We start from the raw sequence: 288,358 nt of genomic DNA, 5'->3' as shown, positions 1-288,358 counted from the left end.
CAATCGTTAAAAAAATAAAAAAAAAATATGGAGACACTAAAACATGATTTTTTTTTTCAAAAAATGCTTTTATTATGTTACATGTAAAAAAAATAAAAAGTAGACATATTAGGTATCGCCACGTCCGTAACATCCTGCTATATAAAAATACCTGATGACCTAACCCCTCAGGTGAACACAGTAAAAAAAAAATATGAAAACAGTGTCAAAGCCATTTTTTGTCACCTTACATCACAAAAGCGATTAAAAAGTCATAAGCACCTGAAAATCATACCAATCAAACCGTCATCTTATCCCGCAAAAAATGAGACCATAACTAAGACAATAGCCCAAAAAAAACAAAAAACTATGGCTCTCAGAATATGGAGACACTGAAACATCATTTTTTTTGTTTCAAAAATGCTGTTATTGTGTAAAACTTAAATAAATAAAAAAAAGTATACATATTAGGTATCGCCGCGTCCATAAGAACCTAAACACCAAAAATAAATGACTCACAAAAGTGAGTACCCGTGCAGAGCCAGCACGTATGGTAGAACGCCAAAAAAAGAGAGATAGGGCTCGCACTCAATAATATAATGAATATATAAATTTTTATTAGTGTCTCCATATGAGACAAATCGCAATAAAAACACATACAGAACAGTAGATGGTGAAAAATGAACACACAGAATGACACGGAGCACAGCTAATATCTAAAATGGCAAATGGAAACATCCACAGTGGGTATATAGAATATAGCACTGATGTGCATATGGGCCAAAAATAGAGTATCAGAAATACATATAATCAGGCAAGGCTATGGAAACTGAATAAAGGTATCACATAAAATGACAAGAATGTAAGCCTTGCGTGAAACGTACGTCGGGGTTGCTAGGAGCACTACACAGGTATTTTTGTCTATGGCTGTATTATGATTTATCCAGCTTTCGCTATCCATGTACTTTGATATTTGCACTATGCACTTTATATGCACATTCTTGTCATTTTATGTGATACCTTTATTCAGTTTCCATAGCCTTGCCTGATTATATGTATTTCTGATACTCTATTTTTGGCCCATATGCACATCAGTGCTATATTCTATATACCCACTGTGGATGTTTCCATTTGCCATTTTAGATATTAGCTGTGCTCCGTGTCATTCTGTGTGTTCATTTTTCACCATCTACTGTTCTGTATGTGTTTTTATTGCGATTTGTCTCATATGGAGACACTAATAAAAATTTATATGTCCATAAGAACCTGATGTATAAAAATATCACATGACCTAACCCCTCAGGTGAACACTGTAAAAAAAAAAAAAAGCGTTTCAAAAAAGCCATTTTTTTTTTCATTTTACATCACAAAAAGTGTAATAGCAAAAATTCATATGGACCCTAAAGTAGTACCAATCAAACCGTCATCTCATACCGAAAAAAATGAGCCCCTACATAAGACAGTCACCCAAAAAATAAAAACTATGGCTTTCAGAATATGGAGACCCTAAAAAACATTATTTTTTTTTAAATGCTTTATTATATTGAACTGAATCAAACAACCCAAAAAAGTTGTCATATTTGGTATTGTCGCGTCCATAACAAACTGCTCTATAAAGATACCACATGATCTAACCTGTTAGATGTACATTGTAAATAACAAAAAAATAAAAAAATGGTGCCAAAACAGCTATTTTTTGTTTCCTTGCCTTACAAAAAGTGTAACATAGAGCAACCAAAAATCATATGTACCTTAAAATAATACCAACAAAACTGCCACCTAATCCCGTAGCTTCCAAAATGGGGTATTTTTTGGGGAGTTTCTACTCTAGGGGTGCATCAGGGGGTCTTCAAATGTGACATGGCAGCTTAAAATTATCCCAGTAAAATCTGCCTTCCAAAAACCATATGGCGTTCCTTTCCTTCTGCACCCTGCCGTGTGCCCGTACAGCAGTTTATGACCACGTATGGGGTGTTTCTGTAAACTACAGAATCAGGACAATAAATATTGAGTTTTGTTTGGCTGTTAACCCATGCTTTTTTAGTGGAAAAAATTTATTAAAATGGAAAATCTGCAAAAAAAGTTAATTCTTGTGGAACACCTAAAGGGTTAACAAAGTTTGAATACCTTGAGGGTGTAGTTTCTAAAATGGGGTCATTTTTGGGGAGTTTCTATTATGTAAGCTTAACAAAGTGACTTCAGACCTGAACAGGTCCTTAACCCTTTCATGACCAAGGGTCATTGATGCCCCAATGTCCAGGTCAAAATTTTCAAATCTGACATGCGTCACTTTATGTGGTAATAGCTTTGGAACACTTTTACTTATCCATGCCATTCTGAGATTGTTTTCTCGTAACACATTGTACTTCATGACAGTCATATATTTGAGTCAATATATTTCACCTTTATTTATGAAAAAATCCCAAATTTACCAAAAATTTGGAAAAATTCACAATTTTCCAAATTTCAATTTCTCTGCTTCTAAAACAGAAAGTCATACCTAATAAAATATTTATTACTTAACATTCCCCATATGTCTACTTTATGTTGGCATCATTTTGGAAATGTCATTTTATTATTTTAGGACGTTAGAAGGCTTAGAAGTTTAGAAGCAATTCTTACAATTTTTAAGAAAATTTCCAAAACCCACCTTTTAAGGACCAGTTCAGGTCTGAAGTCACTTTATGGGGCTTACATAGTGGAAACCCCCATAAATGACCCCATTGTAGAAACTACACCCCTCAAATTACTCAAAACTGATTTTAAAAACTTTGTTAACCCTTTAGGCGTTCCACAAGAATTAAAGGAAAATGGAGATGAAATTTCAAAATTTCACATTTTTGGCAGATTTTCCATTTTTATAATTTTTTTTTCTTTAACACATTGAGAGTTAACAGCCAAACAAAACTCATAATTTATTACCCTGATTCCGCGGTTTACAGAAACACCCCACATGTGGTCGTAAACTGCTGTACGGGCACACGGCAGGGCGCAGAAGGAAAGGAATGCCATACGGTTTTTGGAAGGCAGATTTTGCTGGATTGGTTTTCTGAACGCCATATGTTTTTTATTTTTTGTGCCGATCGTCTTGTGCAGGGGCTCGTTTTTTGCAGAAAGTGTTGAGGTTTTTATTGGTACCATTTTTGGGTACATAGGATTTTTTGATCATTCATTATTACACTTTATGGGGCAAGGTGACCAAAAATTGGCTGTTTTGGAACAGTTTTCATTTATTTATTTTTACAGTGTTCATCTGAAAAGTTAGGTCATGTGATAGTTTTATAGAGAAGATCGTTACGGACGTGGCAATACCTAATATGTATATTTTTTCTTATTTATTTAAGTTTTACACAATAATAGCATTTTTGAAACCCAAAAAATGATGTTTTAGTGTCTCTATAGTCTGAGAGCCATAGCTTTTTTTATTTTTTGGGCGATTGTCTTAAATAGGTTATCATTTTTTGCGGGACGAGGTGATGGTTTGATTGGTACTATTTTGGGGGTCATAAGCCTTTTTGATCGCTTGCTGTTGCACTTTTTGTGATGTAAGGTGACAAAAATATCTTTTTTGGCACTGTTTTTTTTATTTTATTTTTATGGTGTTTATCTGACGGGGTCTATCATGTGATATATTTATAGAGATGGTCGTTACGGACGCGGCGACACCTAATATGTGTATTTTATTTTATTTTTTCATTTTTTTTATAGGAAAAGGCAATTTCTTTTTTCTAATTTACATTTTTATTTATTTATTTATTTTTACTTTTATTATTTTCACTATTTTTTTTATTAGTTCCCTCTTGGATCTTGAAGATCCAGTGGGGCTGATAGTTGTACTATACTTTGCAATGCTCTTGCATTCCAAAGTATAGTACTTCCAGATTGCCTGTAGGTGGCAGCACTGGACGCCTTTGCCATGGCAACCGGACGCTTTTGCAAAGCGTCTGGTTGCCATGGCAACCATCGGGTGCTGCAATCACAGCGCTCCAGCCCCGATTGTGGAGAGAGGGAGCTCCCTCCCTCTGTTAACCCCATGGATGCCGCAACCGCGGCATCTATAGGGGTTACAGGAGAGTGTCAGCATAGAGCTGACACTCTCTGCTGATGGCGGCGGCTCAGTAATTGAGCCGCCGCCATCGCACACAGCAGGGGGATCGGGGGGGGGGCAGCGCTGGAAAGGGGGGGGGTCGGGAGGCTGCCCACAATATCGAGGATATCGAGGGAGGCTGGGGCAGGAGGGGCGGCTTGAAAATTAATGCAGGGGGCGGGGAGGGAGCTGGAAAGGGGGGGGGGGGCGGGAGGCTGCCCACAATATCGAGGATATCGAGGGAGGCTGGGGCAGGAGGGGCGGCTTGAAAATTAATGCAGGGGGCGGGGAGGGAGCGGACCGCATGCCATCCGAGCAGGAGAGGGGCACAGATCAGCAGAGCACAGATGGGGGGGCACAGATCGGCATTAAGGGCTTGGAGGGGCACAGATCGGGGGGCATGAGTTACACTATCTGCTTTCAGGCTTTGATCTGCAGAGCGCAGATCAGAGCCTGAAACCAGCACTTTAACACTGCCGCGATCCGATTGGTTAGTCTGCACAGACTAACCAATCGGATCGATTGCCGGCAAGGGGCCACTCTGATTGGCCCCTTGCCGGCATTACTAGACTGTATGCTGTCCGTGACAGCAGCAGGGCAGGGGCAGAAGCTTAAATCCAAGCGCTTTGCAGCGCTTGGATTAAAGAGCTGCCAGAACGTTTATATACGTGGTAGCTGCACGGGGCATGTGCAGCTATCACGTATATATACAGATTGCAGACGTGAAGGGGTTAAAAAGTGGGTTTTCAAAATTTTCTGAAAAATGTCAAGATTTGCTTCTAAACTTCTAAGCCTTCTAACCTCCCCAAAAAATAAAATAACATTCACAAAATGATCCAAACATGTAGTAGACATATGGGGAATGTAAAGTAATAACTATTTTTGGAGGTATTACTATCTATTATAAAAGTAGAGAAATTGAAATTTGCTAAATCTTTCCAAATTTTTTGTAAATTCAGTATTTTTTTATAAATAAAAATGAAATGTTTTGACTCAATTTTACCACTGTCATGATGTACAATATGTGACGAGAAAACAATCTCAGAATCGCCTGGATAAGTAAAACGTTTTAAAGTTATCACCACATAAAGTGACATGTCAGATTTGCTAAAAATGGCCTGGTCCTTAAGGTGAAAAGTGGCGGTGTGAAAAAGGGTTTTTAATTGTGCAAAAGTAGTGAAACATAAATTTATATATATATTTGGTAACACTGTAATCATACTGATCCAGGGAATAAAGTTATATTATTTATGCTGCAAAGTGATCGTCGCAAAATGTAAAATGTAACAACTCAAAGTTGGAAGTGCTGTTTTTTTCCATTCCCCCCAGAAAGAGTATATGAGCATTAATGAATGAAATGTATGTACCCCAGAATAGTCTAATTAAAAGCTACAACTTGTCCCACACAAAACAAGCCATCATACCACTACATAAACAGAAAAATAAAACATTATATCGCTTGGAATATGAAAAAAAAATAAAAATGTTGGTCATTAAAGTGCAAAACAGGCTGGTCACTTAGCGGATAACTTTATGGAAGGAAGATCTTGTCAAACAAATGTCCTTGCTTTTGTGAAATCCCAAGCAGGAGTACAGGCAAAAATATGCATGCTAATTATACTGTAAATGGATTACTACTGGCCAGGTTTATAATAAAGGTTTGGATAAAAATATCAATAATAAACTAAACTATACCATGCAGCTAACAAGATATTATAACAATATCACACAGCAAAATCCACCTAGCATTGCAGATAACAACTCATTACTAGGTTCAATGCATAATCGCATGCAGTAAGCTCCCTCTAGTGGCGCATACAGTGTAAACAGCATCCTTTACATTTTCAAAAGCTTATACTGCTCTAGAAATAGCCAATCAGTGCTACATAGGGTGGCCACTGGCTTCACCCAAGAAAGCCGGACCTCATCGGCCACTCCCCAAACAGATAACCACACCCATCTCCGTGAAGCCATGCACCCTGCCTTCGTGAAGGCACGCCCCTATCGCCACCTGGGGAAAAAACCGGGGAAAGGCCCTTCACAGTAGTTGTTAACCCCTTTCAGCAGTCACCCATTGACAGTATTTATTAACCCCTTTCAGTCGTCTCTTCACAGTAGTTATTTATTCCCCCCTTTCAGCCCCCACAGTAGTAACCCCTTTCAAAATCAGCAGCGCCAGCCCAGTAGCCTCACAGACTTTCTTATAACTTACTTTCCCCCCTTTCAGTTTCAGCAATCCATTCCCTGGCCTGGCCACAGCAACAGCAGCACAGTCTTTCACTTTCAGATGCCAGTAAGCTACCAGTACCTCACTGGCTCAGTGCAGCTGCGCTTGCATCAGGCAGCGCTCCTCAGAGTCTGTTTTTCTTCCACTTCCCGCCGCGCCTGAATTGACTGGCGCGAATCTGCAGGTAGCGTGCGTGTGACGTCAGTGCGCTGAGAGCTCGATCCAGATCATGTGACAGTGACTTGAGTGAGTGATTTAAAGTGTACCTCGCCGAGAGTCACCAATAACCACAAAAAAGGAGGACTTTTGGCTGTCCGCCCTGGGCTTGTGTCAGACGGAGGACCAGGAGTCTAAAAACAGGACTGTCCGGCCCAAAACAGGACGTCTGGCCACCCTAGTGCTACACTAGCTTTCTCCTCCAGGACGTCATGCCGTCAACTCTGCACACAGTAGACTTAAAGGGAACCTGTCACCTCTACTATGCTACCCTCACTAAGCATTTCTAATTGTTCATTGTGTTACCCTAAATATAAATTACACTTTTAATTTCATTTGCAGACTAATTCAATAAGTATTATGCATTTTTGTACTTCCCGCCTTTTATGCAAATTAACATAAAAGAGTCATATCTTACTTGTGTGACCAGAGAAGAGTTATATTTTCAAGCTCTGACTCCTCTCAGGTTAATTTGCATACGTATCAAATCAGTTTTTTTTACACAATAAAAGCACACAGAGCTATGGGGACTGGGTATTGCGGATGTGCTAGCAGCCATCTAGAAACCCATGTCCTCAGCTCTATACCCAAAATCCAGGTGAAAGGTTCCCTTTAACCCCTTAAGGACACATGGCGTATCGGTACGGCATGTTTCCCGAGTCCTTAAGGACACATGACGTATCGGTACGTCATGTGTTGTTCCGATCACTGCCGCCCGGCCAGCTGTGATCGGAACAAGGTGCCTGCTCAAATCATTGAGCAGGCACCTCGGCTAAATGCGCGGGAGGGTCCCATGACCCCCCCATGTTGGCGATCACAACAAACCGCAGGTCAATTCAGACCTGCGGTTTGCTGCGCTTTCTGCAGTTTCTGATCCCCGCGATCGATCAGAAACTTTAGTATTCCTAAAATATATATATTTCACCCCTGAATGATTTTATCCCGGTGGGAGGTGCAGGGGGGGCGTTGCGGGCGGTGCGGGAGGCGGGCGGTGCGGCAGGCGGGATCGCGAATCCCCCGCCCGCCTCCCCTTGAATAATCGTTGGTGGCTAGTGGGTATACCAGGGTGTCAGCACATTGCTGACACCCTGGTATAAACGGCTGACATCTGTGATGCGATGTCAGCCGTTTTAATCTTTCCATACCGCGGTCCGTACGGACCGCGGTATGGAAAAGGTTAACAGCTCAGGGAGCTCCCTCCCTCTCCCATCGGGGGGCTGCTGTGCCTTTGCAGCCCCCCGATGGAGAGGGAGAGAGCCCCCAGACAGCCCCCAGACAGCCCCCCTCCTTACCCTTCCCCGTCTGCGCAGTTCTGGCCACTACTGAGCAGACAGGGAAGGTTCCCATGGCAACAGGACGCCTTCTCAGGCATCCTGCTGTCCATGGTGCTGAACAGATCTGTGCTAAAGGCATAGATCTGTTTAGACAAAGTGTAAGTAAAATACAGTACAGTGCACTATATATTGTACTGTACTGTATTATACAGATATCATACCCACTGGATCTTCAAGAACCAAGTGGGTCTGGGTCAAAAAAAAGTTAAAAAAAAGTTTAAAAAAATCCCAAAACACATTTATCACTGATAAAAAATGAAAAAAATTAAATTCCTTACACATGTTTGGTATCGCCGCGTCCGTAACGACCTGATCTATAAAACGGTCATGTTATTTTACCCGAACGGTGAACACCATAAAAATAAAAAATAAAAAACTATGATTAAATTGAAATTTTGCCCACCTTACTTCTCAAAAAAGGTAATAAAAGTGATCAAAAAAGTCGCATGTACGCCAAAATTGTAACAATCAAACCGTCATCTCATCCCGCAAAAATAATACCCTACCCAAGATAATCGCCCAAAAACTGAAAAAACTATGGCTCTTAGACTATGGAAACACTAAAACATGATTTTTTTTGTTTCAAAAATGAAATCATTGTGTAAAACTTACATAAATAAAAAAAAGGTATATATATCGACCGGCTCTATAAAAATATCACATGACCTAACCCCTCAGGTGACCACCGTAAAAAAAAAAAAAAAAAACGGTGTAAAAAAAGCAATTTTTTGTCATCTTACGTCACAAAAAGTGTAATAGCAAGCAATCAAAAAGTCATATGCACCCCAAAATAGTGCCAATCAAACCGTCATCTCATCCCGCAAAAAATGAGACCCTACTTAAGATAATCGCCCAAAAACTGATAAAACTATGCCTCTTAGACTATGGAGACACAAACTTTTTTTTTGTTTTAAAAATGAAATCATTGTGTAAAACTTACATAAATAAAAAAAATTGTATACATATTAGGTACTGCCGTGTCCGTGACAACCTGCTCTATAAAATTACCACATGATCTAACCTGTCAGATGAATGTTGTAAATAACAAAAAAAAAAGGTGCCAAAAAAACTATTTCTTGTTACCTTGCCGCACAAAAAGTGTAATATAGAGCAACCAAAAATCATATGTACCCTAAACTAGTACCAACAAAACTGCCACCTTATCCCGTAGTTTCCAAAATGGGGTCACTTTTTTGGAGTTTCTACTCTAGGGGTGCTTCAAATGGGACATGGGGTCAAAGAAACTGTCCAGCAACATCTGGCCCACAAAAACCATATGACATTCCTTTCTTTCTGCGCAATGCCGTCTGCCCATACAGCAGTTTACGACCACATATGGGGTGTTTCTATAAACTACAGAATCAGGGCCATAAATAATAAGTTTTGTTTGGCTGTTAACCCTTGCTTTGTAACTGGAAAAAAATATTAAAATGGAAAATCTGCCATAAAAGTGAAATTTGGAAATTGTATCTCTATTTTCCATTAAATCTTGTGCAACGCCTAAAGGGTTAACAAAGTTTGTAAAATCAGTTTTAAATACCTTAAGGGGTGTAGTTTCTTAGATTGGGTCACTTTTATGGAGTTTCTACTCTAGGGGTGCATCAGGGGGCTTCAAATGGGACATGGTGTAAATAAACCAGTCCAGCAAAATCTGCCTTCCAAAAACCAAACGGCGCACCTTTCACACTACGCCCCGCTGTGTGGCTGTACAGTAGTTTACGGCCACATATGGGGTGTTTCTGTAAACGGCAGAGTCGGGGCAATAAAGATACAGTCTTGTTTGGCTGTTAACCCTTGCTTTGTTAGTGGAAAAAATGGGTTAAAATGGAAAATTAGGCAAAAAAATGAAATTCTCAAATTTCATCCCCATTTGCCAATAACTCTTGTGCAACACCTAAAGGGTTAACGAAGTTTGTAAAATCAGTTTTGAATACCTTGAGGGGTGTAGTTTATAGAATGGGGTCATTTTTGCTTCTAAACTTCTAAGCCTTGTAACATCCCCAAAAAATTAAATATCATTCCCAAAATAATTCAAACATGAAGTAGACATATGGGGAATGTAAAGTCATCACAATTTTTGGGGGTATTACTATGTATTACAGAAGTAGAGAAACTGAAACTTTGAAATTTGCACATTTTTCCAAATTTTTTATGCAAAAAAATAATAATTTTTGGACATCATTTTACCAGTGTCATGAAGTACAATATGTGACGAAAAAACAATCTCAGAATGGCCTGGATAAGTCAAAGCGTTTTAAAGTTATCACCACTTAAAGTGACACTGGTCAGATTTTCAAAAAATGGCCTGGTCCTTAAGGTGAAATAAGGCTGTGTCCTTAAGGGGTTAAGCTGGCTGTGACTGGAGGGCTCTGCAGGACATCAGAGGAGCTAAGCCACAGGACACAAGGTGCATGGTTATTTCAGAGTGCATGTGACTGACCCCTCCTCCTGAACTCCACTATCACCCCCCCCCCCCCTCTTCCTTAGTTAGTGTCTGGGTGGGGGAGGGAGCCTCATCCGCTACATTATCTCTACTCACAGAGTTATCACTGTGTTATCTGTTGTGTTACATAGGACTGCAGGTAACATCTATCACATTGTGTACTCAGAGTTAATACTCTGTTATTGGTGGTGTTACATTGGACTGCAGGTAACATCCACTACAACATCTGTACTCAGTTATTGCTGTTTTATCTGTGGTGTTACATGCAGATTCCATCTTCTACATAATTTGTACCAACTGAATTATCACTGTTATCTGTGGTGTTACGTAGGACTGCAGGTAAAATGTATTACATTATCTGCACTCCCAGAATTATCACTGTTATCTGTGGTTTTACATATGACTGCAGGTAACATCTACTACAACATCTGTATTCAGTTATTGCTGATTTATTCTGTGGTGTTACATAAGACTGCAGGGAACCTTTCCCCGCTTCTTCTACATCGCTCTGTCGCTCAACTTATCATCTTGCTGCCTGCACAACGTATCTATTCCAGGTGGAATTTAAGTCATGAATGTCTGATTTGTGGTCGGGACTACTGATGACGAAAAACGTGGGGACAACCCGAAAGATCCGTGGACCTGACATGGCTGAACTGTGCCCTTAGCCACGAGCGGGGTAAGCCTATAAGGGGGCATACCCTGAAGAAAAAAGAAAAAAACCCAGAGGGAGGGAACCGAGGGTGGGGCACGAGGATCGCACTTACTGAGGGAAGGAGGGAGGCGGCTATAAATAGATCTCCGTCCCTCCCACAAATACAGGCTGAAATCAGCCTTAAAACTTGTGGTTGGGACTACTGATGATGAAAAACGTGGGGACAACCCGAAAGATCCGTGGACCTGATATGGCTGAAGTATGCCCTTAGCCACGTGCGGGGTAAGCCTATAAGGGGGCAAAAAACAGACCAGACAGGTAAAGAAGTGTTCTTTAAAGATTTATTATACATCACAAACAACTTACAGCATGAGAGTGCGAAAGGCTTTTGAAATTTCAGACTGAGGATTGGGTATATAACGATTAAAACAGGATGACTCTGGATATCAGTGCTTGCAAATCCAGCATTTGTTCACTACATTGTTTCACTCAAAACAGGTATCTGTCCCCACGTCTTTTGAGAAGACATGTAAGCTCTCGGAGTCTACTAAGGGTCTTATATCTGAAATATATGTGCTCCTCTCCTCCCCGGCCTCTCCTGCATCTGTCCGTCATTCATACATGTCTAAGTGGGAATCGCTCTTACACCGTTCTATTTCAGTAGATGATTGGAGGTTAATTTGGCAGAGAGCTGCGATGACGTCAACGTGTGCTATCCATAGAGAGAACACTTACAAAATAATGATGTTTTGGTACCACACCCCACAGTTATTACATAAGTTTAACCCTGCTGTTTCGGATCGTTGTTGGAGATGCAACACAGAGCAGGGATCACATATTCATATCTTCTGGGAATGCCAGATTCAAACCCCATTCTGGATTATGGTACAGGACGTTCTATACAGCTTGTTTGAAATAAGATTTCCCTTAGACCCTTACATATATTTGCTGAATATTCCACACATACCTTTGAAGAAACACCTATTAAAGTTAATGTTATACATCTTGACTGCGGCTAGACGTTTGCTGGCAAGATTCTGGAAAAGGATAGATTGCCCATCACGGGCTAAACTCATAAATAGTGTATTAGAAGTCAGACGCCTCGAACATATGTCGGCTACATTGCTTGCCTCAGTGGATAAATTTGACCGGGTTTGGAAGCAATGGGACATGGTGTTTGATGTCTCAAACTGAGTGAATCTACACATTACCCTACCCATCCTAACCCTAATGTGTCAAGTCTTGTCATTCCCCTTTGTATGTCCGAATCCTTCTTATAGTAAATTTTGTATAACTCTGCATAGTTAGAGCGAAAAATTGAAATTTTGTTACTTTAGTAGCCTGTAGGCTTTTATTACAGTACTACTCATCTATGACCATTGTGTATGTGCTTTCTCAGACTTATTCAATGTAGAGATATACACTGCGTGCAGAATTATTAGGCAAATGAGTATTTTGACCACATCATCCTCTTTATGCATGTTGTCTTACTCCAAGCTGTATAGGCTCGAAAGCCTACTACCAATTAAGCATATTAGGTGATGTGCATCTCTGTAATGAGAAGGGGTGTGGTCTAATGACATCAACACCCTATATCAGGTGTGCATAATTATTAGGCAACTTCCTTTCCTTTGGCAAAATGGGTCAAAAGAAGGACTTGACAGGCTCAGAAAAGTCAAAAATAGTGAGATATCTTGCAGAGGGATGCAGCACTCTTAAAATTGCAAAGCTTCTGAAGCGTGATCATCGAACAATCAAGCGTTTCATTCAAAATAGTCAACAGGGTCGCAAGATGCGTGTGGAAAAACCAAGGCGCAAAATAACTGCCCATGAACTGAGAAAAGTCAAGCGTGCAGCTGCCAAGATGCCACTTGCCACCAGTTTGGCCATATTTCAGAGCTGCAACATCACTGGAGTGCCCAAAAGCACAAGGTGTGCAATACTCAGAGACATGGCCAAGGTAAGAAAGGCTGAAAGACGACCACCACTGAACAAGACACACAAGCTGAAACGTCAAGACTGGGCCAAGAAATATCTCAAGACTGATTTTTCTAAGGTTTTATGGACTGATGAAATGAGAGTGAGTCTTGATGGGCCAGATGGATGGGCCCGTGGCTGGATTGGTAAAGGGCAGAGAGCTCCAGTCCGACTCAGACGCCAGCAAGGTGGAGGTGGAGTACTGGTTTGGGCTGGTATCATCAAAGATGAGCTTGTGGGGCCTTTTCGGGTTGAGGATGGAGTCAAGCTCAACTCCCAGTCCTACTGCCAGTTTCTGGAAGACACCTTCTTCAAGCAGTGGTACAGGAAGAAGTCTGCATCCTTCAAGAAAAACATGATTTTCATGCAGGACAATGCTCCATCACACGCGTCCAAGTACTCCACAGCGTGGCTGGCAAGAAAGGGTATAAAAGAAGAAAATCTAATGACATGGCCTCCTTGTTCACCTGATCTGAACCCCATTGAGAACCTGTGGTCCATCATCAAATGTGAGATTTACAAGGAGGGAATACAGTACACCTCTCTGAACAGTATCTGGGAGGCTGTGGTTGCTGCTGCACGCAATGTTGATGGTGAACAGATCAAAACACTGACAGAATCCATGGATGGCAGGCTTTTGAGTGTCCTTGCAAAGAAAGGTGGCTATGTTGGTCACTGATTTGTTTTTGTTTTGTTTTTGAATGTCAGAAATGTATATTTGTGAATGTTGAGATGTTATATTGGTTTCACTGGTAAAAATAAATAATTGAAATGGGTATATATTTGTTTTTTGTTAAGTTGCCTAATAATTATGCACAGTAATAGTCACCTGCACACACAGATATCCCCCTAAAATAGCTAAAACTAAAAACAAACTAAAAACTACTTCCAAAAATATTCAGCTTTGATATTAATGAGTTTTTTGGGTTCATTGAGAACATGGTTGTTGTTCAATAATAAAATTAATCCTCAAAAATACAACTTGCCTAATAATTCTGCACTCCCTGTACATACACAAAATATGATGTATGCAAATTTTTTCTTTGCTGTTCAAATGACTTTAGTTATATCTTTGTATCAGGAATAATGTCAATAAAAAGACAATTGATAAAAAAAAAAAAAGGATGACTGCCCATTTTCCTGATGATATGTGCCTGGACCCCTTGTTTTGAAGCTGCCGAAGCAGAAAGAATGGCCCGACACGGAGGATGGATCGAGGCCCATACCGGATATGAGAATGCGTATATGCTTGATGAACTGTGAGGTGGTAAGCGGTCGGCCTTTAAAAGGTAGCAGCGGCTCGTCTGGACTTCCGTCCCTCAACATGGCCATTAACTCCTTCAGAACTTTGACCGGACACCAATCGTTATGAGACTGGAAATACCTGATTTTGACTGCCAGGCCTACCTGTGAAGTTTTGGTGATTTTTAATGACAAGGAGAAATGGTCCTCTAGCCAAACGAACTGGCCAATAGAGAGCCCTTTATCCTTAGCTGAAACACAAGTAAATTCCCTTGGCCGTAGGAAACCATAAAAATTAAGATACATTGCTGCTTTTATGACAAAGCTAGAGTATGGCCCAAAAGGGTTGCTGTCCAGGGCTTTAGACAGGGAACGGAACAGATCTCCAGAGACTGGCTGACGCCTTGGGGCACTCCCCGCACAATCTTTCTGAATACCCCTGAGCGTGGCCTTGATGATTGGGGATGCAAACACTGACCTGCGCCCAGGCTGCTCCAGCAGGGAGAAATGTTGTACCCCGGCTGGGTATAATCGGATAGAATTATAGGACAGCTTGAGGTCTCGATGACAATAAGCCAGGAAAGCCGTAATATGCTTGTGGTTATCTGGAATGATACGACAGTCTGGGAGAGACCTTGCAAACTGCTTGAAGATGTTCCATCCGGTTTTATAGTTCCTTGCCATGTTGGCTGAAAGGGATTGCTGACTAATTTGTAGGCGGTTGAGACGTGGCCTTCTAGTCCAATACCAGATCTTGATATACTGGAGGGGTTAACCCGTGTGGTTCTGCTTCTGGCATGACCTGGAAAAAAGTAGCAAAATTGAACCGTGATAGGGCATCTGCTGCCAGAGTTTTGAAGTCCTGGATGTGATGGCAGCAAAAATGGAAGTTGTAATGTAATGAAAGCAAAACCAATTTACGCACAAAAGGCATAATTTGCCGGGAGTCAGATCTGCCTTTCGCCAGAATGTCCACCACCGCCTGGTTATCGGTGATGAAAGCAACCGATTGATTGGAACAGGATCTACCCCACACTTGGGCCGCTGTTACTATCGGGTAGATCTCCGGGAGTGGAAAGGACCTAAGGAGTTCCGATATTGCTGAAAACTCCCTGGTTCTGAAAAATAGCCGCGAACCCCTGGGAAGCTGCTGCGTCCGAAAAAACTGTAGGCGAACCAGGCCCCCAAGTTGGTAGGACCATTGATACACCATTCCAGGAGGAAAGAAAGGTATTCCACATAGCCAGATCTGCCAAAGCTTCGGCATCCAGAGTGACCGGACTGTCCTACTGAGGGGCTTAAGGAAGCAATTGTAGGAGGCGTGAAATAAAAGAGCGACCTTGCTGCATGATATTTGAGGCAAAATTAAATGAACCTAGCAGTGACTGGAGCTCAACTTTGATAATGGAGCTGGAACCCCTGAACCTAGCGATTTCTAATTTGATTTTTTGCAATTTCTCTTCAGGGAGCCGAGCTTGCATGAGTTCGGTGTCAAGAGTAATACCTAAGAAGGTAATTACTGTAGCAGGGCCCTCTGATTTTGAAGGGGCTACTGGCACGTTAAGGCTGGAAAAAATATTTAGAAGGGCGTCCAGCATGTTGGAGCTGGAACCAGGGAAATCTATCAGTAGGAAATCATCCAAGTAATGGATGACCAGGGGGGTGCTGCTGTGATTGACAAGGATCCAATGTAAAGCCTGTGCCAATTGATCGAAAAGCCACGGACTGTTCTTGGAGCCGAATGTGAGACAGTTGGCAAAATAGTACAGACCTGACCACTTAATACCATAATATTTCCACAGCTGTGGCAGAAACGGCAGCAATTTAAAAGCATCTGCTATATCCGCTTTGGCCAGTTTGGCCCCCCTGCCCACCTGGATGATAAGTTGGATGGCTTCATCTACTGACGAATACTGCATGGCGAATTCTTCTGAAGGGATTAGGGAGTTAAGACTTGGAATAAGAGAATTATGAGGCGCTGACAGGTCATAGATTTTTTGCTAACAATACCTACGGGGCTGACTCTCCAAATATCGAATGGAGGGGTGGAGAATGGACCGATAATAAAGCATTTATGAAGTTCGGACTGAATTAGCTCATCTACTGCTGCCGGATCGTTGGAGGCTGAAAGAAGGTTCGGACCTTCCCAGGTACATTGTGGTAGGGTAATGAGGCCGGTGTGGAAAGCACTTATTAATCCTGAAATAAGGAAACTGACAAAGCAGGGGTCATGATGGTCTTGGAGGAATGCAGACAGTAAGTCCACCTTCACCCTGCTTAGTCAGGATGACTTGGAAGACCTTTGCGGGCATGTGGTTTTGGGGTGGGCTCTAAAACAAACAGAGCAAATATGGAGCGCCCTACAACCATTGTAAAAACAACCGGCAGTATTATAGTTGTTGTAGACCTGCGTTTTACCCAGAAAAACCACGGGCCTTCCCCATTTATCTATCGAGGGAGTAGACCGCTGATGACCAGGTAGACTAGGGAACTGAGGAGGCTGGGTACCAGCCACTGAATTGGGGCACCAATCGGAAGAGTGGGAAATGGACTGGCAAACACCACAGACTGGAGCCCGGAGCCCAGCAAAGTGTCGGCAAAAGAGCTCCATATCCAGTTGGTAGTGCGATTGAACTGGGCCAGGGTCGCGGCGGCCTTAGCAGAAAAAGAGAGATGGTAATTATAGAAAGCGTGACCCCTGTATTTGTGCCCCAAGTCAGTGACCCGGTAAAGATAAGTGTCCAACTCCTCCCGCCTCTCCAGATGAGCTGAACAGATAATGTCCCTAAACAGGCTGAAGGCCAGGACAAATTCAGGGATGGGCAGCTTCTTATTAAGGCGTGCATCTTTTGATTTTAAAACAATAGACACATCCCCACAGGCAATGGTCATATTCTCGAAGGTGTCGTGGGTGGCAATTAAGATGGAGGCTAAGTTTACATCCTTCCCTGCCAGAATATCTTTCCTGATATTCTCAGGAACGAAATGGGATGGGGCCACATCCGGAGAGCAAAAAGACGTACCTGGGGAGGGGGACTGGGAGGTGGACGGAACTGCAACCAAGGGGTCAGGTTGAGTGGCCGCGTCCCCCCTGTTTTCTACGGCCAGGAGTCTGGTCTGCAGGTCCGACACAGAGGTGGAAATTGAATTAATCGCCGAATGCAACTGCGTGAGGGACAGCTGAATGGTAGATAGAGAGACCTCCTTGTTAACCGGAGTGGCTGAATCGGCCATGAGAAGCTTATACAATTCCGCTTTTCGGGCGGAAGCAGAATACCGGATGCCCGTCCTATTGAATTCGGTAATAAGTTTGGGAACCGTCCAGTGCCGAAACGATGCATTTCTGGCATGAGCTGACACTGCAGTTTAGGGGACTGACAAGGCCGACTGCAAAGGAAATGAAAACAAATAGGACAAGAACGTTAGGACACGAGGAAAACGGAGCAGAGAACCGACTAAAGGAGGGGAGGAGAGACCACCCGTGAACCTACCTGAAAATATGACTTCTCCGCCTGCAGGAGCAACTCCCAGTAAACCCGCCCGCAAAGCCACGGGTGGCGAACTTGGTGGGGTCGGCCGAAAAGGGAAAGCCTGAAAAAGAGTGAAAAAGGACCTAACCGGAAAAAGAATAGGAGAAGCAGAAACCCGATGTGAAAAGTTTTTTATTTTTTGTTAAGGGACACAGCGTGCTACCATGACCCGAGAACCTGAAGGCGAAGGAAAGTACCGTTATGCATATTTTCTTTTTTATATACCTACCAGAAGCAAAATAGCTTCTTTTTTTTTTATATCCCCTGGGAGGCAGAACTGCAGTAGGAAACAGAAAAAAGGCCGCTGGAAGGATTTCCTGGAAAGGTGGTCCTATGAAAGCAGAGACGGCAAGAGGAAAAGGTGACCCTGAGGAGCTAGAGAGACAAACTAGAGAGAGTGAGTTGGAAAAGGAGAGCGAACCTGAGAAAGTCCGAACAGTAGGCTTTAAATGCTTGACTTGTAATGACAAGAAAAAAGAATACCCAGCAATCTGGAAAAAGGAAAACAAACTAAAGTAGACTCTAGTGGCCCAAACCATGTGTGCGAGTCTCCCAAAAACATTGTATTGGTAGAGCACAGATGACCAAACCAAGCGGGCGGAGCGTGGAGGCAAGCAAACCTGCTGGACCCCACGGAAGACCACGGATGGCTGAGGCATGTGTGGCACGAGGAGGGAGACGCCAAGCGTGCGAGGTTTGAACCAACCCAACCCCAAAAGGCGGAGCCATGCGTGCAAGACTCAGGATGGCGGAGCCATGGGTGTAGGATCAAGCATGCAATACTTCTGAAAGCTGGGCCCAAATGGCGTAGCCAAGCGTGCAAGACTCTGATGGCGGAGGCCATGCGTGCGAGACTCTGATGGCGGAGGCCATGCGTGCGAGACTGATGGCGGAGGCCATGCGTGCGAGACTCTGATGGCGGAGGCTATGCGTGCGAGACTCTGATGGCGGAGGCCATGCGTGTGAGACTCTGATGGCGGAGGCCATGCGTGCGAGACTCTGATGGCGGAGGCCATGCGTGCGAGACTCTGATGGCGGAGGCCATGCGTGCGAGACTCTGATGGCGGAGGCCATGCGTGCGAGACTCTGATGGCGGAAGCCATGCGTGCAAGACTCTGATGGCGGAGGCCATGCGTGCGAAACTCTAATGGCAAAATCGTGCGGAAAGATGTGTGCGAGATCCCAAGGTGGCGCCTGTGACCACGAGGCGAGGGACAGAAAAAGCACACCCCCCTTCTTTTTTTTTTTTTTGAAGTATAGCTATTATATATATATATATATTTCTTTTTTAAAGTATCCCTCAAAATATATACAGTCAAGTCCATAAATATTGGGACATTGACACAATTCTAACATTTTTGGCTCTATACACCACCACAATGGATTTGAAATGAAACGAACAAGATGTGCTTTAACTGCAGACTGTCAGCTTTAATTTGAGGGTATTTACATCCAAATCAGGTGAACGGTGTAGGAATTACAACAGTTTGCATATGTGCCTCCCACTTGTTAAGGGACCAAAAGTAATGGGACAATTGGCTTCTCAGCTGTTCCATGGCCAGGTGTGTGTTATTCCCTCATTATCCCAATTAAAATGAGCAGATAAAAGGTCCAGAGTTCATTTCAAGTGTGCTATTTGCATTTGGAATCTGTTGCTGTCAACTCTCAAGATGAGATCCAAAGAGCTGTCACTATCAGTGAAGCAAGCCATCATTAGGCTGAAAAAACAAAACAAACCCATCAGAGAGATAGCAAAAACATTAGGAGTGGCCAAAACAACTGTTTGGAACATTCTTAAAAAGAAGGAAAGCATCGGTGAGCTCAGTAACACCAAAAGACCCGGAAGACCACAGAAAACAACTGTGGTGGATGACCGAAGAATTCTTTCCCTGGTGAAGAAAACACCCTTCACAACAGTTGGCCAGATCAAGAACACTCTCCAGGAGGTAGGTGTATGTGTGTCAAAGTCAACAATCAAGAGAAGACTTCACCAGAGTGAATATAGAGGGTTCACCACAAGATGTAAACCATTGGTGAGCCTCAAAAACAAGAAGGCCATATTAGAGTTTGCCAAACGACATCTAAAAAAGCCTTCACAGTTCTGGAACAACATCCTATGGACAGATGAGACCAAGGTCAACTTGTACCAGAGTGATGGGAAGAGAAGAGTATGGAGAAGGAAAGGAACTGCTCATGATCCTAAGCATACCACCTCATCAGTGAAGCATGGTGGTGGTAGTGTCATGGCGCAGGCATGTATGGCTGCCAGTGGAACTGGTTCTCTTGTATTTATTGATGATGTGACTGCTGACAAAAGCTGCAGGATGAATTCTGAAGTGTTTCGGGCAATATTATCTGCTCATATTCAGCCAAATGCTTCAGAACTCATTGGACGGCGCTTCACAGTGCAGATGGACAATGACCCAAAGCATACTGCAAAAGCAACCAAAGAGTTTTTTAAGGGAAAGAAGTGGAATGTTATATAATGGCCAAGTCAATCCCCTGACCTGAATCCGATAGAGCATGCATTTCACTTGCTGAAGACAAAACTGAAGGGAAAATGCCCCAAGAACAAGCAGGAACTGAAGACAGTTGCAGTAGAGGCCTGGCAGAGCATCACCAGGGATGAAACCCAGCGTCTGGTGATGTCTATGCGTTCCAGACTTCAGGCTGTAATTGACTGCAAAGGATTTGTAACCAAGTATTAAAAAGTGAAAGTTTGATTCATGATTATTATTATGTCCCATTACTTTTGGTTCCTTAACAAGAGGGAGGCACATATGCAAACTGTAAATACCCTCAAATTTAAGCTGACAGTCTGCAGGTAAAGCACATTTTGTTCGTTTCATTTCAAATCCATTGTGGTGTTGTATAGAGCCAAAAATGTTAGAATTGTGTCGATGTCCCAATATTTATGGACCTGGCTGTATATATTCCCCTGGTTTTTAAAAATAACATGAGATGATGCCCTGGGTGCAGTGGGGAGGAAGACAATGGAAGGTGGCAAGTGAACAGACACAGGGATTACGACAGGTGACGATGATAGAGCATAGGGAAGGGTGTGGTGCAAGACAGGGGAAAAGTACCCCTGAAAGAGAAGGCGATGAAAAGTGTTTGAAGAGAAAATGGAGCAGAAAATCCTGCACCTCTGAGTACAAGCACCTGAAGAGAGCAGGGGAACAGACCGCGCTGGTGAGTAACAGTGACTGTGCTGACAGGCTCCCGAGCTGCTAATCCAAATAGCCAGGGAGAGCTGCCGCCGCGGCCAGAGTGCCGCCGGGAACAGAGCCATGACCGCCCCCAGCACCTAAATTACCAATACTAATGAACGAGCCCTGATGCCGACGGAACCTGGAGCCGGAGGAAAAGCCACTTACCCGAATAGTAAGGTAGGAAGACAGGGAATCGTGGCCTGACTAGGACGGAACCCAGCAGCACATGCGGCGTACTTCCACGTAAAGCCCACATCTGCACGAGGATCGCACGTACTGAGGGAAGGAGGGAGGCGGCTATAAATAGATCAGCCTTAAAACTTGTGAGGGTCCCTGTTGATCATCACACTGAAGGGGCCTTGGCGCTCCTATGAGTTCTACTTCCTCTTCATCCATGTACTTATGACTGTAACTGTGCATTTTCACTTAACCGCTTCCTGACCAACGCCATAAATGTATGGCACTGGTCGAGTTTTTAAAGATGGTGCCTGCTCCGCACTGTTTTACTCAGCAGAGACACCTTTCATGTATTTTTTTTTTGTTTAATTAAAAAGTACCTTTACTTGTGGGTTACGCTCCGCTGATGCCGCCATCATTGTTCTTTTTTTCAAATACCCCTCGCTTTCCCCACTGTGCCTCCCTGTAGTTTTCACGCCCAGTATGTTCATACTAAGCATCAGTACAGGGAGGAAGAGACGCACGGGTTTCTCGGTGGGTGTCTCCTTCTCCCTGGCTGTGTTGAGGTCCAATAGCAGCAGAGTGTGTCACAGCCAGGAATAAAAAACAGCTCACCTTCTTCCTGGCTGCGATTGGACCGCGCCACAACCAGGGAGAAGATGACACCTGCTGAAAAACCCTGGCGTTTCCTCCTCCCTGTAACGATGCTTAGTATTTACATACTGAGCGGGAAAACTGCAGGGGGGCACAGCTGGGCAGATGGCGAAAGTTATAGTAAATGTAGCGGGCAGCGTGAAGCCCCACCCCTTTTCTTGCCACTTCGGAAAAATGTTGAGAAGCCTAAGAAGTCTCAAATAATGGGGCACATATGGCATGCGCTATAATGTGTGACTTTTTTACTCCACAATAGTGGCGTAATTAGCTTAAACTGGTTCTGCAGTTTTTTTTTTACTGATGATCTACCATCTACTCGCTCAGTCCCAGTGACGTCACGACTATTATCACTGGCTTGTGCAATGAGCAGGACACTGGGTCAGTGGGTCAGCTATGCAGTGGGTCAGGTTATATGTGTAGTAGTTCGTGACGCCAATTGCAGCTTGCGCAGGTACTGTAGCAGGGCCTTTTAAGATGTTATAGCTCATGTACCAGGTGAGGAATGCCAGAGGGGGATAATGTCTCTGTATAGCAAATATGGTAGTGTCAACTGTGTCTCCTACCTTGGTACGGCTGGACTCCTGGATCCTGGCTCACTTGCAATAAAATTGAGTGTGGTCAGTAGGAGTAATTGAGGAATAATTGAGATCCAGACAGGAGATATAATCCAACTAGTCTTTACTTAATTAGCAGCTTTGATCCATACGGTTACAGCAATAGTCTTGGGTCCCAGCAGGTATTGGCAATATGTGGCAGGAATTAATATATATATTCTGCTTCTTGTCATATGCCTAGTAGATCTGGCAGGTATCTATCTTCTGCTCTGTCTGTAGTCTGCTTGGTTTGGGCCTGACTAGCTGAAGGAGGTATTTAGCTTCTCCTGGTCTTTGGATAAGTACTCACAGGACTGCTCGCAGGGTATGATGTCTTCTTCCTGGAGATCTATAGTTCTGTAGATGGCTGCTTTCTTGTCAACCAGCTGGGTAGATGACCCAGGCTGGGAAGAGCGATCCTTAACCTCAGCCGAGGCTGGATCCAAGGTTGGGATCCCTGTTTCTGGGAGCTCTTACTAACACAGCCTTCCCCAAGGAGGGGGCTGGTACACACTCACTAGAACTTTCCTCCCCATGAGGTAGGATGTGGGAACATTCCACTCCTCCTCAGAAAGGGGGGAGCTAGCCTGGAATGAACTATTCCAGCCTAGGGATACTAAACTGGCTAAGGTCTGCTACATACTGCTGCCACCTGCTGGTGTACATAGAAATTACAGCAAATATATAATACAGGCCTAAAAATACATATACACTGCGTGCAGAATTATTAGGCAAATGAGTATTTTGACCACATCATCCTCTTTATGCATGTTGTCCTACTCCAAGCTGTATAGGCTCGAAAGCCTACTACCAATTAAGCATATTAGGCGATGTGCATCTCTGTAATGAGAAGGGGTGTGGTCTAATGACATCAACACCCTATATTTGGTGTGCAGAATTATTAGGCAACTTCCTTTCCTTTGGCAAAATGGGTCAAAAGAAGGACTTGACAGGCTCAGAAAAGTCAAAAATAGTGAGATATCTTGCAGAGGGATACAGCACTCTTAAAATTGCAAAGCTTCTGAAGCTTGATCATCGAACAATCAAGCGTTTCATTCAAAATAGTCAACAGGGTCGCAAGAAGCGTGTGGAAAAACCAAGGCGCAAAATAACTGCCCATGAACTGTGAAAAGTCAAGCGTGCAGCTGCCAAGATGCCACTTGCCACCAGTTTGGCCATATTTCAGAGCTGCAACATCACTGGAGTGCCCAAAAGCACAAGGTGTGCAATACTCAGAGACATGGCCAAGGTAAGAAAGGCTGAAAGACGACCACCACTGAACAAGACACACAAGCTGAAACGTCAAGACTGGGCCAAGAAATATCTCAAGACTGATTTTTCTAAGGTTTTATGGACTGATGAAATGAGAGTGAGTCTTGATGGGCCAGATGGATGGGCCTGTGGCTGGATTGGTAAAGGGCAGAGAGCTCCAGTCCGACTCAGACGCCAGCAAGGTGGAGGTGGAGTACTGGTTTGGGCTGGTATCATCAAAGATGAGCTTGTGGGGCCTTTTCGGGTTGAGAATGGAGTCAAGCTCAACTCCCAGTACTACTGCCAGTTTCTGGAAGACACCTTCTTCAAGCAGTGGTACAGGAAGAAGTCTGCATCCTTCAAGAAAAACATGATTTTCAAGCAGGACAATGCTCCATCACACGCGTCCAAGTACTCCACAGCGTGGCTGGCAAGAAAGGGTATAAAAGAAGAAAATCTAATGACATGGCCTCCTTGTTCACCTGATCTGAACCCCATTGAGAACCTGTGGTCCATCATCAAATGTGAGATTTACAAGGAGGGAAAACAGTACACCTCTCTGAACAGTGTCTGGGAGGCTGTGGTTGCTGCTGCACGCAATGTTGATGGTGAACAGATCAAAACACTGACAGAATCCATGGATGGCAGGCTTTTGAGTGTCCTTGCAAAGAAAGGTGGCTATATTGGTCACTGATTTGTTTTTGTTTTGTTTTTGAATGTCAGAAATGTATATTTGTGAATGTTGAGATGTTATATTGGTTTCACTGGTAAAAATAAATAATTGAAATGGGTATATATTTGTTTTTTGTTAAGTTGCCTAATAATTATGCACAGTAATAGTCACCTGCACACACAGATATCCCCCTAAAATAGCTAAAACTAAAAACAAACTAAAAACTACTTCCAAAAATATTCAGCTTTGATATTAATGAGTTTTTTGGGTTCATTGAGAACATGGTTGTTGTTCAATAATAAAATTAATCCTCAAAAATACAACTTGCCTAATAATTCTGCACTCCCTGTAATGGCAATGCACAGTTAAGTCACACAAGATGGAAATACACATATACACCTGGCCTTATTGTAGCAGGGATACAGAGTTTAGTGACATACTCTGGGATGTTACACTTGGGCGTGGCTAAGCTCCATTGAAGTGAACAGAGCTTAGCCCCGCCCAGGCCATTGATACTAGTCGGTACTGGGCCTGCGGTAAACAGCAAGAAGGCCGCGGCTCTACTGCCACCACTGCTGCCTTCTCAAACAGCTGATCGGGTGTCGGACCCCGCCGATCAGATGCTGATGATCTATCTAGAGGATAGATCATCAGTTTAAAAAAACTGCAGAACCCCTTTAGCCTCTTGGTTAGCTTTGTTAAAGTAGCATAATGGCCTGTAGTAGTACTCACTATCAAACTACCGTAGCAGGCCGGCCGGCATCGTAATGTCACTCACTCCGTCACTTTAAAGGGTTTCTATCACTTTGTTTCACCTATTTAGCTTTCAGACACTAGCGATCCGCTAGTGTCTGCTTTATCTAACCATCCTAATATAAGAGCTTATTGTCCTGCCGTTTAGCTAAAAAAATAACTTATATAGATATGCAAATGAGCCTCTAGGTGCTATGGGGGCGTGATTAGCACCTAGAGGCTCCGTCTACCTTAACAAACTGCCGCCGCCCAGCGCGTCCCTCCAGCCCGCCCATGTCCAGCTGAAGCGATCCTCTCCGTGCGCGTTTCTGTTCTGCGCATGCGCAGTGAATGTCTGATCGCTTCCCTGCTCAGACATCTCCACTGCGCCTGTTCCTCGGAGCACTATGACGTCATCGGCGCAGGCGCAGTGGAGATGTCTGAGCAGGGAAGCGATCAGACATTCACTGCGCATGCGCCGAATACGAGGAGCATCGCATTCCGGAGGAGATGGGCGGGCTGGAGGGACGCGCTGGGCGGCGGCAGTTTGTTAAGGTAGACGGAGCCTCTAGGTGCTAATCACGCCCCCATAGCACCTAGAGGCTCATTTGCATATCTATATAAGTTATTTTTTTAGCTAAACGGCAGGACAATAAGCTCTTATATTAGGATGGTTAGATAAAGCAGACACTAGCGGATCGCTAGTGTCTGAAAGCTAAATAGGTGAAACGAAGTGATAGAAACCCTTTAATAATGAAGCAGGCGGAGCAGGCGCGTGACAGAGTGACGTTACGCTGCCGGCCAGCCTGCTACGGTAGTTTGATAGTGAGTACTACTACAGAGGATTGCACTACTTTAACAAAGCTAACCCACTGGTTAAGAATTAAATGACTACGCTTTATACAGTATATAAAACTGCTGTGCGTGGGGCCGGTGTAATAGAGTACTGTGACTGCACCGGGCAACGCCACAATCACAACATCAGTTGCCGGCCTCCAGCCCCTCCTCCCTCACCGCTAATACATCTCAGGCCGCACTCTGTCATAGTGGCCAGCGATGTATCAGTGTCAGCGCACCATTCGCTTTATAAGACGCACTGCCATTTTCCCCCATTTTTGGTGGAAAAAAAGTCAGTCTTAGGCCACATGCACACAGCCGTTAGGCCGCTAGGCAATGCATGGCCACCGGCCGTATGCACCCCGCATCACCGATGCGGACCCATTCACTTTAATGGGTCTGCAATTCCGGAGAGGCGGAACGGAGTCACAGAATGGAACACCGGAAGCACTACGGAGTGCTTCCGTGGTGTTTCTTTCCGTTGTTCCACACCGCAAATAAATATGACATGTCATATTTTTTTGTGGTGCGGACAGACAACGGACCCATTCAAGTTGAATGGGTCTGGCCCGCTGCACGGATGTTGCACGGAACGGCTGCACTACAGCCGTGTGCATGAGGCCTTATAAAGCGGAAAATACGGTAGTTAAAATACAGGGATGGACAATATGCGGCTCTACAGCTGTTTCAAAACTACAACTTCCAGCATGTCCAGACTTAAAAGAAACCTGTCACCGGGATTTTGTGTATAGAGCTGAGGACATGGGCTGCTAGATGGCCGCTAGCACATCCGCAATACCCAGTCCCCATAGCTCTGTGTGCTTTTATTGTGAAAAAAAAAACAACGATTTGATACATATGCAAATTAACCTGAGATGAGTCCTGTCCCTGAGATGAGTCAAGCGTGAATAAAAAAAACTAATATCATGGGCATCGCCGCGTGGAAAAATGCCCATAAAATTTAAATATAACAATATTAATGGCATACGGCAAATGGCGTAATGGAAAAAAAATAAAAACAGCCAATTTGCCATTTTTTGTCACTTCAACTACCCAATCATTTTTTAAATAAAAAGTGATCAAAAAGTCGCACACACTTCAAATTGGTATCACTGAAAAGAACAGATCGTCCCGCAAAAAAATGAGCCCTCATACAGCTCCGTATACATAACTACCAAAAAGTTATAGGGGTCAGAATATGGTTCTAAAAAATTTTTTCCCTCAAAGGTTTGAATTTTTTTTCAGTATTAAAACGCAAGAAAGATTATACAAGTGTGGTATGGTTGTAACCATACAGACCTTGAGAATTGAGATAACAGGTCAATTTTACCGTATAATGTACAGTGTAAAAAAAAACAAAAAAACTTTATCAGAATTGCGTTTTTTTCCCAATTCTACCCCATTTGGATTTTCTTTCCGCTTCCTACTACATGGTATGCAACCTTAAATGGTGCCATTAGAAAGTACAACTTGTCCTGCAAAAAAATAAGCCCTAATAAGGCTATGTGAATGGAAAAATAAAAAAGTTAGGACTATGGGAGCAGGTAAACAATGAAGTGCTGTATTCTCTTCAAACAGCTGATCGGCAGCGGTCAGCTGTACATTGCCCCCCACCCCGACGCTCCGATATTGATAACCCCTTTAGGTTCCTGAAAAATGGAGAAATGGATAGAATCTGTCGTATTCTTGTTAGTTTTTGCCTACGAAATTTGCGGAATGCACATGGACAGCATCCATATGTTGCAAATCCCCGATTTACAGACCACAAAGCGGATTCGGTGGTGTGTAGGAGGCCTAAGCCTATGTTCACATACACTATCCACACCTTGTACAAATGGTAGAGTTTTTTCAAGCGTAATTACAGCTCCTCTTTCCCATTCAAGGCAATGTGATGACTCCCTCCTTTTCAAGTTCATACAGCTGAGCTGAGGATCTATATAGGACGCAGGGATCAACAACCTCCGACACTCCAGCTGTTTTGAAACTACAAATCCCAGAATCCTCCTTTCACTTCTAAGGGAGTTACAAAAACAGCTAAGTACGTGTGCATGCTTGGTGTTGTAGTTTCACAGCAGCTGGAGTGCCAAAGATTGCTGATCCCTGATCACTCCGGTGAGTGCTGCGGCCTTCTCTGTGCCATACATTGTACAGCGTCTGTGCTTGGTATCGCATCTCAGCCCCATTCACTTTTATAGAGCTGAGCTGCTCCTAGGTCACGTGACCGACGAACATATCATCACTGGCCTATGAAAAGCTGAGAGAAGGCTGCAGCGCTACTGTGAGCACCCGTGCCTTCTCAAACAGCTGATTGGCAGGTGTCCTGGGTGTCAGACACCTACCTATCAGATACTGATGACCTATCCTCTGGAGTGCTTCCGTAGGGTTCTGTTCCGTGCTTCCGTTCTGCATCTCCGGATTTGCGGACCCATTGAAAGGAATGGCTCCGCATCCGTGATGCGGAATGCACACGGAATGGTGCACGTGTATTGTGGATCCGCAAATGCGGTCCGCAACACGGCAAAGAGACACCTATGGTCGTGTGCAGGAGGCCTAAAGTGGTTGTGCATGTTTTAGTCTAAAAAATGCTGTTTTAGACATTTTTTTGGTCACACTGACTACTGAAATTGCATCTGGTTTTGGAAGCTTTTGCACCTCTTTCAACTATTATAATTTTTTTTACCAATTCAGACGTTTTTCCAACCTATGTAGATGTGCTCTTTTTGTGACTGAATTTATCGCAAAAGCAGTCCAATTTCTACGACAGCCCAGGACTGGTGTACTTTTTTTCATCAGTTTTGAGTGATGAAGTGTGACTTTCAATTAAAAGTCGCACTTTTCAGGAGATATGCAGCTTTTCTCAGCCCATGTCACCTCTGAGGTCAGAGAGGGGACATCAGACACTGATGTCCCCTCCCAGCACTGCGATTGGCTGGAACAACGCTCCAGCCAATGGCAGCGATATGCAGCTGAAAGAACAGTTGGTTCCTCTCTGCAGGCAGCTATTCTAGCTTGGTGACTGCTTGCAGAGAAGACTTGTTCCCCACTGTGCTGCTGGTTGTCGGCTGGGACTTGTGGTACCACCACAAATCAGTGCTTTTCACTACTTTTCACTTTCAGAAGAAGAAGAAGAACAACATCTGGAAGAGCTGTAGTGATCTTTGGCTCATCTGCAGCAGTTTCAGATCCCCATATTCCCCATATTCCCTGTCCCTGAGTCTGCAAGTGAGGGAGAAGAGGATTCCACATTCCTCTACTCCTTCATCATCATCATCATCATCGTCATCCGGTGATGAGGTACCGTCAAGGAGATGCCCCAGGAGAGATGGAAGTAGCTCCCCCTAGTGATCCCCTATGGACCACACGGCCTGAGGATTATGAGCCCCAAATTCCAGAGTTTGTGGGAAACTCTGGAATTCAGATTGACTGCACAGGCTTCACAGAAATAGATTTTTACAAAATCTTTTTCTCTGACGAATTCATAAATTTGATGGTGACCCAAACAAATTTATATGCCCAGCAGTTTATAGATCAATACCTGACATCCTCATATGATGGACCCCTAGGTTGGACCCCAGTAAATGCAGCCGACATTATGACATTTTGGGGGCTGTTGCTGCATATGGGCCTGGTAAAAAAAAACGAAATGAGACAATATTGGAGTTCAAATGTCTTGTACAACACTCCAATTTACAATATGGCCATGTCCCGCTCAAGATTTGAATCAATTTTGAAATTCCTACATTATAATAACGCACAGTGCCCCCCCCCCCCCCCCCCCCCCCAAAATGATCCATAATTTGACCGTCTATTCAAAATAAGACCCCTCCTGGGCACCTCAACTCCAAATTAACAGAGGTGTTCACCGCAGAAAAATAAATTAGCATAGAAGAGTCCGTTGTACATTTTAAAGGAAGGGTTAAATTCCGCCAGAACCTGCCCAGCAAGCGGGCACGGTACGGAATTAAAATGTACAAGCTGTGCGAGAGTACCTCCGGGTACACCTACAGGTTCCGGGTTTATGAGGGGAAAGATTCCCGGATACAACCCCCTGAATACACCCCCCGTGCTAGGATTTACTTGGAAGATCGTGTGGGACTTACTGCACCCACTGCAGTGGGTTACCACCTCTATGTGGATAACTATTATACCAGCATATCCCTATTCATGTCACTAAAAGCCAGAGGTACTGTGGCTTGCGGCACAGTGCGACAAAAATCAGAGATCCCTAGATCCCTGGTAGGGCAACTACTCCGAAAAAAGGCGACAGTAAGGCTCTCTGCCATGAGAACATCCTGGCAGTTAAGTACAAGGACAAGAGGGATGTCCTTGTACTGACCACCTGTCACGGTGTGGAGTGGGGAAAAACCCCCACAGTACAATGTGAGGAGAATCGGGTAGCAACTAGGCCTGGAAACAGGGAAAATGGAGCTGGTAACAACTAAGCATCCGTAAATCCTATACCTGACCACTTGACTGTATGAGCCGCCCTGGATGGTAGGGGGGCTCATACTCTCGAACCTGGGCCCTACTGACCCTAACGGTTCCTGCAATATGGCGTCAGAAGGTGGAGACAACCGATTCCTCCATGACACAGTGTTTCCGTATTGCGGACTGCATTTGCGGATCCGCAATACACGAGCACCGTTTCATGGCCATTCCACATCACGGATGCGGACCCATTCATTTCAATGGGTCCACAAATCCGGAGATGCGGAATGGAAGAACTAAACACTACGGAAGCACTACAGAGTGCTTTCTGGGGTTCCGTTCCATGCTTCCGCACTGCAAAAAGATAGAACTTGCTTTATCTTTTTGTGGAACGAAAGGATCGCAAACCCATTCAAGTGAATGGGTCTGTGATCCCTATGCGCCTGCTCCACGGTCGGTGCCCGTGCATTGCGGACCGCAATTTGCGGTCCACAGCACGTGCTTAACATATTCATGTGAGCGAGCCCTTAGTCCACCTCGCTTGCATATCCACTTTCCAACAACCAATACATATTCTTTTCTTTGAGACAACTGTTAGGTCAAAAGTGCCCTTTCCACCCTTAAAATGTTCGTACGGGGGTGCTCTTTCCAAAATGGGGTCACTTCTTGGGGTTTTTCATTTCTGGGGACCTCAGGAAATTTATTTAATGTGACATGGCAGCTAAAATCCATGTCTGTTTATTCATGCCTGCAAAAAACATGTTTTGCACCTTGCCACTGGAGCCCTGCTGTGCGCCCTTACAGCAGGCTACAAGCACATATGGGGTGTTTGCAAAAAGGGGAGAAAATGGGGAACATATACTGGGGTGCATTTTCTCCTTTAACCCTTTGTGAAAGTGAAAAATTGGGGTCTGCTATTAATTTTTAATTTTTACAAATGTGTGCTTTGAAATCCTTTCTCTAGTATTTCTGCCTTCTGTAAGACACCTGTTTGCTTAAAAGTACCCTTTCCACCCCATAAAATGTTCGTACGGGGGTGCTTTTTCCGAAATGCGGTCACTTCTTGCAGTTTTTCATTTCTGGGGACCTCAGGAATTTATTTAATGCGACATAGCGCCTAAAATCCATGTCTGCCAATTCAGGTCAGTTAAATCCATATTTAGCTGTTTGACTCTAGAGCCCTGCCATCATTTTTTTTAGCACATATAGGGTGTTGGCGTATTCGGGGGGAAATGGGGAACAAGATGTGGGGTGCATTATGTCCTGTTACCCCTTGTGAAAATAAAAAATGTGGGTGTAAATTTTTTCCTGAGAAAATTGTAATTTTTCTTCTTCACAGCCAAGCGTTTCCTAATTCTGTGAAACGCCTGAAGGGTCAAAGTGCTCACTACACACCTTGAAATATTCCTTGAGGGGTGTAGTTTCCAGAATGGGGTCACTATTTGGGGGTTTCCACTGTAGGGCCACCTCAGGGTGTCTTCACATGCGACATAACTCCCAATTACCATTCCAGCTAAATCCGCTCTCCTAACGCCATATGGTGCTCCTTCCACTCTGAAGCCTGCTGTGTGCCCATACATCATTTTTTTTAGCACATATAGGGTGTTGGCGTGTTCGGGAGGGAAATGGGGAACAAAATGTTGCATGCATTTTGTCCTGTTACCCCTTGTGAAAGTGAAAAATGTGGGTGTAAAGCAACTTTCTCTGGAAAAAATTTACATTTTTCATTTTCACAGCCAAGCGTTTCCTAAATCTGTGAAACGCCCGATGGGTCAAAGTGCTCACTGCACAACTTGAAATATTCCTTGAGGGGTGTAGTTTCTGGACTGGGGTCACTTTTTTGGGGTTTCCACTCTAGGTGTACCTCAGGGTGTGTTAAGTTGGAAGATGGCGCTTGTGAATTATTCCGGTGAAATCTGCCTTCCAGAAGCCATTTGGTGCTATTTTCCTTCTGACCCCTGTGGTACACCCATATAGCAGTATACAAGCACATATGCGGTATTGCTGTAATCAGGAGAAAATGGGCAATAAATTAGCAGCTGAATTTTCTCCAGTTACCCCTTATGAAAGTGAAAAATTTGGGCCTAAAGACTTTTCTGGAAATAATTGTAATTTTTCATTTTCATAGCCAATTCCATGAATCACCTTTGAGGACAAAGTTCTCACTACAAATCTTGAAATATTTCTTGAGGGGTGTAGTTTCCAGAATGGAGTAACTTTTTGGGGGTTTCCACTCTCGGGGTACCTCAGGGTGCAGGGGCGGACACAGAATGTGCAAAGAATGTGCCTGCGCCCCCCCCCCCCCCTCCCAAGCCAAATTCGCAACCTAACCTATTCCGTCCTAACATTACTTAGAGCAATACAAAACACATACAGGGTAAGGCTACTTTCACACCTGCAACACTACGGCCACCTGATCCGGCTGAAAATGCAAGGAATCGGCCGGACACAAACCGCAGCATGCGGTCCCGCTGATTCTCTGCATTTTTGCCAGATTGTGGCCGTATTTTTGCCGTACCCCATTATAGTCAATAGGGCCGGCGGGCATTCTGTCTGCATCCAGCAGTGCAGGAACCAGTGAATTCCAGCAGGCTGTTCTCTGCTGGAACAGCCTGCCAGAATCACTAACGCAGATGTGAAAGTAGCCTAATACAGGTCCACATACCTCGTACATCCAGTGACATCTCCTTTGATGTAGATATTCTCTGTCCTCATCTTCTCCTTTCAGACCAGACCGCCATGATGATTTTTCAGCCATCTCTTCTCTCTGCAGAGTTTAAAAGACAGACATCTTAGTTTCCTATTTTTCCATCATCCTCCCACCTTCTGAACACCCCATCCTGCCACCCCCAATACTGTGCCTGCTGTGCTCCCTATACAAGTTGCACACATATGGTTCCCCTTCAATAATTATTGGCACACAGTGTCCTAAAAAATAACTGTGCCCAGGAAACAGTGTCCCTGACACTAATAGTGTAAACATAATGTTTCCCAAAAATATTTGTGTTAAGCTGATACCATGCCAGGGTGCCCCCCCCCCCTAGTAACAGTGCTCCCCAAAGTCCCACCAATAGAAATAATTATCTACCAGACAGCACAGAGTAATAATAGTGACCCTACAGTAATAATTTGCCCACTGTGTCCCAGAAGTAATAATACTCCCATAGTGCTCATACTAGTATTCAAGTTCCTCATAGTCCCTCAACTGTAATAAAGCCCACCATAATGCCCCCGGTAGTAATAATTCTCTTTATAATGTGTTACAGTAAAAATAAAAGTACACTGTTGTGTGGCAGTATAAAAAATACCTCCTCTTAGTGCCCCCTGTAGAGCCAATGTCCCCATAGTACCCTCATAATGTGTGCCAATGCCCCTTACTGTGTGCCCAAAAAACCTTTTAGTGCCCCCAGTTTAGACAATGTCCCCATAGTGCCCTATAATTTGCGCCAGTATAAAATACTCCTATATCGTGCCCCAATAGTGCGCCTTATCCCCATGGTGCCTGACAATGTGCCAGAATAAAATGCCCCCAAAATGTGTGCCAGTATAATTTCCCTATATAATGACCCCAATAGTGCTCCTCTCCTCCCTTCTCCATAGTGCCCCCCCATGTGTGCCAGTATATAAGATAGGGTCCCCAGTAGATTCCCCCATAGTGCTCCCCCTTCTCTATAGTGCCCCCCATGTGTGGTAGTATATAAGATAGGGCCCCCAAAGTGCTCCTCTCCTCCATTGTGCCCCCATGTCTGCCAGTATATAAGATAGTGCCCCAGAAGATGGCCCCATAGTGCTCCTTTCCCCCCTTCTCCATAGTGCCTCCCATGTGTGCCAGTATATAAGATAGGGTCCCCATAGTGCTCCTCCCTCTCCATAGTGCCCCCCATGTGTTCCAGTATATAAGATAAGGCCCCCATATTGCTCCCCCACTCCATAGTGCCCCCCATGTGCGCCAGTATACAAGATAGGGCCCCCCATAGTGCTCCTCCCCCTCCATAGGGCCCCCTATGTCTGCCAGTATATAAAACAGTTATTTTGCATATTACAGTATATAAAATAGGCAGGCCCCCCCATATGTCACTTGCTCAGATAGGCCCCCATACCTGTTGCTCAGGACCTCCCTATCAGATGCCCATTCACGCCCCCATATCAGTTGCTTAGACCCCCCCTATATGTCAGCTGCCCAGGACCCCCCATATCAGTTACTCAGGAGGACCCCCCAATATCAGTTGTTTATTTATTTAGCCCCCCATATGTCAGTTGCCCAGGACCCCCCCCATATCAGTTACTCAGGAGGACCCCCCCAATATCAGTTGTAAATTTATTCAGCCCTCCCATATGTCTGTTGCTCAGCCCCCCAATATCAGTTATTTATTTATCCAGCCCCCCCTACATGTCAGTTGCTCAGCGCCCCCCCAATATCAGTTATTTATTTATTCAGCCCCCCCATATGTCAGTTGCTCAGCCCCCCCAATATCAGTTATTTATTTATTCAGCCCCCCCATATGTCAGTTGCTCAGCCCCCCATATGTCAGCTGCTCAGCCCCCCCCCCCCATATGCTCATTCAGGCCCCCCCTTGCTCAGTCAGGAGTCAGACCCCCAGAGTCAGGCACCCCCATATGCTCATTTCAGGCCCCCCATGATGTGACAGACCCCAGGGCCCCATGATATCAGACCTCAGATCAGACTAAAATAAATAATTAAAACTTACCTCTCCTGCTCTCCCTGTCCTGTCTCCAACAGCCGGCGCTGCACACGTGACCTGACTGCGTACAGCGTCAGGTCATAGTGCGCGCTGTATGCAGTCAGGCTGGAGGAGACCAGCACCGGAGGGGTACGTCAGCAAGCACCGATCTCTTGCATACTAGTGAGCGCTTCTGGATGCGCTTACTAGTATGATACTAGTGAGCGCTTCCAAAAGAGCTCACTAGTATGAATGGACCCCCTCACACGCCGGGCCCCTGTGCAGCTGAACCGGCTGCACCGGCGAAATGTCCGCCCCTGTCAGGGTGTCTTTATATGTGACAGCTCCCAAAAGCCAATCCTACAAAATCTGTCCTCCAAAAGCCCTATGGTGCTACTTCCCTTTTGAACCTTGCCATTCACCCATACCTCATTTTTTTTAGCACATACGGGGTGTTGGCGTATTCGGGGGGGGAAATGGGGAACAACATGTGGGGTGCATTTTGTCGTTACCCCTTGTGAAAGTGAAAAATGGGGGGGTAAAGCAACTTTTTCTGGAAAAATTTTTAATTTTTCTTTTTCACAGCCAAGCGTTTCCTAATTCTGTGAATCGCCCGATGTATCAAAGTGCTCACTACACACCTTGAAATATTCCTTGAGGGGTGTAGTTTCTGGAATGGGGTCACTTTTTGGGGGTTTCCATTGTTGGGGTCTTCATATGCATCATAGCTCCCAATTACCATTCCAGCTAAATCCGCTCTCAAAAAGCCATATGGTGCTCCTTCCACGCTCATCACATGGTCCATCCTTCTACGCTCATCACATGGTCATCACATGGTGACCATCACGCTCATCACATGGTCCATCCTGCTATGCTCATCACATGGTCCCTCACATGATCCATCACCATGGACGCAGTGACGTCATTAAAGGTCCTATTCCTCACAGATGAAGACAGAAGAGATGCCGGCTGTGCGAAGTGGATTAAGGTGAGTTAAAAAAAAATTTTTAATCCCTCCAGCCCTATTGTACTATGCATTCTGTATTCGCAACAGAAGAGGACTTAAATCAGAGAAAAAAAAAAAACTCAGATACAGAACAACGGATCCGTGAAAAAACGGACTGCAAAACAACAACGGTCGTGTTTATGAGCCCTTAGGGAGCACAGTGGGGTCTTAAAGGAACATTCCCCCACAAGACAGGTATCTCATTCTTTAACTCCTTAGCCCAAAAACCTATCCTCTGCAGTCCCTATATACCTTCCCTATTCTGTCGGGTGTACTACAGCAAATGCAGCTGATTGTGAGCCAAAACCAGGGGTGGAGCCTCCACAGAGATAAAGCATAAGGGAAAGATCTGCACCTGTTCTGTGAGAGCTCACCTGGTTTTGGCTCAAAATCACTGACCGAACAATATGGGGGGGTGGGGGCGGGGATTTATGAAACCTGGTGTAAAGGAAAACTGGCTTAGTTGCCCATAGCAACCAATTAGATTCCACCTATCATTTTTAGAGCACCTTTGGGAAATGAAAGGAGGAATCTGATTGGTTCCTATAGGCTACTAAGCCCGTTTTCTGTTACACCAGGTTTCATAAATCCCCCCCCCCCCATTGACTGTGTGTATAAGTCCTAAGGCATCGTGCCCATGGCCATGTCCTATTGTGCATTGCAAACAATGGATCAGCAAAATATGGATACCTTTCTTGTGCATTATGCATTTTCTCACTCCCACCAATAGAAAGGACCATTCTTATCTGGCAGTATGGATCAGAATAGGAAGTGTTCTAGAATTTGCGTAATGGCCGCACAAATCCATAAAAAATACAGATGTATGTATGGCCCCATAGAGATCAATAGGTCAGTGTGCTATATGCAAATGGATGAAAAATATCGTAGTGTGCATAAATCAAATTATCACTGAGAAATTAGTGTCATCCAGCAGTAAAAACGTTAACAATGGTTAAAGGGGTTCTCCAGGACTACAAAAAGATATCTGCTTTATTCCAGAAACAGCACTACACCCATCCACAGGTTATGTGTGGTATTACCGCTCATCCCTATTCAAATCAATGGAGCTGAGCTGCAATACCAGACACAAACCATGGACAGGTGTGGGGCTGTTTTTGGGAGAAAGAAGCCATCTTTTTGTAGTCCTGGAGAACTCTGATGAAGTTAACACTGGTGAGAGTGATTAGTAATGATTGTTAGCTGGATGGAGAAAAAGAAACAGAAACTATTTCTCCTGCTGCAAGTGTAAAGCTCTATGTGAAGCCCAGATTTTTCTTCAGTTCTTTTTATTTTTTTGCGGTAAGGAATTTATACTTCACATTATAGATATCTAATGTGGTGTTTTGCACCTACGGCTTTAAAGTTCATTATGTATATTCTATATTCAAAGGATTTCAGGAGGCGTAAAATTAAAAAAAAATTTTGCTTAAAAAAATAATAAAAATAACGACACAAGCCCCTGTTTTGCAACATTTCATGGCAAGGACATGGTAGGGGCAGTGATGTTGACTCCTGGAAACAGGCGTAAATGTTGGCGAAAAACTTCTCCTGTTTATACTCCTGGCGCACAGCCTGCCAGAGGAACGACTAAGGCTAGGGCTGCGCAGCGACAGTTGTTGCATCACAATTTCTATAATAATAGTCAATGGTGTCGCACTGCGACATGCGACATACTGCATGTAAATGCAGCTTTCTCCTCTCGACGAGCAGGCGATTGCCTCTCATCTGCTGAGTTGAGCATCGTAAAGGGGACTTTAGGTTATATTTAGATGATGCGGCTGTGTTGCTGTTTTAATGAGTTTCACTTGTGCTACTGGTAAAACTACTGCACAAATGCAACATCTAAATACAATGTTTCCTCCATACAGATACACAATAGGGTTAATTTCTAAGGGTCCTTACACCTGTTTTTGGTACCTTGGACCTGAACCCAAGTTTGGGAAAAGGTTTTTAACAGTAGAAATACATTTTTGAAGTTATTACCCGAAGTCATAAATTCAGCTCATCTGAGCCAATACATTCTAAGGCCTCCTGCACACGAACGTGTGCTTCCCGTTGCCATATTGTGGACCGCATTTGCGGATCCACAATACACAGGCGCCGTTCCGTGGGCATTCCGCATCATGGATGCGGACCCATTCACTTGAATTGGTCTGCAAAACCGGAGGTGCGGAACAGAAGCACGGAACGGAACGCTACGGAAGCACTACGGAGTGCTTCCGTGGGGTTTCGTTCCGTACTTCCGTTCCGCAAAAAGATAGAACATGTCCTATCTTTTTGCGGAACAGCCGGATCGCGGACCCATTCAAGTGAATGGGTCCGCGATCCTCTGCGACGGCCCCACGGACTGTGTTTGTGCATTTTGCAGGCCTCAGCACGACCACGGGGTGCACACGTTCGTGTGCAGGGGGCCTAATACTGTAAGGAGTGCTCGCTCTGTACAGTATTGAAACAAAGTTTTATGCGAATCGACTTTGTCGATTCGCTCATCCCTAGCTCTGACCTTCAACTGGTGGGAGACCCAGGTATGTGGACCTTTACAAAAAGTACCTGAATACCCCTGCCCTAGAGGCTTGATATCAACAATATATTCTCATCTGTTAATATTATCTACTCCCCTGGCATATGATGTGGACATGTTCTCCTGCATCTTAATTAGGGCTCATGCACACAACTGTATGGCGTTTTGGCGGCTGTTTTTAACGGATCCGTTTTACGTTTCAGTAGTGTTTTCGGTTCAGTTCCGTTTTTCCGTATGGCATATACAGTATACAGTAATTACATAGAAAAAATTGGGCTGGGCATAACATTTTCAATAGATTGTTCTGCAAAAACGGAACGGATACGGAAGACATACGGAGTACATTCCGTATGTGTTCAGTTTTTTTTGCGGACCTATTGACTTGAATGGAGCCACGGAATGGGATTTGCGGGCAATAATAGGACATGTTCTGTCTTTGGATGCACATGGAGACACTTCAGTTTTTTTTGCTGACCCATTGAAATGAATGGTTCAGTATAAGTCATGCGTACTAAACTAAAAAAAACGCCAGTATACTGAACGCAAAAAACGTTTGCGTGCATGAGTCCTTATGGTAAGATGTCTCAAGGTTTCTCTCCACTTTACTATCTATCTAAGTTCCTATATGAGGATCTTCCTTCGAGAAGCCCTGTTGATGGTCCAGAAATGAGTTGCATTTACGATGGTACAGCTCTAATACTCCTATGATAAGTACGTGCAAACTATAAATTAACCAGATATTGCCATTCATTTCCCTGGTATAGAGACACCATGGTGTATCTGCTAAATTCAATAGGGTGTGGGGAGCGCACACCCAATACTCTTGTGATAGACTCCGTAGAACACTAAATAACATCTGTGGATGACCTGCCCAGCCTACTATATCAGGACCTGGATGATTTGCTGTACTTCCAAGTGTCTGTAGCTGTTAGTTCCAAGCCTGCTTTTTTAAAATTGTTTCATTCTATACATACTGTTTAGGCTACTTTCACACTGGCGTTTTGGCTTTCCATTTGTGAGATCCGTTCAGGGCTCTCACAAGCGGTCCAAAACGGATCCGTTTTGCCCTAATGCATTCTGAATGGAAAAGGATCCGCTCAGAATGCATCAGTTTGCCTCCGTTCAGTCTCCATTCCACTCTGGAGGCGGACACCAAAACGCTGCTTGTCCGTCTGACGAAACTGAGCCAAACGGATCTGTTCTGACACACAATGTATGTCAATGGGGACGGATCTGTTTTCTATTACACAATAGAAAACTGATCCGTCCTCCATTGACTTTCAATGGTGTTCAAAACGGATCAGTCTTGGCTATAGAAGACATAATACAAACGGATCCGTCTTGGCTATAGAAGACATAATACAAACGGATCCGTCTTGGCTATGTTAAAGATAATATAAACGGATCTGTTCTGAGCGGATGCAGACGTTTGTATTATCTGAACGGATCCGTCTGTGCAGATCCATGATGGATCCGCACCAAACGCGAGTGTGAAAGTAGCCTTTACTCTTAAAAACAGTATGTCTTGATGACAGGCCAGCTCTGTCTGCAAATTGTTACTGTATACGTACTGTGACTAGTGCATTTCAATTTCACTATTTGAAATATTGAAATACTGATAGCATTGGATTTCATTTTACTGTTTTTCTACTCAGGTGAGATCAATCTGTGAGTAAGGACTCTTGCACACAAACGTATTTTCTTTGTGTCCGTTCCAGTTTTTTTGCGGACAGTATACGGAACCATTCATTTCAATGGGTCCGCAAAAAAAAAACTAAAGTTACTCTATGTGCATTCCGTTTCCGTATTTCCGTACCGCAAAAAAATAGAACATGTCCTATTATTGTCCGCCTTACGGACAAGGATAGTACTGTTCTATTAAGGGCCAACGGTTCCATTCTGCAAAATACGGAATGCGCACGGGCGTCATCTGTATTTTTTGCGGACCGCAAAATACATACGGTCATGTGCATGAGGCCTTATAGTAGGGTTGGGGAGGATCCTGTCTGTTACATATGTAGAAGGGGGCAGTGCCCTGCAAAAAGTAACGTGGCAAGATCTGAGGGATCATACTTTGGCTTGAAATAGTTCATATTGTGAGTATCGATTTTATGGAAAGATACAAATAAAGGATCTTCCTGTTTGAACTACTTAAATGTGAGTCATGTGATTTAGGGTCCCTTCACACGACCATAACCGTTTTGCAGTCTGCAAAAGACGGATACAGGCTGTTTTCGTCCTGCATTTTGCAGTCCCGCACATTTTGCCCTGTGTTTAGAAATCCCTATTCTTGTCCGCAAAACAGACAAGAATAGGAAGCTTTCTATGTGGGGCAGCAGAACGGACATGCATGTGCGGTCTCCATCTTTTGCAGCCCAATGGAGATGAATGGGTCCGCATCTGATCCACAAAAAATGCGGATCGTTTGTGGACTGAAAATACGGTCGTGTGAATGGACCTTATGCATGATTTGTAGCCCAGAGACAGGTGTAGTTCTGATTAACTTGGACTTTGGGGGTCATTTACTAAGAAGGCTACACCAGTTTGTGTCGTAAAAAAAGTTGCAGAACTATGTTTTGCGACTTTATAGAAGCCCATGCAACAAGATTTTGTTGCATGGACATTTTTATTCTGTCCTCGTCGCTAGGGAATGGCAGCCTGGCAAATTTACTAACATTTACTCCAGGAAACGGGCATAAATAACAACTGAAAACTACTTTCAAACTAGGCGCACGGACTGCCAGAGGCTGCATGTCCGTCAGCAGCGCAGGGGCTTTCAAAGACTGATGTAAAACACTAGTCTCCTTTTTGTAGGCTGAGTTATAGTTTTGTAACAGAACCATTTTGGTTTACATATGACATATTGATAAATTTTTATGGGGGGTGGACAACAGCAATTCCACAATTTTTTTTTTTTTTGCACTTGAAACTTACACCGTTTACTGTGTGGTATAAAGAACATGCCCCTTTTACTCTATGGGTTTGTACAGTTAGGGCAATGTCAAATATGTGTATTTTTTATTTTTTTGCAAAAAGTACTTTTATGGTGCCACATTCAGAGACACTGTATCTTTTTCCATCAACGTAGCCGTATGAGGATTTTGTGTGACAAGATGTAGTTTTCATTGGTGCTATTTTATGGTGCATGTACCTTATTGATAAAAATTTATTTTGAAAAGAGGAGTTGGGGGGTAAGGGGAGCAATCCTGCTGTGTTTTTTTTATTTTATTTTATTTTTACGGCCTTCATCGTGTTGTTTAAATAACATAATTGCGGCAATACCCTGCGTGTGGGGGAAGGGGGTAGTTCTTTTACAAGACTTATGGGAAATTATAATTTGTGTGTATATGTGTGTGTGTATATGTGTGTGTGTGTGTATATATATATATATATATATATATATATATATATTTTTATTAGACCAAGGAATGTGGGCAGCACCACTGTCTGAATGGTACAGACGGAGTGCCAGCGGCTGAGTCGGCGATCCACCTCCAAACAATATAGAATAAATGAACTCCGCAGCACATCCGAGTAGTGAAGAAGTAAAAGAAGCTTTAATCACCAAGCATGCGACGTTTCAATCCTCTCAATGGGATTTTTCTCAAGCAGTGACATTGTGGGCAGTGCACAGTACATATTTAAACACATTGACATAATTAAACAATCAATGAGTAAATTACAAGCATTTAAAGTGATATATTAAAAAACTGACAACAACAGTGTTATCATTACAAAATAGCATTTCATGAAATTACATACAGTGTTACAGTGCAAACGATACCTGTATCAAATCCAACGTACAGTGTACAGACAAAATACTTTACTAACAATCATGATTAATTCAGGTGTATGCCATTATAATAACCAAAAATGTGCAGGTGTACCTCAGTAGAATGATGAGTTAGATCACAGGAGTGTGCGATGGAGTCAGAACACATGGGTCACGGCGTCTCAGACATGCCAATGCGCATGTCGCAGGACCTTCCTGGGGATTCCGATCACATGATCACCCATTCTGGTCATTCGATGTAGTGCGCATGTCGCAGGACCTGTGAGCATGTGATCACTCTTCCGGTCATGTGTTCAGGTAAATCATCAGGTCATGTGATTCAGTGTGTCACATGATCGGAATAAACGAACTTAAAGATTCAAGTGTTCAGTGGTATTCAAAACACCTAGGAAAGCATGATTCCAAAGCTATATTTCCAAAAATCATTATAGGGGACATATATATAACACCTAAAGTAAGCTATAAATATGCAAAGTATAAAGAAATATGTCATCTTACAAATCTAAGAATATGTATGCAGGCATAAGCAGTAGCGGAGTACATATGGCAGTGTGGGCACCCGTAATAGGATCATTGCCGACCCAGGCGCATCGAATCACATGGACAGTACCATTTATGAGTCACCCATCAATCTGGGAGAAAAAATAACTGTATACAACTGGAAGTACCATTGTTGTGTACAGGAAAGCTATATGTACTGTGCGGAAGTACCGCCGCTTTCCTTGCTATATAAGGACTTAGTTTATTAGTTGTTGAGTAGCCCCCTAGTCTAAACGAGGAATTCAGTATATGCGACTTATGTGGTTATCACAAAGTCCCAACCTGACTAGTCCCCCCTGTCCGTTGGATACCATCCCTGGAAATCCAACATGGCAGACCCGGGATCATCCTCTAGATTCCGGGGGCACATTACACCTGAATTAATCATGATTGTTAGTAAAGTATTTTGTCTGTACACTGTACGTTGGATTTGATACAGGTATCGTTTGCACTGTAACACTGTATGTAATTTCATGAAATGCTATTTTGTAATGATAACACTGTTGTTGTCAGTTTTTTAATACATCACTTTAAATGCTTGTAATTTACTCATTGATTGTTTAATTATGTCAATGTGTTTAAATATGTACTGTGCACTGCCCACAATGTCACTGCTTGAGAAAAATCCCATTGAGAGGATTGAAACGTCGCATGCTTGGTGATTAAAGCTTCTTTTACTTCTTCACTACTCGGATGTGCTGCAGAGTTCATTTATTCTATATATATATATATATATATATATATATATATATATATATATATATATATATATATATAATTTTTTTTTTATTTTTTTTATAAACTTTATTAAAATGTATTTAACTATTTAGTCCCACCATAGGACTTTACAATGTCATCAGATCGCTTTTATATGAACCTTTTGCATACTTAGTACATCATAGCATAATTTTCTGTCGGTGTCTGTCCTGTACTCTATCAGACCACACACAATCTTTATTATATATCTGTATGTCATGAGGGCTTAATGCAAGAGAAACCACAGCATGCTGTTTAAAGGGATAAATATACAGTTGTCACCTAAGGTTTTCAGACCGACACAAATTTTGTTTTTCACATTTGCTGCTTCAGTTTTTATAGTGGCAATTTCTATTAACTCTAGACTGTTATAAAGAGTGATCAGATGAATTACAATTAATTGGGAAGTCATTCCTTGACATAAAGACCTGCCACAAAATGACCTGCTAGCATTTCAGTGATCTTATTGTTAGCTTAGGAGAAAGATGACAAGGTAATCATGGTTATCTCCAAAGAAATGCATTCAGTTACCATTGCTTTGCATCAAAAAGGCTTCACAAGCAAGGGCATTGTTACTTCTGAGATTGCACCTAAAGCAACAATTTATCCTATCATAGAGAACTTCAACGAGAGAGGTTCAATTGATGTGAAAATGAAGAAGGCTTCTGGGCACCCAAGAAAGTCCAGCAAGTGCCAGGACTGTCTCCAAAGAGGATTCACCTATGGGATCGGTTCACCACCAGTGTAGAGCTTTGCTCAGGAATGGCAGCAGACAAGTCTGAGTGCATCTGCACACAGTGAAGTAAAGGCTTTTGGAGGATGGCCTGGTGTCAAGAACGGCAGCAAAGAAGCCACTTCTCTCCAAGAAGAACGTCAAGCACAGACTAACTTTCTGCAGGAAGAACAGGGATTGAACTGCAGAGGACTAGGGTAAAGTTATTTTCTCTGATGAATCCCCATTCAGAGTGTTTGAGACATCTGGAAAAATTATTGTTCAGATAAGAAAAGGTGAGCTAGTCCTGTGCTATGCCAATAGTAAAGCATCCTGAGATCATTCATGTGTGGGGTTTCTTCTTCTCTAAGGGAGTAGGCTCACTCACAATTTTGCCATGGTATCAACACATCCTCCAGGAGCAACTTCTCTCAACAATCCAGGAGCAATTTGGCTATGAACAATGCATTTCCCAGCATGATGTCACCATGATGTATCCTAGTCACAAGGCAAAAGTGATAACTAAGTGGCTCAGGGCGCAACACAATGTAATTTTGGGTCCATGTCTGGAAAACTCGCCCGATGTCAATCCCATAGAGAACTTGTGGTCAATTCTCAAAATGTGGGTGGACAAACAGAAACACAGAAACTGTGATAAACTCCAAGCACTGATTACATCTGAATGGGTTGCATCAGTCAGGATGTGGCCTAGAAGCTTATATCCAGTATGCTAGGAAAAATTATAGAAGTCTTCGACACTGTGAATATTGAGTCTTTAAACTCAATGTATTTGTCACTAAAAGTTACAAAAACCTATGAAAATCCTTATAATTGTAATTCTGTATGCCATAGAAACATCTGACAAAAAGATCCAAAAACACTGAAGCAACAAACTGTAAAAACCCAAATTTGTCAGTCTCAAAATTTTTGGCCATGACTGTACAATATAGACACCTTTTTTGCATCACTGCATGGAAGGGGCCTTTCCACACCTTAAGCTTGGTTCTGGTACTGTATTTGTACACCAAGGAGGTGTGGCAAAAGGCTGGGAGATTAACTGCGGAGCATGAACAGAACATGCTTATGACTACAGTAGTGGTCAGTCAATTGAACACAATAGAATTAGACAGGTAAAAGCGCGAAAATTCATGGGTTGATTGTCTATGATTGTAGGTGTTCACTTCCCTATTCTGAGTCATGAACACTCAGCACTACCATTTTCTGTTGGATCATTATGTAAGTAGCTGTAAGAAAAGCCAAATGCATACAAGACTTTAATTTGTTTGATGTAATTTATTTCTAGCATAGAACTTCTGCTGAGGCATTTCAGTTGTTATCATCTTGAATCCTGGATGAAGCCTGGAAATGATTCTGAGGTCACGTAAAGTTACAGCCCGGCTTCCAAAAGAACCTAATACTCCAAGGAAACCACGGTCCCCACAGTCTACGAGCAGGGGACAGCAAAGTGTGAGTATTTAAGAGCTCATCTGCAATTAATTCAGAGGATGAGTTGGTGTCACGATATTCTGCCTCTAGGGAAGTAAGGTGGTGATTGCATCCACTTAAAAGAAGTTGTCCAAGATCATAAAAAAATGTGGACAAATGCATGCAATGTACTGTTGCTCTGGTGTCCCCTAATGGTCTATGTTTACTTGGCTTCAGCGTTAATGTGCCTGTATGCACACATAACCATTGCAGCCAATCACTGGCCTCAATGGATTTAAGCTGTATACCACTGAGGCCAGTGATTTTTGTACATGGGCATTTCATCACTGTAGCCAAGTAAACAAAGCACTGGCAAGTTGGCGCTTGGGCAGCAGGGTATCTAGCAGGTGAATATTGGTTCTTTTACTATCTTATCATACGGTGCTAATATCCTGCAATGATTCCATACTATACCTATGCTTAACTCAAATTTTACATGAAGATAGAAGAGGTTTTCATAGCATTCTCTGAGTCACAGTACATGTCCATGAGCGATCTCATACTGTACATCAGCTGCAACATAGTATTCGCAGTACTGAAGACTGTACAGTACATGAATGAGGGTTACTTTAAAGTCTGTGACATTATTCCACCACATTCTTATGTGTATCTAGGATATATTTCAGGAATAAAATGTGTGGCCTAACCCTAGAACATCCTTAAATTGGCAAATATGTGATGAAAACATTGCTGACCCTGACTTTATTTATTAGTTACAGTTGAAATCGCCTGCTGTTTGTAATGTAGCTGCTCGGGATAATGCAGTGACCCCATCCAGCAAAAAACATACCCTTCGGCAGGCCCAACATCTGCAAGATTTTCTTGACGATAAAGGTAAATAACTAGTTCCATAGCGCTAACTAGTTTCCAGTCCTGTTTGATGCAATAACGCCTTGGTTGATTAGATGTTAGAAAATATAAACTAGTCCCTCCTGGTTTCATATTGGATAGCTATAGGTTTTTATATTAACAGAGGGAAATGGACTACCAACAACTGTGCAAAATCCTCAATGATAAAAATTGCAATAATTCAATAAATTGATGAAGATAAAGTTTGTGGCATACGTCAAGACAGGGCCAAGGGCCGTGTATTCTAAGATATTTGATGAGTACCCCAGGCTTGTTTAACATCTTCAAGGACTCTGATGGACTCCATCTTTTTATCTACCACTGATTTGAATAAAAAAAATAAAGAATGAGAAAAAAAAACAAAAAAACTGGGTGCTAATTTCTGCTGTTCAAATAGCCTCAGTTGTGCTATATGCATCACTTTTACATAAATATCCATCTTCAAAAACCATGTGGTTTTAAAGGGTTTATACTCGGAATAGATCAAAATATCTGATCAGTGGGGGTCTGACTCCCAGTACCCCTGCCGATCAGCAGTTTGAAGAGGATGCAGCGCTTGGACTAGTTCTGAGGCCTATTCACAGACTACCAAGCTCTGTATCATACATTGAATAAAACCTGTGCTTTTTATTGCAGCTCAATGCCATTCACTTGAATGGAACTAAGCTGTACAAAGTCCATGTGACCAATGGACGTGACATCATAGGCTGAGGAAGAAGCCACAGTGCTTGCCCGAGCCCTGTGGCCCCTTTAACAGATGATGGGTGGGGATATTGGGAGTTGGACCTCCACTGATGAGATCCTGAAGATAATAGGTAATGTGTCATCAGAAAATGAACCATTTTGTTTTATTTTTTACACTAATTAGTGTTCTATTGGTTCTATTTATCTATCTTTTTTTTTGTTTTTGTTCTACAGCCTGCTGTGCTTCCTATGCACAGCAGGCTGCTCTCAGTTTACAGAGAATCCCTCATCTGACGGATTTTCTGTAACTCCTCCTTTGTGCACATGGGAGATCGCGCAGTCTCCCTCCTCCTCCTCCTCCCCCCCCCCCCCCAGGATAGCAGAGTGGTGCAGACTGTCAGCTTTAACATACAGATGACAGTCTGCTTCAAACTTCAGACATAACCCTTTCCATGCCATGGTCCTTAGGGACTGCTGTATGGAAGGGGCTAACCATCGGGCCGCTGCTCTGCTGTGGCCGTTTAACCCCTTACATGCCGCAGGAGCCTGATGGCTTACTGTGAATGGCAATACACTGCAGTATACTATACAGTGTATTGTAGAGGCATCAGACTTACTGGATCTTCAAGAACCAAGTGGGTCTGGGTCAAAAAAGTGTAAAAGAAATAAATAATTTAAAACTTAAAAAAGAAAAGGGAAAAAAAAAATTAAAAAAAATTCTAGCTTCTTCCTATATCCGCACAGATAATTGGTTAAAAAAAAACAAAACACTAAACATGTTTGGCATCGCCGCGTCCATAACGACCTGCTCTATAAAAATATCACATGAGCTAACCCGTCTGGTGAAAGTTGTAAATAAAATATGATATAAAAGCCCTGCCCAAAAAAATCTATTTTTTATCACCTTAAACACAAAAAGTGTTATACCAAGCGATCAAAAAGTCATATGTGCCCCAATATGGCACCAATCAAACTGTCATCTCATCCCGCAAAAAATAAGACCCTACATAAGACAATCACCCAAAAAAGATAAAAGATATGGCTTTCAGAAAATGGAGACACAAAAACATGATTTTTTTTTTCCAAACATGTTCTTATTGTGAAAAAACAAAATATATGTTAAAAAACAGACATATTGGGTATCGCCGCATCTGTAACGACCTGCTCTATGAAAATATCACATGAGCTAACCCGTCTGGTGAACATCATAAAAAAAATTTGGCACGGTTTTTATTTTTTCTATCACCTTACAACACAAAGTGTGATACCAAGCAATCAAAAAGTCATATGTGCCCCCAAATGGTACCAATCAAACCGACATCTCATCCTGCAAAAAATGAGACCCCACCTAAGACAATCATCCAAATAATAAATAAAAAAGTGGCTTTCAGAAAATGGAGACACAAAAACATGATTTTTTTTCAAAAATGCTTTTATTGTGTAAAATAAAATGTAAAAAATGCACATATTAGGTATCGCCGTGTCTGTAACGACCTGCTCTATAAAAAAAATATGTGATTCAACCCGTCTGGTAAACGCCGCAAAAAAATAAAATAAAAAATGTGGCAAAAAAGCAATTTTTTTTTTTAATCACCTTACATCACAAAAAGCCTTGAGGAAGGCTCCTGTCTAGAGCCGAAACGTCGCATGTTCCACTGGGGTAAATAAAGACTTTTTGTATTTTTTACTTTCTGGAGTGCTGCCCATCTTTTCTATTTTGTATTTTTGGATTGGCTTTAATCCACATTGGGCTGTTGCACCCACCAGCTTGCATCAAGGACGGTGCTGCCACTACCTTTTCTTTCTTTATATACACGTGCAATGCACAACTACCTCTAGCAAAATATTTATATACTGCAGGAGTAACATATATATATATATATATATATATATATATATATTACACATACATACAGTTGCAAGAAAAAGTATGTGAACCCTTTTGGAATGATATGGATTTCTGCACAAATTGGTCATAAAATGTGATCTGATCTTCATCTAATTCACAACAATAGACAATCACAGTCTGCTTAAACTAATTACACAAAGAATTAAATCTTACCATGTTTTTATTGAACACACCATGTAAACATTCACAGTGGAAGTGGAAAAACTATGTGAACCCCTAGACTACTGACATCTCCAAGAGCTAATTCGAGTGAGGTGTCAGCCAACTGGAGTCCAATCAATGAGATGAGATTGGAGGTGTTGGTTACAGCTTAATTGTAATGCAGATGGACAATGACCCAAAGCATACTGCAAAAGCAACCAAAGAGTGTTTTAAGGGAAAGAAGTGGAATGTTATGCAATGGCCAAGTCAATCACCTGACCTGAATCCGATTGAGCATGCATTTCACTTGCTGAAGACAAAACTGAAGGGAAAATGCCCCAAGAACAAGCAGGAACTGAAGACAGTTGCTGTAGAGGCCTGGCAGAGCATCACCAGGGATGAAACCCAGCGTCTGGTGATGTCTATGCGTTCCAGACTTTAGGCTGTAATTCACTGCAAAGGATTTGCAACCAAGTATTAAAAAGTGAAAGTTTGATTTATGATTATTATTCTGCCCCATTACTTTTGGTCCCTTAACAAGTGGGAGACGCAAATGCAAACTGTTGTAATTCCTACATCGTTCACCTGATTTGGATGTAAATACCCTCAAATTAACGCTGACAGTCTGCAGTTAAAGCGCATCTTGTTTGTTTCATTTCAAATCCATTGTGGTGGTGTATAGAGCCAAAAATGTTAGAATGGTGTAGATGTCCCAATAATTATGGACCTGACTGTATGGGGACAACTAGACACATGTGCATATGGGGGCTAGATTAAAATGTATATATAGGAAAAAACTATGAACTATATGTAAATAAGGAATTATCCACATGATGTATAAATTATGATCATTACAATTAAGAATAATATTTAATACCAATAAATTACTAAGGGGCACTAAGAGAGGATATCAATAATCTCACTAAGGGGCACTAAGAGAGGACATTAATAAACTCCCTTTTGAGATATATATATATATATATATATATATATATATATTTAATCGAAACATATATATATATTTATCATAAAATCACAGTAATCATAGCCAAAATCAATATATATGCATGTTATCAACACATGATCCTATCAACATTAAAACATTAGACATAATAGCTAATGATATAAAATGGTATGGTGTATAATAATAAAAAAAAATCTATATATAATATACTGTGTGTGTGTGTGTGTGTATGTGTGTGTGTATGTATATATGTATGTATATAAATTCTTAAAATTAGATTCATAGCTATTAGTAATTCGTGTACTCAAGTGACTCGTTCAGCCCAAAAGGTGTCAAAGTGTTAAGTTTAAAAATCCACACATTTCTTGTGGGTCAAACCATCCTAATGTGAGTCAAATCACCCTTATTCAGGTTATATCGCAATGACTGGTGCAATGTAATGTGATAATGTACTTTTATGGTATGTTGTGTCTTACGGATATTCTCATCCTACTCGGATACCCTAATCCCTTCCTTCCTTCCCCCCCCCCTCTATTTGTTCCACACCCTCCTTTATCCCTTGTTTATGTATCATTTGATTTATGATGTAAAACAGAGATGTATGGCGAAATATATGCTTCTGTATTACCTTTTCCTGAAAATAATAATAAAAACCATTGACAAGTAAAAATACACACATTTCCTTTCTACATAATGTCTGGTAGGAGTGCGGGATCCATTCAAGGGGCGTGACCCTTAGTGAAGATGGATCCCCATCATGATAGAGTGAAAAATGGCGGGATACACTATGGGTAGCTACTTTCCATCGTATATTTGAACGGTGGTTATTCATCCGTTCTCTTAGACACTGGGTGGTTCTACCCACATACAAAAGGTCACATGGGCATTGAAGAAGGTAAATCACATTTGAGGTGCTACAGTTTATAGCGTGACGCAGTATAATATGTTCTCTGAGCAATGGTAATTGAACTTGTCTCACACAACGAATAATGGCACAACATTTACATCTTTTGATGCCATATTTAGATGAGCCTAATTTTAAGTGTGTTTTCGTAGTTTTAGTAATTTGGGGTATAAGAGGGATGGGATCTTGGGACAATTTAGGATAAGAGGGTGCTATAATATATTTTTTATAGTACAGGCTTTTCTGTAAGTAAGATTGGAAAGTTTAGGAATCGTTGTACCTATGATGGGGTCTTTCAGGAGAATAGTCCAATGTTTATTAAGGATCTTTCTGATCTCAGAGTGCTGAGAATTATAGCGTGTTAGAAGATTGAATTTCGCAATTGTATGCTCACTTTGTTTTTTCACCTTCCCTGCCAAACTCTCCTTTTGACTCGTTTTTAGGACCCTAGTTTCTGACTCCCTCAATAAATTCCTAGGGTAGCCTTTATCTAAAAACCTTTTTTTGACGATGGCAAGCTGTTCCTTCAGCACTCCATCGTCAGAGCAGTTTCTCCAGATCCTTCTCATCTGGCTGAATGGAATATTGTTTTTCCATCTGTTATGGTGGCAACTCTTGAAATCAAGGTAACTGTTTGTGTCTACTTTTTTTAAATGTGTTCTGGTAGTAATAGTGTTATTAATAGTCTCTAGGTCTAAGTCCAGAAAAGTGGCCTTGAAAGAGTGATGTTCTAAGGTAAACGTGATGTTCCAAGTATTTATATTTAATATTTTTGACAAATGATGCCAAGGTATCGGAGTCTCCATCCCACATGAGGATCAAGTCATCAATATACCTCTTATAAAACCTTATATTCGGATGAGTAAGGAAACCATGTTCTTTCTCAAAAGCCCCATAAAAATATTTGCATAAGCTGGCGCAAATTTAGTACCCATCACTGTCCCATTGCATTGTTGGTAAATGGTGTCCTGAAAGTTAAAATAGTTATAATTTAAAATAAACTGTATATAGTCTAAAATGAAACTTCTCTGGGATGGGGGCATCATAGGGTCAGCGGTGAGCATATTCTCAATTGCTTGTATGCCTAATGAATGAGTAATATTACTATATAAAGAACTGACATCTAGTGTGGCCCATCTATAAGTGCTCTTCCAAACAAAATCATCAAACATAGAAGTCAGGTGGGACGTATCTGGTAAATAGGATGGTAACTGGAGGACATATCTTTTTAAAATGCCGTCTACATAATCAGAGAGATTGGAAGTTAGGGACCCCACTCCCGATATAATGGGTCTCCCTGGTGGTTTCTCTAAAGATTTGTTAATCTTTGGCAGAAAATAAAATTGTGCCAAAGTGGGATGGGGTATTTTAAGAAAATGGCTCACCTTCTTGTCAATGATACCCAATCTATATCCTTCCTCAACCAGTGTAATTAGGTGTTTACTGTATTCTTTTGTAGGGTCAGATGAAAGAATTTGATAGTAAGTCTTGTCCGAAAGAATACGTAAAGATTCTGCTATATAAAAGGAGGTATCCGTGAGTACTATGCCCCCCCTTCCTTATCGGCACTCTTGATCACAATCTCACTATTGCCCGTGAGGGTCTGTAGGGCCTTAGATAATTGAGGGCTTAAATTGTTAAAACCAGTTGTCAGGGATTGTTTATTAAATGACTCTCTAAAATCAGACATCACCATATTATAAAAACTCTCTATGTGTGGGCCTTTCCTTTCCAAAGGATAAAAGATAGATTCTGGTCTTAGGTTGGATGGAATGGGGGCAAGTGAAGGATTGGAATTAGTTGAGTCTTCTGAATGGATTGTCACCATTAATGGAGAACTTGGATCCTCCTGTAACTCTGAAGAGCTGGATGGTATATCGAGCTTCGTGGTGTTGGTAACATGATAAGTTGTGGGAGTTTCTATTTTACGTGAAAAGTTTTTTTATGGTGAAATGACTATGTAGTGTAAGTTTGCGTATGAATTTATTTAAATCTATAAATAGTTCAAAAAGATCAGGTTGATTGGTAGGACAAAATGAAAGGCCCTTGCTCAATAATTCTATTTAGCAAGAGTGTGCTTAGATAAATTAAATATACCCACCCTATTTTCAAGTGTTTTCTGATCGTTAATCCCTTTGATACTCTTCTCTATTAGTGTTTGGGTTTTGGTTTCTTGTTTACGGGAGCGTTGTTTTCCGCTTCCTCTACATCCTCGGGATCTGTGTTTTCTCTTTTCTTCTTTATACTGGAAACCGGAGTGTAAAAGTGTGTGATCTTTAATGTCTGGGATGTTAATGGAGTGCTCAATTGGGGTGAATCTGTGGAGAGAGCTAGTGGGCTGAGGGCTAGAAAACTGTTGAGTATCTTTCTGGAGGGGGGTATTGGGGGTCCCTTTTGAGCTGTTGGCGAGACCTGTTCTAAAAAAGAAGAACTTTCTGTAAGGTTGATTGGAAGGGCTAAAAAATCAACAGGGCTAGATAATGACACTGAATGGGCTAAAATATTAGAAAGATCATTAGGTGAAGGTATGGGGTTTATAGTATTAGGCAAAATTGGGGAACCCGAGGAATTGTTCTCTGGAGGATTATTGGTAGAGCAGGGGCGATATTGACTAAATTCGCACCTAGCGTATTGGGTCCAGATGATTGTATCGGTGTATGGGGAGATAAGAGTGGGACTGGTGGACATTTGCTTGAATTTTTTTGGGAGGGAATAGTAATGGAAGAGTCCCTGCCGATTGAAGATTTCTCACTGCAAGAATGTTCGGGCGAAGTATGTTTGTCCGTACAATTTTCAAGTTGTTGGATTTGTGGCTCTAAATCAAAGAGATTGGGTATCTGTCTCATAGCGAAGGATCTAACCGCAGATATATTATGGCGGTAAGTATGCTGCACAGATGATTTCGGTGGGGCTACCGTGTTGGACTTAGGGTGAGAGTCAACCACTTTGTGGACCTTCGTACGACTGTTGTAAATGGTTCTTGTGGGTATCCATATCTTATTGTTTTTTAGGGCATGGTTAGAAGGGGCGTCTCCCTTATTTAATGTGTTGCTGTGTGCATGAGTGGAATCTTTATACTGTGTTGGTTCCGTATATTTCTTTCTTTCCCATACTCTAATATTATCATTTCTATAGTCTGCCAGGTCTCTTAGGAGTTTATTACATTTATTCCTGACTTCATTATACTCATATATTCGCAGCGCGGTTCTTTTTTTAGATAAATGGTGATTAATTTTGGATGGAGTAAGTAAAATGCATTTTAATCGAGTCACCAAATCTATACACATGCGTTTACGTTTGGTGATGAGTGTCCTCACAAATTGCACAGAGCACTCATTACTAATCCCAAGCCATCTTTTTGAAAACAACTCATCATCTGAAAAAGTTGGTTTTAATGGTAATCGTAATCCTCTAGGTATTATTCCAAGAGAAAGATAGATGGTTAAAAAATTACCATCAATTTCATTATGAACAAAGTCCTTAATCAGTCCTAAGTAATCGGTGTTCTGTGTAGACAGAGTCTCATCGGAGGAATTGATAGTAGTATCAGGCCAAGTCCCATTGGTTTTGAGTTTATCTGCACAATCGGTTGGTATCAAGTTGATGACTTCCTTCTTGACTCTTTTAATCAATGTGGTGACATCCATAGTTAAATAACTCCATCCTGAGTCGGCCTCAAAACATCCGTTCGGCTGGGGCGGTACCCCCAGCCGATCCATGACAGTGGATATGTATAAAAAGGAAAGAAAAAAGGGGGATGCGGTTACCAAACACTACCTAAGTACAAAGTATACAACAGGTGGAAAAGAACCAGAGGCGCCAGAGATGATGGACAAAGAAGTTAATAGTAAAAATGATAGTAATCTTCTAGAAAATAATAATTATAGAGAAGGCAGCTCAGATCAGTGTTGGCAAAGCTACACACTTAATAAACAAGTGAAGAGATAGATAAAGGATGGGCCGTAAGCGCCTGAAACGTCAAAGAAGGACGTCTCAAGACAGCCCTGCCCTCACCTAAAAATAAACAAAGGACAAACAAACAAATTTCAGCGCCACTCTCAGCAATAAATAATATTAGTGGCCCATAGGCGAGCCTCAGGGTGAATATTAACTCCTAAGTGGATACCAATATATTAGCGTACTATATATTAGCGGTATTTTAGGAGAAGACATAGCACAAAAAAGTAAAGTATACCCTGAATCACGTGTTGAATTAAAATATACACTCATTAAGTGGTAAATTGAAATAGAATTAAAATCAAGGTTAAGAAAAAACACCCTGATGCACTCACTTCACAGGGGGTGTGCCACCAGGATAAAGCTCAAGACACCTGGGGCAGAACCCCCCTAGCCAAGATCGCCTGTAGTGTGTAGAAGATATGACGTCAGCGCACCAATCGTACCAAGATGGAAACATACGGCACGTGGGACAGCGATTCTTCATCAATCTTTTTTTATTCCAATAAAATGGCTCAACGCGTTTCGGGGAGAACAAACAATCCCCTTCATCTGGAGCAAAGTATATAACAAAGTGGCAGTAGTACACAAATATATATAATACAAAAAGAGAAGACTTCATCGGCGCAGGCGCACTGAGGGAGTGCTGAGGAGGCGAGCCTCCTTCTCTCAGAGCGCCTGCGCCGAATGAAGACAGGCGCGGGATTTTTGAAATGCTGACAGGGCCAGCCGGAGGAGGAGAGCACTGCTGGCCCTGTCAATCGACAAGAGGAGGAGGAGGAGTTTTTTTGCGGTGGCTACCAGCAAGTAGACGCCCTACTTGCTGGTAGTGAAGTGATTAGCATATTTTAAAAGATTGTTTTTTAATGAAAAGAAGCCACAGACAAAGGTAAGATCCCTATATAGGGAATAGTCGTTAAATAACAATTTTAACAAGCCCTAAAAATAAAAAAAAAGGGGTTTTGGGGGTGACAGAAGTCCTTTAAACCTCATCTGCCACTTATCTGCCCAAGTCTCCAATCTATCCAGATCCCTCTGTAGTAGTATACTGTCCTCTTCAGTGTAAATTACTTTACACAGTTTAGTGTCATCTGCGAAAATTGATACTTTACTATGCAAGCCTTCTACAAGATCATTAATAAATATATTGAAGAGAATAGGGCCCAATACTGACTCCTGAGGTACCCCACTAGTGACAGTGACCCAATCTAAGTATGTACCGTTAATAACCACCCTCTGTTTTCTATCATTGAGCCAGTTACTTACCCACATACAGATGTTTTCTCCCAGTCCGAGCATTCTCATTTTATATACTAACCTTTTATGTGGTACAGTGTCAAATGCTTTAGAGAAGTCCAGATATACTACATCCATTGATTCGCCACTCAAGTCTAGAACTTACCTCCTCATAGAAACTGATTAAATTAATTTGGCATGACCGATCCCTCACGAAGCCATGCTAATATGGCGTTATTTGCTTATTTCCCTTGAGATGCTCTAAGATAGCATCTCTCAGAAAACCTTCAAACAGTTTACCCACAACAGATGTTAAACTTTCTGGCCTATAGTTTCCAGGCTCTGTTTTTGGACCCTTTTTGACTATTGGCACCACATTTACCATGCGCCAATCCTGTGGGACATTCCCTGTCAGTATAGAGTCCGCAAATATCAGAAATAAGGGTCTGGCTATGACATTACTTAATTCCCTTAGGATACGGGGGTGTATGCCATCCGGTCCTGGCGATTTGTCTATTATAATCTTTTTTAAGTCGCTGATGTACTTCTTCCTGGGTCAGACAGGACACTTTTAATGGGGAATTTATTTTTACATTCTGCATGTCATCTGACAGTTTATTTTCCTCAGTAAATACATTGGAGAGAAAAATATTTAACAGCTTTGCTTTCTCCTCGTCGCTCTCTGCGACTCCCCCCTCATTACTCTTTAAAGGGCCGACACTTTCAGATTTATACTTTTTAACATTTATATAATTGAAGAACATTTTAGGGTTAGTTTTACTCTCTTTGGCAATTAATCTCTCGGTCTCTAGTTTGGCCGCTTTTATTAGTTTTTTACATGTTCTATTTTTTTCCTTATAGTTTTTCTGTGCTTCCGTGCTACACTCCTGTTTTAGTGATTTATATGCTTTCTTTTTGTCATTTATTGCTTTCTTTACAGTTCTATTTATCCACATTGGTTTCTTTTTGTTCCTTAACCTTTTATTCCCATAAAGGGTCATTTCGAGAATTTGGTTATGCCCTTTGGTTTGATGAATGCTCCGGCCGTCTTCCAACATTTTGTGAACAGCATTTTTTTTATCATTTAATGGGGAAATTTGTTCTGGTGTATCTAGATGACATTTTGATTTTTTTTTCTCCTGATTTCAAGACTCATCGGGACCACCTACGTCAGGTCTTGCTGATTCTGCGGGAGAATAAATTGTACGCTAAACTGGAAAACTGTGTGTTTGCGGTTTCGGCGATTCAATTTCTTGGTTTTCTTCTCTCCGCTTCTGGTTTTCGTATGGACCCTGAGAAGGTCCGCGCTGTGCTTGATTGGGAGCTTCCTGAGAATCAGAAGGCGCTGATGCGGTTTTTGGGTTTTGCCAATTATTACAGAAAGTTCATTTTGAATTATTTCTCTGTTGTTAAGCCACTCACTGATATGACTAAAAAGGGGGTAGATTTTTCCTCGTGGTCGGTAGATGCGCTTAAAGCCTTTTCTAGTATCAGAGAGTTTTGCTTTCGCTCCCATTTTGGTACAACCTGATGTCTCTCTACCTTTTTTATTGTTGAGGTGGACGCTTCTGAGGTGGGTGTGGGTGCAGTCTTATCTCAGGGTCCCTCTCCTGCCAAATGGCGACCGTGTGCCTTTTTCTCAAGGAAACTCTCCTTGCAGAGAGAAATTACGATGTGGGAGATAGGGAGTTGTTGGCCATCAAATTAGCTTTTGAGGAATGTCGCCATTGGTTAGAGGGAGCCAGACACCCTATTAACGTGTTTACCGACCATAAGAATCTGGCCTACTTGGAATCGGCCAAGCGTCTGAACCCGAGACAGGCCAGATGGTCTTTGTTCTTTTCTAGGTTTAATTTTGTTGTCACGTTCTGCCCTGGGGTTAAAAATGTGAAGGCGGATGCCCTGTCACGTTGTTTTCCGGGAGGGGGGAACTTTGAAGAACCGGGTCCCATTTTGGCTGAAGGGGTGGTCGTCTCTGCTCTTTATCCTGATTTGGAGGCAGAGGCTCCTGATCTTTGTCCTCCTGGCAGGTTGTTTGTGCCTCTCGCTTTACAACACAGGGTTTTTAAGGAGCACCACGATACTGTCCTTGCTGGGCACCCGGGGAGTAGAGCCACAGTGGATCTCATTGCTCGGAGATTCTGGTGGTCGGCTCTTCGTAAGACGGTTGAGGGTTTTGTAGCAGCCTGCGAGACCTACGCTTGTGCCAAGGTCCCTCATTCACGGCCATCGGGTTCTCTCCTCCCGTTACCTATTCCTTCCCGTCCTTGGACGCATCTGTCCATGGACTTCATTACGGACCTGCCTCGTTCCTCGGGGAAGACTGTGATTCTGGTGGTAGTGGACCGTTTTAGCAAAATGGCGCATTTCATTCCCTTTCCTGGGTTACCCAATGCTAAGACGTTGGCGCAAGCGTTTGTTGATCACATTGCTAAATTGCATGGCATTCCTTCAGACATCGTTTCTGATAGGGGCATGCAATTTGTTTCCAGATTCTGGAAGGCCTTCTGTTCTCGCTTGGGGATTCGGTTGTTGTTCTATTCTGCTTTTCACCCACAGTCGAATGGTCAGACCGAACGCGTCAATCAGAATCTGGAGACATATCTGCGCTGTTTTGTGGCAGAGAATCAGGAGGATTGGTATTCTTTTTTGTCCCTTGCTGAGCTTGCTTTAAATAACCATCGCCAGGAGTCCTCTGATAAGTCATCATTTTTTGGTGCATATGGGTTTCATCCACAGTTTGGGACATTCTCTGGAGAGGGGTCTTCTGGTTTACCTGATGAGGAGAGATTTTCATCGTCTTTGTCATTTATTTGGAAAAAGATTCAGGGTAATCTGAAGAGGATGAGTGAGAGATATAAGCGTGTGGCGGATAAGAGACGTGTGCCTGGTCCGGACCTGAATGTGGTGATGGTGTGGTTGTCTACAAAGAATATCAAACTGAAGGTTCCCTCTTGGAAGTTGGGTCCTAAGTTTATTGGGCCTTACAAGATCTTGTCCGTCATCAATCCCGTTGCCTTCCGTCTTGATCTTCCTCAGACTTGGAAGATCCATAATGTTTTTCACAGGTCCCTATTAAAACCTTATGTCTAACCCACTGTACCCTCCTCTTTGCCTCCTCCTCCGATTTTTGTTGATGGTAATCTTGAATTTCAGGTCTCTAGGATTGTGGATTCTTGCATTATCCACGGTTTTCTCCAGTACCTCGTTCATTGGGAGGGTTATGGTCCTGAGGAGAGGATGTGGGTCCCAGTGGCGGACATTAAGGCCACTCGTCTCATCAGGGCTTTCCATAGGTCTCATCCTGAGAAGGTGGGCTTTGAGTGTCCGGAGTCCACCCGTAGAGGGAGGGGTACTGTCACCGCCAGTTCTGTGAGAAGGTCTGGCAGACGTCCTTCTCTACCTCTTGCATGATGTTCTTTGTTTTGGTTTCACTTTGTCATCTCCTTTCCTTCTCCCAGGTGTCCCCTATTTAGACTAATCGTCTCCCTTTATATTCCCTCCCATACTGCTCACTTTGTGGCTTATACTACTTTTTGGATGAAGTGTTCACTGCTGGAGGCTGCTGCTGCTGCTGTTTACTCAGATAAGTCTTTTCATGTATTGTGTTTCCTTGCTGGCTTGATTCTAGGTGACCCTGACTCCGTCCGTATTAAGTGCATGGAGCCGGTGGTCGTGTCCCCTCACTATTATAGGGTTTTCAGGTGTCATACAGTCTTAGGTACGTGGCCATGCAATAGTCTACCATTGAGACCCTTGCATGGGCATAGCAGTCAGGGAGAGCTCTTGGGGTTTTATAGGGCTCATCTATATGCTCCTTAGTTTGGGATCAAGCCAGTCGGACGTTTATTCATAAGTTCCAGCTATCTGCAACATCATCCGTGACAACTGCTCACTGTGCGGACTGCACACAATACTGAATTCAGAAGAGAGAGCATGTAGTGAGAGCTGTCAGTAATGAGATCTATATCCTGCTTATAACGCCATGGTTCTGACTGTAAATCGCTGCACTAATGTTATCAGCAGAAATATCTATTGTGTCTACAAATAATGGACTTTCTACAGAATGGAAAATAAGAAATAGATCTGCGGATTACAAGCGGTCTGTATGTAAGTGGCTGCTAGCTATTCTGTGTAACAGGATGTGGGGGCGGGGCAGCAGAGCTTGTGCTGGTGCATGTAAAATCCATAGGAACGCCCACAGAGCTGAGGAGACATGAGAAACAGTGAGTGAATCTCATAGAAGAGCATTTCTGAGTGCATGTGATGACGCTGATACCAGTAAACAAACAAGTGCAATTCTATTATGTGCTGCATTACGGTAAGATATGGGGTTATTGAATTTTACTGCACAAAGGTGTTAAACCCCTTGGCGACATGACATACTAGTACGTCACAGCGGGGAGTGACTTCCCGCAAATTTATGTACTAGTACGTCATGATGATCAGGCAAGCATCGGAGCTGTGTGCGCCTGATCATTGCAGGGACTCGACTGTGACTGACAGCCGGGCCCCTGCTGTATCCACCGGCATCACTGTATGCCAGCGGATTAACCCTTTGTATGCCACAGTCAACGCTGACCACAGCATTTAAGAGGATCGCAGAGGGAGGGGGCTGCCTGTCCATTGGCCCCCCGCACTGCGGTGATGGGGGGTCGATGGCCGCCATGACAACCTTGGGCCTTGCAAAGGCCTCTGGGTCTGCCATGTGCAGTAAGCCAGATTGGGGAAATTGCACACTGGCGCAAAATTAATAGTTTTTAGTTCGTGACGCAAATTGCAGCTTGCGCAGGTACTGTAACAGGGCCCTTTAAGATGTTATAGCTCACGTACCAAGTGAGGAATGCCAGAGGGGGATAATGTCTCTGTGTAGTAGGCAGGGCCGCTGATAGGCCAGTACAGCTGGCCCAGTTGTACCGGGCCCGGCTGGCAGGGGGGCCCGGGCAGCCTCGACATAACCAATTAATGTTTTAAAAAAAAAAAAAAAAAAAAACCTCCACAGCCCTGACCGCTAGTCAAACGCCGTCGTACCCCCCCCCCCCCCCTGCTTTCTACGTTTTTTTTTTTTTTTAAATCGCCGCTCAGTACCTGCCTGCTTGCTCCGTTTGTATGCGGCAGCAGGTAGGGACTATTTCCTCTGTTTCGGGCGCGGAAGAGTATCTCTTCTCTTCTCTCTCCCGCGCCCGCTCCTCTGCTCTGCTCAGTCTGCTCTGCAGAATCAAGTCCCGGCCAGCTTGTCCTTCCCTGGCGCCGCGGAGTGATTCTTCTCCCTCCGCGGCGCCAGGGAAGAGAGTGAGAGAAGGAAAAGCACCACTGGCAGTGAAGAAAGGAAAAAAAATAAAAAATTTTGTGACACTCCGGGCAGCGAATCCAGGAATCCAGGGAGGCAGAAGACAGCACAGCAGCCAGCACTACTACTACAGTCTATCTACAGTGAAGAGTGAAGGAGGAAGTGACTCTGTCCTGGGGCCAGGAATCAGGATAACAGGTATGAATGTACTTGTTTGGGGGGGGGGGGGGGTCAAGATCTACTGTCTGCAGGCTCACTCTAATTATTATTTCAGGCCTGGCTACCCCACTGTAGTTGAGTTGTCTACAGTAAACTATCTTTAACGAGACCTGGCTTGTTGTTTTTTTTCCACCTTTATCATTTGTTTAATCTTCCTAATTTTTTCAAAATACCACTTCATTTATTCATTAATGTTTTTTTATTACATATTGATATTAAAGAGGTCTGTTCTCATCTGAAAACAGTATTTATTTTGGATAATAAAACTTATAACTGGCTGGAGAAAAATAAATATCACTTGTAGACAAATCTGCATGTTGTTTCAAGGCGGCGTCTGGGGAGGGGCCAAGGGCGGGGCCAGGGGTGTGGCTGAAGGAGGGATCAGGGGGTGGAGCTGAAGGGGGCCCCGTCATGTATGCTGTACGGGGCCCCATGATTTCTATCAGCGGCCCTGGTAGTAGGTATTGTGTCAACGGTGTCTCCTACCTTGGTACAGCTGGACTCCTGTATCCTGGCTCACATGCAATAAAATTGAGTGTGGTCAGTAGGAGTAATTGAGGAATGAATGCAATCCAGACAGAGATATAATCCAACTCGTCTTTACTTAATGGGTGCAGCATAAATCCATACAAGTTACAGCAATAGTCCTTTGGGTCCCAGCAGGTATTGGCAATATGTGGCAGGAATCAATATCTATTCTGCTTCTATTCATATGCCTAGTAGATCTGGCAGGTATTTATCTTCTGCTCTGTCTGTGGTCTGCTTGGTGTGGGCCTGACTATCTGAAGGAGGTATTTGGCTTCTCCTGGTCTTTGGATTAAACACTCACAGTTCTGCTCGCAGGGAATGGCTTCCTGGAGATCTGTAGATCTGGAGGTGGCTGCTTGCTTGTCCACCAGCACTGAGGTAGATAATTCAGGCTGAGAAGAGGGATCCTGGGGCCTCAGCCGAGGTCTGGATCCTAGGTTGGGATCCCTGTGTCTGGGAGCTCCAGCTAACACAGCCTTCCCCAAGGAGGGGGCTGGTTCACACTGGATCTAACTGGTTTCTTCCCTCCCTTGCTGCAGGGCGTGGGACCAGCCCACTTCTGCTCCTAGAAGAGGGGGAGCTAAACACTGGAATGAACTATTCCAGTCTAGCTATACTAAACTGAACTAAACACATGGCTGCCACCTGCTGGTGTACATGGAAAATTACAGCAATAATATGAAACGGGCATAGAAATACATATCATGGCAATGCACAGTTAAATCACACCTGATGACAATACATAAACACCTAACATGTTGTAGCAGGGGGAAAAGAGTTTAGTGACATACTCTGGGATGTTACACATGTACAGAAGCTTGTGAGACCCAGCCCCCAAGCTGGGTTTCACAGGTACACTGTCAGTTTAAACGTAGAACAATACAGCATGTATTGTACTACATTCAAACAGGGATTAGATGCTGAAATGTTGAAGTCCCTGTACTGGGACAAAAATAAAAATAAGAGTTTTACAAAAATATAATAAAAAATAAAAACTTACAAAGTGTCCCTTTTCCTTCATCAAGCGATTTTTATTATTTTTATTTTTAAAGTAGACATATTATATATTGCCGCATCTGTTAGTCACCCCTAAACAGGGCAATTAGGATTTGCTCTGTTGTTCCAAATTAGAATGGTATTTCTGGTATATGTGCATGCACAGAAGAAATCACACTGACTCAGGTATGGTCAAAGTAACTTCTCAACTTTATTGCGGAACAGCTGACATTATATAGGGCAGCAAATATAGAATAGGAAGAAGCGGGGGATGTAGTGTGGCATATATCTTTGCTATTGGCCAAAAACACTGCATAGATACATATATCTATTTTCTGTTACACCTGTGTGCAAGAGGAAGTCCCCCCCCCCCCCTCCTTTCCAGATGGGTGAAGCCGTTAGTCTTTGTTTGCTTAAAGCTGCTTGCTTGAGATGAACAGAAGCTGTAGCTGGACATGGGAGCCATTTTGTCTGTGGAAGCCATTTTATCTGTTCTTCTTGAGCAGAAACTGAGTAAGGGAAACTGAATGATATTCACTTCTCTATCACATCCATAACGAGCAGCTCTATAAAAATATCACATGACCTACCCCTCTGGTGAATGCTGTAAAAAATAAAGTAAATACTGTGCCAAAAAGGTGTAATATTTAACGATCAAAAAATCTTATGTACCCAAAAAATGGTACCAATAAAAACATCAACTCTTTCCACAATAAAACGAGACCCTACACAAGTTGATCGGCGGATATATCGACTCAAATTTACCAGTGTCATGAAGTACAATGTGTCACGAGAAAACAATCTCAGAATGGCTTGGATAAGAAAAAGCGCTCCAAAGTTATTACCACATAAAGTGACACATGTCAGATTTGCAAAAAATGGTTCGGTCCTTAAGGTGAAAACTGGCCCGGGGCAGAGAAATGTTGGTCATTTTTAATTTTCCATGTCACTATCTATATATAAAAAAAAACAACTAAGGGCTCTTTCAGACGAGCAAGTCAATTGCGGGAATTGCGCTCTGTGTGTCAGTGTGATCCTCCGTCCTGGACCCTGCTTGTCTTGCAGGAGTGCACAGCATTATTATGATTGATATTGCTGTGTGGCTCTGCATGACTTTATTATTACAGGATCATACTGACATAAAGCTGTCACTAAGATTCTGGAACAATAAGGTCAGGCAGAGGCACACGGCATTATCAATCTTGATTTAATGCTGTATGCTCCTGCAAGTCCAGAACAGTGGATCACACTCACACACAGAGCGTGATTCCCACTATGGACTCTCTTGTCTAAAAGAGCCCTACATCTTGCAGTTTTCACACTGGCCATTAACAGGCATTGCTTCCTGGTCTGTGCTGATCACTTTTCCTCAGTCACATCATTATCATCACAGGAAGGATTACAATGACAGCTATCACCTATATATAGATAAACACAGGATCCACCAGTCACAGTAGGTTATTTTCAACACTTACAGTGCCTTGTAAAAGTATTCACCCCCTTGACTTTTTTCGTATTTTGTTACATTACAGCCTTAAGTTCAGTGTTTTGTTAATCTGAATTTTATGTGATGGATCAGAACACAATAGTCTAAGTTGGTGAAGTGAAATTAGAAAAATATATAAATAAAACTATTGTTTAGAAATAGAAAACAGAAAATTGGCATGTGTGTATGTATTCACCCCCTTTGTTAGGAAGCCCATAAAAAGCTCTGATGCAACCAATTACTTTCAGAAGTCACATAATTAGTGAAATGATGTCCACCTGTGTGCAATCTAAGTGTCACATGATTTGTCATTACATATACACACCTTTTTTGAAAGGCTCCAGAGGCTGCAAATCCTAAGCAAGAGGCATCACTAACCAAACACTGCCATGAAGACCAAGGAACTCTCCAAACAAGTAAGGGACAATGTTGTTGAGAAGTACAAGTCAGGGTTAGGTTATAAAAAAATATCCAAATCTTTGATGATCCCCATGAGCACCATCAAATCTATCATAACCAAATGGAAAGCACATGGCACAACAGAAAACCTGCCAAAAGATGGCCGCCCACCAAAACTCAGACTGGACAAGGAGAGCATTAATCAGAGAGGCAGTACAGAGACCTAAGGTAACCCTGGAGGAGCTGCAGAGTTCCACAGCAGAGACTGGAGTATCTGTACATAGGAAGACACTAAGGCTGGGTTCACACTTGAGCGAATTTGATATGCGCGTTTAAGTCGAGCGTTTTTGTGCGCGTTTTTGTCCATGGTGAACGTACGTATTACGCGCATTTGTGTGATTGACTGCAGTGTCCTATGGCTGCAAACGCAAAGAAGCTCAAGAACTTGTTTGAGCGTAGGGCGTTTTTCAGCGCGTTCAAACGCGCTGTAAAACGCTCAAATGAGAACCAGGGCCATAGGGAAGCATTGGTTTTCATGTGTTGAGCGTTTTACAGCGCGTTTGAACGCGCTGTAAAACGCTCAAGTGTGAACCCAGCCTAAGCCGTACACGCCATAGAGTTGGGCTTTATGGCAGAGTGGCCAGAAGAAAGACATTACTTTCAGCTAAAAACAAAAAGGCACGTTGTGAGTTTGTGAAAATGCATGTGGGAGACTCCCAAAATGTATGGAGGAAGGTGCTCTGGTCTGATGAGACTAAAATTAAACATTTCGGCTGTCGAAGACAATGCTATGTCTGGCACAAACCCAAACACATCACATCACGCAAAGAACACCATCCCCACAGTGAAACATGGTGGAGGCAACATCATGCTCTGGGGATGTTTTTCAGCAGCCGGGACTGGGAAACTGGTCAGAGTTGAGGGAAAGATGGATGGTGCTAAATACAGGGATATTCTTGAGCAAAACCTGTACAACTCTGTGCGTGATTTTGAGGCTAGGATGGAGGTTCACCTTCCAGCAGGACAATGCCCCCAAACACACTGCTAAAGCAACACTTTATGGTTTAAGGGGAAACATTTAATTGTGTTGGACTGGCCTAGTCAAAGCCCAGATCTCAATCCAATAGAAAACCTGTGGTCAGACTTAAAGATTGCTGTTCACAAGCGCAAACCATCCAACTTGAAGGAGCTGGAGCTGTTTTGCAAGGAGTAATGGGCAAAAAGCCCAGTGGTAAAATGTGACAAGCTCATAGAGACTTATCCAAAGTGACTTGGAGCTGTGATTACCGCAAAAGGTGGCTCTACAAAGTATTGACTTTAGGGGGGGGGGGGGGGGGTGAATAGTTATGCACATTGACTTTTTCCTTTATTTTGTCCTATTTGTTGATCGCTTCACAATAAAAAAAAACTAAAAAAAAAAACTTCAAAGTTGTGGGAATGTTCTGTAAATTAAATGATGCAAAACCTCAAACAATCCATGTTAATTCCAGGTTGTGAGGCACTAAAATACAAACAAAGTCAAGGGGTTGAATACTTTTGCAAGGCACTGTATCTATCTCTTTCTTGTACAATGACCTCTGCACAGGTCACGGAGCATGCCTAGAAAACTCTCCAATAGAAATCCATGAGTCTTGTCCACTTTATTTTGTGTGGTCTGCCGAAAAACATATCCGTTAACAACAACTCAGGCAAGATGGCTTCCCCCATAAACATGTTCAGAAAATAGAATTTAAAAAATCTACAATCAGAAAATAAAATAAAAACAAAATGAAAATGGATGAGAAAAGAAAAGGATGTGCATCACTGTATGTTTTTGACTATCAGAAAAAAAATATATATGTAGGTCACACATTCCCTTTTAATTTCCAGACATCCCCTTTAAAGATGAATCAACATTTTGTGCAATTTATTTTATATGATGTTATAGAGATCCAAGCTCCAAATCCCCTGTAAATAACAGGTTACACTGAATCTACAAAAGTATATCTCAGTCTGCTCAGTTCCTCCTCCTTTATAACATGATAGAACCACATGTACAATGTGACAGGTTCCCTTTCAGGACCCATACATAGTACTGTGCCGTTACACAGAGATAATATATAAATATATATATATATATATATATATTATATAGCCCAAAACAGGATCTACCGTATATTTTGCCCTATAAGACCCCCCCCCCAAAAAAAATGGGGGGGGGGGGGTGGGAGTTAGTGCGTCTTATGGGGTGAATATAGGGAAAAAAACATGTCTGGCGCTTGTGGCCTCTGAAATTACTTGTTACCTGCCACGCTGCTGTGCTGCGATGCGATCAAAGGGCCGGCTGCACTGCTGGTGCTTGGCGGAAGGAGCCGGACACGCTGCAGGTGTTCGGAGGCAGGGACCGGGCATCGCGGCAGATGGTGATGCAGGGGCTGGTCGCCTCTGCGGACTGTCTGTGGTAGGGACCACCTGGCCCCACCAAGTGCTGGATGGTAGGGACCGGCTGGCCCGAAGCGCTGTTATGGAGGAGGGAGGAGGAGGAAAGTTGATAGGAGCGCAGGAGCAGGCAGATGAGGGGCGGAGCAGACTTCCCTGTCACACACGCCTCTGTCGTCACACTGCCTGCTCCTGACTACATGCTCCTGGCTACGTGCAGAGCTGTGCCCTAAGAGCTGTGCACAGCCAGAAAGACATCCCTAAAGTACCCCTAATGACCCCACTCCTAATAAAGTGACCTCACTCCTATAACACACCTTTTTGTTCAAAATATTTTTTTCCCCCTATTTTCACCCCCTAAAATCTAGCATCTTATAGGGCAAAAAATACAGTAATCCAGATATTCCTAATCCAAATATATTTCTCTCACATGGAGCTGTAATATGATTGCAGTCTTAGAAATTGGTTATAACTTATGAACCATGGGCAAACATTTACATTTGTTTTTTAAGATATTTGCAGTAAGATATGGACTTGGTTGTAAGCTACTCCTAGTTTATAATGTTTTAGGTTGAGTTTACTAAAGGGCAGTAGGGTGCAGTTGAAAACCATACAGCCGCTGTAGCAAAATGCCAAGCTGGTGAGAGAGGGAAAAAAAGACTGAGACATCCACTAAGAATTGACCCATGGTAACTTAATCAACCCCTTCCCTGCCATTATATCACTGTAAGTAGCAGGTTTTTGCTCAGTGCTGCGATAGTACGGCACTGTGATAGCATGGGTTAAGGAGCTGAGGCTGCACAATCACTTGTGCATGCCAACTATTTTATACAACTGGTTCCCTACTCAGAGAGAACTCCAATCAAGGCAGTTTAACACCTCAAATGTTAGGCTAGCTCCCTTTGTCCTCCAAACTGCACTCTGCAAATGCAATTGAAGACTTCCGAGCAGTTGTAATGTAGTGTTGAGCGAGCATGCTCGGCCGAACTGCTGTTCAGATCGAGCATCGCTATGCTCGGCACATCGGAGTGCTCGGCCGAATACTGCGGGTGCTCGATTACAATTTAATACAATGAAAGTCCATAGGAGACCCGAGCATCAAACCAGGCACCCCCTGCTCTGAAGAAGAGAGGGTGTCTGGTTCACAAAAAAATGTTAGAAATTGATGGATATTTTTCAATTGGTCAGAGACCACTAATTGTCTCTAGATTGACACGTGCTCTGGGTTGAACAGTATTAAAATTTAACATTTATTATGTACCCATAAAATAATTAGAACTCACACTTTAAAATTATCAGTGGTGCCTGTCTTATTGCACTCATCTGTAGTATAATTATACTGATAGGCCGCTAGGGGGCACTATAGCTCTTTTCTCCGGTGATATCTGTGATCTGATTTTTCAGGTAGCCACAGTTATTTGTATTGTGCACTGTTAGTTCCACAGTGCACTCCTTTAACTAAGAGCGTCCTCCCTGGGCACTAGGTACTAGCATCCATATCATACACATTGGCTCGACATGGCACTTCACTGGCTAAAATCACATGTACAACACTCTGCCCCCCGACATGTTTCGCCAAGCTCCCTTGGCGTCTTCAGGGGAATGGGCACTGCCCATTCCCCTGAAGACGCCAAGGGAGCTTGGCGAAACATGTCGGGGGGCAGAGTGTTGTACATGTGATTTTAGCCAGTGAAGTGCCATGTCGAGCCAATGTGTATGATATGGATGCTAGTACCTAGTGCCCAGGGAGGACGCTCTTAGTTAAAGGAGTGCACTGTGGAACTAACAGTGCACAATACAAATAACTGTGGCTACCTGAAAAATCAGATGCTAGTACCTAGTGCCCAGGGAGGACGCTCTTAGTTAAAGGAGTGCACTGTGGAACTAACAGTGCACAATACAAATAACTGTGGCTACCTGAAAAATCAGATCACAGATATCACCGGAGAAAAGAGCTATAGTGCCCCCTAGCGGCCTATCAGTATAATTATACTACAGATGAGTGCAATAAGACAGGCACCACTGATAATTTTAAAGTGTGAGTTCTAATTATTTTATGGGTACATAATAAATGTTAAATTTTAATACTGTTCAACCCAGAGCACGTGTCAATCTAGAGACAATTAGTGGTCTCTGACCAATTGAAAAATATAGATTTGAGTCTCAACACGTGCGAGTGGGTCCAATGTAATTGTAGAAATTGATGGAAACACCATCAAAATAGTTTGGAACCAGCATTAAGAGGATGGCTGGATGCGTCTTGGACTCCTATTATCTACGACATACATCAGAAACCACACAAAGGCTATATGCCAAAAGATGCAAACCATCAATCTATCCATGAGACAGATAACAGACTGAGTCAGCATACCTTACAATGGCAGCCTTGTGCACTATGAGACGTTCCAAACCAGCTCTCATCTGACTGGGAGCCAGTAAGCCTCAAAATTACTTCAGATCTCTTGAATGGCTTGGGTGGACCTGCGCACCTAGATCAATATCATTAGGGTGACCAAAAAAAATCTTATTGTCCTAACATAATATTCAATAACCTTTCTATACAGTTTTGTCATGTAAAAACTCATTTGCAGAAACATGGGCATATGGGAAAGACATGCAAATGAGCAGAAGTGTAAAAAAGTGTAGCCTTTCGCATGGAAAATTTGCGATAAAAATTTGCAATTTGAATATTCGCGATCTACACTACTCATGAACAGCGCCATCTATTGGATTCATAGTCTGGTCATAACCTGGCTTTTGGCATATAGCCTTTGTGTGGTTGTTTATTGTATGTCGTAGATAATAGGAGTCCAAGACGCATCCAGCTATCCTCTTAATGCTGTTTCTAAACCATTTTGATGGGGTTTCCATTAATTTGTAACCTTTTTTTGTGAACCAGACACCCTCTTCAAGGGGTTCTCCCATTGACTTCCATTGTGCTCGGGTGCTCGGTAGAGCACACGAGCATACCGATGTGTTTGGCACGAGCACTTTGATGCTCGATCAACACTATTGTAATGGCATCCGGGGGCTTTCTGAACGTCCACAGGCCTGCTATTTTAAGAGCACCTATTACACCCAGCCATGGGTGGACTGGGAACTTAGTGACCCTGGTCAAAAAATCTACATGGCCCCCATGTTGCAGGCAGGTCCACACTGGCTGAAGGCAGAGTAACACATGTAGACAGGGCCAACACAAGTAGGTAGGGTCAGCAATACCATACTATGTAAGATAGAAGCACAAAATACAATCCCAGCAGCACAAAATAAGTCCCCAGAATCTGTCCCTCTGTGGTGGCCATCAATAGCTGCCATGTTCTGTCCTCCTCCTCCTCCTCCTCCTCCAGTTGTCTCTAACTAAAGGTGTTGTCTGGGTTCAGAGCTGGACCCGGACATACCCTGTTTTTATCCAGACAGCCCTCCTAATATGAGCATCGGAGCATGCTCTCCTTTGCCCTTCGCTGAATCACGCAGGGCAAAGGCTTTGCATTTTGTTTTGGAGATCCGGTGATGTATCAGGCTCTCCATAGGGACTGCTTCCATAAAGCCTTTCCATAAAACTTGTCAGCAGAGGAAAGCATGAAGTGCTCTAAAATTTCCTGGTAGACGGCTGCGCTGACTTTGGACTTGCTATGACACAGTGGACTAACAACAGCAGATTATATTACTCTCTAAACCATTACTGACTGTAAAATCTTCAAACTGGACCTCAAGCAACTTGGATTGTGTGCCTCTCCACAGGTAAAATGCTTCTGAGGTTGTCTCTGGCTCATGAGTTGCTTGACACAAGGAATGCAACAGTTGTAGCCCATGTCTTGGAGATGTCTGTGTGTGATGGCTCCAGCCGCAGTCCACTTCTGTGAATCTCCCTCAAATTCTTGAATGGACTTTTCTTGACAATCCTTTCAAGGCTGCAGTTATCCTTGTTGCTTGTGCACCTTTTTCTACCACACTTTTTCCTTCCATTCAACTTTGCATTAATACGGATGGAGTAGAGTTAACACTCCTGTTTTCTGAGATTTCTGAGTTGTGTTATCTCTAATCTAAGCAAACACCTTAAATTGCTTTTCAATGCCTTTTGTCTCAAGATAACGTGATAAGTTAAGAAATTTGAGTTAAAGGGAGTCTGTCACCACTATATGACCATATACAGCACTTACATGGCGCTGTAGCACACCTATACATGATTCTAATGGTACCTTTTTGTTATTTTCTTTAGACATCCAGAAGCAGGAAAAACGAAGTTTATTTCATATGCAAATGAGCACTCGCAAGTGCCCAGGGGCGGCGTTCAGTGTGTAGGTGCCCAGGCTGCTCTGCCTTTTTAACCGTTACTCCTCCCCCAACCTCTTCCTTTGCCCGCCCTCCTATTCCCTTGTATCATCCCTAGGTCCGGCCGAGATCCCGCGACTGTGCACTGCTTCGCCGGCTGGCGCATGCGCACTAGTTGAATTGATGCCGTACCCAAAATGGGCTTTGCAGTGTGCATGCCCCGGCCCGGCGAAGCAGTGCGCAGGCGCGGGATCTCGGCCTGACCTAGGGATGATACAAGGGAATAGGAGGGCGGGCAAAGGAATAGGCTGGGGGAGGAGTAACGGTTAAAAAGGCAGAGCAGCCTGGGCACCTACACACTGAATGCCGCCCCTGGGCACTTGCGAGTGCTCATTTGCATCTTAAATAAACGTTGTTTTTCCTGCTTCTGGATGTCTAAAGAAAATTACAAAGGTACCATTAGAATCATGTATAGGTGTGCTACAGCACCATGTAAGTGCTGTATATGGTCATATAGTGGTGACAGACTCCCTTTAAGAGCTGGAATGCTAACCCTGCTACATCTGTATGCTTGGATACAGCACTCTGTGAACAGCCAGCTTCTTTAGCAATTACTTTTTGTGGCTTACCCTCCTCGTGGAGAGTGTCAATGACTGTCTTCTGGACAACTGTCAAGTCAGCAGTCTTCCCCATGATTGTGTAAACTACTGAACCAGACTGAGGGTCTATTTAAAGCCTTAGGAAACCTTTTGCAAGTATTTTGTGTTTATTAGCTGATTACAGCGTGACACCATGAGTCTACAATATTGAACTTTTTCACAATATTCAAATTTTCTGAGATATACCGACTTTTGCATTTTTATTAGCTGTAAGCCATAATCGCCATTAAAAGAAATCCACACTTGAAATAAATCTATATAATATGAGTGTCACTTTTTGAATTAAATTATTGAAATAAATTAACTTTTTTATATTCTAAGGCTACTTTCACACTGGCGTTTTGGCTTTTCGTTTGTGAGATCAGTTCAGGGCTCTCACAAGCAGTCCAAAACTGATCAGTTTTGCCCTTATGCATTCTGAATGGAAAAGGATCCACTCAGAATGCATCAGTTTGCCTCCATTCCGTCCCCATTCTGCTTTAGAGGCGGACACCAAAACGCTGCCGTCTGACGAAACTGAGCCAAACGGATCCATTCTGACACAATAGAAAACGGATCTGTCCTCCATTGACTTTCAATGGTGTTCAAGACTGATCCGTCTTGGCTATGTTAAAGATAATACAAGCGGATCCGTTCTGAACGCATGCAGACGTTTGTATTATCTGAACGGATCCGTCTGTGCAGATCCATGACGGATCCATATCAAACGCGAGTGTGAAAGTAGCCTAATATGAGATGCACCTATAGAATCCTTGTAAAAATTCCTACATGCTGTAATGCTGAGTCACTACAGTTTATAGTACAAGGTTCAGGTCACCTAAGTGGACTTAAAAAAAAAAAAAAAAAGTTTAATATTTTTAAAAATAAATGGGAAAAGTGCTTTTTTGACTCTTTTTTTTTTTTTTTTTTGTGTCATATAGAACACAACTGATATCTGACATCCAAAATTATCTGAAATATTAGAATATCATGTTAACACTAATGTTGGGCGAGCATGCTCGGCCGAACACCATTTTGACTCTAGCACACCACGTGTGCTAGAGCGCGATGCTCGAGTCAGTACTAGCACTCACTGTAATGCCTTAGCCATGTTGGTTACTGGCATTACAGTGATTGGCTGGCCGGAACGCGTGACACATGGTTCAGCTCAGTCTTAGTCAGGGCGAGCTGCAGCAGAAGGGACGGATAGTGTAGGGACAGGAATATTATTCTTTTTTTTTAGTTTTTTTTGGCAGGGTTTAGTGTTGAAAGGTGTTAGAGACCCAAAAGTCCTTTTAAGGACTATTGTTTTATCTGTCTGCAATAAATATTATTAGCGCAACCTGCACTAAATTGCGTGCAATTGTTTGGCCGCTTCTGACAGTTACACAACCTCTGCTACATCTGTTGTGTTAAATTTGCGCACCCTAAATATCTGTGACATTCAGCGCAATTTTTTGGCCGCTGGTGACAGCGACATTACCTGCGCTACATCTCCTGTATAACATTTGCGCATCCTAAATATCTGTGACATTCAGTGTAATTTATTTGCGCATACACTTAGAAAACCTGCGCTACTGTACGTGTGTCATACTTGCAAGCATATATTCCATTTAATATTCTCAAGGTGGCCGTGCTGCTGATGGTGCACGTTGAGGCCGTGTCCCTGGGTGCGGTGAAACTGTGCCTGCTGCCAGAGCCAAGAAACACACTCATCCACGATACCTAGCTTCATGTCCCAGTTTGCAGGGCGGCGCAGGACACCACTCTCGAAGTCACACCAGTGCGACTAGGTGGTCAGTTGGATTGCAGCAGAAAATGCTTCCAGTCGGTTAAGAACCACCCTGTCTTCCACAAAGTCCAGTCTCAGTAGCCAAAAGTCTGGTCAACAGAATCCTCACCCTGATCCTCTTTCCTCCCACCATGGAGAGTCTTGGCAAACAAGTGATCCCTGTAGATGGCCAGCTATGACCTGTTCTAGGTTGCTAATATAGCTTGCGTGTTTTATACAGCTAGATCTGCCAATAACCTTAATACAGTTCCTATGTTTGTGTGTTTTATGACAAAAGCAGAGTTATTTACTGTGACTTCATGTTTTGGATGTCATGTAACCGTTATATTTTGTGTTCACAGAAGCAGAAAAGATAGTATGCCTTTGAGGTAAGCTCAATGACAGCAGAAACGACAGAAAGCATATAGTTAAACTGTTGTTGCTGGGCAGGAGTCTAGAACAATCACAGCCAGCCTCACACACAGCCTGTGTGGGAAATCCCCCTAGCAGGAGCTGCTAGAATCATTACACCAGAGAAGCTGAACAGACACACACTCCACTAAGAGCTGTGTTTTATGGAAGCAGAGAGGCCAAAATAAGTATTTAAAACAGTTATATAATGTTCCTACTGTTAATATAGTGATTAGAACTGTATACTGAACCAGTTATATATGTTTACTTACAGTTCCACAATTGCGAACTATAAAGTTCACATACAAACGAACTACTGAGCCATACAATCCAAATGAATTGTATTCAAATGTGAACTGCTCATACCAGATCATAAGTAATTGTATAGAGCAAACTGCAAACCAAGTAGAGCAAGTGAACTATTGGTTAACCTCAGATATACCTCTCAGAGAGATCATAAAGTGCTTAAATAACTTAAAGTAAGAGTACAGATACTCAAGAGAACCAGTTGAACCACCATCTTATGCATACCGCCATTTTATGATACTTTATTCAACATGTGTTTTGTACATGGACTATCTGCTGCGTAGGTGGCAGTGTTATATATGAAGAAAAGTTGAAGTTAATAAAGTAGTTATTTCAAGCATTTGGTGTGCTCTTTAAACCTACTGCTTCCATAGAACGGCGCTAGTGGAATTGCAGAGTAATAGACAGTCTGATTAGACTAAAAGTCAGAGATATCAAAATTCTTCTAATGCCACAGCACAAAAGGCACTTCATAATGCTGCGCCTGCCACAATCCCACACTCGGATCTTCAGAGGAGCTTTTTTCATCACCATTCCTTGATTTGGGCCTCTCGCCAAGCCCGCTTGAAGAGGGACATGAGGAGATCTTGTGCACTGATTCCAAAACTCTTGAGTATCCACAGTCAGAAGAAGATGACTGTGGGGAACGGCAATTAGTGTTTCACGAGGTGGATGATGATGATGAGACACAGTTGCTAATAAGTGAGGTTCTTGTTAGGTCAACAATTCAGGAGGATGTTCAGAGTAAGGAAGTGGAAGAGGAGGTGGTGGACGATGAAATCACTGACCCAACCTGGGAAGGTGGCAAGCCAAGCGAGGACAGCAGTACAGAGGAGGAGGGATCAGCAGCACCGCAACAGGCTGGAAGAGGCAGTGGGGTGGCAAAAGGAGAAGGCAGGCCACACCAAACAGACCCGCAACTGTTCCCCGGAGCACCCCCTTGCGGCGATCTCCCTTGCCAAGGGGTAGGTGTTCCGCAGTCTGGCGCTTTTTTGAGGAAAGTGCAGACGATAAAAGAATTGTCATTTTCAACCTGCGCCATACCAAAATGAGCAGGGGCGTAAACACTAGCAACCTCACAACCACCAGCATGATCCGCCACATGGCATAAAAGCACCCTAATAGGTGGGCCGAACTCCTGGGTCCACGATCGGTGTGCCGTCCCCGCCTTACAATAGCATGTGTCCCGTAACATCACCCGTGCCCTGACCAACGCAGTTATTGGGAAGGTCCACTTAACGACTGACACATGGACAAGTGCTTTTGGCCAGGGATGCTACATTTCCCTGACGGCACACTGGGTGAACGTTGGTGAGGCCGGGAGAGAGTCATACACTGGGATGGCAAAGGTGCTACCGACACCAAGGATTGCGGGCCCTACTTCCTACAGGATTTCCGCCACCACCTACATTAGTGGCTTCAACCCCCTTTCTTCTCCTCCACTTCCACCTCTGAATTCTCATCTTGCAGCACCAGTCAGCGATCAGTCAGTAGCTGGAAGCAGTGTAGCACTGCAGTGGGGAAGCGGAAACAGGCCGTGCTGAAACTAATTTGCTTAGGTGACAAACAGCACACCGCCGCAGAGCTTTGGCAGGGTATAAGGGACTAGACTGAGCTGTGCCTCTCGCCACTCAACCTACAACCAGGCATAGTTGTGTCTGATAATGGCAGTAACTTGGTGGCGGCTTTGGAGCTCGGCAAGCTCACACACATACCATGCCTAGCCCACATGTTCAACTTAGTGGTTCAGCGGTTTCTCAAAACCTACCCCAAATTGCCTGAGCCACTGGTGAAGGTGCGCCTCATGTGTGCCCATTTCTGAAAGTCATCTACAGCTGCCGCCGGTCTGGAAATGCTGCAGCAGCACTTGCAATTGCCAGCTCACCGACTGTTGTGCGACGTGAGCATGCACTGGAACTCCACGTTCCACATGTTGGCCAGGCTTTGTGAGTAGCAGAGGGCAGTAGTGGAATACCAGCTGCAACATGGTCGTCGCCTTTCCAGTCAGCTTCCGCTCTTCACAAGCGACGAGTGGGCATGGATGTCTGACCTCTGTGAGGTTTTAAGAAACTTTGAGGAATCAACAAAGATAGTGAGCGGCGATGCCGCTATTATCAGCATAACCATCCCACTTCTGTGTCTACTGAAATGCTCGCTGCTCACAATGAAGGTGGATTCTTTGCATGTGGAAGAGGTGGAAATGGGGGAAGACAGTACACAGGGTGATAGCCAGACCACACTCAGTTTGTCTTCTCAGCGCGAATTGGATGATGAGGAGGAGGATCAGGAGACGGTTGCCTCCACTACAGAGGGTAGTACCCATAGCAGGTTTATTTCATCTGTTCAGAGTGGATGGGTAGAAGAGGAGGAAGAGGATGAGGAGATTGAGAGTCATCCTCCTGATGAGGACAGCGAAGTCTTGTCTGTTGGGACTCTGGCACACATGGCTGACTTTATGTTATGCTGCCTTTCCCGTGACCCTCGCGTTATATGCATTTTGGCCAACACCGATTACTGGTTGTTCACACTTCTCGACCCCCCCCCCCCCCCCCCTCCCGCTACAAAGAGAACTTCTCATCTCTCATTCCTGTGGTGGAGGACTAGCAAAATGGTGCAATACCAGAAGGTCCTTGTGGAAAAATTGCTCCAAAAATTTCTAGCTGACAACGCTGGAGGCAGAGTACGTAGTTTCTTGGGCGACCAAGGAGAGGAGACGAGGGGAACAGACGGCAGTTCCAACAAAGGCAGGGCAACACTGTTTCCATCAATTTCTGACCTTTTCCTGTGAACCAGACACAATCCACCCTTCAAAGCAGGGGGTGCCTGGTTTAATGCTTTGGTTCTCCCATTGACTTCCATTGTGCTCTGGTGCTCTGTAGAGCACCCGAGCATCCCAAAGTGTTCTACTCGGGCACCAGAGCTCTTTGGTGCTCGATCAACACTAGTTAACACCATAAAAAATAAAAATTATCAAAAGGTACTGTTTGTAAACTGAAAAAAATATGTATAGAAACGAATGGCTTGGACTATAACTGTGCAAACATAGTTCAAAACTGCATACTTGTGACTGTCACTGTTTTAAGTTTCAGTATGTTGTCGTTGTTGTTGTTGTTTTCAGGATAAAATAACATCACATACTATGCTTTTCTATCCAGCAATAAAAACACATTGAAAAGCATACTTTTTTAAAATTTTATTGAAATGGGAGTCGAATGGAAATGTAAGACAATGTTTCCATCCATAAAACATATATCTTTTTTTCTCCAGATACTTCCTTTGATACACTTCAAATCTTTATATATATATATAAAAAAGGTTTAACAAAAATATATATGTTTAAAGAAAAGCAAAAAAAGGACACAAACGTATTGAAACATATGCACATCCGTCAAACGTATACGTTCCAAAAAATTTAGATAACCACAAATTTGCACATGTTTGTATACATTTTTGTACTATATGTTTAAATGTATCCGCTTGACATACAGCAAAAACGAGATGTGATTAGACCCTTAGACTGTTGAGGACAGTGATTGGTTGCAGTGGTCACATGCTTTATCCAGGCACGCCACTACTGCTGTACTACCTGAGGAGCGCCACAGAGAATGGCGCTGGAGGAAGGGGTGAGTATATCATGGTTTTTAATTACGGTAAAGATGTTGTAGGGGTTGTCTGACATTTTTATCTTGGATGACCCCTTTAAGTACCAAGCTAGGCTGCAGCCTTAAAAGGTTTATATACAGTAGATCAGATGCCACTGGAGTTGCAAATAACTGATATATTTCAAACTTGTTTACCCAGACCTTCACACTCCACATAGACATCGTTCAGTTCGAGTTCATTTCCAGCTAGATGAATCTTTCCCAGAGAAGACTGATCTTTCCAGCCCCGTTGTTTGCCTCTACTCGCCCTGTATCAGCAAATCTGGTAAGTATGGATTGCTTCCACATACAGTAAGTATTTGCCGATATCAAGACACCTGTTATAGAGTATCTATACATTCCTGGATACCATCGTAGATTTAAAAAAACAGTACATAAACCATGATACAGTATTTTCCATGATTTATATATTGAAAAGCTGGACAGCCAGTTATACATTTTACATTGTATTTAAGCTAAATTTATTTTTAAAGTTGGCATTATCTGGCCTTTAACCCATGAGATAAAGCAGCAGTTGCTCCTAAAACCTTATGTTTCTGTTTTAGGAAATAAAGGTTACTTTTTGTATAATGAAGAGTCTACAATTTTCAGATGCACTTTGTTTCAATTCCCCATGATTTTCTCCTCTTTCATTCGGTAGGAATCTTCATTAATTACTCCCTAAGCAGAGAAGCACCTAGTACAGAGGGATACAACTTCTAATCTATTTTTAGTTTACTGCTGCTGTGAGGGGAAGATGTTATTTGCTAGTATAATAGTAGATTAGTAGAATTAGGATAACAGAATGACAGCTCCATCATTCTCCTGATAGGTCCGAAAAAATACACAGGGAAGTGTAGAAAGTGAAAGCAGATGACTGCGTACGCTGTACAGTTTCTAGCCCTGGCATACTTTAATGAGAGATACCTCGGCATAACCACTACGCAGTTTATAAAGCTGCCTGCCTCTAGCTCCATACTCTGTACAGTCTCTGGTGCCAGCCCAAAACTGGTCGGACTCCCACCAGTCTAATATTGATGACCTATCCTGAGAGTAGGTCAACAATATCTGTAGTTTGGAAATACATTATATCTCTAATGATCATCCTTTCTCCGGAATCTTTTAGATGGCGGTAGTCCACCAAACCATACAGAAATACACCAAGGCAGTACTCCAGACTCTCAGTATTTTAGCCAAATCCCAGAAGAAGAGGCTGGAGAGAATTTCAATCCGTAAGTGTTATGTATTTCCATGCTGGTACTTGGTTGGTATTGTAGGAAGGGTCACTAGATTCTTTTTTTTCCAGATACAAGTTTATATGCAGTGCACAAGCAGCATCAGGTTACCTGCGGCAGCGGAAGAATGATATCCCATTTAAAACTCGCCGTACTCCTGAGAGTACACTGGTGTTGGACTTGGTAAGACAGGTCTATTTTACAGTGTATTTCATGGTTCTGGTATTGGCCTGCATGCATCACAACATACTGTAGTTCCTTAGTTAACTCAGTGTTTGTTTTTTTTACTTTCAGTAGATGTGCTATGGATTTGTGTGTTGGAAAATATGCAGCTTTGTACAGTACAGCAAATGGATGCCATTTTAGTAAACCTCATCCGCACAGTGTAAGGCTACTTTCACATCTGTGTCTTCCTTTCCGGTTTTGAGATCCAGCAGAGGATCTCAAAACCGGAATAAAAAACTTCAGTTTTGTCTCCATTCATTGTCAATGGGACAAAACTGAACAAACTGGAACGGAGTGCACCAGAATGCATTCTGTTCCGGTTTGTTGCGTTCCCATGCCAGACTGCAAGCAGCGTTTCTGCGCGTGGCATGGGAAACTGAACATGCCAGATCCGGCACCAAAACCCATGTAAGTTTATGGATCCGTTCTGAACGGATGCAGCTGTTGTATTCATCGAAAGTAGTCTAAAATGAGCATCTGCTGTGTGGATTTTAAATCTGTAATATATCAATTTACACTGCAGATATCCATCACAGATTTCACCCTTTTCAATGTACCAGAATCCGCAACATAGCAGCGGAGATTCTGCTGTGGAAACACAAAAAAAATCCACTGCAGAAAATCTGCTATGTGTGACTTGCCCTAATAATTAACCAGTTGTGCAGGGAACATTCTGTGTTATAAAACACATATCTGACAAAAAGATATGTTCTTATGGGACAGATGTACTTTTGTGACTCCCTCCCCCAGGTACCAGGCTCTACCTTGTTAGAGTGCTACGTTAGTACCCCTATAGTACACCCTGTCTATAGTTTGTCTTTCTCGGTCCACAGGTGCAGCAAACCTGGGAGAGGACGAGAGAAGTGGTGTAACGGTGGGGGCGATAGTATGGTGGAGGTGCTCACTCTGGCGCTCACTGAGCCATGTAGTGAAGAAAGGGTCACATCCTGCGTTGCATGGTGGGTCAGTCTGCCCATGATGTTGGCAGATTTTGGGCGCAAGGCAGGGATCCCGTGAAGGTGGCAAAGTATAATGCCCTGCCAATGCAGGGGTTGTTGCATGCAATGCCGATTTGGGAAGGTAACAGATGAACCACTTTACTAGCAACTTCAGCAGCTCATAAATACACATGCTGGCAGAGGAAGGTTCAGTTCTTTTCACACAAGTTTGCATAGACCGCTTTAAAAAGGCTGAAGACAGTATAAAAGTCCCCTCGGAGTTCCTCTCCAGATAACCTGCACAATCTTCCCAATTTGTCCAAGGGGTGTAATCTTTCTCTCTCACTCTTCCTATATCTGTATTTCCACAATATACTGTGTGGGGTTTAGTTCTTCAAACAGATGGCCAGAGGTTTATACTATGTGCATTACCTTCTCTGACAGATACTCAGCACCCTTCCTTAAATGGCTGCTAAACCTCCTGTTATATCCAGCGCTTTATTTTCTCAGAGCTGGCACTTTGCTGACTGCTCTAGCCTCACAGAGCTTGAGACTATGCAACTCTCTGCTCTCACATACCACTCCACTGAGCAGCTTTCAACTACAGAGAGGGTGGGACCAGCCCACACCTGGCAACTATCACTAGGGATAAGTAGTTAACCCCTTTTCCCTATATACAGTGGCGGAAATAATTATTTGACCCCTCACTGATTTTGTAAGTTTGTCCAATGACAAAGAAATGAAAAGTCTCAGAACAGTATCATTTCAATGGTAGGTTTATTGTAACAGTGGCAGATAGCACATCAAAAGGAAAATCGAAAAAATAACTTTAAATAAAAGATAGCAACTGATTTGCATTTCATTGAGTGAAATAAGTATTTGAACCCCTACCAACCATTAAGAGTTCTGGCTCCCACAGAGTGGTTAGACACTTCTACTCAATTAGTCACCCTCATTAAGGACACCTGTCTTAACTAGTCACCTGTATAAAAGACACCTGTCCACAGAATCAATCAATCAAGCAGACTCCAAACTCTCCAACATGGGAAAGACCAAAGAGCTGTCCAAGGATGTCAGAGACAAAATTGTAGACCTGCACAAGGCTGGAATGGGCTACAAAACCATTAGCAAGAAGCTGGGAGAGAAGGTGACAACTGTTGGTGCGATTGTTCGAAAATGGAAGGAGCACAAAATGACCATCAATCGACCTCGCTCTGGGGCTCCACGCAAGATCTCACCTCGTGGGGTGTCAATGGTTCTGAGAAAGGTGAAAAAGCATCCTAGAACTACACGGGAGGAGTTAGTTAATGACCTCAAATTAGCAGGGACCACAGTCACCAAGAAAACCATTGGAAACACATTACACCGCAATGGATTAAAATCCTGCAGGGCTCGCAAGGTCCCCCTGCTCAGGAAGGCACATGTGCAGGCCCGTCTGAAGTTTGCCAATGAACACCTGAATGATTCAGAGAGTGACTGGGAGAAGGTGCTGTGGTCTGATGAGACCAAAATAGAGCTCTTTGGCATTAACTCAACTCGCTGTGTTTGGAGGAAGAAAAATGCTGCCTATGACCCCCAAAACACCGTCCCCACCGTCAAGCATGGGGGTGGAAACATTTTGCTTTGGGGGTGTTTTTCTGCTAAGGGCACAGGACAACTTATTCGCATAAACGGGAAAATGGACGGAGCCATGTATCGTGAAATCCTGAGCGACAACCTCCTTCCCTCTGCCAGGAAACTGAAAATGGGTCGTGGATGGGTGTTCCAGCACGACAATGACCCAAAACATACAGCAAAGGCAACAAAGGAGTGGCTCAAGAAGAAGCACATTAAGGTCATGGAGTGGCCTAGTCAGTCTCCGGACCTTAATCCAATCGAAAACCTATGGAGGGAGCTTAAGCTCAGAGTTGCACAGAGACAGCCTCGAAACCTTAGGGATTTAGAGATGATCTGCAAAGAGGAGTGGACCAACATTCCTCCTAAAATGTGCGCAAACTTGGTCATCAATTACAAGAAACGTTTGACCTCTGTGCTTGCAAACAAGGGTTTTTCCACCAAGTATTAAGTCTTTTTTTGTTAGAGGGTTCAAATACTTATTTCACTCAATGAAATGCAAATCAGTTGCTATCTTTTATTTAAAGTTATTTTTTCGATTTTCCTTTTGATGTGCTATCTGCCACTGTTACAATAAACCTACCATTGAAATGATACTGTTCTGAGACTTTTCATTTCTTTGTCATTGGACAAACTTACAAAATCAGTGAGGGGTCAAATAATTATTTCCGCCACTGTATACAACCTTTGGGAAGGAAATTACCTTTTTTTCGCTTTAAAGACGTAACTTTGTTTTAGAGGAGGAAAAAGGGACACAAAACTCCTACTGTAAGGAAATATTCTTATCTCTCCCTTATTTTGTACCTGAGGTACAAGACTTCGGTATTCAGCTTGATTTGATTCTTTCTGACGTCAGAGAGAGTGATAATGAAGCAAGACACAGTGCTGTGCAATTTCAAAATGACTCTGAATTTTATTACCCTTTTAGACATATATATAGTACTCAATGACGTGATGTTTAAGTTAAACAGTAACACATGTTTTTAGCCAGCTAATTATCTTATCTTCTACCAGAGTCCAAGGCTATTCATACATACGAGAAAAACCTCTTAGTAATAGCTATCATATGGACTTTAACCTGCTACGTGTCCATGCTCGCGTAATATATTAATGTATGGAACATGATGTAATATAAGCTTATATAAAAAATATATGATTTGGACTGAAATAGAACCCTTCAATCCTCTTTAAAACCCATTTACATATATCTATATAATGTGGGTTTTTCATTTTGTTCCTTTCTAGTTTTTTCCTTAGTTTGCTTGTAAGCCTTTAGGTATTTCATATACTCTTCAGGAGTATAATACTGAGGCTTTGTTGAGGTTGTGTTTGCCTCTTCTACCTCTACCGGTGTATAGAGGAATGTTGAGTGTACCCCTCTTTCGGCCACATTTTTACATATGGTAAGAAGGGAGGGCACACACCGTGGACAACAGCAGAGACACACTATTGCAGCGACCACGGCGAGTGCCATTCCTAAAACATACCTTATTTGACCAAAGTCAGGTATCCAGCTAAAAAGCCAGTCCCACCAACCTTGGTCAACATCTTGTTTTATATGTTTTATCATCTCTTCTAGTTGGCCTATTTTATCTTTTATTCCATGGGAGTGATCTGATAAATTGAAACAACACATCCCTGGAACGCTGAGCATCCTACACCATGTTGGAGCAATAAATAGTCAATAGTTGCCCTATTCTGCAAGATAGCCTTTTCATACGATTGTATATCCAGCAGCATATCTTGTAGAACTGCACCAGTGACATTTATCTGTTTTACATATAACAGGCAAGTTTTGATATTGTCCTGTGGTTATATATGGCCAAACCTGGTACTCCTATCAAAGATATCCCTAAACTCATATATTCTGATCTAGAGAGGAGATTCACATTATAATCACAATTTTCTGGTAACTGTAGGGAAGTGTCTCTCGTGTGTCGTGTCTGCATTGCTGGGAATAGTGGTATCATTGCTAATGTCAACCTAGCTATTATACAGGGTCCCTCTGTAATATTGGCCGGTATATATGTGTGACTAGTATTTCCACAGGCCAATACCCATCCTGCTGGTAGAGGTACATGTTTGTCTAGGGATGGTACTGTTTTTGTAATATTACATTGCATATATATATATATATATATATATATATATATATATATATATGCAATTTTTTTTTTTTCTGATACTATCTTTTTACAACTTTCTGGATTTCTATCATATTACTTTGCAGAGTCTCATATGTAGGACAGTTATAACAAGCATGATAAGGATTTACATATCCATATTTAACATCATGATCCTGCAAATCTGTGTCATTTGATTGGGAACGTAGGAGCCCCGTCCATACATCTACTGGGGTGGGGACTGCAATTATCAAGGCACTACATTTCAGCCATCTCGAGGATTTTCCCGACTGCGTCATCTCGTTGGGGGTCAAGGCCGTCTGCCTCCGTTAGTACCCCTTCTGTATCTTCTTCGAGGTCAAGGCTGTCTGCCTCCGTTAGTACCTCCTGTCCTTCTTCAAGGCCAAGGCTGTCTGCCTCCGTTCCTGCCTCCTCTCTTTCTCTCACAAGCTTCACTCGAGTGGCGTGGATCCAAATTGGAGATTGTTCAGTCAGCACAGCTGTTCTGGTTACTGCAACGACGGTAGTAGGTGGGCCATATACAAAATCACCTTGAGCTCTTCCTTTCTTCAGTGTTTCGACCACCATCTCATCCCCCACCCTGTATGGGTGGGTGGGTTCCTGTGGAAAAGAGGGAGACTTACAAGCAACTTTGTCCTCAGTTTTGTTAAGTACCTGTATCAATTTGGTGACATAGTCTTCCCTAATCTGGTCTATGTCGCCTTCCTGTACCACTAGGGGGTGACTTGCTCCTGTACCACTAGGGGGTGACTTGTCCAAGGAGTTGGAAAGGCCTACCCATAAGGATTTCAATGCTGTTATGTCCTACTCCGTGGAAATGTGCTATTAAGATGGAAGCACTGTATTGGGGGAATGCATAACTTCCCCTCTTTGCAGACTAATTCTAATCCTGTTTTAGGATTTTTCTTGCAATACTGGATAACACCAGTCTTGCTGTTCCTGTTCAGTGGCATAGCACTGAAGATCAGTAAGTATTTGCAACATCTCAGGGGTTGGAGGTGCCAAACATGGCATCTCCCAATGGTTACACAAACCTGTGAGGTTGCATTTTACCTTATCTGCCAGCGCATTGCCCTGTGAGACATGATCCCAACCATCAGCTGCCGTGAATCCTCTCCTCTGCCAGATCATACCATGGTCCCACACTACCCCATGTGTGTACCTACTCTCAGTATAAATGGTGACAGGTCTATCAGTATGTAGAATACATGCTCTAGTGAGTGCAATGAGCTCAGCTGCCTGCTGTGTTGAGTGTGGATGCCCTTGAGTAGGCCTACAACATCATGAGTGGTGTGCAAAATGGTGTAATGTCACATTGTGAAAGGAGTTGCCAACTCTACCATCATAGCACAGGCTGCAAGAGAACACAGACATGCCGGCATCCCTTGAACAGAGGTGGGCATTACCTTTGAGAAAAATACACAAGGACGCAACTTGCCTCCGTTTTCTTGTGTCAGTACACCCGCCATGGTTTTACAATTTTGGCGTGCAAACATGTGGAAGGGCATATTATAGTCAGGGAGGCCCAGCCCTGGACTCGACATGAGTAAACATTTCAGATAATCAAATGCATTGTACATTTCAGAAGACCATTTAATCAAATCTGGATTTTCTTCCAGAGTGGCTTGCCTCAAAACATTGTCAATAGTGGGAGCAATCAGGAATCCATTGTCTACAGTAATTTATCATACCAAGGAAAGATAACATTTCTTTCTTGGTGTGCGGGGCGACCAAACCCGCAATAGACTGGACTCTTTCTGCGCCGATTCTCTGTTCACCTTTTGTGAGGACAAAGCCCAAGTTTTCAACCTGCATTTTACACCATTGCATTTTCTTAAGTGTCACTTTGTGACCACATCCTGACAATCATTATAACAGTGATAAACCATCCTGAATGCTGGCCTCCGCTGACATGCTACACAGTAACAAATCATCGACATATTGCAGCAGCACAGAACCTTGGGGGGTGTACCATGATTCTAACATTGCTTGGAGGACTATGCTGTACACTACAGGTGAATCAGCATATCCCTGGGGTCTGCACCAGGTCAGTTGGCGTCCGTCAAAGGAAAAAGCAAAAAGTAGTCTGGTTATCTTATCAACTGGGATAGAAAAGAATTCATTTTTCAGATCTATCACACTGAACCAAACAGCGTCTGCTGGAATGGCAGATAATAATTGAGTGACATCAGGTACAACAGGGGCTATAGGCACAATGATGTTGTTGATGGCCCTTAAATCCTGTACAAAGCGGGCAGCACCATCTGCCTTTGTCACTGGATTCACGGGCGTGCTGTAGGGTGAAATCACCTCTTCCAGGATTCCCTTTTGTAGGAATTCTTCTATCATTGGTCTAAGTCCATCAAGTTTCTCTTTTAACAGCGGGTATTGTTTCTGGAACACTGAGATGACACCTGGTTTCACAGTAGCTTTGTAATGTGTGCAAATCTATGAATCCTGTGTCATATTCATTTGAAGACCATAATGCAGGGTTAATGTTATTAAGCTCTGGGTGGTCCTGTATGTTTGCAAGAATCAGTGGCACTGGTGTAGAGACTGGAATGAGATCTGAGTGTACTCTTATGTCCTGATTCTTTGCTGATACCTGCAAGTCAAGCTTAATGAACAAATCTCTCCCTAACAGGCTGACTGGGCAATCTGGTATAATGCTGAATACATGATCTGTGACGTATTCCCTGTCCATGGTCTCGAGTGGTAGTGAGTCAGTTTTAAAAGGTTTTGTCAAAACCCTTTAATTCACATAGAAGGCTCACACCTCCTTCCTCCCACTCTTAGTCATCTAAGTCCACCCCTTTTAGTCGGACGCTGTGGTCCTCCTTTTTGTCTGTCATTAGTATCCTAGCTGTCCAAAAGAACAGAGCTCTGATGTTAAGCACAACACTTAACATGTAACGCATAACTGAAAACATTGAAACAAACAGATCTGACAATACAGACATGAACACACAAAGGGCTCATAAAAACTTTTCATTGACTTCAATAAAAATAAAAAAAATAAGAAATGTACAGCTTGATCAATGCTGTTGGCACCAATAAAAACCAAAAACTTCCAAAAAATAAATAAAAATAAAATTCTCAATGCGCATATTATATAAAAACAAAATACCGTATTCCATACACATTCACATACATTTTCATGTACTTAAAACAGCTCATAATCAGTCTTCACACATATTCGCCTCAATTACAACTCAAAGCCACACCCATTCACATTCCACTGAATCATTCATGTCTTCCAACCCACATTGTTTCATCCCGAAACTTGCAGCACAGACAAACACAGCTTTCCTGGAAACAGATAGCCACACCACACACAGTTTGTTGCTGCATTTTCCAATCTCTTCTGGTTTTCCCTCTGTGATTAATCAACTCTTATAAGAAGACAATATACATGTTATAATCAAAGTCATTTTGTTAAAAGCTGGATTCCCACATTACACTGCTTGGGCAGGAAAATGACCGAACAATTCTTCATCTTGTATAATATATTACACATTACTTACTCTGCATGATCTCCTGGCCGCTTCCCCTATCTCAGGAATGTGTTTGTGTGAAGGCGGGGGAAGTGGATTTCTAAAGCTCACACTAGAACCAGATACATACAATTCTTATCCATTAACTGATGCTGTCTGAAGTCCACGTGGAGACGTTCTTTTTTATGGTAAGCATTAGTCTATCAGATTGTTAATAAATGTGGAAATAATTAGACTGTCATTCTGGAGAACCAGTAGCCCTGCCTCCAATTTCCAGCAATTCACAAATCTCCAGAAATCAATAACGCTTTCTGAGGGTTTTTGCTTACATGCTACGGCTACTGGGAGTGAAGACTTTTCTTTAAATACCTCTATCATGTGTTTTCTATCTCCTTTCTGCATATAATCGATATCTCATGAAGGGTCAGGTTCAAAATACAGTCAGGCGGCAGTGTCGCCTAAGCATAGACCCTTGACCATGTCCATGTGATATATGCTATTGACTTCTTCCCAGGGAAAGGGGTCTACCGCTTCCATTGCCTCTGTCCACTCTGCCAAATTATCTATCCATGAGTTAACAAGGTAATACTTTGTAGGACTGACTCGGGCTACATATTGTTTACATGTTTCTCCTGGTTCTGGTTTAGGGTATTCTATCTTCGATTTTTTTTTTTTTGACTACCCATTATTAAAACTTTATTTTCTTACAAAAAGAATTCAAAGCACAGAATGTTAGTCTTGGGACGACAGCTGTACACTTACGACCCAGCCTGTCACTTCCCCTTATATAACTATTAGACAAAACAACTTATCATGCAAAACTTCTACAGTTATCAAACAACTTATCATGCAAAACGTCTTATTAAGAATCAAATCAAGCTGTTAAACCTTCTGTTTCCTAAACAGATCTTTTATGGGACTCCCTGAGCCCATTGAAGTGCACTTTCCTTGTTACTGGATTCCCTGAATCCTTTCTGTTCCCGGAACAGATTTTTTACGGGGCTCCCGGAGCCCTCTGAAGTGCACTTGTCTTGTTACTGGATTCCCTGAATCCTAAGGCAAAAACTCCCTGAGTTTATGCTTACTGTATCCAGTATATATTACTGACACAGTACTTAGAAGTCTATCTAAGGGTCCCTTATGTACTTACTTGAATCGAGACGTGGTCAGTGCCCCTGGAATGGCCTAAAGGACAAAAATCAGTGTCTCTTCTTACCAAACATCAGGGATGACCTTCCCAATTCCGGACGAAAGCCCCCAAATTGTAAGGAAATATTCTTATCTTTCCCTTATTTTGTACCTGAGGTACAAGACTTTGGTATTCAGCTTGATTTGATTCTTTCTGACGTCAGAGAGAGTGATAATGAAGCAAGACACAGTGCTGTGCAATTTCAAAATGACTCTGAATTTTATTACCCTTTTAGACATATATATAGTACTCAATGACGTGATGTTTAAGTTAAACAGTAACACATGTTTTTAGCCAGCTAATTATCTTATCTTCTACCAGAGTCCAAGGCTATTCATACATACGAGAAAAACCTCTTAGTAATAGCTATCATATGGACTTTAACCTGCTACGTGTCCATGCTCGCGTAATCTATTAATGTATGGAACATGATGTAATATAAGCTTATATAAAAAATATATGATTTGGACTGAAATAGAACCCTTCACCTACTGTTAAAGCTTTTGGCAATACCGGAATGCAGAGAGATCTGGCAGGTTATTCCCTGCCAGAACAGCCTGTCGGATCCTAAATGCTAGTGTGCAACTAGCCTTAGCATGGTAATGTATCTTCCTTGGAATAGAGTTAGATTCTAGCAGTTCCATCTCCAGTCCTGACACTAAAGCAAGCTGCATGTTACATTCTATTTATTTCACCGGGAGGAAGCTGCAGGAGAAATCTAGCATTACATACTGAAGTTTAAATGAATGGCCTGCCTTGTAATTCATGTACAGGCTGGATCTGCCACAACAGTTATCTGGTTTACAACGGGGGCATCCATATGCAATGTCCACATACTCTAATACGGAATACACACAGTGGTTGTACTTACCACCAGGACAATAAGATGATCTGGTCTCTGGCTGCAGTCTGGCTCTGGGGACTCCCTTGTCACTCTCTTCTCCCCCTTCCCTCCCTTGTCACTCTCTTCTCCCCCCTCCCTCCCTTGTCACTCTCATTTCCCCCCCCCCACTCCCTTGTCGCTCTCATTTCCCCCCCCCACTCCCTTGTTGCTCTCATTTCCTCCCCCCCTTGTCGCTCTCTTCTCCCCCCTCCCTCCCTTGTCAATCTCATTTACTCCCCCCCTCACTTGTCGCTCTCATTTACTCCCCCCCCTCCCTTGTCGCTCTCATTTACTCCCCCCTCCCTTGTCGCTCTCATTTACTCCCCCCTCCCTTGTCGCTCTCATTTACTCCCCCCCTCCCTTGTCACTCTCATTTACTCCCCCCCCCTCCCTTGTCACTCTCATTCCCCCCCACCTCTAGTGTAGCGTGGCCGAGCTCTGTTCGGTCCGCGGTACAGGAGCATTTCCCCCCCCTCCCTTGTCACTCTCATTTACTCCCCCCCTCCCTTGTCACTCTCATTTACTCCCCCCCCTCCCTTGTCACTCTCATTTACTCCCCCCCTCCCTTGTCACTCTCATTCCCCCCCACCTCTAGTGTAGCGTGGCCGAGCTCTGTTCGGTCCGCGGTACAGGAGCATTTGTTTCCTGTACCCGGCCGGACTGACAGGAAGTGCACACTAAATGAGCACTTCCTGTCAGTCCGGCCGGGTACGGGAAACAAAAGCTCCTGTACCGCGGACCGAACAGAGCTCGGCCACGCTACACTAGAGGCGCTTCCCTCCTGTCAGTCCCTCTCCAGGCTGTGCCCGGGCGGTGCACAATCATAGACGCACCAGCCCGGGCAGAGCGGCAGCCGCCCGGTGCGGGGGAGGGCCCACCGCCGTACTTTAAATAAAAAACTTGCGGCAACGCTTTTTTTAAAAACCGCACGGCTGCCTAGGTCGCCTTACAGGTGGCGCCGGCCCTGATGCCTATCGATGTTGCCCACCCAGTACGGAGGCCAGTTAGATGTTGACAGATAATACTGTCGGGTAAAATACATTACATGAAATCTATTGTATTTTACGTGTGATCAGAAAACTGTATGTTCTGTAAGTCCCCTAATAAAATAAAATGTAACAACAAAAAAAACTAAGTAAAAAAAAAATTAAGGGGGTAATTTATTAAGACTGGCATTTTAGACACCGGTCTTAATAACCCCTATATCTGGTGGTGGATCCGCCGTAGTTATGAAGAAGCGCAGCCCTCTACATAACTTCAGGGCATCTAGCACCAGGCTAAATGTAAGCCAGCTTCCTATCTGGCTTACATTTTAGACCATTTTCTATGCCTAAAATAGGCATAGAAAATTATGAATGAGACGGGCCTGCTGGCACATCCCCTTCCCCGCCCACGCCACGCCAACTATTTAAGACCTGGTGTGAGCGGAGAAAAGTTGCAGATTGTGGCGCAACTTAGGCTACTTTCACACTAGCGTTCGGGGCTCCGCTTGTGAGTTCCGTTTGAAGGCTCTCACAAGCGGCCCCGAACGGATCCGTCCAGCCCTAATGCATTCTGAGTGGATGCGGATCCGCTCAGAATGCATCAGTCTGGCACCGTTTGTCCTCCGCTCCGCTCAGCAGGCGGACACCTGAACGCAGCTTGCAGCGTTCGGGTGTCTGCCTGGCCGTGCGGAGGCAAACGGATCCGTCCAGACTTACAATGTAAGTCAATGGGGACGGATCCGTTTGAAGTTGACACAATATGGCTCAATTTTCAAACGGATCCGTCCCCCATTGACTTTCAATGTAAAGTCAAAACGGATCCGTTTGCATTATCATGAAAAAAAAAAAAATATATAATCTTTTTTTTTTTTTGTTCATGGTAATGCAAACGGATCTAAGCGTTTGCATTATAGGTGCGGATCCGTCTGTGCAGATACCAGACGGATCCGCACCTAACGCAGGTGTGAAAGTAGCCTAACCTGTTAAAAAAAAAACACAATTTTCTCTTTTATTATTGACAAATAAGAAAAGATTTTACAAATATACTGTGTATATATGTATATATATATATATATATGTGTGTGTGTGTGTGTGTATATATATATATATATATATATATATATATATATATATACACTGCTCAAAAAAATAAAGGGAACACTTAAACAACACAATGTAACTCCAAGTCAATCACACTTCTGTGAAATCAAACTGTCCACTTAGGAAGCAACACTGAGTGACAATCAATTTCACATGCTGTTGTGCAAATGGGATAGACAACAGGTGGAAATTATAGGCAATTAGCAAGACACCCCCAATAAAGGAGTGGTTCTGCAGGTGGTGAGCACAGACCACTTCTCAGTTCCTATGCTTCCTGGCTGATGTTTTGGTCACTTTTGAATGCTGGCGGTGCTTTCACTCTAGTGGTAGCATGAGACGGAGTCTACAACCCACACAAGTGGCTCAGGTAGTGCAGCTTATCCAGGATGGCACATCAATGCGAGCTGTGGCAAGAAGGTTTGCTGTGTCTGTCAGCGTAGTGTCCAGAGCATGGAGGCACTACCAGGAGACAGGCCAGTACATCAGGAGACGTGGAGGAGGCCGTAGGAGGGCAACCACCCAGCAGCAGGACCGCTACCTCCGCCTTTGTGCAAGGAGGAACAGGAGGAGCACTGCCAGAGCCCTGCAAAATGACCTCCAGCAGGCCACAAATGTGCATGTGTCTGCTCAAACGGTCAGAAACAGACTCCATGAGGGTGATATGAGGGCCCGACGTCCACAGGTGGGGGTTGTGCTTACAGCCCAACACCGTGCAGGACGTTTGGCATTTGCCAGAGAACACCAAGATTGGCAAATTCGCCACTGGCGCCCTGTGCTTTTCACAGATGAAAGCAGGTTCACACTGAGCACATGTGACAGACGTGACACAGTCTGGAGACGCCGTGGAGAACGTTCTGCTGCCTGCAACATCCTCCAGCATGACCGGTTTGGCATTGGGTCAGTAATGGTGTGGGGTGGCATTTCTTTGGAGTGCCACACAGCCATCCATGTGCTCGCCACAGGTAGCCTGACTGCCATTAGGTACCGAGATGAGATCCTCAGACCCCTTGTTAGACCATATGCTGGTGCGGTTGGCCCTGGGTTCCTCCTAATGCAAGACAATGCTAGACCTCATGTGGCTGGAGTGTGTCAGCAGTTCCTGCAAGATGAAGGCATTGATGCTATGGACTGGCCCGACCATTCCCCACACCTGAATCCAATTGAGCACATCTGGGACATCATGTCTCGCTCTATCCACCAACGTCACGTTGCACCACAGACTGTCCAGGAGTTGGCAGATGCTTTAGTCCAGGTATGGGACGAGATCCCTCAGGAGACCATCCGCCACCTCATCAGGAGCATGCACAGGCGTTGTAGGGAGGTCATACAGGCACGTGGAGGCCACACACACTACTGAGCCTCATTTTGACTTGTTTTAAGGACATTACATCAAATTTGGATCAGCCTGTAGTGTGTTTTTCCACTTTAATTTTGAGTGTGACTCCAAATCCAGACCTCCAAGGGTTAAAAAAATTTATTTTCATTTTTTAATATATATATATATATATTATACATAACTGGTATTGTCATGTCTGTAATGTCCCAATCTATAAAATGATCATATTACTTTTCAGCATGGTGATCCTTGACCTTTGTTGGCCCAGGAACAAAGAGGTTAAATTAACCTCTCCCACAACAGACGCCCCCAATGTCTCCTGTCCTCTACAGCAGTCAAGGCAGAGAGCCTCCCTGAGCCATCAGGGGAGTGAAGCAGATGTTATTCCTGAAATTTGGCTGTTTTAGATGCGTCAGGGAGTACAGTTTTCCTTTTGCATCCCTTATACACAGGGCTTTTCCTGTTCTCTCATGGTCCAGGGAACTTAGGGCAAATTGTGGATCCGTAAAATACGATACTGACCAGACGCCTGTGAGCATTAACGCCAGTTTGCTAAATTCCCTGGCATCTTAAATTCCGCTCTGGAGTAGCAGGACAGGAAGTGACATCACTTGATGCAGCCAGCACTGGAGGTCAGCTAAGGTTCTGACTTCTACTTTCCACCATAGTTCCTGTTTCAGACTCTCAGAGAAAACAAGAGTATGACTCAAAATTGTTGAAAATAAAAAAAATACAAAAACTACTAACTCCTCTAATTATAAAACAAACAAAAAACGTGCTCCCTAGATTTAGAAGACTCCTAGTATCATGTACCCATTCATCTAGCCTCCCAAAATATTCAAGTGGTTTGTGAATGAGGTTTCATCTGGAGAAATTCTACATTTCCATTTCACAGAACTCTTGTTTAGAATATCATCAGCTCCCAGAATTTTTAGTGGTAGAGGTAGTAGCCTGAGGAAACGGGGACTAAAATCAGTTCTATATCTGGCTGGCTTTCTTCTAATCAGGGAGTTGAGACAGGAAAATCCTTTCCCTACAGGTACTATCAGATATAGAATGGATAATCAACCAAGTGAAATCTCAGCTTCTACCAGCAAAGTCCCATTATGGACACTGCTTGTTTCGCAGGAGCGCACGGCATTATAATGATTTATAATGCTGTGTGTTTCTACATGACCTTACTTCTACAGAGTTGTACTGACATAACAGGAAATCATGCTCAAACACAGAACGTGTGGCCGCTAACTGGACAAAGAGGAGCTGGTTCTTCCTGCTACAGGATTTAGCACTGGAAGAGCCTTGTATTTTACCCTACCAAGAAGATCTTATTCCAGGGTCCAGTAATTAATCTGGATTCCTGAAACTGGCAGCTTGGATCCTGAAAGCAAAATGCTAAAAAACAGAAGCCTGTCTGATAAGATCATCAATACTCTGAAAGTAACCTTGGTCATGTACTTAAAGATCTAGAAAAAAAAAATATTCCTGGTCAGGGGAGGAAGCGCCAGACCAGACATAACTGGTCATATGGAAGATCTTGAACTTTCTTCAACAGGACTTAGACATGAGTCTTAAACCTAGCACAAATGGATTAAAAGGTTCATGAAAGTGGCTTCCAGATTGAGACCTTCTTTAACAACTTTTACTCCTCAGTGGAATATGAATGTCCTGCTCAGGGGCTTGACCAGGTGTGGACTGGGAACTTAAAGTGGCCCTGGAAAAAAACTCAGTGGGCCCATGTTGTAGGTGTGTCTAGATTGACAGATGGTGGGGTAACTCAAGTAGGCGGGGCCAGCAATATCATAGTGCAGCACAACATACCGCCCCAGCAGAACCAAATACCACAGTGCAGCTCCTAGCATTAATTAATGCTGAAAGCTTCCGATTGTTTTGTACACAGCAGGTGGCCATGAGGAGGAGCATTTATTCTTATGGCTCTATGATGTGCCATTCATGTACTATTCCTGCTAGAAGTTATGAATGAATTACTAGCAGTTTGCAATGAAGGTCCAGATGGGTGTTACCAGTTGGGGTTGTGTGTCTGCATAGTCTGACACTATTCAGTCAGCAGTGCCAATTAGTGTTGATCGAGCACCAAAGTGCTTGGGTGCTCGGGCTGAACACCTCGGGATGCTTGGGTGCTCTACTGAGCACCCGAGCAAAATGGAAGTCCATGGGAGAACCTGAGCATTAAACCAGGCACCCCCTGCTCTGAAGAGGGGAGGATGTCTGGTTCACATGAAAAGGTCAGAAATTGATGGAAATACTACTGAAATGGTTTGGGAACAGCATGAGGAGGATGTCTGGATGCATCTTGGGCTCCCAGGTCACTGCTGGGAATGATGTTGTCTGAGAAGTTCCCCACTTTTACAGACTGACAATAATACACACAAAACCAAAGATAAAATCGATTTTAGAGGAAAAATTGTTAGGAAACATTCTTTCCTGTATGTTTACTTGTATATAAAGTGCAAGTGCTGCCAAAAATTACAAGGAAGAGGCACTCCGATACAACCTGTATATGAGGGCCTCATTCACATTGTGGTACAATTGTTCAGGTAGTGGGACTCCTACACTCATAAAGCCTATGCACTAAGTGAAATGGCTGCCAAAAATTACATGAAACCGGCACTCTAATACACCCTTTATTACACCCTTGAAAAATTATGATTGATTACCTGCAGGTGAGCTGACCCTGTAAAAAATTATATGTGACGGCCTGCAGGTGAGCTGACCCTCTGAAAAATTATATGCAAAGGCCTGCAGGTGAGCTGACCCTGTAAAAGATTGAAGGTGATGGCCTGCTGGTGAGTTGACCCTCTAAAAAATTATATGCGAGGGCCTGCAAGTGAGCTGACCCTGTAAAAGATTGTAGGTGAGGGCCTGCAGGTGAGCGGTCTCCGCCAGTTCTGTGAGAAGGTCTGGCAGACGTCCTTCTCTACCTCTTGCATGATGTTCTTTGTTTTGGTTTCACTTTTTCATCTCCTTTCCTTCTCCCAGGTGTCGCCTATTTAGACTAATCATCTCCCTTTATATTCCCTCCCATACTGCCTCACTTTGCGGTTTATACTACTTCCTGCATGAAGTGTTCACTGCTGGAGGCTGCTGCTGCTGTTTACTCAGATAAGTCTTTTCATGTATTGTGTTTCCTTGCTGGCTTGATTCTAGGTGACCCTGACTCCGTCCGTATTAAGTGCAGGGAGCCGGTGGTCGTGTCCCCTCACTATTATAGGGTTTTCAGGTGTCACACAGTCTTAGGTACGTGGACATGCAATCGTCTACCATTGAGACCCTTGCATGGGCATAACAGTCAGGGAGAGATCTTAGGGTTTTATAGGGCTCACCTATATGCTCCTTAGTTTTGGATCAAGCCAGTCGGACGTTTATTCATAAGTTCTAGCTATCTGCAACATCATCCGTGACATGAGCTGACCCTGTAAAACATTATATGCGAGGGCCTGCAGGTGAGCTGACCCTGTAAAACATTATATGCGAGGGCCTGCAGGTGAGCTGACCCTGTAAAACATTATATGCGAGGGCCTGCAGGTGAGCTGACCCTGTAAAACATTATATGCGAGGGCCTGCAGGTGAACTGACCCTGTAAAAGATTGTAGGTGAGGGCCTGCTGGTGATCTGATGCTCTAAAACATTATATGCGAGGGCCTGCAGGTGAGCTGACCCTGTAAAACATTATATATGAGGGCATTATATGTGACGAATAAGCATGTTGATATGATGGAAGAGGAGGAGGATGAGAAAAGGAAGATTCAACCATATACCCTTGTTTGTGGTGGAAGGGGTGCATGGGAATACAGTGTATTCAATACATTATAAACAACACATTTAAAGTGCCTTTATGTTCATCAGCTTTCCTCTGGTGGAGTCGAGAAGTCCTGGTCAATCCAGGCCTTGTTAATTTTTATAAGAGTCAACCTGTCAGCATTTTCAGTTGACAGGCGGATACGCTTATCTGTTATAATGCCACCAGCAGCACTAAATACCCGCTCAGACAAAACACTGGCGGCAGGCAGGCCAGCACCTCCAAGGTGTAGAGCGTCAGTTCGTGCCACGTTTCCAGTTTGGACACCCAGTAGTTGTAAGGCACTGAGGGATCATTGAGGATGCTGACACGGTCTGCTATGTACTCCTTCACCATCTTCCAAAATTTTTCCCTCCTTCTGACAGTAGGTGGTGCATCAGGGTGAGGGTGCTGGCGGGGTGTAATTAAACTGTCCCAGGTTTTGGAGAGTGTTGCCCTGCCTCTGTTGGAACTGCTGTGTGTTCCCCTTGTCTCCCCTCCTCGGTTGCCCAAGGAACTACGGACTCTGACGCCAGCGTTGTCAGATCGAAATTTTTGGAGAAATTTTTCAACAAGGACCTTCTGGTATTGCACCATTTTGCTCGTCTTCTCCACCAGAGGAATGAAAGATGAGAAGTTCTCTTTGTAGCGGGGGTTGAGAAGGGTGAACAACCAGTAATCCGTGTTGTCTAAAATGTGTATAACGAGTGGGTCGCTGAAAAGACAGCCTAACATAAAGTCGTCATCAGGAGGATCACTCTCAATCTCCTCATCCTCTTCCTCCTCTTCTGTCCACCCACACAGAACAGATGGAATTAAACTTCCATGGGTATTACTCTCTGTAGGGAGGCAATCCTCTCCTGCTGCTCCTCCTCCTCTTCATCGTCCAATTCGCGCTGAGAAGACGAACTGAGGGTGGTCTGCTATCACCCTGTGTAATGTCTTCCCCCATTTCCACCTCTTCCACATGCAATGCGTTGTCCTTAATTGTGAGCAGGAAGCGTTTGAGTAGACACAGAAGTGGGATGGTTACGCTGATTATAGCGTTATCGCCGCTCACCATCTGTGTTGATTCTTTAAAGTTTCTTAAAACCTCACAGAGGTCAGACATTCATGCCCACTCCTCGCTTGTGAAGAGCCGAAGCTGACTTGAAAGGTGACGACCATGTTGTAGCTGGTATTCCACTACTGCCCTCTGCTGCTCACAAAGCCTGGTGAACATGTGGAACGTGGAGTTCCAGCTCGTGCTCACGTCGCACAACAGTCGGTGAGCTGGCAATTGCAAGCGCTGCTGCAGCGTTGCCAGACTGTCTGAAGCTGTAGATGACTTAGGAAAATGTGAACACACGTGGCGCACCTTCACCAGTAGCTCAGGCAAATTGGGGTAGGTTTTGAGAAACCGCTGAACCACTAAGTTTAAGACGTGGGCTAGGCATGGGATGTGTGTGAGCTTGCCGAGCTCCAAAGCCGCCACCAAGTTACGGCCATTATCGGACACAACCATGCCTGGTTCTAGGTTGAGTGGCGAGAGCCACAGCTCAGTCTGGTCTATTATCCCCTTCCACAGCTCTGCGGCGGTGTGCTGTTTGTCCCCTAAGCATATCAGTTTCTGAAGTGCTACACTGCTTCCAGCTACCGACTGATGGCTGACTGGTGCTGCACGCAGATAATTCGGAGGTGGAGGAGGAGAAGTGGGGGTTGGAGCCACTAACGTAGGTGCTGGCGGAAAGCATGATCGACGTAGGGCCCACACCCGTAACCTGTGCCATCCCAGGGTAGGACTCGCTCCCGGCCTCCACAACGTTTACCCAGGGTTCCGTCAGGGAAATGTAGTGTACCTGGCCGAATGCACTTGTCCATGTGTCCATAGTTAAGTGGACCTTCCCAGTAACTGCGTTGGTCAGGGCACATGTGATGTTACAGTACACATGTTGGTGTAAGGCAGGCACGGCAGACCTTGAAAAATAGTGGCGGCTGGGGACTGCATAACGCGGGACGGCCGCCGAAATCAGGCTGAAGAAGGCCTCAGTGTCCACAAGCCTAAATGGCAACATTTCCAGCGCCAGTAATTTGGAAAGTTACGCATTTAGTGCTATGGCCTGTGGGTGGGTGGTTGGGTACTTGCGCTTGCGTTCAAATGCCTTGTGCTTTTGGAAGACAGGGGTGCTTAAGCAACTGGAAGCATTTTCTGCTGCAATCCAACCGACCACCTGGTCGCACTGCTCCGATTTCAAGAGTGGTGTCCTGCGCCGCCCTGCAAACTGGGAGATGAAGCCTGCTCTGGCAGCAAGCACAGTTTTACCGCACCCAGGGCCACGGCCTCTGCGTGCACCATCAGCATCACGGCCACTGCCCTGTCCCTTACCGCTCGCCTTCTTCATATTAAATGTTATAAATGATTGAAAGTCTGTCACACGTACAGTAGCGCAGGATTTGGAAGTGTATGCGTAGGCAAATAATTTAAAAAGGTATTTGGGATGTGGAAACGTTACACAGGAGAAATACCGCAGATAATGTCAATGCTGTCACCAGCGGCTAATAAAAAATTACAGGGAATGTCACAGGTATTTGGGATGAGGAAATGTTACACAGGAGAGGTACCACTGGTAATGTCATTGTCCGCAGTGTCTACGAAAAAAGTACACTGTAGGTTACAGATACATTTTTTTCAGCGCACACTTTACACTGCAGATGTGGTGCAGCTAAGGTCACTGTCCACAGCGGAAACCGTCTACCGAAAAAGGACACTGGATGTCAGATATTTTTTGGATGCGCATACTTTACACTGGAGATGTAGCGCAGGTAATGTCACTCTCCGCAGCGGACACCGTCTACCGAAAAAGGACACTGGATGTCACCACAGATATTTTTTGGATGCGCACAATTTTGCTGTGCCACATCTCCAGTGTAATGTCCCTGTCCGCAGCGGACACAGTCTACAGAAAAAGTACCCTGGATGTCTCAGATATTTTTTGGATGCGCATATTTTACACAGGAGATGTAGCGCAGCTAATGTCACTGTCTGCCGCGGCCTAACTATTGCATGCTATTTAGCACAGGATGCGCTAAAAATAGATATTGCTGCCACACAACAGTCCTTAAAAGGACTTTTGGGTCTGTAGTTCTAGTGATTTAGCGCAGGTTGCGCTTAAAATATATATTGCTGCTGCCACATACAACAATAGTCCTTAAAAGGACTTTTGGGTCTCTGAAAAGTTTTTCTAATAAAATTATTCCTATATCACTCCCTACACTGTTTGTCCCTTCCTCAGCACAGCTTTCCCTGACTAAGACTGAGCCGAACACACGTCATCGGGTGCTATATAGCACCCAATGACGCGTCCCGGCCAGCCAGTCACTGTAATGCCAGTAACCAACATGGCTACAGCATTACAGTGAGGGCAGTACATAACTGCACATTTATTGGCTGCGTAGCCGAGCATGCTCGATCAACACTAGTTCCGATTCATAACTTGTAGCAGGAAAATTAAATGAATGGCACAAAGTAGTCACGAGAATAGATGCTCCAGAACTATTATTACATGGAGAATACTAGTAGTTACTAAAACAGACATGTCGGGAGAGGTTACAGGCTCTCTGTAAAGCTGGATAGGTGTGCTAATATTAGCTTATATGTGCTTTTGTCTAATTATTGACATTGTGTGTCAGGATTGTTGTTTTAGCTGCTAAAGTATATCCACTATTTACTGCAGGAAGAAGTCCTGGTTGAGAGCTCACTAGTTCCACAACCTGATGCAGAATTCACATTTTTTACGCCCTTTCAGGATACATATTACAAGGTAGGACAGTTTGCTTGTTTGCGGTCATGATACTCTTTGTAATATAGAATTTGTAATGAATTGTTTTAGGAATTTAATGAATAAGTTACAGGTTATACTGAATCTTTTCCCATAAATCTATATATCTATTTGCTCAGCTACTTCTGTTCCATAACCTGCTGCCTGTAGCTTAAATTGCATTTTCATGGTGTTCGGTTTCCTTTACTTTCTTAAAATAATCTAAAGTATTAATAAACTGATTACTGGTAGTGCAACCCCAAGATTATCTACAGCTGAGGTCTGTGTGAACAGGTTGCATTGGTTATGCTAGTTTTACTTCGGGTACAGTATGCAGAAGATTTTGTACAATTCTTAAATCTTATATTTCAGGTGTATCTAAAGCTACGACCTCATGTGAGAGAATTCTTGGAGACACTGTGCAAAATATACGAGGTGAGAACAGAGATTACGACCTCCAGTCCTCAAAGGCAGCAATACCACCCTTGAGTTTAGTCAGCTGGGCCTTCTTGTGTGACTGACCATTGCAATTTGGTGCAGAATAAAGTCCGTTTCGGCCACATTTTAGCATTCATATTGTGCCCGCAATACTTCTCTCCTGACGTGTAAATAATTGTATTCCACATGAAATGACAATTCTGGAGCTGCCGTTCTTATCACTCTATGTAATGTGATTCCTCTATTAGACAGAAAACCATGGAGCAGCCAACTGCGGACACCTTCCGTGTGCAGTCTGCATTTTTCTCACTCTTATTACTAGAAATGACTTTTCTTCTCCGCTGTTTGGAAAAGAATAGAACATATCCTATCATTTGCAGAACGGACACGCGGATGAGGACAGCACGTAGATGACACTGTCCAATCAGTGCTTCTATTGTCTGTGCTTCTAGACTGTGAAACGACACAACCTCAACTGGTAGCACCCAGTTGTATTTTTATTCATAAACATCTAGTAGGAATAATAGAGGAATGTCACAACATGTAGTCATAAAAAATGTTCCAGAATTGTTATTGCATATGGAATGCAAGACAAATTAGGAGAGGTGACAGGTCCTCTTTAACCCCTTAGTGAGCAGCCTGTTTTTGGCCTTAGTGACCAAGCAATTTTTTTCCTTGTAGCATTCAAAGAACTGTAACCTTTTGATTTTTTTTGTTTTTTGTTGTTGTTGTAGTTATAGTTTTTAATGGCACCATTTTGGGGTACACATAACTTACTGATTAACTTTTATTAACTTTCTTTGCATAAATAATAAGATAACTTTATTGTTTGGGTCAGTACCATTACAGCAATACTAACTATATATCTATATTTTTTTATTTTTAAGTTTACTCAAATTGCACGATAAAAACCCTTTTCTTAAAAAAAAAAAAAAAGTTTTGAAATTTCTCTCTCTCGTATCATTGGGGGACACAGGACCGTGGGTATAGCTGCTGCTGCCACTAGGAGGCGACACTAGGCTAAAAAGTGTTAGCGCCTCCTCTGCCGGCTATACCCCTCCCAGACAGGAGAGAGCATATCCGTTTCAAGCTTAGTGTCGTAGGGGGCAGACCTCCCTGCTTGCAGGGCGGCTTATTTTCGTTATTTTTTTCTTTTTCCCTTTTAGGTAGGGGAAACAAGGCGCCTGCCCCTCTGTCGACCCCCTGGGAGCAAGGCCAGTGTCTGAGTCCCTCACTGCTCGACCTCCCCCAAGAAGAAAAGGTGGACCAGGGCAGCCCAGCTCCCCTGCTTCCTGCCATCCTAAGGGTCACCTGGTTTCGGCGAGACCCCCCCCCCCGCCATTCCAGTCTCCTGCCACTTCGGGTGCCAGCTGCTGAAGAGGTGACCCAGCTGGATTCTGAGGAGGGGTGAAGAGAAGAGGATGAAGACGGGGTGAGTACTCGGGATTAGGTGAGTATTATCTGCACCCTCCATTCCCCCCTCCCCTTATTTCCCCTTCCCCTTCCCTCTCCATTTCGGCCACCAAATTAGGATGGAAGCCTTCAATCATTTGATTTTCACAAGGGGGCACTGGGGAACATCCCTGGGAGGTCTCTCTCTCTTCCTGGGCCCTAATTTACTTTCCGACTGGCCGTCCCGTGACTTTAGCCCCCAGCCTCGTTTCGGGCCTACCAGATTTCCGGGCTCCGGCCCGAGGTCCTCGCTTCCCGGCCCGCAGGGCACCCGCAGCAAGGGGGGGGGACAAGCAACGCATCTTGCGCCCCATTCGGAGCTCCCTCCGTTCTCCGGCCGACCGGAAGTGTCTTCCGGTCGACCGCATATAGCAAATTTAGGCCCATGGTTCTAGGGCCTAAATTTCCCACTGTGACGCGAATGGGCGGGGATAAGATTCCTGCCGCGGCTCTGAGCACTCTGCAGGACCGCAGCTACCCAGTTAGATCCAGCTTCAGCCGGCAGCACCTTTCCTCTGGGAACACAGGACCTGGGTCCCCTGCATGCTGGTAGGATGGTTCACCCCCCCTCTCCAGCAGTGAGAACACTAGTATACAGACATGTCCGATTCCACTAGTGACCCCCGTATACCAACGGCCGCCACTTATTATGCCTGTGTGAAATGCAAGATTAAGTTCCCTCGTGGCCAGCCGGACTCTGTGTGCTCCGCATGCTGTGAGCCCACACAGGTTCTGCCCCCTCAAACCACGCAGACGCATGACTACCCTTACCGGGTGGAACCGGACTGGGCCGTGCCTTATCCCAGGCAGTGGAGGACCTCTCTAAGATATCCCAATCCCCCCTCACTCTCATGGGTCGCTTGGTTGATAAATCCCCACCTGCACAGTCTGTGCCCTCCTCTGCAGAGCGTCTTAGGGGCAGACCTTCGCACAAACAGCCCAGAGCAGGATGTCAATCCTCCTCTGATGCCTCAGCATCCCCTCCCCCCCCCCCCCCAAGGGTCACGTTCGGATGCGTCCTCCCTACCAGGGGAAGTTTTGTCAGATGGGGAGATTGGTGATTCAGACTCTGATATGGATCCGGAACAATCTTCCAAGGTTGCTTTCATGGTGGACAGCTTAGTTTCGGCTATCCGTGACACCTTTCAGGTGCAGGACGACTCCCCCTCCACTAGTCACCAGGGAGTGTCCTTTCTTTGTGCTAGGAAAACTCCTAAAGCCTTCCCCTTGCATGACTGCTTTTCAGTTGTTGTGGCTAAGGCGTGGGACCATCTGGATCGTCGCTTTAGCACGTCCAAGCGGCTTGATCTCCTTTATTCCTTTCCGGCAGACTGGGTGGCTAAATGGTCTTCACCCCTAAGGTGGATCCTACGGTAGCACGCCTAGCCAAACACCCCGCCATTCCGGTGGCTGATGGCTCAGCCTTTCAGGACCCGGTGGATCGCCGCATGGAGTCTTGGGCAAACTCCATCTTCGTGGCTAGTGGCTCCGCCCCATTTTCACCTCCATTTGGGTGTCTAAGGCGGTCTCGGAGTGGGCACTCCGGTTAAACCAGGATTTGGCGGCGGATATTCCACTTGCTGAGCTCCAGTCCTTGGCTCTGCAGATCTCACAGGCGGGAAAGTACCTCTGCAAAGCATCCTTAGACGCAGGCTCTCTTGTCGCCGGCGCACGTTTTGCGCTAAGCGGACAAATGCCCAGGCACAGTACTTTTGTCGCTTCTCCGGCCGCAGCAGCAGCTCCCCCCAGATCTTCCACGCAGGACCAGCAGAAAAAGCCATTCTTCAGGCCTCAACCTGCCTTGCGTCCGCGGACACAGCCTGCCTGTCCTTCGTTTGGCATGCAGTCCTCCGCATGAAGATGCGCACCCTCTCGGGTGGGGGGGTCGCCTACTCCTTTTTCAGGAAGTGTGGCGGGCCCACATCTCCGACGTGTGGGCGCTCGAAATCGTAACCTCGGGTTACAAGATCGAGTTTGCATCCCCTCCTCCGCACCGTTTCCTCTCCTCCCAACCACCCAGGGATCCAGGTCGGGCGGCAGTCTTTTTCCAGGCTATCCAGTCCCTCCTCGTGCAAGGTGTGATTTCCACGGTTCCTCTGGCGGAGCAATTCTCGGGTTTCTATTCCAACCTGTTTGTTGTCCCCAAAAAGGAAGGATCAGTTCGCCAGGTTCTGGACCTCTAGTTCCTCCGGGTTCAGCACTTCAGAATGGAGTCCCTTCGCTCCGTGATTGCTTCACTGGACCAAGGCGAATTTCTCTCTTCTATAGACATTGCCCCAGCACATCAACGGTTCCTCTGCTTTGCAGTGGAGCACCACCACTATCAGTTTGTCACCCTTTCATTTGGCCTGGAGACGGCGCCGCGAGTTTTTACAAAGGTACTCGCTCCTCACATTGCGCTTCTTCGAACCAGGGTCATCCCCCTGATCCCCTATGTGGACGACATCCTAGTCAAAGCAGCGACCTTTGGACAGAACGAGGACAGCCTGCGTATCACTCTGGATATGAAGGCGCGGTTCGGGTGGTTGGTGAACTTCCAAAAGTCTTCACTGCGTCCTGCGAGACGGATGACTTTTTTTAGGTATGATCCTCGACACGGCCACGGCGATGGTGCGCCTCCCTCTGGACGAACGGCTGACCCTTCATCTGTCAATCCGTCTTCTCCTCCAGCGCAGGGACCCTTCCATTCGGTTCTGCATGAAAGTCTTGGGGGCAATGGTCGCTTCTTTCGAAGCGATTCCGTTTGCTCAATTTCACACCCGTTCACTTTAGCGGACAATCTTGTCGTCTTGAGACAAGTCGCCGGATTCCCTGGACCGTCACATCGCCCTACCCCCAAAGGTGCGGTCGGCACTCAAGTGGTGGCTTTCGACCCCAACCCTGGAGTCGGGGAAAATCCTTTCTCCCGATCTCATGGACGCTCATCACCACCCACGCCAGTCTCCAAGGTTGGGGCGGAGTCTTCCCGCCCAGGACCGTCCAAGGTATATGGTCTCGGTCGGAGTCCAAGCGACCCATCAACATAATGGAGCTCTGGGCCATTCACCTGTCCCTTCTACATTGGACCCCTCTCCTCCAGGGCCGGCCGATCAGGGTACAGTCAGACAATGCCACGGCTGTGGCCTATATCGACCATCAGGGAGGAACTCGCAGTCAAGCAGCGATGGCGGAGTCAGCCAAGATCCTGCGGTGGGCAGAGACCCATGTGCCAGCTCTTTCGGTGGTCTACATTCTGGGAGTGGAAAACTGGAAGGCGGATTTCCTCAGTCGGACGACGGTAGACCCAGGGGGATGGTCTCTACACCCGGAGGTGTTTCAAGCGATCTGTCTCTGGTGGGGTCAACCAGAGGTGGACCTGATGGCTTTCAGACTCAATCACAAGCTCCCCATCTTCTTCTCTCAAACAAGAGATCCAAGGGCACACTCTGTAGATCCACTAGTGGCACCATAGGACGGGTTCTCACTAGTGTATGTGTTTCCGCCTCTCCCTCTCCTGCCCCGTGTCTTACGCAGGATCAAGATGGAGGGCATCCAGACGATCCTCATGGCCCTGGATTGGCCTCGTTGCGCGTGGTACACGGACGTCATTCATCTCCTAGGAGACACTCCGTGGTGCCTTCCGCTCAGGCCTGATCTTCTCTCTCAGGGTCCTATCTTCCACCAGCATTTCGAGTCGCTACGTTTGACGGCGTGGCTGTTGAAACCGCCATTCTGAAACAATAAGGTTTCTCTGACCGGGTCATCCGCACCATGATTAAGGCCAGGAAGCCGGTGTCATCCAGGATTTATTACAGGACCTGGAAGTCCTTTTTGCGTTTCTGTGAGGAACGTAGCCTCTCCCCGCTACACTTCTCTCTCTCTCTCCGTCCTCCTTTCCTTTCTGCAATCGGGGCTAGATTTAGGCTTTTCCCTGAGTTCTTTAAAGGGGCAGGTATCAGCGCTTTCAATTTTTTTCCAGCGCCCTCTGGCTCTACAGGCTCCGGTTAAGACATTCCTGCAAGGGGTGGCCCACACCGTCCCTCCTCATCGTCCCCCCTTGCCTTCTTGGGACTTGAACCTGGTGCTGGGTTCCCTCCAATCGGCTCAATTTGAGCCTTTAGACATGGTTCCCCTCCGTATTCTCTCCTGGAAGGTGGCCTTCCTGGTAGCCATCACTTCCATCAGGCGCGTCTTGGAGTTGGCAGCGCTGTCTTGTAAGGAACCCTCCAAGGTGACGATTGCCAGGTGGATTTGTTTGGCAATTGCCGAGGCATACCACTCCCGGGGCAAGGCACCGCCCCTCGGTATCACGGCCCACTCGACCACATAAAACACATTCTTTAGTTGTTCTATAATAAATTGTGATCCTGGAGCATCAGCCTGCAGCCATTTTTGTAGGATACTACGCTTGACTACCATACATATCGTATGAAACAGACGAGGTAACCCCTCCCGACCTATCTCTCCTTCCTCATAATGAAATAAATATAGTGGGGGGACAATGGAAGCTCTCTTCCCCAGATTCTCTTCACTAAATTCCCCACTTCCTCTCACAACCTCTTACTCTGTGGGCATAACCAGATCCCGTGAAATAGATCAGTGAGACCCACTCCACACTTCGGGCAACTAGTTATCCTATCTGGTTTCCCTGGATGAGGGGGGATATTGAAGCCATAGATAGCACGATACATAAGTCTAAACTGCGTATCCCTCCACGACTCATTAATAACATGTCTCCTAACCACTTCCCAACCTTTCACCATTTTTTGTTCAATATCCCCATCATTCAGCTGTTCGGCCCATTTTCCAAATCGAATACTCCTATCCCCAGTTCCATCTTCCTTCCTCATATCAGAGTAAATTGTAGAAATTGAGACCTTCCCACCTCCTAAATCTAAGATCCTATCCAGAACATTCCTACGAATCTCTTTCTGCACCAGCCCCAGATGATTTATCACAGCCTTCCTTATCTGGGACCATTGAATAATTTGAAAGGATGACAGAGAGAACTTAGCAATCAATTCCTCGCTCGTTAACCACCTCGGTTCCGTGTCATGCAGTAAATGTTTCACATATAAAATCCCCTTCCGCCTCCATTCTTCAAACAATTTGTTCACACTACCCTGTACAAATTCTGGATTATCCCATAAAGGAAGATGCTTAGAGATCCTATAAGACAACCAGTATTTTTTCCGAAGAATCCTCCACGTTGCTATTGTATCTTTAAACAACAAAGATCGCTTGACCCACACCGGGATCACCTGCAACCTAGCATGTAGTAACGCCACTGGAGACCAAGGAGCACAGAATTCCCTTTCTAGCGACAAAGCTGAGTAGAAATCAGATCCATTTATCCAATCACAAACATGTCTTGCCATGCAAGCCAAATTATAGCTTCTGATATCAGGAAAAGCGATCCCTTCCTGTTCAATCCCTTTTATTAAAGAGCGCATTTGTATCCTAGGCCTCTTACCATGCCACAAAAAGTGCTTGAATGCTTTTACAATTTTAGAAACGTCCTTATGTTTTAACAGTATGGGGATAGTTTGCATGGGATATAGCAATTTAGAGACTGACATCATCTTGATTAGATGATTACGTCCCAGCAACGACAACGGAAGATCATGCCATCTACGCAGTTCCTTTACAATTTTATCTATCAATGGGTCATAATTGAGTCTATATATGGACTCAGGAGTAGTCCCCACCCTGATACCCAAGTAAGTTATATGAGAACGTGCAATTGGTATACCCCTCAAATCACTCACCCTTATCTGTTTCCCCCCCCCCCCTTCAAGAATAGGAACTCACTCTTTGATCTATTGATTTTTAACCCAGACAGGGAACCAAATTCATTCAAAGCTTCAGTAATCCTCCCAATATCCCTAACAGGGTTAGACATAAAAAGCAAAATGTCATCAGCAAATAAAGCCGAACACATCTGCTTCCTACCTATTTTCAGACCCTCAAACAAATCCTCTGAATTCAACCATCTTGACAATGGCTCTATCGCCAGGTTAAACAAAAGAGGAGATAACGGGCAACCCTGTCTGGTTCCTCTCTGTAATAAGAAAGAATCAGACAAACAACCCCCGGAGCACACCCTCGCCCTCGGGCCTATATACAGAACATCTAATAGCGTGCGAAACATTCCATTAATACCTACCGAATCTAGGGCAAGACCCAGCCATTTCCAGTTGATACTGTCAAAAGCTTTTTCTGCATCTAAAGTGAGAATGGCCGGGTCTTGTCCCCGATATTCCGCCTTCCCTGCCACTGAAAGAGCAAGCAGGACCTTCCTTAGATTGGTGACAGCCGCCCTACCCTTCATGAAGCCAACCTGCGCAGGAGAAATCAAAGTGGGGAGAACCTCTGCCAACCTATTAGCAAGCAACTTCGATAAGATTTTAAGATCATGGTTTATTAGGGATATTGGCCTGTAAGACTCTAGATTTTCCGGATCTTTCCCGGTCTTATGGATCAATGTTATGTGTGCCGTATTCATTCGTTCAGGTAGCACCCCCCCCCCCTCAACCCAAGAGGAATAGAGCGACATCAAATATGGAACCACCTGAGTATCCATCACCTTGTAAAAGACTGACGTATACCCATCTGGGCCCGGAGCTTTTCCAGAAGGAAAGGATTTAATGGTTGCCTGTACCTCCGCTGCCGTCAGTGGGGCATTTAGAGTGTTCAGCTGCTCTACTGTCAAAGTTGGCAAGGAAATTCGTTCTAAGAACGCCTTCCCCTCTTCCACCCTATCCCCGGCATTCTGATAAAATGCCTCCATATATTGTCCAAACAATTTATTGATCTGTTGCGGTCTGTGCTCCTTGGTCCCATCCCTTTTCCTTACTGCCTGAATATGATTCATTGGGCGCCTACCCTTAGCCAATGAGGCCAACAACTTTCCAGATTTGTTGCCAAATCTATGTAAACTAGCATCTAACTGAGATTTCTTGGAAATTTCCAGTTTCTCTGCCCACGCTTCAAAGTCTCTCTTAGCCGAAACCCAGCGTTCTTTGGCGGTCTGGGTTTGGGCCAAGAGAAAGTTGCTGTAAGCTTCTCTTAAACATGTGCTTGCTTTTTCATATTGCGCCCTAGCAACCTTCTTAATAGAGGAAACATAAGCCAACAATCTACCTCTCAAAACAGCTTTAGCCGTTTCCCAAAACAATACCGGATCGTTCACATGCTCCCTATTGTCATCCACAAATTCCATCCACCATCCCTTCATTAGTTTCACAAATTCATCATCCTTTACCAAATAATTTGGGAACCTCCAAATGAAATCTCTGCCCCCAGTATACATTTCTCTAATATCTATAAGAAGAGGAGAATGATCTGAAATTACCATATCACCTATGGCAATGTCCGCCACTCTGTGCAAAATCATTGCGGACAGAAACAAATAATCGATTCTGGACCAGCTCTTATGCGCATGCGAAAAGTGGGTGAATTCCCTCCCTTGAGGATTGGAGTACCTCCAAACATCCCTGAGAGACAACGACTCGGCAAAGTCCCTCAGAGAATATTGATGACTATGATCACCAGCTGACCTCCTATCTTCATTCTGGTTCATTACCGCATTGAAGTCCCCTCCCACTATTTTTGCACTATGCGTTACCCAGTGTTTTACCATTTAGTATGTACTGGTGACTTGCATTATTTCTTCCCATGTGCATAACCTTACATTTGTCAGTGTTAAACCTCATCTTCCACTTCTCTGCCCAAACCTCCAATCTATCCAGATCCATCTGTAGCAGTATACTGTTCTCTTACGTGTCAATTACTTTACACATTTACTGTCATTTGCAAAAATTTATATTTTATTGTGCAAGCCTTTTACAAGATCATTAATAAATATATTGAAGAGAATAGGGCCCAATACTGACCCCTGAGGTACTCCACTAGTGACAGTGACCCAATCTGAGTGCGTACCATTAATAACCACCTTCTGTTTTCCATCACTGAGCCAGTTACTTACCCACATACAGACATTTTCTTCCAGTCCAAGCATTCTCATTTTATATACTAACCTTTTATGTGGTACAGTGTCAGTTTACTTCCGCCGGCTAGATCGGGAGGTACGGGCCGCTGCATGCGCATTAAATGCTCTGCTGCCTCTGCCCATAGTGGGTAATGGAGTGCGCAGGATCTTCCCATCCTGAAATGTAATTGCCCCCCCCCCCCAGTCCCTAGTTTAAACACTCCTCCAACCTTCTAGCCATCTTCTCTCCCTACACAGCTGCCCCTTCCCCATTGAGGTGCAGCCTATCCCTACGATAAAGCCTGTAGCCGACAGAGAAGTCGGCTCAGTTCTCCAGGAACCCAAACCCCTCCTTCCTACACCAGTTGTTGAGCCACTTGTTAACCTTCCTAATCTCCCACTGCCTTTCTTGTGTGGCTCGTGGTACATGTAGTATTTCGGAAAATACTACCTTTGAGGTCTTTGCCCTAAGCTTTTGACCTAAATCCCTAAAATAATTTTTAAGGACTCTCCACCTACCTCTAACTTTGTCATTGGTTCCAATATGGATCATGACCGCTGGACCTTCTCCAGCGCCTCCCAGTAATCTGTCAACCCGATCCACGATGTGTCGAACTCCAGGAAGACAACACTCGAGCGCCAGGAAGACAACACTCCGTTCAACGATTCCGGTCTTTGTGACAGATCACCCTATCTGTACCCCTAATAATACAGGGAGTGCAGAATTATTAGGCAAGTTGTATTTTTGAGGATTCATTTTATTATTGAACAACAACCATGTTCTCAATGAACCCAAAAAACTCATTAATATCAAAGCTGAATATTTTTGGAAGTAGTTTTTAGTTTGTTTTTAGTTTTAGCTATTTTAGGGGGATATCTGTGTGTGCAGGTGACTATTACTGTGCATAATTATTAGGCAACTTAACAAAAAACAAATATATACCCATTTCAATTATTTATTTTTACCAGTGAAACCAATATAACATCTCAACATTCACAAATATACATTTCTGACATTCAAAAACAAAACAAAAACAAATCAGTGACCAATATAGCCACCTTTCTTTGCAAGGACACTAAAAAGCCTGCCATCCATGGATTCTGTCAGTGTTTTGATCTGTTCACCATCAACATTGCGTGCAGCAGCAACCACAGCCTCCCAGACACTGTTCAGAGAGGTGTACTGTTTTCCCTCCTTGTAAATCTCACATTTGATGATGGACCACAGGTTCTCAATGGGGTTCAGATCAGGTGAACAAGGAGGCCATGTCATTAGATTTTCTTCTTTTATACCCTTTCTTGCCAGCCACGCTGTGGAGTACTTGGACGCGTGTGATGGAGCATTGTCCTGCATGAAAATCATGTTTTTCTTGAAGGATGCAGACTTCTTCCTGTACCACTGCTTGAAGAAGGTGTCTTCCAGAAACTGGCAGTAGGACTGGGAGTTGAGCTTGACTCCATCCTCAACCCGAAAAGGCCCCACAAGCTCATCTTTGATGATACCAGCCCAAACCAGTACTCCACCTCCACCTTGCTGGCGTCTGAGTCGGACTGGAGCTCTCTGCCCTTTACCAATCCAGCCACGGGCCCATCCATCTGGCCCATCAAGACTCACTCTCATTTCATCAGTCCATAAAACCTTAGAAAAATCAGTCTTGAGATATTTCTTGGCCCAGTCTTGACGTTTCAGCTTGTGTGTCTTGTTCAGTGGTGGTCGTCTTTCAGCCTTTCTTACCTTGGCCATGTCTCTGAGTATTGCACACCTTGTGCTTTTGGGCACTCCAGTGATGTTGCAGCTCTGAAATATGGCCAAACTGGTGGCAAGTGGCATCTTGGCAGCTGCACGCTTGACTTTTCTCAGTTCATGGGCAGTTATTTTGCGCCTTGGTTTTTCCACACGCTTCTTGCGACCCTGTTGACTATTTTGAATGAAACGCTTGATTGTTCGATGATCACGCTTCAGAAGCTTTGCAATTTTAAGAGTGCTGCATCCCTCTGCAAGATATCTCACTATTTTTGACTTTTCTGAGCCTGTCAAGTCCTTCTTTTGACCCATTTTGCCAAAGGAAAGGAATTGCCTAATAATTATGCACACCTAAAATAGGGTGTTGTCATTAGACCACACCCCTTCTCATTACAGAGATGCACATCACCTAATATGCTTAATTGGTAGTAGGCTTTCGAGCCTATACAGCTTGGAGTAAGACAACATGCATAAAGAGGATGATGTGGTCAAAATACTCATTTGCCTAATAATTCTGCACGCAGTGTAGAGTCTCCCACTATCAGCACCTGTCTGGCCTGCCCTGCTCTCCTGGTCCCCTGCTTACTGGAGCTGACATTCCCCTGACTGGCAGATGAAGTCTCTGGCTACAGCAGTGCTCTCCCTGAACTGACATCCCCCTCATCTTGGAAATTTGCTGGGGTGTGTCAGATCTGGGCTAGCCTCTCCGGCACTCTTCCCTCTACCCCGCTTTCTAACTGTTACTCAGCTAGCTACCTCACTTTCCTGAGCCTCCTTGCTACCACCCTCCCCCACATCTGCCCCCTAAGAGTGCTTGCTCAGTGAGCAGCAAACTCTTTTCCAATTTGTCAACGCTTCTCAGTGTTGAAACTCGCCCGGTTAGATACTTGATGTGCGATTCCAAATGCTCACATTTTGAACAAATATATACACTCTCAAACGGCTGTTCCAGGGCTGCATACATTAGACAAGATGTGCACTAGACTGCGTTGTCAATAATGGAACACATACTAAATGGGGATTACGCAAGAAAAGAGAAAAAATACAATATAGTGCAGTGATAAGAATCTAACTTACTGTAGTCCCCTACTAAAGTCCCTGAATCTGAAGTCATGTAATCTAAAGTCACACACTTAATACAAACACACTCTTGAACTCAAACATGCGAACGCTCACAAAGTCGCAATGTCTGTCTGCTTGTATAAGTGCAGCTCTCAAACCAGTCAGCTTTTTTTCCTCTGGGTTCTTCAGAGATATACTGGACTTAATCCATAACTTTTCCGTGTGCTGTTGATGATTGGAATTAGGCCATCTACCAGCATCACCTATGTTAACGTTATTTCAATCAGGGCTCTACAAGATGTGGTAATTAAAGAATGCACCCCGTATAGTCTCTAACATTGGGTGAATGGTATGAAGTCGTTATGATGCCCACAAGAAAATATACTTTAGTGGGCAGATTCTGAGACAGACACTGAACTCCTAGAATTTGGTCATAAAAGGCCATTAGCATACACACTAGCATCCCCCTGACATCGGAGGCAAGGGGTTTAGTGGGGGGAATCTGCAGACCTTCCTAAGGTGTAGGTGTCACTGTAACAAGTTGTCATTTCTTTGGGGGACAACTCGTTGATGATCCTGCTACCCCCAGGCAACCAGATTTCTACAACTCGTGTCTTAAGTTATGTTTCTTTTATACCTTTTATTTTCAAACTGTTATTTTTTTTAATTGTATTTGTATGTCCTTGTATGTTTACCTTTTAAAAACTTTATTTTTTTGTACGCACTGTCCTTTAGATATTAAAACTTCACTTTAATAAGAGCCTTCTTGTGTTCTAAACCAGGGATGCACAACCTGCGGCCCTCCATCTGTTGTAAAACTACAACTCCCACAATGCCCTGCTGTATACTGATAGCTGTAGGCTGTCCAGGCATGCTGGGAGTTGTAGTTTTGCAACAGCTGGAGGGCTTCAGGTTGGGCATCCCTATTCTAAAGGATTTCATTACCTCAGAAGAAGCATTACGTATATTGGTGTATTAACTGTGGGGATTCACTCTGGTAGTTAGGACTAGCGGATGCAGTATAGAAGCAAAGTACAAAGTTCTTGAATCAAACAGCGGTGTTTATTCACACATTGGTGTATAACAAAATGCAGATAAGGTGTATCACAAAATGCAGGTGGCTTGGTGTTTGTTCACACACAAGGAAAGTCCATAAACAATAAAAAGTCACCTTTTCTCCTGGGTGTGAATTCACACCCTGTTAGCAGTTCAGCCTCATCAAGTCCACAGTCCTCAAGCCAGGCTCAAACCACAAATCCCAGCACAGCCCTCAGTTCACAGCACACAGACTCCTGAGCGAGATAAATCCACCACACCTGGCAGTGCTGGCTGTTTTTTATGCCTGGCAAAACCCGGCCTGGAACATGGGGCATAGTCACCCACCCAGCACTTTGAGTACTCCCAGAAAGAGCCGTCCCGGATCAGCTATGACAGCCATGCTAACTCTCAAGGTGTCAATTAGCAATAGCTGCTGCTGACACATAAAATACCGGCTCTTACTTCACCGAGGCCAGGAACCTCGGTGACACATACCTTCCATCCACGATGATTCCAGGTACCTTCTTAAATAACCCTGTGGATGCGAGAAAGAGTAGTGGGTTTGAGTTGGCAATTGTGAGTAGAGATGGCCTTGCAGTTTGCCGGCGGTTGTTTTGCGGCAAACTTTGCGCGTTTACGGTTCGCCGAACATGTGGTGATGTCAGCCGGCGCCATATTCTTTTGCATTGCGCCGAACTTTGACCCATGACACATCCATCAGGTGGGACAGGACAGCCAATTGAGACGTTTCAGCACATGGATACACCCCCACCCTATCAAAGAACCCGATCTGGCAACCATTTTACATTCTGTGTTTTGCCAGTGTAGGGAGAGGTTACTTTATGGAGAGGGACAGGCTGTTAGGGACCCCAAACGCTAGCTAATAGGGCCACAAAAGTTCTTTTAAGGACTGGTATAGGTGTGCTATTGATAGGTGTGATATACTTATATTATACTTTCTAACATAGAAAGTATATAGTGCATTTGTATTGTGCAGCAGTTGTGTGCAGTTCTGCTGCGATACCGCAGCTATATAGAGGGACAAGCGCTAGTGGAACAACTATTTGCCTAGCAGTGTGCGGAGGTAAACAAACAAGCCCTTGCCCTGCGTGATTTAGCACAGGGCAAGGGATTGCATTGGAGCGTGAAATGCTCCAATGCTCATATAATAGGGGCCGGATGGGTGAAGATGGGGATATGTTCGGGTTCAGCTCTGAACCCGGACAACCCCTTGAAACAAATGAAGACTGCATTGTTTAGGTGGTCTGCATTGTTAATGGGGGCAGGGGCGTTGGCGTATAGATTAAGAATCTGAGGTCCACATCTGAATCCAAATTAGCAATGTCTTCGGGGAGCAGAACAGGGCTGTTAATATAGGCATCTGTAGAGCGAAGTCACACATTGTGGCAGTATTACGGCCAGATCCCCCATCAGTGTGTCATCCACAGATCCCTCATAACAGTGTGTCATTAACGGATCCCCATAACAGTGTGCCATCCACAGATCCCCATAACAGTGTGCCATCCACAGATCCCCCATAACAGTGTCATCCACAGATCTCTTATTAACAGTGTGTCATCCACAGGTCGCCCATAACAGTGTGTCATCCACAGGTCGCCCATAACAGTGTGTCATCCACAGGTCGCCCATAACAGTGTGTCAGCCACAGGTCGCCCATAACAGTGTGTCAGCCACAGGTCGCCCATAACAGTGTGTCAGCCACAGGTCGCCCATAACAGTGTGTCAGCCACAGGTCGCCCATAACAGTGTGTCAGCCACAGGTCGCCCATAACAGTGTGTCAGCCACAGGTCGCCCATAACAGTGTGTCAGCCACAGGTCGCCCATAACAGTGTGTCAGCCACAGGTCGCCCATAACAGTGTGTCAGCCACAGGTCGCCCATAACAGTGTGTCAGCCACAGGTCGCCCATAACAGTGTGTCAGCCACAGGTCGCCCATAACAGTGTGTCAGCCACAGGTCGCCCATAACAGTGTGTCAGCCACAGGTCGCCCATAACAGTGTGTCAGCCACAGGTCGCCCATAACAGTGTGTCAGCCACAGGTCATCCACAGGTCGCCCATAACAATGCCCTTTCTTGACATTGAAATATCAAGGGGTAAGAAGGAAATGATACAAACAAGAACATTCAGGAAGCCTACCTCCACGAATTTGCTTCTGCACTGGAGTAGTCACCACCCACAACCCCTGAAAAGAGGGATACCGGTAGGACAGTACCTACAGAGGAGGAACTGTTCTACCTGGGGGGCCTTTAAACAACAAGCAAATTACCTGCAATGCAGATTTCGTGAGAGGGGCTATCCTGATATAGTTCTTAGAGCAGCATATAAAAGAGCTTGTGAGAGCAACCGGGATTAACTACTGTACCCAAAACCTAAAAAAACAGACAGTGGTCCCATACGCCTCATAGGTACCTTTGATGGTGCATCAGAAGAGGTTAAACAGGTGCTGAGAAAACACTGGGATGTTCTCCTACTTGACCCTGATATTAAAAGGGTAGTCTCTGAAACAGCACAGGTCACCTACCGTAGGGGCCTCAGCCTCAAAGATCGCCTAGTCCACAGCCACTTCAGTGAGACCCAAGACACCAAAGAAACATGGCTCCGGCGTCCTGTTGGATGTTTTTTACTGCAGTGGCTGTGTGGCATGCCCACATATAGTGCAAGGACACTCGTTTTGTGGCAATGTCACTGGCAAAATATACCAAATTAAACACTTTGTGAACTGCCGCACTAAGGGTGTGATATACAATATAAACTGTGAATGTGGCCTGGAATATGTGGGCAAGACCACTCGTGAGCTGCGGCGACGGGTGGGCGATCATCTGGGCGACATAAGAAATGACAGAGACACACCCTTGGCAAAGCATGTCAATGGGGTACATAGTGGTGACCTCTCTGGCCTGAGATTCGTGGGTATTGAGGTGGTCCCATGACCAAGGCTGGGGGGGGGGACTGGGATAGGAGGGTCTTGCAGAGAGAAACGTGGTGGATCTTCCAGTTGAAAACGGTGGCTCCCATGGGATTGAATGAGCAGCTGTCATTTAGCTGCTACATTGACCCCTAAGTGCCCTGGTTTGCCACCAACCCTGGTATCCCTGTCCCTTCCCTGTCCTCTTAGAACCCATTGTTTATGTTTATACTTACCAATCAGCATTATGTGTTGTCTGGGTCCTAAATCAGAACTGCTAAATTCGGGCTAAGGTATAGCTAATTGTAATTATGTCAGATATCATAAGGATCAGCCTTATAAACTCCTATATGTAATCCTGGGATCTGTGGACCTTGCAGACCCTTGGGATAATTATTTTATTGTAGCATTGTATGTGGTGGACCAGGATTGCCCGCTGGTCTAACTAATACACTGCGACAAACCCGCCTGCTGATGACGTGGTTAACTTAGAGCGGATCTTGGCAGCGCACTGGTTTCGGCAGCTGTGACACTGACCGTTCACATGTTGAGGTCCCCGCCCCTTGGAGACATCTGGATGTTTGAACGGTTGCCTTGCAGTGACGACATGTCTTTACACTGGGCGCTTCCTAGTACTGCTTGGTCATGTGACCGGGGATTGAGCACGTGACGTGTCATGTGACCCGGTCGGATGACGCAGAGTGACGCGAATAGACGGGGAATGGGCGGAGTAGTGCAGCTTTTTAAATGAGCCGCGAATGTACCTCCATTGCTGCTGCCACACGCAGGACGCCGAGGAGTAACATCCGCATCTTCTATCTGTGGACAATTGACATCGAACATTGAGCAGATGAGTAAATGGTGACTCTGTGCCTTTATACCATTGCTGTTTAGCGTTTGTGTGCACACGCCATTGAACAGCTGAGAATATTCATTGGTGGTATCTGACCAGGATAGCTGATTCAATGTGTGTGAGTTAACATCTTAATGAACATTGAATGGAACTAGATCTGGGCTGTTCTTATTGTTTGAGCCTGGACTATAATCATACTGGTGTGTACTGGATACACTTGGTGTGATTGGTGACCCAGAAACTCGTGGTCATAAGAATTTTGGGCAGACTTTGTTATAACCGCCTGAAATTTAACTGATCTATCATTGATGTATACACTTAGATTGGATGGTAACCTGACACTTATTGGTCACAAACCCGTAATCTGAGACACTTGATCAGACTGGTGACAAGATATCTTGCAGTCACTAGTAACTTGGATTGACCATATTGTATAAACATGGAGTACATTTGACTTGTGTCTTCTGTATACACACCATTTGAACAAGTGACCTGATACATAGTGGTCACGGTTATAGGAATTAGTCCCCTGAGGAATTGGTAACCACTGAGGAAACGCGTCGGGACATTTATGTGATTATTTGTATTAAGGGATCTCTTTTGACCCAAGAGTGTTGTGTGCACTAGTGTTGCGGGCCACAACTAGCCACACTGCGACACAGCATAACCAACCTCAACTTTTTGACAGTTCTTTTGCTCTCCTTAGCTGATAGAGTTTGTTTGGATCCATTGGACCTTATTCTATCTATCGGACAAAGCTGGGCAGTCCATGTTTAGGTAGGGTGACGACAGGGCTAGTACACTAGGGAAGGGGGGGGGAGAAGATAGAGCTAGGGACACCTAGGGTTTGCGACCCAGCAGTGTGTCCTTCTATCTGTGTATCTTTTTCCTCTTACTCTATTGGTACCGCTATCCCTGTACATTGGTCTCCTCCCTCTTTTTGATAGCATTGCTATTATAAGATACTTATGCAGCCAACTGGTTGCATTCAATGCATTTTTAATCATTTAAAGGACCTATTATTTTATTTGACATTAATAAATGTTAAGTTTTATTCAGCTACCCATTAGTTGTGATTTTTCATTGGATTTAAAAGGTCTAGCCCATCATTACCAAGATCATATGAGTGCGGGACAATAGCCCCGCGGGCGGCCCAACATGCATAGTATTATTGTAATCTATGATGTACTCCCGTGCGCACAATCAATGCCGCTCCGGGACATATGGCCCGCTCACGGACCGTATGTCTTGGAGGGCATACGGTCGTGTGCAAGAGCCCTTATGGTCCAATATTTCAGGATTTGGAGCCCCAGTTTCAATTTTGCCCAGGGTCACACATTGTCTAAAACTAGCTCTGCCCACCAACTACTGCCATATAAACTGGTGGACTCTGAGGCCTTTAGAAAATTTGTGGCCATTGGCACACCACAATGGAAGGTCCCCGGAAGGAAATATTTCTCCCAGAAGGGCATCCCAGAGCAATATGGCCACATTCAGCGGCAAGTTAATATATCTCTGGCACACAGTGTCGGTGACAAGATACATCTTACCACAAACGGGGAAGGTACATAACTTTTACTGCCCACTGGGTGAACCTTCTGATGGCCATCAAGCATGTAAGTCTTTGCTCCCGTGTGGATTTGGTCTTACCGCCAAGGATTGCATGCCATCCTGCCTCCTCTTCTCCTCCTCCTACTCCATCCTCCGTCTCCACTCGGCTGACTCCTCCTTTTCCACTGCGCCCCCAAAGCTCCCAGAACCTATTCGACATGCCAGGTGAGACGTTGCCATGCTGTGCTGTGGCTGTTGTGCAAGAGCCACACCGGTCCTGCACTGCTTTCAGCTCTGCTGTCACAGGCCGATCAGTGGCTAACCCCGCTCAATTTGACAGTTGGTAAAGTGGTGTGCGACAACTGTGCCAATCTGCTGAGCGCGCTGAAACAGGGCAAAATGACACACGTGCCGTGCATGGCAGACGTCCTGAACTTAGTCGTGCAGCAATTCGTTACCAAATATCCCGGAGTGCAGGACGTCTTGCGGAAGGCCAGGAAAATATTTGGCCATTTTAGAAGATCTTACACGGCCATGGCTCGCCTTGCTGACGTTCAGCGGTGACACCACTTGCCCGTCAGATGTCTGATTTGTGACTGCCCGACGCGCTGGAACTCCATCTTGTATATGCTTGATAGGCTGCTCCAGCAGCAATGGCCGTTAACTACTACCTGTACAAACTCTGCAGCAGAACAGGTTCTAGGGAGCTTGGTTTCTTTTCACCGCGCCAGTGGCTGCTCATGCGTAATGCATGCAGACTTCTGCGGCCATTTGATGAGATCACCAAACTGGTCAGTCGCAGCCAGGGAGCCATCAGTGATATCGTACCTTTCGCCTTCTTTCTGGAGCGTGCATTGCGGCGTGTCATTGATCAAGCCGTCGAGGAGCAGGAGCTGGAAGATGAGGAAGTCGCAATGCTGAATGAATTCCCAGGGGGGGCTACTCCATCTGAGACAAGTCAGCAGGAGTCAGAGGAGGATGGTGGCTGGGGGGGGAGGAGGAGGAAGAGGAGCAAGAAGAGCAGGCTTTGAGGGGACTTTAAACTTTTCGGGAATCCCTGGTGTTGTCCCTGGCTGGGGAGAGGAGACCGAGGACGACATTCTCCTGGGCGATGAGCAACAACCAGGGCGCTCCACCACTTCCAATTTAGTGCAAATGGGGGCATTCATGCTCCAGTATTTGAAGAGGGACCCCTGTATAAAAAGCATAAAGGGCAAGGACCAGTACTGGGTGGCAACGTACCTAGACCCCCGGTACAAACACAAAATGACGGACATGGCCATTTCCAGGCCTTGCTACGAGAGATGCTGCATTCTGCTGTTGCGGGCGCTGGCAGAGGAATTTCCACCCACAGCGAAACAGGTGTGGGTACCAATCCTACCGCGCCTGCAAAAAGAGGGCGGTTTGAAGATGTGTTGGTCACTTCGGATATGAGATTATTCTTGTAGCCGACCCATTCACAGCCGCCCTCCGGATCTAGCCTCAGGGAACACCTAGACTGACAGGAGTCCGACTACATCGGGTTAACGTCCGATGTGGACGCTCTGAGAAGCGAGGAACTTCTGGACTACTGGGTGTGCAGGCTTGACCTGTGGCCAGAGCTGGCACAATTTGCCATGGAACTCTTGGCTTGCCCCTCGTCGAGTGTCCTGTCCGAAAGGACATTCAGCGCAGCGGGGGGATCATGACCGATAGCTCACGACATTGTGGACTACCTCACATTTCTAAAAATGAAGGAGGCATGGATCTCGGAAGAATTCACCTGTGACGACCACGTGTAATTGAATTTCCTCATGCCAGCCCACACACCCAGAACACAGAATGGTCCTTGTCTTATGTATATACAGCAGCATAAAAGGCCTTTTCTGTCAGGTGAATGCCTAATTTTTGGGGCCTGTACTGGCCTACAGTAAAATTTTTAGCCAGTGACCGCCTAATGTACCCCCAGCTACATAATCACAAGTTCTTTTCTGTCAGGTAAATGCCTAATTTTTGCGGCCTGTACTCCCGTGGCCTAAAATAAATAAAAATTAGGCTCCAGCAGGGCACATTTTTGAGAGTTTCCATTTAAGACACATAAAAATGGCCCCTGATTAAAATACATATTTTTTGTGGGAATTTTTGCCAATGATCCCCCACTGATATGTCACTGTCCATGTTGTGGGACTATTTGTGCATTTCTAGTAAGTATTTGGTGGCTGCAAATATGACCTGAAGGTTTTTCAGGCTCGCCTGCCATTAAAGTCAATGGGGCATGCCGCGATCGCGCGTTCGTGAACCATCCCGGCCGATGTTCGTCCATCACTAATTGTGAGTTACCTAGTTTTAAGGCGTCTTGTCCGCTTAATATGACATGTGGTGGCAGCTAATATCCCTTAGATGTTGATGTCGGATAGCTAAAGGGGGAAGATTTAGTCTAACCCTGTGGCGAAAAGTAGCAGAGTTAAAATCTTGATGTTAAAATCTGGGCGACCCTTTAAAAGCTTCCTGACACTTAGAATAACTCGTTAATATCAGGAGCTTGGAAAACTCCTTTAGGCTGGGTTCACACTTGAGCGCATTTTATATGCGCGTTTAACGCGCGTTTTTGTCGCGCGTTTTTATGTGCGTTTTTTGCAATAGTAAACGCGCGTTTGACGCGCGTTTGTGTGATTGACTGCAGTGTCCTATGGCCACAAAAGCGCGTCAAAACGCCCCAAAGAAGCTCAAGAACTTGTTTGAGCGTAGGGCGTTTTTCAGCGCGTTCAAACGCGCTGTAAAACGCTCAAGTGAGAACCAGGGCCATAGGGAAGCATTGGTTTTCATGTGTTGAGCGTTTTACAGCGCGTTTGAACGCGCTGTAAAACGCTCAAGTGTGAACCCAGCCTTAATGAAAAAGAGTGTACTAGTATATAGTTTGTATCAGAATATGTCCTGATAAAGTGTTCTTGTTATTTCATGCAGATATTTGTCTTTACCACAGCAAAGAGAGAATATGCCGGAAAAATTTTGGATATCCTGGATCCCCAGAAAAAGCTAATAAGGTGTTTTAAGTTGTATCTCATGTAAATGGTCTAATATGTACTATATATTATTATATTTTTAGCATGTTCCAATAATTAATGCATATGGTTTCCTTAAGGTGTTGTTTCACAAGACAACACCCCTATCCAGTTGCACTACATAGTAACACAGTAAAATAGTTTTTAAGGCTGAAAAAAGACATCTGTCCATCCAGTTCAGGCTGTTATCCTGCAAGTTGATCCAGAGAAAGGCAAAAACTCCATGAAGTAGAAGCCAATTTTCCTTAATTTAGGGGAAAACAATTCCTTGCCGACTCCAATCAGGCAATCAGAATAAGGGCCCATGCATACGGCGGGTCTGCAAAACACGGGGCACCGGCCGTGTTCACCGCAAACCCGGCGATGCGGTGTGGAAGCACGGATCGGAACCCCACAGAAGCGCTATGGAGTGCTTCCGTGGTGTTTCTGGCCGTGCCTCCGCACCGCAAAAAAGTAAGTAGTGCATGCACTACTTTTTTTTGCGGTGCGGACTGTCAGATGCAGATCACGGACCCCATTTAAGTGAATGGGTCTGCGATCCGCTTTCGGCTGCCCCACGGTTGGTGCCCGTGCATTGTGGACTGTAATTTGCGGTCTGCAGCACTGGCCCGGCCAGCACACGGTCGTGTGCATGGGCCCTAACTTCCTGGATCAACGACCCATCTCTGGTAGCTATAACCTGTAATATTATTACACTAATGATATCTATATTGACTATTAGCCTCAGCAAAAAGCCAACGCGGCCTGGCAATGTTTTAGTATCAATGTTTGATCAGTGATTTCAATCTGTAATTGTGAGCCAAAACCAGGATTGGAGCCTACACAGACAAAAGGTATAAGGGAAAGATCTTCACCTGCATCTGGTGTTGCCTCACAGTCACTGATGCCATACAAAATAAGACCTTATTCACACAGTGTTTGGTCAGTTCCCCGCAGTAAGAATATTGCCCCTTTCTCTGCTTCTGCAAAAAAAATATATAAGAACTCGCCTCCTCCATTTGGTCGCGCCATAGTGAACACCCGCTGCTGACTGGAAGCTCAGGACAGGACCTACGAAATGTCATCACGCTGGAGCACAGGTCCTGTCCTCCAGACAGTAGGGAGCGTTCCCTGCAGCATGAGCAAATGGAGGAGGGAGTTCTTTTTTATTTATTTATTTTTTTATTAACATAAGTGGGGGAGGGGGGGTAAAGGCTTCACTAATGAGCACTCCACAATAGAAGCGCTCATTAGTAACTGTCTGTACAGGAAAATACTGGCAATTATTGCCGGTAGAAAAAAATTACTTGCACCGACACAGCCACTAAAATACCACACTTGCTGGTGAGATACCGGCCGGGTGGCAACCCTAATTGCAGTGTGTATGCTAAGTGGTAGCCTGCGCCTGCTTGATATTTGGATGCAGGAGATCAGAGACTGCCAGGAGAGGGAAAGTACATTAGAGCACACAAGGAAGTAAATGGGATGAATGGCAGAGGCGGGCTTGGGATTTTTTTAAGAAAGAAAACATCCACATGGGCACTTGGTGCCTTATTTGTATATACATCAAATGCTTTTCTGAGGATTAAAAACTGTGATCAGGCAATAAAAGGTATGGTTTTAACGATGTACATACAGGGAGTGCAGAATTATTAGGCAAGTTGTATTTTTGAGGATTAATTTTATTATTGAACAACAACCATGTTCTCAATGAACCCAAAAAACTCATTAATATCAAAGCTGAATATTTTTGGAAGTAGTTTTTAGTTTTAGCTATTTTAGGGGGATATCTGTGTGTGCAGGTGACTATTACTGTGCATAATTATTAGGCAACTTAACAAAAAACAAATATATACCCATTTCAATTATTTATTTTTACCAGTGAAACCAATATAACATCTCAACATTCACAAATATACATTTCTGACATTCAAAAACAAAACAAAAACAAATCAGTGACCAATATAGCCACCTTTCTTTGCAAGGACACTCAAAAGCCTGCCATCCATGGATTCTGTCAGTGTTTTGATCTGTTCACCATCAACATTGCGTGCAGCAGCAACCACAGCCTCTCAGACACTGTTCAGAGAGGTGTACTGTTTTCCCTCCTTGTAAATCTCACATTTGATGATGGACCACAGGTTCTCAATGGGGTTCAGATCAGGTGAACAAGGAGGCCATGTCATTAGATTTTCTCCTTTTATACCCTTTCTTGCCAGCCACGCTGTGGAGTACTTGGACGCGTGTGATGGAGCATTGTTCTGCATGAAAATCATGTTTTTCGTGAAGGATGCAGACTTCTTCCTGTACCACTGCTTGAAGAAGGTGTCTTCCAGAAACTGGCAGTAGGACTGGGAGTTGAGCTTGACTCCATCCTCAACCCGAAAAGGCCCCACAAGCTCATCTTTGATGATACCAGCCCAAACCAGTACTCCACCTCCACCTTGCTGGCGTCTGAGTCGGACTGGAGCTCTCTGCCCTTTACCAATCCAGCCACGGGCCCATCCATCTGGCCCATCAAGACTCGCTCTCATTTCATCAGTCCATAAAACCTTAGAAAAATCAGTCTTGAGATATTTCTTGGCCCAGTCTTGACGTTTCAGCTTGTGTGTCTTGTTCAGTGGTGGTCGTCTTTCAGCCTTTCTTACCTTGGCCATGTCTCTGAGTATTGCACACCTTGTGCTTTTGGGCACTCCAGTGATGTTGCAGCTCTGAAATATGGCCAAACTGGTGGCAAGTGGCATCTTGGCAGCTGCACGCTTGACTATTCTCAGTTCATGGGCAGTTATTTTGCGCCTTGGTTTTTCCACACGCTTCTTGCGACCCTGTTGACTATTTTGAATGAAACGCTTGATTGTTCGATGATCACGCTTCAGAAGCTTTCCAATTTTAAGAGTGCTGCATCCCTCTGCAAGATATCTCGCTATTTTTGACTTTTCTGAGCCTGTCAAGTCCTTCTTTTGACCCATTTTGCCAAAGGAAAGGAAGTTGCCTAATAATTATGCACACCTAAAATAGGGTGTTGTCATTAGACCACACCCCTTCTCATTACAGAGATGCACATCACCTAATATGCTTAATTGGTAGTAGGCTTTCGAGCCTATACAGCTTGGAGTAAGACAACATGCATAAAGAGGATGATGTGGTCAAAATACTCATTTCCCTAATAATTCTGCACTCCCTGTATAAGTGCTCTACAGTACATTGGCATTGATTACAGATGTAACATCTAGGTGACTGACTCCCTTTAAATTGCACTTTTAAAAACATTTATCTGACTCCTCTACAGGCATCGCCTCTACCAGGAACATTGTCTTTGTGTATCAGGTCATTATGTGAAGGACTTGAATGTACTTCAAAGGGATCTGGCCAAAACTGTTGCACTGGACACGGTGGCTTATACTCTCCCCTTCCATGTAAGTAAGTCACTCCTTTGTTAAACTATTGATATACAAAGGCCCTACTATGTCTTTTTTTTGTAAGCTTACAAATAGAATTCCAGTACGACGTTGGTCAGGAAATCAGACCGATGAAGAACTTCTTACCTTGCTTCCAGTTCTAGAGAAGATGACTCATATGGTGAGCAACCTAGATGAAACTCAACCCTCCATTTTACTTTCTCTACATACATTGACCCAGATTTACTAATGCACCAGAAATCTGTCTAATTTGGTGCATCTACAGTTTGTACTTTTTTCTGACATGTTCAACAAGGGGGCAAGGCTTTGTAGTAAAAGCAGAGGGCCTAAGATGCATAATTTGCCTCCAAAATCGTGGCTTAAAAATCTTTCTCAAAGTAAGCCAACCAATAGTTTCTATAGAGTCAGAGAAAAGCGTCTTTCTCTGCACCCAGTTTATCACCCAGCCTGAGCCCCTGTGATAAAGCTGATTAGATAACTGTCTAAGCTTATTCAGTTATAGAATTAGTAAATGTGGGCCATTGACCATTAAGTTCTCTACTCTGCTTGTACATGTGTCCAAATAGTCTCTGTGTATAGGTCCATAGTGTACTGCCTTTTCTCCTAATTGCTTTTTCCTTTACCTGTCAGGAGGATGTACGGCTGGTCATTTCACATCAATTTAATGGTGATGGATTTGTTGCATCATAAGAACGCCTGTTTTTTATTGTATATATTTTCTATGTTTTATTCAATAAAATCCATTAATCTTGTAATGCTTGATGTAAGTCTTAATAGTTCCTAGAAATAACCAGTTGGCGCTCTGGAAGAAGTTGGTGCTCGTATCCTGGGTTGCAGGCCCATACAGCCAAGTGGAAGAAGTGGATCAGCACTAACTTTTTGATGCTAAGAAATCTTCACTTTATTGCCATAAGCAGAATACAGGTAGATGTGACACATTTCAGCTAAACAGCCTTATTCAAACAAGCGTCTAAGTGGTTTAAAATAAAGCTGTTACATTATGAATCATCCACATTGTACATCACTGATCATCAATAACTTTAAAATCCCCTGCTTAATATTGTGTAGCTCTGTCCCCTCCAAAAATTGACTTCACAAGACCTATAGAATTGTCCTGTGGTGTCTGCTACCAAGATGTTAACAGCAGATCCTTTAAAGAGATTGTCCACCTTTGGGGGCCTCTCAGCCAGACCCCCCATATTGCTAGACCTATGGAGAGTACCTGCTCCATGCCGCTGGGTTCCATCTCCTTCAGTCCCCATACCCCCCTGCTGCGCTCTGGCCCCCACTGATCACTGATAAACATCCTGTATGATGGGAGTCGTGTAGCTGGTGCATACCATGACTGACCACGGTGGTGACATATCCTTGATGTGTCACATGATGGGATCATAACACTGCTGCAGCAGCCATGTGGCCCCCATTAAACAGGAATTTTACCAGCGGGGACCAAGGTTAAGTATGCTTTCCTCCATAGATGGGGCGACATGAGGGAGGTCTGTCCGAGAAGCCATTGAAGGTGGATAACCCTTTTAAGCCTGTAAGTTGCAAAGTGGGATCTCCATGGATAGGACTTGTTTTTCCAGCATTTCCTATAGATGTATAAATACAAGAAACAGAACTGGATCGCACATCTTCAACACTATGCTTTTATCTAACTGCTTCTCAGCATAATGAACAACGCTTCTCAGCGTGATTTATCGTATACCTACCCCTATGCTGCATGCTAGACATGAGGCATTAGTATACAATTTGATCAAAAAGCATAGGCCCACTCACTGCGACAAGGTTGCCTCTTTGAATGGGACCCTAATCTAGATTTGGCGCAGCACTGCACGGCGACTGCTGACACCGCTGCGGGACCCAGCAGTCAAACAGCTCCCCCGCTGTATGACAAAGCCACCATGGCACTGGGCCCCACCAACCCACCAGGACGGCACCAAAGCAACAATGGCCGCTGCGCAGTACTTCACTATGTGAACAGCTGTGGAACCGACCCCATCACATACTCTCACCATGTGAACAGGTATGGAACTCACCCTATCACATACTCTCAGGAACTCCAACTGAGAGGTAGGAATATATACCCTTAGGCCCCTTTCACACTGGCGAGTATTCCGCGCGGGTGCAATGCATGATGTGAACGCATTGCACCCGCACTGAATCCTGACCCATTCATTTCTATGGGGCTGTGCACACGAACAGTGATTTTCACGCATCACTTGTGCGTTGCGTGAAAATCGCAGCATGCTCTATATTGTGCGTTTTCCACGCAACGCGGGCCCCATAGAAGTGAATGGGGCTGCGTGAAAATTGCAAGCATCCACAAGCAAGTGCGGATGCGGTGCGATTTTCACGCACGGTTGCTAGGAGACTATCGGGATGGAGACCCGATCATTATTATTTTCCCTTATAACATGGTTATAAGGGAAAATAATAGCATTCTGAATACAGAATGCATAGTACAATAGCGCTGGAGGGGTTAAAAAAAAAATATATATATAATTTAGCTCACCTTAATCCACTTGATCGCGCAGCCCGGCATCTCTTCTGTCTTCATCTTAGCTGTGTGCAGGAAAAGGACCTGTGGTGACGTCACTCCAGTCATCACATGATCCATCACCATGGTAAAAGATCATGTGATGACCGGAGTGACGTCACCACAGGTCCTTTTCCTGCACACAGCAAAGAAGAAGACAGAAGAGAAGCTGCGCGATCAAGTGGATTAAGGTGAGTTACATTTTTATTTTTTAACCCCTCCAGCGCTATTGTACTATGCATTCTGTATTCAGAATGCTATTATTTTCCCTTATAACCATGTTATAAGGGAAAATAATACAATCTACAGAACACCGATCCCAAGCCTGAACTTCTGTGAAGAAGTTCGGGTTTGGGTACCAAACATGCCGATTTTTCTCACGCGCGTGCAAAACGCATTACAATGTTTTGCACTCGCGCGGATAAATCACGTATGTTCCTGCAACGCACCCGCACCTTTTCCCGCAACGCCCGTGTGAAAGAGGCCTTATGCAGTCTCCTGCTAATTAAAAGCACCTGGGCCAAATGGGGAGGAGTGCTGATGCCAGAAGGGAAAAGAGCATAGACTCTACAATGCATGTATAAATACAAGAAACAGAACTGGATCGCACATCCTCAACACTATGCTTTTATCTAACTGCTTCTCAGCATAATAAACATCGCTTCTCAGCGTAATTTATCGTATACCTACCCCTATGCTGCATGCTAGACATGAGGCATTAGTATACAATTTGATCAAAAAGCATAGGCCCACTCACCACGACAAGGTTGCCTCTTTAAATGGGACCCAGTGCCAGGGTGGCTTTGTCATACAGCGGGGGCGCTGTTTGACTGCTGGGTCCTGCAGCCTGCTGGGGTGGTGCTACGGTGTCGGCGGTCGCCGTGCAGTGCTGCGCCAAATTTAGATTAGGGTCCCATTCAAAGAGGCAACCTTGTCGCAATGAGTGGGCCTATGCTTTTTGATCAAATTGTATACTAATGCCTCATGTCTAGCATGCAGCATAGGGGTAGGTATACGATAAATTACGCTGAGAAGCGATGTTTATTATGCTGAGAAGCAGTTAGATAAAAGCATAGTATTGAGGATGTGCAATCCAGTTCTGTTTCTTGTTTATATATTTCCTATAGATACTTGAGATCTTGGGAAGTTGAAGACCAAGTTAAGACCTTGAGCTGCTTTTCCAGTGTCCTTGTGTGGCTTCAGCTCCCTCTCCTATGATGAGATCCACCAAAAAAGAGTATCTCCAGGTCTCTGAGCAATCTATCATCTTTCAGTATTTCTCAGGGTGCTGGCCTCAACATCACCAGCTTCCACTAGGGTCTATATGCAAGTCTATCTTTACTATAGCTCAGGCCCTTAACCCCTTGGGGACATTGGGATACTGAGGCTTTAAACATGGCTCAGGAGCTAAGAGGGCAGTGTCTGCGATTGGAGACCACTATGATCAACCCCTCAGATGCCGTGCCAGTTTCAATAGGCCCCTCTGTTTCAGCACATTGCCCCCCACTCTATTCTGCCACCTATGTACAAATGAAAAGTAAAGGTACCGGAAGGAGGAGACCTCTGCTCCCCTCAGTGGGTATACTCTTCTCGATGGCTGTGATACTGTCCAATTGCTGCAGACCGCTTCAAAGCCACAAAGAAGACTTGCTGTTCTTTTGAGATTTACCAAATCAAATAATTCCCACCCAATGCCATTTTGACCAGAGGACATGACGTGTCAAACAGAAGAGAAGAGGAACTGAAGATCTAAGCACTGGATCTTCAGTTCCACTTCTCTTCTGGCTGACGCAACTTCTCCTCTGGTCAAATCTCACAAGAACAGCACGTCTTCTCCCTCGTTCGCAGCGGTAGGACAACATCACAGCTAGGGAGAAGAGGATGCCAATACCTTTACTAGTCATTTGCATATTAAGTGCCAGAACCGAATGGGAGGCAATGAGCCAAAACTGAGGGGCCGATTGGGAAATCTTCTTAAGAGGGACAACAGCAAGAGGTACTAGGTTAAAAAAAAAAAAAATGACAGTGAAAAAATGGCCATTTGACAAAAAATTGGGGATAACCATAACTGATTAATGGCTACCTTATCCTCCAAGTATTCAGTTGCAGAAGCCTTATCACTTACAGTATAGGAGGCAGGTGGGAGTGTACTGCAGATGCTTTCCACCATAGCAGTGGTGTTTACAAAAGGCAGAATAGCAACCTGTTCAAATATGATAGCACCAGACCAGCAAATCACATAATGTAAATAGGAAACCACAATATCTAGGATTGTAGCGTTTTAGTGCTGAAGTAAAGTCAAAAGGTATATCGCAAGATACATGGTTGCTACAGAAATTAATACAAATAGAGAAAAGGCATCAGCAGCTGTTATTTTTAAACTTACTGTTAGTAAGGTACATTTTGATTTTTGGGGGTGTCATTTTTTAATAACACAATAAATGTTTTAAAAAATGTAAATAATGGGGATTTATTCCACTTCAGCTTTTTGGAAAACAGTACAATTGAAATTATCCTATTAACCAACTAGAGATCCAAAGATTTAAGTATGAATGCACATGCAGAGTAACCATTAAAATCAATAGGGAAGATCTGCATACACTTTTGCTACTTGGTGCTCCATCATGATAAGGTATAATGGAAAGATTGCGAAGGTTCTATGTTTGAGAGAGTAGCATAAGGAACCTGACCAGTTCTCCTTAGCGTAAATTCACACTTGCAGTTACTTGATCTGGCAGGCTGTTGGGCAAAGACCAGCCTGCTAAAGCTTCCAGATTCAGTCTAGTCGGATACTGTTGTTCACCGCTGGACCCCATTGAATATAAGTGCCAATTTTCAGCTGGATAAAAAACATTGCTTTTTTTTTGTCCAACCGGATGCCATTATAGTCAATGGGCTCTGGCAATTAACAGCACTATCTGTGAACTCTGGCAGGCTATTGTGTACTGGAACAGCCTGCCGGATCCGTTTAATTCAAACATGAACCTACCCTTGATGATCTTAAATACATAAGGGGAATTTATCACACTCTGTTTAAAAAGTTGCAATATAGGGCTCTGTGACATTTTGAAGTCAGTCCAGCAGAAAGTACAAAAACTTCAGGATAAAAGTGTAAGGCTACTTTCACACCTCCAGTGTGAAACTCCGACATGGTTGTTCCGGCATACATGCAGCATGCAGTGGTTTTTGTCCGGTCGGTTCTCCACTTGTCTGTCAGAATGCGTATGGATCTCCACCGGACCCCATTATTAGTGCTGAGCAAATCAGGTTCAGACTGCTCGATCTGAACCCAATCGTTTCAAAACTTTGTTTATAATATGCGCTCCGTAATGCAGTAAAATGTATGGGTTCCGCTGAGGCCTTCTTCTAGCCACAAGTAACGTGAGACTTGCTTCTGACTTCAAATACTGTTTAACCCTTATCATAAATTCCCACCATAGGCCTGTTTATTTAAAAATTGTTGTTTTATACGCAACTCAAAAAGGACAGTTGGACTGATTTGCACATTTAAAAGGCAAATGGCCACAAAAATTAGCACATTTTGGATTATCAGATAGTGAAATCTATGCCTATTAGTGCACATAGATTTGTGCCAAAAAAGCATTCTATTTTCTAGCTTTTATATTAAAAGTCTAAAGTCATATGTCACGCCCCCTCCGAGTAAACAATGCCCCCCTTTTCAACTTTTGGCAGGGACAACATAAAAAGGACCAGTGAAGTTATGACATCATAAAGCTGGACACCCACACAAACTATTCAGTAGTTCAGCACTCTGGGCCTGTGTGTCACTGATGACCCATAAACCGGTACACTATGTGGCAACACAAGTGCTGTTCCAGATCCGTACACATATTAGATTTGTTATATACATATGTAATAAGAACAGAGAGTCTACATATGAGCCACAACCTCTGCTTGGTCACAGGACACTATACCACCACTCCTGGATTTTATTCATTGGTCTTGACTTTGTAGAGCCACTCATTTTGCATGCAGCATTTGGTTCCTAGAAGTTTGGTTGGCAACTGTGTTGATGAATCCATGCTGACAGTAAGGAGAGTGCTCATTTGTACACCCCTGGTCTGGACGGAGGTTTCTCCCTGTGTTGTCGGAGTGCACCCCTGGGGTCTCCATGGTGGTCACCAAGCAGATCTAGATCATTTATGCCACAATGGGCACCATATTAGATGAGCCAGCTTTTCTGGATTGTTATGTGACCGTCTGGGAAGCTTATCAGGTAGGACCACTTTAAGTTTCCAATCTGACTCTGACAAAAACTATATAAACTTGGTATTGCCGTAGGTGTATTGAGCAGCAGAATAAAGTTAACATGTCACTTTTACCTCACTGTGAACACAGTAAAAACAAAATACTATTAAGTTTTTTTCAATTACCCCACAAATAATTTTTAGTTATGTCATACCTTATATGGAACATTAGAAGCTAAAAAAAATACGTGTCTTGCAAAAAACAAAAAATAAAATAACCAAATTCATACTTATCATTTCCCAACTGTGCCTAGGTCCGTGCTTGCTGCCGACATGGCAGAAAATGGCAGTGAATGCTGCTTAGCCAAAGACAAAGGACCAATATTGTTGTGATCTGTGGGGTCTTAGCAGCAGACCTGCACCGTTCAGACACTTAAAGAGCACATAGAAGGATCATTTTATGCTCTGATGCTCTTCTTTACAGCCCAGGGCAAAAGTATTTTCTGGAGATCTGGTGATGTACTGGGTTCTCCCTAGGGACTGCTAGGCGGATGAGCCCGGTGAAGGCACCGGCACTAATGGACAGGCTTTAGCGCTGCCCAAACCTGTAAAATGGTTTAGGCAGCGCTAAAGCCCGCCCATCAGAGCTGGTGATGCCAAGCAGTGTGCCATTGTAAACCAAAAAGCCCTTGCCCTGCACTGTCATCGGAGCATGAAATGCTCTGATGCTTAGGTCAGGGGGGCTGGAAGGGTGAAGATGGGGATATGTCCGGGTTCAGCTCTGAACCCAGACAACCCCTTTAAGTATGAAGATGGAGTCTCTGACAACTTGGACTTCATTGTGGCTGATAAAATTATTCTGGCATATGTATAAATTGAAGACCTGTTTGACAAGTTTGTGTGAGACCTTGTCCATTTTTGTCTGAATGAACAAAATAAACTTGTCTGAAATGTTTGTGGAAGACTTTGTCCATGTTATCTGTTCGACTGAAGAAATAATTAAATATGTCTGAAATATGTGTACCAGGTATTGTCCCAATTGTTTGATGACCTGTAAATGAGCAAGGACTTGTTTGGAAATATGTGTGCAAGAGAGCATTGTCTGTCAAGGTTATCTTGGAATTCAGATTTTATTGTTGATCGGGAATTGGACACTCCAAGGTCCAGAATAATAAGAAATAAACATATACACAGTGACCCTTGTAGACTGCATGATATAGCTACATTCCATTAGGGGGTGAAGCTCTTTGGTTAAAACAGTATATAAAGCTGAACCTTTTCAGCAAGCCATTGAAGTTCATCTATGGATGGAACCTCCGCATAGAAATGTTTTGCCGATCATGACTCTGGCTGCTTTTTCGCCAAAAGGAACTTCCCAGCTGATCTGTTGCTGTCAGATGATGTTAACTCAGTTGGTGATGTAAGTTTTCTACTCTTTATATTTACGTAACTTGCCAAAATAAGGTCAATACATCTCTATGTACTTGTTATATTTAATAAAAATCATACTATCAACGTTCATTTGAACTGTAGTGTTGTAGTTGTCACCTTCATTTGGAATTGAAGTTAAGAGTCTCTCTTTAAAGAGGATCCGAACCTGATGTTTTGCTCTTATCAGCAAACACTTACTAGAAGTACACAAAAAGTCCCACAACATGGACAGTGATATACCAGATGGGGATCATTTGTAAAAATTCCCACAAAAAATATGCATTTTAATCAGGGGCCATTTTTATGCGTCTTAAAGGGAAACTCTCAAAAATGTGCCCTGCTGGAGCCTAGGAATTTTTTATTTCCTATCGGTTTGATGTATACAAATGCGCAGCACTCATGCATACGAACTGTATGGTGAACGGACACCACAGTATGGCATCAGTCTGAGGCATCTGTTAACGCATACATTTTCGGTATACATTAAATGGATGGCAAAAATGGGATGTGAACCCAGCCCTAGTGTCAGAATAAGCACCAGTACACAGCGGAGCAGCATGGCGGAGAGGGGAGGCCACCATGTACTGACAGAGCACTACCTGGTCCTGGTGGTCAGGGATGAGGACTGTGTTTCCCAATGATCATTTTCTACTGGGAAATACAGGGCACAGTATAATACATTAGAATCTATATAATATAAAGATATTAGCCCTACCCCCGAAGAATAATACAATTAGGTGGTCATTTATTATATAGAAATAAGTCTATGTTAGAAATACGCCTGACACAGATTGTGGCGCAAAGGTCCTTAGCACCGCAATCTGCATATTTTTCCCGCTCATGCCAGGTCTAAAAAAGGATGGCGTGGGCAGGGAAGGGGATACAGTTATGGCCATCAAGTTATTGGATACCACTGCCATACATTGACCGGATAACACCTCTGTACAGTGATCGGATAAAAGGGTATAAGAGGGCACAGTACAGGGAATGACTAGGGGCACTGCACAGAGTGTGGTAAAAGGGCACAATGCAGGATATAAGGGGACACAGTAAGGGGTGGGAGGCACAGTCACATGACCCTGTGACATTAGAAGTTCCTTATGGTGAATACGGTTCATATGCCACCATAATGAGAGGCAGAGGAGTGAGACAGGGGTGTGATTATGTGGCTAGAGATATCAAATTTAACGGTCGGCCAGTACAGGCCCCAAAAATTAGGCAATAGGCATTCACCTGACAGCACAGAACTTTGGATTCTGTGGCTGGAGGTGCATTAGGCGGTCATAGGATAAATATGTAACTGTCGGACAGTACAGGCCCCAAAAATTAGGGATTCACCTGACATAAAAGGCCTTTTATGCTGCTGTATATACATAAGACAGGACCATTCTTTGTTCTGGGTGGTGGCGGATATGTGTGGGCTGTACACGTGGTCATCACAGGTGTTGAATTCCTCAAAGATCAATGCCTCATTCATTTAAAAAAATCGTCGTGAACTAGGCGAGTGCGCTTATGGGTCACGATCCCTCCTGCTGCACTGAACATCCTTTCGGACAGGACACTCGACGAGGGGCAAGCCAAGAGTTCCATGACAAATTGTGCCAGCTCTGGCCACAGGTCAAGCCTGCACACCCAGTAGTCCAGGGGTTCCTTGCTTCTCAGAGCGTCCACATTGGTTGTTAACCCGATGTAGTCGGACACCTGTCGGTCTTGGCGTTCCCTGAGGCTGGATCCGGAGGATGGCTGTCGATGGGTTGGCTGCAAGAATGATCTCATATCCGAAGTGACCAACACATCTTCAAACTGCCTTCTTTTTGCAGGCGCGGTAGAATTGGTACCCGCACCTGTTTCGCTGTAGGTGGAAATTCCTCTGCCAGTCCCCAAAACAGCAGAATGCAGCAAGGCCTGCAAATGCTGCATTCTGACAGCCCTTTGTGATGCTGGTAACATGTCCGCCATTTTGTGTTTGTACTGGGGGGTCTAAGTACGTTGCCACCCAGTACAGGTCCTTGACATTTATGCTTTTTATACGGGAGTCCATCTTCAAACACTGGAGCATGAAGACCCCCATTTTCACTAAATTGGAAGTGGTGGAGCGCCCTGGCTCCTGCTCATCGCCCAGGAGAATGTCGTCCTCGGTCTCCTCCCCCCGGCCACGGACACCAGGCATCCCCGGAAAGTTTAAAGCCTGCTCTTCTTGCTCCTCCTCCCCCCAGCCACCATACTCCTGACTCCTCTTCAGACTCCTGCTGACTTGTCTCAGACGGAGTAGCCCCCCCTGGGAATTCATTCAGCATTGTGACTTCCTCATCTTCCAGCTCCTGCTCCTCCACGGCTTGATCAATGACACGATGCAATACACGCTCCAGAAAGAAGGCATAAGGTACAATGTCACTGATGGCTGCAACTGTCCAGTTTGGTAATCTCATCAAATGGCCGCAGAAGTCTGCATGCGTCGTGCATGAGCAGCCACTGGCGCGGTGAAAAAAACCAAGCTCCCCAGAACCTGTCCTACCGCAGAGTTCGTACAGGTAGTCGTTAACTGCACGTTTCTGCTGGAGCAGCCTATCAAGCATATACAAGGGGGAGTTCAAGGGCGTTGGGCGGTCACAAATCAGACGTCTGACAGGCAAGTGGTGTCGGTGCTGAATGTCAGCAAGGCCAGCCACGGCAGTGTAAGATCTTCTAAAATGGCCAGAAATTTTCCTGGCCTGCCGCAAGACGTCCTGGACCCCGGGGTATTTGGCAACGAATCGCTGCATGACTAAGTTCAGGACGTGTGCCATGCACGGCACGTGTGTCATTTTGCCCTGTTTCAGTGCGCTCAGCAAATTGGTACCGTTGTCGCACACCACTTTACCAACTGTCAAATTAAGCGGGGTTAGCCACTGATCGGCCTGTGACCACAGAGCTGAAAGCAGTGCAGGACCAGTGTGGCTCTTGGCGTCCAGGCACAACAGCCGCAGCACAGCATGGCAACGTCTCACCTGGCCCATCGAATAGGTTCTGGAGAGCTTGGGGGTGCATCGGAAGAGGCGGTAGCAGTGCAAAAGGAGGATGGAGTAGGAGGAGGAGAAGAAGAGGAAGGCCATGCAATCTGTGGCGGTAACACCAAATCCACAACGGTGCCACGGGTTACATGCTTGATGGCCGTCAGAAGGTTCACCCAGAGGGCAGTAAAAGTTATGTACCTTCCCTGCCCATGTTTGCTAGCCCACTTGTCTGTGGTCAGATGTATCTTGGCACCGACACTGTGTGCCAGAGATATATTAACTTGCCACTGAACGTGGCCATATAGTTCAGGGATGCCCTTCTGGGAGAAATATTAGCTTCCGGGGACCTTCCATTGCGGTGTGCCAATGGCCACAAATTTTCTAAAGGCCTCCGAGTCCACCAATTTATATGGCAGTAGTTGGCGGGCTGGCAGTTCCGACAAGCCAGCAGTCAGCTGTTGGGCAAGAGGATTATCCAACGTCATCATTTGTTTACACTCAAACATTTAGGCCTACCTTGTGCCAGATGAACGTGACGACCGCACGGTGGAGGACAAATGGAAGGAGAGAGGATAAGAGGCAGGACGCGGAGCGCCGGGAGTGTGGCTTTGTTGGTTCTGACTGTGTTGATCCCACTGGGCTCGTTGATGGGAGGTCAGGTGCCTTCTTAAGGCGGTCGTCCCTAGGTGAGTTTTGGGCTTACCGCGACTGTGTTGACAGCACAGGCTGCAGATGGCAACACTATTATCAGTAGCTGACACGTTAATAAAAAAGCCCACACTGCGGAGCCATGTGCCGGCGTCCTGGGAGCGCAAGATGTGACCGTGCATGGTGGATGGCTCGCTTCAGATACATTTGCAGTCTGCTTTTTGCCTCCTGTGCACTGCGAGTTCTGCCTGCTTCTCCTCCCTATCTGCTGCTCTGTCTCTCCCTCTGAACTCCCTCCTCTTCCTCTCTTGTTGGGTGACGTCCATCGACACGTCATCATAGTCACCTTCACCACCACTGACATTAGAGATCTCGAAGTAGGCAGCAACAGCGGGGACCACCCACCTTGGACTGATCTGGGTACTGTCGTCAGACCGCTGGGTGGCGGCCGTTGCTACCTCCTCTTCCTCATCCGATGCCAAGAATAGCTGCGCATCGGTAAGGTCTGGGAATGGATGGGAAAATAATTCCTCTGACTTGAGTGGAGGGACTATGGTGGTGGTGTCTTTGGGGGTGCACACAGCAGAGGATGAGGAGGGTGCAGATACAGAGGATGAGGAGGGTGCAGATACAGAGGATGAGGAGGGTGCAGATACAGAGGATGAGGAGGGTGCAGATACAGAGGATGAGGAGGGTGCAGATACAGAGGATGAGGAGGGTGCAGATACAGAGGATGAGGAGGGTGCAGATACAGAGGATGAGGAGGGTGCAGATACAGAGGATGAGGAGGGTGCAGATACAGAGGATGAGGAGGGTGCAGATACAGAGGATGAGGAGGGTGCAGATACAGAGGATGAGGAGGGTGCAGATACAGAGGATGAGGAGGGTGCAGATACAGAGGATGAGGAGGGTGCAGAAGCGGAAGGCTGAGTGAGCCACTAAACCAACTCTGGTGCGCCCTTTGAAGTTATCGCACGCGCCTTCTCCAACTTCCCACTTAGTCTCCGGCCTGGTGCACCTGCCCGACCCCTACCATCCCTGCAGAACGGTCTGCCTCTTCCTCTGCTTGTCATTTTCTAAATGACTCTCTGCCTAAGTCCGTAGAGAAGAGCAGTATTTGTGGAAGAAGGTATATCGCAGCCCTCAATCAGTATTTGGTGAAAACAGGTGTATCACAGCCCTCAATCAGTATTTGGTGGAAAAAGGTATATAGCAATAGCACCCCTCAATCAGTATTTTGTGGAAGAAGGTATATGGCACCCCTCAATCAGTATTTGGCAGAAACAGGTATATAGCACCCCTCAATCAGTTTTTTGGGGGGCAACAGGTATATCACACCCGTTGCAATTATTTACTCCAATAGCGTTTGTCCCTCTATCTAGCTGAGGTATCGCAGCAGAACCGCACACAACTGCTGCACAATACAAATACACTATAATATAATTTCTGTGTTAGAAAGTATATTATAAGTATATCACACCCCTCTATATCACACCTATACCAGTCCTTAAAAGGACTTTTGTGGCAGTATTAACTAGCGTTTGGTAGCTAATAGGGCCACAAAAGTCCTATTAGCTAGCGTTTGGTGTCCCTATCTGGCCCTGCTCCAAAATGCAACCCCTTCTACACTGGCAAAACACTGTGTAAAATGGCTGCCAGATCGGGTTCTGTTATAGGGTTAGGGGTGTGTCCATGTGCTTAAATGTCTCAATTGGCTGTCCTGTCCCACCTGATGGATATGTCATGGGTCAAAATTCGGCGCTATGCAAAAAAAATATGGCGCGTGCGAATATCGCCATATGTTCGCATGTTCGGCGAATCGCGAACAAGCATAGTTCGCCGTGAAACGACCGCTGGGCGAACCGCAAGGCCATCTCTAGTGTTCACCATGTTATATCCAAAGTCAGGGCAGTCATATACCAGTACTTCATGCTTCCCTCTGCTGACAAGCTTTATGGAGATGTTTATTTTATTTTCCAGCAGGACTTGGCACCTGCCCACACTGCCAAACCAATACCTGGTTTAATAACTATCACTGGTGCTCGATTGGCCAGCAAACTCACCTGACCTAAACCCCATATAGAATCTATGGTGTATTGTAAAGAGGAAGATGAGACACCTGACCCAACAATGCAGACAAGCTGAAGATCACTATCAAAGCAACCTGAGCTTCCGTAACACCTCAGCAGTGCCTCATTAATACAGTAATTCATGTAAAAGAAACCCAGACCAGTGCATACACTGTACATACTTTTTAGTAGGCCACAATTTCTGTATTAAAAATATATATTTTTAAAAGGGTTTCTGTCACCATATTTAACCCTATTAACCACTTCAGCCCCCAGTGCTTAAACACCCTGAAAGACCAGGCCACTTTTTACACTTCTGACCTACACTATTTTCACCGTTTATTGCTCGGTCATGCAACTTACCACCCAAATGAATTTTACCTCCTTTTCTTCTCACTAATAGAGCTTTCATTTGGTGGTATTTCATTGCTGCTGACATTTTTACTTTTTTTGTTATTAATCGAAATTTAACGATTTCTTTGCAAAAAAATGACATTTTTCACTTTCAGTTGTAAAATTTTGCAAAAAAAAACGAGATCCATATAGAAATTTTGCTCTAAATTTATAGTTCTACATGTCTTTGATAAAAAAAAAAATGTTTGGGTAAAAAAAAAAATGGTTTGGGTAAAAGTTATAGCGTTTACAAACTATGGTACAAAAATGTGAATTTCCGCTTTTTGAAGCAGCTCTGACTTTCTGAGCACCTGTCATGTTTCCTGAGGTTCTACAATGGCCAGACAGTACAAACACCCCACAAATGACCCCATTTCGGAAAGTACACACCCTAAGGTATTCGCTGATGGGCATAGTGAGTTCATAGAACTTTTTATTTTTTGTCACAAGTTAGCGGAAAATGATGATTTTTTTTATTTTATTTTTTTCTTACAAAGTCTCATATTCCACTAACTTGTGACAAAAAATAAAAACTTCTATGAACTCACTATGCCCATCACGAAATACCTTGGGGTCTCTTCTTTCCAAAATGGGGTCACTTGTGGGGTAGTTATACTGCCCCGGCATTTTAGGGGCCCAAATGTGTGGTAAGGAGTTTGAAATCAAATTCTGTAAAAAATGACCTGTGAAATCCGAAAGGTGCTCTTTGGAATATGGGCCCCTTTGCCCACCTAGGCTGCAAAAAAGTGTCACACATCTGGTATCTCCGTACTCAGGAGAAGGTGGGGAATGTGTTTTGGGGTGTCTTTTTACATATACCCATGCTGGGTGAGATAAATATCTTGGTCAAATGCCAACTTTGTATATAAAAATGGGAAAAGTTGTCTTTTGCCAAGATATTTCTCTCACCCAGCATGGGTATATGTAAAATGACACCCTAAAACACATTCCCCACCTTCTCCTGAGTACGGCAATACCAGATGTGTGACACTTTTTTGCAGCCTAGGTGGGCAAAGGGGCCCATATTCCAAAGAGCACCTTTCGGATTTCACAGGTCATTTTTTACAGAATTTGATTTCAAACTCCTTACCACACATTTGGGCCCCTAGAATGCCAGGGCAGTATAACTACCCCACAAGTGACCCCATTTTGGAAAGAAGAGACCCCAAGGTATTCGCTGATGGGCATAGTGAGTTCATGGAAGTTTTTATTTTTTGTCACAAGTTAGTGGAATATGAGACTTTGTATGAAAAAAAAAATCAAAAAAAAAAAATCATCATTTTCCACTAACTTGTGACAAAAAGTAAAAAATTCTAGGAACTCGCCATGCCCCTCACAGAATACCTTGGGGTGTCTTCTTTACAAAATGGGGTCACTTGTGGGGTAGTTATACTGCCCTGGCATTTTCCAGGGGCCCTAATGTGTGGTAAGTAGGTAAATGACCTGTGAAATCCTAAAGGTGCTCTTTGGAATATGGGCCCCTTTGCCCACCTAGGCTGCAAAAAAGTGTCACACATGTGGTATCGCCGTATTCAGGAGTAGTTGGGGAATGTGTTTTGGGGTGTCATTTTACATATACCCTTGCTGGGTGAGAGAAATATCTTGGCAAAAGACAACTTTTCCCATTTTTTTTATACAAAGTTGGCATTTGACCAAGATATTTCTCTCACCCAGCATGGGTATATGTAAAATGACACCCCAAAACACATTCCCCAACTTCTCCTGAGTACGGCGATACCAGATGTGTGACACTTTTTTGCAGCCTAGATGCGCAAAGGTGCCCAAATTCCTTTTAGGAGGGCATTTTTAGACATTTGGATACCAGACTTCTTCTCACACTTTGGGGCCCCTAGAATGCCAGGGCAGTATAAATACCCCACATGTGACCCCATTTTGGAAATAAGACACCCCAAGGTATTCAATGAGGGGCATGGCGAGTTCATAGAAATTTTTTTTTTTTGGCACAAGTTAGCGGAAATTGATATTTTTAATTTTTTTCTCACAAAGTCTCCCGTTCCGCTAACTTGGGACAAAAATTTCAATCTTTCATGGACTCAATATGCCCCTCAGGGAATACCTGGGGGTGTCTTCTTTCCGAAATGGGGTCACATGTGGGGTATTTATACTGCCCTGGCATTCTAGGGGCCCTAAAGCGTGAGAAGAAGTCTGGAATATAAATGTCTAAAAAATTTTACGCATTTGGTTTCCGTGAGGGGTATGGTGAGTTCATGTGAGATTTTATTTTTTGACACAAGTTAGTGGAATATGAGACTTTGTAAGAAAAAAAAAAAAAAATTCCGCTAACTTGGGCCAAAAAAATGTCTGAATGGAGCTTTACAGAGGGTGATCAATGACAGGGGGGTGATCAATGACAGGGGGAGTGATCAATGACAGGGGTGTGATCAGGGAGTCTATATGGGGTGATAACCACAGTCATTGATCACGCCCCTGTAAGGCTTCATTCAGACGTCCGGATGCGTTTTGCGGATCGGATCCATCTATCAGTGCATCCGTAAAAATCATGCGGACATCTGAATGGAGCTTTACAGGGGGTTGATCAATGACAGGGGTGTAATCAATGACAGGGGGGTGATCAGGGAGTCTATATGGGGTGATCACCACAGTCATTGATCATGCCCCTGTAAGGCTTCATTCAGACGTCCGGATGCGTTTTGCGGATCGGATCCATCTATCAGTGCATCCGTAAAAATCATGCGGACATCTGAATGGAGCTTTTACAGGGGGGTGATCAGGGAGTCTATATGGGGTGATCACCACAGTCATTGATCATGCCCCTGTAAGGCTTCATTCAGACATCCGGATGCGTTTTGCGGATCCGATCCATCTATCAGTGCATCCGTAAAAATCATGCGGACATCTGAATGGAGCTTTACAGGGGGGTAATCAATGACAGGGGGGTGATCAGGGAGTCTATATGGGGTGATCACCACAGTCATTGATCATGCCCCTGTAAGGCTTCATTCAGACGTCCGGATGCGTTTTGCGGATCCGATCCATCTATCAGTGCATCCGTAAAAATCATGCGGACATCTGAATGGAGCTTTACAGGGGGGTAATCAATGACAGGGGGGTGATCAGGGAGTCTATATGGGGTGATCACCACAGTCATTGATCACGCCCCTGTAAGGCTTCATTCAGACGTCCGGATGCGTTTTGCGGATCCGATCCATCTATCAGTGGATCCGTAAAAATCATGCGGACGTCTGAATGGAGCTTTACAGGGGGTTGATCAATGACAGGGGGGTGATCAGGGAGTCTATATGGGGTGATCAGGGGCTAATAAGGGGTTAATAAGTGACGGGGGGGGGGGGGGGTAGTGTAGTGTAGTGGTGCTTGGTGCTACTTTACTGAGCTACCTGTGTCCTCTGGTGGTCGATCCAAACAAAGGGGACCACCAGAGGACCAGGTAGCAGGTATATTAGACGCTGTTATCAAAACAGCGTCTAATATACCTGTTAGGGGTTAAAAAAAACACATCTCCAGCCTGCCAGCGAACGATCGCCGCTGGCAGGCTGGAGATCAACTCTCTTACCTTCCCTTCCTGTGAGCACGCGCGCCTGTGTGCGCGCGTTCACAGGAAATCTCGGCCATCGCAAGATGACGCATATATGCGTGACTCTGCGCAGGGCTGCCACCTCCGGAACGCGATCCTGCGTTAGGCGGTCCGGAGGTGGTTAAGCTAGCTGACATTAGCGATGTGCTAATATCAGCTAAACCTAACTAGCCTATTCCTACTTTTATCTATGCCCCCGTTAAGCAAGAAATCTAACTTTTATAATATGCTAATTAGCCTCTAGGAGCAGGGGGGGGCGTTGTTCCTGCTCCTAGAGGCTCCGTTCTTCCACCTTTGTGGCCTCCCTCCAAGTCCTGATTGACAGGGCCAGGCAGCGCTCGCCTCCGTCTGCCAGCCCTGTGCTCTGGTGAAAGTATTCGGCGCACGCGCGGTGAGGAGGATAGAGCATGTCCTATTCTTGTTTGCAATTCCGAACAAAAATAGGCATTTCTATCATAGGGCTGGCTGTTCCACAAAATGCCAAACGCACACATTCGGTACCTGTGTTTCACGGACCGCAAAAACAGATACAGTCGTCTGAATGAGACCTTAGGGAGAGATAAGGGTGATGTTTTGAGGGCATACAGAAACTTGGGCAAGTCCATTTTTAGCACATTATTCCTGCAAAGCAATGTAAAATGTAACTGGTTTCACTTACCAAAATCAGACTCCAAAGTAATGGCTGGTAGTTGAGGGAAAAGGCTTGATATAGATCAGCAAGTAAATGAAACCCAAGGTATTTAGTAGAGGTAGATTGCAAGTGAAAAGGAAAAAAAAACTGTAAGTGATGAACCTTTGACTGGGGTTAGGGCTCTTTCACACCTGCGTTATTGTCTTCCGGCATAGAGTTCCGTCGTCGGGGCTCTATGCCGGAAGAATCCTGATCAGGATTATCCTAATGCATTCTGAATGGAGAGTAATCCGTTCAGGATGCATCAGGATGTCTTCAGTTCCGGAACGGAACGTTTGTTGGCCGGAGAAAATACCGCAGCATGCTGCGCTTTTTGCTCCGGCCAAAAATCCGGAACACTTGCCGCAAGGCCGGATCCGGAATTAATGCCCATTGAAAGGCATTGATCCGGATCCGGCCTTAAGCTAAACGTCGTTTCGGCGCATTGCCGCATCCGACATTTAGCTTTTTCAGAGTGGTTACCATGGCTGCCGGGACGCTAAAGTCCTGACAGCCATGGTAAGTGTAGCGGGGAGCAGTGTACTTACCGTCCGTGCGGCTCCCGGGGCGCTCCAGAGTGACGTCAGGGCGCCCCAAGGGCATGGATCACGTGATCGCATGGATCACGTCATCCATGCGCATGGGGTGCTCTGACGTCATTCTGGAGCGCCCCGGGAGCCGCACGGACTGTAAGTATACCGCTCCCCCGCTCCTACTATGGCAACCAGGACTTTAATAGCGTCCTGGGTGCCATAGTAACACTGAACGCATTTGGAAGACTGTTCCGTCTTCAAATGCTTTCAGTACACTTGCGTTTTTCCGGATCCGGCAGGCACCTCCGGCAACGGAAGTGCATGCCGGATCCCAACAACGCAAGTGTGAAAGAGGCCTAAGATGACATTTAAGAGTTCAGACCTTTGCAGGTTGACCTTAAAATTGCTCACCTTACTGTTAGCAATTTTATGTAGTATAACAGGGAGTCTTACTATCAAAAATTCTTTAACAATATGTTAAACATAAAAACTTGATTAATCCCTTAAGGATTAGGTAAATTTTCATTTTGCCACCATAACTTTTTTAATTTTACATTCACATAGCGGTATTAGGGCGTGTTTTTTGAGGGACAAGTTGTGCTTTCTAAATGGTACCATTTTATTTATTTTTATTGCATATGATGTAGGGGGAACATAGAAACCATTCCAAAAGGAGTGGAATAAAAAAAAAAAAAAAAAAAAAAGGAATTCAGTCAGTTTTATTGGGTTCGTTTTTACAGTGTTCCCTGTGCAGTAAAACCGACCTGTTACCTTTATTCCTTAGGTCAGTACGATTAGAGCGATGCCACATTTTTTTAGATTTTCTCGTTAACACTTAATTAAAAACTTTTGAAATATTTTTTTTTTTTTTACATCACCATACTTTTTATAGCTAATGTCGAATTGCAAATTTTTTGTGCGGTGATCTGTAGTTTGATCACGTTTTATAAAAAAAAATAAAAAATTTGGTAGGTGAAGAAACGAAAAAACAATGATTTGGCCATTTAGATTTTTTTCCATTACTCTTTCACTGTATGGGATAAATGTGTACATTTTATATTTTAATAGTTTAGGCACTTTGAGACATGGCGGTGCTAAGGGGTGAGATCAACAACCTATAGGGCATGCTGCAGGTTTAAAATGTCACAGTATGTCCCCAAATAGGACTCACAATCTAAATTCCCTAACACACTATGTTCATTTTGTAGGAAGACAATCTATCTGTATGTCTTTGGCAACAGTACTTTGTGCTTTTTTTCCTGCTCTTGTGAATGGAGTTTATAAATCCCAACTGCACTATATTGCAGATTTTTGGCTTGAAATTTGCATCAAATTCACCATGCCGAAATGTAGTGCTACTGATCAGTATGTGAAAAGGATATATGGATCGTAGCAAATACATACCTTTATACTAAAACACTCAGTCCATAATTGCCACAAATATTTTTGTACATAAGATGCAGCTTTATTTTAGGCATTGAAATGAACAGAAGATTTTGACTGTTGAGGGAATAAAGCAGTACGTAATCATAGTGACTGATATAGCAATCACTGCCACTAAAGCAATTCCAGGGGCCATGACAGCATTACCAGAATAAGCTCTTGGAAAGCTAAGTTGTGAGCAGGACCATTGTTGGTTATCATGGGTAGAAAACAAAGGACAAGTGGTGCAATTATTAGCAGAATCACCCCTGCAAGTATAGCAGGAAGGGTGGCATGGGGCACAAATCCGAGCAGTATTATAGTCCTGGGGCTCTTTTTCTATTGTCTTCGCCTTCTGTACAGCCTTAAAGTATTTTGGAGGACAATAGGATATGCAGAGGTTTCCCAACATATAAAACGGTGGTTCACACTCTAGGGTAAAAAGAAAATATGTTATGAACATTCAGGATAGACTAATATTGACACATCTTTATCACTGTAATACTAAATACAATCTATAAAAAGACTGGGTCCACCAGAGACACTCTTTATTAACACAACTCCCATCTAGCAAATAGGAGGTTCCGAGTGAGGGGACTACCTGCCTTGAGATCTATATGCTCACTCTTGAGAAAACCCCTTTTACCTTATGCTAAATGTTTTAGATTATAGCAGCCAATGGCAGGCGGGGACGAGCCTCCCTAGCATCACGGGTGAAGCTGCAGCGGCAGTGCGGGTACCAGGAGTGGCACATTGAATGGGGAGCCAGGTAAATATATTCAGGGTGGGGGTTTTTATACTCTTTGATAACCCCTTTAAGGTTCAGGGAATTAAAAAAGTGTCACAAACCTCGGGCTTGTGACTTTTTTCCGCCAGTTTGTGGCAAAGGAAGTTATAACAAATGACCCCCAGTGTGTGCGAATTTTTATTTTTTTTGCCATGGTGTATAGTGGACAACAGTATGTATGGAACTTACCCTGACATGCTCCATTGGGGTCATGGCTTATGCACTCTGTCAATACTGGACTTCGTACTTTTCTAGCCATCAAGTCTTCATTAGTCCCATACAGAAAAAGCACAAAGCTGTTCAAGAATCCTAAAAGACACACCAGCTTATGTGAGATATTTAGCTGAAGTAAATATACAACATATATAAGCAAAAAATAAAAATAAAAAATGTATAGTTCAGCCTCTAAAAAAAATAAAAAATAAAAAGAGCAGAAGTATCTGGCAGGCAATTACCGGTATTTCTCTTTCTCCTTATGGCACTCAAAAATGCTCTGGATTTCTTTTCGTTCAGCAATAATAGGACAGAGTTTTGAGTAATATGCATATAGTAAAAGCTACATAAAAAACCTGTAGTGTACAGTTAGAGGTCCACACAAAAACTTTTTATATGTCTAGTTGCTGGGAGTCTGTGATGCCCCCTGGGCAATTGCATCTTGTGCTCTTCTCATAATCTGTCCTGATTACTGGACAGTCAACCGAAATTTAAAGGGATTCTGTCATCAGAATTTAGGCCTATAACCTAAACATATGGCGAGGTCCCTACTAATACACTGAATCCTAAAGTGACTTTATCAAATGCGCCTGTGGCTCTATAAATCATATAAAACAGGTTTATATAATCTGTCACTCACGTCACAAATGTGTCCAAGGGGTCGTCTCATGATGCAGGGGGCCCGGCTGCAGCCTTCTCCTTTCGGTGCCCAGCGCCGCCTTCCGAATTGAAATCGCCGCCCTCCCTTTCATTAGAGCCGCCTACCTCAGTTCATCGCCACCTCTCTAACGTCCGCTCTCCTCAACCAGATCCCGCAGGTTCGAGCGAAGTTCGCCGGCCGGCGCATGCGCACTTCCCTAAACGAGGCTGCTGCCAGTAGTCCGCACGGGCGCATCAGGTTATACCTAGTGCGCACGCGCGGGATCTGGCTGAAGAGAGCGGACGTTAGAGAGGCGTCGATGAACTAAGGTAGGCGGATCTAATGAAAGGGAGGGCAGCGATTTCAATTCAGAAGGCGGCGCAGGGCACCGAAAGGAGATGGCTGCAGCCGGGCCCCCTGCATCATGAGACGTCCCCTTGGACACATTTCTGACGTGAGTGACAGGTGATATAAACCAGTTTTTTATGATTATAGAGCCACAGGCGCATTTGATAAAGTCACTTTAGGATTCAGTGTATTACTAGGGACATCGCCATATGTTTAGGTTATAGGCCTAAATTCTGATGACAGAATCCCTTTAAAATCAGAAATATCCCATGTTGAGCTTTTTGAGTTCATACAAAAGACTGGAAGGAGACTACTAGACACTGAGAAGGTTAAAGGGGTTTCTGGTCCTCAGAATAGGCCATCAATTTCTAATTGGGAGGGGTCTGACATTCCCACCGATTTACTGTTCTGCAGTCGGCGGAAGAACTACAGCTCTGTTCATTGCATGTACTGGATGGAGTTGGTTACTGCAGAGCTACTCCCATTGAAGTGAATAGTGGTATGTAATCTCCATCCACTACTCAATGGATGGAACTGTAGTTCCGGCGCCGGAGTTGCTGCAGAAAAGCTGATCAGCAGGGTATAGCACCCTCGACAATCGGTTATTGATGGCCAATCTTAAAGGACTGGAAAACCTCTAAGTCCTTTTGGGCCTTTCATTACATTTTTTGGTTGTTTGTGTGACCTCACCCATTTAGCTATTGGTGTTATTATATTCTTACTTTTTTCTATTCCTTTCTTTCTTTACTTCTATACGAATATCATTCAAGTCAGGGCAAGGTTTATGACAAAAAGGTGGTGCTCCCATCGAATGCCCATATAGTGTAACAAACTACCTATTTCTGCATCAAACATATTGGGACACCTACATATTACACCTGCAGGAGCTTTCATGACATCCCCTTCTAAATCCATAGACCTTAATAAGGAGCCAGTCCCCATATGGAGCTAAGACAGCTTCCACTCCATTTTGGAGTGTGTCTGCTAGAATTTTTCTCAACTCACCCAGAACAGAATCTGTGAGGTTAAAACACTGATATTGGATGAGAGGGCATTTCATCCCAAAGGTATTCTTCCACCCCAAACATGCCTTTATGGACCTTACTTTGTGCCATGGGGCACAGTCATGCTGGAACAGACAAGGGCCTCCCCCAAACTGTTACCACAAAGTTGGAAGCATACAATAGTCCAAAATGTCTTGGTTTGCTGAAGCATTAAGTTTTCTTATCAGGGGAACATTTACTGAAAACCCACCCCATAGCATTATCCCTCCTCTTCCACACTTGGCACAATGTCTGCCCCAGTTACAGGAGAAATCAATAATAACCATATGGGAGACGCAAAATGTAAAATATAAGCAAAATAAAAATAAAGTGTTTAATAAAAATTCAGATATAATAAAAATAAAATTCTCCAATTTAAAAATTGTTAAAAATATAAAAATAAATAAAAAATTTGGTATTGCCACGTAACAACTGGCCCTATAAAAATATCAAATGATCAACCTCATCAGATGAACACCGTAAAAAAAAAAAAAAAATTATACCAACAGCTTTTTTGTCACCTCGTCTCCCAAAAAACATAATATGAAGTCATCAAAAAGTCTTATGTACCCCAAAATGGTACCGATAAAAAGTACAGTCTGTCCTGCAAAAGGCAAGCCTTACATTGGCAGAAAATTAAAAATGTTATAGATGTTGGTATATGGCGATGCAAAATATAAGATTTCTAATAAAAAATTATATTATGCAAAGTAATAAAAGATAAAAAAAAAATAATATATATAAATTTGGTATCGCCATAATCGTATAAACCTGCAGAATAAGGTTATCATATCATATATACCACATGGTGTACCTCATAAAAAATAAAACACACTGACCAAATTTCAATTTTTTGGGAGGAGAGGATTAAAAAACATTTCTAAAATGAGGTAATTTATGGATGGTTTCTATTATGTAAGCTCCTCAAAGCTACTTCAAAACCAAATTGGTCCTTAAAAAAGTTGACTATGGAAATGTTCTTAGAAAAATTGCTTCCAAAATTCTAAACGTTCTAATGTCCTAAAAAAATTTAAAAAAAAACATTACCAAAATGATGCCAACATAAAGTAGACACAGTGAATGTTAAATTAATAACAGTTTCATGAGGTATCACTATCAATCTTAAAAGAGAGATTCAAATTTAGAAAATAGTAAATTTTTCAAAATTTTCTGTAAATTTGGGATTTAAAAAAAATAAAATAAAATGAAGGTAAACATAATAAATTAAATTTACCATTAACATGACGTACAATGTGTCACAAAAGAGATAAGTAAAAGCATTCCAAAGTTATTACCACATAAAGTGACATGTTAGATTCGCAGTTAGGCTTGGTTAGGAAGAAGGTAAATGGCCTGGTCTGGAAGTGGTTAAAGGCTTCATAAAGAATACTTTTAATGGAAAAGACAAGTTTACAATAGAGGTCCTAGTTCACTTTAGCTATAAGGTTCTATATCTACAATCAACCAAAATATTTTTCTCCCATTAGATTAGATTCATCTTGTGACTAGTGCTTCAAGATCCACTTTACTTTGTGGTTTTATCAGCTCAAAAAAAGAATATATGTTATATAAAAGAATGTTTCATGTTTAGAACCAAACATCTGTATATTAAAAAGTTAATAAAAGTGATACCCACCGGTGTTCCGGTAGTCTCCTTTGTTCACCAATTCAAGAGTCCATGTGCCTTGTGGATTTTCATCCCATGTATGTGTACTCATGAAGGACCAGTTTTTATACCCTGCAGAACTGGTATCATATGGTCTAGAAAAATGGAGGCAAATTTTATATTTCTTCAGCTTTGATAATACAAATCTCTACTCATATTCCAACTTTACCTCAATGCCACCAGCACAGAACGTGTACCCATAGGGCTGGTGAGGTAGATTTCAAGATCACCCCTGCGAGTAAAGCTGAGGGAGACTTGGGCTTGAACGTGCTCAAGAGACAAGATAAAGTGTGGTGTTCCAGAGCAGCCACTGACACCGAGACTCACTACAAGATGGGAAGATATTCTCCTACAAGAAAGAAATCTCACAAAATACCAATTCTGCAGTGCAAGAAAGTGGACATAGATTTGAGTCACCAAAAACGGATCCATATAAGAAAACCTATAACACTTACTGAGGATTACTCACAAGCCTGACTAAGCACATTCTCTGAGGACGTGCAGTTTCCCACTTTAGAGCCAGGTCCACCAGTTTTCCAGCATCCAGAAGTCCATAACCATAATGGTGACTCACTCAATTAAAAAAAAAATTTAAATAAAAGTTAAACTGTCACAACTGACTGATGATCAGTTAAGAGGAATGCTTCCTGGCCTCACCTTTTCTGCCTACTCCATTTATCACCCAGTCAGCAGCTTTTAGGGTAGCAGGACTTGACGCACGCACCACAATGTGCTGTACATCTCTCCATGTGAGAGCCGGACTATATTCACAAAGTTCACAAATGAGTCAATGGATTTCTTTTATACCTTTAAGTAAAAACCTTGGAATCCATTCACTTCTTACTTTGCTTCCAGTGCAAGTGCAATAATTCCAGCAGCTAGAGGAGCAGATGCAGACGTTCCAGTGTGCTGCTCTGTACAACGGTAGCGTATATCAGTAGTGACCTGCAAAAGATTGACCATGCAAAGTCCTAAAAATGTCTTGATAACCTCCAGCGTACTGTAAAGTTAATTAACCTACGCCCCCAAACACCCCCATTATGATGAAGACAGAGGCTTTTTCGTTTCAGAAATGATAGGTGTTAAAGGGGATGTGTCATCAGAAAATCACCTATTGTTTAAATCATGTTTTTCATAAAACATTTTTTTATATATTTTTGGTGAGTTAAAAATTTCTATATTCTGCAATTTTCACACTGGCCACTGGGTCTAATAGGTCATGTTTTCCTGTTATGTAAGGTAACTTATCAGTAGTCATTATCACCACAAGCAGGATTACAATGACAGATATCAACTATGTATAGATAACACATGATCCATCATTCACAACAGGTGAAGTTACAACTTATCAGCTCCCTCCTCAACTCTGCACAGGTCACAGAGCATGTCTAGAAAACTCTCCCATAGAAGTCAATTGCGTCTATGTAGCTGTTCTTAAAAGACAGGAAATCTTAAACAGTCACTGTACTGTCACACAATTTCATTTCATTTAATAGAGAATTATGTAACTAGAAAATTTCTAAATCACTTCATTAAAAAATATCCCTGCTTCCATCTGAAAAAAGCTGTAAAGTCATGGCCACTAGGGGTCTACTGCCTGTTGTCAGGCAAGATCCGTCCCTGGTAACAGACTCAAAAGACTGTTCACAAGAAATGGGGATGTGTCAGAGATGGCCGAGTTCCTGAGCCTGATAAAAGAACTGCTTCTACACTGCTTCTGAAGAGCAGAGAAGCTCCGGCGTATCTGTAAGGGCTCATTCACACGGCCGTAGGTGGGCCATTCAGTGCATTGGGGACTGCAATTTGCGGTCCCTAATGCATGGAACAACCTCCGTCTGGCCGCCGGGATCAATCCAGACCCATTCGTCCGTTCCGCAAAAAGATAGAGCAAGTTCTATCTTTTTGAGGAACAGAAGTATGGAACAGAACCCCACGGAAGCACTCCGTAGTGCTTCCGTAGTTTTCCCTGATTCAGTTTCACATTTCCGGATTTGCGGACCCATTGAAGTGAATGGGTCCGCATCCGTGATGCGGAATGCACACGGAACGGTGCCAGTGTATTACGGATCCGCAAATGCGGGCTGCAATACGGCAACGGTCGTGTGAACAAGCCCTGTCTGATCTTTCCCTCCTTAGCAGCCTTCTGAGCTTCCTAAAAGAAAACAAACATAATGAGAAGTTTGGTCACTGCTTACAGTACTGGCAGATTTAACAGAAGAGAGACACTGACACCACTGCTTATGAGAGAAAAGAATCTAGCTGTGCTGCTGAAGCAGGAAATTATATGGCTGAAAGAAGGTAAGCATAAACATAACTGTTCTTTGTACATACATAACTGTAAAGGAAGCACAGACATTATGCAAACTTAAAAAACAAAACTCAGGAACGCTTCAACATATTTGAGGCCTTGTGGCCAGTGTAAAAAAAATTCAGGATTTCTTTTTTTAAATATAGCTAGTGACATGGAAAATTTAAAAAAAAGTCTTAAAAACGGGATTTAAACTATAGGTCATTTTCTGATTGCGTATTCCTTATAAAATCTCAGAGGCCAAGGCAAGGCGATGGGCACTTCCTGATATCTGTATGAAAACCTTGGATACTTCTAATTTTAGGGTTTATTCCCAAGTGTCTTTTTTCTTGAAAAAAACAACAGCAACACAATGCCATGCTTTTACAGAACTGCAGTATTTTTTTTACTTTTCTTGATAAAAAGCCTGTGGGAGGATGCAACAAGAGACGGCTTCTCTCCTCTTATTGTGTGCAATCTGTATTGAGCATCTCACAATGCTGCATACAGAAACCTACAAAGAACCTGTAGGACACTGCAAAAAGAGTTGTATGATATAGGGGGAGCAGACCAAATACTGGAGAAAAGTTATTAGAAGTGGAGAAACGTAATCCAACAACGTTTGAAATTAAGCCCACATCCCTTCATTCCATTTACCATTATCTTAATTAGGGTCTCAAAAGGAGACAGAGGCTACTGAATGCCTGGAACGTCTGTGCCACCGGGTTTTTGGCAGAAATGTGATGGTCCATGTGACAAAAATTCACATACATGCCACAAGATCCGACACCCGTACAGGTTACCAGTCTATGTTTCAGGCCTGCAAGTAACAAATCCCCAGTCACAACAAAGTATGATGCTAAGACCTCCCTCTAATTTTAAAGGGAATCTGTCACCAGTTTTATGGTGTCCTATCTGAAGGCATGATTGAGACCCTGAGCAAAATGCTGGCTCAATTACTGTACTTGAAATGACACCATCATTTCAATTCGATCTCTACTGAGCAGCTCCAGGGTGAGTCGGGTGCTGGGGTTCACTCAATACAGTGTATGAGCCATGGAATGTTCATGAGACTCCGCACTTCTATAGGAAGAGAGCCATCAGCAGCAGAAAACTGATGACAGATCCCCTCTAAACCTTAAGGTTGTACAAGGTTATAGAAAGCTAGCTTCTTACAATTTGTCTGTTCTTCCTGATGCCACTGCTGAAGGTGGTAGTGAGCATTGATGCACAAGCCTCACTATACCATGGGACTTCTCCATTCTCTGTGGTGCTGCCAACGGATAAAGTAAAAATACTGTTGGTGTAACCATCACAGTTACAATTATCATAATGCAAGCCACCATTTCCTGATGCCCAAACAAAAATTGAGCCAAGACCAGCACGTCCCTAGAGTGAAAAAAAGCACCAAGGCAGAAGCTGAAGATATTTATATAGGCTGTTAAGAAACAAAATCTAAAATGAAATACACATGTATTACCTTTTAAAGAATTTCAGACATTATGGTTGAGTGATCTTGCAAAAAGGTTTCAGAGTTTTGTTATCTTATTAGTAGCATATATACTCGGCATTGCCATGGGTGTACATCTATCTATATAAATATTTTCTAATGCCATTTCTTACCTAGAAATACTCATTGCTGTCTTTGGTCCAATTAGAAAAGTACAGAAAACATCCACCAATTTTTTAATAATTTAATGGTTTTTTTCTTCTTTATAGGCCCCCACACACATTAGAGCAATGTTGGCTGAACCCGCAGTTTTTAAAATGTATTTTATATTTTTATGAGGTTCCCAATAATTTGGAAAAATTTTAACGAAAACTCAAAAATGTCATTTAAAAAGGGAAACTGTCACTCAGTTTGGAGACGCTAAAGCCTGTATTACAATGCCCGATTTTTCAGCAGATAATCGCTAATGAACGTTAGCAAAACATCTGGCAGTGTAATACTACGAGCTCCATCATTGGGCATATCCAAATCTTTGGACATGTTAAAAAATTAACAGGAGGCAGATTGTGCTGTCTAATTACGATCTGCCTCCGGCAAACCACTGTACAGCATGGGGACGAGCGATGTCATAGCGATCGCTCCTCCCCATGCTGTAGAGGAGATCGCTGCATGCAATAGCAGCAGTCTCCTCCGCTAGCAAACAGGTGATTGCCAGGAGGAAACGCTTCCCTCCTGGCAATCGTCTGCCACATCGGGCTGTGTAATGCAGCCTTAAAACCACCAGCATTAGAGATTCGCAAATTAATTCAAATGAATCCAAATTGTTCAAAACCAGCCTTCTGGAGCAGCAAGAGGCTGGTCCCACTGCTCAACAATCTTCCCCCCCTTCCCCTTGATTGACAGGGCCAGACGTCTCGGCCATGCGCCGTTGCCCAGAGCATCAATGCAAGCATGGAGGATCTGCTGCTGCTACCTGAGCATCGCAGATATCGACTGCACATGCGTAGCTGACATCTGGGTACACCTGGAAGCGCTCCTCTGCTCAAAGCCGCCAGCACCTCCACTTCCAGGTGTACCCAGACATCAGCAGCGCATGCGCGACTAGTTTCTGTACTGCATAGGTAGCAGCAGCAGATCCTCTGTGTGTTTGATACTCGGGGAAACAGCACAAGCATGAGATACACAGGGCCACATGAGATGTCAAGGGGGCAGAGGGTCTTTTAAGCAGCAGGGCCGGCCTCTAGCTGTCCCAGATGGCTGACTTGGAACAAATTTGATTTGCAGATGAAGCAGATGGGAATAATCCTTTAGGCAAGTGATGGTAACAATTCAAGCGACATGCAACAAATGTTATTTCCACATTCACGGTTATGCTACAATTACATTTAAAGCAATTGTCCAATGTGAAAATTCTGTGCACATTAATAATACAGAAACGAGAGCTCATACAATCTTTATGATGGTTTGCTTGAAATAAGACATATTAAAAAAATCCAAAAAACTATCAAAATGGCAGTAATCAAGTACAAGAAAACTGTTAAAGAAAGGATTCATTACATTCACAATTCCCTTATAAAAAGCCTCCATGGCCAGTATGCCTGGTCCATCCACATTTTTCCCGTCATCTTCTGGTCCCCAGCTGGCACTGTAGATATGTATGTACTGCGAATTCAGACTTAATGACCGAGCTTCTATAACATCAGTAATCAATCCATCAAGCATCCGTACCCCTATGGAAAAGGATGTATTAGGAACATTGCTGGCCACACAAAGTAAAGACTGTCCTTTCAGGGGCAAGTCTCATATACATTACCTCCTATCCTTGCATTGTGTGCTATGCCAACACCGCAGATGTCATTATTCGCAACCGCAGCCACTTCGCCAGCACAGCGCGTTCCATGACTGGAACCAGAGTAAAAATCACAAACAAACCCGTCGCAAAGAATTGATAATGCAAACATGAAATACAACTTCCTTGCAGCTCTCCCCAGTGATGATCACCTATTACTCACTTGGAAAATGAGTTGTCCAGAAGAGAAAACTCGTTGGGGCAGATTTATTCATCAGTTTACACAAGAAAACTAGTGTAAAATAAAAAGGTCACAGATGATGGAACTCACCATTTTTGTGACTTTTCTTGGCACTTGTCAGTTTTAAAAAAACGCTGAGATAAGTGGGTTTAGTTTACCAGGAGGGGGCATGGTCTTAAACTATTTAATATTCTCCTCCCTCAGTTCTGTCTACCTACGCGTGCTCTTGATTCTGCCAATGATCTAAGATTAACAACTTCCATAATTCGGATCTCTCATTCCTGTCTTCAAGACTTCTCTCGAGCTGCACCTACTCTCTGGAATGCACTACTCTGGGAAATCAGGTTAATTCCCAACTTCCATAGCTTTGAACATGCCTTAAAAACACATCTTTTCAGGCAGGCTGATCATGGATTAGTTTATAATTCTGTGATGTACCCTTTGAATTGTAAAGCGCTGCAGAATATGTTGGTGCTATATAAAGATTATTAGTAATATTAAAGTCACTCAACCTTTCTAGACAGATAATCTGCCTAGCCTGCACTGATAACTTCCTGCAGATTTCCCTTTCAGCAGCTTTGAAAAGCTGGGTAGCATGTGGAGGTATGCTGGAGATCAAACTACATATATAGTATATAATCATGGTTGTTCTGATATTATATTTATGGACGTAGGGGTCATTTATCAAACTGGTGTAAAGTAGAACTGGCTTAGCAACCAGATTCCACCTTTCATTTTCCAAAGGAGCTTTCCAAAATGAACGGTGGAATCTGATTGGTTGCTATGGGCAACTAAGCCAGTTCTGCTTTATACTAGTTTCATAAATGACCCCCATAGTGCATACAGAAAGTACCAAGTGTGGTCTCCATTACATCTCTGTAGAGGTTCTTACCCAGCTTTTCCAGACTGTCTCCTTTCATATAGCTAGACCAACTTGCCATTTGGCTCCTGGAAAAGCTGGGTGACAACACTGTGTACCTACACCAGTGACAACAGATTACTATAGACAATCTTCAGTCTGCATGTTATGCTTTTCTTTCATGTTTTTCAAGGTTTATTGGTCCTTTAATAAATGGGGACCATATAGTCTTAAAGGGGATTTCCCTTACTTTTGCCCTATCCGCAGGATAGGTCATCAATATCTAATCAGTGGCGGTCTGACTCCTGACACCCACGACTATAGGCTGTGGCCTATTCCTAGGCTTGTGATGTCCTGTGTATTGGTCATATGGCCCTTGTACAGCTCAGTCCTATTCAAGTGAATGAGATTAAACAGCAATAGCAAGCACTGGCGTTAGAAAATGTACATTGCTGCTCTTGGTGTAGTATGAAAAGGTCACAAACCCTACAACCCCTTCAAACAGCCGACAGGCGGGTGTGGCAGGAATCAGACCTTCACTAGTCAGATATTTATGACCTATCCTGAGGACAGGTCATCAATATTTAATTTCTGGAAAATCCCTTTAAATAATTTTTATGTGCTTCATATTACGACATGCAAAAATATTTAGTTTCCATATATTGTATGTGCAGAACATGTGGTACAGATTTGTTCTCACAGGCTATGTTCAAACCTGCACTGTGGCTTTCATTCCAAACAGAAGCCACAATGCTATGCTGGACCGCTTGATGTACCCAATCCACTTACAATGGGGCGCATCAGAATGTCCTACGTTTTGATGGCAAGATGGAGCCTCTAGCACAAGTGTGAAGTGAGCCTTAGTGGTCATAAAGTTTCTAAGTGGAAGCCAGATGTATCCATACCATTTATACAAATGGAGGTTAAAGAGACACTCCAGTTAAAAATTGTATTCTTCTACGAGATACCCATTATGACAATATATTTAGCGATGTCGGTATTAACTTTGTTTCGTATTTTTTTCTGGCTGAAAATTTCTGCATTCGGTTTCTTCTGTTGGGTCAGGTGATATCACAGGGACCAGCTCCTAGTCTCTCTGTTGTAAGAAGATGGTCACAATCTCCCAAAGTGACCCACTTTAATCTGCCTACTGGATATCTTTTGATGGACAGCACTCTTCACACTGGGCGGCATGAAGCAGTGTCATGATGCCAGGGGATGGGGGGGGGGGGGCTTCCATAATGGTGAGGTACAGAGGAAGATGGTCTCAAGATGTTTCTCCACCAGGAGAATCATCAAAACGTGGTACTGGTGTAAGTAATGCTTGAATCAGTACATGAATCTAATCAAGTCATGCATAAAGAAAAAAATGCCAGAACGCTTCTATCAGAAAGTCTAAACTGGCAAGTAACTTAATATTTCATATAATGTATTAAATAAAAGGCAATATATTTGAAAGGGAAAAACTAAATGTAAACGTGAACTCGAATAGTCACTATGAGTGACAAGGCCTCTTTTTTGGACATGAGTTATGATGATGTATGTTGTTCATTATTTCGTCTACCATCAGACTCTCCTCAGATGACAACATATTGGTCTTAAAGAAAATGAGAGACTACATGCTGTAACATACCCCATAAAGGTCTGCTATACAGCTGCTTACCGATTTTCATCAGATGGATTATATCGGGGCTGTGGATCAGGGTCATCATTATTAAAATCATAGCTTGCCAAAGGGTCCTGAAGATAGTAACAAAAACAGGTTACAAGTGCAGTTTTAAAGTGTCGGTGAACCAGGATATTCTTAAAAGGAATGTTTAGTCTCAGAAATGTATGAAAACATGTCTTACATAATTCTCTTCCAGGTCAGGATGATCTTTTTCAATGCCGTCATCCAGGACAGTCACCACCACTCCGTGTCCAGTGAAGCCATGACCCCATGCAGACAGTACATTCAGGTCTGGGCTAACATCATTGTTCTGGAGGGCAGTCCAAAGAAGAGGATAGCATTTCTAAATATGTACAGCTTCTAATAATGTAGGACTACCTGCATCTACTGGACCACAGGTTCTCAGCACTTCTTATATTGGTTTGATATGTGGGGCAGATTTGACATCAATTATTGGAGGAAGAGTCGGAAGCTCCTCACACACAGTGTGACGGCCAAGCACGTGACCAACAAACGTATAGTGTGTATGGCCAGCTTTAGGAGTAAAAATTTAATGTCACTATTGTGTCATATTTGCACCATAATTTACGACTTTTTGAGTCTCTCGCCATTTTTGTGGCGAGAAACGTGGGATGGGCTTAGCAGGAGCGGCGTGGCCTCCCACAGCCCGAGAGATTTACTTCCATTTCCGCCACAAACTGCAGTAAGCAATAGTTCAGTGCAGATTTTAAAGAGTAAAAGGCACCTAAACTTCAGGCGCCTATTTAACCTAGAAAAAATAAACTAAAGAATAAAAGTACATTACAGAAATCCTTTCCATCCCATTTACAGTAGGTGTGCGTGTGGCGTTTTAGGTAAGTTTACATGGTCTATGTGTTAGGACTAGTAAATATGCCCTTATGAGTCTAGCTTTATTCAATGTTCCTATAAACCAGGGATCAGCATCCTCCAGCACCTGTTCTGAAACTACAACTCCCAGAGTCCTCCTTTCACTTCCAAGGGAGTTACTAAAACAGCTGAGCAAATTCGCATGCTGGGAGTTGTAGTGTCACAGTAGCTGGAGTGCTGAAGGTTGCTGATCCCTGCTATAAACTAACAGCAAACATATGGCTGCAGAAAAATATCCCCCCAAAAATAGCTACAACAAACACACCTAAATGCTGTGCATAGATCTACCTCTGTATTTATCCTGCATTATCCTTGCCAGAAGTACAATTATCAAGTGAGAACGGTGAAGGAAGATGCCCAAAGGAAGCTAAAAGGACAAGTCAGAGGTAAGGTACAGGATAGTGGAATACAGTAGAAAGGCATGAAAAGTAAGAATATGACTGCACCTAGAAGGGATGTACTCACCATATACCACTGCTTACGGAAAAAGGGGTCTGTGGGCACCATGCTGATCTGTCTTTTAGTCCTCTTCTTTACAGTCTGCTGCTCAAACCAACGTACCTGGCGATTACAGGAAAACATGTTAAATTGCAGCTTAATGGGTCATGACTGGAACTTAAGCACCAACCAAGCTAAAATGTAAGAACTTATTTGTGTTCTTGTTAAAGAGCATCTGTCAGCTGGATCAACCCTACACCGCCTGGTGGTGTTGACCATGCCGATTCAAATGACCCATAAATAAGATATTGATTGAATCAGCAGGATCAACTCAACTAGGCAGTAGGCTTCGTTTAATAGGGTTGATCCCTGCTGACAGATTGGTCTTTAATATCAGATCAGTGATGGCCAGAACTCGACGACCAGCTGTATGAAGAGAACGCAGCGCTCAGGTGAATAGGACAGAGCCATCCCACTGAGGAGAATGGGACGGAGGATCTGTAATTACACTGCTCACCGCTACAATGTCCATGGTGAGAGGTAAACAGTGAGAACACAGCGCTCAGGTGAACAGGACAGAGCCGTCCCACTGAGGAAAATGGGACGGAGGATCAGTAATTACACTGCTCACCACTACAATGTCCATGGTGAGAGGTAAACAGTGAGAACACAGCGCTCAGGTGAACAGGACAGAGCCGTCCCACTGAGGAAAATGGGACGGAGGATCTGTAATTACACTGCTCACCACTACAATGTCCATGGTGAGAGGTAAACAGTGAGAACACAGCGCTCAGGTGAACAGGACAGAGCCGTCCCACTGAGGAGAATGGGACGGAGGATCTGTAATTACACTGCTCACCACTACAATGTCCATGGTGAGAGGTAAACCGTGAGAACACAGCGCTCAGGTGAACAGGACAGAGCCGTCCCACTGAGGAGAATGGGACGGAGGATCTGTAATTACACTGCTCACCGCTACAATGTCCATGGTGAGAGGTAAACAGTGAGAACACAGCGCTCAGGTGAACAGGACAGAGCCGTCCCACTGAGGAAAATGGGACGGAGGATCTGTAATTACACTGCTCAGCACTACAATGTCCATAGTGAGAGGTAAACCGTGAGAACGCAGCGCTCAGGTGAATAGGACAGAGCCGTCCCACTGAGGAGAATGGGACGGAGGATCTGTAATTACACTGCTCAGCACTACAACAGGGATCTCAAGTCTCCCTGAAGTTCAGGGAGTCTCCCGCTATTAGATAGCGGCTCCCTGACACCCGCATGTGAAACAATATCTCCCAATATCTCCCGGAAAGGTTTACTGATAGCAGAGCAGAGAGATAAGAGAAGTGACAGATGACAGAGTTTAGATTACAGGTTGAATTAACCCTTTAGGGTCAAATTGGCTTCTCAAGGAGATGTATATGTTAAAGGCATCTTCTTCTGTCTCATTCAGTAGCTATATAACTATTGAGAGAGATGTATTTTTACACATTTACACATTTAACCCTCCATTTTAATTATATTATTTACCCCAGTGTTAAATCCAACCCGGATGCTTGTTTTTTTTCTACAGTGGGGTAGATAATTACACACAGGGTTCACTTGCTTCTTGTCAGCTCAGCGAATGAACCGAAGATTCGATTCATGAATCGGTTCATTTGAATGAACTGATTCAAATGAACCGATTAATGTGAAAGATCCGAACTTCCCATCTCTAGTTTACTCGCAGTAAACCTTTCCGCCAACCTGTAGCAGTGTCCCCTTCTTGGCGCGTGCACACAGTGCAAGAAGAAGCCGATGCCAGCAGTCCGCAACGGCGCATCAGGCTGAGCCTGTGCGCACGCGCGGGATCTCAAAGCGGGAGGAGGGGGAGGGAGGGAGAGGCGGCGCTGGGCATGAACGGTGATGCGTGCGGCTGGGCACCATGCATCCACAGACCTCCCCTGCTTGGGCACCTTAATTCAATGATTGACAGGTTAGTAAAACCTGTTTTTCCACAGAATAAAGCCACAAATAGCTTTTATAAGGCCACCTTAGAAATCAGAATGCTACTCTGGACATGAGCAGATGTTTCGCTCACAGGGCTTATAGGTGGTGACAGAATCCCTTTAATCATATACATAAATATGATAATTTGGGGCAGGGTAATGAGCGCCCAGTCCTCCACACCATAGAGCAAAGTGTGCAGATACTGCATATGTCTGGAAAATGTAATAAAAAGTCAGTGAAAGAAAACCTCCCTGAAATGAGAAGTGCACCTCCCAGACATCCCAACCTTTGCAGGTTGGGATGTCTGCTACAATGTCCATGGTGAGAGGTAAACAGTGAGAACACAGCGCTCAGGTGAATAGGACAGAGCCGTCCCACTGAGGAGAATGGGACGGAGGATCAGTAATTACACTGCTCACCACTACAATGTCCATGGTGAGAGGTAAACCGTGAGAACACAGCGCTCAGGTGAACAGGACAGAGCCGTCCCACTGAGGTGAATGGGACGGAGGATCTGTAATTACACTGCTCAGCACTACAATGTCCATGGTGAGAGGTAAACCGTGAGAACACAGCGCTCAGGTGAACAGGACAGAGCCGTCCCACTGAGGAGAATGGGACGGAGGATCTGTAATCACACTGCTCAGCACTACAATGTCCATGGTGAGAGGTAAACCGTGAGAACACAGCGCTCAGGTGAACAGGACAGAGCCGTCCCACTGAGGAGAATGGGACGGAGGATCTGTAATCACACTGCTCAGCACTACAATGTCCATGGTGAGAGGTAAACCGTGAGAACACAGCGCTCAGGTGAACAGGACAGAGCCGTCCCACTGAGGAGAATGGGACGGAGGATCTGAAATTACACTGCTCACCACTACAATGTCCATGGTGAGAGGTAAACAGTGAGAACACAGCGCTCAGGTGAACAGGACAGAGCCGTCCCACTGAGGAAAATGGGACGGAGGATCAGTAATTACACTGCTCACCACTACAATGTCCATGGTGAGAGGTAAACAGTGAGAACACAGCGCTCAGGTGAACAGGACAGAGCCGTCCCACTGAGGAGAATGGGACGGAGGATCTGTAATTACACTGCTCACCACTACAATGTCCATGGTGAGAGGTAAACAGTGAGAACACAGCGCTCATACATGTGCTGCATTTTCTCCATATAGCTGATCGGCGGGGGTACCGGGAGTTGGACTCTCACCAATCTGATATTGATGACCTATCCGGAGGATAGCAGAATAAAGAAGTTGCAGAGCAGCACAAATGGACTTCTGTGGTCCTAAGAACAGTGGAAAATAGCAAACAGGGATCACAGCAGCATGTCCGGTGTGTCTGTTTATTGGAAGCCAAGAGTGCACACACAAAAGAGTACGACGTTTCCAGGGGCGGATTAAGTGCATGATAGGCCCGGGGCAGTCTACCCAACTTGGGCCCCTCCCTCCATTTTAGTTTTTTTGTATGAAGAGGCCGCGGTGCTTCATGAGCGCCACAGTCTCTTCCTAGGTCATATGACATCTTCAGACTAAATAAAAATACGCTAAATTGGGTCCTAAACTGAAAAATTTGGTCGCCAAATTTAAAATACATATTATTATAATAAAAAAGACATGGAGGAGAATACAGCACCACATACCTCTTACATCCAGTGACATCTCCTGTCATGTAGACCTTCTCTTTCCTCTTCCTCTCCATGTGACCCAGACCACCATGGCAAATTCTTTCAGCCACATCTCGTCTCTACAGTTTGTAACACAGACATGTTAGATTTCTCAATTTTTCCATCAACCTCCCCATCCTGGTGTCATCCTGCTGCCACTCCCAATACTGTGCCCGTTTTGCTCCCCAATGTCCAAGGTACTATACTGCTGAAAAAATAGTGACCTTAATAGACATAATTCGAGTCATTTATCAAACTGGTGTAAAGTAGAACTGGATTTCCAAAAGAGCTGTCAAATATGAAAGGTGGAATCTGATTGGTTGCTGTGAGCAACTAAGCCAGTTCTGCTTTACACCAGTTTGATAAATTACCCCAAATGTTCCTATAGTGTCCACAGCAGCTATAATGTCCCCTAGAGTGCCCGAGTAATAATACCACCCTCTATTGTGCTCCAGGCAATAATCCCTGTATAATGTCCCAAAAATAATAGAATTGCCCCTACAGTGCCTCCCCAATAGCAACACCCCCATATAGTAATTTCCACCACACTTCCCCATATAGTAATCCCCCCATAGTAGTTTGCCCCCACACGGTAATTTCCCCCACACTGCCCCCACATGGTAATTTCCCCCACACTGCCCCCACATGGTAATTTCCCCCACATGGTAATTTCCACCACACTGCCCCCACATGGTAATTTCCCCCACACGGTAATTTCCCCCACACTGCCCCCATATGGTAATTTCCCACCACACTGCCCCCACATAGCAATTTCCCCCCACATTGCCCCATATAGTAATTTCCCCCCACATTGCCCCATATAGTAATTTCCCCCCACATTGCCCCATATAGTAATTTTCCCCCACATTGCCCCATATAGTAATTTTCCCCCACATTGCCCCATATAGTAATTTTCCCCCACATAGTATTCCCTCCCATAATAATTTGGCCCCACAGCTCCCACATTCTCCCCCCTCCCATGTACTCGATGTCTCTTAATATGTCCTACTGTTTGTCCCCCAAAGTAGGCACATGAAATAAAAAAATTAAAAGCTAAATATTCACCTATGTCCAGGGCCAGGCGCTTGCTCGCAGAGGAAGGTGGGATGAGGCAGTGCTGCGTCCCTGCACAGGCGCGCGATGACGTCATCGTGCACGCCTGCGCCAGGATTTCACTACCGCATAGGCCTCAGGCCTACTAGGCCTGAAGCCAATGGCGGTGATCGGCGACAGGACAGGGAGCTATGCGCTCCCGTGCCCCGCCGCAGTATGTGGGCATTCGGGTCGGTGTTGGGCCCCCCAGCGGTGCTGGGCCCGGGGCTGCCGACCCGAACGTCCCTATTGTAATCCGCCACTGGACAATAGGGACGTTCTATAAATGAGCCAACATATATACACCAAGGTGACCACTCCTATAACTTGTCAGAGCCAATCTGCTGGAGGTTCAATCAAATCAGAGCATGTGTAACATTAAAAGCGGCCTGAACTCCAATCAGGCTATCTGTGAGTAATAATAAAATCATATATACCTGATTCCACATTGAAAAAAACCCGATTCCGTCCACCATACTTACACATTAAGTTGGCGTCTCAATAAGCTTCTTGCGCATGTCTGTGACGTCATCATGTCGTAATGTGGGCGTGCTGCCGTACGGAGTCACAGGGATGCAACCGCAGATTAATGTCTTAGGACATGGACTATCCTTCTGCCCTACGGCGGACACTGATTGGTTCGAGATGGAACTTGATTTTCAGCGTTTTTTTAGGAGTCTTAGATTAAAAGCTTTTGATAGTAATGTTAGCGACAGGGGGTGCACCCAGTAATGATGTTGGTGAACTAGCCTTAAAAAAATTATGAGCTGAGTAATAAGAGCAATTTCATGCCTCCACATAGCAATCATATGTCCAGATAATCACTAAACAGATCAGAACGTTGCAACAACGTAATAGACGGTCATATTATAAACCTAATATGTCACATAAGGAGAGGGAAGCTCTTAAGACATTGACACAAAACAGAGATCAAACCAGCCGACAAGGGGGGAGCTGTGGTGATCATGGACACGGACAGTTATACTAGGGAGATACCTAGGCAGGTATATGAGGTACTGAAACAGGATCCCAAATGGGATATCGCCAGGGTGGTGACGGGTATCGTTGACACCGCCCAGGCACAGGGTATCATTGATTCAGACTTGTGTCAGTTTCTTAAGGTACCATACCCCATTGATCTATGTTCTTCCTAAGATACACAAGCGGTTGATTGACCCCCCCGGGCAGAACTTTAGCATTTTCCCACAGTTGCAACATCCAAGACATGGAAAATTTCCAGTCTTTCTGGGCTTCCGATACGTCTGGCCCCCTTTGCTAACATCACCTATGTCGGTCTTAATAAGTTTGGCATGTAGGTTGGTCCCCCGTTTATATGCCAACAATGGTGGATGATCAAATTCCTCTACTGTGGAGAGGCCTCTATGTAGAATATACCACTCTTCGCAAAATCTGTGCTATATCGGCACTATGATTGGCTCTGACAAGTTATAGGAGCGGTCACCTTGGTGTATATATATGATGGCTCATTTATAGTAATTGTATACTTGATAAAGGCTACTGCATGGCCGAAACGTCGTACTCTTGTGTGTGCACTCTTGGCTTCCAATAAACAGACACACCGGACATGCTGCTGTGATCCCTGTTTGCTATCCTGAGGATAGGTCATCAATACAGGATAAGCGGACTACCCCTTTAAGAGTACGGCTACAAGGTGCAGAATGTCCGCTATGGATTTCACTGCATTTCCAGAGAAAAATCCACATTAAATCCATGGCAAAACTCATGTATTACACACAAATTTGTCACAGCTTCTCTCCTGTCCATTGTATGTGGCACAGTAGTTACATTTTTGGGATCTGTTTGGGTCCTGGACTAAAGACACTACAATGTTGCGTAGTAGGAACATATTAAAACGGGGGGGGGGGGGGGGGGAGGGGAGGGGGTCATCATGAAAATGCAGTGCAATCTGTCATAGAGCAAGAGGAGATGAGCAGATTCATATATAGTTTTGTAGGAAAAGAGAGTATAATTTGTATATTTTTTCTTCTTTTAGTTCTCTTCTCTTTTTATTTTTAGTCATGTGGGCGGTCCTGCTCACTGATTGACATGTAGAGTTAGCCATCAGTCACCACCCACAGGACTCCTAAATATAAAAAGAGCAGAGAGTTATAGTTATACGGAATCTTTTCCTACAAAACTATATAGGAATCTTCTCAGCTCTTCCTGCAGATTACAGGGTGACGGGTTCCCTTTAGGACAGGGATATTCTTAAAGGGATTCTGTCACCTCGTTTTAGCTTATAGAGCTGCGGACATGCACGGCTAGATCGCCGCTAGCATGTCCGCAATATACCTGTCCCATAGGGCTGTGTGCTTTTATTGTGTTTAACAAATGATTTTATAGATATGTAAAGGAGCCCAAGGGGCTGTACTAACCTTCTTGGGGCCCAGCCACGCCTGCGTCCTCCGGATCTCCTCCTAGCTCACAGTTAGATTGCCGTAATCTCGCGCATGCGCAGTTCCTTCCCTGAGGCTGATGCCAGCACAGGGAAGGAACACTATACCGTCACTGCGCATCGCGAGATTACGGCAATCTAACTGTGAGCTAGGAGGAGATCCGGAGGACGCAGGCGGTGCTGGGCTCCTTCACAGGGGGCGTGGCTGGGCCCCAAAAAGGTTAGTACAGCCCCTGGGCACCTTACCAGGCTCCTTTACATATCTATAAAATATTTTTTTAAACACAATAAAAGCACACAGCCCTATGGGACAGGTATATTGCGGACATGCTAGCGGCGATCTAGCCATGCATGTCCGCAGCTCTATAGGGTAAAACGAGGTGACAGAATCCCTTTAAAGTGCCAATGAACTTTCAAAAAAAACTTGATACATCATAGCAACATATGAAAGGTTTCGATCTGTGGGTGTATCAGACCCCATCAATCACTAGAACGAGAAAAAAGGAATGGTTACGTAGCACACTCTCTCTAGCAAGAACGTCTGAAGGTGGACAGTTCACGGTGTCAGACACCGAAGTAAATTACCTGAGGTTCCTTTTTAAGCCGGACTTGTCTACCCCATTGAGGACTTAGCGATTTTCTTTGCACTCCTCGATGTTGCAAATGATAGAAATGACTGCCACGTATAACCTGTATGAAAGAGACAGCAACAAGAGAACGTATCTAATGTCTACTGAACAACCACAATCCATATTAAGCCACACATGGTGCTCTTTGCACCATACATCTGCAAAAAAGTACAGTGAAACGTACGTAAATGGGGTTTACAGAACTCTTAGGCCTCTTGCACACGAACACCCACCGTGGGGCAGCCGCAGCATTCACTTTAATGGGTCCGCAATCCTCCCGTTCCGCAAAAAGATAGCACATGTTCTATCTTTTTGTGGAACGGAAGTACTGGACGAAACCCCTCCACAGTGCTTCCGTAGGGTTCCGTTCCACACCATTCCGCATCTCCGGATTTGCGGACCCATTCAAGTGAATGGGTCCGCATCTGCGATGCGGAATGCCCACGGAACGGCGCCCGTGTATTGCGGATCCGCAATATCGCCACGGAATACACATGTTCATGTGAAAGAGGCCTTATTAGGATAGGTCATCAGTATCTAATCAATGAGGGTCCGACAGACAGCACCCCCGCCGATCAGCTGTTTGAGAAGGCACTGGTGCTCCGGTCAGCACCGCGCTATGGTGAATGTGCTTGGTATTGGCGGTCAGCACCATATACTTCTATGGGGCTGTGTTGCTCCAAGGCCACAATGAACGTATCATCACAGGCCTAGGAAAAGCTCATCAGTATTCAGTTTTTTGTTTTAAAAGGGGTTGTCTGGGTTCAGAGCTGAACCCGGACATATCCCTATTTTCACCCAGGCAGCCCCCCTGACTTGAGCATCGGAGCAGTGCATGCTCCGATGCTCTCCTTTGTTTATAATAACACACTGCCGGGCAGTGTGTTCGGTGATGTCGCCGGCTATGATGGGCGGGCTTTAGCGACGCCCTAGCCGTTTTACTCACGGTCTCCCTGAACAGCCAGAAGAAGAGGCTTTGCTCACCTGCAAGGGACCCGGTACGTCACCGAGTATAAGAAAACAGTCACGGCTAAGAATTTCCTATATGAAAATGGGGCTTCATAAATATGTGGCAAAGGTAGGACATGTACTCTAGTACTATTACACCAATGTCCCCAATCCCAGACAACCCCTTTAAATTATTTGGCTATAACTAACCAGTTCCTGCTCTGCTTTCAACTCAGACCTAGTCACCCCACCCAGGGGCTTATTAACCCTAGCCTGTGCCACCCAGGGTCTCATAGATCCACTAGTGCCCGCACTGCCCACAGCACCTATTACATGAGGCTGCTCATCCCACCACTGCACTGGCAGTACTGGTGAACACAGTGGCACCATCGCATATGCATCACCTCCACAGCAGTCTCGGAGTGGTGTGGTGACTGGTCCGGCAGCCCAGCCTATATGACAAATCAGCATTACCTTACCAGCGAGTACGGAGCTTTGTTATTGGATGTTTCAGACACCAGCGGTATTGCTGTGCTGCCTGTGCCGTTCACAGTGCGCCCCACGTATGAGACTTTTCTCAGAGTAAAAGTGCGGGTATGTTTACTGGCACATACATTAAATGGACTGAAAGGCCAATATTCAGGGCCTAAAGAATGTCCTTTTGCACTCCGAACACAACAGACTGCGTTACTCTACAGAGAGGCCTTCGGTATATATAAAAAAAAGGTATACGCAGTTTTGATTTTTTAACATGGGCAATAGGGATGAGCGAATCGACTTCGGATGAAACATCCGAAGTCGATTCGCATAAAACTTTGTTTCAATACTGTACGGACCAGGAGCTCCGTACAGTATTAGAATGTATTGGCTCCAATGAGCCAAAGTTATTACTTTGCGAAATCTCGCGGGACTTCCCATAATAACTTCAGAAATTGATTTATACTGTAAAAAACATTTCCCGAACTCAGTTTCGGTTCCAAGTGGTACCTTGGAACTGAACCATCCGAAGTTGATTCGCTCATCCCTACTGGGCAGCTATGGGAGATGGATGCCTCTCGTGACAAACCCTTAGGGTGGACACAACATACACACCATTAAATGGGGTTTGATATTGATGACCTATCCTGAGGATACACCACCAATATCTGATCAGTGGGGTCGGACATCAGCTATGTGAAGAGGTTGTGACTAGAGGTGAGCGAATTTCCGCTTATGAAATTCATTCACACTTCATTTGGTGGTAAAAGCAGAATTGCGTTATGGATTCCGTTACCACGGACCATAACGCAATTCTATGACTGAATACATAACGGAGTGCCTTTAGAGGTATTCCGTTAATTATTCCGTCATAATATGGGATGCGTTTTTCACGCGCGTGATAAAAAACTGAAGGTTTACAAACAACATCTCCTAGCAACCATCAGTGAAAAACGCACCGCATCCGCACTTGCTTCCGGATGCAATGCGTTTTTCACTGAAGCCCCATTCACTTCTATGGGGCCAGGGCTGCGTGAAAAACGCAGAATATAGAACATGCCGCGATTTTCACGCAACACACAAGTGATGCATGAAAAACAACGCTCATGTACATAGCCCAATAGAAATGAATAGGTCCGGATTCATTGCGGGTGCAATGCGCTCACATCATGCATTGTACCCACGCGGAAAACTCGCTCGTCTCTTCAAACAGATCATTTGTGGGGGTGATAGAAATTGGACCCTCACCAATCACATACTTATGACCTATCCTGGGGATAGGCCATCAATATTGAACTACCTAAAAAATTCTGGAGTCTCTAACCCAGACAGGTGTCCTGGACAAACTGCAGGTTTATCAACCCAAACAAAACTGTGGACACGTGAATCCTTTGTTACAAAGCTGTAATAGGGTATCCATAGACGTATGTGGTGCCATTCATGAAGCTCTGAGTAGTGATGAGTTTAGCCCCAATGCATTCTAGCTTTGTATGTTATATCCGAAGTCGCTTCATTCATAACTTCGGAATAATACTGTACGGAGATCCGTCTCCGTACAGTATTAGAATGTATTGGCTCCAATGAGCCGGTTAGGCTACTTTCACACTGCCGTTTCTGGGTCCGCTTGTGAGATCTGTTTCAGGGCTCTCACAATCGGTCCCAAAACGGATCAGTTTAGCCCCAATGCATTCTGAATGGATAAGGATCCGTTCAGAATGCATCAGTTTGCCTCTGTTCAGCCTCCATTCCGCTCTGGAGGCGGACACCAAAACGCTGCTTGCATCGTTTTGATGTCCGCCTGACGATGCACAGCAAAACGGATCCGTCCTGACTTACAATGTAAGTCAATGGGGACAGATCAGTTTTCACTGACACAACATGGTGCAATTGAAAAACTGATCCGTCTCCCATTGACTTTCAATGTAAGTCAAAACGGATCCGTTTGCATTATCATGAACGTTATCATGGTAATGCAAACGGATCCGTTCTGAATGGATCTAAGCGTTTGCATTATAGGTGCGGATCCGTCTGTGCAGACACCAGACGGATCCGCACCTAACGCAGGTGTGAAAGTAGCCTGTTATTCACGAAGTCGCGCGTGAATAACTTCAGTAGTTGATTTAGGCCCCTTTCACACGGGCGAGTTTTCCGCATGGGTGCAATGCATGAAGTGAACGCATGGCACCCGCACTGAACCCTGACCCATTTATTTCAATGGGTCTTTGTACAGGAGTGTTGTTTTTTCCACACATCAGTTCTGCACTGCATGAAAATCGCGGCATGTTCTATATTCTGCGTTTTTCACGCAGCCCTGGCCCCATAGAAGTGAATGGGTCTTCAGTGAAAAACACATTGCATCCGGAAGCAAGTGCGGGTGCGATGCGTTTTTCACTGATGGTTGCTAAGAGTTGTTTGTAAACCTTCAGTTTTTTATCACGCACATGAAAAACGCATTGCACCCACGCGGAAAAAACTGAAAGCAATCGCAGACAAAACTAACTGAACTTGCTTGAAAAGTGGTGCGAGTCTCACTGAACGCATCCGGACCTAATCCGTCACGCTCGTGTGAAAGAACCCTTAGAAAGTGGAAAAATCACTTTAAAAATTGAAACCGAACTTGGCTTCGGTTCCGAAGAACCAGTCAGAAATTAAGCGGAGTTCGGTTTTCCACTTTAAAAATCAGCTACTGAAGTTATTCAAAGAAGTCACGCACGAATAACTGACTTTGGCTCATGGGAGCCCATACAGTCTAATATTGTACGGAGTATTAATCCGAAGCTATACATGCTCAGCTCTAGGCTTCAGTTTCTGGGGTGCTCGGACATTGGTGCCATTTGGTTATCAGGGATATAGTGGACGGTCACTAGCTAGAAGTGTCATGACGCTAAGGCTACGTTCACATCTCCGCTAAGTTTACCGTGTCTGGCGTAGTCAAATACTGCCAGGTCCCCTTTGACTAGAATGTGACCGGACTGCCTTCTGCCGGACATACACTGCTGCATACAGCGGGAAGCAAGCAATCGTGCCAGATCCCATTAGAGTCAATGACGATCTGGCGGTGTGCGGCGTTGCCTGGCTATGCTGCATACGGTAACTCCGGTAGTCTGTTCCTCTGCCAAATTATTTTAACGGAGATATAAACCTAGTAGATCACATTACAGCAGCCATTGACCCATGAGCAGGATAGGTGATAAATGTATGATCCCGAGAATGGGGTTTCTGTGCCCCTCTACGAATGGACTGAGGACCCCTGTTCTCATGACTGTTAGGGTCCCAGTGGTCGAACCCCTAACAATCATATACTATAGTGTGCCAACTTCAAACCATCTTGATGCCATCAGACTGGGCTATTCACACATTCCCACTACTTGGGCCACCAGGTTCACAAGTGGAGTTATGGGGAATTGAAAATCTTGCCCATAGAAATCAATTACATCCCAGCTGCCATTTTTCCATGAAAGCTACTTCATGGGCGGCCACAGGCAGCTGCCTCGTCTCTTGCCCTCTACGTATCCCCCCTGTGAACCAGCACAAGCTACACACTCCTCCGCCGACATCCGATATATCACGACCTGGAAACGGCCGCTTTCCTGCTCGGATCACCTGCCCCATATTGACGAAGCCAAACTTCCTGGCTATCCTCTCCGCCTCCTCGGGACCTGCCGGCACCTCCACGGCCCAGCTATTCGTGTACACCCGCAGTGCCAGCACACAGGGCAGCCAGAAGCAGAGGGCCAGTGCGGCGCCCCCTCCGGTACTGAGCATGTTTTACCGGAACACGGTTATCTAACGACAGCAAGGAGCCGTCTGCTGCGAGGTCAAGCGGTGCTCAAGGGCTTCTGGGTATTCCCAGACACCTCGCTAGTACAGGTTCTATACTGCAATGGCCGGCTCCTCCTCCTAGCCCGATATATGGTTTATAATCCACAGTCTGCTAGAATAGAGTGGGCAGAAGGAGGTCCTCCCTCTGGTCAGTAAATGGAGGGGGCAGAAGAAGGTCTGCCCTCTGGTCAGTAAATGGAGGGGGCAGAAGAAGGTCTGCCCTCTGGTCAGTAAATGGAGGGGGCAGAAGAAGGTCTGCCCTCTGGTCAGTAAATGGAGGGGGTAGAAGAAGGTCCTCCCTCTGGTCAGTAAATGGAGGGGGCAGAAGGATGTCCTCCTTCTGGAGTCAGTAAATGGAGGGGGCAGAGGAAGGTCCTCCCTCTGGTCAGTAAATGGAGGGGGCAGAAGGATGTCCTCCCTCTGGAGTCAGTAAATGGAGGGGGCAGAAGGAAGTCCTCCCTCTGGAGTCAGTAAATAGAGGGGGCAGAAGGAAATCCTTCTGGTCAGTAAATGGAGTGGGCAAAAGGAGGTCCTCCCTCTGGAGTCAATAAATGGAGGGGACAGAAGAAGGTCCTCCCTCTGGAGTCAATAAATGGAGGGGGCAGAAGAAGGTCCTACCTTTTTTCCGTTCTGTTCATGTCCTGTTATTGTCCGCATAACGGACAAGGATAGTACTGTTCTATCAGGGGTCAGCTTTTCCGTTCCACAAAAGAAACGGAATGCACACAGATGTCATCCGTATTTTTTGCGGCTCCGTTTTTTGCGGACCGCAAAATACTGAAAAAGCCATACGGTCGTGTGCAAGAGGCCTTAGATGGATTTTTTGTGACTGTCGCAGTTACATAGCAAAAACATTTGTGCAACTTTTCTGCGACAAGAAGTTGCACGGACCATAATACTAAGGCCTCCTGCACACGAACGTGTGCGTTCCCTGGCCGTGCTGCGGCCCTCAAAATGCGGGCCGCAATGCACGAACACCGACCGTGGGGCAGCCACAGCGGATCGTGGACCCATTCACTTTCATGGGTCCACGATCCGGCGGTTCTGCAAAAAGATAGGACATGTTCTATCTTTTTGCGGACCGGAAGTGCGGGACGAAACCCCACGGAAGCACTCCGTAGTGCTTCCATAGGGTTCCGTTCTGTGCTTCCGTTCCGCATTTCTCCGGATTTACGGACCCATTGAAGTGAATGGCAGCAGCATGAGTAGGCACAACGACCAAGTCTGGAGTTGGTAGCAGTTTGAAGGAGGCCACCAAGTGGCAGCAGCATCCGGACACCACAGAGTGGCAAGGTGACATAGCTTGGAGATTGCAGCTGCATCAGAAGACCACAAAGTGACCCAGTAACAGAGTGGGGCGGTGGGTGGCAATACCAGTACCCGCTGATGAAGGTGGGTGAAATAAGGAGCACTTGGCATCAGATGTGTGGCATCAGGCAGTTGCAGCATCAAAGTAGTAGCTGAGGCAGGTAGTCAGAAGAAAACGGTCTCTTGTATCAAAGTGTTGGTGTGGCACCATAGATTATCTAGTCTGATGCATCAGGAATTGGTGGTTGGAAATCCTGCCTGATCCACGCCTGATTCATCTTGACAAAGAAGAGTCTCCACATTTTGGGTGGACAGGCAAGTTCTCCTTGGGGTAACTATGGCCCCCGCCGCACTAAACACCTGCCGTGATGACACACTACTGGCCGGGCAGGACAGCTTTTGCAGGGCAAGCTCTGCTAGTTGTGGCCACAAATCCAGTTTGGCTACCCAGTAGTCCAGCGGATCTTCAATGTGGGGTGGCAGTCCAAGTATGCCACCACCTGCTGGTTCAGGTTCTGCTCTACGCTTAGCTGCTGGTGAGTAGTTTCTTCACTATGCGGGTGAAGAAAGCTACTCATCAGAAACTTTAGACTCAGGCTGCTGCTGATGGAGCTGGTACTGCTCCTGCCACCCTACCCCTCCCCAACAGCCATGGCAGTGGAACGTGAGCGCAGCGGGCCCCCCTGGTCAGACCTGCGAGAGGATGGACGATGGCGCAGATAGGCAGCAGCCAACTGACTACATAGGATGTCTCTGTAGTAGTTCAGTTTGTCCTCCCTCTCGGTGGGTGTAAAAAAGGCCCCCATTCTGGACCGGTAGCGAGGGTCCAACAAGGTGGAGAGCCAGAAGTCATCCCTCTGCCGAATGGTTACAATTCGGCTGTCACTACGCAAGCAAGTGAGCATGCATCGTGCCATTTGTGAAAGTGACTCGGAGGGACTCCCTGCCTCCTTCTCCACTGCATACTGCCACGGTGTGTCCGGGTCCTCTGTCTCGTCTTCCTCATCGCCCCCTGTAGCCCATCTGGCTGCTCCTGCTCCCCCTGTCCTGTCAGCTGAGTAGAAAAACCACCCATTTGGCTACACATTGCCGGTGCTCCAATGTCCTCCTCCTCCAGTTTAGCCCCCACAAGGCTCATGTGGCCGTGAGATCGAGGAGCCACGTCTCCTGTCCCCTGACCAGCCATTGTTACCAGCATCTGGAATTACATTGTTCATCCCGTAGTCCTGGCGACTGACAAAGGGCCTGCCTGAGCAAACCGCAGGTGTCACGCATGAGCTGCCACTGGCTGACATCGAAGTTACACAGTGGAGTACTCCTATCCGCTTGCATCATCAAGAAATCGTTGATGGCCTTTCTCTGTTCGTATAGTCGGTCTAACATATGGAGGGTAGAATTCCAACTGGTGGAAACGTCGCATATCAGCCTATGTTGGGGGATGCCGTTCTGCTGCTGAAGCTCAAGGAGGGTGTGTTTTGCGGTGTACGAGTGGCTGAAGTGCATGCAAAGTTTCCTGGCCATTTTTAGGATGTCTTGCCGATGGGTCGAAGACTTCAGGAACCACTTGACAACCAGATTGAACACGTGTGCCATGCAGGGCGCATGGCTAAGCCTTTCTTGACGCAGCGCCGACACCATGTTCTTCCCGTTGTTGGTCAGCATGGTTCTGATTTTCAGTTGTCGCGGAGAATGGCAGGATTCGATTTCTTGATGCATCACACGGAGCAGTTCCTCCCCTGTGTGACTCAAGGAGGGTGTGTTTTGTGGTGTACGAGTGGCTGAAGTGCATGCAAAGTTTCCTGGCCATTTTTAGGATGTCTTGCAGATGGGTGGAAGACTTCAGGGACCACTTGACAACCTGTCACCGCCAGCTCTCTGAGAAGCTGTGGCAGACATTCTTCTGTACCTCTTGAATGATGTTCTTTGTTTTGGTTTCACTTTGTCATCTCTTTTCCTTCTCCCAGCTGTCATCTATTTACACTGATTGCCTCCCTTTATATTCCCTCCCATACTGCCTCACTTTGCGGTTTATACTACTTCCTGGATTGTGTTCACTGCAAGAGGCTGCAACTGCTGGTTCCTCAGATAAGTCTTTTCCTTTATTTGCGTTTCCATGCTGGCTTGATTCTTGGTGACCCTGACTCCCTCCGTATTAAGTGCATGGAGCCAGTGGTCATGTCCCCTCACTATTATAGGGTTTTCAGGTGTCACTCAGTCTAGGTACGAGGGCATGCAATTTTCTATCATAAAGATCTTTGCATGGGCAAAGCAGTCAGGGAGAGCTCTAGGGGTTTTATAGGGCTCACCCATATGTTCCTTAGTTTGGGATCAAGTCAGTCGGATGTTTATTTATAACTTCCAGTTTTCTGCAACACCATCCGTGACAATATAAACCGCCATAACCGTCTTAAGCATGGATCCGGTTTCAGCCTTGATTGACCGCATGCAGGGTCTTTCACTCGAGGTAGCAGATCTCCGTAAAACTGTGTCTCAGTTTCAGGTGACCGGTTCTGCTTGCGTTCATGGAGTTTGTTCCGAGACTAAGATCTCGCTTCCGGATACGTTCTCTGGGGGTAGTGAGAATTTTGTTCGTTTTAGAGAGACTTGCAAACTCCATTTTCGCCTACTTCCCCATTCCTCTGGTGATGAGGAGCAGAGGGTGGGGATCATCATCTCGCTGCTCAGGGATAACGCTCAGTCTTGGGCCTTTTCGCTGCCGGAGGGGGCACGGCCCCTCCGATCGGTGGATGAATTTTTTGTTGCCCTGGGGCAGATATATGATGACCCGGATCGTATTGCTCTGTCCTGAATCTAAACTGCGTCTTTTATGCCAGGGTAAACAGTCCGCAGAGATATATTGTTCAGAATGTCGGAGATGGGCAGCTGATACTGGTTGGAATGATGCTGCACTCCGAAGTCAATTTTGCCACGGTCTTTCGGAGGGATTGAAAGATGCATTTGCCTTTCATGAGAGACCTGCCTCCTTGGAGTCTGCCATGTCTCGAGCTGTTCGTATTGACAGGCGTCTTAGAGAGAGAGGAGAGATCACTCCTTCCTGTCATATTCAGTTCAAGGACAGTGGGGCGGTCTCATTCAGTGCACAGGGGCCTCAGCCTCTCTCAATCCCCTCTGAGGAGGGGGCCACGCAGCTGGGTTTTCTTGCCTCTGATAGTAGAGGATTCAGCTCTCAGAGGAGGGCTTGTTTCTGTTGTGGAGGTATAAATCATTTGGCAAATGTTTGCCCCTCTAGGAGATTCAGGGAGTTTTCTGAGGGTAATAAAGAAACAAGGGGGGCGTGGCCGGATGCCGGGAGGAGAGGACGCATAGAGCCTGAGCTCCGTGTGTGGAACCCCGTCCTGCGGCACACAGCGATAGCTACACAAGCGATATTATACACACTTACCTGCCCCAGGCCAGCGCTCGATCCTGCAGCCCCTGCCGATGATGACAAGGGGGAAAAAGAAGGGAGCACAGCTTAGAAAATGACGGCTTTCTTTCATCCAGCCGCCGGGTCCTCTCAAAATGGCGCCGATTCCCGCCACACAGAAGGAGAGCTCCGATCCTCTGCAGACTGCTGCGGCCAGCGATCTCCTGGGTCTCGCTCCTCAGCAGGCTCCAGCCCTTCTTCAGCACAGGAACCTAAAAAACAAAAAAGGGTGAGTGAACAACAAACCTATAATTGTAACGGTCGCGTACACACACAGGGGGGAGGGAAGTGACCACTGCGCTCCACCCTTACCCCTGGCCCTGCCTACTTGCCTCGCGAGTGCTAATGACAGGGGACAACTGGACGGCAATCCCTAGCTTGGACTAAGTGCAGGGATGACAGACAGACAAACAACAGAACGTGAACGGACCGAGTCAATACCAGGAAAGCTACAAAGTACAAATGGAGCAAGCAGAGAATTGTCAGGAGAAGCCGGGGTCATAAATACCAGGAGAGTCGTGTAGTACCAAAGGAGTCAGCAGAGGATCGTCAGGAGGAGGCCGGGGTCAAAATACCAGGAGAGCAGCAAAGTACACAAGGAGCAGGCAGAGGATCATCAGGAATTCAGCAGGAGGTAAGTACGCCAGGAAAGACAAAACCACAGGTGGAACCTAAATTAACAGGCAACCTGTGGCCAGCAGGCTGCCTGTATTTATAGTGGGGAGTTAGGGTCATGTGACGTGGCCAGCATCACATGACCGACAGACCAACCAGTCGAGCACCGAGTGATCAGATCGGCGCTCAAGGCAGACTTAGGAGCAGGGAGGGAGCCACCCAGCTAGTAAAGCTGTCCTGGGAACGAGGTCAAACACAGATCCTTGCTCCCGAAGCTAAGCAGCAGGTCTGCGGCTAATGGGGGACCGAGTGCACCTTCGGAACCCCGTTACAGTACCCCCCCTTTTACGAGGGGCCACCGGACCCAAGACTTCAGGCGATGACCTTTCAGGGTGTTCTAAATGAAATTTTCGAACAAGTCTAGGAGCATGAACCTCCCTGGCAGGTATCCAAGATCTCTCTTCAGGTCCATACCCCTTCCAGTGAATCAGGTACTGCAAGGAATTACGCACCTTCCTGACATCCACTATTTTAGACACCACATACTCGACAGCATCATAAACAAGAACCGGCGGAGGCGAGGCTTTCGATGGTACTACCGGTTCAAAATATTTTTTAAGTAGAGATTTATGGAACACATTATGAATGTGGAATGACTCGGGCAGCTCCAACCTAAATGATACCGGGTTAATCACCTCCGTGATCTTATATGGTCCAATAAAACGAGGAGCAAACTTTTTAGAATCTACCTTAAGAGAGAGATTCTTGGAGGACAACCATACCTTATCCCCAACCTGAAAATTCACCCCCCTTGAACGTCTCCTATCGGCCTTGAGTTTCTGAGGACTTTGAGCCTTTTCTAAGTTCGATTGAACCCGGGCCCAAACTGTGCACAGTTCAGAGGAGAGCCTATCCGCCTCAGGGTTAGAGGAGGAGACGGATGACCCAGAATGAAAACAGGGATGGAAACCATGGTTACAAAAGAAAGGTGAAACCCCAGCAGAAGAATTGACACGGTTATTCAAAGCAAATTCAGCCAATGGAAGAAATTTCACCCATAATTGCTGGTCATCAGCAACATACAACCTCAAGAATTGTTCCACAGACTGATTAAGGCGTTCAGTCTGCCCATTACTCTCAGGGTGGTAGGCAGAGGAAAAAGACAATGAAATTTTTCATTTTTGACAGAAGGCCCTCCAGAATTTGGACACAAACTGCACACCCCTGTCAGAAACAATATTTTCCGGGATACCATGCAATCGAACAATTTCTTTCACAAAAATAGACGCCAGAGTTTTGGCATTCGAGAGTTTAGACAGGGGAATGAAATGGACCATCTTGCTAAACCTATCGACCACTACCCAAACTACAGTCTTACCCTCCACCGGCGGTAGGTCAGTTATAAAGTCCATCGAGATATGGGACCAGGGTCTACTGGGAATGGGTAGGGGTCGTAGGTTACCAGCAGGGCGAGTCCTAGGTGTCTTGGACCTGGCACAAACCTCACAGGCTGACACGTAGGACTTGACATCCCTAGTTAGAGTGGGCCACCAATAAGATCTAGAAACCAGATCCTTAGTGCCCTCAACACCCGGATGTCCACAAAAGGCAGAATCGTGACACTCACCCAACAGCTGGAGACGAAATTGTACGGGAACAAACAACTTATCTGTTGGGGTGGATACCGATGCCAGATGTTGTTCAGACCTAATGCGAGCCGAGATATCCTGGGTAAGAGCTGCCATGAAGATTTTTGCTGGTAGGATGGATTCAGGTGGTACCTCAGTAGGTTGAAAAGCATGGAAGCTCCGAGATAATGCGTCCGCCTTCACATTTTTACTTCCCGGCCTGAACGTAATGGAAAAATCAAAACGAGTAAAAAACAGAGCCCATCTGGCTTGACGGGGATTCAACCTCTTAGCAGACTCGAGAAACATGAGGTTTTTATGGTCAGTGACAACAGTTACACAATGCCTTGCCCCCTCCAGAAAATGCCTCCACTCCTCAAATGCCCATTTAATGGCCAGCAGCTCCCTATTCCCTATGTCGTAGTTTCTCTCCGTGGGAGAGACTTTCCTGGAGAAGAAGGCACATGGTCTCAGGTTAGTGAGGGTAGCAGGACCTTGTGAAAGGACTGCGCCGTCCTCGTCGCATCCACCTCCACAATAAAAGGTTTCTCCTGATCAGGCTGGATTAGAATGGGAGTGCTACTGAATGCCTTTTTTAATTTTTCAAATGAAGAAATGGCCTCAGTAGACCAATTCTCCAAATCCGCCCCTTTCTTAGTAAGGTCGGTCAACGGTTTAGCAATTACGGAAAAATTCATAATAAATTTACGATAGTAATTGGCGAAACCTAGGAACCATTGTAAGGCCTTTAAGGATGAAGGTCTTACCCATTCCTTAATTGCTAGTACCTTACCAGGATCCATCTTGAAGGCGTGAGGAGTCAGAACATGCCCTAGAAACAGAATCTCCTGTACACCAAAGACACATTTTTCTTGCTTAGCGGATAGCTGATTCTCCCTCAACACCTCTAATACTTGTTTTTTTTTTTTAACAATTCTTTATTTATAAAGAGCAGTATAATAACAGTACAGTGACAGTACCCCTCGCTTTTTGCAAGAGATCTGACATGAAAAATATACTTTTGATAACACATCTTCACTAATCCATTGTACTATCTCATGCAGATATGCTAGGTAACATTTTTATACACCCTTCAATACATAAACAGTCCTGCAGTTTTACAATCTTGAGGTTATCACTGAAAGATGAACAGGGATACAAACAGTACATCAGAGTATTATTTTAGTATTAAATATTAAATATATATATATATTTAGTTTCAAAAAACAATTAATTAACCGTCCCCGGCAAGGGGCTGTGCACTCTCGGCCATTGTCTAAACGTCTACTTTGTATGAATCATATTTCTATAGCTTGTGTTACAGGAGACCATCCCTTAGATTCACCTAGGGCCATTGGATGTCACCTTCTATGAATGAATATCCAATAACTTGTATGTTATAAAACGTTGCCAATCTTTACTCTCTTTTCGTGAAAGTCTAGCCAGGGTTTCCATATCTTAAGGAACTTTTCCCTTATTCCTAAATTCCATCCCACTAGCTCCTCCATAAGACAGATGTGATGCACTTCCTCTATCCACTCTTCCAATCTCGGGGGGTCCCTTTCCTTCCACCTCCTTGGTATAATGATTTTCGCAGCGGCTATCAAATGTGTAGGTAGATTATCAGCTGATGGTGTAAAACCTAATTGGGGCTTCCACAATAAAACTAATTCCGGTGATAGTGGCAAGCAAGTGTTGCATATAGTGTTGATCATTTCTCCTATTTTCCCCCAGAAAAGACTCAGGGAGGGGCAAGACCACCAAATGTGTGAGATTGTCCCTTTTCCTTCAAGGCATCTCCAACACTTATCATCTGGGATCAGGTTAATTCTGTGTAGGAAGCTCGGTGTCCTATACCACCTTGTAAGAATCTTAAAAGAATTCTCCTGTAATCGAATACTTCTGGAAAAACCGTGGGAATGAGTTAAAATAAATTTGACATCTGCATCTGAAATCTAATACTTGTTTAACATGAGACACATGGGATTCGAAGTCAGGAGAGAATATCAAAATGTCGTCAAGATAGACAATAACAAATTTACCTAAGAACTCCCTAAGAATGTCATTCATGAAGTTTTGGAACACAGCTAGGGCATTGCTGAGTCCAAAAGGCATCACCTGATATTCAAAGTGTCCTACCGGAGTATTGAACGCCGTCTTCCATTCGTCTCCCTCCTTGATTCGGATTAGATTGTATGCCCCTTTCAGGTCAATTTTGGAAAACCAGGTTGCCCCCAGAACCTGGTTAAATAAATCCGGAATCAATGGGAGGGAGTATCTATTCTGGACAGTGATTTTATTTAATCTCCGGTAATCGATACATGGCCTAAGACCACCATCTTTTTTCTTAACGAAGAAAACCCCCGCCCCCATAGGAGAGACAGAAGGTCTAATATGCCCTTTACCAAGGCTCTCCTTAATATAATCTTCTATGGCCTTGCGTTCGGGCTTAGAAAGATTATAAATTCGCCCCTTAGGAAACTTGGCCCCCTCTACTAGCTCTATGGTACAATCATAAGGTCTATGGGGGGGGTAGAACCTCCGGGGTTGGTGATGAGAATACATCAGAGTATTCCCTAACAACAGTGGGTAAGGTATCAGACTTTACTGAGACCCCAGCCTGTACCACGGACAAGCACGAGTCACACTTAGGCCCCCATCTCACCAACTCCCCACTGGACCAATCTATAGTGGGGTTATGTAGTCGGAGCCAAGGCAACCCTAGTACCACTTCAGCCGGTAGGTTCTCCAGGACTAAAAGGGAACATCTCTCTGAGTGGCACACACCCACGGTTAGAGAAATCTCAGAGGTACATGAGCTCACCGTACCACCAATAAGAGGAGTAGCATCAATAGCCATGACATGGATAGGAGTTGGTAAGGCAAACATAGGAATACCCAATCTTACAGCATACTCAGAGTCAATAAAGCTAGCCGCTGAGCCAGAATCAATAAAGGCCTTACCCGGCCATTTATCTACTCCCAGAGAAATCGTAATGGGTACCAAAAGCTTACATTTAGAAAATTCAGGGTGTACCTGGTCTTTAGGTTGCCTTGCCTTAGGAGCCTTGACAGAGAGGACCTTCTTAGGACACTGGTTGATCCAATGGTCAGGATCTCCACAGTAAAAGCATTCTCCATGTCTGCGGCGAAGATTCCCTCGGGTCATGCCAACCTGCATGGGTTCCTCGGTGGAGACCTCAGCATTGTCTCTGGGATAGGCCTCTGGCTGGACCACCATCTGGGAAGAGAACTGTTGTTCCTGTCGTCTCTCTTTAACCCGTCGGACAACAAGGGTCATCATCTCCTCTAAGGTTTCTGGAAGTTGATAACTGATCAGAAGATCCTTTAAGTTATCAGACAGACCTGACCTAAACTGACTCTTCAGGGCTGGTTCGTTCCATCCTGAGGGGATACACCACCTTCTGAATTGGGTGCAATAATCCTCCGCAGGTAGATTGCCCTGAACCAGTGCCTTTAGAGCCGTCTCGGCTACTAGAGCCCTGTCTGGTTCATCATAGAGGGTACCTAGGGCCTGAAAGAACCCCTCCACAGAAGATAAACAACTGGCGCCAGCAGGTAAAGAGAACGCCCAGTCCTGGGGATCACCCTGTAGTCAGGAAATGATAATGCCCACGCGTTGACTCTCGGGGCTAGAGGACACGGGGCGCAAACGGAAGTAAAGTTTGCAATTCTCCTTAAAAGAGAGAAACTTCTTCCGGTCTCCAGAAAAGGGTTCTGGGAGCTTTATCTGGGGCTCAAAATGCGGACTGGAGGCCTGAGGAGTGAAAGAACCTTGCCCTAACTCAAAAGAACAGAGTTTTTCCCCTAACTCCTGCACCATCTGCGTCAGATTAGAGATATGGTCAGTCAGGGTCACCAGAGGATTCATTATACAGTGGTTATTGGGCCTGTTAATCTGTAACGGTCGCGTACACACACACACAGGGGGGGGGGGGAAGTGACCACTGCGCTCCACCCTTACCCCTGGCCCTGCCTACTTGCCTCACAAGTCCTAATGACAGGGGACAACTGGACGGCAATCCCTAGCTTGGACTAAGTGCAGGGATGACAGACAGACAAACAACAGAACGTGAACGGACCGAGTCAATACCAGGAAAGCTACAAAGTACAAATGGAGCAAGCAGAGAATTGTCAGGAGAAGCCGGGGTCATAAATACCAGGAGAGTCGTGTAGTACCAAAGGAGTCAGCAGAGGATCGTCAGGAGGAGACCGGGGTCAGAATACCAGGAGAGCAGCAAAGTACACAAGGAGCAGGCAGAGGATCATCAGGAATTCAGCAGGAGGTAAGTACGCCAGGAAAGACAAAACCTCAGGTGGAACCTAAATTAACAGGCAACCTGTGGCCAGCAGGCTGCCTGTATTTATAGTGGGGAGTGAGGGTCATGTAACATGGCCAGCGTCACTTGACCGACAGACCAACCAGTCGAGCACCGAGTGATCAGCTCGGCGCTCAAGGCAGACTTAGGAGCAGGGAGCCACCCAGCTAGTAAAGCCGCCCTGGGAACGAGGTCAAACACAGATCCTCGCTCCCGAAGCTAAGCAGCAGGTCTGCGGCTAATGGGGGACCGAGTGCACCTTCGGAACCCCGTTACAATAATCCTCCCCTTGATACCTATACTGCATCGCCAGGCAAGGACACTTGTATTACAGTGGCCACAATGCAGGACATGCTTTCAGACTTGAAAAGATCCATACATAGCGATTTTAAAGAAACAATCACTACTATACATGCAGACATAGTGGCCATAGGAGAAAGAACTGCACTTTTAGAAGAAAAAATGGAGGAATTTGTTACAGCACATAACTCTCTGGTAGATAATCACAATGTGGTTGAAGATGACCTAGCAGCCATTAAACTTAAAATTGCTGATCTGGAGGACCGCTCCAGGAGAAATAATATCAGATTCAGAAACATTCCTGAAAGCGTTCTGGACTCTCAGCTACAAGAATATATTTCAGACCTTATCGTGTCATACCTACCAGATACCCCTGGATCAGAGTTAATCATTGACCGGGTACATCGGGTTCCTAAACCTAAAGCTCTACCTGCCTCCATTCCCAGGGACGTCCTAGCCAGGATACATTTTTATCATCTGAAAGACTCCCTGATGAGAGAAGCTCAAAAAAAGAGGAAAGACATTCCTGAAAGATTTTGTAATGTCCTCCTATTTACCGACCTCTCGTCAGCGACATTAAGCAGGAGGCGTGATTTCCAAATCTACACCAAAGCACTGCGGGATAACAATATCCCCTACAAGTGGGGTTACCCTGTTAAGCTGATTGTGAGACATCAAAACTCATCATTTGTTTTAGTTTCTCCTCAGGAAGCTGCAGAGACTCTCTCAAAATGGAACATCATTGTGCCACCAGAGGGTGCCAAAGACAAAGCAAAGAATTCTCCTTCCAACAGATCTCCATCTGGAAGAAATCAACTTAATCTAACACCGGAATGGACCAAAGTAGGAAGAACACCTCTGTGACCTTCATTCTGGACAGTAACTATGGCTTCATAAAGTTTATTGTTATGTTGTACACAATTTTACGGGGTTTCACGCCCTATCGCTCTACCTCTCAGAACACATATTCCACCTAAGTGTTCCTTATTCCCTAATCCACTGTTACTTTTACGCCTTCCAATCTAAGTGACAGACATCACAATTTAGTGGTCTTTGATAGACCCTTATTATGTTATTGTTATCTATTATTTTATTTTATTTTTGTGTTTGGCTATATTGTTTTTTCAGGTTACACACAGGGGGACTACCTCTAATCCCACTAATGCTAGAAAACAAAGGAACAAATCCACGTTCCCCACCATTTTTACACAGTTACATCTGGGTACTATATTCATTAACATATGCACTATTATCTATTTTTTTTATGCTAGAATTGTTAGCATGTTGTTTTGATGCTTTAAAATGGCCAGCAAAGGAATAAAGACCTTTTCAGCAAATGTTAAGGGTCTCAATAGCCCCTTTAAGCGTTCCACATGTTGGAACGAGGTGAGGAGACAGAGAGCTGACATTATTTGCATACAAGAGTCTCACCTTAACGAGGAGGACCCCGACAGATTTTGTCACCCCTCTTTCCCGCACACTTTCTTCTCCCCAGCTACAAAAAAAAGGAGCGGTGTGATTATAGGCTTTAAAAACACCATTGCCTTTCATTGTCATAATGTATTGTCAGATAAAGAGGGTAGATATATTATTATTGTATGTGACATAAACAACACCAGATATACAATAGTGAATCTTTATGCCCCTAACTCCGATCAAATTAAATTCATCAAGCGTACTATTAGATTGGCTCAAGACTCTAAACAGGGATCACTGTTAATCTGTGGCGACTTTAATATGTGCCCCGACTCCTCAATTGATAGACTACCTCCCCCACCTCCGTCTCTCAAAAATTCTCTCCTTTAAGATTTTTTATTTCAGGAAGGGCTTCATGATACTTGGAGGGTCTTTCACACCAATGAAAAAGACTTTACTTTTTTTTCGCACCCACACAATACCTACTCTAGAATTGATTTATTTGTAATGGATAAATGGCTTCTTCAAAAAGTGTTGGAGGTTTTCATCTCCAATATCACCTGGTTTACTACTCTCACACTAGATGATATGTACAATAACAGAGTATACTCCCCGTTGAGACTTAATAATTCCTTGCTCCAAAACTCCTCTATACGTACGGATGTAGAAAATTCTCTAAAAGACTACTTTAAGACTAATGATAACAATTTGGTACTAGACACTACACTATGGAGCGCCCATAAAGCGTTTATTAGAGGTGTAATTATCACGGTCGGCGTGGCTATCACATACGTGACACAGAGGGAGGGAACGAGGAAGGCCCTGCCCAAGTGAGAGGGAAGATGGTGACCCCTGACTCACCTGGCGGCTGGCACCTGGCTGCCCTGACGTCCCTAGACGGGTTCCTCACCCGTACGCCGATCACGTGCCTAAAGCCCTGGCTTTCCCTGAGCTGAGCCCTAGGTAGTGAACAGGGCGATGGGAACACTAGTCCGCACCACTAACTCTAAGGGAAAACACCAAGGGGAGGACAGACAACACAGACTCAAAATACATTCCCAGGTGGGCGACAACAGGAGACAACAATAAGCCCAACAGGGATCCGGAGGGTAGCACTCAGGAACGACAACCAGGATAAACCACTCCAGTGGGTCAGTATAGATGTCCAGGCAGGAAGCTCTATAACTGGCAACTAGAGAAGTGTGAGGGGAGAATATAAGGAGGTAGGGAGTGGCAGACAAGAAACAGCTGAGGAGGAGAAGCTACGGATCCCTGAGAGAGACAAAAAGGATAGCAAGGCAAACACAGAAAACAATCACTAAGAAGCAACGTGATCTTTAGATATAGAGTGCGCAGCCACCCGCTGTGACTTCCTGACCCCGGGTATAACGGAGTCAGACGTGGCTCTTGATACCCTCGTGACAGTAATATTAAAACATGCGGCTATTCAGAAAAAAATTTGAAAGAAAACCCTGGATGCACTACTCTCTGATATTAAGACCCTAGAAGAAACTTCTAAATTATCCCTAGATCCAAAAATCTCCAGCAAATTAAAAACAGCCAGCCATCATCTTTACCTTCACCTTCATGAAAAACATGAGTTTCACTTACGTAAAATCAAAACTACTCACAAGGTAATAAAGCCTCAAAAATTTTAGCAAATAGAATTAAAAAAAGAGAAGTCAAGACAAAAATTCCCTTCCTATTTGACACACAAGGCAAAAAACTGTTTAATCCCAAACATATAGCAGAGGAATTTGCCAATTATTACGCGAACCTTTATAATTTAGAAAAATCCCCAGACACTTTCCAACCTACTACTGAATCTATTAACGATTTTCTTAGTGGCATCTCCCTCCCGACCTTAACTCCACCCCAAAGTCAAGTCCTCAATTCAAAGATCTCACATTTGGAAATATCTGAGGCAATTCATTCCCTCAAAAATAATAAATCCCCTGGTCCAGATGGGCTTACAAATGAATATTACTAGAACTTTTCGCACATTTTAAATCCCTTCCTGAACAGAGCCTTTAACTTAATAGCAATGCAGAACTCAATTCCAAAAGATATGTTAAACGCATTAATTATCACCCTCCCAAAACCCGGCAAACCTGCAGATAAACCGGCTAACTTCAGACCCATATCTTTATTAAACTCGGATATAAAGATTTTTGTGAAAATCTTGGCAAAAAGATTATCCAGCATTCTACCTTCTCTAATTTCCAATGATCAGCCTGGCTTTGTACCCAACAGACAATCGTCGGATGGAACTAGAAGGTTCATAGACCTGTTGGATGTGGCATATGCCACTCGGACGCCTTCTCTGCTTCTTTCCCTGGATGCGGAGAAGGCGTTCGATAGAATACACTGGGACTACATTTATGCAACACTAAAAAAGTCTGGTTTTGGGAATTTCTACCTATCCGCAGTTATGTCTTTATACTCTAACCCCAGCGCCTCTATATATTCATCTAGTTTTCTGTCAGCTCCATTCAATATAAAAAATGGGACTAGACAGGGATGCCCTATGTCTCCCTTGATATTTGCTCTCGCAATGGAACCTTTTGCGGAGCATATTAGATCTTCCCCGCTCATTAAAGGGATAAAGGTCGGAAACACAGATCATCGTATTGGCCTATTCGCGGATGATGTTCTAATTATAACATCAAACCCAACATCTGCACTATCTGCAATTAATGACATTATTACCAAATTTGGCAAAGCATCCTGTTATAAAATAAATGTTAACAAGTCCCAAATGCTTGATTTGGGTCTATCTCCGGCTAACAAACGCTTAATTACCAATCTATATAAATTTCCTTGGGCTGATGATTCTTTGACATACTTGGGCATTCAATTAGCATATCCCAGCAACAAACTATTTAAGGTTAACTTTTGGCCTCTATATAATAAAATTAGTGACTCACTTAATAACCTAAAGATGGAATCTCTTTCCTGGTTAGGGAGAATAGCTGCACTTAAAATGGTCATTCTCCCCAAAATTATTTACATGTTTCGTAATATTCCAATTATGATTCCCAATGTTTTTTTTTTTTTTTTAAAACAATTTTTATTTCGGAAAAGAATATGCAGTATACAAGTACATAAATTGCATAGAATATCCATGCACGCAGGCATGTGAACATCATATACAGTATATCGTCTTGCAAGATCATAAACATGTTAGACAGCCGTCCAGCAGTTAACTAGCATATGCATTCTCCGAATTTTTCATTTTTAACCCCCCCCCCCCCAACAACTCCTCCCCCTCCCTCCCAACTGTTTCCCAACTCCCTATGCCATGACAGTATTTCAGGTTGAGACTTCCGGACAAAGTGCTTCATGTTCGTATGCAATTATAGTATTACATATTAGTATTTTCCCCCTCTAAACCACCTCTAGTTTACCTAAAGTGCCCTTCAGTTTCCCTTCTAGGTACCATCTTGTATGTATGAAAGGCATAACCACTTCCGATATTTCTGCTGATGTCAATGAATGAGCAATAAACCTTCCCCAGGTGTGGAAAAACTGTTTTGCAGATTTCTCTTTGCTACGCTCTACATCTAATCTATCCAAATACATGACATATTTCATTATCCCCAGTGCTTCATGGAAAGTAGGAACTGTGGGATATATCCAATGTCTGAGTATGGTTTTTACCACTGCTAAAAGGAACAAGTGTACCCCCTTAATATGAGTGGAATGGGATATTTCTCCCCTCTTATCCAGTGGTATATAGTGGAAGATGCAATGCAAAGGTGACAGTTGCGGTCTTATTCCCCACACCTGTTGGATATACTCGACAGATTCCTCCCACAATGACTTCAAACTAGTACAATGCCATAACCCGTGTAGCAAGTTAGCCTTTTGCTGTGAACATTTCGGGCACCATCTTAAATAATGCGCAGGTGCGTCCCTATAAGGTAGATCAAAGGCGTACGTAGCTTTATGAAGGATTCTAAAGTGCATCTCCCTCCAGGTTTCACTTGTAATTGCTTGTCTCACTTTCTCCATCCCTTCCCTCAACTTAGGAGTGACTGAATCCTCTCCTAGTTCTTCCTCCCACCTCTTATATACTTTATCTCCTAATGGGGTAGAAAGAATATTCTGCATTCTTCTATACAGGTCAGATAGAGAGTGATCCTGGGTTCCCACCAGGGCCCCAAACCAGTTCAAACTTTCAGGGTCTCCTAGTTTTACTGATTGAGCCCTGCAGAATGAGTGTATCTGTTTATATGACAGAAAGTGGGAGGCTGGGATTTGATACTTGGATTGGACCTCAGGCCATGTGAGAAGTTCAGTTCCTCCTTCATTCAGTAATTGTTTTAATGTGATGATCCCTTTACTTTTCCATACTCTGAAAAGGCCAGATTGCCTACCCTCCGGAAATGCCGGGAGATTCCACAAAGACATATAGGGAGTAATATACATGGGTAATTTATATGATTTACGTATACCTCGCCATGCAGCCAGAGTATCTCTCAGGACTACATATTCTTTGAACGGTTTAGGGAGATCTCGGATTCTTGTGTGTAGTAGGGCTACTAGGTCCCAAGGTGCGACCAATTCACTTTCCAAATGGGTGTTGGAGAAATACGAGGAGCCCTTTAGCCAATCCCTAGCATGCCTAAATAGCGAGGCCAAGTTATATCTTCTGATAGATGGCATCTGGAGCCCTCCTTCCCACTTAGTGAGGCAAAGTTTGTCATATGCTATTCTGGGCCGTTTTCCCTGCCAAAGGAACCGCACAAACGCTCTTTGGATCCTATTGACATCAATATGTGTCAGCAGGAGGGGTATGGTCTGAATAGGATATAACAGTCTCGCAAAGCTAACCATTTTTAAAAGGTAAGCTCTCCCAAAAAGAGAAAGCGGTAATTTAGTCCATTTTTCTAGCTCCGTTTCTATTTTCCTTATTAGGGGATCATAATTTAGTTTATACAGCGAGGATGGGTGACGCCCTACCTTGATACCTAGATATGTTAGATATTGTGGTACCACTTCAACATTGCAAAGGTCTCGCTCCAGTTGGACTTGAGACCTCTCCTTAGTTAAGAATAGTAATTGGCTCTTAGTTACATTTATTTTATATCCCGTGGTTCCCCCAAAATACTCAAAGGTGTCAAATATTTTTTTAAGACATAGATGTGGGGAGTTTATAAATAGCAATATGTCGTCTGCAAAGCAGACCAGTTTAAGTTCTTTCTTACCTATCCGGATCCCTTTAAAAGTGTCCGACTGAATCAGGTATTGTACCAGGGGTTCTAGGGCCAGATTGAACAAGAGGGGAGACAAAGGGCAGCCCTGCCTTGTACCTCTGCCAAGCCGGAAAGGGGTCGACAGAAAGCCGGGCAAGCTAACCTGGGCCTGCGGGCTCTGATAGATGTTCTCCACTAAAGATTTAAAAGGTCCCTCTACTCCGAAAGCAGTCATAGATCTCCATAACCACCTCCAGTTTACAGTGTCGAAAGCCTTCTCCGCATCGACAGATAACAAGGCAGGGCTCCCTCCCAAACATTCAGGGCCATTATGGACATAGTCCTGCGCCACCAAAACCGATCTAATGTTAGTCACCGCCGCTCTGTTTTTTATAAAACCTACCTGGTGCGGCCCTATTAGGTATGGCATATGTTGTGCCAATCTATTAGTTAATAGTTTAGTCAGTATTTTAAGGTCTTGGTTAATTAAAGAGATTGGTCGGTATGAGACGGGCTGATCCGTATCTCTGCCTGGTTTGGGGATGAGTTTGATATGTGCCATGTTCCCAGATTTCATGATATCTTGACCCCCTAGACAACTATTGAAGAGTGATGTTAAAAAAGGGGTGATTTCTTCTTTGAGACCTTTATAAAAATCTGCTCCAAATCCGTCCGGACCCGGGGCTTTCCCGCCTACAAGGGACTTAATGGTAGATTTAACCTCGTCCTCCGTGATCTGCTCATTAAGGTGGGCGCGCATTTCATCTGTCAGACGCGGTAACGAGACCTTAGATATGAGATCCTCTGCTAATTTAGCATCATGTTCTGTTTGACTGTATAAAGCGGTATAGAATTGCCCAAAACAATCCACTATACTTTTTGGGTCCGTAACCCTACGTCCCGACGCATCTATTAGGCTCCTAATAATGGTGTTAGGCACATAAGGCCTGGCTAGATTTGATAACATCTTCCCTGCCTTATTCCCATACTTGAATAAGTGCGACTTTTTATAATCCCCAGTCAGTTTTGTATTTTGTTCAACATAGAAATCATAATTGTGCTTAGCCGTGACCCATTGGGTTTTATTAGCCTCTGTTGGGTTAGTTAGGAAAGCCGTATATGTGCGTCTCACCTCCTCTGTTGCTGCATTCATTTTTTGAGCTAGATTTTTCTTTTTAACTGCGACGTATGAAATTACTCGCCCCCTGATCACTGCTTTGGCTGTGTCCCAGAAAAGGGTATAGTTATCTCTGTGTTCTCTATTAGTGTCTGTAAATTCCCACCACCACCCTTTCAGCTGTAGGAGAAAATCTTCATCTGCGGCTAGATAACTGGGCATGCGCCAAATATAATCTGTGCCTCTGGGGATATTTTCCAGAAGGGAAAGGGATACTGGGGCATGATCTGATATTAGAATATCTAGTATCTCTGCTCCCTTCACTCTCCTCATCAGTCCTGGTGAGACAAGTGCATAATCTATTCTGGACCATGACTGATGAGCGGGCGAAAAATGTGTAAACTCACGCTATGTCGGGTTTAGGTGTCTCCAAACATCTTTCAGGGCGGTGGATTGCAAAAAGGAGTTAAGTGTCAATCTCTGGACAGTATTTCCTCGTCTCTGCACATCCACTGCCCCTACTCTCCTGCAGTCTTCCTGGATGTTATGCACTGCATTAAGGTCTCCCATTACTACCATATTGTCACAACTTTCCTGCGTCACTTTCATTTCCAGTTCTGAAAAAAAACTAGCTTGCATAGCATTAGGTCCATATATATTAAACAATGTTAACCTACCTACATCGGTATCTAGGTCGAGTTTCAAAAGTCTACCTTTATCATCCCCATCTGTCGATAGAACCTCACATCTAAGATTCTTATGGATTAACACCATCACACCTGCTTTTCTTCCGTCTGAGGGAGATCCATATACCTGTCCCACCCACATGCGCTTCATCCGCCAAAAATCAGTCTCCCCAAGGTGCGTCTCCTGAATCAAGGCTATATCAGCCTGCAATCTCTTAAGGTGGCGCAGAACCATTATTCTTTTATGAGGGGACCTCAGCCCTCTGACATTCCAAGATACCAATTTGATCATTTGAGCTGGATATATGATGTTAGTAATGAAGAAGCACCTCTGGGAGGCCGGTTCCCGGCGTACAACCCCCCATAAAGCCCGTTAATGACATGGCAGATCAAGCAATTAGATGGCATAATAAACATAAACTCCCTTCCCAACATAACCCCAGTAAACATATAAGCGTTCTCTCCCCTTAGAACTTTGAGAGCACTGAACCAGAGCAGCAAATTTTTTGTAGACTCCTCTTTTTTCGCACCGACCTGGGTTAGACTGCTGCCTGCTTCCAGCCCAGAGTCCATTTCTTACAACCACTTCTTCTAATTCCGACCTCCTCCCCCCAGACATAATGCAAACATTATATTATATTATATTAAACTCGCCTACTAACCTCCCCTCCACTAGACTTGATCAACACATGAAAAGAGAAAACCCCATAGATTTCTTACTAAGATCTTTACAGACGTGAGTCGCCAACCACAGTGAAGATCAGAGGTTCCCCGCTAACTAGATAAAACTCATTGCGGTTATCCCCAGTCCGGGCTGGAAGCAGGGTTTCGTCTTCGTCTCGGAGATGTTACAGGTATAGCAGTTGACCATGCGCTTCTTGCCTTATCGAAAAGCCCTTCTCTTGGCGACTCAGTTCCACTGTTAGGCGATCTTGTGGCTAAGTCCCTTGGTATATTGCAGCTCTCCAGGGCATCTGCTGCGTCCGAGGGTGAAAGATAAGTGTCCACTCCTCCATCCGCCCTGAACACTCTCAGAACCGCCGGATAAATCAGGGCGAACTTCACTTTCTTATTCACCAGCTGGGTGCATATTTGTGAGAAGGCTCTCCTTTTCTTGGAGACCTCCATGGAATAGTCCCCAAAGATTAAAATCTGATGGCCACGTATTTTGAGCGGCTGCTTGAGTCTTCTATATTTGGACAGGACGGCCTCTTTGTCTGTGTACTTCAGGTACTTAACTATGGTCGTTCTAGGTCTCCTTTGCGGTTCGGATTCACCAGAATCTTGCGGTGGACCAACTCTGTGCGCTCTCTCGACCGTTGCTGGAGCCTGGAGTCCCAGTGCCTGTGGTAGCTCGTCTGAGCAGATCCGAGATAGTTGATGCGCCGGGATATTCTCCGGTAAGCCGAGTATACGCAGATTGCTTCTGCGGGACCTGTTTTCTAGGTCCTCAACTTTGTCTCGGAGCGCTTTGTTAGAATGTGTAATGTCTCTGAGCTGGGTATGAACTCTCTCCAGCTCGTCTTCCACAAGGCCCATTCTTTGTTCAAGTTCTTGCACTTGCTCCGAGTGCTGGTTAACTGTGGCCTGCAGTTGCTTTAGAGAGGTGGAGATCGTAGCTTCCAGGGTGGCCTTTATATCTGGCGCCAATAATTTTGCTACCTCTATGGCCATTTCTTTGCAAGAAGATTCTAAATCGCCAGCCTGTTGAGCCCCTTCCAGCTGTGTGAGCATTAGCTCCTCCGCATCTTGTGGCTGGGAAGTTTGTGAGGACGAGCGAGTAATCATCTTCCTAGCGTCCGCCATCTTGCCTCTCTGGAGTTCACCTAGGTCGCGCGGCGGGAGAGGCGAGCTGGTCAGCGGGGTGCCGTTTCGCACTATAAACTTCTCCATTTACCTCCCTCTATGATGGGGAGATGTATAGTCGGGGTGATGAAGCCCCAGGTCTCGGCAACACCCGCTGTTAGTGTCTGGGGAGACGGAGCTCTCTCTGCTCACCTCCTTACATGTGCGCACCGGAACCGGAAGTCCCCAATGTTTATCTATCCAAACTACAATCCTTAATTAATCGTCACATTTGGGGAAAATATAAATCCAGAGTGAAAGCACCTATCCTTGTCAAACTGCTCAAAGCAGGCGGTCTAAATGTCCCCTCTATCAAACATTACTACACCTCATCTATACTTGATCAATTGAGATATTTGATTAAAGGAGACATCACCAAAAAATGGGTCTTGTTGGAAAATAATTTAATGGGGCCCCATGATATACTGTTACGCCTTTCCGCTACAGCAGCCTTTGGCATTAAAAATAATTCCCCATTATCAACCCTGACAGCAATTTATAACACTTGGTATTCCCTTGCTAGAATAGAAAAATTAGTTCCCACTTCTGTGTCCTCAGCTCCTCTGGAAATTTGCAAATTAGCTCTTCCAGATCTGCGTGTAAACAATTGGGTGTCCTCGGGCATCTCTGATATTAGGCAATTATGGAAGGAAGGTATTTTTGTTGAATTTGCTCAAATTCATAGAGATTTCGATATTCCCAATTCGGATTTCTATAAGTATCTAAGGATAAGACACTTATTACAATCTCCAATTTTTTTTAGCTTTGATCCACATAACTATTCCCTGCTAGAATGGATACATATGTCCAAAAACTCGGACAAAGGTATCACTAAGGGTTACCAACTTCTGAAAGAATCGCGTTTGAACCCCTTACAACATATTCTGGATCTTTGGAATTCTGAATTGGGCTCTGTTCTCTCAGACTCAGAATGGGAAGAAGCGTTTACTTGTGTTTCTAAATTATCCAAATGCTCTGATCATCTAGAAGGGGCAAGAAAAATCTTGTATAGATGGTACAGAACCCCCTCCTATTTAAACAGGATATTCCCAGATTTTCCCCCAGAGTGTTGGAGATGCGGAAAAGTTCCAGGCTCTTATATACATATGTGGTGGGAATGCCCTACAGTTAGAAATCTATGGAATTCGGTATTTAAGTTTATTTCATCTATTGCAAGTTGCCCTATTAAACCTTCATCTAGGATGGCTCTCTTGTCTATTGGGCTTATAGACCTTCCTTATCACATTCGATCGATAGCCAGTCACTTCATATTCGCCACTCTACTAAAAATCGCTAATTGCTGGAAATCTGGTAATCTCCCTAATATTAATAGAATTTTTAGAACATTGGACAATAACTGCTTATATGAAGGTTTATGGGCATCTTCTCGGAACTCTAAAGCCCCGTTTCGGAAAAACTGGGAAGTGTGGCTAAACCATAATTACTGTAAAATACCTCCTAATGCTGCCATTAGACTATAAAGTTTTGTATTCCACAATGTTATGTATTTGTGCATATAACACTCTACCCCGATCTGTATGTACCTGACGAGTTCTTCTTAATGTTACATAATCTTGTCACACACTGTGTATTGATATCTATTGTCTATAGATTTTACACGGCTATCTTCTATAGCTTTGATTTAGTTATGTCTTTGTGATTGACATACATTTATACTGTAACCTACTATTTTATAATTTTCAATAAAAAACTATTGTAAAAAAAAAAAGAAACAAAAAGAAAAAAACCCTTATAAAAACTTTCCATCTGTTACTATTGGCAAGGTTGATGCAGAAATTGAAGGTTTGCCGTTTGCTTGTAGTTCCCGTTTTGTCCTACCTGCCAGGGTGGCGCTAGATAGCAAGAACATTGTTTGTGAGATTTTTGTAGATAGTGGAGCAGCTGTCAATCTCATTGATAATCAATTTGCTATAACACATGGTTTCCAGGTATGCACTTTGGGAAAGGATATACCTGTTTTTGCTATCGATTCCGCTCAACTTTCTCAAAAATCGTTAAAGGGCATAGTTCACAATATTCATTTGACTGTGGGTGGTGCTCATGTTGAGGATATGTCATGTTTCGTCCTAAGCGGATTACCTACTCCTCTAGTGTTGGGGCTACCCTGGCTCATTAAACATAACCCCACCATTGATTGGCAAGCAAGGCAAATAAATGGTTGGAGTGACTTTTGCAGAGAGAATTGCCTCACGGCGTCTCTTTCAGAGGTTTCTACCAAGACTGTACCATCTTTTCTCTTTGAATTTTCGGATGTGTTTTCAGAGAGTGGTGTCCAGGAGATGCCCCCTCACCGGGAGTACGATTGCCCTATGAATCTCATCCCAGGCGCCAAGCTGCCCAAATCACGTTTATATAATCTCTCCCAACCTGAAAGAGTCGCTATGCGTACTTATATCTCTGAGAGCTTGAGAAAGGGACACATCCGACCCTCGAAGTCACCTGTTGCCGCTGTTTTTTTTTTTGTTAAGAAAAAAGATAGCTCTTTAAGACCATGTCTGGATTTCAGGGAGCTGAACTGTATCACAATTCGTGACCCTTATCCGCTTCCTCTGATCCCGGACCTGTTTAACCAGATTGTTGGGGCTAAAGTTTTTTCTAAGTTGGATTTAAGAGGGGCATACAACCTAGTCAGGGTCAGGGAAGGGGACGAATGGAAGACGGCCTTCAATACCCCTGAGGGCCATTTCGAGAATTTGGTTATGCCCTTTGATTTGATGAATGCTCCAGTCGTCTTCCAACATTTTGTGAACAGCATTTTTTATCATTTAATGGGGAAATTTGTACTTGTGTATCTAGGTGACATTTAGATTTTTTCTCCTGATTTCAAAACTCATAGGGACCACCTACGTCAGGTCTTGCTCATTCTGCGGGAGAATAAATTGTACGCTAAACTGGAAAAATGTGTGTTTGCGGTTCCAGAAATTAAATTTCTGGGTTTTCTTCTCTCTGCTTCTTGTTTTCGCATGGACCCTGAGAAGGTCCGCGCTGTGCTTGATTGGGAGCTTCCTGAGAATCAGAAGGCTCTGATGCGGTTTTTGGGTTTTGCCAATTATTACAGGAAGTTCATTTTGAATTATTCCTCTGTTGTTAAGCCACTCACTGATATGACTAAAAAGGGGGTAGATTTTTCCTCCTGGTCGGTAGATGCGCTTAAGGCCTTTTCTAGTATCAAAGAGAGTTTTGCTTCCACTCCCATCTTGGTACAACCTGATGTCTCTCAGCCTTTCATTGTTGAGGTGGACGCTTCTGAGGTGGGTGTGGGTGCGGTCTTGTCTCAGGGTCCCTCTCCTGCCAAATGGCGACCGTGTGCCTTTTTCTCAAGGAAACTCTCCTCCGCAGAGAGAAATTACGATGTGGGAGATAGGGAGTTGTTGGCCATCAAATTAGCTTTTGAGGAATGGCGCCATTGGCTAGAGGGAGCCAGACACCCTATTACTATTTTTACCAACCATAAGAATCTGGCCTACTTGGAATCAGCCAAGCGTCTGAAGCCGAGACAGGCCAGATGGTTTTTATTCTTTTCTAGGTTTAATTTTGTTGTCACGTTCCGCCCTGGGGTTAAAAATGTGAAGGCTGATGCCCTGTCACGTTGTTTTCCAGGAGGGGGGAACTTTGAAGACCCGGGTCCCATTTTGGCTAAAGGGGTGGTCGTCTCTGCTCTTTATCCTGATTTGGAGGCAGAGGTTCAGGCAGCCCAGGCAGAGGCTCCTGATCTTTGTCCTCCTGGGAGGTTGTTTGTGCCTCTCGCTTTACGACACAGGATTTTTAAGGAGCACCACGATACGGTCCTTGCTGGGCACCCGGGGAGTAGAGCCACAGTGGATCTCATTGCTCGGAGATTCTGGTGGCCGGCTCTTCGTAAGACGGTTGAGGGTTTTGTGGCAGCCTGCGAGACCTGCGCTCGTGCCAAGGTCCCTCATTCACGGCCATCGGGTTCTCTCCTCCCGTTACCCATACCTTCCCGTCCTTGGATGCATCTGTCCATGGACTTCATTACGTACCTGCCTCGTTCCTCGGGGAAGACTGTGATTCTGGTAGTTTTAGCAAAATGGCGCATTTCATTCCCTTTCCTGGGTTACCCAATGCTAAAACGCTGGCGCAAGCATTTGTTGATCACATTGTCAAATTGCATGGCATTACTTCAGATATAGTTTCTGATAGGGGCATGCAGTTTGTTTCCAGATTCTGGAAGGCTTTCTGTTCTCGCTTGGGGGTTCAGTTGTCTTTCTCTTCTGCTTTTCACCCGCAGTCGAATGGCCAGACCGAACGCGTCAATCAGAATCTGGAGACATATCTGCGCTGTTTTGTGGCAGAGAATCAGGAGGATTGGTGTTCATTTTTGTCCTGAGTTTGCTTTAAATAACCATCGCCAGAGGTCCTCGGATAAGTCATCATTTTTTGGTGCATATGGGTTTCATCCGCAGTTTGGGACATTCTCTGGAGAGGGGTCTTCTGGTTTACCTGATGAGGAGAGATTTTCCTCATCTTTGTCATTTATTTGGCAAAAGATTCAGGGTAATCTGAAGAGGATGAGTAAGAGATATAAGCGTATGGTGGATAAGAGACGTGTGCCTGGTCCGGACCTGAATGTGGGTGATCTGGTGTGGTTGTCTACAAAGAATATCAAACTGAAGGTTCCCTCCTGAAAGTTGGGTCGTAAGTTTATTGGGCCTTACAAGATCTTGTCCGTCATCAATCCCGTTGCCTTCCGTCTTGATCTTCCTCAGACTTGGAAGATCCATAATGTTTTTCACAGGTCCCTATTAAAACCGTATGTCCAACCCACTGTACCCTCCTCTTTGCCTCCTCCTCCGATTTTTGTTTATGGTAATCTTGAATTTCAGGTCTCTAGGATTGTGGATTCTCGCATTATCCGCGGTTCTCTCCAGTACCTCGTTCATTGGGAGGGTTATGGTCCTGAGGAGAGGATGTGGGTCCCAGTGGCGGACATTAAGGCCACTCGTCTTATCAGGGCTTTCCATAGGTCCCATCCTGAGAAGGTGGGCTCTGAGTGTCCGGAGTCCACTCGTAGAGGGAGGGGTACTGTCACCGCCAGCTCTCTGAGAAGCTGTGGCAGACGTTCTTCTGTACCTCTTGCATGATGTTCTTTGTTTTGGTTTCACTTTGTCATCTCTTTTCCTTCTCCCAGCTGTCATCTATTTACACTGATTGCCTCCCTTTATATTCCCTCCAATACTGCCTCACTTTGCGGTTTATACTACTTCCTGGATTGTGTTCACTGCAAGAGGCTGCAACTGCTGGTTCCTCAGATAAGTCTTTTCCTTTATTTGTGTTTCCGTGCTGGCTTCTAGGTGACCCTGACTCCCTCCGTATTAAGTGCATGGAGCCGGTGGTCGTGTCCCCTCACTATTATAGGGTTTTCAGGTGTCACTCAGTCTAGGTACGAGGGCATGCAATTTTCTACCATAAAGATCTTTGCATGGGCAAAGCAGTCAGGGAGAGCTCTAGGGGTTTTATAGGGCTCACCCATATGTTCCTTAGTTTGGGATCAAGTCAGTCGGATGTTTATTTATAACTTCCAGTTTTCTGCAACACCATCCGTGACACAACCAGATTGAACACGTGTGCCATGCAGGGCGCATGGCTCAGCCTTCCTTGACGCAGCGTCGACACCATGTTTTTCCCGTTGTCGGTCAGCATGGTTCAGATTTTCAGTTGTCGCGGAGAACGCCAGATTTCGATTTCTTGATGCATCACACGGAGCAGTTCCTCCCCTGTGTTACTCTGTTCGCCAAGGTAAACCAGGTGCAGAACAGCGTGACGCCACCGAGCCCTGCACATGTGGTATGCTGGAGGGGCACTGTGAGACTTGTCCCTGCAGTGGAGGCTGAGGACATGGTGGAGAATGAGGAGGCAGAGACGGACATTGTCGCAGGACCAACGGCGTGACAACGTGGAGGCGGAAGCGGTGTGACCTGGCCAAGTTGCTGGTGTGACTGTGCAGGAACCACATTCACCCAGTGGGCCGTAAAGGAAATGTATTGTCCCTGACCGTAGTTACAGCTCCACACGTCGGCGCTGCCATGCACTTTGGCAGACACCGACAGGCTCAAGGACTGGCCCAACTTCTGTTTTACATGTGTGTGTGTGTGTGTGTGTGTGTGTAGGGCTGGTACTACCTGGTTCTTTGGCAAAGAAATGAAGGCTTGGGACTCTCCACCTTGGCTTGGCACAAGCCATCAGTTCTTTGAAAGGTGCAGAGTCCACCACTTGGAAAGGGAGGGACTGCAGCACCAGCAACCTGGACAGGAGCACATTCAGCTTCTGCGCCGTTGGATGTGTGCACGCATACTGCTGTCTCTTGGCAATCGCTTCGGTGATTGATTGCTGACGGAATGAGTGACGAGGAGTAGGAGAAGGAGCATCTGGACCAGCAGAAGATGGGATTGACAGACAGCTCCCTTCGGCTAAGTGTTGTCTGCCTCCACTGAAAGTACACCATTGATCTCGGAAATGTATTTAAAGAAAAAATAAAAACCTTTGGAAAAAAACAGCTGTGTGAAAGCTTGTTATTTTAAGGGACAAGCTTTAGTTTTTATTGGTAACATTTTGGGTTCAGAAAAATTGCCACCCAACAATTGCATCATGAGGGAGGAGGGGGGTTGGAGGTCAGAGACAGTCCCCTCCCTCTCACTAATCTCTCAGATGCTGTGATCCCGGTCAGCCATATTACACAGCTGGCACCCACTCTATACACTTGTCATGAACTTCTGATGCACAGTTACATCTAGGTGCACAAAGTAGCTAAATGGCCAGGACTGGCGCTAGCATTTGCAGTGGGACCCCGCCTGTACGCCCGGCTTTCACTGCAGATGGTATGGGCATAACTCCAGTGCCTGTGCCATGAGATACTATTGTATTAGGTCAATTTGCTGCAACTAGCTGCTTGTCATAATATAATAGTAAGCCATTGGGTGGATAAGGGTTTATATGTCATAATGTTGGGGGAAGCTGGAGTCTGATATTAATATTGAGGCCTGGTCTGGGGTCTTGTATTAAAATAGGGGATCTGAATATATTTAAAGGTGTTTTACAAGCCTTTTTAACTGATGACCTATCTTAAAAGATCATCAGTATCTGATAAGTGGGGGTCTGCCGATCAACACCGGTGCTCCTGTAAGTTCTGCAGCCTTTTTGCAGCTTTCCTTTGGCCAGTGCTGTTGCGTTCATCAGTCACATGGCCTAGGTGCAGCTCAGCCCTATTCAAGTGAATGGGCTTGATCTGCAATACCAAGCACAGCTGCTATACCATGTGGCACTGTGCTTGGTGAGCTGAGAGAAGGCAGTGGTGCTCACAGGAGCATTCTCAAACAGCTGATCGGCAGGGGTCCTGGGTGTTGGACCCCCACTTATCAGATACTTATGACCTTTTTAATTGTACCCTCATATAAGTCACACGCTTCCAAAAGACCACTCACATTTTTGCCTTGAGACACTGCTCCATTATCACCCTGTCAGGTTCTCCACCAGACAACTGCTTGGTCAGATGAACCAACCAGTAGAAGAAATGAGGGAAGCAACTGGTATGCAGAGATAGGTATAGTTGGACGTGGATACTTTTACTGAGGAGGCATGCAGAGCTGTTTTCCAGGCAAAATGGTGGCTACTGTGGAGGAACCCAACGCACCTCATTATAAGGCCTCATGCACACGGCTGTGGCTGTATTGCGGCCCGCATTACGGATGCAGGCCCATTCACTTGAATGGGTCCGCAATCCGGAGCTGCGGTGCAGAACGGAGGCTCGGAACCCGACGGAAGCACAGACCCCCACAGAAACACTACGGAGTGCTTCTGTCTGTGCCTCCGCACCGCAAAAATATAGAATATGTTCTATTTTTTTGCGGTGTGGACGGATCGAAGGACCCATTCAAGTTGAATGGGGTTTCGATCCATCCCTGCCGCCGCACAGATGTTGCCCGTGCATTGGACAACAAATTGCCGTGTGCATGAGGCCTAAGTCAGTGGGGCCCATCATATGACCAGTGAGGACATCAAATGAAGAAAATCCTGTTTTGGAATCTGCGCTGCTTTAGACAACAGTAGAAATAAGGCTTTCACATCAGTAATCAGAAAGGCTTTAATTGGATTCCACACGAGTGGAACGTCCAGTTCATCAGGACTTGGACTGGGCCTGATGAAGTGATGGCTGCAGTGGTCACGCACTGTATAGCTGCAGGTCACTGCGGCTGCAGCTGCCTTCTATACAACCAGCATTAGTAAGCCCAGGGGAGTACAGGATTTTTATTTTAAAGAGCTTCTGTCAGCCCACTAAACCGCTTTTTTTTTTTTTGCTTAATAATAACCCCTACACTGCGATTTATCCATACATAAAGTAAAATAATAATTTTGGTTCAGTAGAATTTGCTAAAACCCTATTTTTATAATATGTAAATTACCTTGCTACCAGCAAGTAGGGCGGCTACTTGCTGGTAGCAGCCGCATCCTCCGATGGTAATGACGCCCCCTCTGCTTGTTGATTGACAGGGCCAGCGGACGGGATCTTTCTCCGCTGGCCCTGCCTGTTTTCATTCAATATCTGGCGCCTGCGCCGCGGCCGTACCTATCTTCAATCGGCGCAGGCGCACTGAGAGGCGGCCACTCACTCGGCCGCTTCATCCTCAATGCGCCTGCGCCGATGACGTCACATCTACACCCGGCGCAGGCGCATTGAGGATGAAGCGGCCGAGTGAGTGGCCGCCTCTCAGTGCGCCTGCGCCGATTGAAGATAGGTATGGCCGCGGCGCAGGCGCCAGATATTGAATGAAAACAGGCCTTTCCGCTACAGCAGCCTTTGGCATTAAAAATAATTCCCCATTATCAACCCTGACAGCAATTTATAACACTTGGTATTCCCTTGCTAGAATAGAAAAATTAGTTCCCACTTCTGTGTCCTCAGCTCCTCTGGAAATTTGCAAATTAGCTCTTCCAGATCTGCGTGTAAACAATTGGGTGTCCTCGGGCATCTCTGATATTAGGCAATTATGGAAGGAAGGTATTTTTGTTGAATTTGCTCAAATTCATAGAGATTTCGATATTCCCAATTCGGATTTCTATAAGTATCTAAGGATAAGACACTTATTACAATCTCCAATTTTTTTTAGCTTTGATCCACATAACTATTCCCTGCTAGAATGGATACATATGTCCAAAAACTCGGACAAAGGTATCACTAAGGGTTACCAACTTCTGAAAGAATCGCGTTTGAACCCCTTACAACATATTCTGGATCTTTGGAATTCTGAATTGGGCTCTGTTCTCTCAGACTCAGAATGGGAAGAAGCGTTTACTTGTGTTTCTAAATTATCCAAATGCTCTGATCATCTAGAAGGGGCAAGAAAAATCTTGTATAGATGGTACAGAACCCCCTCCTATTTAAACAGGATATTCCCAGATTTTCCCCCAGAGTGTTGGAGATGCGGAAAAGTTCCAGGCTCTTATATACATATGTGGTGGGAATGCCCTACAGTTAGAAATCTATGGAATTCGGTATTTAAGTTTATTTCATCTATTGCAAGTTGCCCTATTAAACCTTCATCTAGGATGGCTCTCTTGTCTATTGGGCTTATAGACCTTCCTTATCACATTCGATCGATAGCCAGTCACTTCATATTCGCCACTCTACTAAAAATCGCTAATTGCTGGAAATCTGGTAATCTCCCTAATATTAATAGAATTTTTAGAACATTGGACAATAACTGCTTATATGAAGGTTTATGGGCATCTTCTCGGAACTCTAAAGCCCCGTTTCGGAAAAACTGGGAAGTGTGGCTAAACCATAATTACTGTAAAATACCTCCTAATGCTGCCATTAGACTATAAAGTTTTGTATTCCACAATGTTATGTATTTATGCATATAACACTCTACCCCGATCTGTATGTACCTGACGAGTTCTTCTTAATGTTACATAATCTTGTCACACACTGTGTATTGATATCTATTGTCTATAGATTTTACACGGCTATCTTCTATAGCTTTGATTTAGTTATGTCTTTGTGATTGACATACATTTATACTGTAACCTACTATTTTATAATTTTCAATAAAAAACTATTGTAAAAAAAAAAAGAAACAAAAAGAAAAAAACCCTTATAAAAACTTTCCATCTGTTACTATTGGCAAGGTTGATGCAGAAATTGAAGGTTTGCCGTTTGCTTGTAGTTCCCGTTTTGTCCTACCTGCCAGGGTGGCGCTAGATAGCAAGAACATTGTTTGTGAGATTTTTGTAGATAGTGGAGCAGCTGTCAATCTCATTGATAATCAATTTGCTATAACACATGGTTTCCAGGTATGCACTTTGGGAAAGGATATACCTGTTTTTGCTATCGATTCCGCTCAACTTTCTCAAAAATCGTTAAAGGGCATAGTTCACAATATTCATTTGACTGTGGGTGGTGCTCATGTTGAGGATATGTCATGTTTCGTCCTAAGCGGATTACCTACTCCTCTAGTGTTGGGGCTACCCTGGCTCATTAAACATAACCCCACCATTGATTGGCAAGCAAGGCAAATAAATGGTTGGAGTGACTTTTGCAGAGAGAATTGCCTCACGGCGTCTCTTTCAGAGGTTTCTACCAAGACTGTACCATCTTTTCTCTTTGAATTTTCGGATGTGTTTTCAGAGAGTGGTGTCCAGGAGATGCCCCCTCACCGGGAGTACGATTGCCCTATGAATCTCATCCCAGGCGCCAAGCTGCCCAAATCACGTTTATATAATCTCTCCCAACCTGAAAGAGTCGCTATGCGTACTTATATCTCTGAGAGCTTGAGAAAGGGACACATCCGACCCTCGAAGTCACCTGTTGCCGCTGTTTTTTTTTTTGTTAAGAAAAAAGATAGCTCTTTAAGACCATGTCTGGATTTCAGGGAGCTGAACTGTATCACAATTCGTGACCCTTATCCGCTTCCTCTGATCCCGGACCTGTTTAACCAGATTGTTGGGGCTAAAGTTTTTTCTAAGTTGGATTTAAGAGGGGCATACAACCTAGTCAGGGTCAGGGAAGGGGACGAATGGAAGACGGCCTTCAATACCCCTGAGGGCCATTTCGAGAATTTGGTTATGCCCTTTGATTTGATGAATGCTCCAGTCGTCTTCCAACATTTTGTGAACAGCATTTTTTATCATTTAATGGGGAAATTTGTACTTGTGTATCTAGGTGACATTTAGATTTTTTCTCCTGATTTCAAAACTCATAGGGACCACCTACGTCAGGTCTTGCTCATTCTGCGGGAGAATAAATTGTACGCTAAACTGGAAAAATGTGTGTTTGCGGTTCCAGAAATTAAATTTCTGGGTTTTCTTCTCTCTGCTTCTTGTTTTCGCATGGACCCTGAGAAGGTCCGCGCTGTGCTTGATTGGGAGCTTCCTGAGAATCAGAAGGCTCTGATGCGGTTTTTGGGTTTTGCCAATTATTACAGGAAGTTCATTTTGAATTATTCCTCTGTTGTTAAGCCACTCACTGATATGACTAAAAAGGGGGTAGATTTTTCCTCCTGGTCGGTAGATGCGCTTAAGGCCTTTTCTAGTATCAAAGAGAGTTTTGCTTCCACTCCCATCTTGGTACAACCTGATGTCTCTCAGCCTTTCATTGTTGAGGTGGACGCTTCTGAGGTGGGTGTGGGTGCGGTCTTGTCTCAGGGTCCCTCTCCTGCCAAATGGCGACCGTGTGCCTTTTTCTCAAGGAAACTCTCCTCCGCAGAGAGAAATTACGATGTGGGAGATAGGGAGTTGTTGGCCATCAAATTAGCTTTTGAGGAATGGCGCCATTGGCTAGAGGGAGCCAGACACCCTATTACTATTTTTACCAACCATAAGAATCTGGCCTACTTGGAATCAGCCAAGCGTCTGAAGCCGAGACAGGCCAGATGGTTTTTATTCTTTTCTAGGTTTAATTTTGTTGTCACGTTCCGCCCTGGGGTTAAAAATGTGAAGGCTGATGCCCTGTCACGTTGTTTTCCAGGAGGGGGGAACTTTGAAGACCCGGGTCCCATTTTGGCTAAAGGGGTGGTCGTCTCTGCTCTTTATCCTGATTTGGAGGCAGAGGTTCAGGCAGCCCAGGCAGAGGCTCCTGATCTTTGTCCTCCTGGGAGGTTGTTTGTGCCTCTCGCTTTACGACACAGGATTTTTAAGGAGCACCACGATACGGTCCTTGCTGGGCACCCGGGGAGTAGAGCCACAGTGGATCTCATTGCTCGGAGATTCTGGTGGCCGGCTCTTCGTAAGACGGTTGAGGGTTTTGTGGCAGCCTGCGAGACCTGCGCTCGTGCCAAGGTCCCTCATTCACGGCCATCGGGTTCTCTCCTCCCGTTACCCATACCTTCCCGTCCTTGGATGCATCTGTCCATGGACTTCATTACGTACCTGCCTCGTTCCTCGGGGAAGACTGTGATTCTGGTAGTTTTAGCAAAATGGCGCATTTCATTCCCTTTCCTGGGTTACCCAATGCTAAAACGCTGGCGCAAGCATTTGTTGATCACATTGTCAAATTGCATGGCATTACTTCAGATATAGTTTCTGATAGGGGCATGCAGTTTGTTTCCAGATTCTGGAAGGCTTTCTGTTCTCGCTTGGGGGTTCAGTTGTCTTTCTCTTCTGCTTTTCACCCGCAGTCGAATGGCCAGACCGAACGCGTCAATCAGAATCTGGAGACATATCTGCGCTGTTTTGTGGCAGAGAATCAGGAGGATTGGTGTTCATTTTTGTCCTGAGTTTGCTTTAAATAACCATCGCCAGAGGTCCTCGGATAAGTCATCATTTTTTGGTGCATATGGGTTTCATCCGCAGTTTGGGACATTCTCTGGAGAGGGGTCTTCTGGTTTACCTGATGAGGAGAGATTTTCCTCATCTTTGTCATTTATTTGGCAAAAGATTCAGGGTAATCTGAAGAGGATGAGTAAGAGATATAAGCGTATGGTGGATAAGAGACGTGTGCCTGGTCCGGACCTGAATGTGGGTGATCTGGTGTGGTTGTCTACAAAGAATATCAAACTGAAGGTTCCCTCCTGAAAGTTGGGTCGTAAGTTTATTGGGCCTTACAAGATCTTGTCCGTCATCAATCCCGTTGCCTTCCGTCTTGATCTTCCTCAGACTTGGAAGATCCATAATGTTTTTCACAGGTCCCTATTAAAACCGTATGTCCAACCCACTGTACCCTCCTCTTTGCCTCCTCCTCCGATTTTTGTTTATGGTAATCTTGAATTTCAGGTCTCTAGGATTGTGGATTCTCGCATTATCCGCGGTTCTCTCCAGTACCTCGTTCATTGGGAGGGTTATGGTCCTGAGGAGAGGATGTGGGGTCCCAGTGGCGGACATTAAGGCCACTCGTCTTATCAGGGCTTTCCATAGGTCCCATCCTGAGAAGGTGGGCTCTGAGTGTCCGGAGTCCACTCGTAGAGGGAGGGGTACTGTCACCGCCAGCTCTCTGAGAAGCTGTGGCAGACGTTCTTCTGTACCTCTTGCATGATGTTCTTTGTTTTGGTTTCACTTTGTCATCTCTTTTCCTTCTCCCAGCTGTCATCTATTTACACTGATTGCCTCCCTTTATATTCCCTCCAATACTGCCTCACTTTGCGGTTTATACTACTTCCTGGATTGTGTTCACTGCAAGAGGCTGCAACTGCTGGTTCCTCAGATAAGTCTTTTCCTTTATTTGTGTTTCCGTGCTGGCTTCTAGGTGACCCTGACTCCCTCCGTATTAAGTGCATGGAGCCGGTGGTCGTGTCCCCTCACTATTATAGGGTTTTCAGGTGTCACTCAGTCTAGGTACGAGGGCATGCAATTTTCTACCATAAAGATCTTTGCATGGGCAAAGCAGTCAGGGAGAGCTCTAGGGGTTTTATAGGGCTCACCCATATGTTCCTTAGTTTGGGATCAAGTCAGTCGGATGTTTATTTATAACTTCCAGTTTTCTGCAACACCATCCGTGACACAACCAGATTGAACACGTGTGCCATGCAGGGCGCATGGCTCAGCCTTCCTTGACGCAGCGTCGACACCATGTTTTTCCCGTTGTCGGTCAGCATGGTTCAGATTTTCAGTTGTCGCGGAGAACGCCAGACTTCGATTTCTTGATGCATCACACGGAGCAGTTCCTCCCCTGTGTTACTCTGTTCGCCAAGGTAAACCAGGTGCAGAACAGCGTGACGCCACCGAGCCCTGCACATGTGGTATGCTGGAGGGGCACTGTGAGACTTGTCCCTGCAGTGGAGGCTGAGGACATGGTGGAGAATGAGGAGGCAGAGACGGACATTGTCGCAGGACCAACGGCGTGACAACGTGGAGGCGGAAGCGGTGTGACCTGGCCAAGTTGCTGGTGTGACTGTGCAGGAACCACATTCACCCAGTGGGCCGTAAAGGAAATGTATTGTCCCTGACCGTAGTTACAGCTCCACACGTCGGCGCTGCCATGCACTTTGGCAGACACCGACAGGCTCAAGGACTGGCCCAACTTCTGTTTTACATGTGTGTGTGTGTGTGTGTGTGTGTGTAGGGCTGGTACTACCTGGTTCTTTGGCAAAGAAATGAAGGCTTGGGACTCTCCACCTTGGCTTGGCACAAGCCATCAGTTCTTTGAAAGGTGCAGAGTCCACCACTTGGAAAGGGAGGGACTGCAGCACCAGCAACCTGGACAGGAGCACATTCAGCTTCTGCGCCGTTGGATGTGTGCACGCATACTGCTGTCTCTTGGCAATCGCTTCGGTGATTGATTGCTGACGGAATGAGTGACGAGGAGTAGGAGAAGGAGCATCTGGACCAGCAGAAGATGGGATTGACAGACAGCTCCCTTCGGCTAAGTGTTGTCTGCCTCCACTGAAAGTACACCATTGATCTCGGAAATGTATTTAAAGAAAAAATAAAAACCTTTGGAAAAAAACAGCTGTGTGAAAGCTTGTTATTTTAAGGGACAAGCTTTAGTTTTTATTGGTAACATTTTGGGTTCAGAAAAATTGCCACCCAACAATTGCATCATGAGGGAGGAGGGGGGTTGGAGGTCAGAGACAGTCCCCTCCCTCTCACTAATCTCTCAGATGCTGTGATCCCGGTCAGCCATATTACACAGCTGGCACCCACTCTATACACTTGTCATGAACTTCTGATGCACAGTTACATCTAGGTGCACAAAGTAGCTAAATGGCCAGGACTGGCGCTAGCATTTGCAGTGGGACCCCGCCTGTACGCCCGGCTTTCACTGCAGATGGTATGGGCATAACTCCAGTGCCTGTGCCATGAGATACTATTGTATTAGGTCAATTTGCTGCAACTAGCTGCTTGTCATAATATAATAGTAAGCCATTGGGTGGATAAGGGTTTATATGTCATAATGTTGGGGGAAGCTGGAGTCTGATATTAATATTGAGGCCTGGTCTGGGGTCTTGTATTAAAATAGGGGATCTGAATATATTTAAAGGTGTTTTACAAGCCTTTTTAACTGATGACCTATCTTAAAAGATCATCAGTATCTGATAAGTGGGGGTCTGCCGATCAACACCGGTGCTCCTGTAAGTTCTGCAGCCTTTTTGCAGCTTTCCTTTGGCCAGTGCTGTTGCGTTCATCAGTCACATGGCCTAGGTGCAGCTCAGCCCTATTCAAGTGAATGGGCTTGATCTGCAATACCAAGCACAGCTGCTATACCATGTGGCACTGTGCTTGGTGAGCTGAGAGAAGGCAGTGGTGCTCACAGGAGCATTCTCAAACAGCTGATCGGCAGGGGTCCTGGGTGTTGGACCCCCACTTATCAGATACTTATGACCTTTTTAATTGTACCCTCATATAAGTCACACGCTTCCAAAAGACCACTCACATTTTTGCCTTGAGACACTGCTCCATTATCACCCTGTCAGGTTCTCCACCAGACAACTGCTTGGTCAGATGAACCAACCAGTAGAAGAAATGAGGGAAGCAACTGGTATGCAGAGATAGGTATAGTTGGACGTGGATACTTTTACTGAGGAGGCATGCAGAGCTGTTTTCCAGGCAAAATGGTGGCTACTGTGGAGGAACCCAACGCACCTCATTATAAGGCCTCATGCACACGGCTGTGGCTGTATTGCGGCCCGCATTACGGATGCAGGCCCATTCACTTGAATGGGTCCGCAATCCGGAGCTGCGGTGCAGAACGGAGGCTCGGAACCCGACGGAAGCACAGACCCCCACAGAAACACTACGGAGTGCTTCTGTCTGTGCCTCCGCACCGCAAAAATATAGAATATGTTCTATTTTTTTGCGGTGTGGACGGATCGAAGGACCCATTCAAGTTGAATGGGGTTTCGATCCATCCCTGCCGCCGCACAGATGTTGCCCGTGCATTGGACAACAAATTGCCGTGTGCATGAGGCCTAAGTCAGTGGGGCCCATCATATGACCAGTGAGGACATCAAATGAAGAAAATCCTGTTTTGGAATCTGCGCTGCTTTAGACAACAGTAGAAATAAGGCTTTCACATCAGTAATCAGAAAGGCTTTAATTGGATTCCACACGAGTGGAACGTCCAGTTCATCAGGACTTGGACTGGGCCTGATGAAGTGATGGCTGCAGTGGTCACGCACTGTATAGCTGCAGGTCACTGCGGCTGCAGCTGCCTTCTATACAACCAGCATTAGTAAGCCCAGGGGAGTACAGGATTTTTATTTTAAAGAGCTTCTGTCAGCCCACTAAACCGCTTTTTTTTTTTTTTTGCTTAATAATAACCCCTACACTGCGATTTATCCATACATAAGTAAAATAATAATTTTGGTTCAGTAGAATTTGCTAAAACCCTATTTTTATAATATGTAAATTACCTTGCTACCAGCAAGTAGGGCGGCTACTTGCTGGTAGCAGCCGCATCCTCCGATGGTAATGACGCCCCCTCTGCTTGTTGATTGACAGGGCCAGCGGACGGGATCTTTCTCCGCTGGCCCTGCCTGTTTTCATTCAATATCTGGCGCCTGCGCCGCGGCCGTACCTATCTTCAATCGGCGCAGGCACACTGAGAGGCGGCCACTCACTCGGCCGCTTCATCCTCAATGCGCCTGCGCCGATGACGTCACATCTACACCCGGCGCAGGCGCATTGAGGATGAAGCGGCCGAGTGAGTGGCCGCCTCTCAGTGCGCCTGCGCCGATTGAAGATAGGTATGGCCGCGGCGCAGGCGCCAGATATTGAATGAAAACAGGCAGGGCCAGCGGAGAAAGATCCCGTCCGCTGGCCCTGTCAATCAACAAGCGGAGGGGGCGTCATTACGATGGGAGGATGCGGCGGCTACCAGCAAGTAGCCGCCCTACTTGCTGGTAGAAAGGTAATTTACATATTATAAAAATAGGGTTTTAGCAAATTCTACTGAACCAAAATTATTATTTTACTTATGTATGGATAAATCGCAGTGTAGGGGTTATTATTAAGCAAAAAAAAAAAACGGTTTAGTGGGCTGACAGAAGCCCTTTAACCTCTTAAGGACATAGGGCGTACAGGTACGCCCTTGTGCCCTGGTACTTAAGGACACAGGGCGTACATGTACGCCCTGTGTATTTTCGATCACTGCCGTGCGGCTGGCAGTGATCGGAACCCGGTGCCTGCTCAAATCATTGAGCAGGCACCTAGGCTAAATGCGCGGGGGGGTCCCGTGACCCCCCATGTCGGCGATCGCGGCAAACCGCAGGTCAATTCAGACCTGCGGTTTGCTGCGATTTCTGAAGTTTCTGGTCCCCGCAGTCCCTGACCGCAGGGATCAGAAACTTTATATGCCAAAAAAAAAGTTTTATTTACCCCCCCCTGCACCCCCGAATGATTTTTATGGTGGCGGGAGGTGCAGGGGGAGGGTTGCGGGCGGTGTGGGCGGTGCGGGAGGCGGGCGGTGCGGCAGGCGGGATCGCGATCCCCCGCCCGCCTCCCCTTGTATAATCGTTGGTGTCTAGTGGGGATACCAGGGTGCCAGCACATTGCTGGCACCCTGGTATAAACGGCTGACATCTGCGATGCGATGTCAGCCGTTTAACCCTTTCCATACAGCGGTCCGTACGGACCGCTGTATGGAAAAGGTTAACAGCGCAGGGAGCTCCCTCCCTCTCCCATCGGGGGGCTGCTGTGCCTTTGCAGCCCCCCGATGGGGAGGGAGAGAGCCCCCAGAGAGCCCCCCGAGAGATCCCCTCCTTACCCTTCCCCGTCTGCGAAGTTCTGAGCAGACGGGGAAGGTTCCCATGGCAACAGGACGCCTCTCAGGCGTCCTGCTGTCCATGGTGCTGAACAGATCTGTGCTGAATGGCATAGATCTGTTCAGTGTAAGTAAAATACAGTACAGAACAATATATATTGTACTGTACTGTATTATTCAGACATCAGACCCACTGGATCTTCAAGAACCAAGTGGGTCTGGGTCAAAAAAAAGTGAATAAAAGTGAAAAAAAAGTAAAAAATCAAAAAACACATTTATCACTGATAAAAAATGAAAAAAATAAAATTCCCTACACATGTTTGGTATCGCCGCGTCCGTAACGACCTGATCTATAAAACGGTCATGTTACTTTACCCGAACGGTGAACACCATAAAAATAAAAAATAAAAAACTATGATGAAATTGAAATTTTGCCCACCTTACTTCCCAAAAAAGGTAATAAAAGTGATCAAAAAAGTCGCATGTACGCCAAAATTGTAACAATCAAACCGTCATCTCATCCCGCAAAAATCATACCCTACCCAAGATAATCGCCCAAAAACTGAAAAAACTATGGCTCTTAGACTATGGAAACACTAAAACATGATTTTTTTTGTTTCAAAAATGAAATCATTGTGTAAAACTTACATAAATAAAAAAAAAGTATACATATTAGGTATCGCCGCGTCCGTATCGCCCGGCTCTATAAAAATATCACATGATCTAACCCCTCAGATGACCACCGTAAAAAAATAAAAATAAAAACGGTGTAAAAAAAGCCATTTTTTGTCATCTTACGTCACAAAAAGTGTAATAGCAAGCAATCAAAAAGTCATATGCACCCCAAAATAGATGCCAATCAAACCGTCATCTCATCCCGCAAAAAATGAGACCCTACTTAAGATAATCGCCCAAAAACTGAAAAAACTATGGCTCTTAGACTATGGAGACACTAAAACATTTTTTTGGTTTTAAAAATGAAATCATTGTGTAAAACTTACATAAATAAAAAAAATTGTATACATATTAGGTATCTCCGCGTCCGTGACAACCTGCTCTATAAAATTACCACATGATCTAACCTGTCAGATGAATGTTGTAAATAACAAAAAAAAAACGGTGCCAAAAAAGCTATTTCTTGTTACCTTGCCGCACAAAAAGTGTAATATAGAGCAACCAAAAATCATATGTACCCTAAACTAGTACCAACAAAACTGCCACCCTATCCCGTAGTTTCTAAAATGGGGTCACTTTTTTGGAGTTTCTACTCTAGGGGTGCATCAGGGGGGCTTCAAATGGGACATGGTGTCAAAAAAACCAGTCCAGCAAAATATGCCTTCCAAAAACCATATGGTGTTCCTTTCCTTCTGCGCCCTGCCATGTGCCCGTACAGCTGTTTACGACCACATATGGGGTGTTTCTGTAAACTACAGAATTAGGGCCATAAATAATGAGTTTTGTTTGGCTGTTAACCCTTGCTTTGTAACTGGAAAAAAAATATTAAAATGGAAAATCTGCCAAAAAAGTGAAATTTTGAAATTGTATCTCTATTTTCCATTAAATCTTGTGCAACACCTAAAGGGTTAACAAAGTTTGTAAAATCAGTTTTGAATACCTTGAGGGGTGTAGTTTCTTAGATGGGGTCACTTTTATGGAGTTTATAATCTAGGGGTGCATCAGGGGGGCTTCAAATGGGACATGGTGCCAAAAAAACAGTCCAGCAAAATCAGCCCTCCAAAAACCAAACGGCGCACCTTTCACTCTACGCCCCGCTGTGTGCCCGTACAGTAGTTTACGGCCACATATGGGGTGTTTCTGTAAACAGCAGAGTCAGGGCAATAAAGATACAGTCTTGTTTGGCAGTTAACCCTTGCTTTGTTAGTGGAAAAAATGGGTTAAAATGGAAAATTAGGCAAAAAAATGAAATTCTCAAATTTCATCGCCATTTGCCAATAACTCTTGTGCAACACCTAAAGGGTTAACGACGTATGTAAAATCAGTTTTGAATACCTTGAGGGGTGTAGTTTCTTAGATGGGGTCACTTTTAGGGAGTTTCTCCTCTAGGGGTGCATCAGGGGGCTTCAAATGGGACATGGTGTAAATAAACCAGTCCATAAAAATCAGCCTTCCAAAAACCAAACGGCGCACCTTTCACTCTACGCCCCGCTGTGTGGCCGTACAGTAGTTTACGGCCACATATTGGGTGTTTCTGTAAATGGCAGAGTCAGGGCAATAAAGATACAGTCTTGTTTGGCTGTTAACCCTTGGTTTGTTAGTGGAAAAAATGGGTTAAAATGAAAAATTAGACAAAAAAATGAAATTCTCAAATTTCCTCCCTATTTGCCAATAACTCTTGTGCAACACCTAAAGGGTTAACAACGTATGCAAAATCAGTTTTGAATACCTTGAGGGGTGTAGTTTCTTAGATGGGGTCATTTTTGGGTGGTTTCTATAATGTAAGCCTCGCAAAGTGACTTGAGACCTGAACTGGTCCCTAGAAATTGAGTTTTTGTAAATTTCGGAAAAATTTCAAGATTTGCTTCTAAACTTCTAAGCCTTATAACATCCCCAAAAAATAAAATATCATTCCCAAAACAATTCAAACATGAAGTAGACATATGGGGAATGTAAAGTCATCACAATTTTTGGGGGTATTACTATGTATTACAGAAGTAGAGAAACTGAAACTTTGAAATTTGCTAATTTTTTTCAAATTTTTGTTAAATTAGGTATTTTTTGGTGCAAAAAAAATTTTTTTTTTGACTCCATTTTACCAGTGTCATAAAGTACAATATGTGACGAAAAAACAATCTCAGAACGGCCTGGATAAGTCAAACCGTTTTAAAGTTATCAGCACTTAAAGGGACTCTTGTCAGATTTTCAAAAAATGGCCTGGTCCTAAGGTGTAAAAAGGCTGTGTCCTTAAGGGGTTAAGGCATTTAATGCCATTGGGTGGATTTTAGAATAGCTTGCACTTCTGGACTTCTTACCAGCATCTGTTGGCAGCCAATGAGGATGCCGATAATTGATTTCAATACGCTGGGTCTCTCACTCAGGGTATTGAAGCTGCAATTCTTATTTTGGCCAGCAGGTGGCAGGCCAACATAAGAAATTAGCAATACCAATATGGATATATAATAAATATAATGGTATGGAATTTAAAAAAAACTTAATTTTGTAGCCTCAAACAGGAGCTTCAAAACCATAAAAAAGTTTTTTAAAAAAGTAAAAAAATTAAAATAATATAGAAGCTTAAATCACTCCCCTTTCCGTAGAAAAAAATAAATAAACACATAAATAACAAAAAAATTTAAACATCATGGGCATCACTGCATCCAAAAACGCCCGTACTATTAAAATATAAAAATATTTTTCCAATACGGCGAATGGCAAAGGTCAAAATGGCCGATTCACCATTTTTTCATCGCTTCTCTTACTCAAAAAAATATAATAAAATTTGATTAAAAAGTCACACACTCCAAAATGGTATCAGTAAAAACTACAGATTGTCCCATAAAAAATAATCCCCCACACAGCTCAGTAGATCTAAATATAAAAAATTATGGGGGTCAGAATATGGTGATGTAAAAAACATTTTGTTTTCAAAGTTTTAATTTATTTTTACACTATTTAGACATAAAAATACATATGTGGTATCGTTGTAATTGTACTGACCCAGAGAATGAAGAGCACAGGTCAGTTTTGCCACAAACAATAGCTGTAGAAACAAAACCCATAAAACAGTGGAGGAATTACATTTTTTTTTGCAATTCCACCCTATTTGAATTTTTTTCCTTTTTCCCACTACATTCTATGCCATATTAAATGGTGGCATTAGAAAGTACAACTTGACCCGCAAAAAATAAGCCCTCATATGGATACGTGAACGGAAAAATAAAAAAGTTATGGCTCAAAGAAGATCGGGAAGAAAAATGAAAACACAAAAATGAAAAAACCTCCTGTATCCTAAGGGTTAAAGGGGTTTTATTTTCTGTCCCATCTGACACTGCATTCTCCACTCCAACCGCCCAGTGAGCAGATTCGTGCATGTAGAAGGGGAACTGTACACCAGACTTGCTAGATATTGGATGAAGGGGCGTAGCTATAGGGGGCTCAAACTCAGAAGGGGCCCCTAAAAGAGATTATTGTCAGGGCCACCTAAACAGTATTATACAAGGACATTATATACAGTGACACTGTAGGAAACTGACGGGCCTCGTCTGAGAGCGCAATCTTGACTAGCCACAGGAGTGGAGGTTGCACAGGGAATTTGCTGTGGGGCCCAGTCATTTCTAGTTCTGCCACTGATTGGACGGTTGCCTTGGAAACCTGACCATTTCAGAGTGGGCAGGAGAGTATGAAGAGTCAGGAAGTAGTATTATGTGGCGCCCATGCAAATTACTAGGCAAATCTCATAGTGCAAGGCTCAGAAGGGCAGCTCAACCCCTGGAACCAGGTGATATACACATGGACTGGTCTGTGCATAGACAAGGGCGCTGGATTATCATGGGACACGAGACAGTCATCCAGGAAATCGGCACCCCTGTTGTCTCAGCTCCCTTCCTAGGGTTAGTGGCCCTTTAAGAGCTGGTTGGGGACTCCGGCTGCCCCGCTGACTAGAGTAGTGCCAGGAGCCACCCTGCACCTGTACGCCGTGGACACGCCCCCTCGATCGATTGGCTAATGGTCACATGACGCCCGTAGCCTGAAGCCAGACATCACCTAGTCGATCAGTTAGCCGGGGTCGGTAGAGTCGCCATGCCGTCTCTGCGGGAACGCTTCACAAACTACTTGAATGGGGATAATATAGTATCCAGACTGCTGGGGAAAGCGGAGGAGAAGACCGGCATCAAGAAGTACTACCTGGCCACCGGTAGGCGCTATATGGGGCATGTGTATGATATATGTATTGGATGTGTGATCTATGTGTGTGTATATATATATCTCACACATGTTTTATATGTACACACACACACACCCCACATACACTATATATATATATATATATATATCTCTATCCGGTGTAGGCATGTCGGGGCAACAAGTGCCTGGCAGTGCCCACGTTTGCAGTATTACACTGATCAGCATTGCTGAGGTGGGGGAGGGGCGGCTGCCTGTCTGGTGACACTAATCATGTGGCCCCGGTACAGGCGGATTACTGCCTCATTAACTCGCTAATTCTTCTGAACGCCTGTGGATATTACATGGAGATAAATATCACATTTTGCACATTGAGCCTGCTGTCCAGTAGTGTGAATTGCCTTTAACCCTGCGCTCTTCTGTCTCCGCAGGCTCTGTCTGCTCTCTGGGCTTGTACCTGGTGTTTGGCTATGGGGCTTCTTTGGTCTGCAATTTAATTGGCTTTGTGTACCCTGCGTACAGATCGTAAGTATTAGCGCCTTTTCTTCAGGGAGAATCGGTGGTCACTGATGCTTCGGAGCCTTTGGCCGGCCGCTCTCCTGAGACGCTCATTTAGCCCCGTAAACTTCTAAACTTGGCGGATCTGAGCTGGACTTCTGTAAAGAGAGAGGATGAGCCGCTGTCAGATCCCCTGCAGGAACAGTGGCTCAAAGCGGAGAATTCCAGCATGCCGATCCTTCTATCTGGCGGCGTCAAGTGCCATCCAATATTCTAATGTGTGGGGGACAGCTTGGGGAATGTTCTCAGAGGAGTCTTATCACCCTCTCACTATTGATCTGTCTGTATCAAAGGATGGCTGTACACTTAAAGGGGTCGTCCAGGCTTTTTCTATTCGTGACCTATCCTCAGGTGTCGGACCCCCGCCAATCAGCTGTATGAGGAGACGGCACGTGCCTTCTCTCTTCCTGCTCGCCGCTGCTGGTGTTCCATAGACATAACAGCAGCAGAGCAGGAGGAGAGAAGAGAGCCCGTCTCCTCCTACGGCTGATCCATATCCTACGGGTCATCCATATCAGATTGCCCTATCCTGAGGATAGCTCATCAATAGGAAAAGCCCAGACAAACCCTGTGAAGTTGTTGTTCCATCTTGCCCTTGCATGGGGAAAATCGCAGTAAGCACTGGCCAGGGTAGGCAGAGTTACTGAAATGGCCAAGTGGCTGACACACCACTGTTTCTTTAAAGGGGTATTCCCATCTCTGACATTGGGGGCATATCGCTAGGATGATGGTTGTGGCTCCCACCTCTGGCACTTGTGCCCACAAAGTGCTGGAGGGCACACACCCTCCACCCCTATGGGAGTGCCGAAAATAGCCGACAGCTGGCTCAGCTATTTCCGTCAGCCCCATAGAAGTGAAAGGAGCGGTGGCCGCGCTTGTGTGGTGCGCTTCCCATTCATTTCAATGGGACTTCTGAAAATAGCCAAGTGTGCTGTTCAGCTGTTTTCGGCGCTCCCATAGGAATGAATGGAGGGTGGCCAGTGCTCCGTTCACTTCTGTGGGGCTGAGCAACACACTCTGTCCCATTGAAATGAATGGGAAGCGCAGGGATTGGCCGCTGATGGAGGGTCATGTGACGTCTCCTCTATTCTAACACACTGCGCTAAACTCCCAATAATGCAGGTGCCGTGTATTTGAATGGAGAAGGCTGAGAGATGTGTCTGGAGTTATTTTTGCCTGGTCACATGACCCTCCATCAGCGGCCATTTTTTGGACAGGATCTCTATGTGGATAGCTCAAAAGACTTGGTCAGCAAGGAACCATACCATAGGAAATTTAGAAAATGATGCAGAAAATCATGAAAACATATTAGTTAGGGCCACATAGCCATCTTACAAACACTCCTTTCAACAGCAACCAGAAAGTGGCCAACCCCTTTAACTCCAGAAAGAGAGGTCAAGATGGAACAACCCCTTTAGGGTCCATTCACACGTCCGTAGTGTATTGCGGATCCGTACCCCTTACTCCCACTGCCATTGTAATCCTGCCTGTGATAACGAGATGAGACTTAAAGAGAAGCTGTCACCACAAAATGCAGTGTTATCTGCAGGCAGCATGTTAGAGAGAAGGAGGAGCTGAGCAGATTGATGTATAGTTTAGTGGGAAAAGATTCGAATAAACTTTTAACATTAAAATCTCTGCATGTTTAGTTGTACACGGAGGCCTTGTTATCAGTGATAGCACGGAGGCAAATGACCCCCTTCAGACTTAATAACTGAACCATAGTAATTAATAAAATAACGACATGACACCTTGTGTTGGAATAAAAATGTCCGCAATGCTTTATTAAGGGTAAATTAATTAATAAATAATTAAAACTTCAAATTCATTAAATATATAACCATTAAAAACTCCAATAATTACCGAAATCCACTCAGCAATAGCTGAGTGATACAGCCCGTCTAATATAGCAAAGCGACATAAAGCATAAGAATAGGAAGGGCGGGGCGATGAAACTGGCCCAGAAGCGCCGCCGAAACCCTCTTTTTAAAGGACCATACTTTCCCGCCGCTGGCATCCACACCAATCAGCTGTCTAGAAATCTCCCTCAGCAACCAGCTGCACCAATCAGAGAAGAACCCTGCTTGTCATCCAAGGCTCAGGTGAGACCGGATAAAACCAGCTGATTCTGACAGAACTTAACCACTTGATGTAAACCTGAAATAAAAGAGCGGGAAAGCAAGAAAAAAAGGGGGGGGGGGAGAGAGAAAGGAGAGCAAAACCATCCCAAAAATACAAAAATTCATGGTGTCATTCTCTGTCAGTGCATACCTTTTAACAACAAAATACACTGACTAGAGAGTGGAGGTAAAACGGCCAAGGCCTGATTTATTAAACAAATAACCAAATACAACTTTAACTGAAACTTTTAAGAGCCTAGTCATAAACTCAGACTCCAATACCATAAACATATATCAGAGTCCATCCCATCACGGGATGACTATCCTTACTTCACCCCACCTCAGGCCATGGCCCCAAATACTTGCCATAAATAGGGGCGGGCACAAAGAATCCGGCTCCACAGGCAGGTTCAGATCAAAGGCAAACCCAGCCTGCGGAGCACGGACAGTTAGAGCCCCCCAAATATCCCACCACACCAATCACAGGCCGTCTCCAGGGCTCCGCTAACCTTCCCCCAGACCCCTGGGACACCATAGGCTAATATCCTGGCCAATTGCAGGTCACTCACCGGGCAGAATTATACCTCTGCCCAGTGATCCCACAAGAGCGGGAAACTCTTTACCCTCCAAAACTATGCTCCCAGAATAACCACCCTGTTACCGGGCAGACAAACCCCAATCCCCAAGGGCAGACAGCCATCAGGCAAATGCCAGTATGGCCATGCGTCCCCCTCCATAATGTACAGGGTCTTTCCATTCTCTGTGTAAGGCCTCTTTCACACGGGCGTCATGTTTTTTTGCCCGGATAAGATGCGGGTGCGTTGCGGGAAAATGCGTGATTTTTCCATGCGAGTGCAAAACATTGTAATGCGTTTTGCACGCGCGTGAGAAAAATCAGCATGTTTGGTACCCAAACCCGAACTTCTTCACAGAAGTTTGGGTTAGGTGTTGTGTAGATTGTATTATTTTCCCTTATAACATGATTATAAGGGAAAATAATAGCATTCTGAATACAGAATGCATAGTAAAATAGCGCTGGAGGGGTTAAAAATAAAATAAAAAAATGTAACTCGCCTTAATCCACTTGTTCGCGCAGCCCGGCTTCTCTTCTGTCTTCTTTCTTCAGGACCTGGGTAAAGGACCTGTGGTGACGTCACTGCGCTCATCACATGGCCCGTCACATGATCCATCACCATGGTAAAAGATCATGTGACGGGCCATGTGATGAGCGCAGTGACGTCACCACAGGTCCTTTACCCAGGTCCTGAAGAAAGAAGACAGAAGAGAAGCTGGGCTGCGCGAACAAGTGGATTAAGGTGAGTTAAATTATATTTATTTTTTAACCCCTCCAGCGCTATTGTACTATGCATTCTGTATTCAGAATGCTATTATTTTCCCTTATATCCATGTTATAAGGGAAAATATTAATGATCGGGTCCCTATCCTGATCGTCTCCTAGCAACCGTGCGTGAAAATCGCACCGCATCCGCACTTGCTTGTTGATGCTTGCGATTTTCAAGCAGCCCCATTCACTTCTATGGGGCCTGCGTTGCGTGAAAAAAGCACAAAATAGAGCATGCTGCGATTTTCACGCAACTCACAAGTGATGCGTGAAAATCACCGCTCATGTGCACAGCCCCATAGAAATGAATGGGTCCGGATTCAACTCGTGCATTGTACCCGCACGGAAAACTCGCCCATGTGAAAGGGACCTAAGTGTATATACAAAGATAGCTGTCAGTCACTGATAGTTGTACATGGGGGTGGACTTAATGGGGTTGCGCAGTGGGTAGATATTGATGACGTATTCTCAAGATGGGTCATCAATATCAGATTGGCTGGGTCCAACATCCTCTTTTTCACAAAACTACCTGTATATATCAATCTGCTCAGCTCCTCCTGCTCTATAACATGCTGCCTGCAGATTGCACAGAATTTTCTCCTGACAGGTTCTCTTTAAGACCATTCTTTAAGGACCAGGGATTGGGGCAATTATCAGGATGAGTGTTCATATGAAAGCTTGTTCCCAGTAATTGTCCAGTGTAAATGTGCTGCTAATTATGTGTTCCGATAGTGTATACGGCACATAAAGTTATTATTGTCGGCAGCACATCGCTCTGTGTAAACAGGAATCTGCTGCCAAACAGTGAATCTGTGTAGGGACAAATGATCACAGTAGTAATAATTTCTCCCCATACAGAGGGGATGGTTCTTGCACATAAATGTAGCTCTCATCTCTGTTACAATTACCGGGCAGAAGCTGTTCGTTCATGATTATTGCTGTTAATTCAGCCTAAAAGTGCCTTTAGTGACCAGTATGTAAACTACGGAATTTCAGAATTATTTTTAATATCATTTTTAATTTATCATTTTCCGATCATGTATTCTTCTTAAAGGGGTTGTCCCACCCTAACAACTAATCGCCTATCCACAGGATTGATAAGTAGAGACGTGACTTGATTTCTACTACTTGTTCATGGAGCAGCGAAGGGCTCTCCCCACTCTATGATTGCGCTGTTACTCGGACTAGCTATGCAGGCGCAATATGTGCAGCGCTGTCAGTTAAGCAGCTTGGGGAGCCTCCATTCGCTTGTCGGTGTGGCTATCTCTGGCAGAGTGAACGGAGCAGCAGCGTGCATATGTGACTGTCACTCCATTAACTTGGGGGACTCGGAAAGACCCTCATTGTCCCAAAGGTTGGGCCCCCAGCTAATTACATACTTGCCGTCTATCCTGTTAATAAGCGATGAGTTGTTACTATGGGACAACCCCTTTAAGGGCTCTTCTAAAGCTGTCTGTCCATGTGTGTTGTTTTCCAGGATTAAAGCTATTGAAAGTGCAGATAAATCAGATGACACAATATGGCTGACTTACTGGGTTGTCTATGGAGTGTTCAGTGTAGTGGAGTTCTTCTCGGATATATTTCTCTTCTGGTTTCCGTTTTACTATCTGGGAAAGGTGAGAAGAAAACTGCAGACTATATTACTTAGGCATTTTTGACAACACTAAGGCCTCTTTCACACGGGCGAGTATTCCGCGCGGGTACAATGCGTGAGTTGAACGCATTGCACTCGCACTGAATCCGGCCCCATTCACTTCTATGGGGCTGTGCACGAGTGGTGATTTTCACGCATCACTTGTGCGTTGCGTGAAAATCGCAGCAAGCTCTATATTCTGCGTTTTTCACGCAACGCAGGCCCCATAGAAGTGAATGGGGCCACGTGAAAATCTCAAGCATCCGCAAGCAAGTGCGGATGCGGTGCGATTTTCACGCATGGTTGCTAGCTGACGATCGGGCTGGGGACCCGATCTGTATTATTTTCCCTTATAACATGGTTATAAAGGGAAAATAATAGCATTCTGAATACAGAATGCATAGTACAATAGTGATGGAGGGGATAAAAAAATAAATAAAAATAACTCGCCGAGTCCACTTGATCGCGTAGTTGCGGATCTCTGTCGTCTTCTGTAATGTTGAGCTGCCGGATAAGGACCTGTGGTGACATCACATCACATGATCCAATCACATGGTCCCTCACCATGGTGACGAACCATGTGATTGGACCATGTGTTGAGCACAGTGACGTCATCAAAGGTCCTATTCCTGTGCACAGCAAAGAAGAAGACAGAAGAGAAGCCGGCTGCGCGATCAAGTGGATTAAGGTGAGTTAAATTTTTTTTTATTTTTTTTTCTTAAACCCCTCCAGCCCTATTGTGCTATGCATTCTGTATTAAGAATGCTATTATTTTCCCTTATAACCATGTTATAAGGGAAAATAATACAATCTACACAACACCTAACCCTAACTCGAACTTCTGTGAAGAAGTTCGGGTCTGGGTACCAAGCATGGCAATTTTTCTCACGCGCGTGCAAAACGCATTACAATGTCTTGCACTCACGCGGAAAATTAGCGCCATTTCCCGTAACACAACCACATCTTATCCGGGCAAAAAACATGACACCCATGTGAAAGAGGCCTTAGTGCAGAGTAAAGCTGGACGCAGAAATAATACTATTGCTATCTTTACCGATCCTCCCATACAAACTGACTTAATACAACGATGACACCCAATTACTGTACCACGCTTGAATTCTGGCAGCTCTTTACAACGACCCATTCTTTCACAAAAGGCAGACTGCATGACTAGGTGCATGATTTATACACCTGTGATAATGGGACTGAGTAAAACACCCAAATTCAATGTTTAAGAGGTGTGCCCCAATACTTGTGGTACATATAGGGTAGATATAATCTGTATGGCCAGCTTTAGGCTTCATTCAGACCAGCATATTGTACCTCGCTAAGAGTCCATAGAATGATAGGAATGTTAATTTACAATAATTGGCCCTTTAATCTGCCATGTAAAAATACTGAAATCAAAGGGTCCGTTAATGGAAATGTTTCTTTAAAAATGACATAATGGTATAGAGATTAGCACTAGTGTGAACAGGGCTGTACAGAAAAAAAACATTCTATTTATTTTTAATTTTTTTTGTGTGCATGTATGTTGATTTTAAAAGAAAAAAATAATAATCTATTACCGTGTTAGCCAGCAGAAAAATGTCATCACTCTCATTCAGTAAAAGTCTTGCAGGTATGAGACCATTTTTAATATAAGCAAGATATTACATGGCAATCTTTTAAGACCACTTCTGTTTCTTCATCAGGCTTAGTATAACAAATTGAAGAAACATACATATGTAGGTGTGTTTGTGTAGATAGAGATATATACAGTACAGACCAAAAGTTTGGACACACCTTCTCATTCAAAGAGTTTTCTTTATTTTCATGACTATGAAGGCATCAAAACTATGAATTAACACATGTGGAATTATATACATAACAAACAAGTGTGAAACAACTGAAAAAATTTCATATTCTAAGTTCTTCAAAGTAGCCACCTTTTGCTTTGATTACGGCTTTGCACACTCTTGGCATTCTCTTGATGAGCTTCAAGAGAGAGTCCCCTGAAATGGTCTTCCAACAGTCTTGAAGGAGTTCCCAGAGATGCTTAGCACTTGTTGGCCCTTTTGCCTTCACTCTGCGGTCCAGCTCACCCCAAACCATCTCGTTTGGGTTCAGGTCCGGTGACTGTGGAGGCCAGGTCATCTGGCGCAGCACCCCATCACTCTCCTTCATGGTCAAATAGCCCTTACTTTCAAAGTTTTCCCAATTTTTCGGCTGACTGACTGACCTTCATTGCTTAAAGTAATGATGGCCACTCGTTTTTCTTTACTTAGCTGCTTTTTTCTTGCCATAATACAAATTCTAACAGTCTATTCAGTAGGACTATCAGCTGTGTATCCACCTGACTTCTCCTCAACGCCACTGATGGTCCCAACCCCATTTATAAGGCAAGAAATCCCACTTATTAAACCTGACAGGGCACACCTGTGAAGTGAAAACCATTTCAGGGGACTACCTCTTGAAGGTCATCAAGAGAATGCCAAGAGTGTGCAAAGCAGTAATCAAAGCAAAAGGTGGCTACTTTGAAGAACCTAGAATAGGACATATTCAGTTGTTTCACACTTGTTTGTTATGTATATAATTCCACATGTGTCAATTCATAGTTTTAATGCCTTCAGTGTGAATCTACAATTTTTATAGTCATGAAAATAAAGAAAACTCTTTGAATGAGAAGGTGTGTCCAAACTTTTGGGGATATATGTGTGTGTGTTTAATCCATTACTTTATACCAAATTATTTCCCTACAGTGTGCTTTCCTGCTCTGGTGTATGGCTCCCTTCTCATGGAATGGATCCCAGAGCATATACAGCCGCTTCATTCGACCGTTTTTCTTAAAACATCAGCAAACGGTAGATAGTGTAGTAAGTGATCTTGGTGGTCACGCTCTGAGCACTGCAGAAAATGTCACGAGACAAGGTATGTTTCATATATGGGGTTTTAGATTCTGTCCTGTGTTCTGTGTCTTCTCTAAACCTGTTCCTTTCTCTGTAATGCCACAGTCCTGCAGACTCTAACCAGCGGCAGATCTCTTCTGGCTCCAACGGGAGGCCAGCAGGCTCTTCCCAGCACCTCTGTATGTACCTAAAACCAGGCAGAGAGCTCAGTTCCACGATACTCCATTATAATATTCTAAAAAAATTCTAGCTCTGCGCACAGCAAGCCCAGTCTTCAGCTTGAAACTGCAGATAAAGAGCTAGCACTCAAAAAACGTGAACCTGTTCTTTGTCCAAAACCCACAGCTGTCGGCGTGCAATCCTACAGTTACAGCACTTTTATTTATTAGACTAGACCAGTGATGGTGAACCTTTTAGAGACTGAGTGCCCAAACTGCAACCTAAAACAACTTATTTATTGCAATTTAACCTGAATACAATACCGTATATCTTCCATGTACTTTATCATTTAGCTACAATAGCCTGCTTACATTCAGTGCCCTGCCTGTGCTGTTTATAGTGCGCCCTGCTCTGATGAATGGCAGGAATAGTCTAATGCATATTGGTACACCATAGACTTTTTCCAGGGTGCCGGGTACCCACAGAGAGGGCCCTGAGTGTCACCTCTGGCACCCATGCCATAGGTTCGCCACCACTGGACTAGACCATTGGAGCTTTGTAACTTTTACACCCACAGGAATTATAGAGACCTGTCCTCTGCCATCTTCTGGAGGCCACACTGCCTCAGACTATAAGAATATGCCTAATTCAGTGAGTAGGTGGAGAGTGGTGTCCTCTTGTGGTCTATACAAGCAGCTATGTGGCCTCCATTAAATAGTGAAAGGCATTCTCATCACAGTATTGGACTACATGACTGTAGAAGTTCTGAAGCTGCCCATATACACAATCCTAAAAGTCAGGCGACACGGCAAATTTATGCTGACTACCATTTGAAAATTTAGTTCAGTGGCTGAAAACAGACTTCTCTCTGCCACAAACATGATCATTCTGGTTGGAAAATGTCAGCTTAACGTACAATGTATGGCATGAATGGCCAAATTTGGCCGATCATTTGCCACTCTGCACAAGCCCAGGTTTCTGCCATGTTGCTGGTTGGATCGTTCAGCTGAGCTCTCCAATGTAGCTTCTAGAATTCCTTGTAAAGGTTTCCAGTTCTGTACACATGATGGGTTTTCTATAGTCGCTGGTTAGTAAGCTTTCCTCTCACAGTACACTGGATATCCTCCAACAGACCAAAGTACTAAAATCTGTGTTAAAGTCCTTTGTTTATGAGGGTTGTCAGTCAGCGTGTAGCACTGAGACTCAGACTATTGATCTACCAGTATTGTATGGATATGAAGAACCTTTGGTATCATTGTGTAGCCGCACCTTCATTTCTGATAAGAGATTGCTCAATTTTACCTTCTGGAAACTATGAGCATATCTCATAGTATGACTTTTGAAATAACTGGTTATGGTGCAAGCCAGAGCAGAGAGCTGCTAATAAAGAGAGGACCCTGCTTTAAAAGGCTCAGCACAACCACAAATTATATGGTTAACCCCTTCATTTGAATGTAGAAGTATACATAATGGCTAATCATTTAGACACGGGGTTGTCCTGATGGGTCAACTGCTTTCTACTACCAACTCTCTCCAAAACAAAGGATCTACAAATAGTACAGTGGTCTACTATGTCTGACAACCTAGAATTTGCTAGAATGCATTACAAGTCCACCCTTTGTATTGTTTAAAGAGCCACTGCAGCTTGTGGTCATTGCCCTGCTCCTATTTCTTGGAAATCTACATGTAACGCAAGTGTCCTTTATGTTCTACCATACCATACTACTTGCTGGTAGAGAGTTAAAAAATGTAGCTGTATTTATTATCAAGATAAATTGCGTGAATGCTGATTTTCTTTTATTGAAAGTATTTTAATACTAGCACAAGGGCATTGTCCATAAGCTGCCTTGTAGCCAGTTCATGGTGGCAGTAGACAAATGGATACTTGGGGAGATAGGATCATCTAGTTGTCTATGGCCAGCATGTAGATCACTTGTCTTCTCCTTCTCGGCCTTTTGACTAAGATCAAGTGTAGTATCTGTTCTTATCAAGTCCTGGTGGTTCAGAGCTACTGCCAGGAGGAGAACAGAGAACCACACGGCATCCCTAGGGTGTACTGCTTGGGCCATTAGTGCCCTATGCTAGATAACCAAGGGCCCTGCCGGATCTAAGCCAGGGGCTGAGATGTTTGAAAGCCTGAGGTGCAGAAGTACCTGAACTCGCTGGGGGTGGAAGCCCACTGAGTAATGGCACATTTGCACATGCTTCACTTTCTCACATTTTGATTGCACTCACCTCTATTCTTTGCCCGGCCATTAGGCCTGGCGTAAGGAGGAGGAATTTTTATAATTCCGGCAGAATGTCCGGGCTGAGCTTCAACACACATTGACTTTTTTATTTTTTCTGTTCACCGTGTGTTCACTTTCCACATTTGTTTGTCACAAGTATTTTCAGGGTTGCGGTACTCTTACGGGTTACCCCCTGAGGTCTTACGGAGAGGACCTGCGATAGATCACAACCTTGTGCATGTTTTTGTGTGGGATGCTGCACGATTTTGTTGCACGGATAAAGAAAGCACGGTCCTCTGGCTTTTAAGAGAAAGGGGGGGGGGGGGGGAGTCTCCTCCTGTTTCCTTCTACCTCATAAGCCATCATTTGGCAAATATTAACTTTCTTGGGGGTATGTAACTGCATACTGAGCAATGCTTTCTGTACTAGGCACTCTGACTATAGTTTATTCCCTTTGTACACATTATAAACTATGCATATTAGCTGGAGTTTCCAGTATCATAGCCTGGTTCTTGCCACCACTGTTGGGCTCCTGGTAGTTATGAAGACAAGTGACTGCTCTGTTTCTGTGACTACTTCATGATTGTTCTTTTCTTTTTATGTAGCACTCAAAGGAGCAGTAAGTAATGCCCTGGAAGCTGAAAAGAGCAAATGATGAATTTACCTTGGACGCCTCATTTAGAAGAGAAGTAGCCCCATAAAAAGACTACAACCCCGCTAGCCCTGTTTTTCTCTCCTAATTTCACTCCAGGTTTTATGCACCTTACTTAACCCGCCTCAAATTGGATTCTATGTGCATTCTTTAATTGTGGTTCTGTTCAAGACACCCACCACACCATACTGTGTTCAAATGGCTTGTGGCAACCATCTTAAAGGGAACCTGTCAGTTGCCATGTGCTGATCACACTGAGGATAACATAGTGTAGTGACAGACCACCTGATTTCAGCGGGCTGTCACTGCCGTGATATCAAGCACTTCTACAGAACTGACCTGCTAACCATTGCACTGCATTCCAGAACTGAGAGAGATTAGTCTGATGAAGCACACTGCCCCGCCCTCCTCTGGCCGATGATTGACAGTTTTCTTTACTGTTGTGCTTTGGAAAGAAACCTGTCAATCATCATCTGGAGGCAGCAGACTCATATCTCTCACTCTCTGCTAGCATGCTCTGAAAAGTTTAGCAAGTCAGTTCTTTAAAAGTGCTTAATGTTGTCACTACACTATGCTGTCCTCAGTGAGGGCAGCATATCACAACTGACTGGTTCCCGTTAAGCGGAAAGTGGATATGTTAATTTATTCCTGGTTATTGCCTAGGTTTAACGGATGTGTATGTATATTATGGACCAGACAGTGGAAATATGAACATGCAGCTACACAATAGCTCCTACATCTAAGACTGGAAATTCCATAATAAATATGAATTACTGGTTGTTAAATGATTGTTGGTGCAATTTTAAAGGGAACCTGTCACTGGGATTTTGTGTATAGAGCTGAGGACATGGCTTGCTAGATGGCCGCTAGCACATCCGCAATACCCAGTCCCCATAGCTCTGTGTGCTTTTATTGTGTATAAAAAGATTTGATACATATGCAAATGAACCTGAGATGAGTCAGAGCTTGAAAATATGACTTCTCTGGTCACACAAGTAAGATATAACTCTTATGTTAATTTGCATATGTATCAAATCGTTTTTTTTGCACAATAAAAGCACACAGAGCTATGGGGACTGGGTATTGCGGATGTGCTAGCGGCCATCTAGCAACCCATGTCCTCACCTCTATACCCAAAATCCCGGTGACAGGTTCCCTTTAATTAATTAATGACTACTATAGATAGACATGTAGTACCTAGTGGAACAGCAATGCTGGTGACCATCCCAGGAACCCAATCCTCCTCATTATAAGGCCCCCATTCACACGACCATATTGTGTTTTTTTTTTTTTTTTGTCTGCATGTGATCTGCATTTTTTGCAGATTGGATGCGGACCCACACATGCGGACCCACACATTTCAATAGGTCCTGCAAAAAATGAGGACAGCACACAGTGTGCTGTCCGCATCTGTATGTACGTTCCTTGGCCCTGCAAAAAAATAGAGCATGTCCTACTTTTATCCACAGAATGCAGTCCATGGTCCTATTGAGTTCACTGGGTCCACACAAAAAAAGGATGCCACACAGATGTTATTCGTGTGTTATCTGTTTTTGTGGATCTGTTGTAGTGAAATGTCACTGAATGCCAATGACAATTATGACAATTTCCTGCATGTGTTTTTTTTTTTTTTTTTTTTTTTTGTGGACCGCAAAAACGGGAATCACGGATTCACAAAACACACACGGTCATGTGCATGAGGCCTAATAAAGAGGAAGCCGTGCTCGTATGGAGCACTGCCTACTCTTCAAACAGCTGAACGGCGGGGGTGCCGGAGATCATATATCGAAGACCTATCCTAGGGACAGGTCATCAATATAAACAGGCTGCACAACCTTTTTAACCATATTTAGATATATGCTATACAGCAGCCATCATTGGACATAGGCACGATAGACTGGAGGGGAGTCACTGACTTCTGTGGGAGATTTTTCTAGGCATGCTCCGTGAGCCATGCAGAGGTCATGAGGGAGTAGATGGGTGTTGATAATCAGTTACTGTGAATAGTGAATCCTGTGTGATTTATCTTGACACAACTACTCCCAGCATGTCTTTAGATCTCCATCCTGACAGAGCCCCTTCTGCCATGTTACATGACAATGACATCACAGTCACATAATATGGCGCACTAAGCTGCTGCTGTCGACCGCGTCCCTCACAATACTGCTGTATTTGTCTACAGCTAACTTCCCCAGGAAAAACAAGGTGAGCTGATGCCAGTATACAATAACTGCCTGCCTTCCCAGACACTTCAGTGTTCACAAACTGAGCAGTTTAAATACATTAAGTGGTCACATAGCTGGGATGTCATCTGGAGACCCGAGTCCTGCCTCCTCCTTCATGGCGGCTTCCTCACCTATCACATTGCAGCTTCTTGCTGCGCGTGTGCTGCTCACTAACATCCTGCAGTGAGTGCAGATTATGCGGCAGCAGGATAACATGAGAGGGTCGCTCACCAAAACTTATGCAGCATGACGAGCAGCAGAGGATCACAGGAGGGCTGTACCCATGGACAGAGACCCAAGAGGAAGGAGGTATATACAGACAAAAGACACATCCTTCCTGACAGATCCCCTTAGGCAGGCTTACCCAGGCAGTCATTACAAGGCCTTTTCTCCTCTCAGTCTGTTGGAAAACTACATCTCCCAGCATGCAGACTTTCAGGACCTGCTGGCATTGTACTTTTCCTTATGCTAAGGGCTCATGCACACAGCCATTGCCATTGCCATTTTTGCGGTCCACAAATTGTCGATCTGCAAAACATGGATACTGACTATGCGTTTTACGGAACGTCCTATCCTTTTCTGCAAAACGGACAAGAATAGGATACATTCGATTTGTTTTGTGGGGCTGTCAAATGGACGTATGGATGCACACCAGGTGCTGTCCACATCTTGAAGTGAATAGGTACTCATCCAATCTGTGAAAAATGCAGACCGGAGGCGGACAAAAACCACGGTTATGAGCATGAGCCAAGTTCACACTTCAGTTATTTGATTAGTTATTTCCATCAGTTATTGTGAGCCAAAACCAAGTGCGGGTCATAAACAGAACAGGTGCAGATCTTTCCCTTACCTGATCTCTGTGAAGGCTTCACTACTAGTATTGGCTACTAATCACTGATGGAAATAACTGACCAAATAACTGAAGTGTTAACTCAGCCTAAGCGCACATATAGAGCAGTTGAGGCTAGTTCCTGATAATCTGCCTGTCCAAAGGTGCTGCAGATCATCTGATGGCCGAGTGGGACACCTATATAGTTTCTGAGCAGGAGATGGTTCTGTGTAAACAGCCTAGAAACAATGAATCTGTATGAGGACAACTGCAGTAGCCATCGCTCATCCCCATATATGTAAATGCAACTTTCTCCTCCACTGCCAAGCAGGCAGTTGTTGTGAAGGAACCCTCGTTGTAAATCCGCTGTAATGATTTGTGCTGATGGCATTATGTGAGTAAAAATCATTACAGCAGAAGTCGGGCAGAGACACACAGCATTATAAATCATTCTAATGCTTTGCAATCCTGCCACAGAAGCAGAGTTCAGTATGGAAAAACATGCTGCCACACGGAGTGTGTTTCCAGCAATGATCATGCTCTGATACAGGTGAAACTCTAAAAATTAGAATAGCGTGCAAAGTTCATTTATTTCGGTAATGCAACTTAAAAGGTGAAACTAATATATGAGAGACTCATTACATGCAAAGCGAGATATTTCAAGCCTTTGTTATAATTTTGATGATTATGGCTTACAGTTTATGAAACCCCAAAGTCACAATTTTGAGGTCCCCTTTGCTCAGGGGGTATGGATTAATTAGCTGACTAGAGTGTGACACTTTGAGCCTAGAATATTGAACCTTTTCACAAAATTCTAATCAGTGGCGTACATAGAGAAAATAAGGACCCCATAGCAAGGATCTAACCAGACCCCCCACACAGGACAGAAGGGTTTCTGCCTAAGCCCTTTTCAATGATCCTTGGGCCATTTTTCTACTGCTTCATTTGCTAAAGGTTGTTCCTTTAGAGGGTAGAGTCCTGACCAAGTGTTCACCCCCAGTAAAAGAGGAGATAATCCCAATTAAGGCTGGGGCCCCTCTTGCCCTGGGCCACATAGCAGTCGCATGGTCTGCCGCTATAGTAGTTACGCCCCCTGATTCTAATATTAAGTTGCATTACGGAAATAAATAATTTTTCGCGTTTCACCTGTATGCACCATGCTGAACTGTCTGCAGCATCTGATGACTCCTATTCACCAATTCCCGGTCACTGCATTTTCCATTCACTTCAGTAGAGAGTATTGCTGTATTGAAATGTATGTAGAATGCAGTGTTCAGGAATGCTGAAGACTGAGATGTAAAGAATATGCATGCTTATATAAATAAAACCGAAATATGTGCAAAAGAAGAGGGAGAGATCTCACCATATTCGAGACCTGCTACAGGAGATTCAGCGTGGCTGGAGAAAACTCCACTGGAAAACTGGTAACTACAGTCGGGTGCATAAATATTGGGACATCGACACAATTCTAACATTTTTGGCTCTATACACAACCACAATGGATTTGAAATGAAACTAACAAGATGTGCTTTACCTGCAGACTGTCAGCTTTAATTTGAGGGTATTTACATCCAAATCAGGTGAACGGTGTAGGAATTACAACAGTTTGCATATGTGCCTCCCACTTGTTAACCCCTTAAGGACCGGGCTCATTTTCACCTTAAGGACCAGGCCATTTTTTGGAAATCTGACCATTGTCACTTTAAGTGCTAATAACTTTAAAACGCTTTAACTTATCCAGGCTGTTCTGAGATTGTTTTTTCGTCACATATTGTACTTCATGACACTGGTAAAATGAAGTAAAAAATTTTTTTTTTTTTGCACAAAAAAATACCTAATTTACCAAAAATTTGGGAAAATTTGCAAATTTCAAAGTTTCAGTTTCTCTACTTCTGTAATACATAGTAATACCCCAAAAAATTGTGATGACTTTACATTCCCCATATGTCTACTTCATGCTTGAATTGTTTTGGGAATGATATTTTATTTTTTGGGGATGTTATAAGGCTTAGAAGTTTAGAAGCAAATCTTGAAATTTTTCCGAAATTTACAAAAACTCAATTTTTAGGGACCAGTTCAGGTTTGAAGTCACTTTGCGAGGCTTACATAATAGAAACCACCCAAAAATGACCCCATCTAAGAAACTACACCCCTCAAGGTATTCAAAACTGATTTTGCATACATTGTTAACCCTTTAGGTGTTGCACAAGAGTTATTGGCAAATGGGGAGGAAATTTGAGAATTTCATTTTTTTGTCTAATTTTTCATTTTAACCCATTTTTTCCACTAACAAAGCAAGGGTTAACAGCCAAACGAGACTGTATCTTTATTGCCCTGACTCTGCCGTTTACAGAAACACCCAATATGTGGCCGTAAACTACTGTACGGCCACACAGCGGGGCGTAGTGAAAGGTGCGCCGTTTGGTTTTTGGAAGGCTGATTTTTATGGACTGGTTTATTTACACCATGTCCCGTTTGAAGCCCCCTGATGCACCCCTAGAGTAGAAACTCCCTAAAAGTGACCCCATCTAAGAAACTACACCCCTCAAGGTATTCAAAACTGATTTTACATACGTCTTTAACCCTTTAGGTGTTGCACAAGAGTTATTGGCAAATGGAGATGAAATTTGAGAATTTCTTTTTTTTGCCTAATTTTCAATTTTAACCCATTTTTTCCACTAACAAAGCAAGGGTTAACAGCCAAACAAGACTGTATCTTTATTGCCCTGACTCTGCCGTTTACAGAAACACCCCATACGTGGCCGTAAACTGCTGTATGGTAGAATAAAACAACACCCGTCAAGGTATTCATCTAGGGGTGTAATGAGAATTTTTAGCTTTGTTATGGGTTTTATTAGAATGCCAATTGAAATGTGGAGAAACGGGAAATTAGAATTTTTACCAGCATACAGTTTCAAGGGGGTGTTTTATAAAATGATCAAAGGGGGTTTAGTTAAAAGTCAACAGAGGTGTGGTAGATTCTAAAGCAATCTTTTATGCAAAGACTTGGCTTTGAGGGGCACGTCTCACAATGATGAATTGTGTCTTTCCTGATTCCATTTCTGGAGCATACCCGACACCTTTTTTGTGGCCTTCTCCGTGTCTCTGTGGGGGGAACTACCCCAGGGAAATGCTGTCCTCGTATTATTCTGCTCTCACTTCCTGTGGCCCTGCTCCCTTCCCTTTCCTGTTCCCCAAATAAAAAGTTCTTTATTACTTTTTCTTGAAAGTGCAGGAATTTTCCTCTGTTTCCTGCACTTCTGTAAATTACAAAAGCATTATAGAGGGCAATTTGCGTCAGGTGCAATGCCAATTTTTTATACCATGCCCGAGTTTTGCGGAGGGCACTGTATGGTTGCAGTACCTGGTCTGACAGATCCACCCCTCCCATAAACTTATTATAGTCCTGGATGCACACAGGTTTGGGGACTGATTCTGTGGATCCACGTACTGGAACAGGGGTTGATCTGTCGGCATGTATGGTAGTAAGTACAAAGACGTCACGCTTGTCTTTGTACTTAACAAGCATCATGTTATCATTGCAAACTGCCCTGCTTTCCCTCACTCTTATCCTTTGATCTATAAAATTTTTAGGCAGATGTTTTTGGTTTCGTCTGATAGTACCGCATGCAACAGTGTCTCTGGGAAAACAGGCATTTCAGTAGTGGGACACTTGTGTAGAAGTTGTCAAGGTACAAGTTGTACCCTTGACCTAGCAGGGGGTGAATCAAGTCCCATACTATTTTTCCTGCTATTCCAAGGAGAGGTGGGCACTCTGGGGGTTCAATTTTTGAATCTTTTCCCTCGTAAACTCTAAATTTATGTGTATAGCCACTTTGGCTTTCACATAGTTTGTAGAGTTTGATGCCATATCTGGCCCGTTTGTTGGGCAGGTATTGGCGAAAATGCAGTCTGCCCTTGAAGTGCACAAGGGATTCATCAATGGACAGATGCTTTTGGGGGGTGTAGACTTGGGCAAACTTGACATTATAATGATCTATAATGGGCCGAATTTTGTATAAACGATCGTATCCAGGATCATTAGGGGGTGGAGAATCGGCATTATTGTTATAATGTAGAAATTTCAGGAGACTTTCGAATCGGGTCCTGGACATAATGGTGCGGTATAGTGGTGTGTGATGTAGAAGGTCATTACTCCAATATGACCGTAGTGATGGTTTTTTAATTATCCCCATATTAAGTATTAGACCCCAAAATTTTTTCATCTCCAAAGGGGTCGTGGGAGTCCACTGAAGGGGTCTTGCATAGTATGAGTTCGGGTGGGCGGCTAAAAATTGATTGGCATAAATATTAGTTTGCTCCACTATCATGTCTATCAATTCATCAGAAAAAAAAAGGTGGAAAAAATCAGCTTCCGTGAAACCTGCAGTGTTCACATGAATGCCTGTAGTGGCCGTAAAGTCCGGCAACTGAGGTACAAAGTTAGTAGCAGAAGTCCAGCTGGGGTCATTTGTAGAAGCTGATGCGCTGCTAACTCTACTGCGTCTGTGAGAGGGTTCGTCAACTGAGGAATCAGATGAAGAGCTATACACAAGAAAAGATTCTTCTTCTCCACTGTCAGCGTCAGACTCTGAGGCAAGTATTTCATAAGCCTCCTCAGCGCTGTACACCCGTTGAGACATTTTGTAAAATTTATATATATATATATATATATATATATATATATAATATATTCAGAAAAAAATGGAAAAATAAAATTGTGGAGCTTTATATCACTGGTAGAAGATAGAGGTTCGGAGGTATGGGGGGGTTTGAAACAGAGTATTTATAATCGGGGACAAGTACGGACGTCCCCAATATTTTTTTATTATTTTTTTATTATTTTTTTTATTATTATTATTTTATTTATTTATTTTTTATTTCAATAAACGTCTAACTTACCCTAAAACAAGAGCTCTAACCCTAATAACTCCCTAACTAACCCTAATGATTTGCCAAAAACAGGTATGGATGACAGGGACTGGGGTGCTGATGTACTGTCACTATTGGCAGACAGCACACAGGCACAGGGTCACAGGGGACTAATAAGTGGGGTGATGAAGGGCACAGGAGACAAATGAGGGGTGATGAGGATCACAGGGGACAGATGAGGGGCACTTTTGGTGTGTGTGTTTTATCACAGGTCTAACTGCACTGCCTCCAACTTCTCTGACTGAAATGACAGGATCGAAGGTGAGAGATAGCGTCCTGTACATAACTCATTGTGATTGGTCCTGACTGTGGACCAATCACAATGAATTATGTTCAGACAGCTATTTCTCGTCTCCGATCCTCTCATTTCAGCGACAGCCGGGTGCCAGAAGAGGAGGAGATGTGTGCGCGCATGCGCACACGCGTGAGATCGCTCTTTTGAACGAACGGGATCTGCGGCCGGGACCACTGCTGATCGGTCCCTGGCAGTCAAGGGGGAGATGTTTGGTCCCCGATACAGCACGGTAATATGCGCATCAGGTGCGCGATCTCGGCAGGGGAGCTTTTAAATGAACGCCGTGCATGTACGGCGTTCTGCGTTCTGGCACAGTTTTCCCCGCCGTACATGCACGGCGTTCTGCGCTAAGGGGTTAAGGGACCAAAAGTAATGGGACAATAATCATAAATCAAACTTTCACTTTTTAATACTTGGTTGCAAATTCTTTTTAATTGCAGCCTGAAGTCTGGAACGCATAGACATCACCAGACGCTGAGTTTCATCCCTGGTGATGCTCTGCCAGGCCTCTACTGCGACTGTCTTCAGTTCCTGCTTGTTCTTGGGGCATTTTCCCTTCAGTTTTGTCTTCAGCAAGTGAAATGCATGCTCAATCGGATTCAGGTCAGGTGATTGACTTGGCCATTGCATAACATTCCAATTCTTTCCCTTAAAAAACTCTTTGGTTGCTATTGCAGTAGGCTTTGGGTCATTGTCCATCTGCACTGTGAAGCGCCGTCCAATGAGTTCTGAAGCATTTGGCTGAATATGAGTAGATAATATTGCCCGAAACACTTCAGAATTCATCCTGCTGCTTTTGTCAGCAGTCACCTCATCAATAAATACAAGAGAACCAGTTCCATTGGCAGCCACACATGGCCACGCCATGACACTACCACCACCATGCTTCACTAATGAGGTGGTATGCTTAGGATCATGAGCAGTTCCTTTCCTTCTCCATACTCTTCTCTTTCCATGACTGGTACAAGTTGATCTTGGTCTCATCTGTCTATAGCATGTTGTTCCAGAACTGTGAAGGCTTTTTTAGATGTCGTTTGGCAAACTCTAATCTGGCCTTCCTGTTTTTAAGGCTCACCAATGGTCTTGTGTGAACCCTCTGTATTCACTCTGGTGAAGTCTTCTCTTGATTGTTGACTTTGACACACATACACCTACCTCCTGGAGAGTGTTCTTGATCTGGCCAACTGTTATGAAGGGTGTTTTCTTCACCAGGGAAAGAATTATTCGGTCATCCACCACAGTTGTTTTTCGTGGTCTTCCGGGTCTTTTGGTGTTGCTGAGCTCACCGGTGCGTTCCTTCTTTTTAAGAATGTTCCAAACAGTTGTTTTGGCCATGCCTAATGTTTTTGCTATCTCTCTGATGGGTTTGTTTTGTTTTTTCAGCCTAATGATGGCTTGCTTCACTGATAGTGACAGCTCTTTGGATCTCATCTTGACAGCAACAGATTCCAAATGCAAATAGCACACTTGAAATGAACTCTGGACCTTGAATCTGCTCATTGTAATTGGGATAATGAGGGAATAACACACATCCGGCCAAGGAACAGCTGAGAAGCCAATTGTCCCATTACTTTTGGTTCCGTAACAAGTGGGAGACACACATGCAAACTGTTGTAATTCCTACGCCGTTTACCTGATTTGGATGTAAATACCCTCAAATTAAAGCTCACAGTCTGCAGTTAAAGCACATCTTGTTCGTTTCATTTCAAATCCATTGTGGTGGTGTATAGAGCCAAAAATGTTAGAATTGTGTCGATGTCCCAATATTTATGGACCTGACTGTATATATCATCTGATTTATAAATGCCACTGCTCTATGGATAACCCAGTGATTAATGGAGACACTCAAGACTTTCATAACATTATCTAGCTGTTATGAGCACTCGTGGAACCAGAGAGCACAGAAAGCCTGACATTATTACTGCGCAAGCACGGACCTCCTTGCACTGCCATGTAGATCAATGCTCATGGAACTTGAGAACGCAGTCAACTCTATGATCTTGCTGCACCATCGATGAAATCCTTGTGGAGTTGGATCATTCTTGAGATACCAAGGATGCCATTGGGAGATGCCAAGTGTCTACTGTATCTCACGTCAGGAAGTTAAATGAGATACCGGGAGTGGCAAACATATGTGAAATATTTATATGCTGTGCTTATCTAAGACTTGGCAACAAGTTCAACTTATTACCATCTACTTCCCTAATTGCAACCACTTATTATCCAGGATTATTTACAGGGATATAGTGACATGAACTTCAGCCGGCTTCTTTTGTATAGTGAAATACTATTATACCTGCACGGTTTGCAGCTGACTATTTTACCCCTGTGGATGCCTATATTCTGATGTAGGACAGTACAGATTTTACGTCCTATAAGTACACACAAAACCTGTCCTAATCACACAGGAGGATAAGTGAACCATGAACCATAGTGCTGACTCATCCTCCTCTCTGCTCTGCTTGTTAGGGGTTATGATCCAGAATACAGGTGAATCGCTGTGGGAATGGAGATGATGAGGAAACCTGAGAAGAGGGTGAGGTGTGGCTACTGAGCAGCAGCACTTGTTCAGTCTCCATTACCACAGCCTGTCCTGTCCGTCCTCTCTGTACTTCGTCTCCTCATGAACTAAATTTCCCAGAGATTCAGCTAAAGTTCTAAGGGCCCTTTCACACTTGCGTTGTCCGGATCCGGCGTGTACTCCATTTGCCGGAATTACACGCCGGATCCGGAAAAACGCAAGTGAACTGAAAGCATTTGAAGACGGATCCGTCTTCAAAATGCGTTCAGTGTTACTATGGCACCCAGGACGCTATTAAAGTTCTGGCTGCCATAGTAGTAGTGGGGAGCAGTATACTTACAGTCCGTGCGGCTCCCGGGGCGCTCCAAAATGACGTCAGAGCGCCCCATGCGCATGGATGATGTGATCCATGCGACACGTCATCCATGAGCGTGGGGCGCCCTGACGTCATTCTGGAGCGCCCGAGGAGCCGCACGGACGGTAAGTATACTGCTCCCTTGCTCCCCACTACATTTTACCATGGCTGCCAGGACTTTAGCGTCTTGGCAGCCATGGTAACCATTCAGAAAAAGCTAAACTTCGGATCCGGCAATGCGCCGAAACGACGTTTAGCTTAAGGCCGGATCCGGATTAATGCCTTTCAATGGGCATTAATTCCGGATCCGGCCTTGCGGCAAGTGTTCAGGATTTTTGGCCGGAGCAAAAAGCGCAGCATGCTGCAGTATTTTCTCCGGCCAAAAAACGTTCCGGTCCGGAACTGAAGACATCCTGATGCATCCTGAACGGATTTCTCTCCATTCAAAATGCATTAGGATAAAACTGATCAGGATTCTTCCGGCATAGAGCCCCGACGACGGAACTCTATGCCGGAAGAAAAGAACGCAAGTGTGAAAGAGCCCTTATCTGTATTCAGGATCATAATCCCTGACAAGTAGAGAGGATGATGAGGCAGCCCTTTACCTCAGTGTTGTACAGTAACTTGTGATCAGGACAGGTTTTGTGTGAACTAATAGGACAGCGGCCATTTTGTTCCCCCTGATTGCTCCCCAGACAAAACGAACCATTATAAATAATGAAAGGTATTTGAGAATATACTTATAATAAAGTAATATTTAAAGGGGTTCTCCAGGAATTAAGAAAATGAAAATGTTTAAATATTACTTTATTATAAATATATTCCCAAATAACTTTCATTAGTTATAATGGCTCATCTTGTCTATGGAGCAATTATTAGGAGAAATAAAATGGCCGCTGTCCCATTAGTCCACACAAAACCTGTCCTAATTACACAGAAGGACAGTTACTTCAGAGCAGTGAGCTACAGAGCTGTTTTCATTCTCCTCTCCTACTTGTCAGGGATTATGATCCTGAATACAGATAAGATTAATCTCTGTGGGAATGGAGTTCATGAGGAGACATGAAGCACAGAGAGGATGGTGGGGATGTGGATAATGAGCAGCAGCACTTGTATGCAGTCTCCCTTACCACAGTCTGTCCTGTCCATCCTCTCTGTACTTCAGGTCTCCTCATGAACTCCATTCCTACAGAGATTCAGCTGAAGATCTTATCAGCCATATTTCAGGATCATAATCCCTGACAAGCAGAGCAGAGAGGAGGATGAGGCAGCTCTTTAGCTCAGTTTTGTGAAGGACCTTGTCCTGCTGTGTGATTAGGACAGGTTTTGTGTGAACTAATGGGACTGCGGCCATTTAGTTTCCCCTGAGGATTGCTCCCCAGACAAAACGAGCCATTATAAATAATGAAAGGTATTTGAGAATATACTTATAATAAATATTTAAGAATTTTTATTTTCTTAATTCTGGGAGAACCCCTTTAAGCAAAAAGAGGACCCCATTCTCCCAATAGTGGGGAGTCTGTAAACTGGATATGACATAAATGTCTTTGGGTGCACAAGATATTGATGCAAATCAGAAAACCCCTTTAAAGGGGTTCTGCAGTTCTTTTAAACTGATCATCTATCCTCTGGATAGATCATCAGCATCTGATCAGCCAGGGTCCGACATCCAGGACCCCCGCTGATCAGCTGTTTGAGAAGGAAGAGGTGCTGGCCTTCTCGCTGTTTACCGCAGGCCCAGTGACGTTACGACTAGTATAACTGGCCTGGGCGTGGCTAAGCTCCATTCAAGTGAACAGAGCTTAGCCCCACCCAGGCCAGTGATACTAGTCGTGACGTCACTAGGCCTGAGGGAAACCGAGAGAAGGCCGCGGCGCTCCTGGAGCGCCACTGCCTTCTCAAACAGCTGGGCGGTGGGGGTCCCCGCCAATCAGATGCTGATGATCTATCCAGAGAATAGATCATCAGTTTAAAAGAACTGCAGAACCCGTTTAAGGCATTTTGCAGAACGCAACAGGAGTAGCTTCCAGTTTGGGGTCACCCCAGCTAGGGTGATATCAGTTCCACACCCCTATGGTTAAGTTTAACCTCTCTTTTCCTGTATGCGTCACTGATTTATTGTCTTCTCTGACTGTACTTGTACTTTGGACTCTGGTTGTTTCTTTTTTCTTTTTCTTTTTTTTGTCTTTCTTTGGATTTTTATCATATATTGATTAAAGGTTACATTTTAATTCATTTACATGCGGCTTCAGTGATATGGTATTTTAATTTACCCCTTTAGGCCTCATGCACACGACAGTATTTTTTTGCGGTCCGCAAAACTGGGTTCCGTTTTTTCGTGATCTGTGATCGTTTTTTCATCCGTGGGTCTTCCTTGATTTTTGGAGGATCCACGGACATGAAAAAAAAGTCATTTTGGTGTCCGCCTGGCCGTGCGGAGCCAAACGGATCCGTCCTGAATTACAATGCAAGTCAATGGGGACGGATCCGTTTGACGTTGACACAATATGGTGCAATTTCAAACGGATCCGTCCCCCATTGACTTTCAATGTAAAGTCAGGAGTTAATATACCATCGGATCGGAGTTTTCTCCAATCCGATGGTATATTTTAACTTGAAGCGTCCCCATCACCATGGGAACGCCTCTATGTTAGAATATACCGTCGGATTTGAGTTACATCGTGAAACTCAAATCCGACAGTATATTCTAACACAGAGGCGTTCCCATGGTGATGGGGACGCTTCAGGTTAGAATATACTAAAAGAACTGTGTACATGACTGCCCCCTGCTGGCCAGGTGGCCAGTGCAGCCGGCCCCCCCCCCCTCCCCTGTAGCTAACTCATTGGTGGCCAGTGGGCCCCCCCCCCTCCCCTGTAGCTAACTCATTGGTGGCCAGTGCGGCCGGCCCCCCTCCCTCCCCTGTAGTTAACTCGTTGGTGGCCAGTGGGCCTCCCTTCCCTCCCCTGTAGTTAACTCGTTGGTGGCCAGTGGCCTTCTCCCCTCCCTCCCCCTCCTAATTAAAATCTCCCCCCTATCATTGGTGGCAGCGGAGTGTACCGATCGGAGTCCCAGTTTAATCGCTGGGGCTCCAATCGGTAACCATGGCAACCAGGACGCTACTGCAGTCCCGGTTGCCATGGTTACTTAGCAATTTGTAGAACCATTATACTTACCTGCGAGCTGCGATGTCTGCGTTCGGCCGTGAGCTCCTCCTACTGGTAAGTGACAGGCCACTGGCCACCAATGAGTTAACTACAGGGGAGGGAGGGGGGCCCACTGGCCACCAATGAGTTAACTACAGGGGAGGGGGGGGGGCGGCCGCACTGGCCACCAATGTGTTAACTACAGGGGGGGTGGCTGCCCCCTGCTGCCTGGCAGCACCTGCCAGGCAGCAGGGGGCAGTCATGTACACAGTTCTTTTAGTATATTCTAACCTGAAGCGTCCCCATCACGATGGGAACGCCTCTGTGTTAGAATATACTGTCGGTTCTGAGTTTTCACGAAGTGAAAACTCAGCTATGAAAAAGCTTTTATGCAGACGGATCTTCGGATCCGTCTGTATAAAAACTAACCTACGGCCACGGATCACGGACACGGATGCCAATCTTGTGTGCATCCGTGTTCTTACACGGACCCATTGACTTGAATGGGTCCATGAACCGTTGTCCGTCAAAAAAATAGGACAGGTCCTATTTTTTTGACGGACAGGATACACGGATCACGGTCTCGGCTGCAAAACGGTGCATTTTCCGATTTTTCCACGGACCCATTGAAAGTCAATGGGTCCGCGAAAAAAAACGGCACAACGGCCACAGATGCACACAACGGTCGTGTGCATGAGGCCTTATTGTGTCCATCTTATATCTTGGAGTAGCTTACTTAGAAAAACGTAACATTTAATGGTACATTGTAAAACTAATAATAAAAAATAAATAAATTGTATATAACCCCCCACATAAATAATATACATAAAGATGATAGATGTGCCCACAAAAGAGAGTGTGGCTAAATATACTGAAACAGATACTTGGGCATATCCTGGGCAATTATACATAGACAATACCACATGAAAACCGTGTGGGCTACGTGGTAACTTTACTCACGGTTCCTGTAGTTTTTGAAATACGCCCACCAGGGTTGGTCACTATAAATAAAGTTGTCGCGAGATGAACTGTCCCTAGGTGACCATTTTGGCTATCCCTGTCTAAAAGCGAAACACCCGCCCAGAAAGGGGCGCGACCCCACTTATTGGTTGCTAAACCCTGAAAAATGCCCTGAAAAACCCTAAAAAAACACATGTTAGAATAGGTCCCGACGCGTTTCCCCATTGAAGATGGTCATGGTTCATCAGGGAACAAAAAACAATAACAGATGAGGTGAAGATACTGGCAACCAAGATGATGTGGGCGCAATAATAAGTCCCAAAACACTCCTATTTATACCTAGAATGATAAGTGTGTTTGAAAATGTACATCTTGCCACAAGAGGGCGATCTGCTGTTATAAACAACCTCATAGTTGAGTGCAGTCAACTGTATAACTGCTTTCTAGAAGATGTATGCAAGCAGTATATTAGTAATAAGCATAGCAAAACTACATATATCTCTGACATAGAAGTTTTCTCCATAAATCAATATTGCTACTTACGCACAAAGTTATTTTGGTTCAAAATCCTATGATAGAAGAAACCAAAACGACTGTCACTGGATACTCTATGTCAAGTGCTTATGGTTATGCTACTGAACTAGTAGTAGTAATGAAAGGTACAGCCTGCTTCCCGGAATATAATACTGCTTACCATGCTGTACCTTGTTGAATGCATACTATCGCCAGTTAGGGTCCATTCACACGTCCGCAATTCCGTTCCGCATTTTGTGGAACGGAATTGCGGACCTATTAATTTCTATGTGCTGCCCGGATCCGGAATTGCAGATCCGCACTTCCGGGTCCGCAATTCCGATCCCGAAAAAAATAAAACATGTCCTATTCTTGTCCGCAATTGCGGACAAGAAAAGGCATTTTCTATGAGAATGCCGGTGATGTGCGGTCCCCAAAATGCGGAACGCACATCGCCGATGTCCGTGTTTTGCGGATACACGGATCCGTGGATCGGCAAAAAACACATGGACGTGTGAATGGACCCTTAACATGATAGGCAGGCTGCGTGATTAGCACTGTTGACTTGCAACGCTACAATTCTGGGTTCAAACTGCGTGAGAAAGTTCACATATCTGCAGGAGGCAGCCTCCATGGCAGATTGCATCACATTTGCTGGAAAAAAATTGCTGAAACCAATGTACCCTATTATAAGTCAGTGGAGCATGTCTGAGTACTCTGGTTACCTCCTAGACTCTAAAGGCTCATGCACACAACTGTTGCCCATTTTGAGGTACGAAAATTGCAGATTTGCAAAATACGGATACCGGCCTTGTGCATTCTGCAGAACAGAATGTCTGGGCCATAATAGAAAAGTCCTATCCTTGTCCGTAATGTGGACGAGAATAGGACATGTTCTATATTTTTGCAGATGCCCTGGAACGGACTCCGTGTGCTGTCCTCATCTTTTGCGGCCCAATTGAAGGGAATGGTTCCTCATCCGACCCACAAAAAGTACGCTCGTGTGAAGAGCTCTAAGGCTACATGCACACGACAGTGAAAAAAAAACGTCCGTTAAAAACGGACATTTTTAACAACGTTTATTTCACCGATGCCTTTCTGAGAGACGGATGTTAAAAATTGACCCATTCAATTATTTGGGGGCAGTCTGTCAGTGGAAAACGGACAAGATAGAACATGTTCTAGTTTTTGACGTCGGTTTTTGTGAATAACCACATAGACTACCACTGGTCTTAAAACAGACGTGTGATGGCCTAAGGTGTGTGCCTGAAATAGGGGAAATTAGATTGTGAGTCACTTGGGGGACAGGGCTAAGGTGAATGGTGACAATCTCTGCACTGTGCAGCAAAATATATTTGCACCATAAAACATCAATAAATAAAGTATGTTTATTTTAGTAAAACCACATTTTTACTTTTGGAAATACTGTAATTGCTGTCTTTTTAAGAGACCTGGGAAATTTATTTTGTTATGTAACAGCCCATTTAGGAAAATGTGAAAAATATGTATTTTTAATACTATCTTACTTCTATGCCAAATTATCAGATATTAACCCATTATAGGGGTTGTCCAGGATTTTGATATTGATGACCTATACTCAGAATAGCCCATCAATATCAGACTGGCGGGGATCAGATAACTTCACTGATCAACAGTTGTTATGTAGCTCTAGCACTGGATAGTGAGGATAGGCCATCAGTGTTGAAATCCTGGGCAATTCCTTTAAAACCGCAGCCAATTTTGTAATAAAAAAATAATAATTTCCTCCTCTTCTTCCAAGGGCCATGACCTTTTTTTAAAAAAATGTTTTAATTTTTTTTTTATACATAGCCATATGAGGCCTTTGTTTGCTGTGGGTCGAGTTGTACTTTGTAACCACCTCCGGACCGCCGAACGCAGCGACGCGTCCTGGAGGTGGTTGATTCATTCCTCCTGGACGCATATACTCGTCCTCTCGCGACACGCGAGATTTCCTGTGAACGCGCGCACACAGGCGCGCGCGTTCACAGGATCGGAAGGTAAGCGAGTGGATCTCCAGCCTGCCAGCGGCGATCGTTCGCTGGCAGGCTGGAGATGCGATTTTTTTAACCCCTAACAGGTATATTAGACGCTGTTTTGATAACAGCGTCTAATATACCTGCTACCTGGTCCTCTGGTGGTCCCTTTTGTTTGGATCGACCACCAGAGGACACAGGTAGCTCAGTAATATGTAGCACCAAACACCACACTACACTACACCCCCCACTGTCACTTATTAACCCCTTATTATCCCCTGATCACCCCATATAGACTCCTTGATCACCCCCCTGTCATTGATCACCCCCCTGTCATTGATCACCCCCCTGTAAGGCTCCATTCAGACGTCCGTATGATTTTTACGGATCCACTGATACATGGATAGGATCCGCAAAACACATACGGACATCTGAATGGAGCCTTACAGGGGGGTGATCAATGATGGGGGTGATCACCCCATATAGACTCCCTGATCACCCCCCTGTCATTGATCACCCCCCTGTCATTGCTCACCCCCCTGTAAGGCTCCATTCAGACGTCCGTATGATTTTTACGGATCCACTGATACATGGATAGGATCCGCAAAACACATACGGACATCTGAATGGAGCCTTACAGGGGGGTGATCAATGATGGGGGTGATCACCCCATATAGACTCCCTGATCACCCCCCTGTCATTGATCACCCCCCTGTCATTGCTCACCCCCCTGTAAGGCTGCATTCAGATGTCCGTATGTTTTTTACGGATCCACGGATACATGGATCGGATCTGCAAAACACATACGGATATCTGAATGGAGCCTTATAGGGGGGTGATCACCCCATATAGACTCCCTGATCACCCCCCTGTCATTGATCACCCCCCTGTCATTGATCACCCCCCTGTCATTGCCCACCCCCCTGTAAGGCTGCATTCAGATGTCCGTATGTTTTTTACGGATCCACGGATGCATGGATCGGATCCGCAAAACACATACGGACATCTGGATGCAGCCTAACAGGGGGGTGATCAATGACAGGGGGGTGATCACCCTATATAGACTCCCTGATCACCCCCCTGTCATTGATCACCCCCCTGTCATTGATCACCCCCCTGTAAGGCTGCATTCAGATGTCCGTATGTTTTTTACGGATACATGGATCGGATCCGCAAAACACATACGGACATCTGGATGCAGCCTAACAGGGGGGTGATCAATGACAGGGGGGTGATCACCCCATATAGACTCCCTGATCACCCCCCTGTCATTGATCACCCCCCTGTCATTGATCACCCCCCTGTAAGGCTGCATTCAGATGTCCGTATGTTTTTTACGGATACATGGATCGGATCCGCAAAACACATACGGACATCTGAATGCAGCCTTACAGGGGGGTGATCAATGACAGGGGGGTGATCACCCTATATAGACTCCCTGATCACCCCCCCTGTCATTGCTCGCCCCCCTGTAAGGCTGCATTCAGATGTCCGTATGTTTTTTACGGATACATGGATCGGATCTGCAAAACACATATGGACATCTGAATGCAGCCTTACAGGGGGGTGATCAATGACAGGGGGGTGATCACCACATATAGACTCCCTGATCACCCCCCTGTCATTGATCACCCCCCCTGTCATTGATTACCCCCCTGTAAGGCTCCATTCAGACATTTTTTTGGCCCAAGTTAGCGGAAATATTTTTTTTTTTCTTACAAAGTCTCATATTCCACTAAGGCCTCCTGCACACGACCGTTGTGTGCACCCGTGGCCGTTGTGCCGTTTTCCGTTTTTTTTTTCGCGGACCCATTGACTTTCAATGGGTCCGTGGAAAAAACGGAAAATGCACCGTTTTGCAGCCGCATCCGTGATCCGTGTTTCATGGCCGTGAAAAAAATATGACCTGTCCTATTTTTTTCACGGCCAACGGTTCACGGACCCATTCAAGTCAATGGGTCCGTGAAAGAACACGGATGCACACAAGATTGGCATCCGTGTCCGTGATCCGTGGCCGTAGGTTAGTTTTTATACAGACGGATCCGAAGATCCGTCTGCATAAAGCTTTTTCAAAGCTGAGTTTTCACTTCGTGAAAACTCAGAACCGACAGTATATTCTAACACAGAAGCGTTCCCATGGTGATGGGGACGCTTCTAGTTAGAATACACTACAAAGTGTGTACAAGACTGCCCCCTGCTGCCTGGCAGCACCCGATCTCTTACAGGGGGCCGTGATCAGCACAATTAACCCCTTCAGGTGCGGCACCTGAAAGGGTTAATTGTACTATCATATCCCCCTGTAAGAGATCAGGGCTGCCAGGCAGCAGGGGGCAGACCCCCCCCCCCCCCCCCAGTTTGAATATCATTGATGGCCAGTGCGGCCCCCCCCCCCTCTCTATTGTAATTATTCGTTGGTGGCACAGTGTGCGCCCTCCCCTCCCTCCCTCTATTGTAATAATTCGTTGGTGGCACAGTGTGCGCCCCCCATCGGCCCCCCCTCCTTCTATAGCATTAACAACATTGGTGGCCAGTGTGCGGCCTCCCATCTCCCCCCCCCCCCCCCCATCATCATTGGTGGCAGCGGAGTTCCGATCGGAGTCCCAGTTTAATCGCCGGGGCTCCGATCGGTAACCATGGCAACCAGGACGCTACTACAGTCCTGGTTGCCATGGTTACATAGCAATAGTACAATAGTAGAAGATTCATACTTACCGGCTGCTGCGATGTTCGTGTCCGGCCGGGAGCTCCACCTACTGGTAAGTGACAGCCTCAGGTCTGTGCGGCGCATTGCTAAATGAACTGTCACTTACCAGTAGGAGGAGCTCCCGGCCGGACACGAACATCGCAGCTCCCAGGTAAGTATGAATCTTTTACTATTGTACTATTGCTAGTAACCCGCTGCCACCAATGATCGGGGGGGGGGGGGGGGGGAGATGGGAGGCCGCACACTGGCCACCAATGTTGTTAATGCTATAGAGGGAGGGGGGGGGCCGATGGGGGGCGCACACTGTGCCACCAACGATTTATTACAATAGAGGGAGGAAGGGGGGGGGGGCGCACACTGTGCCACCAACGATTTATTACAATAGAGGGAGGAAGGGGGGGGGGGCGCACACTGTGCCACCAACGAATTATTACAATAGAGGGAGGAAGGGGGGGGGGGCGCACTGGCCACCAATGATATTCAAACTGGGGAGGGGGGGGGGGGGTCTGCCCCCTGCTGCCTGGCAGCCCTGATCTCTTACAGGGGGATATGATAGTACAATTAACCCCTTCAGGTGCGGCACTTGAGGGGTTAATTGTGCTGATCACGGCCCCCTGTAAGAGATCGGATGCTGCTAGGCAGCAGGGGGCAATCATGTACACAGTTTGTAGTATATTCTAACTAGAAGCGTCCCCATCACCATGGGAACGCCTCTGTGTTAGAATATACTGTCGGAAATGAGGTTTCACGATCTAACTCATATCCGACAGTATATTCTAACATAGGGGCGTTCCCATGGTGATGGGGACGCTTCAAGTTAAAATATACCATCGGATTGGAGAAAACTCCGATCCGATGGTATAAAAGGGACTCCAGACTTTACATTGAAAGTCAATAGGGACGGATCCGTTTGAAATGGCACCATATTGTGTCAACGTCAAACGGATCCGTCCCCATTGACTTGCATTGTAATTCAGGACGGATCCGTTTGGCTCCGCACGACCAGGCGGACACCAAAACGACTTTTTTTTCATGTCCGTGGATCCTCCAAAAATCAAGGAAGACCCACGGACGAAAGAACGGTCACGGATCACGGAAAAACGGGACCTGTTTTTGCGGACCGCAAAAAAATACGTTCGTGTGCTGGAGGCCTAACTTGTGTCAAAAAATAAAATCTCACATGAACTCACCATACCCCTCACGGAATCCAAATGCGTAAAATTTTTTAGACATTTATATTCCACACTTCTTCTCACGCTTTAGGGACCCTAGAATGCCAGGGCAGTATAAATACCCCACATGTGACCCCATTTCGGAAAGAAGACACCCCAAGGTATTCCGTGAGGGGCATATTGAGTCCATGAAAGATTTAAATTTTTGTCCCAAGTTAGCGGAAACGGAGACTTTGTGAGAAAAAAATAAATAAATCAATTTCCGCTAACTTGTGCCAAAAAAAAAAAATTTCTATGAACTCGCCATGCCCCTCATTGAATACCTTGGGGTGTCTTCTTTCCAAAATGGGGTCACATGTGGGGTATTTATACTGCCCTGGCATTTTAGGGGCCCTAAAGCGTGAGAAGAAGTATGGGATCCAAATGTCTAAAAATGCCCTCATAAAAGGAATGTGGGCCCCTTTGCGCATCTAGGCTGCAAAAAAGTGTCACACATCTGGTATCGCCGTACTCAGGAGAAGTTGGGCAATGTGTTTTGGGGTGTCATTTTACATATACCCATGCTGGGTGAGATAAATATCTTGGTCAAATGGCAACTTTGTATAAAAAATGGGAAAAGTTGTCTTTTGCCGAGATATTTCTCTCACCCAGCATGAGTATATGTAAAAAGACACCCCAAAACACATTGCCCAACTTCTCCTGAATACAGTGATACCACATGTGTGACACTTTTTTGCAGCCTAGGTGGGCAAAGGGGCCCACATTCCAAAGAGCACCTTTAGGATTTCACAGGTCATTTACCTACTTACCACACATTAGGGCCCCTAGAATGCCAGGGCAGTATAACTACCCCACAAGTGACCCCATTTTGGAAAGAAGACACCCCAAGGTATTCCGTGAGGGGCATGGCGAGTCCCTAGAATTTTTTATTTTTTGTCACAAGTTAGCGGAAAATTATGATTTTTTTTTTTCTTACAAAGTCTCATATTCCACTAAATTGTGACAAAAAATAAAAACTTCCATTAACTCACTATGCCCATCACGAAATACCTTGGGGTGTCTACTTTCCAAAATGGGGTCACTTGTGGGGTAGTTATACTGCCCTGGCATTTTAGGGGCCCGAATGCGTGCGAAGTAGTTTGAAATCAAAATCTGTAAAAAATGGCCGGTGAAATCCGAAAGGTGCTCTTTGGAATGTGGGCCCCTTTGCCCACCTACGCTGCAAAAAAGTGTCACACATCTGGTATCACCGTACTCAGGAGAAGTTGGGCAATGTGTTTTGGGGTGTCTTTTTACATATACCCATGCTGGGTGAGAGAAATATCTTGGCAAAAGACAACTTTTCCCATTTTTTTATACAAAGTTGGCATTTGACCGAAATGACACCCCAGAACACATTGCCCAACTTCTCCTGAGTACGGTGATACCAGATGTGTGACACCTTTTTGCAGCCTAGGTGGGCAAAGGGGCCCACATTCCAAAGAGCACCTTTCGGATTTCACCGGCCATTTTTTACAGATTTTGATTTCAAACTACTTCTCACGCATTCGGGCCCCTAAAATGCCAGGGCAGTATAACTACCCCACAAGTGACCCCATTTTGGAAAGAAGACACCCCCAGGTATTTCGTGATGGGCATAGTGAGTTCATGGAAGTTTTTATTTTTTGTCACAAGTTAGTGGAATATGAGACTTTGTAAGAAAAAAATTAATAAAAAATAAATCATCATTTTCCGCTAACTTGTGACAAAAAATAAAAAGTTCTATGAACTCACTATGCCCATCAGCGAATACCTTAGGGTGTCTACTTTCCGAAATGGGGTCATTTGTGGGGTTTTTCTACTGTCTGGGCATTGTAGAACCTCAGGAAACATGACAGGTGCTCAGAAAGTCAGAGCTGCTTCAAAAAGCGAAAATTCACATTTTTGTACCATAGTTTGTAAACGCTATAATTTTTACCCAAACCATTTTTTTTTTTTACCCAAACATTTTTTTTTTTATCAAAGACATGTAGAACAATAAATTTAGAGAAAAATTTATATATGGATGTCGTTTTTTTGCAAAATTTTACAACTGAAAGTGAAAAATGTAATTTTTTTGCAAAAAAATCGTTAAATTTCGATTAATAACAAAAAAAGTAAAAATGTCAGCAGCAATGAAATACCACCAAATGAAAGCTCTATTAGTGAGAAGAAAAGGAGGTAAAATTCATTTGGGTGGTAAGTTGCATGACCGAGCAATAAATGATGAAAGTAGTGTAGGTCAGAAGTGTAAAAAGTGGCCTGGTCATTAAGGGTGTTTAAGCTAGGGGGGCTGAGGTGGTTAATGGCACCATTTAATGCTCCATATTTTGTATTGTGAAGCTGTAAACAATTTATTTGTGGGGTAAAAAAATCTCCTGGTGCTGACCCTGTCTGGTATTTGACTTTGTGTTTGTCTCATGTTTTGATTCTGACATGACTCTCTGGTTTTGACTTAGGGTGCATTCACATCACCATTTAGCTTTCCGTTCTTCTGATCCGTCAGAAGAAGAGATAGAAAAAAAAAAAACTGGATCCTGTAAAAAAAAAAAAAAAAACGGATCCTGTTGCATCAGTTGTCATCCATTTGAACTATTTCTGTCTGAGATCCGTTTTTAGACTGAAACAAAAGTACTGCATGCAAGACTTTTTTTTCCCGTCTAAAAAACAGATCTCAGACGGAAATGGCTCGAACGGATTACAACTGATGCAACAGGATCTGTTTGTATTTCTCTCTCTTTTATTGACGGATCAGAAGAACGGAAAGCTAAAAAGTGATGTGAATGCACCCTTAGGCTTGTTGTTTTTTCTCTGTGATTCTAATTCAGTCCTATTCATGCTTGTCTACAGTGGTGTACATAGAGAATTAAGGGCCCCATAGCAAGGATGAAACCAGGCCCCCCACACAGGAAAGAAGGGTTTCTGCCTAAACCCTTTCAATGATCCTTGGGCCATTTTTCCACTGCCTCATTTGCTAAAAGTTGTTCCTTTAGATAGAGGGTACAGTACTGACCAAGTTTTCACCCCCAGTAGAAGAGGAGATAATCCCAACTAAGACTGGGCCCCCTCTTGCCCTGGGCCCCATAGCAGTCGCATGGTCTGCCACTATGGTAGTTACACCCCTGCTTGTCTGGTTCTGAGCTGATCTACCCCTTTATCCCCCCTTGATTAGGTCCTGTGCACATAGGCAGGTTAGGGACCATCTCCCATTTGGGGGTCCGCTGTTTGGGCAGGATTATCCAAGTAGGTAGGGACAGTGGTGTAGGTAGAATTTAGGGTTGCACTATTCCCTACATAACATGACATAAGGGAAAACAGATAAGGTTTGAAATCTTGTCTTTTTATGTCCTACCAGCAGCAATGGGGATATGTCAAGAAGTAACCACAGAGAAAAGGGAATCTTGAAGAGTAAAAATTCAACCTATAATGATTGATGAAGGAGAAGTGCAAGCTTCAGGAAGCTGGGCTAAAAATTCGATTAAATCCTCATGCACACGAACGTATTTTGTTTCCGTGTCTGTTACCTTTTTTTTGCGGATAGGATGCGGACCCATTCATTTCAATGGGTCCGCAAAATACGCGGACAGCACACTGTGTGCTTGGTAATAAATGTCGGGAGGCACTGCTGGGTTGTGGGTGCACGGTTCGCGGGCGTCGCCCCAGGTGCTTGATTGGAAGAAAGATCCGGCACTCCTTGCGATGTAGTTATCAATATTTTATTCGCCACTCATGGGTAGAAGTGACGCGCGTTTCGGCATGTGCAAGTGCCTTTGTCAAACTCAAGCAAACAGCGAGTGGCAATGAAATGAACATGAACATATGTTTAAATAGCCCGCCCCTCGTCACAAGATAGATGCCTTCAAGTCATATGATTCTGATGTCATGTTGGCAAGACAACCAAGGTATGTTTACTAACATACAGAAAGAAAAAAAGGAAAATAAATGCGATCCTTCTGTATCATCGAAGATCGCTATAGATCAGTTACACTGCGGAGACACATGGAAAATATGAGAACGAAAACATACCTTGGTTGTCTTGCCAACATGACGTCAGAATCATATGACTTGAAGGCTTCTATCATGTGACGAGAGGCGGGCTATTTAAACATATGTTCATTTCATTGCCACTCGCTGTTTGCTTGAGTTTGACAAAGGCACTTGCACGTGCCGAAACACACGTCACTTCTACCCATGAGTGGCGAATAAAATATTAATAACTACATCGCAAGGAGTGCCGGTTCTTTCTTCCAATCAAGTACCTGGGGCGACGTCCACGGACTGTGCACCCACAACCCAGCAGTGCCGCCCGACATTTATTACCAAGTTCAACGTCTTCTCGGAGCGTGCACGCACATCATGCAATCAGCTGCAGCATCACAGATAAACACCTTCAGCTATGATGACGACCAAGCACGCCGGATAGTAGCGCAAGTCGATTCATCTGTCGAATTTCTGAAAGTTCCATCCAGTGAGTTTAGAAGCCGTGATTTGGAAAGAGAATCGAAGCATTTAATTTCTCTCGAGTTACACGCAGCCACACTTGCTGAGTATTATCGTACACAACGTATACCACAAGGTCTTCGAGTGAACCTTAGACCTACAGTCGTGGCCAAAAGTTTTGAGAATTACATAAATATTGGAAATTGGAAAAGTTGCTGCTTAAGTTTTTATAATAGCAATTTGCATATACTCCAGAATGTTATGAAGAGTGATCAGATGAATTGCATAGTCCTTCTTTGCCATGAAAATTAACTTAATCCCAAAAAAAACTTTCCACTGCATTTCATTGCTGTCATTAAAGGACCTGCTGAGATCATTTCAGTAATCGCCTTGTTAACTCAGGTCAGAATGTTGACGAGCACAAGGCTGGAGATCACTATGTCAGGCTGATTGGGTTAAAATGGCAGACTTGACATGTTAAAAGGAGGGTGATGCTTGAAATCATTGTTCTTCCATTGTTAACCATGGTGACCTGCAAAGAAACGCGTGCAGCCATCATTGCGTTGCATAAAAATGGCTTCACAGGCAAGGATATTGTGGCTACTAAGATTGCACCTCAATCAACAATTTATAGGAAAATCAAGAACTTCAAGGAAAGAGGTTCAATTCGTGTTAAGAAGGCTTCAGGGCGTCCAAGAAAGTCCAGCAAGCGCCAGGATCGTCTCCTAAAGAGGATTCAGCTGCGGGATCGGAGTGCCACCAGTGCAGAGCTTGCTCAGGAATGGCAGCAGGCAGGTGTGAGCGCATCTGCACACACAGTGAGGCGAAGACTTTTGGAAGATGGCCTGGTGTCAAGAAGGGCAGCAAAGAAGCCACTTCTCTCCTAAAAAAACACATCAGGGACAGATTGATCTTCTGCAGAAAGTATGGTGACTGGACTGCTGAGGACTGGGGCAAAGTCATATTCTCTGATGAAGCCTCTTTCCGATTGTTTGGGGCATCTGGAAAAAGGCTTGTCCGGAGAAGAAAAGGTGAGCGCTACCATCAGTCCTGTGTCATGCCAACAGTAAAGCATCCTGAGACCATTCATATGTGGGGTTGCTTCTCATCCAAGGGAGTGGGCTCACTCACAATTTTGCCCAAAAACACAGCCATGAATAAAGAATGGTAACAAAACACCCTCCAACAGCAACTTCTTCCAACAATCCAACAACAGTTTGGTGAAGAACAATACATTTTCCAGCACGATGGTGGACCGTGCCATAAGGCAAAAGTGATAACTAAGTGGCTCGGGGACCAAAACGTTGACATTTTGGGTCCATGGCCTGGAAACTCCCCAGATCTTAATCCCATTGAGAACTTGTGGTCAATCCTCAAGAGGCGGGTGGACAAACAAAAACCCACTAATTCTGACAAACTCCAAGAAGTGATTATGAAAGAATGGGTTGCTATCAGTCAGGAATTCGCCCAGAAGTTGATTGAGAGCATGCCCAGTCAAATTGCAGAGGTCCTGAAAAAGAAGGGCAAATACTGAATGTAATTGTCGATAAAAGCCTTTGAAACGTATGAAGTGCATGTAATTATATTTCACTACATCACAGAAACAACTGAAACTAAAAGCAGTTTAGCAGCAAACTTTGTGAAAACTAATATTTGTGTCATTCTCAAAACTTTTGGCCACGACTGTACACTGTTTGGCGATAATCTTGATTACTGCACCCGATTTGCCAGTATCCTAAACAAGTGCTCTCTGGACTTGATCACATTAACCATTTAATATCTTACTCAAGCCATCTCTGACAGCAAGCAGGCTATTGATTCCATTAAGACCCAATTAAAGGATTGTCTTAAGATAGAGGATTTACAAGCATTGAAAACAAAGGTTGACAAACAATGTACAGATTTGAGGATGCAAATTCAAGCTACCAAAAGAACCAAATATATTCGAGACTCCGAGGACTACTCAACCAACCGTGTATACCGGTGGCAAGACAAGTCTGGCACGGCTATCCAGAACACCAGACGCCCAGGCCGCAGGGCAGGCTACACATCCTCAGGATCTGGGAGCGAATATACTACTGGCCAACAACTTTTTTTAGGGAGACGACACCGGCCAAGAAAGCCAACACAAGGAGAGCAGGCCGCCATCACCGGAGAAGTAGACGCCCCACGAGTGACTCGTTCACAGGTACACCCGATTCTTTAGTTCTAAATCTGTCTTCTAAGACTTTGAACTTAGCTCAAATACAGCTATTACAGAGGGGTTTATCATTTAGCCCCACTGCACCTCTTGACACCTTTAATTTGGACATGGATCTCCAACGTTTTTTCCGATCTATGCGGCTAAAAGCTAATTTCTCTAAGGAGAGAGAGTCCGCATCAGGGGACATTGGACATTCTGATGAAATTACTGGTTCATTGACTTTGAAGCAATTTGGTTTACGGCTGAAAAGCCATTATATGCCTCCTAAGAGTGAACACCCTGTAGAAGCATACATAGGGCTAGTCTAGAGGGATATTGATAAGCAATTAACTCAGCTGAAACAAGGGGGACAGTGTTATTTACATCAGAATCTCTCGATTTTGGAGAGACAGACTATCCGTCATCTATTGGATGATGATACACTTATATTTAAACCTGCAGATAAAAGGGGGAGCCCTGGTGATACTTGATAAGGATTACTATGTGCAAGAAATTTTATGCCAATTATCCGATAATGAAACCTATATAATTTTGCCAAGGGATCCGGTATTTGATATCAAACGTGAGCTTTAAAATTTAATTAAGCAATGTAACATAGTAACATAGTAACATAGTACATAAGGCCGAAAAAAGACATTTGTCCATCCAGTTCGGCCTGTTATCCTGCAAGTTGATCCAGAGGAAGGCAAAAAACCCTGTGAGGTAGAAGCCAATTTTCTCCACTTTAGGGGAATAAAAAATTCCTTCCCGACTCCAATCATGCAATCAGAATAACTCCCTGGATCAACGACCCCTCTCTAGTAGCTATAGCCTGTAATATTATTACGCTCCAGAAATACGTCCAGGCCCCTCTTGAATTCCTTTATTGTACTCACCATCACCACCTCCTCAGGCAGAGAGTTCCATAGTTTCACTGCTCTTACCGTAAAGAATCCTCTTCTATGTTTGTGTACAAACCTTCTTTCCTCCAGACGCAGAGGATGTCCCCTCGTCACAGTCCTGGGGATAAATAGCTGATGGGATAGATCTCTGTACTGACCCCTGATATATTTATACATATTAATTAGATCTCCCCTCAGTCGTCTTTTTTCTAAAGTGAATAACCCTAATTTTGATAATCTTTCAGGGTACTGTAGTTGCCCCATTCCAGTTATTACTTTAGTTGCCCTCCTCTGAACCCTCTCCAGCTCTGCTATGTCTGCCTTGTTTACAGGAGCCCAGAACTGTACACAGTACTCCATGTGTGGTCTGACTAGCGATTTGTAAAGTGGTAGGACTATGTTCTTATCACGGGAATCTATGCCCCTTCTGATGCAACCCATTATCTTGTTGGCCTTGACAGCAGCTGCCTGACACTGGTTTTTGCTGCTTAGTTTGCTGTTTATTAAAATTCCTAGATCCTTTTCCATGTCAGTGTTACCGAGTGTTTTACCATTTAGTATGTACGGGTGACTTGCATTTTTCCTTCCCATGTGCATAACTTTACATTTATCAGTGTTAAACCTCATCTGCCACTTATCTGCCCAAGCCTCCAGTCTATCCAGATCCCTCTGTAGTAGTATACTGTCCTCATCAGTGTAAATTACTTTACACAGTTTAGTGTCATCTGCGAAAATTGATACTTTACTATGCAAGCCTTCTACAAGATCATTAATAAATATATTGAAGAGAATAGGGCCCAATACTGACCCCTGAGGTACTCCACTAGTGACAGTGACCCAATCTGAGTATGTACCGTTAATAACCACCCTCTGTTTTCTATCACTCAGCCAGTTACTTACCCACATACAGATGTTTTCTCCCAGTCCGAGCATTCTCATTTTATATACTAACCTTTTATGTGGTACAGTGTCAAATACTTTGGAGAAGTCCAGATATACAACATCCATTGATTCACCGCTGTCAAGTCTAGAACTTACCTCCTCATAGAAACTGATTAAATTAGTTTGGCATGACCGATCCCTCATGAAGCCATGCTGATAAGGCGTTATTTGCTTATTTCCGTTGAGATGCTCTCAGATAGCATCTCTTAGAAAACCTTCAAACGGTTTACCCACAACAGATGTTAAACTTACCGGCCTATAGTTTCCAGGCTCTGTTTTTGGACCCTTTTTGAATATTGGCACCACATTTGCTATGCGCCATTCCTGTGGGACATTCCCTGTCAGTATAGAGTCTGCAAATATCAGAAATAAGGGTCTAGCTATGACATTACTTAATTCCCTTAGGATACGGGGGTATATGCCATCCGGTCCTGGCGATTTGTCTAATTTAATCTTTTTAAGTCACTGTTGTACTTCTTCCTGGGTCAGACAGGACACTTTTAATGGGGAATTTATTTTTACATTCAGCATTTCATCTGACAGTTTATTTTCCTCAGTGAATACATTAGAGAAAAAAATATTTTAACAGCTTTGCTTTCTCCTTGTTGCTCTCTGCAACTCCCCTCTCATTACTCTTTAAAGGGCTGACACCTTCAGATTTATACTTTTTTTACCATTTATATAATTGAAGAACATTTTAGGGTTAGTTTTACTCTCTTTGGCAATTAATCTCTCGGTCTCTAGTTTGGTCGCTTTTATTTGTTTTTTACATGTTCTGTTTTTTTCCTTATAGTTTTTCAGTGCTTCAGTGCTTCCGTGCTACCCTCCTGTTTTAGTGATTTATATGCTTTCTTTTTGTCATTTATTGCTTTCTTTACAGTTCTGTTTATCCACATTGGTTTCTTTTTGTTCCTTAACCTTTTATTCCCACACGGTATGTACTTCTCACAATGAGATTTTAGGATGCTTTTAAAGATATCCCATTTTGTGGCTGTATTTTTAGTTTTTAAGACTTTGTCCCAGTTAGTTAGGCCTCTTAGTTGGCTAAATTTAGCTTTTTTTGAAGTTTGGTATTTTTGTTCCTCCCTGTAGAAACTCTCTTTTGAATGATAATTGGAAGGTTATTACTTTATGGTCACTATTTCCCAGGTGTCCCCCAACCTGCACGTCTGTTGTTCTGTCAGGCCTATTGGTTAATACTAAGTCCAGTTTGGCCGTCCCTCTAGTCGGGTCCTGAACAAGTTGGGAGAGGTAATTGTCTTTGGTTATTGCCAAGAACCTGTTTCCTTTATGAGATATACAAGTTTCAGTTTCCCAGTCTATATCTGGGTAGTTGAAGTCCCCCATAATAACCACCTCATTATGATTTGCCGCCTTGTCTATCTCATTTAGTAGTAGATTTTCTGTGGACTCTAGTATATTAGGTGGTTTATAGTAAACTTCTATTAGTAATTTATTATTGTTTTTAGCTCCATGTATCTCTACCCACAGTGACTCCACATGTTCATGTCCCTCAATTATATATTCCCAGAGTGTGGGCTTTAGACAGGACTTTACATAAAGGCAGACCCCTACCGCCTTTTTTTTGATGATCCTTTCTAAACAGACTGTAACCTTGTTCATTAACCTATCATCCAGCCATGTCTCAGTTATTCCCACTATGTCATAGTCCTCCTCAAACATCACTAATTCCAGTTCCCCAGTTTTATTAGTCAGGCTTCTGGCATTAGTATACATACATTTGAAAGGTTTATGTATATTTTTTACCCTACACCTTTCCTTCTGAACTGTTCTAGTCCCTCCTTCCATTCCTCTCCCAGTCCCACTACCTTGCCCCCGGTCTCTATCTGCACTATCTTCCCCTCCTATAATTTAATTTCCCTCCCCCCAGTCCCTACTTTAAACACTCCTCCAAACTTCTAGCAATCTTCTTTCCCAACACAGCTGCCCCTTCCCCATTGAGGTGCAGCCCGTCCCTACGATAGAGCCTGTAGCCGATAGAGAAGTCGGCCCAGTTCTCCAGGAACCCAAACCCCTCCTTCCTACACCAGTTCTTGAGCCACTTGTTAATCTCCCTAATCTCCCGCTGCCTTTCTTGTGTGGCCCGTGGTACATGTAGTATTTCGGAAAATACTACCTTTTGAGGTCCTTGCCCTAAGCTTTTGACCTAAATCCCTGAAATCATTTTTAAGGACTCTCCACCTGCCTCTAACTTTGTCATTTGGTTCCGATATAGACCATGACCGCTGGATCAACCCGGTCCGCGATGTGTCGAACTCTAGCACCAGGAAGACAGCACACTGTTCGTCGATCACAGATGATTAAATAGAAATCAATTTTAGGTAGTGTTAGTGTAGATATTTGCACGCATATAATATCTGTGCGCGTGCGTGCGTCCTGCACCTGCTGAGCGCTGATCAGAAACATTTGATAAATTTTTCTGATCGGTCTGTTCAGTTTACTGTGCAGAATTATTATTATTTTTTGTGTAGTTAGTTATATCTATATATCTATTATGGGGATTCGCACTGGTAGTTAGGACTTGCAGTATAGAGGCAAAGTACACAGTTCTTGAATCAATACAGCGGTGTTTATTCACACATTGGTGTATAACAAAATGCAGATAAGGTGTATCACAAAACGCAGGTGGCTTGGTGTTTGTTCACACACAAGGAAAGTCCATAAACAATAAGTCACCTTTTCTCTTGGGTGTTAATTCACACCCTGTTAGCCTTTAAGGCTAGGTTCACACCTGAGCTGTAAACAGCGCTTATCGAATACACTCAGGTGTGAACCCAGCCTAAGCCTCATCAAGTCCATAGGCGGCCTGGTAGCCTTTAGAGGGGCCTGAGCCCTCCAGCCCGACTCAAACCTCAAATCCCAGCACAGCCCTCAGTTCACAGCACACAGACTCCTGAGTTCTACTGTCAGAGGGAGGTAAATTCACCCAGCACTTTGACTATTCCCAGTAAGAGCCGCCCCGGATCAGCTATGACAGCCATGCTAAATCTTTAGGTGCCAATTAGCAATAGCTGCTGCTGACACATAAAATACTGTCTCTTACTTCACCGAGGCCAGGAAACTCAGTGAGACATACCTTCCATCTACGATGATTCCATACATACAGTTGCAAGAAAAAGTATGTGAACCCTTTGGAATGATATGGATTTGCACAAATTGGTCATAAAATGTGATCTGATTTTCATCTAAGTCACAACAATAGACAATCACAGTCTGCTTAAACTAATAACACACAAAGAATTAAATGTTACCATGTTTTCATTGAACACACCATGTAAACATTCACAGTGCAGGTGGAAAAAGTATGTGAACCCCTAGACTAATGACATCTCCAAGAGCTAATTGGAGTGAGGTGTCAGCCAACTGGAGTCCTATCAATGAGATGAGATTGGAGGAGGTTGGTTACAGCTGCCCTGCACTATAAAAAACACACACCAGTTCTGGGTTTGCTTTTCACAAGAAGCATTGCCTGATGTGAATAATGCCTCGCACAAAAGAGTTCTCAGAAGACCTACGATTAAGAATTGTTGACTTGCATAAAGCGGGAAAGGGTTATAAAAGTATCTCCAAAAACCTTGCTGTTCATCAGTCCACGGTAAGACAAATTGTCTATAAATGGAGAAAGTTCAGCACTACTGCTACTCTCCCTAGGAGTGGCCGTCCTGTAAAGATGACTGCAAGAGCACAGCGCAGACTGCTCAATGAGGTGAAGAAGAATCCTAGAGTGTCAGCTAAAGACTTACAAAAGTCTCTGGCATATGTTAACATCCCTGTTAGCGAATCTACGATACGTAAAACACTAAACAAGAATAGATTTAATGGGAGGATACCACAGAGGAAGCCACTGCTCTCCAAAAAAACATTGCTGCACGTTTACAGTTTGCACAAGAGCACCTGGATGTTCTGGCAAAATATTCTGTGGACAGATGAAACCAAAGTTGAGTTGTTTGGAAGAAACACACAGCACTATGTGTGGAGAAAAAAAGGCACAGCACACCAACATCAAAACCTCATCCCAACTGTGAAGTATGGTGGTGGGGGCATCATGGTTTGGGGCTGCTTTGCTGGGTCAGGGCCTGGACGGATTGCTATCATTGAAGGAAAAATGAATTCCCAAGTTTATTAAGACATTTTGCAGGAGAACTTAAGGCCATCTGTCCACCAGCTGAAGCTCAACAAAAGATGGGTGTTGCAACAGGACAACGACCCAAAGCATAGAAGTAAATCAACAACAGAATGGCTTAACCAGAAGAAAATACGCCTTCTGGAGTGGCCCAGTCAAAATAGAAAAACTCCAGTTGTTTTGTGAATCAAATGGTATTCTGTTTATTTTGACATGCGGCTTCAAAGTGACGTTTCGGCCTAGATGGCCTTTATCAAACTGTGACAATATCAATAGAAAAGTGACAATTACAATTTAGTGGACATATAAACCAACATCTGGTTACATATTTATACATGTTATTCATAAGACAATTACTCATACGCTATTAGCATTATATATACGTATTCATTGCCATACAGTATTGGTGTTCAGCAAAACCAAAGCAAAATAAAAGGGAGAAATTAAAGAGGGACATAGGAAAGAAACAGCATTATACTTAAATCATCATCGCCAGTTAGAGCAGAATATATGGAAACCTCTATGTTAAGGAGAAGCAATAGATGTTGTGGACCATGATCTAAAGGTGGTAGGTCTAAACTATGGGTGACACTTGGAGGAGAGAAGGGATAAGGTTATATTTTAACCTAATGAAAAGTAGTTATTATCGTGCACAGGGGGGGTGGGTAGAGTAAGCCTGATGGACCTATATGCAATCCTGTTAGTTGTGTACATATGGAGAGACTTACCCAATGCCGCTGTGGGAAGCTGTGTCGATAGATCCTGCGCTAAGTAGGTGATGGCGTGTGTCCACACGCCTCTCTGGGGATGCGCTCTGTTTGATGCTAAGCGCGCCTCTAAGTAGCGTGGGGAGGCGTGTCGCTGTGTGCAGGGAGCGTGCGGTCCACCGTGCGTTCCTCTGGTCACATGGTGGGGCGGGTGTGACGTCACATGTAACCGGAAATGCCCTGCGTTCCAGGGGAATCCGGAAGTGGTGCGTTCCACTACTTGTGTCCTGATGTATCAGTCGGAGGCTAAGCTAGGTAACTGTTATTTAGCAGTATGTGCACACATCGTGATTTGATCTATCTTTGATAATAGAAAAATGAAGTGGTGTGGGTAATATGTCTAGTGTTTATGGAGGATGGAAGTGTATATTATAAAAAACAATCCCAGGATCTATTTACACATTAGAGGGAGGCTTTTAGTTCAATACCAGAGAAAAGGATATCAGAGAAAAGGATATCAGGTCATATGTCGCAGCCCGACATTCATTATATAGCCTACGAGAAAGGAAAAGATAAATGATTAGAAATGCATATTAACTCTTGTTATATCATAAGTGCAACTCTCCATGGGACAGATCAGGATTTCATGTAAAACATTGTATTTCGTAGTCTCTGTTGAGTCCCTTGGGTTCCAAGCAGTCCATTTTGTGGATCCAAAATGCTTCCCGTTTTTTTAGTTGTGTAATGCGATCATATCCTCTCCTGTGGGGTAAAACCTGTTCTATAACCTGGTATTTAAGTTGTGATAAATGGTGCCCGGCTGCTTCAAAATGGGACGGTACTGGGAGTAATAGATTTTTGCGTCTGACCGAAGATTTGTGTTGGCATATGCGGTCCCGTATTTTTTGGGTCGTTTCACCTATGTAAATTTTGCCGCACGGGCATTTGAGTAAGTACACTACAAAGGCCGAATCGCATGTGAAAAAGCCTTTTACGGGAAAGCTTTTTCCTGATTGGGGGTAATGAAAATGGGTACCTTTTTGTACATTGCTACATTGTTGGCAGTGAATGCATGGGAAGGTCCCTGTTTTTTGTGTTGTGAGGAATCTCTGTCTAGGAATGGTTTGTGTGGGGCCAATGTCCGCCTTGACTAGAAGATCTCTTAAATTCTTGGGTCTCCGTGTGCAAGCTAAAATGGGATTCCTAAATTCTTCAACTGTGGGGAAAGCTTTGTGTAAGATGGACCAATGATTTCTGATACTGTTCAGCATCTTTTTATTGGTGGGATGGTAGGTGTGAACAAATGGTATACGACTGAGTTTGGTTTTTGGTTTCCTGATGGTGGTGGTAGTCTCGTCTCTAAGGAATTGTTCTGGATACCCTCTCTCTATGAATCTCTCTTTCATCTCCGTGAGGCGTGTTTGTAGTTGATTGCTAGATGTGACAATACGTTTGATTCTTGTGTACTGGGAGGTGGGGAGAGATTTCTTAGTATTCAATGCATGGAAACTTTTAAAGTGTAGTAGGTTGTTGCGGTCTGTTGGTTTTCGATACAGATCTGTGGAGAGGGTGTCTGATGGAGTTTTGATGACTGTTGTATCTAGGAAGCTAATGGATGTCGGGTCAGAATGAATAGTGAACTGTAATTCTTGATATATACTGTTGAGGTATGAGTGGAAGTCGTTCAGGGACTCCATCGAACCCCTCCATATGCAAAAAATGTCATCGATATAGCTTTCCAAACGAGGACGTGTTCAGAAAAACGACTGTCAGGATAGATGAAGGATTCCTTGAACTCGGCCATGTAACAATTTGCATATGGAGGGGCTACGTTGGACCCCATCGCGGTCCCCTGGCACTGTAAATAGAAGGTATCTTCAAAAAGGAAAAAATTATTGGTGAGAACAAGTTCCAGTATGTCCATATAGAATGATATAGTGTCGGGATTGTTGAAGTTGGCTGTAAGGCATTTGGAGACGGCCTGTAGTCCTTTGTTGTGTTGGATTGATGTATATAGGCTCGAGACGTCCCAAGTGACCAGTAGTGTATCTTGTGGTAGTGGTGGGAGATTGTGGATAATCTTTAAGAAGTCTGATGTATCGAGTATGAATGATTTAGTCTGTTTGATCAAGGGGGTGAGTGAGTTTTCTAGTAAAATGGAAAGGGGTGACAAAATCGAGTTAGTCGAGGCCACAATTGGTCTCCCGGGTGGCTTGTGTAGGTCTTTATGGATTTTGGGTAGCGTATATAGAACAGGGATGACCGGATGGTTATTGGATAGGAAGGTGGCCGTAGTGTTGTCAATGATGTTTAGCATCTGATATTGCTGTAAAATCTTGCGTATTTTGTCCCTAATCTGTGGGGTGGGGTCTGAAGTGAGTTTGCAGTAAATGGTTGTGTCTTGTAATTGGTGGTGAATCTCTGTTGTGTATTGGGCTTTATCCATTAGTACCAGTGCACCCCCTTTATCTGCTGGTTTTATAATAAGATCTTTTCTTTTTGTTAAGGAGAGGAGGGCCTGTTTTTGGACATTATTAAGGTTATTTTGATATTTATATTTGCCCATGTGGAGATCTTTCCTAAATTGGGTCATGTCTTTTTGGACCAGGGCAATGAAGGTCTCTATGGCCGGTTTTGTCTTAGGTGGCATGAAATGACTCTTGTTTCTTAGTCCCAAGTCCTCGATGGAAACTTGTGGGCTAGGATTACAAGAGATGGTCCTGTTGCGTTCCTGTAATTCGGAAAAATGTGCCTTTAGGCGAATGTTCCTGTAAAGTCTGTGTAGGTCTAAATCCAATTGGAAAGTGTCCACTTGGTTAGACGGACAGAACGATAATCCCATCTCAAGAAGGGATATCTCAGCAGGTCCTAGTGAGTGTGATGAGATATTTACGACTAAAGACTGTACCTGAGATCTAGTCGTCATGTTGGGTGGTCTCCGTGTCGTTGTTGCCGTTCTTCCCTGGTTTCTGCGTCGGCCTCTGAAGGAATGTTGAGTATAGTTGTCCTGTTGAGAGTGGGGGTCACCTTCTGAGCCTGAGTGTGATGAGTCCCTTGATTGGGAACGGTACCTGTAGCGGCTGTTAGTGGAACTGGTGGGGTCGGGCCATTTGTACACCCTGTTGAGTCTATAATCCTCGGTATCGCGTAGAAACTTGTTACGTTTCGTGGACTCGACTTCCTTCTTGTGGTTCTGTAGAGAGGATTCAATCCTAGTGTGTAGCTGCTGAAATTCATCTGCCGGTAGTACCGCGGTTAATTGATCCTCTATGGTCTTGATTTCACCTTTAGTTTTGGTGATTGCTTCTTGGAGGTATGATAATGTTAAGGCAATAAGTTCAAAGGAGCATTTATTTAAAATGCGTTCGAACTTGTTACAAAATTCGGCGTCGTCCTTAAAGAATGTCGGTCTCGTGCGGATTCTCAGGCCGCGAGGGATTCTCTGTACTTTAAGGTATTCCGCTAATGTAACGCAGTGAAGTTCATAGTTCAGTAGTCTCCGGGATTCCCTCTCGAGGTCCTTGGACTTCAATTCTGAAGGTGACGTTTGTAGAAAATCACTTGAGATGTTGACTTGTGATAGCATATGTGTAATCTCGTCCTGTTCAAAGGAAAGAGTTTCACTTGCCATGATGTTGGTCTCAGGTGCTCAGTCCAGTAAGGGAAAATCAAGTAGAGATATAACCTCCTGGCACTCTGGAAATAATCAATTGGAGTCAGGTTCCCACCCCGTTCAATAAAAATAGAAAAATCCAGTTGTTTTGTGAATCAAATGGTATTCTGTTTATTTTGACATGCGGCTTCAAAGTGACGTTTCGGCCTAGATGGCCTTTATCAAACTGTGACAATATCAATAGAAAAGTGACAATTACAATTTAGTGGACATATAAACCAACATCTGGTTACATATTTATACATGTTATTCATAAGACAATTACTCATACGCTATTAGCATTATATATACGTATTCATTGCCATACAGTATTGGTGTTCAGCAAAACCAAAGCAAAATAAAAGGGAGAAATTAAAGAGGGACATAGGAAAGAAACATAGCATTATACTTAAATCATCATTGCCAGTTAGAGCAGTATATATGGAAACCTCTATGTTAAGGGGAAGCAATAGATGTTGTGGACCATGATCTAAAGGTGGTAGGTCTAAACTATGGGTGACACTTGGAGGAGAGAAGGGATAAGGTTATATTTTAACCTAATGAAAAGTAGTTATTATCGTGCCCAGGGTGGGTGGGTAGAGTGGCCCAGTCAGAGTCCTGACCTCAACCCGATTGAAATGCTGTGGCATGACCTCAAGAAAACGATTCACACCAGACATCCCAAGAATATTGCTGAACTGAAACAGTTCTGTAAAGAGGAATGGTCAAGAATTACTCCTGACCGTTGTGCACGTCTTATCTGCAACTACAGGAAACGTTTGGTTAAAGTTATTGCTGTAAAGGAGGTTCAACCAGTTAATAAATCCAAGGGTTCACATACTTTTTCCACTTGGACTGTGAATGTTTACATGGTGTGTTCAATAAAAACATGGTAACATTTAATTCTTTGTGTATTATTAGTTTAAGCAGACTGTAATTGTCTATTGTTGTGACTTAGATGAAGATCAGATCACATTTTATGACCAATTTGTGCAGAAATCCATATCAATCCAAAGGGTTCACATACTTTTTCTTGCAACTGTATATATAGAGAAATCAATTTTAGTTAGATAGTGTTAGTGTAGATTTTTGCACGCACATATTTGTGAGTGCGTGCATCCTGCACCTGCTGAGCGCTGATCAGAAACATAAATTTTTCTGATCAGTCTGCTCACTTTACTGTGCAGATATTTTTTTTCGTGTAGTTAGTTATATCTATCTATATATATACACTGCAAAAATAAAAAAAAGGGAACACTTAAACAACACAATGTAACTCCAAGTCAATCACACTTCTGTGAAATCAAACTGTCCACTTAGGAAGCAACACTGAGTGACAATCAATTTCACATGCTGTTGTGCAAATGGGATAGACAACAGGTGGAAATTATAGGCAATTAGCAAGACACCCACAATAAAGGAGTGGTTCTGCAGGGGGTGACAACAGACCACTTCTCAGTTCCTATGCTTCCTGGCTGATGTTTTGGTCACTTTTGAATGCTGGCGGTGCTTTCACTCTAGTGGTAGCATGAGACTGAGTCTACAACCCACACAAGTGGCTCAGGTAGTGCAGCTTATCCAGGATGAAACATCAATGCGAGCTGTGGCAAGAAGGTTTGCTGTGTCTGTCAGCGTAGTGTCCAGAGCATGGAGGCGCTACCAGGAGACAGGCCAGTACATCAAGAGACGTGGAGGAGGCCGTAGGAGGGCAACAACCCAGCAGCAGGACCGATACCTCCGCCTTTGTGCAAGGAGGAACAGGAGGAGCACTACCAGAGCCCTGCAAAATGACCTCCAGCAGGCCACAAATGTGCATGTGTCTGCTCAAACGGTCAGAAACAGACTCCATGAGGGTGATATGAGGGCCCGACGTCCACAGGTGGGGGTTGTGCTTACAGCCCAACACCGTGCAGGACGTTTGGCATTTGCCAGAGAACACCAAGATTGGCAAATTCGCCAGTGGCGCCCTGTGCTCTTCACAGATGAAAGCAGGTTCACACTGAGCACATGTGACAGACGTGACAGAGTCTGGAGATGCCGTGGAGAACGTTCTGCTGCCTGCAACATCCTCCAGCATGACCGGTTTGGCATTGGGTCAGTAATGGTGTGGGGTGGCATTTCTTTGGAGGGCCGCACAGCCCTCCATGTGCTCGCCAGAGGTAGCCTGACTGCCATTAGGTACCGAGATGAGATCCTCAGACCCCTTGTGAGAGCATATGCTGGTGCGGTTGGCCCTAGGTTCCTCCTAATGCAAGACAATGCTAGACCTCATGTGGCTGGAGTGTGTCAGCAGTTCCTGCAAGACGAAGGCATTGGTGCTATGGACTGGCCCGCCCATTCCCCAGACCTGAATCCATATGAGAATATCTGGGACATCATGTCTCGCTCTATCCACCAACGTCACGTTGCACCACAGACTGTCCAGGAGTTGGCAGATGCTTTAGTCCAGGTCTGGGAGGAGATCCCTCAGGAGACCGTCCGCCACCTCATCAGGAGCATGCACAGGCATTGTAGGGAGGTCATACAGGCACGTGGAGGCCACACACACTACTGAGCCTCATTTTGACTTGTTTTAAGGACATTACATCAAAGTTGGATCAGCCTGTAGTGTGTTTTTCCACTTTAATTTTGAGTGTGACTCCAAATCCAGACCTCCATGGGTTGAAAAATTTTATTTCCATTTTTTTATTTTTGTGTGATTTTGTTGTCAGCACATTCAACTATGTAAAGAACAAAGTATTTCAGAAGAATATTTAATTAACTCAGATCTAGGATGTGTTATTTTTGTGTTCCCTTTATTTTTTTGAGCAGTGTATATATATATAGAATTAAATTTTAGTTAGGTAGTGTTAGTGTAGATTTTTGCACGCACGCACGCAACATCTTTGTGTGTGCGTGCATCCTGCAATTTATTTTTGTTCTACTTTTTTTCTCTACTCTTTTTCTCTATATTTCAAATTTATTACAAGCTCCTTCACGTGTGAAAACACAACATACACACCCCTCACACTAAAAAAAGGTTTACACATTTCACACAAAACACCCTAATAAAAAAAAATGTCCCGTCCATCCCAACGAGTATACTCAGCTGAAGAGGTATACGCCATGCTTGCCTCCTATATTGAGTCTGCCAGTGAGGCAGAAGAGGATGCCACTTTCCTCTACACTCTCATCATCATCATCATCCACTGATGAGGGACCCTCTAGAAGGCGCCCCAGAGCAACACCTGAGGCAGCCCCCCAGAGTGAGCCCATATGGACCCCACCCTCTGACGATTATCAGCCCCAAAATTCCGGATTTTGAGGGCAGCTCCGGAATACAGATAGACTGTGTGCGGGCTTCACTGAACTAGATTTTTTTCAAAATCTTCTTCATTCCAGCTAAATCCGCTCTCCTAAAGCCATATGGTGCTCCTTCCACTCTAAAGCCTGCTGTGCGCCCATATATCAGTTTTTGAGCATATATGGAGTAATGTCGTATTAGGGGGGAAATGGTGAACAAAATGTGGGGTGCATTTTGTCCTGTTACCTTTTGGGAAAGTGAAAAATGTGGGTGTAAAGAAATGTTCTTGTGAAAAAATGCAATTATTAATTTTAACTGCCTAGTGTTTCCTAATTCTAGGAAACACCTTTGACGTCAAAGTGCTCACTACACACCTTGAAAGATTCCTTGAGGGGTGTAGTTTCTAAAATGGGGTCACTTTTTGGGGGTTTCCACTGTAGGGCCACCTCAGGGTGTCTTCATATGCGACATAGCTCCCAATTACCATTCCAGCTAAATCCACTCTCCAAAAGCCATATGGTGCTTCTTCCACTCTGAAGCCTGCTGTGCGCCCATACATCAGTTTTTGAGCACATATGGAGTGTTTCTGTAAACTCCAGATTCAGGGTAAAAGATTTTGAGTTTTGTTTGGCTGTTAACCCTTGACGTGTTGCTGAAAAAATTGATTAAAATTTAAAATCTGCTAAAAAAGTGAAATTTTGAAATTTCATTCCCATTTTTCTTTAATTCTCGTGGGGCGACTAAAGGGTTAAGAAAGTTTAGGGGGCGTGGCCGGATGCCGAGAGGAGAGGACGCATAGTGTGGGAGCTCCGGCTGTGGAGCCTTGATAACGGCTCAAAGCGGCATATTTACAGCAAATATATTTCATACTTACCTACCCCAGGATAGCCCTCGATACAGTAGTCCTGCCGATGATGACCAGGGGATGGAAGAAGGGATCGCAGCCTCAGAAGATGACGGCGTTTTTTCACCCAGCTCCTGGGTCTTCACAAGATGGCGCCGGTTCCCGCCACACAGAGGGAGAGCCCTGTCCATCCTCAGCAGCGGCACCCATCCAGCGATCTTCTGGATCTCCCTCCTCAGCAGGATCCGGTTCTCCACCACCACAGGAACCTAAAAAACAAAAAAGGGTGAGTGAGCAACAGCCATATAGCCCTCCCCTTAATACTTACCCTGCTTCACCAGGCATAGATCCTGAGCTAACAGTTACCACAATGCAGGACATGCTGGCAGATCTAAAAAGATCCATACATGGTGACTTTAAAGAGACAATCTCTGTTATTCATGCAGACATAGTCGCTATAGGGGAAAGAACAGCACATTTGGAAGAGAAAATGGAGGAATTTGTCACAGCACATAACTCGCTAGTAGATAATCATAATGCGGTTGAAGATGACATAGCCACCATGAAACTTAAAATTGCTGATCTGGAGGATCGCTCCAGAAGAAACAACATAAGATTCAGAAGCATCCCTGAAAGTGTTCTGGACTCTCAGTTACAAGATTTTATTGCGGATCTTATAGTGTCATATTTACCAGACACCCCAGGGTCAGAGCTAATCATAGACCGGGTACACCGGGTCCCTAAACCCAAAGCTTTACCAGCCTCTATTCCCAGAGATGTACTAGCTAGAATCCATTTCTACCATCTAAAGGATTCCCTGATGAGAGAAGCCCAAAAAAAGAGGCCGGACATTCCTGAAAGATTTTGTAATGTGCTTCTGTTCACCGACCTCTCACCAGCAACGCTGAGTAGAAGACGTGAATTTCAAATGTACACCAAAGCACTAAGGGATAACAATATCCCTTATAAATGGGGCTTCCCTGTTAAGCTGATTGTAAGATATCAAAACTCATCAACTGTACTAGTCTCTCCTCAGGAAGCGTCAATTGCCTTTGCCAAATGGAACATCAACGTGCCACCAGAGGGCGCCAAAGACAAAGACAAAGCAATGAACTCTCCACCTTACAGGCCTTCCTCGGATAGAAGTCACCTGAACCTGACTCCAGAATGGTCTAAAGTAGGAAGAAATCCTCCATGATTTCTATTCTGGACAATATCTATATTAAATTAAGTATACTTTCATGTTATACTATTTTTGCGGGGCTCCACACCCGTTGCTTTACCTCTCAGAACACATATTCCATCTCTGTGTTCACACTCTCTAATCCACTGTTTACCTAACGTCTCCTATACTAAGTGAGATACATCACAACTTGTGGTCATTGTTAGACCATTGTTATGTTATTGTTATTTAATATTTACTCTATTATTTATGTTTTAACTTATTGTTTTACAAGGTTACATAAAAAGGGTCTATACCTACATCCTCAAATATTTGAATCTAAAGGTATAACTCTACGACCCCCACAACCGAAATACGGTAACATTTGGGTACTTTACTATGTTATTTACATACTACTAGTCATTCAATTCAGATCAGGAATTCAAGCATGCTACCTTAAAGTTCAAGATGTCCAGTAAAGGCATAAAAATATTTTCTGCAAATGTTAAGGGTCTTAACAATCCCTTTAAGCGTTCAACATGTTGGAATGAGGTGAGGAAACAGAGAGCTGACATCATCTGTATTCAGGAATCCCATCTTAATGAGGAAGACTCATACAGATTTTCTCATCCCTCCTTTCCGCATATTTTCTTTTCTCCAGCCTCAAAAAAAAGAAAAGGTGTGATTTTGGGTTTCAAGAATTCTGTTGCTTTCCATTGTCATGACACAATAATAGATGAAGAGGGTAGATATATTATCATAATATGTGACATAAACAATACCAGATACACAATAGTTAACCTGTATGCCCCTAATGCTGATCAGATAAATTTTATCAAACGCACCATCAAATTAGCTCAGGATTCTAAGCAAGGATCCTTATTGATCTGCGGTGATTTTAACATGTGCCCTGATTCCTCAATTGATAGGCTTCCCTTCCCTAGCCTGTCTCCCAAAAACTCACAACTTAGAGATTTTCTATTTCAGGAAGGTCTTCTAGATATATGGAGGGTACATCACGCCAATGAAAAAGATTTTACTTTTTTTTCGCATACACACAACACTTATTCTAGAATCGACCTCTTTCTTTCAGATAAATGGCTTCTTCAAAAAGTAATAGAGGTAACGATATCTAATATAACATGGTCTGACCATGCATTTATCTCCCTTACACTAGATGACACATACAGCAATAGAATATACTCCCCGTGGAGACTTAACAACTCTTTACTCCAAAATGCCTCTATACGCACAGATGTAGAAAATTCATTAAAAGAATATTTTAAGACGAATGATAATAATCTGGTATCAGATATTACAATATAGAGTGCGCACAAGGCATTTATAAGAGGTGTATTGCTAAAACATGCAGCTATGCAAAAGAAAAAAAGAAGGGAAATTTTAGATAAATTATTAGCGGACATTAAGGTTCTGGAAGATTCCTCCAAGATCTCTCTGGACCCAAAAGTCATCAACAAACTAAAAACAGCTAGACATCACTTATATCTCCACCTTCATGAAAAACATGAATTTCACCTTCGAAAACTAAAATCAGACCATTATTCTCAAGGTAATAAAGCATCAAAAATCTTAGCTAACAGAATTAAAAAAAGAGAAGTCAAATCAAGAATCCCCTTTCTATACGACAGCCAGAATCAAAAATTGTATAACCCCAAACACATAGCAGAAGAATTTGCAAAATACTATGAAAACCTATACAATCTGGAAAAAACAACTGACATAGTCCAACCAACTCCTGAATATATTAATGACTTTCTCAAGGGCATTTCTCTTCCGTCCATAACCTCATCCCAGAACCAATCCCTTAACGCTAAAATTACACATCTAGAAATAACTGAAGCAATCCAGTCCCTCAAAAATAATAAGTCCCCAGGTCCTGATGGACTCACAAATGAATACTATAAAAATTTCTCCCACATCTTAAGCCCTTTCCTGAACAGATCCTTCAATTTGATAGCAGAGCAAAATTCAATCCCCAAAGACATGTTAAATGCATTGATAATAACCCTTCCAAAACCTGGTAAGCCCGCAGATAAACCGGCTAACTTCAGACCAATATCACTATTAAACTCTGATGTAAAGATATTTGCAAAAATTTTGGCAAAGAGACTATCTAGCATTCTGCCTTCCCTAATAGCCAATGATCAAATTGGGTATGTTCCCAATAGACAATCTTCAGATGGTACTAGGAGATTCATAGATCTTCTGGATGTAGCATATTCCTCCCGAACGCCTTCTTTGCTCCTTTCCTTGGATGCGGAGAAGGCGTTCGATAGAATACATTGGAAATACATTCAGGCTACTTTGGAAAAGTTTGGATTTAGGGATTTCTTCTTATCCGCAGTAATGTCACTATATTCTAACCCAACCGCATCTATATACTCATCTAGTTTTTTGTCTGCTCCATTCAATATAAAGAATGGAACCAGACAAGGATGTCCTATGTCACCCTTGATATTTGCCCTGGCAATGGAACCCTTTGCGGAGCATATCAGATCCTCCCCTCTCATTAATGGGATAACAGTGGGTAATACAGACCACCGCATTGGACTTTTTGCTGATGATGTACTAATATTGACATCAAATCCAACTACTGCTTTAAGTGCAATTAATGATATTGTATTCAATTTTGGCAAAGCTTCCTTCTATAAAGTTAATATTAATAAATCTCAAATTCTTGATATGGGACTATCTCAATCCACCAAACGCTCAATATCCAACTTGTATAAATACCCCTGGGCTGAGGAATCACTGACTTATTTAGGCATTCAGCTTGCCTTCCCTACTAGCAAATTATTTAAAGCCAATTTTTGGCCTTTATACAATAAAATTAACGACTCCTTGAATAATCTAAGAACGGACTCACTTTCATGGTTAGGAAGAATTGCTGCAATAAAAATGGTAATTCTACCCAAAATTATTTATATGTTCCGCAATATCCCAATTATTATTCCCAAAGGATATATCACAAAACTTCAGGCCTTAAAGGGGTTATCCGAGTTAACTTAATTTCTCTCTATGGCTTTATTTCCCCTATACATTAGTTTTCCTAAATAACTTGCAGTACCTATCTTGTGCCGTTTCTCTGCTACACTAAACAGTCATGTGACTGCCCACGTCATCAGCTGTGACGTTCCGTTTACATGGAGCTCTCTGCTTGTCGGAGTGACTAAGCCATGTAAACGGAATGTCATCAGCCTTGGCCACGCCCCCACCTCTCTGGATTACAGTCCGTGCGGCTGTGAGTTGATCGCGCATGCGCGATCCTCACTTGTGCCGCGGCTACCTCAAAGTTCCTCCCTGCGGCTAATAGGTGATCGCATATGCGCGATCATCAGGCCAGGCAAAACCAGCAATAGCTTGGGGCCCCGAGCTGGCCAAGCAGAGTAAAAGTCAGAAGATCCAATGGTATAAAATATTCTATCCCCCAGGCGTTCCCATGGTGACGGGGACGCTTGCCTGGTTAGAATATACCATCGGATCTGAGTTTTTCGAGCTCAGTGAGATCGTAAAAAAACTCAAATCCGATGGTATATTCTAACCCCCAAGCGTTCCCATGGTGACAGGGACGCTTGCCTGGGGGTTAGAATATACAGGGCGCTGTAGTGAGCTCTTTACTTGCATTCTTAGCTCTGTACTCCGGTAATAGCAGAGCAGGCAGTTCGGGGGGCGGCGCTCACTCACTGTCACTGACGTCACGCGCCTGCTCCTCCCACTAGGCGGAGCAGGCGCGTGACGTCAGTGAATGAACGCTGCCTGCACTGCCTGCTGTTGTTACCAGAGCTCAGCCAAAGTAAGAGTCAGAGACTCAGAGATTTCAAAATAATAAGAAAATAGCTCTGCATTGAGAAATGAAGTGACTGATTAGTACTGCTGCTGTGAGCGTCGGGGAGGGGGATCTGTGGATGGCACTGTAGGGGGATCTGTGGTCTGTGGATGGCAGGCAGTGCCATCCACAGATCCCCCTACAGTGCCATCCACAGATCCCCCCTCCCCTAAACAGTGCCATCCACACAGATCTCCCCCCTAAACAGTGCCATCCACAGATCCCCTCCCACAAATATTCATGAGGGAGAGATGAGTCATTGTTGTTACTGCTGCATGTAAACACAGCAATAACAGAACCTAGAAAAGGTGTAAAGATCGTTTTTTTTTTAAAAAAAATCAAGCTTGACTAATGTATATGTATATCCTGATTAATTTTGTTAGGTTTTATTTTTTTTCCCATAACTCGGATAACCCCTTTAATCAACAAACACATCTGGGGGAGATTTAAACCTAGAGTCAAAGGGCTTATCCTTAATAAATCACTTAGAACAGGAGGCCTTAATGTCCCCTCTATTAAACATTACTATGCATCCTCCATACTTGATCAAATTAGATATCTGATCAAAAATGACATTTCAAAAAAATGGGTTTTACTTGAAAAAAATATAATGGGCACCTATGATTTAAGCTTGCGTCTCTCTGCAACAGCAGCCTTTGGTTCCAAGAATACTACCCCTCTCTCAACCCTAAAAGCAATACACAACATTTGGTACTCCATTGCTAGAACAGAAAAATTAGTCACCACTTCAGTATCTTCTCTCCCTCTAAAAATTTGTGAATTGGTAATACCAGACCTCAGGATTGATAATTGGATCTCCTTGGGCATCACTGATATTGACCAACTAAAGAAAAATGATGTTTTTGTTGACTTTGCTTACTTACACAAAGAGTTCAACATCCCCAATGCAGATTTCTATAAGTATCTAAGAATAAGACACTTACTACAATCCCCAAGGATTTTTCATTTTACTTCCAATAATCACTCTTTGACAGAGTGGATTCATATGTCACATAGATTAGATAAAGGTATTACTAAAGGATACCAACTATTGAAAGAATCAAATATAAACCCCTTACAGCATATTTTAGATATGTGGAATGAAGACCTGGGTATAGTCCTTTCAGACTCAGAATGGAATGAAGCTTTTACCTCTGTTTCTAAACTCTCTAAATGCTCTGATCACTTAGAAGGAGCAAGAAAAATATTGTACAGATGGTATAGAACTCCTGTCTACTTGAATAAAATTTTTCCAGAGGTTTCCCCTGCTTGTTGGAGGTGTGGTCACGTTGGTGGATCGTATCTTCATATGTGGTGGAACTGTCCAACAGTAGAATGTCTGTGGAATACAATCTTTAAGTACATATCGACTCTTGCATGCTACACTATAGATCCCTCTCCTAAGATGGCATTATTATCGGTAGGCCTTATAGACCTTCCTTATCATTATAGGACCATTGCCAGTCACTTAATATTTGTTACCCGTTTGAAAATTGCTGCTTGTTGGAAAACTGGCTTCCTACCTAATATCAATAGAATCTTTAGAACACTTGATAATAATTGCTTATATGAAGGCCTTTGGGCATCAGCTAGGAACTCTAAGACCAGCTTTCTAAAAAACTGGGAAGTTTGGCTAGCTGACGCTAAATGCAACATACCTCCCAATGCATCCATTAGACTGTAATATTACTTGCGCTCAAGTCTGTTATGTCAGTATATCTTCCTGCATCTATGTACCTGTTTTGTTATTATTATATTTATAGTTTTAAACTATTTGTTATATGAAGTGTAATTTTCTACCTCATTAACAGCTGCCATAAGTGCCTTAATTATTCCTTTACTATAACTTCTACATGTGATTGAACTCATTCATTTGTAACCTACTTTTGAAAATGTTAATAAAAACTATTGTTCAAAAAAAAAAAAAAAAGAAAGTTTGTAAAATCAGGTTTGAATAGCTTGAGGGGTGTAGTTTCTAAAATGGGGTGATTTATGGGTAGTTTCTAATATGTTAGCCCCAAAAAGTGACTTCAGAAGTGAACTGGTCCTTAAAAAATTGGGTTTTGGAAATTTACGATTTGCTTCTAAGCCTTCTAACGTCCCAAAAAAATAAAATAAAATTTTCAAAATGATCCAAACATGAAGTATACATATGGGAAATGTAAAGTACTAACTAGTTTTGGAGGTATTTACTATCTATTATAAAAGTATAATATATATCCCATTTTGCCCACTCTATCTCATACTTGCTAGTTCTAGCGTCCTTATTTGCCATCATTTTTTCGTAAACCGAAGTAGTAGCCACTAATTCAATTATTTCAGAGAGGGACGGTATTCTCCTACTTTTCCAGTAGGTCACTATTCGTAGTTTTGTAGCTAGGAAAATGTGCAAGCTTATCACTCTAGCTTCTCTGGGAATCTCGTTTAACTTTAAGAATAACAGGGCTAGAGCAGGATCAGGCGAAATTGGGGCTTTAGTCAGAAGCGAAATAGTTTGAAAAATTTGGGCCCATAATTCTTTGAGGTTGGGACAGTCCCAAAGGATATGAAACAAGGATCCTTTCCCTCCGCATCCCCTCCAGCAGGTGTGTGATACCCCCGGATAAATTTGCCTAAGTCTGAGAGGAGTATAGTACCATCTCAATAACGTTTTCATATATGATTCCAAATGAGTAGTACAGTGCAGGTGGGACGAGGCTATACCAATGGCATTAGTCCATTGGGCAAGAGTATATGGTTGTCCTAGTTCTTTCTCCCAGGCTATGAATGGAGCAGTTTTAACGAAGGATAATTTGTTTCCTAGGAGGGAGTAAGTAGCCTTGATTCCTGAAGAGGATGAGTTGGGAAGGCTCCAATGCTTCAACATTTGTAAGACCCCATTGCCAATTGTCATAGGAGTATCATTAAGTATGTGTTTGATCCTTAGGTATCTAAATATTTCCCCATTCGGAATGCTATAGGCCTGTTGCAATTCCGCAAAGGGTTTGGTCTGCGAATTTATCAATAGCTCATCCACAGTGAGCACTCCTCTCTCTTTCCACGCTGCCAATTGCAGATCAGGGGTGAGCAGAGATAAATACTCTATTGGGGCTAAATGCGAAAATGATACCTGGCTACTTGCCACTTTGGTTGTATATGTTTTTCACAAGACTAGTGAAGATGAGACAAAATATGATTGAGTCGGGATGAGGGATTTCTTGCTTATATATGCTAAAAGTAAGGCTTTAAGATTATGTGAGGGAGCTTGGGATTGCTCTATGTGAACCCAGTTTATAGACTCATCTCCCACCCACCACGCCTTTAGTTGGCTGATTCTAGAGGCTATATAATAGTCAAAGATGTTTGGTAGACTAAGCCCTCCTTTCTTCCTATGTCTATTCATTATACCCCTAGCAATTCTTGGTGGACCCTTCTGCCATATGAACCTATTTAGCATTTTATTGGATAGCTTAAAAAAGGAGTTTGGAATGGGGATGGGGATGGTCCGAAACAGATATAGCATTTTTGGGAGAATATGCTGTTGGAACGCAGCAATTCGTCCTATCCATGATATCTCCGTTTTTGCTATATTGTTAAGTTCAGATTGAAGTGTTGGTATTAACTGGGAAAAGTTAGCTTTAAAAAGATTATGAGGGGTGGAGCAAAGACGGATTCCTAAGTATGAGATGTCATCCGCTCTCCAATCTAGGGGAAACTTTCTCTGCAGGTGAGTTAGTTCGTCTGAAGGTAATCCCAGCGGGAGGACCTGTGACTTAGTCTCATTGACTTTATAATAAGACAGGGCACCAAACTCGCGTATTATCTTCATCGCCGATGATAGTGATTTATTAGGGTTAGTGAGTGTCAGTATAATGTCGTCTGCATACAAAGATATGCGGTGTTGTCTATCGCCTATTTGAATGCCCGTTATCTCTGGGGACCTCCTTATCGCCTGGGCTAAAGGCTCTATGGATAAAATAAAAATAATTGGGGAGAGAGGACATCCCTGTCTCGTGCCGTTAGACAGAGCAAAGGAATCTGACAGAGTGCCATTAGCTAATACCCTTGCCGAGGGGTCTTTATATAACGCCCCTATTGCTCTCATCATCTGGTGTGGGAAACCCATTTTCTCTAGCACCGAGAAGACAAACGACCAATTGACCCGGTCGAATGCCTTCTCAGCGTCCAGGGTGATGAAGAGTGCTGGTTTAGCAGTTCTATTTGCGTAATCAATTAAGTTAAGGACTCTCCTTGAGTTGTCCGTAATTTGACTCCTTTGTACAAAGCCCACTTGGTCTGGATTAATTAAGGTCGGAATAATAGGGGCTAGTCTATTCGCTATCAATTTCGCATATATTTTGAGATCCACGTTTAAGAGTGATATTGGGCGAAAATTTTGTGGAATATCTGGTTCTCTCCCCGGTTTTGGTAGGGTCACTATGATAGCTTCTAACATCTCCCTTGGCATCCTTCCATCCAATGCGGCACGAGACAGGGAGGCTTGGAGGTGGGGAGCTAATGTTGGGGCATACAGTTTATAGTACATATTAGATAGGCCGTCAGGACCTGGACTTTTGTGGCTCGGGAGGTGGCGGATTATACAGAGGATTTCTTCTGCTGTTATGGGAGAAGTGAGAGATTTTTTACTTTCTGTGTCAATAGTGGGAAGGGACAGCGCATCCAAAAATTTATCTATATCCGAGGAAGAAGGAGGGGTGATGAGGGGGTCCTGTTCCAGGTTATATAGGTGAGAATAGAATTCACTAAATCGATTGGCAATGTGTTTAGGGTCATATATTTTTTGGGATTTGGCAGAGTTCCATAAAAAGGCTATGCAGGATTTAGAGGCTCTTGCTTTTATTCTGTTTGCCAGTAATCTACCTGCCTTATTAGCTTGGGAGTAATATCTAGCTTTAGTTTTCTTCAGGGCATGTTCGTAAGAATGTAAAAGGAGTTCCCTTAGTTTCAATCTGAGAGACCTCAGGGTATGTGATGTATTCACGTTTTGGGGCAGCTTTATTAGTTTTTTCTAACTGTTCTATTTGGGACAGTAAATCCCTCTGGGTTTTTTCCCTCTGTTTTTTATCAATGTGGCCTAGTTTTATCAGGACTCCTCTTATATACGCTTTGTGCGCGAGCCAAACCATTGAGGGGTCCGCCACCGAGGCAGAATTAAAGAGGAAATACTCTTCTAGTTCTTTATTAATCTCCTTTGTATATTGGGAGTGAGAAAGAATAAAATCGTTCGCTCTCCAGAGCTGACTATGGGGATGTTGGAACTGTTCCTTTATTTCCACAGTGGTTGTTGCGTGGTCAGACCACGTTATTAACCCGATGTTTGCCTTTTGTATTTGACCAATGGATCTACCATCTACCAGTATCAGGTCTATGCGTGAATAGGAGTGGTGGGAGGGCGAGAAATAGGTATAGTCCCTTTCTGAGGCATGTAAAATCCGCCAAATATCATATAGGGAGTTGTTTGTCATTAATTGAGCGAGGCTAGCAGGGTCACTTCTGGAAGAGGAAGTGGTGTCAAGGGAAAGGTCAGGAACAGTGTTGAAGTCCCCGCATATGATGACTCTGCCTTTCTGTATGGAATTTACTTTGTTAAATAATTTTTGTATGAATCTATGCTGCTTCTTGTTTGGGGCATATAGGCCTACCACTGTATATAGTACGTTATTTAGGTAGCATATATGAATGATGTATCTACCCCTTTGATCTAAGGAGGTGGAGACTTCTGAATGAGCCACCGTATTTTTAAATGCTAGGAGGACCCCCCTCTTCTTTTTTGTATCGTGTGCTTGTAAGATCACTGGGAAGCTGTTGTGTTTAAGCCTGTGAGCGTCTTTTTCTAGAATGTGCGTCTCCTGTGCGCAAAAAATGTCGCATTTAAGATCAAGGGCCTCTTTCCATAGCATACGGCGCTTAAATGGGCTATTTAGGCCTCTAACATTAAGGGAACCTAGTTTAAGTACCATTGTAACAAATACATTGCATTATTAAGAGCCTATACATATTTTTCAGGATAGAGGAACCTCCTCTCATACCCCCAAAAGCGAGACATCTAGCATCCACTGGCATATCATTACTCAAGTATGGAAACCCTGGGGAAGAAAAAGAAAAGGAAGAGGAAAAGAAAAACACTAAACATAATATTAACAAGGCTATCCGCATCGGAGTCACCCTTAAACTCGAGCGATCCGGCTGATAGGTAAGAGGCAGGTGAGATTGCCTCTCAAGTATGTTGGGGGAAAACATAGTCAGCCAAAACGGGGAAATGGATACTCATCCACTCCTACATCTTCAGAAGCGGTGTATCAGCAAGTCCTTCAGCGGTTTTTCTTCTTGCGCCTGCTTTCCACCAACTGCCATTCTTCATCTGTTGGGATCCTGTTTCTGGGCGGCAACTCGTGAGAAGGATCCGTCTGGATGTTCCATGTAGATAGCAATTTCTTCCCTTCCTCCACGGATTTGACCACCATCACCGAGTCGTCTTTCCGGATTAGTAGATTGACTGGGAATCCCCAACGGTATATTATGGAGTGAGCCCGTAGAGCTGATGTTATGGGGAAAAATGTGCGACGGAGCTGCAAAGTAGCCGCAGATAAGTCCGCGTATAGCTGAACAGACTGGTAGGGATCCGGCAAGCAGATTCTCTTTCTAGCATTTGCCAGTGCATTTTCTTTTATATGATTAAAATGAATCCTAGCCAGTACGTCCCTGGGGGATCCTTCTGGAAGGTGTTTAGGCCTAGCAACCCTATGTGCCCTATCAATAATCAAGTCCCTGTCTGAACAGGTAGGTATAAGCTCTTTCAAAAGGCACTTTATATATTCGGACAGATCCGATGAGGTGACATTTTCATGAATCCCGCAAAATTTAAGGTTGTTTCTGCGGGATCTGTCCTCAAGGTCCGCAACCTTAGCCTTCAGGTACGATACCTCATCCGCCAGTGCCTCATGCTCGTCGATCAGATTGTTATGTGAGGTGGCAAACTCTCCCATTTTCTCTTCCACATGCAGCGTTCTATTGCCTAAATCTGTGACTGTGGCTTGCAGTGGTGTAATTAAGTTCGACATGTGTGCGATCATGGAACTATTAAATGCTAGTAGCATTTGCTTCATTAGGCTGCTGGAGGCAGGTAAGTCGTTTGTGGGGAAGGCTTGTAAAGTCTCCACTGTGTGAGGAGAGTCCGTCTCCTCCAGTGTAGTCGATGTGCCGTGACTTAGCTGCCCGGAATCTTGACCCCTTGGCCTTCGTTTCTCTGGGCTAACCGGCGGTGAGGCCTGTGAGGCATTTCCAGTGAGCGGGGATCCCGCGCCCGAACTAGGCCGACTAACCTGAGAGGGGGAGGGAGAAGTCGATGTCGTGGATGCCGCAGCGGTATCGGAGCTCCGATTCTCATCCCTCTCCTCCGTAAGTCTTGGAGGTAATGGCTTGACCCCACCGTTGCTGCTTGTGTTCGGGGCTGCTGAGGCGGTATCTTCGTCGGCGCCATCTTTGCTCCGGTCTTTGCTGAAGAAAAATTCCAGCTTTCCTTGCGCTTTCGACTCTCTTTTACCCCTAGTCATCATGGGGATCTTTACCAGTGTCTGGCAGACGTTTTAGTTCTTGGAAAGAAGCTCTTTGAAGGGCTTTAGCTGTGGTAGTCGCAGTGTAGGAGCAGGAGCTCTGGTTTATGCGTCCATCTCCCTCTGCAGCTTGGCCACGCCCCCCCCCCCTTTGGTAGTTAGCTTCAGTTAGCGCCCAGCCCACCGCACCACACCGCAGTCACTGATTCGCTGATTAGCGTATCGCTAATCAGCATTGGTACTTTTATAGTATCTGTAAGTGATCAGAACTGATCACAGTCAGATCTATAATAGTATTAGTGTCACCTTAGCTTGCCCTCCACCCAAAACGCAGTGTTTGCTCGATCAAGCCTGATCGGTCGCCCACACGTGCGTTCACCCACGCCCGCCCCGCCGCAGTGACAAAATTATTATTTTTTTTTTATCACTGCACATTCACTACACAAGCGCTGCGGCGATAAAAAAAAAATCAGTTTTGATATTTTTTTATCAATCGCAGCGGCTTCCTGTGCTTTGCTAGCCTCCCATTTGTAAGACAGGCTTGCTTTTTTTCTTGAGTAGTCTCAGGGAATACCCCCTAAATTTAGTTGACCAAATGGCAAGTAAGGGGTATTCTTCTGAAGAAGCCTACAGGCTTCTGACCCAGTCGGATGAGGAATGGGAACCCTCATCTGACGAATCCAGCGGGTCAGAATACGAACCTGTAGAAAGCAGTGGCAGTGTGACCCAAAGTTCGGACGATGAGGTTGAGGTCCCTGATACCACCAGGCGTACCCGGCCCCGTGTTGCTAGACCACAGGTTGCGCAGGATCCGCTTCAAGGGCAGCAGAGTGGGGCTGGCACTGTCTGATTACGTGGTGAGGCATACACCAGCAGCGCAGCCCATTCTAAACCTAGTACCAGCACTGCCGTAGAACATGGTGAAGTGGCGAGCACCAGAAGGGCAGTTGAAGCTGGTACGGTGGCACATGCAGTAGTTCCCCCGTCGCAGCCACCGCACAGACAGGCACGTAGAGCCCCTAGAGTCCCTGAGGTGCTGGCAAACCCTGATTGGCAGCCCCCATCTTCAGCCGCACCAGTAGTTCCCCCTTTCACCGCCCAGTCTGGAGTTCGGGTTGAGACAGCTCAGATCGGATCGGCACTGGGGTTTTTTGAGCTGTTCTTCACTGCAGAGCTCTTAGACTTAGTCGTGGCAGAAACAAACCGGTATGCCACTCAATTTATAGCCGCCAACCCGGGAAGCTTTTATGCCCAGTCTTTCCGGTGGAAACCCGTCCAAGTTTCCGAATTTAAAAATTTTCTGGCCCTTCTCCTTAACATGGGCCTGACAAAAAAGCATGAATTGCCGTCATATTGGTCCACGAACCCAATTCATCACATGCCCATGCTCTCTGCTGCCATGTCCAGGACACGATTTGAGACCATCCTGCGTTTCCTGCACTTTAGTGATAATAGCACCTCTCGTCCCAGAGGCCACCCAGCTTTTGACCGGCTCCACAAAATTCGGCCCCTCATAGACCACTTTAACACCAAATTTGCAGATTTGTATATCCCTGAGCAAAACATCTGCATAGACGAGTCCCTGATACATTTTACCGGGCGCCTTGGCTTCAAACAATACATCCCAAGCAAGCGCGCCCGGTATGGGGTCAAATTGTATAAGCTCTGTGAAAGGGCCACAGGCTATACGCACAAATTTCGTGTCTATGAGGGTAAAAATCAGACCCTGGAGCCGGTCG

At 44.2% G+C, this 288,358-nt stretch overlaps 3 protein-coding genes and 1 pseudogene across 3 annotated transcripts; 3 read left to right on the top strand and 1 right to left on the bottom strand.

Moving 5' to 3' along the window:
- The first annotated feature begins 78,725 nt into the window (after positions 1 to 78,725).
- Positions 78,726 to 127,660, top strand: LOC120990918 (CTD small phosphatase-like protein 2). The gene is made up of 10 exons (XM_040419808.1): positions 78,726 to 78,743; positions 78,969 to 79,047; positions 79,888 to 79,993; positions 80,068 to 80,179; positions 101,413 to 101,499; positions 101,869 to 101,931; positions 123,475 to 123,554; positions 126,841 to 126,967; positions 127,035 to 127,130; positions 127,601 to 127,660. The coding sequence occupies exons 1-10, from the start codon at positions 78,726 to 78,728 to the stop codon at positions 127,658 to 127,660; spliced, it is 828 nt and encodes a 275-aa protein (XP_040275742.1).
- Positions 127,661 to 128,425: 765 nt separating this feature from the next.
- On the bottom strand, positions 128,426 to 196,651 carry PCSK4 (proprotein convertase subtilisin/kexin type 4). The gene is made up of 18 exons (XM_040419807.1): positions 195,728 to 196,651; positions 179,522 to 179,757; positions 174,592 to 174,745; positions 169,520 to 169,624; positions 161,796 to 161,891; positions 160,624 to 160,752; positions 160,437 to 160,513; positions 157,698 to 157,786; positions 157,442 to 157,614; positions 155,611 to 155,823; positions 152,992 to 153,092; positions 152,805 to 152,908; positions 152,603 to 152,720; positions 152,317 to 152,496; positions 152,118 to 152,242; positions 148,427 to 148,546; positions 147,619 to 147,882; positions 128,426 to 128,562 (listed from the first exon to the last, which is right to left on the bottom strand). The coding sequence occupies exons 1-18, from the start codon at positions 196,649 to 196,651 to the stop codon at positions 128,426 to 128,428; spliced, it is 3,345 nt and encodes a 1,114-aa protein (XP_040275741.1).
- A 22,914-nt stretch (positions 196,652 to 219,565) lies between these two features.
- On the top strand, positions 219,566 to 231,364 carry REEP6 (receptor accessory protein 6). The gene is made up of 5 exons (XM_040417591.1): positions 219,566 to 219,732; positions 220,151 to 220,244; positions 225,217 to 225,355; positions 228,114 to 228,282; positions 231,253 to 231,364. Exons 1-5 carry the CDS (start codon positions 219,618 to 219,620, stop codon positions 231,300 to 231,302), a joined length of 567 nt encoding a protein of 188 aa, XP_040273525.1. The 5' UTR covers positions 219,566 to 219,617; the 3' UTR covers positions 231,303 to 231,364.
- On the top strand, positions 230,359 to 230,468 carry LOC120992987 (annotated as a pseudogene).
- Positions 231,365 to 288,358: the final 56,994 nt, after the last annotated feature.

The sequence above is a fragment of the Bufo bufo genome, chromosome 2 (genome assembly GCF_905171765.1).
Source record: "Bufo bufo chromosome 2, aBufBuf1.1, whole genome shotgun sequence".
Taxonomy (NCBI): Eukaryota; Metazoa; Chordata; class Amphibia; order Anura; family Bufonidae; genus Bufo; species Bufo bufo.
Note: the sequence above shows the minus strand (reverse complement) of the source record. Positions and strands in the feature narration are given on the sequence as shown.

What these genes read in the sequence shown, in the direction of transcription:
- LOC120990918 (XM_040419808.1), top strand. An exon ending in GTACACTGGTGTTGGACTTG is followed by an intron (nt 80,180 to 101,412) that starts GTAAGACAGGTC and finishes TATTTACTGCAG; the next exon opens with GAAGAAGTCCTGGTTGAGAG. An exon ending in CACTGTGCAAAATATACGAG is followed by an intron (nt 101,932 to 123,474) that starts GTGAGAACAGAG and finishes TATTTCATGCAG; the next exon opens with ATATTTGTCTTTACCACAGC.
- REEP6 (XM_040417591.1), top strand. Translation starts at nt 219,618, where the DNA reads ATGCCGTCTCTGCGGGAACGCTTCACAAACTACTTGAATGGGGATAAT. An exon ending in GTGTACCCTGCGTACAGATC is followed by an intron (nt 220,245 to 225,216) that starts GTAAGTATTAGC and finishes GTTGTTTTCCAG; the next exon opens with GATTAAAGCTATTGAAAGTG. An exon ending in AGAAAATGTCACGAGACAAG is followed by an intron (nt 228,283 to 231,252) that starts GTATGTTTCATA and finishes CTTTTTATGTAG; the next exon opens with CACTCAAAGGAGCAGTAAGT.
- PCSK4 (XM_040419807.1), bottom strand. Translation starts at nt 196,651, where the DNA reads ATGGCGGACGCTAGGAAGATGATTACTCGCTCGTCCTCACAAACTTCC. An exon ending in CGAGCGCTGGCCTGGGGCAG is followed by an intron (nt 174,746 to 179,521) that starts GTAAGTGTGTAT and finishes AAACATGCTCAG; the next exon opens with TACCGGAGGGGGCGCCGCAC. An exon ending in AAATGGAGTAGGCAGAAAAG is followed by an intron (nt 152,721 to 152,804) that starts GTGAGGCCAGGA and finishes TTTTTAATTGAG; the next exon opens with TGAGTCACCATTATGGTTAT.